We start from the raw sequence: 263980 nt of genomic DNA on the forward strand, positions 1-263980 counted from the left end.
CAGGACCTGGAACACACTGTCGTATACGTCGATCCAGAGCTTCCCAAACATGCTCAATAGGTGACATGTCCGGTGAGTATGCTGGCCATGCAAGAACTGGGATGTTTTCAGCTTACAGGAATTGTGTTCAGATCCATGCAACATGGCGTCGTGCATTATCATGCTGCAACATGAGGTGATGGCCGTGGATGTATGGCACAACAGTGGGCCTCAGGATCTTATCACGGTATCTCTGTGCATTCAAAATGCCATCAATAAAATCGATCCACAACGTTTAGCAAACCGCTCACCCATATGACGCCATACACGCTGTTTACCATCTGCCCTGTACAGTGAAAACTGGGATTGATCGGTGAAGAGAACACCTCTCCAGCATTTGCCCACTGAAGTCGGTTACGACGACGAACTGCAGTCAGGTCGTGATCCCGATGAGGACGACAAGCATGCAGATGAGCTTCTCCGAGACGGTTTCTGAGACGGTTTGTGCAGAAATCCTTTGGTTATGCAAACCGATTGTTGCAGCAGCTGTCCAGGTGGCTGGTCTCAGACGATCTTGGAGGTGAAGATGCTGGATGTGTAGGTCCTGGGCTGGTGTGGTTACACGTGGTCTGCGGTTGTGAGGCCGGTTGGATGTACTGCTAAATTCTCTGAAACGCCTTTGGAGACGGCTTATGGTAGAGAAATGAACATTCAATTCATGGGCAACAGCTCTGGTGGAATTCCTTCAGTCAGCATGCCAGTTGCACGCTCCCTCAAATCTGTGGCATTGTGCTGTGTGATGGAACTGCACATTTTAAAGAAGCCTTTTATTGTGGCCAGCCTAAGGCACACCTGTGCAATAATCATGCTGTCTAATCAGCATCCTGATATACCTGTGAGGTGGATGGATTATCTCGGCAGAGGAGAAGTGCTCACTAACACAGATTTAGACAGATTTGTGAACAATATTTGAGAGAAATAGGCCTTTTGTGTACATAGATCTTTGAGTGCAGCTCATGATAAATAGGGGCAGAAAAAAAAGTGTTGCATTTATAATTTGGTTCAGTGTATTAATATTTTAAAGACCTAATACAAGGCCAGGTGCACCCTATGGTGCAAAAACTGTTCCCTCATGTTTAAAAATTCCAGGATGACAACACCCACATACACACTGCTAAACAGATTCCTCCTTAATTACCTCCATAGTTCCTTAATGACCTGGAGGCATTTCTTCTTGAAGAATTGTGTTATACTCCTACACCTATAAAATGGTCTCATATTCCTTGACCGTTATAAGACTATACAGAGCAATCGATGTCTCCCACAACATGGCTGCCCAAACATGGCGGCCCATAGCATTATGGATCCCCAACTATGTTTAACAGTTGGCAGCAGACATTGTGAGCTGAAGGCATCATTTTGCTGTCTCCACACATAAATCCATCTGGATGTACTGTAGGAAATAGGTTGGAAGGTGACTTATCAGACCATATTACAATTTTCCATTGCTTAAGTTTTGTTCTCCTTACACCAAGTAATGTCTCATTGCATGTTGGTTGTGGATACAAGCGTTTTTTCCTGAATGTCAACCCTACCATACATTCGAGATGCCATACATTCACAACATACAGTACACTTTTTGTTGAGACTGGGTCACAGAGGTGCTGATTCAGTTCTGTGGTAATTTTTGAGGCTGTACATTAGGGATATTGAGCAACTGTCCTGTTAAGTGTTCGCCTATCCCTGTCGTTCTGCTTTGACTTGTTACTCTTTTGCCTCTTTTAAACTCTGTTAGTCGCCTCATGTTGCTTTGGAAACTGAAATATTCAAGTGATAATTGTTAGACCTCTTTTATGTCTGACACATGTGTACTGCGAATTGGCATCAACATCATTTGAACTCTACTGCGTTTGTAATTCCTTATCCACAGTCCTTATCCACGTGCTGTTGGCATTATTTTGTCCACACACTGTAAATTAAAAAATAACAAAAAAGGCTGGTTGACTAAAAGTCAAGCTGGTTGTAAAATTGGTTGACTAAAAGTGAAAGAGAATCTTAGTTTTATAATGGACATTCGAGGGGAATTCAGTTTCTCTGGTAAATGTCCATATATATACAGACCAAATATCAACCAAATGTCCATTATAAAATTAACTTATCATCACTGAATTGGGAGAGTTTGTTAAAACTAAAACAGTTGTTGCTGCAATTCACTTAGCATCCACATGTATAAAACATCCACAGACAGCCTCTTTGAACAAACATTCGTAAAAACAAGAAAATATTTTCATTGTCTTAAGACATCGATCTTAAGAAAATACATTCACAGGCTGTGTGTTTGTTTGTGTCTGTGTGCTTGTGTGTTCTCAAGCCACATTTCTTTGTCAGATTTGAGGTGTAAAACTCCCCTAACAACAACAGATGCAATGTAGACAGAACATATGACCTACAGATAAATAAAGGCTACTGAGCCACCATACAGAATCAAAGAGATAACGACTGTTGGTTGTACACACACATGTACCAGCATTTTCAAATGCACACACATGGACTGGCCATCTGGCATTTCGGTTTGACAGATTAGTCCCTTTGTAGCATATTAGGGCTGTTCAACTTACGCAAACTAATCATTACCTTTACAATAATGTTTTAGAAATACCTGAGCCGACTTCGGGTCCAAGTGTGCCCCTACACCCACCAACACACACACACATAGAAGCACACACACACATTCAGAAACACACGCACGTTTATAGACAAAAGTACTTCCCATTTCAAATCCAGTATTTCTCAGAATGTGTTCCTTATTGATAACCAGCCCCTGTCACTCATTCTTGATCCTCAGTAAATCTGAGAAAATATCACCGATTCAGGTTACTGTGTTGGTGCATAAAGGTCTCTGTGTGTTGTTCAGGGTTCCTGACAGCCCCGGAGTGGGTGGGTCCTAGACGGTCTATTTCAGCGCAATCTCTAGACGGTCTATTTCTAAGTTTTTCCTGCTGGCTACAATCACATGTACACTGTCCTGCGTGTTGGCCATGGGGAGCAACGTTTTAACCGGGGACTCAGGAGGGCCTGGTGGAGGGGGCGGCACCGCAGAGACACTCTCCTGTACTGAGAGCTGCACAGTGTTCACATGGACGTGACAACGTCTCGGATACTGTCGGAAACACTCAAACGTGTCCTGGCAATGTTCACAGGGGCAGCGGAAGGACAATAACTCGGTGTGGGTCACAGCGCTGACCGCGTTAGGGGCTGAGTTAGATTCAGATCCTGGCGGGCGTAGCGAGCGCAGCGTTACTGAGAGGACTGAGCGGTAGGAAGAGCGGCGGAGGCGACGGACGCAAGGACATTGGTGAACGCAGGCCTTGTGGAGGGAATTAAGGTCTTCACAAAGCAGGTGACGGAAGTTGGGCTTCAGCAGGAGGTAGACCAGGGGGTTGTAGATGGTGGAGGACTTAGCAAATATGGCCGGGATGGCAAACGCCATGGGAGGAATGGAGTCCATGTGACCGAACGCTGCCCACATAGAGACAAGGGCATAGGGACTCCACGCTGTGAAGAAACCAATACAAACTGCCACACTCAGCTAGGGAAAGGCGGAGGGAGGGAGGAGACAAAGAGAAGCAGGAGGGGAGGGGGAGGGACACAGAGAATGATAGGTTAGTCTTCATACAGTCGACAATACTTGGAAAAGTGTATTTCTCAAGTGTTGGTCAAAGGAAAAGTATAATTTACTGCAACTATGAAATACAGTAACTTCCAAAACTATTCAGACACTCTCATAGTACTAGTATTTTCTTGCATTGTAAATGAAGGGTTGAAATAGATGTCATTGTAATGTTTCATCATTGATTTAGACAAAATACTAGTATTTATACAAATGTAATAACTATAATATACAGTAGTCATCATTGATTTAGACAAAAATACTAATATTTATACAAATGTAATAACTATAATATACGGTAGTCATCATTGATTTAGACAAAATACTAGTATTTATACAAATGTAATAACTATAATATACAGTAGATGCAGAATAAGTGTTCAGCTGAGGTTGGATCAACAACTGTTTTCTGTGTTTTCTCTCATCTTCTCTGTCTTTTTATCTTCCTTTGTCTCTCTTCCTCCTCTATATCCCCCCTCCTTCTCAACTCTCCTTCCCTCCTTTCTCTTTCACCTTCCTCTCTCTTTCACCTCTCCCATCGTTAGCCCCTATATCCTTCACACAGACAGACATACAGAGCTGACAGTGTTGAGGTGCTTTGGGTGAATGATTGAGATGAAGACAGGCAAGTGAACAGACAGATAGATCGATAGATCGATCAATAGATAGATTGAACTAAACGTCCTTCCACATAACCAATTGTGATGTGGAAGGACGTTTAGTTCATGCTGGTGTAAATGTTCAGCGTCTTGTGGCAACATATCCCTAATGAATCCAAATTTTGTTCCTACAAAAGATCAAAATGTTTTTTTCATTTTGCATGATGTGCACTTAAAAACAAATTTATATAGAGGTTGTAAAACAAATGAAAATGGAATTTGTTTTTATAATCATCATTATTGAATTAAATGGAGGCTAACAGGGATGCATTCTACAATAGGAATGAAAGTATTTTTTTTGGGGGGGGGGGTCAGCAGACTGGCAGCTGGAATCGTCAGGTATCGTCTTGATCTGCAAAACAGCCAGAAGGACTTTGGACAGGGACAGCAACAAAGAAACAGTCTCACTATGCTGGATGGTCTGACAGCCTGCATTTAGTTTAATGACATAATCTCTTAAATGCACTGCGTTTCTCTCAATTACTATAACCTTCATGAAAAAGGTAATCTCTGCCTAAACACTCACAAACCACTTAATGGAATATGAAAGATGAATCATCTCAAATAACACTCTCCTCAGACACACTCAAACACAAACATGCATGGACAAACACACACGCATGAACACACGTTCACACGCATAAATGCTCTAATCTGGTGTCCTTTTCGTTAAAGTCGCCCACTCATCTTTAAACAGACCGAGATACACTGCCACAACTCTGAAAGGTGAGCACATGTCCGTGTGATACCTTGACGATCATACTCTGTATGTTGCCCATGCGTGTTTGCCGCGTGACATGTTGCTCCACGGCTCTCCGTGACTCCCTGACCGTGAACAGGATCTGTGTGTAGGAGGAAGTGATGACACAGCAGGGCAGGATGTAGCATCCGACGAAGAGCGCCACCGTGTAGGATCGGGCCAGAATATCCCAGTTGGAGCGCTTCCCAACAGATGAATTAGTATGTTGATTTTTTTGGGTCAAGCTCCCCAACTCAAATGACAGGAGAATTATTTTACACAAGAGGATTATTTTTTGACTGCTACATTTTTACAATATTTACAATAAATTAATGTATATACTGTGCTTTCGGAAATGATTCAGACCCCTTCACTTTTACACATTACAGGGTGTTGTAGCTTTCATTTATAATTTATGAAATAATTTGCTTTTCCTAGAAGAGTTTATGCACTGCTAAAGCATTGAAAGCACCATCATTGTGAAATGGAAGAACTTTGGAACCACCAAAACTCCTTCTAGAGCTAAACAACCGGGCAAGAAAAGGCATTGGTCAATAACCTAGTGGCCACCCTAACAGAGTTTCTCTACAGAGATGGGAAAACCTGCCAATCAGGAATTTATTGTAAAGGGGCAAGACAGAAGCTACTCCTGAGTAATAGAAATATGACATGCCGTGTGAAGGACACTGAGAGCATGAGAAAAGACATTATCTTGTCTGATGGGACCAAAATCAAACAACACGGTGAGACCAACCTGCCAGTCGATACAACATGCAGTTCCATAGGGCTCTGGACCATATGCACCCCAATGGAGTAGAGGGGAACACGCAAATACCAAGGCATATACCCATGCACACACAATCAGGACACGACCGTGGTCTGCCCCAAACCGGTTACCTGGGAAAGGGGAAGAAGAATATGGTCACAGGCAGTCCTCTGATTAGAATGGAACCAATATCATTTCAGTTAGTCATTTTGAGTCAACACATCAGTGGTACATGCTCTCACCACATGCGCAACCTGATCACAAAATTCTGTCATGGGTCTGTAAAAGCAAAAAGGGATTGAGTGGCCTTTTAGAAGATTAAATTATGTCTCGGCCATGTCCATATGGATCTTTCACTCTTCATCGCTACTGAACAGATGGTATCACGCTTTTCTAAATGTAAGTATCTCTTAACTTGGAACTCTTGAATAACTTGGAACTCTTTTTCGGCCTCACTGGAACAGTCTATCTGGTATTTACTGCCGGGTGATGTTGAGGAAAGCAGCTGTAGGGAGGTTTTTCTTGATCTAAAATGTGCTACATTGGCTCTCAAACGTATTCATCCCCACCAGACTTTTCCACATTTTATATTGTTACAAAATGAAATGAAAATGCATTTAACACAAAAACACAAAAGAAGTCAATAAGTCTCAAAGTGAAAAATAAACTCAAAACATTTTACTGAATGATTTACAAATCCAAAACAAAAATATTTTATTCCATAGGTATTGTGATGCCGAGGACTGTTATTGTTTCTCCTCATAGTTACTGGTTGATTTCTGTTTCGTTATCTACTTTTTCGTTGTACTGTTGGTTGACAAACCACCCTCGGGCTTCGCCACCATTCTGCTTTTGTGACCTTGCTGCACGCCGTTACAGTATTCTAGCCATTCTTCATTGCTAAATCTTTCAAGCATTGGATGGGGTCCTTTGATGAACTGCAATTTTGAACTGTTTGCACATATTCTCTATGGGATTGAGGTCTGGGCATTTATTGACTTTTATGTTTTTAAGCCTCTCCAGTCTGGCTTTGCCTCTGTGTTTGGAGTCAATCTCATGCTGGAAGATTTATCGTTTCCCAAGACCTAGGTCTTCTGCAGACTTGAGAAGGTTTTCGTCCAGGATTTCTTTATACTTTGCTTCATTAGGGGGCCAAGCAACAAAGTTGCTGGAACCCTCTTATGTTTGTACGTTTTATTATTATTATTATTATTAGGGCCATTTTCAGAGGTCCATAGCAAGGTCCCCTGGTTCAAAACACCTCTGGTTCTTTGCCTGATTGTAGATGGGTAATGTCCAAAGGACCTTGGCCATCATGGTACCCATACTCCTCATGGTGGTGCTGTAGCACTCAGTCGAAAATGGAAAAAGTGAAGCTCAGATCTCATGAACCGAATGTTGTAGAGACATGCAACCAAGTTTCAAATATACCCGTTCTCATGCTGACCAAAAAAGTCTCTAAGGGACTTACAAATGTGCCCATTGGATTTTCCTCCATTTTGAATTTGGTGAAAAACTTGTTAACAACATCTCCTCCGAGACCGCTGAACGGATTTGCATGCCGTTTGGTGTGAAGGTCCTTTGAACCATTATCTTTAAAAGTTATATAAGGAAAGTTGATATCTCAAATAGTACAGCTGAAATCAGTGAATGAAATCGAGCTGGGCGGGTCTATGAATTTAGAACATCAAACAGCTACCAAACAAAACATACTCGTAAATGTGTCTGTCAGGAATAGACAGAAAAAGTCCCATACAGAAATACCTCTTGGGGGCGCTATAAACATCACAGATGTTTCTCAAGATTTTGCCGTTAATAAAAACACACTTAAATGACATTTGAACAGATTTGGTTGACAATCGGTGTGAAGGACGACTGGACCATTTTCTTTAAAAGTTCTATTATTGTAAATGTTTCTGGTGGATTTTCAAAATATGCATCTGTGTGCTATTTAGGTTATTATAGATGACAACCCGTTGAGACTGTTCAGACAGCCAGCAGGCCCTGTGGTGTAGTGGGAACATCCCGGTCCTTCAATATTGTGACCCCAGTTTAATTTCCTTCTCAGACATTCCAAACTTACATTTGGAGAGGATAGAGAGTTGTAGGGACAACCAGTAGCCCCTCTGGTGTAGTGGTAACATCCCTTTCCTCTATATTCTGACCCTGGTTCGATTCCCCTCTGAGATGTTCTAAATAGAGGCAAAAAGTGGTCACACCAGATACTGACTGGTTTTTGGACCCCCCAGATACAGTGAAACTGCACATTTTAGAGTGGCCTTTTATTGTGGCCAGCCTAAGGCACACCTGTGCAATAATGATGCTGTCTAATCAGCATTTTGATATGCCATCTGTAAGGTGGATGGATTATCTCGGCAAAGAAGAAGTGCTCACTAACACAGATTTAGACAGATTTGTGAACAATATTTCAAAGAAATAGGCCTTTTGTGTACATAGAGAAAGTCTTAGATCTTTGAGTTCATCTCATGATAAATGGGGGCAAAAACAAAAGTGTTGCATATATAATTTTGTTCAGTGTATTTGAGAGAATAATTGTATTACGTGACCCTTTTATACTGTTATTGTTTTCCAAAGAAAGGAACCAGCCATGGAGTGATTGATTTTGTTATAAGTTGGCTGTATAGCAATTATCTATACAGTCTTTGTGCAAGACTACTCTTAAGTTCCGTTAATAAATGTTCTGTTGTCCACGTTATTTCAGCGAAAATGTAATGGCTGAGGTAAAAGCTGCATTCTGCTGTTTAAATGGCGTAATGATTAAAGACAGTCTGCCACATTGAAAACCAGGGATTGAAACCTGCCAGCGACAACATTATTCATCTCTTCTAATCGTCTGAACTAGGATTGCCTGGTTCCTTTTCTGGTTTCAAGGTCTTTTTGTTTTGTTTTGATTTCCTCTTCTTCGAATGGACATCCTGACTACCAGCGGCATCGGGCATTTTTAAATAGCAAAACATTTCTCTAGTGAGAGCATGCAGTGAGATGCTTCCTGTGCCCCGCTTGGCCCCCTGAAACGCTGCTTGCAGCTTTAATTCACTTTGCTCTCTGTCTTCATAACCTTTCCAGGCCCAGATGTAGAAAAGCATCCCCATGCTGTCACCACCATGGATCACAGTAATGATGATGTTCTCAGGATGATGTGCGCTGTTAGGCTTGCCCCAAAAAGAAATCTCTATTCTGGTCTCATCAGACCATATACTCTTCTTCAACCTGGTCTCAGAGTCTCCCACATGCCTTCTGTTAAATTCTAACCAAGATGTGAGTTTTATTTTAGCCACTTTCCCAAAAAGGCCACTTTTGTAAAGCACCCAGGCTATTGTTGCAGAATGCACAAAGCCTCCCAGCTCTACCGTAGAAGACTAACTCCTTTAGAGTTGCCAAATGCCTCTTAGTGATGTCTCTGACTAGCACCCTAGCTTCTCGTCTGGATGCTCAGTTGTGGAGGACAGTCTGTTCTAGAAAGATTCAGAGTTGCGCCAAATTTATCGTCTGAAACCTCTTGGAGATCAGCTTCCTCCCTCCTTTCTTAGGGCAGAAACGACACTCCAAGTGACAACTTCCTCAAGTGGCCATCCAAGTGGCCATCCAAGTGGCCATCCAAGTGTAGCTGACACCCAGTTAAACATCCATTCAAATGTTGTTTCAGCCAGTTTGTTATTTAGTCTCTTATTGGACATTAGTTATGGTTTTGTTCATTATACTGGCAATGGTACCTAATTAAGCCTGCCCATATTGTCACCTGTTGTGTTTTGACAGGAAGTAACCATCAAAACATCATGTTTAGTTTTATCATTACATATTTCGGAAAGAATCATGTTACAGAAATTCATAATTTTCATTTGGATTGATGAACACAGTAACGAGTCCCAATTACTCTCCAAGGGTAATGCAACTTGGATCTAATATCCTGGTAGAGGTTTCTAATCTCCTGGTAGAGGTTTCTTATCTCCTGGTAGGGGTTTATAATCTCCTGGTAGAGGTTTCTAATCTCCTGGTAGAGGTTTCAAATCTCCTGGTAGAGGTTTCTAATCTCCTGGTAAGGGTTTCTAATCTCCTGGTAGAGGTTTATAATCTCCTGGTAAGGGTTTCTAATCTCCTGGTAGAGGTTTCTAATCTCCTGGTAAGGGTTTCTAATCTCCTGGTAGAGGTTTCTAATCTCCTGGTAAGGGTTTCTAATCTCCTGGTAGAGGTTTCTAATCTCCTGGTAGGGGTTTCTAATCTCCTGGTAGGGATTTCTAATCTCCTGGTAGATGCTGCTGTCTCTCCATTAGAGAGACAGCAGCATCTTGGATGCTGTTCAAAGGGTTGACTGTGGCAGATATCTGTATTGGGTCGAGCAGGGCATCACATCACATATGTTTTTATTGACTCAATATATTGGCTCCCAGTCTAGTGCATAGTGTGCTGTCAGCTGGGGTGAATAGAGTGGGGTGAATAGGTAGCCTGTACATTCTGTGTTGCCCTAGGTGACAGCTGGTGTGTCCAGATGATTCCTTTGAGTAGACTGCTGAAGGCAGCCACGTTCAGTGTTCATGTTAGTCCTACAAAACTGACCAACTGGAAGGGAAATTGAATAGGTCTATAAACTTGATTTTCTGAAGGCAGGCCACAACAAGGGCCCCATGTTGTCAAAACGTAATGAAGAACTATATATAAAATGTATGCAGAAGTTAACTAGAGGGTAAATATAGAGTGACCATTATTGTCTGTGGTCATTAATAATGCGATTAACTGTCCATAATGTAATTAATGGTTGGGTCAAAGATATGTGGTCATGATGCCAGCACTGGAGCTGTGGTCTTACCGTAAAGCGGGTAGCAGACCTTGAGGCAGCAGACTGTACTGAGGATAGTCAGGGTGGTCAGGCTGCAGATACCAAACAGCACTCCACAGAACGCATAGATAATACACATTGTCTGACCATACAACCACCTGGTGGAGATGGAAGGAGCAGAGAGATCATGAGTTGGATACACACATCAGTGCCTCTGTGGGTGTCTGTGTGTCTGTGTGTGTGTGTGTGTGACATATGACCTCTGACCTGTGGTAGATACTAGATGTCACAGCCATGGGATAGAGGCTAAGGGTCATGCCTAGATCACTGATAGCCAGGTTAATAATGAAGAATTCTGCTGGTTTCAGTAGCATCTTCTTCTTATAGGACACATAGAGGAGAATGGTGTTGCCCGCCAGAGAACATACACCTGCAGAGAGAGGGAGGGAGGGATTACTTGACTTTAAACCTTTCAAAGGTGCAAAAAAACGTTTAAGTCAGGCTGCTTTCCATCACCAGCATCCAGCAGCACTGCAGGCCACACACAGTTTGTGTACAGGTTTCCTTCCAGTGTTATAGGCAGTCATGTAACCAAACACAGTGGAACAGTTCAGCATTGCAAATCAACTTTTTTATTTCTGGTGGAAACTGACCAGCTTTGTTCCCTTTGCGCTTCTGAATCATATTGCTGAAACTACAGTCATTGACTTAATTCAGAGTAGCTGTTTGGTGTACTTTTGGGTACTTACAGATTTATTGTGAGTACATTTGGGTACCTGTTTGGAAATGTCTGGGTTCTGGATAAGAATGTTGGCTAAATGACTAAAATGTAAAATGTAAAGAAGAGGAGAAAAAAGGCCAGAACTTTGAATGGAGGACTGAACAATAACGTCAAAACTACCTTAGAGCTACATAGCTTCTACTGCTAATCAGCCCTAAAAAAATGAGAATTGTGCGGTGAAATGCCTAGTGGATGTCTGGAGGGTGAGGGATTCACATGCTGCCAATAGACACCGAAACCTATAGTTAGATTTTCACTCTCAGTCACCACTGATTACTCAAAAACATCAACCATGCTCCCTGGGTTTAAAACCCCTGTCATATGTGACCAAATGGGTCACTCTTCAGATATGGGTCACACTTCAGCATGTGTCTCTTTCCAAGTGAACTGATGGAGAAATTGATTAGCTAACCCTCTTCAACCCCCCAACCCCATTCTTCTCCTGTCACACACATGGAGGCAGACACACACACACACATATCCGTTAATAATTACCAAATATAGAGTAGAACACAGCTACCATCAGGTCAGCAGCCTCAGGGATGTTGGAGTGGAATGTGCTGTTATCTGTTGGCCAGCCCATCTAAGACATAACACACACACACACCCAGTTAGTATACACATACGTATACACCCACACAAAAGCAGGTCCTGCATATGAACAATGTCACCGTCATGGGCACTGAAAATACTGTAATATACCATTATTACTTCAGAGAGGATAAGTGACCATTACAAAGCCATCTACTATTTCAGTGTTTTAATAGACATTACAATATTCCAGTTTTCTTGTTAAAAATATACCATGACACATTTGTTGTAAATTGTTATGTCTTTAAAAGGTAATGTGAAATCATAGCTGGTTAGGATTGCATAATTACAGCTAGCCAGAATATTATCCATGACCATGCATAATGCTACACCGATCAGCCATAACATTATGATCACTGACAGGTGAAGTGAATAACACTGATAATCTATATAAATATATACACTGATCAGCCATAACATTATGACCATTGACAGATGAAGTGAATAACACTCATAATCTTGTTATCATGGCTCCTGTCAGTGGGTGGGATATATTAGGCAGCAAGTGAACATTCTGTCCTCAAAGATGATGTGTTAGATGCAGGAAGAATGGGCAAGCTTTAGGATCTGAGTGACTTTGACAAGGGCCAAATTGGGATGGCTAGATGACTGGGTCAGAGCATCTCCAAAACTGCAGTCTTTGTGAGGTGTTCCCAGTTTGCAGTGGTCAGTAAGGTGGTCCAAGGAAGGAAAATAACTGAACTGGCGACAGGGTCATGGGCAGCCAAGGCTCATTGATGCACGTGGGGAGTGAAGGCTGGCCTGTGTGATCCGATCCAACAGACGAGCTACTGTAATCTGCTGCTAATGTCTTGGTGCCAGATACCACAGCACACCTTCAGAGGTCTAGTGGAGTCCATGCCTCGACGGGTCAGGGCTGTTTTGGCGGTCTAAAACTCTCTAAAATACAGTATTTTAGCTAGATTTTAGCTAGATCTACACTACATCTAACTACATCTATTTCTACATCTAACTAGAAATAGCACAGAGTTTAACTGGTTAGCGCTTAGCGACTTCAATGCACGTCACTAGTTGGTTCAACATGGATTGAACTAGCTATGAAATGAGCACAAACGATATACACGTCCCATCATGCTCTGGTGACTGGCGGATCCTGTTAGACAGAAACTGTAGTTAGACGGAGAGAGCTAAAGCTCAAACAACAAAGGTAAATCAGGCTGATTTAATGGCTACTGGACTTGGTGGACATTTTCTAAACTATCTGGTGAGATGGTTGCTGCACACATGGGTCCCTGCTGTAACCTTTTTTGCATGCCTGGCATGGCTCTGTACAAACCTAATCCATTCCTGTCTGACTCCAGGGTTTTATGGGACGCTGAATAAAGATACATTGCAATAGGATCTAGGCCAAATGTAACAACGTTGGTAAAATAGATGTCAACGGAATTTGTGGCACGATGTACAGGGAGATAATTTGCATTGGGAGGATTAATTCAATGAGCAAAACATTTTAATTTGTGAGCAAATCCAATTTACATAGATATGTACATTTATTGATCCTTTCTAGAAAATCCCAGACATTTAGATGGGGGAAATCTTGGAGCAGCATTCATCAAAATGGAAATTCAAGTTAATGCTAACTGCTTGGTGGCGATTATTGCACCTATCAAAGTATTGAAATAACAGATTTTTAAATAGCTTGCAAAATTATGTTTACAGGCCTGTTCTCCTAGGCAAGTTGATTGCCAGGGTTCTCCAAAACTGAATGTTTCTGGAGAAACATTATTTTCAGAACAGGCTTATAGAAAAGCCTTATTCCAATTGGAAACTGACACAAAGACTGAAAAGGAGAATGACCTGGAGAATGACTGTCATGGTGCGGTGAGCAGCAGCGCCACCGTGCCATATTTCCACAAGTTCCCATATTCTCACGAACACATCCCGGACTGTCACATGTTTCCCATCTTCCACACCAGGTCCCAATCTAGCTCGTTTGTATGTGTATATATGTTTCCCCTCTGCTCCCCACATTGTGGATCATTGTTGCTGTCGCTGTCATTGTTGCTGTTTGTTAGTTAATCGGTGAGTGTTGTTTAATGTACTGTTTGAATGTTTATTGCTAAGACGCATGTTGCGCACTTTTATTTCATTCAGTCATTAGTATTGTTTTCCGTTCGTGTTTGGTTTGTTTGTTGAGTATTAAACCCACAAACGAGATTACTGCCTGCGCCTGGTTCCTAACCAACACTACACCACGACAAGTGTTACAATGACCTGTATATTGACCTGACAGTAGAGAGGTATGTCCGTATGTGAGAATCAGTAAAACATGGGAGACAATAAATAATTCGTTTTCTGACTGTCTGACACTTTATGACAACTGCAGATGTAAAAAATGGCTTTATTAAATAGATTTGATTGACTGAATATGAATGTGACTAATCAGTTTATTGTAGACAACCAGCTCAAACACGCCCATCTTTTAGCTGAGATACCCAGGATAAGTGACTGTCTGTGTCCACCATCACTCGTACATGGATCTGAAGTGGACACCAGTGGTGTCGTTAGGGCTAAGCCCCAAATGAATTATGATCCTAGAGATGCCTCTGATGGACACTCCCATATACACCTATCAATGAATACCAATTTATTGCACAATTAATTCTCCAAAACTGGCATCAGAATTAACGTAACTGTTCCCTAACTTACAAACCATGTATATAAATGAGGGGGCACAGGCATGAAAGTTTCAGGGTTCCTGGTGATGGCACTGCCTGCACAGGTTAAAGATATCCAGGCTAACTTAGCAGTCAACACATGTGAAACTGAATTGGTCTAATTAACAATTAACTCACAGATAACTACGTTTTAGAGTATTTTTCAGCAAATAACTGGATATAATAAATAAAGCCTTTTAATGCCTTAAATGAACTACAGTGCGTGAGAGAAATAAACAGTGCATAGTAAATCTTTGCAGCAGAATGCAGCAGACATGCTCATCTGAATGACATGCATAGCATGTCACCAATGAATCATAACTTTGTCACAGTGAACTAACTTGTCACACGTATCTAAGCACATTCATAGACATACATGCACACCGAGGCACACACACACCTCAGCACACCTAGGCACACACACGTACACACAAACACACCTCAGTTACATACACATTGGGCACAGACACACAAAAAAATACATAAACGTGCAGGAATGAATTTAAAGATGAGACGATGAATACAGGAGCAGTGCACTCATAGCAGCCATCACAGGCAATCAGAAACTAGCTAAATGGAAATGTTGCTTTAGAGGCGGACCAAACACAATTAAAAGGAACTCAAACAGAGAGATGGTTACGAGAGAGAGGTAGAGAGAGGGATGGAGAGAGGGATAGTCAGAGAGAGGAAGAGCTCGACAGAAAGAGAGGTAGCGAGAGAGGTAGAGATAGAAAGGTACAGAGAGACATAGAGATTGAGAGAGCGAGCTAGAGGGATGGAGAGAGATAGAGAGACAAACAGAAAGACAAGCGAAAGTAATGTGTGTGGGAGTGTCGTGGTAAAGACAGCGGACAAACGAGTGGGAGGTGAGGAAAAAAATGTGTGTTTTAGACTTGGTTGTCGATGGCCTGGTCAGAGATGGAGGAGGAATTAAGACACCCAGCTTCCTCATTTCTTCTGGCTGCGTATACACATTCTCCTGCATGGCTTGACCAGAAAAGAATTTGCCAGTGAGTCTGACCACACTCAGTCTTATAGCCACAATATTTTTTTTCAGTTGGCATGTTATTACATCAAGGCACATACAAACAGTCATCGCTGACAGCCAATCATAGTCATCATGGATAGTCAGCACTGATAGTAGTGACTAATGAACAATATTTTGCGGTCAATATACACCGATCAGCCATAACATTATGACCACTGACAGGTGAAGCGAATAACAATGATAATCTTGTTATCATGGCAAATGTCAATAGGTGGGATATATGAGGCATCAAGTGAACATTCTGTCCTCAAAGTTGATGTGCTAGATGCAGGAAGAATGGCCAAGCGTAAGGATCTGAGTGACTTTGACAAGGGACAAATTGTGATGGCTAGACAACTGGGTCAGAGCATCTCCAAAACTGCAGCCCTTGTGGGGTGTTCCTGGTCTGCAGTGGTCAGTTCCTATCAAATGTGGTCCAAGGAAGGAAAAGCAGTGAGCCGGCAACAGGCTCAGGCTCATTGATGCACATGGGGAGCAAAGGCTGGCCTTGCTTAAAAAGTTAATGCTTGTACGGATAGAAAGGTTTCAGAACACAAAGTACATCGCAGTTTGTTGTGTATGGGGCTGCGTAGCCGCAGATCAGTCAGGTTGCCCATGCTGACCCCTGTCTCCCAAAAGTGCCTACAATGGGCATGTGAGCATCATACTGGAACACGGAGCAATGGAAGAAGGTGGCCTGGTCTGATGAATCACGTTTCCTTTTACATCACATGGAGTGCCGGGCGCGTGTGCGTCGCTTACCTTGAGAACACGTCGCTAGGATGCCCTATGGGAGGGAGGTAAGCCAGCGGAGGGTTCTACTGGGAAACCTTGGGTCCTGCCATTCATGTGGATGTTATTTTGACACATACCACCTACCTAAGCATTGTTGGAGACCATGCGCACCCTTTCATGGCAACAGTATTTCCTGATGGCATGGGCCTCTTTCAGCAAGATAATGCGCCTTGCCAGAAAGCAAAAATGGTTCAGGAATGAGTTCAAGGTGTTGACTTGGCCTCCAAATTCCCCAAATCTCAATTCAATCCAGCATCTGTGGGATGTGCTGGACAAACATGTCCGATCCATGGAGGTCCCACCTTGCAACAAGACTATAGGGATCTACTGCTAATGTCTTGGTGCCAGATACCACAGTACACCTTCAGAGGTCTAGTGGAGCCCATGCCTCGACGAGTCAGGCTGTTTTGGCGGCAAAATGGGGACCTACCCCTACCCCTGATCATGTTCCTATTTAAGTTGCTCCTGCCCTAGTGAATCTTATTGGTCATTATTCCATGTTCCGTTGGTGGTTCTTGCCAAGTTGTTTGTATGTATGGAATCCATAGTAAATGAAAGCCTATTATTTCCACACCTCTGCATCCTGCTCCACTCTCTCAATGTTACACCTATGAAAGAACACTATGTCAAAAATGCTTTTCTTAAAAAAAAAAATCATGGTTCTCTTTTCAGGAAAACTAGGGAAAACAAACATGTTTAGTACTGTGAAAAAAAACATGCAAATATGTTTGTTAACATAACCATCTGGACTGTGATGCTGTGATAGGCAGAAGAATGAACACAAACAGTCCCCAGCTCAGTGTTTTTTTCAGAAACTTTTTTATTGGTTAAGTATAAATACTATTTTTCTTGCCATATTTAGCAATTAAAAAATAGCCATAATATGGTAAAACTAAAATTGGGCACATTTCCAAATATATTATATAGTAAATTCAGAGAAGGCTAATGTTTATTGATTTGGTTTTCTAATGCAGCCTCTGAAATTGAGAGCACCCTAGGGCAGCACGCACTACTTCAAATCTCCCTGGTCAATGTGCCACAAGACCACCGAATGAGAAATAGGTACTTTGGTGTTTGCCACTTGATTGTCTGACTTCACCATGGGCATTTTTCATTGGTTAAAAAGTGCAAGCTGACAGAGAGAGACTGAAGGGAGGTCTTATGTGGGGTACAGCCTCAAACTGGAATGCCACATGTTTCCTGTCATGGGGGTTAATTCTCTCCTGAGGACTGGCACAGTGGTTATTGGAGCAAATGAAGTAATTATGCCATGCCCCACAGCGAACTGAAGTGTGTGTTTCCTCATTGTCCATGGTAACACTTCATTTGTGCAGATTTGGTCGCATGAGTGGGCAGAGAACGGTTGCTTTCGCGTTTCATTTTAGCACATTTTTATCTTCACATCCACCACTTTCAACAACAAAATAACTGACATTGTAACCGACTTCACAGGAAGGACTCTCACTTTCCCTTATCTAGCCTATATTTATCCTAAAGCTGAGCAAAACAGCCAGGTTGAGGAAATCTGCTGGTCTAGCTGGTCCTGCCTGTCTGGCATTTAACAGGATGAACCAAAGGGGGAACTGTGCCAACATGGTCGCCGCCATGCTCTTCCTGATCGAGGGCCTAGCACTGTCCCTGGACATTGAGAGCATAAAAACTAGCATAGCATAAACGGTGTCCAGTAATTCTGCCAAGGAATCATTGTGCAATTGAGCTTGGCCAACTTCTCCGTTAGGTAAAGCTGCAACATGGTGACAGTCTTGAGGGAACATATCCCACAGGTCTCTTTGGACAGTTCTACTGTACACATTTAAGCTGGTAATATAGTGCTGTGCCAATACAAGAATTTAATGTAAAATTGCGATTCTTTTTTCCACAATATTGTATCGATATCCTGATCTCTAGAATCAATGTTTATTTATTTATTATGCTCTCGACAGACGTCTTATAAATTACTGTAGCGGACCGCGGTCACGGTCGTGTTTCTTTAACATACTTGTGCATGTATCCAAAAATCTCCCTGATAAAAGCCTGTTATTGTATTCCCATGGATTAATCAGAAACCAGAAAAGGTTATGCTGTCATTTGACTTAAAAAAAATATATATTATTAATTTCCTCACTCAAAATGATAGTGCTAAGTGGCCACGACTTATTAAGTAAGAAGAGATTGTTTCTGTGTTGTTCGGTGATAGAGGTTAGAAACGTCCTTATATCAGACTAAACATTTTTCGCTTGTGCAGCAACAAGCTCTTATACTTTCACTAGCTAGCCAAGAAGCAGTAATGCTGACATTGTTGTCACTTCATGATGTCCCACATCGGCCAGCCGTGTTGACAACTCTCGCGAGTCAAACAAGCAACCGCAGCTTAAAAAACAAGCCCAATACTGTTATAGCGTGTTACGGTCAATGAATGAGTCTGCAACAATTTGAAACGCAAAACATGTATTTTAACAACAACAATCCAGCAAGCAACACGCCAGTGGCCCACCGGCGGCCCACTAGCGTTTTGTTGCTGCGGCCGTCGAGCGGTTCTGTAAAGCGTTCGGTAAGCGGGCCGGTGGGCCACTTTCATGACAATGCCTTAATACCCTGATCAGCGGCTCACCAGCAGCCCGACAGCGGCTAGCCGCTTTTATGCAATAAACCCAGCGGGATGCCTCACGCCCCAATATTAGGTTTTATTTATAATAATCCTTTATAATAATTTTGGTCATATCACAAATGACAATGAACTGAATAAAATCTAAACAATTTATTTCAAATAGTGCAAGAAGCATACAAAAAAACATACATTAATACAGCAAGAATACAAAATAAACATGTGCAAATGAATTGAAATAAAACATTTACAAAATCAAATAGTGCAAGAAAACATGTCCAGCATCAGATAGCAAAAGTACAGTATTTGAATTTGAAAGTACAAAATAAACATAATACAATACAAAATAAACAAGGGCTAGAATGGCAGTAATATACATAAGTATGACCTAGCAGCAATCAATAGTTATTGAATATCAGATACATTAGTGATATAAGCTTATGAATGGTGGCATAACACTACAACTAGTCAGAATTAAGAACATTCACACAGAGCTATAAATATATTAAGAGGATAATGCAATCATACATATAGTGTTATATACATGTACATAGCAGCAGTAAAAAAAAGAAATAGGCTACAGTACTGCAGCTTAGCAGCAATTTTGGTTGTGCTGGAGATATCATTCATATTCACGGCAGGTCCCTTGTATCGCTGCGACATCTCCCACCTGCATGGTCAGCTGCCACTTTCTGGTACCTGGGGACCTGGTTCTGGACAGCCTCATCAGTGGCATCCCGGTTGGAAAGATTCTTCCTTATGGCTCCTGTAATACAATAATCAGATATTGTACTTAAATGGTCTGACATGACTTTGAGAATTGCATGACATTCAAGACAAATGAAATGTTTCATGAAGACAACATGCTAGCGCAACTATAGTCTTGTTTTTACCTGATTGTAGAGGCAGCTGTGCCCTCGGCTTGACATTCTTTTCAGTCAGACGTTTATCAGAAGCTAAAAAGCACAATGAAATGTCAATAACATAATAGTGAAATAAACAAAACTGCCATATACATGTAATTTCAGAAAGGCTGTACAGTATTGCATTTCAGTAAAGGGCTCACGTTCAGACAAATGCAGTTTCATTAACACAAGATGCTAGCGTAACTATAGTCTTGTTTTTACCTGATTGTAGAGCCAGCTGTGCCCTCAGCTCGACCTTCTCTTCAGTCAGCCACTTGATCTTCTCCAAATGTTCTGAAAGTAAAGACAGAGTTAATTATTCAGTCCTAAATATCTGGTTATTTTACAATCAGAACTCAAATTGCAGTGTCCACCAAAATGTTCATTCTTACCTTCATGTGCAGAGCTAAAACTTCCCCCTACTTCTGCCTTCTTGCCCTTAAAAATAAATTGAAATTGACTAATAAAATTGGAAGCAACATGCTTTAATAACAAGTTAAGCATCTGGGTTAAGTGAATGAGCCTACACTTACCTATGTAGCCATCCTCTACATGGTGGTGTGGAGTACCTCTCTGGTGCCTTGGAGTACTGTGCTTGCTCCATCCTAAAAATAAACATAAAAGTTGGTGAACAGGTAAATATGGTGAAACCAAGTAAACATTGCAGCAATTACGAGATCAACATGTAATTCACATACCTGGCGTGGAACTGCTGCCAGTCTTCCTCCTCCGGGAACAAAACTACAGGAAACGTCATCACCTGAAAGCAATGTTTGGAAAATAAGTTTAAAAAAACCGGCAGCATAAGACACACACAGGCTAGCTAAGAACAATGTGGATACACAGACAACAGGTCCAGGTTTAGCTAATCTAAATGTACTACCAAGAGTAACGTTACCCACATGATGTGGATAACGTTACACAAAGAAATTATGATTTAGCCAACGTTACGTATCAGTTGATAAAAGTTACAAGGAGTAAGCACATATTATAAAATTCTAACTTGTTGATACCCTAAGAAACACGATTTAGACAAGTTAGCTAACGATGTTACCATACCTGTTCAACTGTTGATATGCGAAGAAGCACAAAACATCCGAACTTGAGGATGGGTTACTGTAGGTATTTAATCTCAGGACAACGCTGTTTTTTTCATGCTCAGTTTCTATACACATGCCCAATTCGTTACTATAGCCCCATCTACGGACACGGCAGTGTTTAAACACAGTAAAGAACTGTCCCCCATGAAGCAAAAGTCGAGGCTATAGATCAAGTTGAGCTGGTACCATGCAGTGAAAAATGGCCATTAGTTTGTGAAATATTATGGTAATCAATGGCGAGATGTGTTTATTGTACATGTCTACACAAGCAATAGTGCAATAGTCAAAATCTATTTTATTTAAAAACTGCCAATGTTGACCAAATTTCTGTACACTAAGATTGAACAATATTAAAATGAATAAAATAATCAGTACAAGAATAAAAAGGGTAAAATAGCATGGCAACACAACACAACACAAGAAAATGGCAACACAAGCAGATAAAGCAGACTAAAGCGCACCCCTCTTTTCAGCGGCTAGCCGCCAGCGTAACGCAGTCGGGCCGCTGGTGGAAAGCCGTCTGAGATGCAAATTAGCTTATGCAAATTGAGATCAGGAGAAAAGTGGCAAAAGCTGGTGGCCCGCTGGCTGTACGACATTATAGCCGCCGGCGGCCTGCCAGCAGCAAAACCCCGGCAGCGCCAGCGATTGCCCACTGGTGTCTATAATATTCAATACATCTAGCATACTGTTCATACTCCCCATCCTACTCTTTCAAAAATTGCTGCTAGTTTACATTGTTATGTACAGGTGCTGGTCATAAAATTTGAATATCATCAAAAAGTTGATTTATTTCAGTAATTCCATTAAAAAGGCAACATTCTTCCAGTCTTCAACTGTCCAATTTTGGTGAGCTCATGCAAAATGTAGCCTCTATTTCCTATTTGTAGTGGAGAGGAGTGGTACCCGGTGGGGTCTTCTGCTGTTGTAGCCCATCCGCCACAAGGTTGTGCATGTTGTGGCTTCGCAAATGCTTTGCTGCATACCTCGGTTGTAGAGTGGTTATTTGTCAAAGTTGCTCTTCTATCAGCTTGAATCAGTCGGCCCATTCTCCTCTGACCTCTAGCATCAACAAGGCATTTTCGCCCACAGGACTGCCGCATACTGGATGTTTTTCCCTTTTCACACCATTCTTTGTAAACCCTAGAAATGGTTGTGCGTGAAAATCCCAGTAACTGAGCAGATTGTGAAATACTCAGACCAGCCCGTCTGGCACCAACAACCATGCCACGCTCAAAATTGCTTAAATCACCTTTCTTTTCCATTCTGACATTCAGTTTGGAGTTCAGGAGATTGTCTTGACCAGGACCACACCCCTAAATGCATTGAAGCAACTGCCATGTGATTGGTTGATAAGATAATTGCATTCTTGAGAAATTGAACAGGTGTTCCTAATAATCCTTTAGGTGATTGTATATTACCAATTCTCCAAGGGTATGTAACTTTTGTGCACAACTGTCCATGTTTTTATGCTATTTATTTAAGAGAATGTACTAAAGACATGTCATATTTGGTTCTCTTGGTTACCTGCAAACATCTGCAGGTGTTCAGGTTTTAGTTTTCAGCTGTGTTTACTGGATTTTTCTTCTGCTATTGTACTTAAACACAGCATACTTGATTTCTGCATCCACCTGAGTGGATGTCATTGCTGTATGAGCAGTGCTAACGCCACATGCCTGTCCCCTGTCCGGAGTCCTGTTGCTGTTGGTTGTATTTCAGTTCTAGGTTCTGCTACCCACCTTGCCTTACCACAGCCCACCTTGTCATCCCTGTCCTTGTCCATCTGGTTGTGCAGCAGATCTCGTTTCTGCTTAAAGACCCTGGACACAGCCCACCTGTTTTTCATTTCAATTATATATTCATAGCACAGATTGTGAAAATTATGATAATGTTCTTTTTTGTGTATGAGTTTTAAAAAGTTAAATGCCTGGATTTTCAGCCTGTTTAGGTGGCATGGAACATTTGGCCTGCTTTTTAATGTACAGTTGAGAGAACAAGTATTTGATACACTGCCGATTTTTCAGGTTTTCCCACTTACAAAGCATGTAGAAGTCTGTAATTTATATCATAGGTACACTTCAACTGTGAGAGACAAAGTCTAAAACTAAAATCCAGAAAATCACATTGTATGATTTTATGTAATTAATTTGCATTTTATTGCAAGACATAAGTATTTGATACATCAGACAAGCAGAACTAAATATTTGGTACAGAAACCTTTGTTTGCAATTACAGAGATCATTCGTTTCCTATAGTTCTTGACCAGGTTTGCACACACTGCAGCAGGGATTTTGGCCCACTCCTCCATACAGACCTTCTCCAGATCCTTCAGGTTTCGGGGCTGTCGCTGGGCAATACGGACTTTCAGCTCCCTCCAAAGATTTTCTATTGGGTTCAAGTCTGGAGACTGGCTAAGCCACTCCAGGACCTTGAGATGCTTCTTACGGATTCCACTCCTTAGTTGCCCTGGCTGTGTGTTTCGGGTCGTTGTCATGCTGGAAGACCCAGCCATGACCCATCTTCAATGCTCTTACTGAGGGAAGGAGGTTGTTGGCCAAGATCTTGCGATACATGTCCCCATCCATCCTCCCCTCAATACGGTGCAGTCGTCCTGTCCCCTTTGCAGAAAAGCATCCCCAAAGAATGATGTTTCCACCTCCATGCTTCACGGTTGGGATGGTGTTGATTTCCTGCCTGTTGAGCCTTGTCCAGGGCCTCCCCCGGGTAGGGCCACGGTGTCGCCGGACCCCCCCGTCTCAGTTCCAAGGTCTTACGCTGCTATACTATTGTGCTGCGGGATTGGATCAGTTCTCCTTCCCCACTAAGTTCTCCTTCTCCAGTATAAATCGTTGTTGATATGAGGAATGCATTTTCTGAATTTTCCCAGTCTACTCCCATTTTAAACTTTAGGAGGACATGATGTCCTGGTCCACACCTGCAGAGTACCTGGTTTGGGGGGCCTGTTGCTGTCCCTGTCCTTGTCATAATTCTGACCTAGTCTAAATTTAAATAGACTCTGGATTATTTAATGCATTTATTAATTATTCCAATTGGACTCTTAATATCTCACCCAGCACAGCCAGAAGAGGACTTGTCACCCCTCTGAGCCTGGGTCCTCTCTAGGTTTCTTCCTAAAATTCGGCCTTCTTAGGGAGCTTTTCCTAGTCACTGAAATTCAGCACTACTGTTGTTTGCTCCTTGGGGTTTAAAGCTGTGTGTTTCTGTAAAAGAACTTTGTGACAACTGCTGTTTGTAAAAAGGGCTTTATAAATACATTTGATTGATTGATTGTGTTCTTGGGGTTGTACTCATCCTTCTTCTTCCTCCAAACACGGCGAGTGGAGTTTAGACCAAAAAGCTCTATTTTTGTCTCATCAGACCACATGACCTTCTCCCATTCCTCCTCTGGATCATCCAGATGGTCATTGGCAAACTTCACACGGGCCTGGACATGCGCTGGCTTGAGCAGGGGGACCTTGCGTGCGCTGCAGGATTTTAATCCATGACGGCATAGTGTGTTACTAATGGTTTTCTTTGAGACTGTGGTCCCAGGTCTCTTCAGGTCATTGACCAGGTCCTGCCGTGTAGTTCTGGGCTGATCCCTCACCTTCCTCATGATCATTGATGCCCCATGAGGTGAGATCTTGCATGGAGCCCCAGACCGAGGGAGATTGACCGTCATCTTGAACTTCTTCCATTCTCTAATAATTGTGCTTAACAGTGGTTGCCTTCTCACCAAGCTGCTTGCCTATTGTCCTGTAGCCCATCCCAGCCTTGTGCATGTCTACAATTTTATCCCTGATATCCTTACACACCTCTCTGATCTTGGCCATTGTAAGGTTGGAGTCTGATTGAGTGTGTGGACAGGTGTCTTTAATACAGGTAATGAGTTTAAACAGGTGCAGTTAATACAGGTAATGAGTGGAGAACAGGAGGGCTTCTTAAAGAAAAACGAACAGGTCTGTGAGAGACGGAATTCTTACTGGTTGTTAGGTGATCAAATACTTATGTCATGCAACAAAATTCAAATTAATTATTAAAAATCATACAATGTGAAGTGTACCTTTGATAAAGATTACAGACCTCTACATGCTTTGGAATTAGGAAAACCTGCAAAATCGGCATTGTATCAAATACTTGTTCTCCCCACTGTACACCCTATTATAGAAGACCAATGAATATTCAACTGGGTAAGGGAAAGTTTTAATAACATAAAATCTGGGCTGTGTATGTAAATATCTTTAAATATATTACCTAAAGCCCACAATACCACACTGATCATTTTAAGGCAAACAGAGTCGCAGGTAAATAATTGATAAAATATTGTGTTGCAAGCATGCCTCGTCTGCTGTATCAGCGCTGCACCACCACAAAGGCTGGCAGATTCCAGAACCTTCCGTGGCCAGGTAGCAGTGCCAGCCCTGCCTTTACACAGCTGCTACCTTTTGCACCCTGATCAGGGAGGTATTTATTGGCTCCAAGGTGCAGGTCTGGACTGAGGCTGAATACAAGGATGCCAGAAAAGAAGAATGTGCATTTTTCACAATTCTTACTGGTGAGGTTTAGGCATTAATTCCAATTTAGGATTAGGACTAAGGTTTTGATGAAATCACATCAGAACATAATTGTTTTAGGTCTGGAAGAAAATGTGTTGTTGGTGCAATTCTCCTTTTTTTTTGAGAGACAGAATCCATCCCTTTAGTTGCGCTTTGACGTTTTGTTAATCAGTATTCTACAACTGGTTTTTATACAAATGGCTAATAATAGCTAATAATAGCTCCGGTTTGGGAAAGGATAAAATGTTTTTTTTTAAAAACACTAGCACTGGGATTAAACTCACCATGCCCACACACCAGAGATGTGATGTCCATGTTCATCCACAACACCTTGAAACATCTCTGTTGGTACCTCCCTGAGAGATGGAGAAATGGAAGGTAGAAGTCCTTTTGCCTTCCCATCACAAGCCTGTATATAGCCAGAGGGCTGTCTCATCTAGTAGGTGTGAGGACACTGTGATGATTTCTCTAAGCCCCCTGATCAATCATGTAGTAGTGAGAGAGAGTAACTGTGAGGTTTTCCTGCCAGGGGCAAATTTCTACAAAGTGACCCCACAAACAAACAAGATCAATGAACTGCAGCACATCTGTAAAAACAGATGCCCCAGAGAAAGCATTAAAGGTGAATACAATTGAATCTGATAGTTAAAAACAGATGTTAATTCAACATACAATTATAAAGCACCCATCTGCAATAGGATTGGCAGTGCAAAATGTTCATAGTTCACACACACAAACCTTTTTTGTCACTTTGCTCTCAAATACTTATATTAAGAAAATGCACAGGCTTGCCATACAGCTTGCCATACAGCGATAAATGTATATTTGTTTCTGTATTCCCAGCTCCATGTAGTCTGAGTGCAGTGGGTGGAAGTGGGTTGTAGCCCATGGTATGCAAGAACCCTCCAGCCAAAGCAATCTCCACCATCCTCATGAACTTTCCTCAAAAGGAAAGTTCATTCAGCCTAGTGGCAGCACTGAGAGCATCTTGACAGGCCTATTGTAGTGTCCAGTGTCTTTCAGTGTTTTCTGTGAATATTGACCTTAGCTGAGGTCAGAGAAGTCTGCAGATCCCTGGATGTTACTCTCAGGTTCTTTGTGACTTCCTGGATGATTTTGTGCCTCACTCTTGGTGAGATTTTGGCATCCTGGGAAGATTCACTTCTGTCCCAAACCTATTCTATTTGTACAATGTGGCTCTGATTGTGGTTTAGACGAGGGCCAGAGCCTTAAAAACGTATTTGTAACCCTTTCCAAATTGATGGGCATCAAAACTTTATTTCCAGATGTGTTCAGCATTTCTGGTAATTGTGGCATCATGTGGCTTTGGAACCTTTGTGCCAGTGTTTTATACTGCATCTATTTTGAATGATATGTCATTTATATGGCTTTTTAATTGATATATTGTTTATTTGTGATGTTGAAAATGTTGTAGTATTGTTTTGAAATGATCACTGTTGAATTTTTGTTCTCAAGGTACAGTACAATGAGACCCTGGTCATAAAATAGAAAATGGGCAGGGCATAAGGTTAAAAAAAACTGGCACTTGCACATAGGCAGAATATGTTATTTGTTTCTCAACTTTACAGATAATAGACCACTTTGAATTGACAAAATCTGGTTAAACGATATAGCATGTACATAATCATAGTCATGAACATACTTGTTAGTTACTTCAGCAAGTGGTAAGAGGTATGAATGGATGCTGGTTTGAATCTCGAGCTGACAACATGAAAACTGTTGTTGTGCACTAGTGCAAAATCCTATAAGTTGTTCAGACCGTCTGATGAACGTAAATTATAAGAAATATATAATACAGTCTGAACTGATGCTGTGCCCCTGTATGAGTGTGCGCTTGATCCTGGTATTACTATACATTTTAGGGACCAAAGGTCCCTACAAAGATGCTGTAGTAAATCGTGTCAATATGATTCTCAGGTTATTTGGTTGATGGCCTTACGAAAAAATATATATTCTGTCTCAGTTATTAGGTTTGGGTAAAAATGTACAATTGCGCAGTGTGGCGCGTCGTCCAGGGACTAACCTATTGACAGCGAGTCAGCCTCAATATAATCGCTGTTTTGGGGTTGCCTACCCAGGTCTAAGTTCTGTCACCTTACAATTTAACTGTGGCTGCTTCAAAGTTAGATAACTTTTCCAGTTTAACGTCAAACACTCCATCAAACACATTAACGTAGCCTAGTTCTCCCCGCGGACTGCCGCATGTGGATAGCCTACAACATAAAATTGTTGAAGCAGACTAGCTAGCTTCAACAATCTTATATTTTGTAGGCTAACTTTATTCCAAGGATTTCCAGAAACCCAAATGGAAATTCTAAGAGGAATGAACAGGAAATCAGCAATTCTCCAACCAGAATTTGTAGAAAACCTGCACATTTTTTCAAAAGTTCAAGGTGCATTGTTACACTGATCCCCACACCTAAACCGTCCATCGACATCCCTCTCTACTCCAGCCCAATAGATCTACATCCAAACAGTACATTCAGACTTACCTTTTGTTGATTCTCTGACTATGCCAGTTTCAATCTAAATAATCCCGGAGAAGAAAGGAAACTCCTCTGCGCAAGGATAGGGAATGCCAGGGCTTAGATGGAACTTCATCAGTAAGTGACATAGAGTGCAAGCTCCCCAGCAACCTAACCGGACGTGTTCCACAACAGTTACACGCCGCCTCGTGAATACAAGGCAGTTCCTCTTATTAGACTGCCTGCGTGGGAGACAGATTCCGCCCAATCATCTCCCTCTTTCCTCTCCAACCAGAAGCCGATATTCTGCAAGACAGTCCAAACAGGCGCAGCGCGAGATACGTGTCTAAGGTCCTCCAGCTTACGCGCAAAGCAGTAGCGCAGGAGTTGCGTACTTACCCATAGTCCATTCAAAAATACAAACTTTACGCGGAAATGCACAAGATCCCCATTCGCGCTTGTGTCTGCGGATTTCCGTTAATAGGAAGCGTATATAATGCCCCTAGTTTGAAAGTTTGATTCGGAGGATAGAAATGCTTCTTTTCGTTGTCACATGGGTATCACACAACTCTGGGAGCTCAGGGACAAAGCTAACTTTTCCACTACACAGCTGAGCTCAGGGACACAAGGTCGAGTGCGCCCGTAGCCCCGACCGCTCTTTCCATGTTTCACCAAGTTTGTTTCTAAAAACAAGAACAAACCAAACAGAAAATATGGCGGGTATGTTCTATTCAAAGGAATTCTGCCAAATAAACCTAAACTATGCTGTTGCTGAGAAATGCTTGTTTTAAGATGTTCCGGTTTTTGTTAAGACAACCAAGGGCAAACAAATGGTATAATGTACTGTGTCTGACCAGATAGGCCTACTCTATGTCATCCAGAGTGCTAGCCGCGGGAATGGTGCGCGTCAGTCAAATGCAGATAAAACATTTCGGCATGAAACAGTGGACAGTGAAAACATTTCCCAATTAACATTAGACGGACGTCTATAAAATGTATATTTGCCAAATATAATGTATTGCATTACCACGTATAATGAACTATTTTCCCCCGATATAAAATAGCCACTTGGGGTTCCACAACATGGAAGCGTAGTTAAATATTCGCTTCCATACTAAGATTCTCGCCAACCCACAGCGCTTTCAGAACCACCGACAGCGAAAAGTTTGTTATCCCCATACCAATTACAGCATATTGTTGGTGTTCGTCTCGCAACAGGTTGGTTGACCTGAGAGTGCAAAAAAGTAAGCATGCTTTTTGAAGATGATAGGTGTATTGGCGTCCTCTGTAAGGTTATCCATAATAAATGTGTACGTGGGGACGTCCTTTGACAATGTTTAATGTTAAACTTTAAACGTTTATTTAATGGAATTGAATCAGAGGGAGGGTGTCCAGTAATTCTGGGCAATAAGAAAGACATACGTGGGCCCCCTCACTTATGACATTGATATAATCGTTGTGACTTGCCAAATTATGGGTGAATCACATCCACCTTTATCCACGTCAGCTACGGCACGGGGTGTTTGTGTGATATGGGGAATGCCGGTACAGCGATATTAGCAAAATAGTTACATCAGAAAGTTGATCTCATTTTTTCTTCCTTTCATTTTATTTATTTCGTGAAAATCAGCTCACCTTGATGGAAAATCGACCCAAAGTTCTTTAACAAAATTCTGAAATAGCTTATCAACTTTTCATAGCCTAAGCGAAAGCCCACACTGCCCAATACAAATAGGGCATATACCCTTAATTAATCTAAAAATAAATAACAAAAATGAACAGACTTTCGCCAACCCCTAATAACCATTTGACACAGCCCGTTTACCCACAAATGTGTACCTACGGCCATACAAAGTCAGCTATCCTACCAGTGCTCACACACTGTACACTGCGCTCGGTCGACTCGTTTGCCTGTGCTTGCAGAACTGTATTTCTTTGATTATGCTTAAGGCCTGTACTGAGCAAGGTAAAGCGTTCCAGTACTCTGCCCTGTCTGAAATGAGTTACAAGGCTTCTTGAAAATGCAGGATCTTACATCACTAAATGATCCAAAAACTATTACTCAGTTTAGGTGGATACTGAAGTGGAAACGTCCAACTGACACAGACCATAAAAATATGCTCTGGGTATGAGGAGCTGTAGTTCGTGTTTCATGATGTCATGTTATTTTATTGTACTGCTATTTCAGTCGGGTCCATCTAAGACTATACTCAAAAATGTACAAGGTTGCGAGGGCTGATTTGACAAATTATGTTATGTAAATAAGGAACAAGATTATTCAGGCTTTGTGAATTAATTGGAAATTATCTTATCGTCAGGTGTTTGTTCTAGCGGACCTACTAGGAAAATGTAATTAATGTATCATTCAATGTGAAAGCGCCTTTCTACAGGTCAGTTATAAACATTAAGTTTCACAAACAATGAGTTTTAAATACCAAAAAGGAAAATAGAAACATAGATGTACAACAGAAAACAGCCAAGGAAGTGTGGGCGTGTCAGTGAGTAAGGGTGACAAAAGTAAAGCTTGAAATAAAAACAGTACTCTTAATGCAGTCCCAGTACAAACCACCATGTCATCACACAGTTACTGTATCTCACAACCCATTTAATTGGTTATGTTTTATTTCTATTTACAGTAAATTTGTTATAAATATAATACATCATTTTCATCTGAAAAGCAGTTGAGTAAATACATACATTTAAATAACAGCTTGATCACAAGGTGGAGAAGCTCCAAGGAGGGAGAAACCCAGGGATCATGTTGATTTAATTGGTTAATCAGTTTGTGTTTGTAGAAAATGTAACGAGTATGGACTGACAGAGCGGTGTGTCCAGATGGGCGGGGGACTGAAGACCAAACACAGACAGTGTTTATACCAGGACCAAAAAGTCCGGTCGTCACATAGGATCGTGGTCAACCTCTGGTTCATATTCTAAAGGGTATTGGTAATGACTTCGGTCAGTTCGGTCCATATGGGGCAGTCCTTCGGATTTCCAGATCCAAGTTAATCCAGGAAGTAAACAACACCAACCTGTGATTTGATTTTAAACAGAAAACTAGACCAAAAAAAAATGGTGGCGGCAGACAGATGTCAGATACCATAGGAGAAACATCGTTGTCGTCTTTGCTGAGAACGTCTCTGCCGGTTTTGTGTCTTTACCTTTCACGGATTGATTTATTCGAAAGAGCTCAAAGGTCATGTTCAGTCCTTTCACTGAGATGACCAATTGATATGCTATGAGAGAAAATAATTACTCTTCCACTTGTAAGTCCATGATGCTTTGTTTTGCCGGGCCATGAAATAATTAAATAGTTAACAGTCTGATCAATGAAGTAGTAACAAGCTCAACTGATGTACGCACAATTTCATTGGAACAATCTTGCTTTTTTATTTTTCTATACAAAACAACTTATTTCCTTAATCCAGTAATGATTCATTTTGAAAAATGGGTCACAATTTTAGGGCGGGAAATTAAGTGGGTGATTTGAGATTTTTTTTCACATGCCAGTTGGAAGAAGAAAACTCTGATTTGTCAGACTCGCTCATTTGTTGAATGGGGGACGTAATTAAAAACAACAGACAGCCAGCAAGTTGGAGAATTTGGAATTCTGACAAATATGAAAAAGGTATAACATTTTTGCTTGGTAGCTTGCTCATAGTTCTCAACTGCTTATCAACCAACCAATGGGTTGTGATAACTGACAAATGACTGTTCATTGGTTACAAATTACTGATGAGTGGGCAAAGCAAATAGAATTAGGACCGAATTCCTTTTGGAATACTGTAGTAAAAAAAGGTTTGCAATATAATGCAAAAGAAATTATTATAATATTGGACACATTTCGGTTATAATTCCCTTGCTGTTTCAAACCAATTCTTTCCATTTTGTTGCCTAATGGAAACAGTCCAGAGTTCAAGTGCTTTTGATGAAGAGAAGTTGATTTGCGATATGGAAGATATTTTGTAAAGCTCTCGACACTGTTGTTACCAATCAATGGGACGCTTCAACTGTTGGTGATTATTGACAGATAACGGCTAATTGGATATTGACAAGTGGGCAGGACAATGTTCAGGTGTCATTGATGATGATGATAAGTGCTGGCGTGGCCGTCTGTTGGCTGGTCTCACACATGGCTCCCTGGTCCGCCAGCTTGGCAAAGACCCGTGGCGTTCCCAGGTTATAGACACCCGCATGCAGAAAGCAGGCTCGCAGCGGTACTCGCATCACTTCCTGTGCCCTTAACTGCAGCTTGTACTGGGTCTGGCCCAGCCATGTGAAGGAACCGTGAACCTCCAGGGACTCAGGGCTGGCATGGAGGGAGGAAATAGGGAAATGCAGGAAACACAGGAGGCAGTTCATCAGGTCAACATTTGCTCTAGCACACAAGGAACCAATGGCAGATTTAACAGTACAGTATGGAGCTTCAGCACTGCAAGGAAAAAACAGGACTACTGTGGGTGTTCTTATAGTTACCTGGTCGTTTTGTGTCGTAGGTCAATGATGACATCAACTTGAGCCAACGAGCAGTTAGACAGTGTCAACGTGACTGGAACCAAACAGAGACTAGAGAGACAGAAAAAGGAGAGGGAGGGAGGTGGGACAGAAAAAGGAGAGGGAGGGAGGAGGGACAGAAAAAGGAGAGGGAGGGAGGGACAGTATGAAAAAGATAAGGTTATATTAAAGTACCAGTCTTGAAGGGACATGGCAAGATCCTGACATTTAAGCCTTTGTTTTAGTCACCCAGGTAAACCGTGTGTGTGTAGCATTTTAATTTCCCTGCGACTAAGCGTAGTAAGAAAGTGGTTAGCATTAGATTTGCCAGCCACTTCTGATTAGCATTAGCACAATGACAGGTCATCTCCTGGCCCAGGTGTAGTGCCATACCTGTAACCTCTAATCACTCTGTTAACATTAATTAGTATTGGCTCACCAAACTATATTTCACTTACATTGAGAAGATGCACAATGGCAATGTTTTAAAAGCAATACCCCATTACACTTTTAATAACATGGGGCTGGTTTCCCAGGCACAGATAAAGTCTAGTCTAGGACAAAAAACAAGCTCAATGGAGTTTTTTATTGAACTTGATTTTTAGTTCTAGACTACACATTATCTGTGTCCCCGAAACAAGCCCATACAGCATTAGATCTGGATTAAAATGAAGACATGGAAAGCATTGGTCTGTCTGTGACAGAGACTGGTGCATCTACAAACTCATCTTACTCCCATAGACCTACAGATGGACTTTCTCAGATAATATATTGAATATTGATGGATCAAATGTACCGTTGGGCCATGTGTGTGACTGATGCTGCATATCTAATGGACCTACAATTAGGTCTGGAAATATTTGGACACTGACACAATTTTCATAATCTTGGCTCAGGATGCCACCACAATGGATTTGAAATGAAACAATCGAGATGCAATTGAAGTGCAGATTCAAGGGGTTAAACAAAAACATTGTATGAAACCTTTAGGAATTGCAACCGTTTTCATTCACTGTGCCCTTATTTCAGGGGCTCAAATGTAATTGGACGAATTAACACAACCATAAATAAAATGTAAATTTTTAATACGATGTCGAGGATCCTTAGCAGGCAATCACTGCTTGAAGTCTGGAACGCATGGACATCACCATCACTGGGATTCCTCATTTGTGATGCTTTGCCAGGCCTTTACTGCAGCTGTCTTCAGTTGTCGTTTTTTCGTGGGTCTTTCTGCCTTAAGTTGTCTTCAGCAAGTGAAATGCAAGCTCAATCTGGTTGAGATCAGGTAATTGACTCAGCCATTGCGGAATATTCCATATACACTCACCTAAAGGATTATTAGGAACACCATACTAATACGGTGTTTGACCCCCTTTCGCCTTCAGAACTGCCTTACGAAATACTCAGACCGGTCCGTCTGGCACCAACAACCATGCCACGCACAAAATTGCTTAAATCACCTTTCTTTCCCTCCCATTCTGACATTCAGTTTGGAGTTCAGGAGATTGTCTTGACCAGGACTACACCCCTATATATATATATATATATAGTAGTGAACCAATGTCCAATCGATTTCACTAAATTTGGCTGCATCTGAGCAGACAATATATTCTTATACACTTCAGAATTCATCCGGCTGCTTCTGTCACATCATCAATAAACACTATTGATCCAGTGCCACTGGAAGCCATGCATGCCCATGCCATCCCACTGCCTACACCATGTTTTACAGATGATGTGGTATGCTTCAAATCATGAACCTTTCCAAGCCTTCTCCATACTTTTTTCTTACCATCATTCTGGTACAGGTTGAGCTTAGTTTCATCTGTCCAAAAGATGCTGTTCCAGAACTGGGCTGGCTTTTTTAGATGTTTTTTGGCAAAGTCTAATCTTGCCTTTCTATTCTTGAGGCTTGTGAATGGTTTGCATCTTGTGGTGAACCCTCTGTATTTGCTCTAGTGAAGTCTTCTCTTTATGGTAGACTTGGATAATGATATGCCTACCTCCTGGAGCGTGTTCTTCACTTGGCTGGATGTTGTGAGGGGGCTTTTCTTTACCATGGAAAGGATCCTACGATCATCCACCACCGTTATCTTACGTGGAAGTCCAGGACTTTTTGTGTTCCAGAGCTCACCAGTGGTTTCTGTTTTTCCCAGAATGTACTAAACTGTTGATTTGGCCACTCCTAATGTTCTTGCTATCTCTCTGATGGATTTTTTTTTGCAGCCTAAGGATGGCCTGTTTCACTTGCATTGAGAGCTCCTTTGACCGCATGTTGTGTCCATGAAACAGCTTTTGAGTCAATTGTCCAATTACTTTTGGTCCCTTGAAAAAGTGGGGGCTACATATTAAAGAGCTGTAATTCCTAAACCCTTCCTCCAATTTGGATGTGAATACCCTGAAATGAAAGCTGAGAGACTGCACTTTAAGCCCATGCTCATTATTTAAATGTAACCTGAATACAATTATGTAAATGGCCAAAATAACAAAACTTGTGTCAGTGTCCAATTATTTCCAGACTTAACTGTATGTTTTTCATCAATGGCTGTAGTGCTTAAATGTGTGTGTTACCTCTTGTGGATGAATGGGTGCCTGTAACTCTCAGGGTAGTGGAGGTTGGTCTTGATGAGGTGGGACAGCTGCTCCATGGAGGGCCGTGTCATTGGAGGAGGAAGCTCTGGTTTAAACTTCAGCAGCACCATCTCTTGAGCCTCCTACAACAGGTCAGCACAGAACACACCATTACACAAACACAAACGGTGGTACAGAACAGCATTCCAGAACAGAGTTTATGGGGTCTTAGGCACAGCGCTTAGTAGCGTATATAGGCCATATACCATCAATATACCCTGCCTAAGAGCTGTGTCCAGGCACTCCGTGATGCATCGTGCCTAAGAACAGCTCTTACCCATGGTATATCGGCCATATACCACACCACCTCATGCCTTATTGCTTACATTTACCATAGATATCAGCCAACCAGCAGTCAAAGCACTCGGTTGATGTGTTTTCACCATTGTGCTGAGCATTTGCCTTAAACATTTTAGTAATTGCCAATTTGGCAAAATACTTAGCTAGATTGTGTGTGTGTGTGTGTCATCTACGACATTCACCTATAAGACATTGCGATATTCAAGCTGAGGTAAGTAATTCACAGAAAAGCCATTTCTTTGCAGGGACAGTGAGAGATCCTCCGTGAGAAGGGAAGGTGAGGGAGTTGGTCTCCGCAGCTCACGTGTGGGGCTATAAAAAGCCAAAAGGGACGAACAAGGTTGAGAGAAGTTTTCTCCCTTACCACCATTATGAATGAGCGAGATGAAGACACTGTTGCTATGCAACACCTTGGCTTGGAGGAAGTTGTGCTTGCAAGGGGGGAGTTCAAGCAGAAAAGCGTCAGGCTAAATGTACACGTGATCCGTCCGGATGAGTGGGAGGAAGAGCTAGAAATGGAACAAGGAAGCAAGAGAGGTGTAGAGGTGGCAGACAGCACGTTTCCTCTGCATGGCTGTTATTGGAGGGTTATTTTTAGGTTGGTGTGGATATGATAAGAGCTGTGGGGTTATATGGAGTATCCCTCCATATCCATCTAATACGCACGTTTGAACCAATCACACAGCGCTTCCACAGGAGATATGAAGGAGAGAGACGGAGAGAGACAGACTGCTGGCATGGTACAGCCAGCACCTTCAGACGTGGATGTACTCACACGTGCCGCTAAACCCACTGGATCATTACTGTGTGGGAGGAAGATGTACCATTGTGATGTCACTGTGTGGAAAAAGTGAATGGAAAAATACAGGAGGTATGTGTGTGAAGTCTGACACATTGTGTTTCATAGAAACTGAATGCATGAACAAATGTGTCTAACGCATTCACGTGCACATGCCCAGCCTGATATTGTAAAATGCTAAAAAGCCGGTGCAAGAAACCCAAAATGTTCTATCAAGGGAACTCAATTTACGATCATGTGTAATTCTGATTAATAGACTGAACAGCCTTGATTTCTCAGAAAACTGGCTTGCATCGTTCAAAAAAAAATCTGACCGTATAAAGTGTTAAATCGAAGTGCATACGCTCTAGACCACTGGGTGTTCCTCAGGGTTCGATTCTTTGTCCGACCCTATTCTCTGTATACATCAATAATGTTGCTCTTGCTGCCAGTGAATCCCTCATTCACCTTTACTCAGACAACACTATTTCGTATGCATTTGGCTCCTCGTTAAACACCGTGCATCAGCATAGCTGCAATAACATAAAACACACTTTCCATGATCTCAAACTACACCTCAATGCTAGTAAAATAAAATGCTTTGAATGGGAAACTAAATATTCCTGCCATACCCACAAACATTCTCAACTTAGATGGATTTGAGTCAGCGTATCTAGATACTTACAAGTATCTCAAAATCTGGTTAGACATTATCTAACCCATGCTGCAAAATATATCCATGTAAAAATTACCATTCAAACAGTTACTGGGGCCCACGTCAAGCCTTCGGTCTGAATGCCAAACAGTTGGCCAATATCATCCCTAGGGTGAAGCATGGGGGTGGCAGCATAGTACTGTGGGGATGTTTTTGAGTGGATGGTCTTCTGAGACTAGTCTGGATCGAGGGAAAATGAGCAGAGCAAAGTACAGACAGATCCTTGATGAAAATCTGCTCCAGATTCCCTGTTTTTTTATTTATAAATTTGCATACATCCTTGTGTGTAGTTGGATGATAAAAACAATCTATTCATCAATTTTAGAAAAATGATACCTTCAGGATTTCTATCTGAACTTTTTACTTTAACTCAACTGAAAGTATAGGTTATTTATAGGTTATATATACACTCACCTAAAGGATTATTAGGAACACCATACTAATACTGTGCTTGACCCACTTTCGCCTTCAGAACTGCCTTAATTCTACGTGGCATTGATTCAACAAGGTGCTGAAAGCATTCATTAGAAATATTGGCCCATATTGATTGGATAGCATCATGCAGTTGGAGATTTGTGGGATGCACATCCAGGGCACGAAGCTCCCGTTCCACCACATCCCAAAGATGCTCCATTGGGTTGAGATCTGGTGACTGTGGGGGCCATTTCAGTACAGTGAACTCATTGTCATGTTCTAGCAACCAATTTGAAATTATTCGAGCTTTGTGACATGGTGCATTATCCTGCTGGAAGTAGCCATCAGAGGATGGGTACATGGTGGTCATAAAGGGATGGACATGGTCAGAAACAATGCTCTGGTAGGCCGTGGCATTTAAACAATGCCGAATTGGCACTAAGGGGCCTAAAGTGTGCCAAGAAAACATCCCCCACACCATTACACCACCACCACCAGCCTGCACAGTGGTAACAAGGCATGATGGATCCATGTTCTCCAAATTCTGACTCTACCATCTGAATGTCTCAACAGAAATCAGGCAACATTCTTCCAGTCTTCAACTGTCCAATTGTAACCTCTATTTCCTATTTGTAGTGGAGATGAGTGGTACCCGGTGGGGTCTTCTGCTGTTGTAGACCATCCGCTTCAAGGTTGTGCGTGTTGTGGCTTCACAAATGCTTTGCTGCATACCTCGGTTGTAACGAGTGGTTATTTCAGTCAAAGTTGCTCTTCTATCAGCTTGAATCAGTCGGCCCATTCTCCTCTGACCTCTAGCATCAACAAGGCATTCTTTGTAAACCCTAGAAATGGTTGTGTGTGAAAATCCCAGGAACTGAGCAGATTGTGAAATACTCAGACCGGCCCGTCTGGCACCAACAACCATACCACGCTTAAAATTGCTTAAATCACCTTTCTTTCCCATTCTGACATTCAGTTTGGAATTCTGGAGATGAGGGAATAGTTTTTTTGGCAAATATATTTTCATAACAAAAGAAAGTGACATTTCATCACCAAAGTGCATATTCACCCCACCTGGGCAGTGTGACAGCCTGTTAGTATATAGTCACACTCCCAGGACAGTGTGACAGCCTGTTAGTATATAGTCACACTCCCAGGACAGTGTGACAGCCTGTTAGTATATAGTCACACTCCCAGGACAGTGTGACAGCCTGTTAGTATATAGTCACACTCCCAGGACAGTGTGACAGCCTGTTAGTATATAGTCACACTCCCAGGACAGTGTGACAGCCTGTTAGTATATAGTCACACTCCCAGGACAGTGGGACAGCCTGTTAGTGTCTCCCAGGACAGTGGGACAGCCTGTTAGTGTCTCCCAGGACAGTGGGACAGCCTGTTAGTGTCTCCCAGGACAGTGGGACAGCCTGTTAGTGTCTCCCAGGACAGTGGGACAGCCTGTTAGTGTCTCCCAGGACAGTGGGACAGCCTGTTAGTGTCTCCCAGGACAGTGTGACAGCCTGTTAGTGTCTCCCAGGACAGTGTGACAGCCTGTTAGTGTCTCCCAGGACAGTGGGACAGCCTGTAAGTGTTTTTACTTTACTGTAGTAATGCTCTTACAGATCCGACTGCACCACATTTGCAGTCTCCCACCCAAATGTGACCTACTCAATCAGGACTGGGCTTAATTCTTGGCTCTAGGGCCACATTTAGAGGACTGTCATTTTCTTTTTAATGTACATTTGCTTGTCAAAATTGCAGGTAGTTTGCTCACCCTTTTAAAAGATCCTACACTCCTCCTAAATGGACATTTATGGCCCGGGTCCCTCATACCGGACTTCCTCCACACACACACACTTCTGACTGAAGTACTCACCACCCAATTACAACACTGAGCACCATGGAAAACCATTTACCATACTGCCCCGAAACCATGGGAACTCTCGCTCCCAGCAGCCCAGAATCTCAAAACCAAACTGCACAGCCCTGGCTGTATTAGGTTGTATTCTTTTGATTTTGTTATTCTGCTTCTTTGTTAGGATTACGTGCAATTACCTAGTTTTTTCCCCAAATGAGCATACACTCCCTTGTGTTATTACAATAATGAACTATCTCTACAGAAACCTCCGTCAGGCCAGGAAGTTTTCCAGTGCCACCAAGGTCCCAAAGATGAAACGCTGTTTGGTAGAAGGCCAAGAAAACACTCAACCAGAGTTCAATTCACTGGCCGGTTAGACCTTAATAGGATGCTTTTGGTAGCAAGGTCAAAAGAATGAATGAAAACAATTTAAAAACAGAATAGCAAAGTGGAGTAGCATTATTTGTTTTGTACTTTCATCTGCAGTAATGGCGGTGGGCATTTCTCCACAATAATAGGCGCCCTTGATAAAGATGAGCAGAAAATGTAGTATAAAAGAAAGAAAAAACTAAGATAATTAGCTATTTTGAACATTTGGAATGTAGCGTACAACATGGAATATATTGTAATTCCTCCTGATTTCAGGGAATTAACCAGAATCCCATTTCTCCAAATGAATGGCATCCTTCTGTAAAAAGCTTCCATTGTAAGGATAAGAGCAGAGTTTGGGGAACACAGGGACATTAGACCATGATCATACAGAATTTTCCAGATCATTTAGTCCTTCAGACGTCCCTCTTCTATTCAAACCACAGGTTTCCAATGAGTTTTAAGTCAAAATCTAATGATGGCTAATGTAAAATTGCAATCAATAATGGCTGATGTTCTGGAAACGCCTCCAAATAAGCAATTGTCATTGAGGTAAGATCTAACTGCAGATTTGGAGACTTGGTCACCACAACATGCAATCAAGTTCTATAACTCTCCAACTGTCACGATTGGATCCTTCTTCATCTCCCAGGACAATCACCCCCCAAAGACAATCACCCCCCAAGGACAATACTCCTCACTGTACAGGGAGGGAAGATGCACTACTAAAAAGTATTTATTAATTGCCCTTTTGCCTGCTTACTCAACCAGACAATGCGCTCTAAACTCAGCGTTGTTTTTTTGGAGCCACCCAATGGTACCTCTTGGATGGGTAGGTCCACAACACCAGTCAAAAGTTTGGACAAACTTCCCCATTCAAGTGAAGGGGCAAGTGCATCCAAACTTTTGACTGGTACTGTATGTGGACACGCCCGGTGCTTGAACGGATGCTTTAGGACAGGCAGTTAAGAGCTGAATGGAGACTAGTGGATTCAGTTCAGCTAGTGTTCCCGGTCATGTATTTATCCCTCACAAGTTTGGAGACTACTACTCACACCCCAGCTAGTTTAGGTTGACTGGAAACTTCACTGAAAATGTAATACTAAAAAAGGGATTTGGAGTGTAGGCCATAAAATTAAATGTGCTTTAGCGGCCAATGATATTGGAGTACAGTACCTATCTACTTTTTCTCCTGACAGAAGTGACTGGAAAGCAGGAGGAGAGCGGACATACCATGCTAATGTTAATGGTTTTGCTCACCTTATAGCCTGTTAATTGCCAACAGTGCCATTTCTTCCCAATGAGCATACACCAGTTTCAAACTAACAAGAGTTTATTCTACTGGTGACTACCGACCTTATAAATTATTAGCTACTGAGGAAGAGCCAATCAGGACAACTGACTGATCTAAATCCAGTTGTCTCTCCATTCTGGGCTGTGTGTAATCTTCAGTTTAGTCACTGGGCATGTCCACATAGTGTGCGCCTGTGTATGTTACAATATATGTACCTCTTTCTGTGTGAGGGAGCAGGCCTCTTTGCCGATGGTCTGTAGGGCCACATGAAGCTGTCCCTCCAGAATCACCTGCTTGTTGTCCTCAACAACAAAGGCCTGTAAACAACAACATAACTATAAGAAAGTAATTACAGATTTTCTTTTTAAGAAACACACCTCAAAACTTATAAACCCATTTCCCAAAATGTTGGGACGCTGTGTGAAATGCAAATAAAAACAATGTGATGATGTGCCAATCATTTTTCCCTGTATTTAATTTAATATAGTACAAAGACAACAAATCAAATGTTGAAACTAATAAAATGTATCGTTTTTGGAGAAATACATCTTAAAAAATCTTGGGGCAGGGACATGTTTACCACTGTTGCATCACCTCTTTTAACAATACTTCATAAGCATTTGGGAACGGAGGAGGCGAATTGCTTTAGTTTTGAAAGTGAAATGTATTCCCACTCTTGCTTGATATAGGACTGCAGCTGCTCAACTGTTTGGCATCTCCTTTGTCGTATTTTTCGTTTCATAATGCACCAAAGGCTTTCAGTGGGTGACAGTTCTGGACAGCAGGCAGGTCAGTTTAGCACCTGGACTCTTTTACTACAGAGCCAAGCTGTTGTAATACGTAGAGAATGTTGTGTGGGCATTGTCTTGCTGAAATAAGGAAAACCTGTATATATTGTTCAGCATTTATGGTGCCTTTACAGATGTGCAAGTCACCCATGCCAAGTGCACTAATACCACACCATCACAAATGCTGACATTTGAACTGTGCGCTGATAAGCCAGATGGTCCCTCTTCTCTTTAAACTGGCGGACCCAGCATCCATGATTCCCAAACATAATCTCATATTTAGATTAGTCAGATCACAGGTAGGGCTGCACGATTTGGATAAAATACAGATTTCTTTGACAAATATTGCAATTGCGGGAATGATTTGAGATTATCAAACACGGTTGTAAACAGTGTAGATAATCTCACTTAAAAATAGAGATCATAGCCTACATAATGTGCTATTAAACTGAATAACTACATTTTTAAAGTTCAGTGTTTCCTATTTTAGACTTATTACCAATTTGAAGGTGCAGCCTGTGCCAAACTATTTGTTTAACTTCTCATTTAATGTAATGGCGTTTACTATGTTTGTGCCGTTGCCATAGCTGGTTAGGCAACATTTCTCAACCCTTGAGGTACAGAGGTATGCAGACTCAAAAGTCTGCATACCTTTGTTCTTAATACAATGTATTGCCCCCTTTAGTATCAATGACAGTGTGCAGTCTTTTGTAATAGTTGTCTATGAGGCCCCAAATTCTTTCAGGTGGTATAGCAGCCCATTCGTCTTGGCAAAATGCCTCCAGGTTATGCAAAGTCTCTGGTCATCTTGAATGAACCGCACGATTGAGATATCCCCCGAGTGGCTCGGTGATATAAAGGTCAGGAGACTGTGATGGCCGCTCCAGAACCTTCACCTTTTTCTGCTGAAACTACTGGAGAGTCAACTTGGCCTTGTGCTTAGGGTCATCGTCATGCTGGAAAGTCCAAGAGCGTCCCATGCGCAGCTTTCGTGCAGAAGAATGCAAATTGTCTGCAAGTATTTTCTGATAACATGCAGCATTCATTTTGCCATACATTTTCACAAGATTTCCTGTGCCTTTACACACCCCAAAAACATTAATGAGCCATCATCATGCTTCACAGTGGGGATGATATTCTGTTCACTATAGACCTTGCTGGCCCCTCTCCAAACATAGCGCTTATGGTTGTGACCATAAAGCTCTATTTTGGTCTCGTCACTCCAAATTACAGTGCCAGAAGCTGTGAGGTGTGTTAAGGTGTTGTCGGGCATATTGTAACCAGGCTTTTTTTGTGGCATTGGCACAGTAATGGCTTCTTTCTGGCAACTCGACCATGCAGCTCAATATTATTTGTTCAGGTATCGTCGTATTGTGCTCCTTGAAACAACCACACAGTCTTTTCACAGAGCAGCCTGTATTACTCCTGAGGTTACCTGCAGGTTTTTCTATGTATCCCAAACAAATCTTCTGGCAGTTTTGGCTGAAATCTTTCTTGGTCTACTGGACCATGGTTTGGTATCAAGAGATCCCAGAATTTTCCACTTGTTAATAAGTGATTGAACAGTACTGACTGGCATTTGCAAGGCTTTGGATATCTTTTTATATGCTTTTCCAAGATAGTGCCACTCGCTATCTTTTTTGCTGAAAATCAACTAAGTTGGCGATTTGGATATGGCACATGTAAATATCGCAATTTCTATTATATTTTGATTTATTGTGCATAGGACAGTTTAATTGTGCATAGAACAAAATATTTGATGAATTAAGCATTAGACGGTTTTCCACTTTGCATCAGTCCATCTTAAATGAGCTCGGGCCCAGAAAAGTCAGTGGCGGTTAACAATCTTGTTCATATGAGTTCTTTACATGATAAAGTTTTAACTCACATTTGTGGATGCAATGACATACTGTGTTCACAGACAATGGTTTTCTAAAATGTTCCGGAGCACATGAAATGATGTCCACTACAGAATTGTCTGTTTTTAATGCAGTGAGGGCCCGAAGATGATAGCCATCAAATACTGGTTTCCAGCATTGTCCCTTGCGTGCAGAGATGTCTCCGGATTCTCTGAATCTTTTAATAATATGACGTACCGTTGATGATGAGATCCCAAACTCTTTGCAATTTTACATTGAGAAATGTCTTTCTTAAATTGCTGAACCTTTTCCCTGCCCAGTCTTTCACAGAGCGGTGAACCCCTCCCCATCTTTACTTCTGAAAGACTCATCCTCTCTGGGATGCTCTTGTTATACCCAATCATGTTACTGACCTACTGCCAATTCACCTAATTAGTTATGAGATGTTCCACCAGGATTTTTCTTTTAGCATTAAAAACATTTTCCAGTCCTTTCTTGCCCCATCATAGCTTTTTTGAAACATGTTACTGGGATCAAATTCAAAGTGGACAATAACATTTCTCAGTTTCAACATTTGATATTTTGTCTGTGTACTAATTTCTATTGAACACAGGGTTCAAAAGATCTACACATCATAGCATTCCTTTTTCTTTATATTTTACACAACATCCCAACTTTTTTGGAAACAGGGTTGAAAAACAGACAGTGTAAAGCGGAGGTCTCAAACCGGTTCCACGGAGGGCCAAGTGTCTGCAGGTTTTCGCTCTGACCTTGTACTTAATTGACTAATTAGGTCACTAATTGGTTCGTTTCTACCCCCACCTGGTTGTTTAGGTCTGAACTGGGAACAAATTTAAATGAAAACCCAAAAACCTGCAGACACATGGCCCTCTGTGGAACCGGTTTGAGACCTCTGGTGTAAAGTGTCATACTCATGAGAAGGATGAGCTAGCCAATCTGCAGTCTAGAATTGGATGAGCTAGCCAATCAGTGAGACACAACTGATGATGTAAAAGTGTCATTGGCCTAGTGTATATCCAATATGGTCAGTGTATAATATCACCCCAGCAAATAAAAATTTGCTACTTAGTAGTTTCAGCCCTGTTTGCTGGGACGGCCAGAACTAAAGCTACAAATGGCTAGCACAATAATAGCAGTAAATTCAATAAGGATTTATTAAAGTTATGCAGTCATACTATTACCAGTAAAACAAATGCAAATGTTAATGTAATGGTGTTTACTAAATTCTGTGGTTTCACCTTCCAAAGGACGATGATGTCCAGGTCAACCTCATTGCACTTCCTGACCAGGCTCGTTAAATCCTCAGCTCCGCCCCCAGGCCCCGCCCCTTGACTCCTGGAAAGTCTCCCCTGGGTCTCCACGGCAACGGGCGGTCTCCTTGAATCAGAGGGCGGACACCTCCGGAAGAAGAAGTCTGCACAAGGAGTAGTGGAGCTGATGATCTGAGGAGCCACCAGAGGAGAGAACAGACAGAGGGGAACAGAATTACTACAATAAGAGGCCTGACAGTCACAGGACACGTGTTTTCCTCCTCTTATATTGGTAAGCATACCTGTTCATTCCCAAGGCTCAGGTCTGCAAAAATGTATTTCTCTATTGCTGCTGAGGTAGCTGGGATGCAGAACATAAAAATAGACATTAGAGGATATAATTCTCATTATTTACTAATTCTGCTGGTTGGCGTGCATGCGTGCTTGTGTGGATGCAAGTCATGATGGTACCTTGCACGGGTTTACATCGTGTGGCTCTGAAGCACAGCTTGCCCCTCTCTCTGCTGTTAAGTTTGCAATCTGAAATTACCCAGAAAAAGGAGGATTGAAGAAATGTTACTCCTCTTCCCATCTCGCCATCCTGTTCTCCATGAACTCTAACAATCATGGAAAACGTTCAATCATTTACTGCACAAAGAACTATTTGTAAGTACAATTCATACAATAAAAACGTAATAACAAACACTACAGACTTGCACAGCAAGAGCTGGGGCACAGAAAAACACCCATGAAGATGAACTGACAGAATCATTTCAATGACAATCAATTGAACAACATGTTTTTAAACATTTAATTCCTCTAAAACAACTAATGCTACTTTACCTTCTATATAGCTATAAATTCCTCATTATTAATCAACATTATTAGTAAACTTTATGAGTGTCATTTATCATAATGAAGGACTTGACTTGCACAAGGACCGTTCTTTTACATGGCTAACAAAAAGGATACAATAATGTCAAATGTTAAGTTAGCCAATTAAAGCCTAGAGTGGCTTATGAGTCAGAGATCACAAAGACACCCCCAAACACCATCTGACGGTCACACACATTATAGGCTCTTCTCAGGTGACCACTAACCACTATGGGCCAGCTGCAGCAGATTTGTTCTAAAAAGTGCTCAAAAAACTGAAATGACATTCAGAGAAGGAAACCTTGGAGAAAAGCAGCTTAATGTAGTGTAACATCATTGACAACATGGTGTGTACTAGGCAAATGTAGTGTAACAATAAGTAGACAACATGACGTAGTGTAGCATAATGTAGTGTAACGATATGTAGACAACATGACGTAGTGTAGCATAATGTAGTGTAACGATGTGTAGACAACATGACGTAGTGTAGCATAATGTAGTGTAACGATGTGTAGACAACATGACGTAGTGTAGCATAATGTAGTGTAACGATGTGTAGACAACATGACGTAGTGTAGCATAATGTAGTGTAACGATGTGTAGACAACATGACGTAGTGTAGCATAATGTAGTGTAACGATATGTAGACAACATGACGTAGTGTAGCATAATGTAGTGTAACGATGTGTAGACAACATGACAGAGTAGGGTGGAAGAGAAAAAAGAAAGTATTGCCAGTTGTGGACATTGACGGATGAATAAGCGCAGTGCAACGACACATCACAGTGTAATGTCACAAGTGTGCAATGTTATGAGCGTCATGGTTTAATAACATTACAATCAGCAGTAGGACATGAGTCTGAAGGAGAGCTCAATTAAGAAAGGCTTTCATTAAAGAACATGAGTGTGTGGGTTGTAGTGATAACCATCACAGGGTCTCAGGTTCTCCTCTCTGCCCTGGTCAATGCCACCTCTACAGAGTCGCATTTCCATATTTGATGACACGGTAGAAATGAGAGAAAGTGTCCCATGTAGGTGTGTGTGTGTATTAGTACTTGAACCTCTATAGTATATAATGACACTGTTCTAGCGAGAGGCAAAAAGGTCTCCCTGCACTCGGCTTTGTGTCCTGGACACTAGCCACGTCCTCAGTCGTCATCACTGAGTGTTTTTCTTCAGGGATCCTCTACCCAGCCTGGCGGAGAGCCCAATAACAAGAGCTGGATCTGAATTTAAAACATTTAAAGCGAGTCATGGAACAACATAGTATGAAAATATGCTAAATGTAAGCTGTTCTTGATAAGAATGTCTGTGAAATCCCTCAAATAAAATGCACTGTGAATACTCACTACCATTCCCTAACAAACCACTGTAGCCCTTTCTACAAAGTAGGACACATGAAAGTGTGCAAATCAAAAGTTGACACCAAATTGTCAATCATAGTACCCTCTCTCAGGGACCTTGGAAGTTAAACCTGAAAGAACAGAAGAACACAGAACGAATATATGCATTCTGAAACACAGCCTTTTCTGTAGTCCTTGAGGGCAGACCAGTACAAACCTTTGTCTTCTGCTGGGTTTATACACCTGTGTAATCTCCACTGTTTACTGCTGCTAGAGACCTGTGCAATGTGAAACTCTCGCACCCCAGCCTCATTCTGGAGAGAAAGAGACAGAAGGAAGGGGAAAAGCAGAGATACAGAGAGGTGAGCGCACAGTATGAATTATAAATGATAAACATCTTAAAGGCAGACTTGTTGCAGGATTCCAACCATCTCTTAACTTGAAAACAAGGGTTCACCTTTGGTGATTCTGCAATTTAAAGTTACTCCAGATACTGCTGCTGTATCTACGGTAGGATACACAGCTGACAGTGGCCCACTCATTCCTCCAGTAGTTACATTATCTATACATTGTCTACTGAATATTTTTGGAGACAGAAGATATAGTGCAGAAGCCCTTCTGTACCAGTGTAAAGCATTAAACAAGGTTGTTATGCATTGACCAGTTATATGGTCAAATAACTCAACATACCGAATGTCAACCTGGGACAGCATTGACTTCACATGTTATTTCCAAACAATGGACCCTGTGTGTGTCAACCCATTACTGCCCCGCATATCAAAACAGCATTCATGTTTCAAGATCAACAGTAATAAGCGCGGCATAGAGACGTTCAGACGCAGCGTTCTCCAATGTCGGAGATAAAATGAGCATGGCGTGTTAGCGGGTGCATGTGTGAAAGGGATAGCATCTCTGCGCGTGTTCAGCTCACCGTGTTGATGTTTTCCACATCGACAAAGACCAGCATGCTGCCGTTCCTCCTCTCGTCCTCCTCCTCCGCCTCCTCCTCCGGCAGAGTGTTACTACGACAGGCGGTGGCTCGAACACACAGAGAACGACTGGCGCAAATGAAGACCGTGTGACGCAACACTCTGTGACTGGGGGGGGGGGGGGGGGATAAGGAGTCATGGAAATGTGTGAGTGTCATGGATTTAAAATGGACTCACAAACCTGGTGCTCAGTAATGCTACAAGCCCTATATTGAAACTGTTGAAAAGTTTAAATAAATCATTTTTTAAAGTAGGGAAATAAATCATTTTCTAAATAAATCATTTTCTGATCAAGTGCCTCCAATCTCCATGGAGCTGAGCAGTGAAAAACATAGAACATTTCAGGAGCACCTTCAGTGAAAGCACCTGAGTGAAATGATACTCTAATATGTTGCAGGCTCATTTACAATGTTCTACTCTTACAGATTATTATTCTGTAAATTATGATCACCGTTACAGTGAAAAGAAAATGACTATCCCCTACCTGACCTTAGCAGGCCGAGTGAACATCCTACCTGACCTTAGCAGGCCGAGTGAACATCCTACCTGACCTGAGCAGGCCTGAGTGAACATCCTACCTGACCTTAGCAGGCCGAGTGAACATCCTACCTGACCTGAGCAGGCCTGAGTGAACATCCTACCTGACCTTAGCAGGCCGAGTGAACATCCTACCTGACCTGAGCAGGCCTGAGTGAACATCCTACCTGACCTGAGCAGGCCTGAGTGAACATCCTACCTGACCTGAGCAGGCCTGAGTGAACATCCTACCTGACCTGAGCAGGCCTGAGTGAACATCCTACCTGACCTGAGCAGGCCTGAGTGAACATCCTACCTGACCTGAGCAGGCCTGAGTGAACATCCTACCTGACCTGAGCAGGCCTGAGTGAACATCCTACCTGACCTGAGCAGGCCTGAGTGAACATCCTACCTGACCTGAGCAGGCCTGAGTGAACATCCTACCTGACCTGAGCAGGCCTGAGTGAACATCCTACCTGACCTGAGCAGGCCTGAGTGAACATCCTACCTGACCTGAGCAGGCCTGAGTGAACATCCTACCTGACCTGAGCAGGCCTGAGTGAACATCCTACCTGACCTGAGCAGGCCTGAGTGAACATCCTACCTGACCTGAGCAGGCCTGAGTGAACATCCTACCTGACCTGAGCAGGCCTGAGTGAACATCCTACCTGATCTTGCCCCCCTTGACGGCGCTCTCATAGTAGAACAGGAAGTTGATTTCGTGGACACCTTCATGGTCTGGACCTCTAAGCCACAGTGGCAGCTGGGTAGATTGGCCAGGCTTCAGTACCCTGTCTTCAAGGGGGATCTCTGCTACTCCATTAGATGTACCAGATCCCCCTTCCCCCAACCCAAAGTCCCCTGCGGACACCAGCGTCACTGCGGCGACTGATCCAGGCGTGGCACCTGGGGGTGTGGCCAGAGTTTTGTAGGCAGAGCAGTTCTCGAAAGAGGTGGGGCTGAGGGGGGTGAGCGGCGTGGCTAGGGAGGAGCTTCCGAAGGTGAAGAAGTCAGGGTGCGTGGACACTACCCGCAGGCCACACAGGGGAACGCCACTCACGTTACAGAACTCAACGTAGGCCTTCCTAATCTCACCACACAGCAGAGCAGTGGGAAACTGGAGGAAGAACACCTGGGAGGGAGGGACGGACAGCATACAGAGAGAAGAGAAAGAGAGGAAAAGGACAGAGATTCAGTTTAATATAAATGGTAATTCACGGCAGAAAATAGAAGAAAAAAAAAATGAAGAAGTTGATGAAATCCCCCAAAAAGTAATAGTCTGAAAGCAACCCATTTTTAATGCCTATTGCATAGTCAAAGTTGGAACCCATACTTTCTGGTCCTGAGCCATTCTACGATTGCCAACAATCCAATCCTCCCTACAGCTACAGTCATTTCTAATGAGGAGGGGCCCAGCTTGATTTGGTGGTGAGCAAGTACCTCAAGTAGAGGCATTGGAGGTGTGATGGTGGGGTCAAGACGTCGGTCAGGACCGTGGCTGACCGAGGTCTTCTCTTCTTTGGTCTGGTTCAACCGCGGACCCTGGATCTCAAGGTCCTGTCGGCCACGAACTGATGTCCCGTCCGCGGGGGATGGACCTATAAAGAGAACCAAAGCCGCTGTATCCACAGGTAATCTGATGATATAGGACAGGTATGATGCAAAATGACTGTTGTAATTAGGTTGGCAACCAGTTATTAACAGCAACAAGGCACCTTAGGGGACTGTGCTATATTGCCAAACCCCTGAACATAATACACTCCACATTGCCCCAAAGAACACACCCTGTGTACCTTCTTAATCAGAGCACAGGTTTCCCAGTGAGTGTGTGTGTGTGTGTGTGTGTGTGTGTGTGTGTTACCATCACTCTTCAAGGCTGCGCTGCTGCTAACCGTCGTGCCTCCAGTAGAGGGGGTGGAGGCCAGGTTATAGACCAGACCCAGGATGTTGAGCTGACCTGTCTGGTGAGGAAGCAGCTTCAGGCGAGCCTGGGTAGAGAGGAGAGGAACGAAAAGCAGAGGTCAGACAGACAAGCAGGGAGAGACAGACAGGGAGAGGGACAAATAAAAGGTTGTGGGTTGGAGCTGGACAGAGAAGTCAGAAACGGAGAGGAAAGAAAGAGAGGGAGAGGAAAGACAGCGAGAGAACATCAGAGAACCATGAAAGGCAGCTCACCACTTTTGTCTCCTCAGGGTTCAGGAAGAACTCTGGGATCACTTCAGTGGCGATGATGTCATCACTCTGCTTCGTCTGCAGCGAACAAAGGTTGGAAAACAGGTCAAACAAGCCTGATGACAGTATGGTCCTATAGATCAGGAAACTAAGGAACTCAGCCCTGCTCTCAGCACTATGGGCTCACAGACCAGAGATCACACACCCACCCCAGGGACCAGGGTCTCCTTCTCATTACTGAAGGCCAATGCATCTCCGACTGCAGCATCCTGAGGTCGGGAGAAGTCTTTAAGCGTGAACTTCCAGAGTAGCGAGACGTCAGAGAGAACCAGCGGAACCTTTAGTGGGTTCCGGAACACCACCTCAACTATGATGGGTTCTAGAGGTAGAGAAAATCCAGGACAAGAACAGAGAACAAAACAGAGAAAACCAAAATTAAGGAGAACAACACAGTTTGTAATCTGCTGGGGGTGCAGGTGTGGAGTGTGTTTGGCTAGCAAGTTTTCACCCTCATATTTTGTTAAAGAAATCGATGAGAGATAAAAACAGACTCGCTAAAAGACAGGATGGGTGAAAGACGAATTGTAAAAGCTGCTTTATACATCTAACGACATGCCTGTGGACAATTAAGAATGCAGTAACATGCAGTAATTGTGTAGGTAATAATCAATAGAACATTTTTATTGTTGCATTCTAATGGTCAACAGACAAACTGACAGATTTGTTTTGAGGAAGATGAATGGTGCACAGGGAGTTTCATTCAAATGAGAAACAGAATATAAAACTTGAGTTACACATTACATTGGGCACAGTGTAAATGAGGTTAATATCTTTTCAGGATATTTATTATTAACATAAAACAAGTTTTAAAAAATAATGAAAAAGTGATATGCCTGGTTATTTATTTCATCCAGCCATGGAATGATTTTGGTAGGGCTAAAATAGTCTGGTGTAGCCTACATAAATATAACTGTCAGATTGTAATACCTTTAAAAACAATATTTTGTTGATATTTCAGATTATCTGGGTAAGCACTTTTTCCCTTTAGGCAACTTTATAATGTTTCTAAACATTAAGAGCTTGACTAAATAGGCACATTGATTTTATGTGTATCCAGCGAAGATGTTGCTATCCAGATAGCTCTACTGGCATGTTGATTGTGTGCAAATAATTAAAAAGGACAGTCTTCCCTGCTGCGTGAGGATAATAATAGACAATGCCTTTTTGTTTTTAGCTTAAGCCAGTGTTAGATTTAAGTGTTAAATTATTTTACATCCTGACTGTTGTTGCATTTCCACTCAACATATAATTGGTTGTAGAGAACTCTGACATTGATTTCATATTTCTGATGTTGGTGCATTGTTATGAGGAAGAGCAACAAGGAAACAAATTGATATTTGGCCATTGGCTCACCCAACATTAACAGTCTGGGACTTTTGTGATTAACAGAAAATTATTTTACAAAATGGCAATTCCCAGGGGTCCAGTACGGCTTGACAGCACCACAATTAGCACTAAAGATCAAAAGTCACAGAACGCATATTTAACTACCACGTACGTACAATGTTTTAAACACGCAGGCTTATGGTTGATAACAGTCCTCTTGGCATATCACAATACTGCACAGTTGTGCGCTGGTGGTACAAGTTCAAACATAATGAAACACTAACTGCCACACAATCATAATTAATGCCATCGTAACATCACCCCAAACCTCTCGCTCACGTTAGACAAATGCTGCACAAGCCTTTTGGGATCTTACCCTCTACTACAGCCAGGGGAAAGCGGAGGTTGTCCGTCTGACTGTTCAGACAGCACTGGGTGGCTTGAAACGTTGCTGGGACGACCCCGCGATTCGCGGAGGCGACCACCTGCTCCTCGAGATCCCGCCACATGGCGGCGAGGTCACGGTCAAACTCCTGGTCCAGGGAAACATGGGTTGCTGCTTGCTTCTCACCTGACCATTAACCAATATAACAACCAATCAATAATTCAGATCACAGGAGGATAAAACAGGCACAATACAGTAGAATATAGTATACACACAAGTTCCCGGAAACTGGGGGGGGGGGGGGGGTTTACGATAATGAAATACAAATGAAATACTTCTGGAAGGAATATTTTACGATACTGTGTCGTGTTCAACTGGAGAGCCTGGGTAAAATGAAGCAGCTGTAATCAGTGGGGGCACAGGCTTACTCCAGACAGGCTGATTAAGAAATGCAATGTATTCTGGGGTTCAGCCCTGCTCACCTTAACACTGCCTGTGTCTTAAATGGCTGGCTATTCCCTAAATAGAGAGCATCCATAGGGCTTTAGTCAAATGTAGTGCTCTATAAAATAAATCAGGGGCCATTTGAGACACAGTCTAACCATCCTGACCTTCATTTCAAGTCCTCTGTTAATGAGGAAACTAGTCACAGTTTGCCTCAGCAGGAGGGCACCAGCCGCTACACAAACACACAGACACACAATCTTCACAGCTTTAAATATGGGATTACTGAGGAGCAATGTGTGTGCATCCCAACATTTCCATTAGCTGGTAAATGGCAGCTTTTGGCTGATAAAATACATAAAAAAATACAATAAATAAAACGGTTGCAAGCCAAATTGCCTGAGAGAAAGTAAATCTAATGGTATCTTGGTGGAATGACTTCAGTGCTATAAGGGAGATTAACACATGCAAACTGCTGCAGCCCCTCAAAGGAATTGTTCTGGAGTTCATGTGCTGAAGGAAGACAGGCTGGGAATCCCAGAATTACAGTACATTTTGAATTACATGTATGAATTGCTATTTCATTCCAATTAATACTTGAATTTGAATTGGTCACAAACCACAAGAAACAGTATTTGAATTTGTATTTTCATTAGAGTAAGACTCTGAAATCCAAGAACAGTAGGAAGCACAAAGCTCAACTGAGCAGAAACTCTGTCCACAGCAAGGAGAAGCAGTACATTCTAGGTAAGTGGGTGTGCATTCCTTCAAGGAGTAAATGGCAGTCAACTGGGTGATACCTCAATAGCCAGACAACAGCAAGAATTACAACAACAATAAGCACGTAAACATTTAATTCAGAAATCTGTGAGGAGAAGAGTGCTCTTTAAATCCTAAGGCACAGCATAGAGCTGGTTAAAAAAAAAACGACTAACACAAGCAAGTAATTTGTAAAAACAATGATTCAAGGCAGTAGTGTTGCCAATGTAGGTGCCAACGCATGAGGTGTGTGTGTGTGTGTGTCAGTCTTACCCTCTGCCAGGCGGCGTTCGTGGCCGAAATAGACTCTGGTGGCAGAGCTGTTGATGTAGGGTAGGGGCAGCTGAGGTAGTGCCACATCACACACTCCTGTCACATTCTGAAGGAACAGGGACCATAGTTAAACACATTAAAATGTAGCCACCTGGGCAAGACGCAATAACACACTCTGGGTGCTGAGCTATGTTAGAAAATCCACATTCATCTAGAACAAGCTCAGCTGATTTCTAACAAGATGCAACACAGCAACTTGACGAGCCTCTTCAACATGAAAATAAACCTTCTTTAACAAGGAAACACTTTTTTGTAGAGGACAGCAATTAAATCTGTCAGTTCAAGAAACCTTTTTCTTATCAAAATAACTGCCATTTTGTTCCAGCCAACTCATTCTTTCTTCCTTTGTGTCTGACCTTCACAATCCAAACTCCAATATATAGTAGCGGTAAAGCCAGGACTAGAGGAGTGATATCATCCCTAAGCTGCATTACGTATTCTCCTCATGTCCTTCTGGGTAATGCAGTCCTGAGGAAAGTCAATTCTATCCCACTGTTACATGAGTTAATTCAGGAGTGAGTCAACTCTGGAGGTTATGGAGGACAGAGTAGTGTCGTCATGATACAGTTATTCTGACTTTTGATATCAATACTACGTTTAATTTCTAAATATTAAATACTAAAACAATGGGGGGGGTTTGTTATCCAGAGTCTATCACATCACAGTCTTGGTTTAGGGTTATAGAGGAGACTCTACAGAGTACAGATTAGTCTTATCTTTCCTGATCTTTCTCCTAGCTTTGGGGTTGAAATAATGTCCCACTAATGTTGTTAAGGTTGTGATGCGTGTATGAAGATCACGTGTATGTTACATCGCAAACGTTAAAGGGGAATAATGACGAATAACTACAACTTTCATGCGTTCTTAAATCACTTGAAGTAATTGTTGGACTTCCTATGTACCCAAGTCTCTCCCAAAGGGAGGGCAGGGTGAAGGCACCAGGACAGTCATCTGGTTATACATCTGGTTATATTGTTCTCCCTCCCACAATTGCCATTTGATAGAACTTTGTGAAATAAAACAAACGTTCTAGCGCAGGAAAATCGCAACACGGAGGACGCTCAATCGATTGTTGCTACACGCCATATACATTGTGATAAATGTCAGTTGTGGGTTTGAAAAATGTTGACCTTTTCTAAAATGTACCCCCCAATAAACGTCTGGTTGGTTTGTGCAGTAAGCCCAGGAACACGTGACTACGCCAACACTGAGTCCAGGTCCTGTCAGGGTTGAGTCACCTTATAGACATAGAGGTATTCCCGGAGGAAGGCCGCCTGCTGTGAGGAGGCCTGCTGGCTCTCATTGGTCAGGATGTGTCGAAAGGCGGAGACGGCGTTCTCTGGTTGGCGCAGTGTGAAGGACTGGCGACCAATGGTGAAGTTGATATGGTCCTCAGCCAGAGACCAGCCTTTACCCTTATACACCTGCATAGCCTGACAGTAACACCGCAGAGCGTGGCGCTTCTACAGGGAGGGGAGGGAGGCGGAGACAGGAGGGTCAAAGAGGGAGAACCAGGAGAAACGGGAAAGGAAGAACACAAAACGAGAAGACGAAAGGTGAAGCAGAAAGAACAAGCGGAACAGAAAACAACTGATAATGTACTGCACAGATGCAATCTGCAACATCTATTTGAAACACATCATGCTGGTAACATAATGCACTGCTTTTTAAACAGATTATATTTTTATTTTTTTGAGCCAAATCTAAACACATTCTAAAACTGTGATTAATCACGATTAACCACAGAAGATTATTCAATTAATTCTGATTATTTGAGTCATTTGAAAGCCCTTGTTTCCCTCTTCACTCGTCTACAGATCACAGCCCCGATTTAACCCGCTCTAGGCCCACTCACCTGGCCTGCCTTGCTGAAGCGGTGTCCAGCCAGGATCATATGAAAGGCAAACTTCCTGACCATGGGGTTCCTCATGTTAATGAAGCAGTGGGCAGCCTGCTCCAACAGGAGGGCAGAGCGCAGGTCACAGTCCTGGGGGAAGACAGACAGAGTCACCCACCCCGCATTTCCCTGGAAGAATCGAACCAGTGACCCGGGCCGCACACGCACTCCCACAGTCCCACAGAGCTGGAGGCCAGTTGAGCACCGCTCACCTCGCTGGTCATCTTGATAAGGAGGGTGGCGGCGTCAGAGAACTTGGCTTGACTCTTCAGGATTTCAGCGCTGAGGAGAGCACAACGCTCAGCCAGGTGCATGTTTCTGTTGGGGGGCAGGGGGGGGGCGGTAAGAAAACACACGTACACACTACCAGGCAGAGAGCGGCGTCATACTATTCAGCTATGAGTATTACTGGATATGGATAGTGAGTCCTGGGGTCAGAGTGTGTGTGTGTTAACTTCGTACTTGCACACATCCCTGTAGGTCTGTATAGCCGTGTCCATGTAGTGTGCTGGATAAGGCCTCGGAGCCCCACCCTGTAGAAAGGCTGATACCGCTGCCATCTCCTGCACAGGAAGAGGAGGTTACATTCGTTTTTCCCCAACGACCCAGAAATGACACGAGGCACGGCCGCATCGCTAACACTGATGCATGGCAGGACAGGTAGCAGCGGGGGCGGGGGGGGGCTGTCACTATCGTCTGTGTGTTTGGAAAGGCTGTTTTACAATGTTGTGTAGCTGTGAGGGAAAAGCTTGATGTTAATACATTCATTGGTTGTTGTCGTTTATGTTGTTGTTTCTTCACTTTTTCCCATTTACTTTTTTGTGTTGATTTTAGTCCTAAACTTAAACCTTTCCTCACTGCTGTGTCATTTGCAAAGCAGCCTTTAGGACAATTTCCAGTATGTGTGTTCAGGTGGCATGTGTGTGTGTTCTCACCAGTGCCCCAGCAGCGTACAGCATGGCCTGGTCAGAAAGAAAGTCCTTCTTGGCTGTGTGGTAACAGCTGTAGGCCAGCTCATAGTGCTGAACCAGGAAACACAGGTCGGCCATCTTCCTGATCTGCAGCTCGGGTGCTTCTGGGGGATAGCTGAAGATGTCACAAAAGGGTAGAGGGCAAAGGTCAGATAGCTCAGGAGGTGAAGGATGCAGAGCTCCCGTGACACAGAACAGTTTCTCCATCAGAATGCTAATAATTCATAAACTCTGGTTCCAAGCCTGTCATTTCATTTCTTGTCATTTCTGGTCAACCCTACCAACCACATAATTACAATAAAGCACTGTGAATCACAATAATGCCCACCAGCTAAAAAAGGAGGCCTGTGTAGGTGTAAAATAACCACCATCCAATTAAAAATAACTAGGTTATCAATAACTGACTGCCATCAATGTCTATACTTCGCTATGGGGGAAAGCCTGCAGCTAATCTCAGTTCTGTCTCTCCTCTTGTTCTACACTGATTGGACACATATTGTTAACCCAGTAACATTTAATATGTTCATTCTGAATCTGCCAGTGTGACTACAGATGCATCTATAAATCATCTTTATGAGCCCTGGGCAGAGAGCAGGGTGAGGGCTGCAGACTAAATGCATTACCAAACTGGAAAAAGGAGTTCTAATGTTAACTTGATAGCGATGAAGAGGAAGGTTTTGCCCTTACAGGAGGCCAGAAGTGTTCTTTAGCTCTGCGATACTCTTCTCTGGAACTTTCCCTCCTCCGAACCACTTTTTAGTGGCAGAGAACAGAGAGCGACTCAAGCCCTTCCTAGAGACCAGCTGGAGAGAGAATAAGATTAGATCATTAGAAGGAGTCACCGATCGTGTCCACCAGAAACAACGGCATGTAGAATAAACTGTAGAATAAAACACGGGCGCGTCTACCTGGTCATTAAGCTGTCTGATGTTCTTCTCTATGTGAGGCAGCAGTCCCCTGAAGGTAAACTCCTGAATGAACTGTCTGATGCGGTCATGGTCGTTCAGCGTCAGACACGCCCCATGACTGGCGGCTGCAGCCGCTGCCGTTCCCGCCTTGGTCTCCACGGCGACTGCCCGGAGAGCGTCCAGGCTGCCGGGCGTGTCCCCGGACGTGTCCAGCTGGAGGGGGTGGGTGCTGTCCAGACTGTTGACCAAGCTGCCGTCTGATAAACAACAACACAAGGTAATTGTCGGCGATGAGTGTCCCACACAGTTGGTGATTCAGTCCGGATGACGACGTTTAAAAATAACCCGGGCCGAGTCAGACTCAAATTAGGGTAGAGTAGTATCACATGTCCACGGTGCATTTGAAAAACTGAAACAACAACCTTCGAGTTGCTAGTGCCAAGATGTTAACGGAGTCACCACAGAAGGATATATTCAGTCAGTCAGGAAGTGGCTAATAAGATTAAATCTGTAGATCGAGTAGGGTTGCATAATTCAAACAATGAATCTTCATTAATACACAGATTAATTGGATATATGGATATATATATATCCAAGTGTCTGTGATGTACCACACCACACCTAAAAAATAAGTAAGGGAACGCTGAAATCACACAGAAATATATTAAAGATCAAAATCTTTACTGTACATTGTGTAATTTGTTGAGAACAAAATGACATAACAGTCAATAGAAAATTTAGGGCTAGATTTAAACTCAGAAAATCTAAGTAAACAATTGAAATCACAGGCTGTTCTGTTTCATCACAGAAACTCATGTGACTCAGTAGTGTGTATGGCCCCCACGTGCCTGAATGCACTCCTGACAACGTCTGGGCACGCTCCTGATGAGATGGTGGATGGTGTCCTTGGGATCTCCTCCCAGACCTGGATCAGGGCATCAGTGAGCTCCTGGACAGTCTGTGGTGGTACTTGGCGGCATCAGATGCACTCATACATCCCACAGGTTCTCAATAGGATCCAGGTCTGGGGAACGTGAGGGCCAGTCAATGGCATCAGTGCCTTCGTCATCCAGGAACTGCCTACACACTCTGGCCACATGAGGCTGGTCATTGTCCTACACCAGGAGGAACCCAGGGCTCACAGCACCAGCGTAAAGCCTGACGATGGGTCAGAGGATTCCATCCCGGTACCTAACAGCAGTCAGGGTACTTTTGGATAGCATATGGAGGTCGGCGCGACCCTCCAAGGATATGTCGTCCCAGACCATCACTGACCCACCTCCTAACCGGTAATGCTGGATGCAGCGTAGCGTTCACCACGGTATCTCCAGACTCTTTCACGTCTGTCACACGTGCGCAGTGTGAACCTGCTCTCACCTGTGAAGAGAACGGGGCGCCAATGGTGGACCAGACAATTCTGGTATTCTATGATCAATGCCAATCAAAATGCAGAGTGCTGGGCTGTGAGCACAGGTCCCACTAGAGGACATTGCGCCCTCGTGGAGTCTGTTCTGATAGTTTGGTCAGAAACATGCACACCAGTAGCCCGCTGGATGTCATTTTGTAGGGCTCTGGCAGTCTCCTCCAGTTTCTCCTCGCACAAAGGAGCAGGTCCTGCTGCTGGGTTGATGCCCTTCTACGGCCCTGTCCAGCTCTCCTCATGTAAAGGCCCATCTCCTGGTATCTCCTCCATGCTCTGGAGACTGTACTGAGACACAGCAAACCTTCTTGCGACGGCACGATGCGCCATCACGGGTAGAGACGGTTACCCTCTCCTAGCAAAATGCAGCACTAGTGAAGAATCAGTCAGGAAGGATAAGGAGAGAGAAACTGTCTGTGACCACCACCTGCAACACCATTCCCTTTTTGGGGATTGTCTTGCTGTTGCCTCTCCAGTGCACCTGTTGTCACTTTCATTTGCACCAAAACAGTTGACACTGATTCTCAAAACTAATTGGACAGATTGATATCCCTGAACTTAATGTTATACTGTGATGATTACCTGTTCCCTTAATTTTTTGGAGCAGTGTAGATAGACAGATAGATACAGATATATAAAAAAACATTCCAGCATTAAACGCAGGTGTTTTTTTCCTTCAAATAAATGTTTTTATTCTTGCACAATGGCCTAGAAACAACTTGACATTTTCAGTTATATCTATCATTTCAGAACCATGTAGCGGGCAACTTTAACTGAAGTACACACACAATCAATATTGAAATAAATGGATTGACTGGGATGCATTTTCCTCTAGGTTCCATTGCAGACCAAAATAGACTTAGCAAAGTCTGACTAATTGTGTGAGACATACAGTAACTTTAATGTAGTTAGGCGCGACTTGGCGACAAACAAATTCCACAAGCATAAGTAGACCAGCGCTATTTTGTTGCTAACATTACGTTAATGGGCAGCTCAACTGTGCCTTAAAGACTTAATGTCTCACTTCCAAACAACTCTCTGAAAAGCAGACAATGGCACACTTAGGTCTTAGGTTAACATATCGTACTGAGCCTTCTTCAACCTCTGTGGTCATGGCTCCAACATGTACTCTTCACAGGTGCTTTCAGCACTGCTGTGTCCCTGTGCCAAATTTGTTAAGCTTTGCACATTAAGTCTTCAATCTTAAGTGCAAAATAATACCACACCTGCCATTATACTGATATGGCAGATTCTTTTCAATCTTCAATTTTTATATTATTTTGCTGCTTCCCACACAGATTAGAAGACACTGGAATTCATTGCCAGCTATTCCTCATTAACAATGTTATCGTTGTTGATTAGTTGTTGCAGCCCTGAGCTCACCTCTCTCTTCAGAGTGGTGCCCATCCAACTCAGGTGTTCCTCCAACATTGTTCTCCACAGCCGTGTTGTTCGCCAGCACAGAGGCCGACTCCTCGTAATGATCCTAGAACACCATCAGCAAAAACCAGAAAATATTGGTCAGGTCCAATAGATGCAAAAATAAATAAAACCAGAGTAAAACGAGAAGGAATTCGCTGCCTTTGCCAAATACGCAAAACACAAACGTTTGTTCTCTACCACTGCGGTCTGATACATAAATTTAAGAAATAAACTAGAATTCATATTTTAGTCACTCATCCACAACATTACTGATAGCAAATATTTTGTACTTAGAACACCTGACAGACATAAGGGGTTGATCAGACGGCCATGATGACATGAGGGCCAGATGGGACAGTTAGCAAGGATATTGGGGATAACACCCCAACACTGACAATAAGTACCATGGGACCTTTAGTGACCACAGAGTCACGACAATGATTTAACATCTTATCTGAAAGAGGGCAGACTCATTCATTGGGATCAGATCATTACACTAGGGAACAGTGCCCCCTACTGGCCCATCAACAGCACTTCCAGCAGCAAGCTAGCAGTGGGATGTAGGAAGCTATTCGGCTGGCCTACACACAATACTTGTTCTGGGTCCTACAGTACCTGGCTTTGCAGGCTGCTCTTGTGAAGGTACTGGCTCCATGGGTCAGGGATCTGTTCGTCGGCTCCTGCTGCTGCTGTACGAGAGTTGACCTTCAACAGGTAGCAACCCTGAGCACCGTACCTCTGCTTCATATCCTCATACACAGAGTCAGCCCTGAAAAAGTCAGAGAGACAGAGAGATGCAGACACAGAGAGAAAGAGAGACTTGAGCTAAAAACTTGGAAAACACTATTAAAGTCTCCCACTCCATGAAACAAGCAGAATTGAAACAAAACGAGAATCTAAAAAAAGAGAATCTGTAACTACTGGGTCTCCTTATCACCACTTCGGTCTAACGATCTTGTAACAAGCACACAGAGACGGGCGTGCACAGAGACGGGCGAGCGGTCTCTTCACCACCCACCTGTGTTCATCCCCCTGGCTCATATCGTGCAGCAGGACGTAGTATTTCAGTGTGTTGGGAATGAACCACTTGGGGTTGGTGTACTCTCCGCTGTGCTGGATCCGGTGCTGCTCCTGAGACAGCTTGAGGAACTTCTCCACCGGTACCGCCTCACTGGACGACACCACCAACAGACCTGCAGCCATCGCCGTCAAGGAACCACAACGTGGCACAGAAAACTGGGAGGAGGGAGAGGAAGTGCGGGGAGAGTGGGGAGGTGGAGAGAGACAGGGGGAAGGGGGAGGAGAGACAGGTAACGCAGGTCTCATCACGGTCGCTGTTTGTTCTGCTAAGGTGAAGCCAGTGGAAGGATACAGGCCAGGTAGTGGTTGAGGAACTCGTGGTCGGCAGCAGGCATAGACTGGAGGAAGGTCTCTCTGTACGCCTCAAACCAGGGAGTGGTGGCTGGAGAGAAAGCAACAACATGAGAGACAACACCACATGTACCAGATGTAGACCTCACCTCCACCAACCTGGGGAGTGGAGCCAGAGGGCCCACCTCCACCACCCTGAAGAGGGGAGCTACTGACCTCACCACAACCCTGAGGAGTGGAGCTACAGGTGAGGTGTGGGTAAGGTTCAAACACCCCCCAGCTCAACAGTCACGCACACCCCCAACCACTGATTACTGGAGGCACTGATTGCTTCGACAAATGATCATCAGGGAGAGAAAACAGATGGGTTACTGATGATAGAGTGCAAGCAATGTACCACCACCTGATCCATATTTCACCATAACCCCATAACCATAGAGAGGAGAGAGTGCAGCGCTTTGGAAACTTGAATTGTCATCTAGACCAACCAATTACAGTCAGTAAACACCAACAGGAATAAATAATGTTGCCGTGTCAAACATCATAAGACATTAGTTATGTAACAAAACACCTGCATAGTACGTGTGTGTGTGTGTGTGTGTGTGTGTGTGTGTGTGTGCGTGCGTGCGCGTACATAAAGAGATGAGTGCCTGAATGTAATCTTTAAACAATAAACATGAACCATGTAATCTAAACCATTAAAATATGCTCATGTGTTCTGTGCTGTGGTGGTTCTAAAAAAGCATAAACACTTTTTTCAAAGAGGACCAATGGTTAGACTTCTAACTGAGAGAACCAATCGGGAGTTCTACGGTACAAAGCTTTTTGGATTCAAGCACCATTTCAAATCCTTTCAAACACTTGAGCTGAGCTAGAGTGAGCTTTGTCAAATAATCTGTTTTTTTTATATGAATTTAAAGTACTCAAAAAGATTTTAAATAGTATTTAAATCCAGGTTTGAATGCTGCAAATGAAAGCCTCGGGATACAGAACGGGGGAAACCTTGAGTGGATGAGTCAGGAGAGTGAGTCACAGCTTCAGAGAGCTCAGTCCAGCCTGAGCACAGAGTACACACCGCAGTCAAGAGGAAACTCAGTTTAAAGCCCCGTTTTTTAATCAATTCCAATTCACTGACATTGAATGCAATTAGTTGCCAATGAGACAAAAGCCTTTCATTTGGAGCCCGTATATCAGGTAGCCAGATGCCAGGGAGCCTTAAGACACAGCTCAGACAGTGACAGGTAATGCCCATCACTTTGGTGTTTAATGAAGTCAATTAAAGTTCTATTGCCATTATCTCAAAACGAGCCATCATGCCTTGAGTCACTTCCTGAGCCCAGAAAACAATAACATCTGAGCAAAAGAACAGAGTACTGATCCAAATGTTACACCAATATATGCAGGGATGTGATCATCAAAATATATTACAATCAGGATATTCTGTTTTTTGTATAGGTTAGTTTCAATAATGGACAATGTCCAAAAAGCAGATATTGCTGACCAGGAGAAATCACATCCCTGATATGGAAATCAGAGGCTACAAAACCACCACCTTGCGAGGGACAGAGAGCGAAAGACAGACAGCAATAGAGACAAAGACAGCTCGTAGAGCTACAAGGGGTCTTCCAGAGAGACTACAGAGTAGAGTCTGCTACAGCTATGCTACAAAGAGAGGAACGGAGAGAGGGAGAGCTGCAAACGGAAATCAGGGAGAGAGCAGAGAGGTAGGGAACCCCCCCCCGACCCTCGTGCCGGACACACGCGCGTGTGCCAGGGGAGGTGAAATGAGAGTACAGGTACCTGTGTAATGCTTGGAGGTGCTGAGTTCGGTTAACGTGTCCCTCCAGTCCCTGTACCAGGGGACGCTAGCTTTAAGAGAGCGATCTGATGGGGGGAGAGAGTCAGTGACTGGCGTTAGCAACATCCCACTACCCGCACAGCAGCAGCCCATACCGGATGTTCACCATCCAAGTGACTATGGCACCAACAGCGGACAGTAGGAGTGGACACCATGTTATTAACACCACAGCTATCTAGATGATTAGGAAGAGGCACGGCACAGCCGGAGAGACGGGGTCTTCCGCTTTGACCTACAAATGGCCCTCAATAGGTAGCGTGTGAAAAAAGTTAGCATTAGCTATTTAGCTTTGAACAAATATGTGAAAACAGATCGGAAAATGTGTTTGCTCCTTTCGCAGGACAAAGGGAGACAGGAGGACAAGGGTTGACTTGACTAGGGTAAGAGGAGGCTTTTTGACCAAAGGTAGGCTCAGAATAAGGTCTTGGTATGGAGATGATCGGATGTGTTATTTCTCTAGATTAGATTCATATCAGATACACAAAAAACAATGCCCAGCAAAGAGCATTACTCTGAGCAGGGAAATAAAAGTTTTACACATACTTTTGATCTATTTTTAAACTAGTGGACACATTACTGTCATATTGTATGTCAGATGTCATAGTGGTGGTCCTTACCCAAGGGTCATTCAGGTGAGGAAAAAATTGTCATCAGGAAGTATAATGACCTCAATACATCAACAATGAAATCACTCCCACTACAATGTGGTTACTGTTGGTCAAATAAGACGGTCAGTCCTCCAGCCCATTTGTCATCCTGTGTGTCTAAGGCCCTCTGCAGGACAGTCTCTGAAAAATACAGGACAGTCTCTGAAAATTGCAAGACTGCTTGAATTTCACTATTACTAAGACTGCAGCCCCAGTTAACTGTTCGTCTATCTGTCTTGGCCCATGACTGAACTAGTGGCTGAGGTTTTACTGTGCGGCTTGTGCTTGGCCAAGAACAACATGTTCAGACTTCCTGTTCTGACACCATTGTCTTACCACAGGTTGGTGCTTTCTGTTGGTTTCTACCATTTTCCTATCCTAATGACTTTATTTTGAGCTTGTTTTAAAGTGCCAGTGGTCAAGGTAAAGAGGCGAGTGGATGTGTATGAAAGAAAGAGAGAAGTGGATACTATCTTCTTCCCCAGAATCAGATTCAACTTGTGAATAATTGTTTGAAGGGAGTGGTCAACTAGTGTTGGCGCAACAACTAAAAGACATTAAGGATTTCTTAATGTAAATTCTGAAAACTCACTCAGTCCTTCAACTATCTCCCTACCCAGAGTCAGACAAACTCGTGGACATCAGTTTGAAGGCTACGGTCAACTAGCGTTAGCGGAACGACTGGAAGTCTGTGGGAACAGCATGTCATCACCTTTACTCACCACTGATATTGAGGTCATAGTCTCCGGCAGTGATGACGTTAGCCACGCCCCCCTCGGCCGGTTGGCATGTCGACACCACCTCACTGAGCAGCAGTCGCTGGGCGAGGCTTGGAGTACCAGAGGCAGGGACAGAGGGGCGGGTAACCACGTTATTGACACTGATGCGAAGGTTCTTCACCACCTGCACCTGGTTGTTGGGGTCCCTCATGTGACCTACGAGGCAGAATGCGTTTGTTTTTGATCAACTACATTGACTGCACTGTATCACAAATCATCATTTGCTTCCCACATACAGTTAAAACTGATCCCATGCAGTCAAGTAGTCAGATGTGGTTAGTTAAAGTGAATAAGGCTAGTCAGCATTTTTGGGATCTTCATTGCAGTGGACCAAGAGATCCAGAGCTTTGGCACATGCGCAGATCACAGTCTGTGCATGTGTTTATTCTTTACTCAGGATAGGCAGTGGATGGAGCTCATCTGATAAAAATAGAGTGAAGCTTAATATGTACATGTACATGCATGATAAATGCATGATCCCGAAGACATTGATTACACTTTAAACCATCAGGTTTCAAGAGTCTCAATTCTCAAAACACAGACCCCCCAATAACCTGAGTTATGTTTAGTTGTTTAAGGTTCTAAATATGTCATTTTCTTACCCCATCTAGTGAATAAATGACAACATAGGTTTCAAATAGCATGCTAACTATTCTTGGATGTTAGCCTAGCAAAAGGTACAGGCGCGACAATTGGGACGAAAGTAACAGAATGTTAACTAACCACATGGAAACGTAAACCTAGCAACTCACAGCTTCTCCTGACACGCATACTCTCCGCACAGCGCAGAAAGGCACAAAAGAGAAAGCATGTAGCTAAGGTTTGGACGATCAGACTTTCAGATAAGCATATTTACATTAAACATTTAGAAATAGTGAATTTGAAATTGAATCTCATGGTTCACCTGCGTTTTCTGCTTGAAAACTCCAGAATCCTGCATTAATGCAATCCAGGTCTAACTTGTATTTCAAGTTGGACATGGAACAAGCACCACTTGTCAGAGTAGCCTGTTCTCTACAAGCAGGTCAGAAACCACAGAAAACAAACATGCATACAGGGGTCATATTAACAAATCTGTTTTTCACAGAAAAAGAAAGATGGGAAGAAAAGCACCGTCTTTGCACGAAAAAGACACTCATTTGAGTCGCACTTTTGCCTCATGCAGCTACTGCTGAATGTTTTAGATTAATTGACTGAGTTCTGAAACACAAAAGGGGAATGAGTTGCATACTATTTGCCACCATCATTGATCAGAAGAGAGGTAAATAGTATGGAATTCTTATGGCACTGGGAAGAGAAGTGTTTTGTCCTCCAAAGATTTATCAGAAAATGCGGACACATCCCTCCAAAAGATGACCGGGTCAATGTGTCTGGGAAGCCAGCAGGCAAGTAAACACACACACCATGTATTCCTATTTTTTGAGTTTTGTAAAGTGCCACTCTAGAGGAATGCCCATCAGAACAGAATCTGTGCATCAACACTTGGTCAGCAGCAACTAAATCATTAGTTGATTGTTTTCCTGATCTAGGTGGCAACCATACCTGTCGTCTAATCAAAGACTTATTTAGACCTGGAACATCAAGGGAATCCAATTAACTGACTGGTAGAATAGTAAACCAGCAGTAATTTTGGTCTCTATTCTCAGTGTTGAATACCATTCCTAAAATGTATGTGTGAATGACCCTCTGAGGAAAAGTGTAGGTGGACAGCCATAGTTCTGCTTCTTCTCTAGGGTAGTGTGTGTAAACTTACTACTAATTGAATGAATCCATTATTCATGCATGTCAACAAGTGTGTGTATAATGTGTGTAACAGTGGTGATAATTAGACCACTGGTGTAATGACAGGATATTAAGACAATATTAGTGACTAATATGGCTGTGTTTATCGCAGCCTCGAAACGAAACAGTGGTGTTTGAACCAAAACAGGAAGGTTTTCCAATTTCACAAGCCAAATAAAAACAGAAGCTAGCATTGGATGTGGTTGGTAGGCCTTAGGCTAATCTTTGCCGAAATATTATTTGGTAACTGTTGGATGCATGTTAGGAATAGCTACAGCTAAGCTATTGAATTCACGCTCGGATCGTGGACATCGTGACGCTTTAAATGACGTTGGTAAACAACAATCAACCCAAATTACGAATAAATCAGTAGTTTACGCTACGTTCCACAAAACAACCTATACCGTACCATAGGGCATAGCTGCTTAATCCAAGTACTGTGTAGGCTAGACTAAGTCGTGGCCATCTCAGAATCCATCTTGCTTAGCCAGTTGGTCAACTTCCAACGCTGTCAGATCTTCTAGGGCGTTCATTGCTCAGCCTCAGTCAATGGCAGTGTCACAAGATGACTGGCCAACGTGTATATAACCTATAGCTAGTATTTTAGCAGACACAATTTACTGAAGCTGCGCCTAAACAATATACATGTAGTCAGCTAATTAGCATGACATACGAAGCCGAGCTCCCACGTCTCTCCTACTCTTCCTTGGCTAGGTGGAATTGTCTAGGCCTCTTCCCCACTGCGTTGAAACCAAAGCCTTGTTGCTACGTAAGCAACAAAGACATCCAAGACTGTGACAGTAACTACAATAATGGCAGAAATCTCGGGTGTCAGTGTGGGTTCTTACTGACACGTTCAAACAAGACAAGGGCCCTGCTTCAGCAACCCGTATCCCAGCCCTTCCTGTCACTTGACTTGAAACAATCAAGCAGTACAGTACTGTAAATGTAGCTTGCTCGCTAGCAAACGTTAAACATGATAATGCAAACTATCTTGCTAGCTAGCGGTGCTAACAACTGTAGACACAGAAATTGTAAACATAACTGACTTGATTTAAGATGACATTTGCGTAATGTGCGAACGAGTTCAACATAAATAACGTAAACTTGGGTGTCATCTCCAAGCTCGTACCTTCGGATGTTAACCGGCAGAAGGGCCTTAGTAGCTCTGAGAAATTGAGGTTGTTTTTACGAGTCACTTTCTCCGCATCTTCGCTGCACAGGACGGCCACCATCGGGACGAACGAGTCCTGGATGAACTCATGCACAGACTGCACGCACTGAGCCATTGCGGTCTGCTTGAGAAATCCAGGCTACCAAAAATCTATTTCTCTTAATAGAGAGAGGGAAAAGCTATCCGCTTCTGAGTTGAAAACAACTCCCTTACTGACAGTGCAGAGCAGCCATGTTGAATTCTACAGTTGCAGATCGATTCGCTTCCCGTGGAGCCGCACAGAAGTGGTCATGTGATGTATCCAGACCAACAACCAGAGTTCAGTGGTGGTTTACTGCCTACAGTAGTCTAGGATCAGTTTCAGTCTGACGATCACATATATTTTACAAGAAAAATGTTGATCAATGCAAAATAACTGAAAAAACGATGTTGGCACGGTGTGTCTAGGCTGGCAGGTTAGATGTTTGATGTACCAAAAAGTGTGTCACTGTTCTGTGTTAGACATGAAGCCTAAATGACATTTCTTATTACGTTTACAATTCCTCTATTCAGTGTTGATAGCAGCAAGTATTCTGAGGACAATTTGTAGGAACCAGGAGCAGCAACTAAATTATTGTATTTTTAACTTGTGTAGGTCCTGCTATTTGAATAACAAAAAACGATCATATTGTTACTGTTATTGTGCGGTTTACCTGTTCGAAACTTATTTTTATTGACTCTGCCCATGCCAAGAACCTGGTTGTCCCAGACACACATTTTACTATTGTTGTGGGAAATCCTATTTTCCCTAACACCAATTCCTAACCCTAAAAAGTGAACCTTAACACCGGGATTTCCCGGTTCTGAAAAGTATCCCAGAAAAATAAACAGTGTGAGTAAGTATATTTGTAATACCTTAGTCTTGCACAATATTTTAAGGTGCAGACTGACATGTTTGGCCACTGGTTGGAAGTGGCGCTGTCAAGCAAAAAGGGTCACGGTTGTTTACAGATTATTTCACTTACAATTCACTATATCACAATTCCAGTGGGTCAGAAGTTTACATACACTTTGTTGACTGTGTCGTAGGCTAATTGACATAATTTGAGTCAATTAAAAGTGTACCTTTGGATGGATTTCAAAGCCTACCTTCAAACTCAGTGCCACTTCGCTTGACATCATGAAAAAAAAAATTGGACTAGACCCCATGGTTCATTCTTGGGAACAATTTCCTAACACCTGAAGGTATTACGTTCATCTGTACAAACAAGAATACGTAAGTATAAACACCACGGGACCACGCAGCTGTCATACTGCTCAGGAAGGAGACGTGCTCTGTCTCCCAGAACAACACAAGGACCTTGTGAAGATGATGGAGGAAACAGGCACAAAAGTATCTATATCCACAGTAAAACGAGTCCTATATCAAGGAAGAAACCACTGCTCCAAAACCACTTTAAAAAAGCCAGACTGCAGGTTGCAAAGGCACACAGGGACAAAGATCATACTTTTTGGAGAAAATGTCCTCTGGTCAGAAATTTAACAGTTTGGCCATAATAACCATTGTTTATGTTTGGAAGAAAGGGGGAGGCTTGCAAGCCTAAGATCACCATCCCAACCGTGAAGCACAGGGGTAGCCGCATCATGTTGTTGGGATGCTTTGCTGCAGGAGGGACTGGATAATTTCACAAAATAGATGGCAAAATGAGTGAGGAAAATTATGTGGATATTTTAAAGCAACATCTCAAGACATCAGTCAGGAAGTTCAAGTTTAGTTGCAAATGGGTCTTTCAAATGGACAATGACCCCATGCATACATCCAAAGCTGTGTAAAAATGGCTAAAGGAAAACAAAGTCAATGTATTGGAGTGCCCAACACAGGAATTTCACGATCCCGAAAATCATTGTATGCCCTACGGTCACCATGGCCTTTGTGCCCCTACTACTGTCAGAATCACGCGGTCAGCAATTGTTTTTTTTTGTTTGTAAGTATGTTTGTAGTTCGCAATTGAGAACAAAAGCAAGGTAAGCAAGCTAGTTAGTTATCGATAGATATTGGACTTAGTGTTTAACTGAATCAAACCTCTCCATTTTGGAAGGTGTGTTCATGAGCAACTGGGAAGTGGTAGAGTTCTGATCTCTGAGTGGGAGAATACACCTGAACGCCTTTTGAGAGCTCCGAGAAGTAACGTTGGGTTTGACATCACTCGACATCACCACGTTTGTGGGGAAAGATTAAAAAACGAAAATGACTTGCTCCGCACTCAAATAAGTCACTACATTTGTTTATTTAGGTCGTACTCATTAGCGCATGTTATTGTGATGTTGAAGCATACATTGCTAGCTAGCCTTATCTTTACTTAACTGTCAATACTGTTGCCTCTTTGTTGTCATCATGTGAATGCATGAAATTAAACAAAATCCAGAATCTAGTAGATGTAACTTCAAGGATTAAAACTTGATAGTTGAACTTTTTATGTGGAAAGACCATATCAGTTATAATACGTTATTATTCAAAGTATGATATAAAAAAAGTTAATATTGTGTTTTTCTTATCAGCAATTCAAGTTGTTTATTTGTAAGATCCAAATCCTCGTATTTTACTCAATGGCCTTTGTGCCCTGGCATGTGGCCTTGATGCCCTAAACCTTTTTGGTGACACATGACCTTGCCCTTAAAATGACAAAATTCCAAGCATGGGAGTGGCCATCACAAAGCCCTGACCTCAATCCTATAGAACATTTTTGGGCAGTCCTGAAAAATCACCCAACTTATTGTGGGAAGCTTGTAGAAGGCTATCCAAAATGTTTGAACCAAGTTAAACAGTTTAAAGGCAATGCTACCAAATACTAATTGAGTGTTTGTAGACTTCTGACCCTGTCACGTCTTCGGGGCGAAAAAAGGAGGAGCAGGAGAATGGCGTAATACTTTGGTGTATCTTTTAATAAGTGAGTAACATAAATGCGAAGCGCAACACTGCTCTTTGTAACAGCGAGACAATAACACACAAAGACAGGGGGAGCAGAGGGAACATATATACTGGGGGGAATGATGAGGATGAGAACCAGGTGCGCTAAACAAGACACAGGTGAAATGCATAATGAGATGGACGGTGGTGTCAGAAGGCCGGTGACTTCGAACGCTGGAGTCTGTCTGCTGCAGGGGGAGGTGAAGCAGCAGAGGGCGCAGTTGTCACAGACCCACTGGAAATGAGATGAAATAAAATATAAGCTGATATAAATAATTCTCTCTACTATCTTTCTGACATTTCACATTCTTAAAATAAAGTAGTAATCCTAACTGACAGGAACATTTTACTAGGATTAAATGTGAGGAATTGTGAACAATTGAGTTTTAATGTATTTGGCTAAGGTATATATAAACTTGTGACTTCAACTGTATATTGAGGAGCATAGCCAGGGTAGGGAGACATATTGTATAACATGGTATACAGCTTAAAAACCTTAACAACCAAGAAAATGCAGTCTACACACATTAGTAATGCATCTTAAATAAGCTGCAATCGTTCCGTTGGTTTAAATGTAACACATATTGCTATGTAACCAACCTCACATACTACAGTGGGATGTGAATGTTACAGCTCAGACTGCGCTAAACCCAATGACACCTGAATATTCTAAAGGAGGTGTGGCTGTGAAGGTTACAGCTCAGACTGCACTAAACCCACTGACACCTGAATATTCTAAAGGGGGTGTGGCTGTGAAGGTTACAGCTCAGACTGCATTATACCCACTGACACCTAAATATTCTAAAGGGTGTGGCTGTGAAGGTTACAGCTCAGACTGCACTAAACACACTGACACCTGAATATTCTAAAGGGGGTGTGGCTGTGAAGGTTACAGCTCAGACTGCATTAAACCCACTGACACCTGAATATTCTAAATTGATTTGCATTTTAATGGAAACATTTGGGGGGAAAAATCTGTTTAATTGGGTCAAATATAGCACTCTTAGGAGTTAGTAACTAATGAAAGGACACATTACTGTGATTAGAGGCACATGTTTGACGGTCTGAAATGACTTTGCCTACTAGCAATTTGCCTGGAATCACTGGTATTGCACTTTCATCATGGTCCCTAAATGCCTCATTTGCAAGAAGATGGCTAATATTCTTTATTATGGGAAACGCTCAGCTATGGATAAAAACAAAACAAAGGGTGCACGTTGTTCTCAGCATAAACAGACTCAATAAACTGTAAATCACCAATGCCTTCATAATACATTTTGTTCTACTGACAATTTTTTTTTTAACAAAATATCAAAAGTGAAACTGAATTCACTGCAGTCAGAACTAGGAGATGTGCACTGGATTAAGCAGTTATTCAGAGCTATTTTTTAACTTTTAAACATGGCAGAAATGTAACAGTATAATGTCCTTTCTCCCTTTTAACTATTTATTCATTTTCTTATGTAGCTAACTAACAAGTTAAATGAAATGATTCCATACCAGCTCCTCATTCCTCACTAGGCAGCATTCCTTACTAAATGTTTATGATGTTTTCACAGAACTGTCATTTGGCATACTACCATAAAAACCATTCCAAACAAGCATGCCGGAAAGTGAAACTTGCTTTAAGTAAGGCGGTTTGTTTTAGTCCAGAAAGTCCCTGGCATTTGCTCAGTCATAACCCACCTAGTTAGCAGTGTGAATTGAGTTTCCTGTGGGTTGGGTCTAAGAGGCTTTGATTCTGGGAAGTTGTTACGTATTTGCTTTAGCAAGACAGTTCTTTATCAAGCCAGTTCTTCAGCAAACCACACGCTTTTCAGTTGTGCCCCAGAGGACACAGTTGTGCTCAAGTATGGCCCACTGTGCAGCAAGCCAAATGACCCCATCTGAGGAAAACTGTCCTATCTGTTTCAGCACACTGCAAGATCCACATCAACCTTCTGGCTGTTCTCATGTGTGAGTTATCTCTTTTTCTTCTGTTTTCTGGTGTTATACTACAAATTACTTAATTTGAATGCTGGCTTTTCTGTTTAAATTGATTTAATGTGAAGTACATATAAGTTTATATCGAAACTACTTTATCTGTGAGCTATGAGCACCCAGTGCTGAGAGCTATAGCACTCTCTAACCAGAACACATTTTCTCAAATTAAATTTATTCAGACTGAATTCTCGAAGTAAATGTTTTAGAAATGATCTTTTGTGTAGATTAAACCCACCAGGACAGTTCATATACAGTATTACCCATGTACAAACTCACCAGTTATGTTTCTCATTCACAATGCTTTCAATTTCGCTTTGACAATATGCGGTTATGAGGTTGACATCAAATTGTTAGTAAACAAGAGAACATTTAAGTTCAGTTCTGTCTTGTCAAATATGATATACAAATTGACCAATGCCTTTACACTACAGGTAATAACACTGCTATTCACAGGGCAGATACAGGTAAATAACAATGTTTCAAACAGTCTCAGGCGCCTGCGTGCCTTCTGTTTGGCACCAGGTAGACTAATGGAATGTGTCACTCAAGGAGAAGCTTGTTTTACCTTTGGAATGCCAGGGCAGAGAAGTCAGCTTAAACAGTGTGAAGAGGTGTTTTGATTGGGCTGAACTGAAGCTGCCCTCCGGTGAGGGTAGGCGAGGCACAGCCAAGACAGGAGGTGGCAGTACAAAGAGCTTGGTTATGGATGTAAGCCTAGAGCATATCCTGAAGTCTAGGAGGGCAGTACCCCATCGTAGTTAAGGACTACGCTCTTGAAATGGGTGCAAGCCTCAACTGGACACAAGTGGAGTGTGTTGAAGAGCAACCTCATGCGTGTGGAAGAGCAACCACATGCGTGTGGAAAAGCAACCTCGTGTGTGGAAGAGCAACCACATGCGTGTGGAAGAGCAACCACATGCGTGTGGAAGAGCAACCACATGCGTATGGAAGAGCAACCACATGCGTGTGAAAGAGCAACCACGTGTGTGGAAGAGCAACCTCATGTGTGGAAGAGCATCTGTGCGAAGTTCATAACTGAAGTGTCAGTGGAGCACTACCTTAATACATGTCGTTTATGGATTTTAATCAATGGTTCACTGTGTGTGTTGATTGCAGCTGCTGCCGAACCTGTCTGATACAGTCTTTGACTCACCTACCCCACTGCCCCGTGTGCAGAGCTAAGACAGAGGTTGGTGACATCGTGCCAGCAGGTGACGCCACCAGGCTGGGTCAGCCTCGCCGTGGCCTGTCAGGGTTCTCCATGCCGGCAGCTGGATCCGTGAACAGTGGTGTACAGGAGTGAGTGACTGGGTGGTTCAGGCAAAGCCAAACACACAGAGCCTAATAAAGCATTACATATGGTCACCTCAATCATGACCAATTGCATATGTCTGTTTGTTTCTTAGCCAGATCAGGATGCTGCAATTGGCGACAGGAAGGAGCATGGCCAATCAGAGTCCATCCATCGCTACAGCCCCTCCCCTTCGCATGCCAAGATTCCTCCCCAGACATTCCCTCTTCGCCACTCCAGAGGACTCCAGAGACTTCTATATGTCTATGAGCTGTACCTCTTCACCAACGCCAACCACCAACACTGCCAATCCTTTCACCCCTGCTGACAATACCTACATGACTATGGCTCGAATATCTGCCCCCACTGCCCCAGCACCCATACCTGCTCCGCGCACCTTTCGCTTCCAACCTTGGCACCGCCTCCGGACAGGCTCTGCCCCAGGATCGCAGCTCTGGGACATTGGTCAGCACACACCCTTCCCGTCTCAAAGACACACTTCTTTGGCCTCCAGGGCATCTCCGTCGGTGCTAGCTGCTTCACAGGCTATGGCTGCGCTGGAGAGTTTTGACGATGACATACCTTTCTCCTTCACTGATGATGAGTAAGTCGCCATTTAAAGTTATGTCAAATTGTTATAGTTTTTCTTCTACAGACTTATTATCATCTTGTGAATTTAAAAATAAATCTCTTCTGACTTGAATAAAAACCTACTAAGCCGGCGAGTCCAAGTTAGCCAAATAGGAATGTTGTTGTTTTGTCATCAGAGTGAAGATTTAAACTTGTCTTTAATATACTTGCTATACTACTATAATATTATCCTGTTCTCTCTGGCTCACTGTTGCCATATGTCTGTCTTTCTGTCTGCCTGCCTGTGTCTGTCTCTCTCCACTGTCTTAGTGCTCTGGTGAGGACGTTTGTCTGTCCATTCTGTCTGCACAGTGATCTAGATGAGATGGAGCTGCTGGATCACTGCAATGATAACCATTACTATGACAAGAGACCCATGGTCAGTTATGCAGCCTTTATAAGTTGCTGTAAATTTGCGTTGTCACTTGTTATTGATAAATGGTTTTGAAATATTATTTTATTTTCTGTTTTTCCAAACACGATACATAGAGTCAAATTGTCACTGCTTCCAGAGTCTCTAGACCTATTGGATGACAGTGGGCTGAAACTTTGTGATTGTTGCTCTCTGGTGCCATCTAGGTGTGCCCTATCTGTGTTTCTTTGCCTTATGGAGACCCAAACCAAATCAGCAAGAACTTTATCAGACATCTGAACCTAAGGCACTGCTACAATATCGTGGACTACACGGTATGCATGCATTCATGTACAAACTCAAATTTTACTAATCTTGTGGGGACCCCAGAACATACTCCCAATGAAATTACTATTTTTGTGGTTGTTGTCCTTGCTGCGTGTGTGTTCCAAGAGCTTTCTGGTTGAGCAAACAGTGTGATAAAAGGATGACAGTAGGGTAGAAATCAGTGGAGGCTTGTCTATCTACATTTTGTCTTATTCTCTCCAACCTGTTGTGGAGTTGTTTTGCAATTAGGCCGTTTGAATTGGACATTATGAAACAAATTAAAAAAAATACCCAAAAACCTGCAGCCCTAACACAGACACTAATAAGATCTTTCATTGTTCAACAGAATCTCCATCAAACCGACACATCGAACCTGCAAGTTGCCATTTTTGAGTCACTCCAGGATGTGAACAGGAATACAGCTGATTATTAATAATCTAGATACAACATACTCATCATCATTTCTATACTAAGGAAAGATCATGTGCAATATTTTGGTTCTAAAGGTGCTCACCTAAGCATTTATGAACATTGTAATGAAATGTAACATAGATTTTTCTTTCTTTTAAATCTGTTAAAGGGTTCCTGCTACTAGCATCTCTCAAACATTTGCAGATAACTAGACACTCAATCCAGGACAATGCAATGTAATGTATACTGCACATTTTCCATGAATCAATCATCAAATGTATCAGTTATAATACGGAATATATTTGTATAAATTTTGATGTTTGATGTTCACTCAAATAAAGAATGTATTTTGTAATGTAAACAGTTGTACATTCTTAATGTGTGTGTGTGTGTGTGTGTGTGGGGGGGGGGGGGGGTACCAAAGGTAGTAAAATAAGATACATTTATTTGTAGATTAGGGTTTGGTCCCCTGAAGGATCATAAAACTAAAGGTAGTTGGAAGTTGAAGGGCCTGTAGGGGGCAGTCTTCCCACTGTACACACAGAAAGAGCTTTTAGAACACAGAAGAGATTTGAGACTATTACTCCATACATAAACTCCTGAGATCTTTCAGAGTGTTTGATCCTTTCTTGTGGACTCTCCTCAAAAGCTCACCCCACAACCTTTCAATGAGATTCAGGGGAATGTGATGGCCTTTTTCTGCATGACCGTGCATGACCATGTTATTTTCCCACCCTTGGTGTTTGTTGTCAAAAATCTAAATGTTTGACTCATCAGACCATGGAAACGTTTTTAAAGTTTCAGTACTCCAGGCACTTGTTTGTGGTTAGGTGACAGCAGATGCAACCCTTCTAAATATATTTTTGGTATGGTAATGGCATCTAACTGTAGTTTTGGAGACTTGGTGTCCCCAAGACTCAACTTCTGCAACTGCCCGAGTTTGGCACATCCTCACTTTCTCAATGTGCATAGGGGCAAAATACACGTGCCCTCTTCCTGACAATTCATCACTGGCCCAGTTGTTTTATATTTCTTACTGCTCTAATATTGGGAGATGGGTCATTTCAGGGATCTTTTAATAGCTATTGCCTGATTTGTGAAGGTCAACAGATTCTTGTGAAGGTCTGTCATGTTCTCTGGCCTTTTGCCATGTTGACAGTCATGTTGACAGCCATGTTGACAGCCATGTTGACAGCCATGTTAACAGTCATGTTGACAGCCATGTTAACAGTCATGTTGACAGCCATGTTGACAGTCGTGTTGACAGCCATGTTGACAGTCGTGTTGACAGTCGTGTTGACAGCCGTGTTGACAGCCGTGTTGACAGCCATGTTGACAGTCATGTTGACAGCCATGTTGACAGTCATGTTGACAGCCATGTTAACAGTCATGTTGACAGCCGTGTTGACAGCCGTGTTGACAGCCATGTTGACAGTCATGTTGACAGCCATGTTGACAGTCATGTTGACAGCCATGTTGACAGTCATGTTGGCAGCCATGTTAACAGTCATGTTGACAGTCATGTTGACAGTCGTGTTGACAGTCGTGTTGACAGCCGTGTTGACAGCCGTGTTGACAGCCATGTTGACAGCCATGTTGACAGCCATGTTAACAGTCATGTTGACAGCCGTGTTGACAGTCGTGTTGACAGCCGTGTTGACAGCCGTGTTGACAGCCGTGTTGACAGTCATGTTGACAGCCATGTTGACAGCCATGTTGACAGTCATGTTGACAGTCATGTTGACAGCCATGTTGACAGCCATGTTGACAGTCATGTTGACAGTCATGTTGACAGCCATGTTGACAGTCATGTTGACAGTTATGTTGACAGCCATGTTGACAGCCATGTTGACAGTCATGTTGACAGCCATGTTGACAGTCATGTTGACAGCCATGTTAACAGTCATGTTGACAGCCGTGTTGACAATCATGTTGACAGCCGTGTTGACAGCCGTGTTGACAGCCATGTTGACAGTCATGTTGACAGCCATGTTGACAGTCATGTTGACAGTCATGTTGACAGCCATGTTGACAGCCATGTTGACAGTCATGTTGACAGTCATGTTTACAGCCATGTTGACAGTCATGTTGACAGTCATGTTGACAGCCATGTTGACAGTCATGTTGACAGCCATGTTAACAGCCATGTTGACAGCCATGTTGACAGTCATGTTGACAGCCATGTTGACAGCCATGTTGACAGCCATGTTGACAGTCATGTTGACAGCCATGTTGACAGCCATGTTGACAGTCATGTTGACAGCCATGTTGACAGCCATGTTGACAGCCATGTTGACAGTCATGTTGACAGCCATGTTGACAGCCATGTTGACAGCCATGTTGACAGTCATGTTGACAGCCATGTTGACAGCCATGTTGACAGTCATGTTGACAGCCATGTTGACAGCCATGTTGACAGTCATGTTGACAGCCAAAAATGGAGAATCCAAGTGAGAAGGGCACTTGTCAGCGGGTCCACAGGAGTGTGGAAGAATATTTTATGGTCTGATGAGACCAAAACAGAGCTTTTGGCCTCATAGCAAAGGGCACATCCTGGGTACACCATCCCTTCTGTGAAGCATAGGGGTGGCAGCATTATGCTATGGGATGATTTTTCTGTGTCACGGCCTGGAAAGCTTATGAAGATAGAGGGCAAAATGGATGTAGCAAAGTAGATAGAAATCCTGGAGTAAAAGCTTGTGAAATCTGCAAGAAACCTGGGTCCTGGGAGAAGGTTAATCATCCTACAGGAGAATGACCCCAAACATAGAGCCAAACCCAGACTGGTGCGGATTAAGAGCCAAACATCAAGGTCCTGTAGAGGCCCAGTCAAAGCCTGGACCTTACTTCAACTGAGAATATGTGAAAAGAAATTGCTGTCCATCCAAGAAAATGGAGCTTGGGAAAGTTTACATAGACAAATGGGCAAAACATGAATGCTTAAGGTTAAATAAAACCCAGTTGTAATAGGTTATTATACAACCCTGTTTCCAAAGAAGTTAGGATGCTGCGTAAAATGCTAATAAAAACAGAGTGAAATGATGTGCAATCATTTATCCCTATAATGAATAGAAAATAGTACAAAGACAACATTTTAAATGTTGAAACTGAGAAATGTTATAGTTTTTGGACAAATACATGCCAATTTTGAATTTGATGCCAGCAACATGTTTCAAAAAGGTTGGGACAGGGAAGTTTTTATCATTTCAACAATACTTTGTAAGCATTTGGTCTGAAGAGAACTATTGTTGCAGTTTTGAAATGTATTCCTGTTCTTGCTTGTTCTAGGATTTCAGCTGCTCAACACTTCAGGGTCTCATTTGTCGTATTTTTGTTATATGAACTGTGCGCTGCTAAGAAGCTGGATGGTGCCTCTCCTCTTTAGCCTGGCATACGTGGTATCCATGATTCCCAAAAATTATTGCACATTTTGATTAGTCAGACTACAGGACAGTTTTCCACTTCCAATCAATCTTAAATGACCTTGGACCCAGAGAAGGTGGCGGTTCTGGATCTTGTTTATATCTGTTTATTCTGTGCATGGTAAAGTTTTAACTTGTATTTGTGGTACAGCGACAAATTGTGTTTACAGACAATGGTTTTTAGAAGTGTTCCTGAGCCCATGCAATGATTTACACTACAGAATTGTGTCTGTTTTTAATGCAGTGCCGTCTGAGGGCCCGAAGATTTTCCCCTTTGTGTCCTTGACTACTTACATAAGCTAATGACGGACTCTTGAACAATCTATCATAATAAATGTAACAGCAATCTTTTATCTTACATATATGTTATTTATTTACTTTATCTGCCACATTCTGCAAGCATTGCATTTTGATCAGCATCTATATAAACACAGCCAACACATATTCAGGTTAGTCCTGGGCTGGTGAGGATTTCTGCATGTTGGTGGTCTTTGCCCCCTTGTCTCCCCTCTGTCTGGTGCAGCTGATTTGTCTTTGAGCCATGGTTTCTAAAAGGATTGTTCTGGTATTCTGTATGCTCTGGTGCTTGGTATGTTTCCCATTCAGTCCCTTATGTGACAATACCTAATTGCATTTACTCTAGACAAATGTGTCTGGTGCTATTTATAGTATTTGTGATCACTTCCCAGTCAGATGCAGACCTGGCGCTGTTTTTACTTCTTGTTAATTTATGCGTTTACTTCTTTTTTTCCTGGTGAAGGCAGCAGCATCAAAGCTCACAGGCGAAACAGGTGAGTGAAACCTCTTGCAGTTGCTCACAACTATTCATATATTAACACGTCGACTGAATAAAACGTTCCTTCGCCTTTTACCTGTCCAAATCGAAAAAAGGTGGTGGCAATTAGGGTTGGCTGTCTCAAGGACAGAACAATGTCTTTTTTCACTTCGTTGGCTTGGGGATTTGATTCAACATCCTCAAACTGCTAGGTGAGCTGTCGCCCCTGAGCTGCCTGTCACTGTGGCTCCTGGTGCTGCTCAGGATGTCAAGCAGGGGTTTGTAGCGGCTGATTTACACCTGATTTACACCTGATTTACACCTGATTTGTTTGCAGAGATAGACGTGGATGAGGGACACGGACATGACTGGGATATCTTTGACATCAACAGAGGTTTGTAAGGTGGTTTAACGGGATCACACGTATGTACCGAGTCTCTGTGTGATGCTTGTCTGACACCAGTGTCCTTTTGCAGAAGCCGGGTTGGATTTGATGGAGGGTGACATTGTGATGGATGAGGTGAATATGGTCATCTTTACTTTTACTCGAATGATATGGATTTCACATAGCCTGCCAATAACATGTGGTCAGCAGTGATCACCATGTTGTGTCTGACTGATCTGATTGTTTGGGTCTCTCTTTAGGTCGACAGTAAAAATACCATCCTAGGGGAGCAGTATCGCTGGCCTCATTCAGTACCATACTACCTGGAGGACAGTCTGGGTTAGAGATAATACAATACTTAAAATATAGCTTTCCTCAAATCAGTTTGACAGATACGTTTATATCAGTGTGACTAAATGCCACTTGCTATAATATTTGTGCGTGTGTGTGTGTGTGTAGATATAAATGCCAAGGGTGTGATTCTGAAGGCTTTTGAGCAGTACAGATTGAAAACATGCATTAACTTCGTACCATGGAAGGGAGAGAAGAACTATATTTCTGTGTTCAAAGGCAGTGGGTGAGCGCACACACAATCAGAAGGCAATATTAGAAGATAATTTGTCTTTTGTTCTCACTCACTTCATCACCTCCCCATCCATTTGTCTCTCACTCCTCTTCAGATGCTTCTCCTCAGTAGGTAATCGGCAGGAGGGGAAGCAGAAGTTGTCTATTGGTAATAACTGCGACCGTTTGGCAACTGTTGAGCATGAGTTTCTGCATGCTCTGGGTCTATGGCATGAGCAGTCCCGAGCTGACCGTGATGACTATGTCGACATCATGTGGGACCGCATTGAACAAGGTAAACATTTACAAATGAAGCAATAATGAACCCATAGTATATATTATCATTTACAAATGAAGCAATAATGAATCCATATTATATATTATCATTTACAAATGAAGCAATAATGAACCCATAGTATATATTATCATTTACAAATGAAGCAATAATGAATCCATAGTATATATTATCATTTACAAATGAAGCAATAAGGAATCCATAGTAAATTTTATCATTTACAAATGAAGCATTAATGAATCCATAGTATATATTATCATTTACAAATGAAGCAATAATGAATCCATAGTATATATTATCATTTACAAATGAAGCAATAATGAATCCATAGTATATATTATCATTTACAAATGAAGCAATAATGAATCTATAGTATATATTATCATTTACAAATGAAGCAATTTTGAATCCATAGTATATATTATCATTTACAAATGAAGCAATAATGAATCCACAGTATATATTATAATTTACAAATGAAGCAATAATTAATCCAGAGTATATATTATAATTTACAATATATTATAGTGTATGTGAGAGATCATATAGCCTCACTGTCTCTATGTTTTTCCTGAAGACATCAATCAAACGGGGTGTTCTGTCAACAACAAAACTGATACTAAACATTTAATGATCTTTTTAAGGAAAAGAACACAACTTCCTGATCCACGGGGAGACAGAGTCGAGTGCCCTAAATGTGCCTTATGACTATGGCTCCGTGATGCACTACAGCAAAACAGCCTTCAACATTGGTTCACAGCCCTCCATCGTCACTAAGATACCGAGCTTCATGGATGTGATTGGCCAACGTATGGAGTTTAGCGACAGTGACCTGCTGAAGGTCAACAGGCTCTACAACTGCAGTAAGTCCTCACCTGTCTGTCAGTCAGCCAGTGAATTACTTACTACAGCAAAGGAGTTATAGATTTACCTTAAATTAACCCTTTAACACTCACCTCAACCTGCCCATTCGACTGATTTGTACAACCAATTAAAAATGAAACCTATTCGGTTTAGCATTTAATCATGTCAACCAATGGCATTTGGTGAAGTTAAATGTTTTTTTCCATATGTTATGTTTTTATGCATTTAGAGGGTTGAAAACAGCATATGGAAGCTAAATTCCTTCCATAAGCGGAGTTGTCCGAACTGGGTGACTGATAATGTTTTGAGCTGCATCATCACATTTTCAACATTTTGATTTATTGCCTATAACAAGGCTAAATACAATTTGTTTACACATACTTTTTCTACTTTATCAATAAATAATATTCACCAAGTACAATTGATTAGAGAAATTGTATTGGTAATACATTTTCTGACTTTTTATGGAAACACTATCTCTGAGGAATGCTGACTTCCTGTCACCCCGTCTCTCTCTCTCTCTCTCTCTTCACAGCAACATCATCAACGTTCCTGGACTCATGCAGCTTTGAAAAGGAGAATATCTGTGGGATGATCCAGGGTCCGGGTGGGGTGGCTCAGTGGGACCACCGACACAGCGTGACTGGGGGACCCAACACGGACTACACCGACATGAGTCACTGTGAGGGTAAGGTGCCTCACATGCAAACAACAACAGGTCCAGGGACCATAGTCCAAGTGTAACCTTCCAATCAGGACACTATTCTGGCACAACTACAGTGCTGCTCTCCTAAAGTGATAAAAGAACAGCCATGAAGGTCAACGCCCTCTTTAAACCTGTTTGTTTGAGTGTTAACTAATCTTTGGTTGATTAGTTCTCAAAGGATTATTACATTGAACAAAGTACACGATAGCGCCGTAATGATTATACTGATATCACCTTTCCATAAAATGGAAAACAATTAAAGTTTCCATCATAAATTTGAGCATGAACCGTTTATCTCAATATTTTCAGGAAAAGGGTATTTCATGCACTTCAGCACAGTGTCGGGTAACCATGGCGACCTGGCACTCCTGGAGAGCCGTCTGTTCTACCCCGAGCGAGGGTCTCAGTGCCTGCAGTTCTACCTCTATAACAATGGGGGAAAAGATGATCAATTGAACGTGTGGGTTCGAGAGTATGATGAAGCCAACCCCCAAGGAAAACGGAGACTCATCCAGAAAATCGACATTACAGGTTCAGTACCATAAATAAAAACATGCTACCACGGTACTGTGTTTTCTACAGTACAGAGGTGGGTTAATCACAACTTAGCTTACATGGTTCATGCCACCACTGGTTTTCTGTTCTACCCATGAAGGGATAGAGGCCAGCTCCTGACCCAGGTCTAAATCAGTCTGTGTTTTTGAATGAAAAGCAGAAGGCCAGGCTTTGTGTGGATGGTCAGCAGTTCCTTCTGTCCTACAGGTGGAGTAAGAGACTCCTGGGAATTGTACCACGTGACTCTGGACGCGAAGATGAAGTTCCGCGTCGTGTTCGAGGGTATAAAGGGGAAGGCGGCCTCCACCGGAGGGCTTTCATTGGACGACATCAACCTATCAGAGACAACCTGCCCGCACCACACCTGGCGCATCCGTGGCTTCACCGATCTCCTAGCAACCACACCGACGGGCGTAAAGATCTACAGCCCGCGCTTCCTGTCCCCCGCTGGCTATTCCTACGTGGTGAGGGTCGAGGTCACATCACGTGAATATTCTGACATGTCATTATTTATGGAAATGTTCAAATATTTAACAAATGAGCAATCTTACTCTTGGTTTATGGAAGAATTTGCTTACTTTCGTTTGTCACGCTGGCTACTTGCCGTCCTCCACGCTGGATCAAACAACAAAGGGGTGACACCCAAAACTGGCCCTGATGTCTGTTTTCCTTTGCGTTGAAAATGGTACCATGTAGGTGAGTGTGTACATCAACGGCCGCAGCAGCCCAGGGAGCCTGGCCATGTATTTCCACTTGACCTCCGGCCCTAACGACGACACCCTCACCTGGCCGTGCCCATGGCAACAGGCCACAGTGGCCCTGATGGATCAGAACCCAGACATCAGGCGGAGGATGTCCAACCATCGCATGATCACCACCGACCCCAGCAAGTTGTCCTCAGATGGTGAGAACGCTTCCCCGAAGCACCCACTGACAGCATTGCCAGAGTCCTTCGTAGGAACTGCCAGGTCCGACATTCTGAGTAGAGTGCGGAGTCGAGAGCAGAGACTAAATGTCAGGCCTACAGTGGCTCGGAGGAAACCGACCACACGGTTCCATTAGACTTTTATGGAGTCGGTTGTTGTGCTGTACTACATGTCACTGCACATTATCCCACTCTCCCTCAGGTAATGAGTTCTACTGGGACAACCCTCGTAAGGTGGGCAGTCTGGTGACTGGTTCAGATGGCAGTAGGTTCTACCTTGGGCCCGGTAGCGGCACCAGCAGCTTCCTCACCCACAGCAGGATGAAGAGCAGGAACTTCATCAAAGGAGACGATGCCATTTTCCTCCTCAGTGTGGAGGGTAAGGTGTTACATTCCTATTGTTGGTTGAGGCTCTTAACCATAAAAGACATTCCTAACCTACTATGATCCCTTCTACGGACATTCCTAACTCAGTATAATCCATGTCAAAGACATTCCTAACCCAGTATTATCCATGTCATAGATATTCCTAAACTAGTATAAACCCTTCTATGGACTTTAATAACCCAGTATTAACCAAACCATTCCTAACCCAAGTCATAGACTTTCCTATCCAAACTGATCTGGTGCTAGACTCATGTTGCTCTCTCACCATAACCCCCTCTTCAACCTCTCCACAGATGTGTCTGGCCTGCTCGAGAGCCAACCCCGCCCTCGTTCTGCAGCGCCTCCATTTAAGAGCGCCATGTCATCCAGTCAGGAGACCACAGACACCTCCACAGTGGTGATGGCAGTGTCCACGTCCTTGGCAGCAGCCGTGTTTGTGGTTGTCTTAGCAAGTGTGGTGTACATCCGGAGATCCAACAGGCGACAGCAGGAAACCGATAGAGACGTGATCGATGTGGAGAACACAGATATACAGATGTGAGGGACAGCAGGTTTTCATCAGCAGGTTGTTGAGAGTACTAGTAGAAAAACATCCCAGGACCTACAATAGTCTGATAATTGACTGTCTCAATTTCTAACAAGAAATGTAAACCATACATCTATTAATATATGGAAAATGTTTAGCTACAACTATCAGTGCATCCATTACATTCAAAACGCTCACAGATATGTGAGTGATGTTTTTGTTAGAGAAAAATACACAGTGAAAATAAAGTCTGACAAAAAGAAAAATAAATTGTATGATTATACATGAAATTGAGCTTTGATATATTTTCTGAAACAGACTTCAGTTTTGCCTCCATATATTGCCAGTTAAAACAACCACCATAAACACTGCATTAAAAATCTCTTTCAAAAACAATTTTCTAACAAAGTCAGGACAACGTTTAATGCTCAAGACATTTATTATGTCATATCATGACCCTTAGAAGAACAGACATCTGGACCATGGTTGACTGGCCAATATATTGGGTTACAGCAGCTCTAAATGAGGAAGACCATGCCCTCGGACATCATGACCTGGTTGTCATCCTGCATGCGACCCAGTAGCTTCTCCACCTCTTGTTCATCAAACCCCTCCTGGTCCTCCTGACTGAGTGTGGTCTTATTGATCAGGGTTAGGAGTTCAGTCACTGCCACAGATTGGGACCTCATGGTCTGAAAGGCCTTCATCAGAGCAGCCTTAAACAGCTTCAGTCTGTAGAGAAGGGGTCAGAACACAATCCTATCATGGAGGTTTACAAGTAAACATTGATAAAAATAAATAAATCATGAAGTCGGGATGAATGCAATAAAAGGATGCAGTACTTCCAGTGACCACTGGTAGACAGTAGAAGCTACTGAATGAGGTGTTCAGGGGGGACTTACCGGTCCTGACTGATGGCCTGTCCTGGTTTCTTCAGGGTCTGAGAGGCAGCAGGCTTGGGTTTAAGAATGGACTGGGCTATGGGGGAGAAAGAGGCATGAATATGTATCACTCTAATGCACCAAAGTATTTTCCCAAGGAAGTAGATTGAGCAACACTTCAACACCACAGAGAGAGTGTGCATATGCACGCGTCTTACTTTGTTCCTCGTGCTCAAAGTCATAAGGGTCAGACTCAGCCCCGGCATCTGTCCCATCCATGTTTTCCTTCCCTGCACGAGTACGCTTCCTGGTCATGAAGGAAAGGACACAGGAAAAGGTAGCCATGAAGGATTATTCAGACCTTGATACAACTCCTCTCCCCTGTCTGTGTGTCTTTGAGCTCAGGTCCTGGCTTTATAAAGGCTCTCAGGATAAGTGCTATTCAAGGATCAAATTTCTCCTGTGCAAGTTATTTAATTAGGATCTCAGCCGCTCAATTGATCCATTACAAGCATTCCGTTTCAGATCCTTTCGACTCCAGCACAGACCTGGTGCTTGTACGCTGGCTGGACACCTCTTGGCTCTGGCTCAGGGTCACATCCATGTCATCCTCCACAACTTTCCTCCTCTTTACCTTCTCCAGAATCTGAATGGGCAGGACCATATACACAGCAACAACTATTCAAATCTAACCATATGCAGAACCTACACACTACTTTGTCTCAAAGCAACAGTGACGAGCGGTTTTATACCACGTCCGACTGTTCAGTCACCTTTTTAAAGTAGGCGAACTGAACGAGCTCCATGGCAGCCTCTGTGTCGGCCAGGTCTGTGGTCTTGCTCATGCGCGCCTTAGCATGGGCCGTGGCCAATCGGATCATCGTCTCCAGCGCTCTCGCTGTCACCGGCATTGTCTGCGGAAGTCGACGAAAGGAACAAAACCAAGGTCTCAAAACAAGCTTCATGGGCCGTTACATACAGGAGATGATTTAAGTACACAAGATTAGACATGGGAAAGACATGGGGAAACTTAGGATCTAGCTGAATATGGAAGTCTGGATTTTCTGCTTTAAATCCAGGTTTTCTGTCTTGATATCCAGGCTACTAGAAGTGCCAGCTAATGGATGGAAGGTTCACACTGACCCTAGCGGATTCAGAGTTGACTTGTTCATGGCTCCGGAGCTTGGCGTACTCCTCTGCTATGTGATCGGAGGCCTCCTGGGTCAGAATCGGCTTCAACAGCTTAGCCATGTGGATGTACTTCTTGATGAACTCCATGGTAACAGTCTTCTGTCTGGATAAGGATGGTAGACAGCGTTTTAAAAAGAGTTAAAGCCAGTGACTCAGAGAGGTAAGGGGAAGGGTCTTTAAGAGCAGAAGTGCGTCAATCATGTTTGAGTGAATTACAGTGACATTTAGGTGCTGGATATTTTAGTGAGTAAAATGACATTGTGTCCTAGGGGGGTCCAGTGTTCTGCCTCTCTGATACTGTGTACTACTGCCGTATGTCTGAACAAAGCATAAAAATCCCCCAACATGACATGAGATTTTGCATGGTACTTGTTTCGGTGCCCATGCAGGATACTGTTCTTCTTCTCATAGATCTGGAGTTCCTGTTCAGCCGCCTTGTTGAGGTTGGGGTCCTCTGTAGCAAACACATCCACGGTACTGCCTAAGGGCATGGCTGCATGAGGGACAAACAAATCAGAGGTTTACCAAAATATCAGCCAATACTTCAGATAATGACGGAGTAGTCCAGGCAACTGATTTGGTTTGAATGTGAAATCTTAAATTGTTCATGAGCTGTTGTGTCCCCATGAAGATGGTGTATTACAGTTTGTCTTGATTCGTAGGATACTTAATAAAACTGGCCTCAAGATTTTCTTCGTTAACTATAACCTACTAAGTGCAGCAGTATTCCTTTTTTGCAAAACAGTCATTTAGCATTGACTGTAATGTGACATTGACATTGTGTGAAAGCAAAGCCATTGCCAAACAACAACTCTACAAAATATACTCAGTTGAGTAAATCATGTTAAACTAAATTAATTCCTTTGGTCACCTCTGAGACAAACTACTCCCTTAAATAACTTTGGTTACAGTGATGTACCACACTAGAGAAACATGTGTAATTAAAATTTTATATTTTAGCATTCATTAGCTTGGTGTATTTTATTTTGATTCACTGAAGTAACAGCATTTGTAGATGGTAGTTTAGTTCTTGCAACTGGCCTGGAATTGGCAACATTCATAAGAGGTGTAAAGATAACTACAACTATGAAACTACATATTTGGCCCAGTGTAAGTACAAAATAGAAGGAAAAATATTTAAAGCCTTTTGTTCCTGGAGATTAAAGCTTTTCAGTTTGTGTGATGATTTGTTTGAACATTTCATGAGATTTGTATGCTTGATGTAGTTGTATTATTATTATATTTTTTTTTACTTGTCTCATTTAATATTGTGTCTTAGTGCATTGTGCAAATGAAATTTGTAATTATTGGCCAACAGTGTTTCAGTTTGGACTGCGTGTCAACAAAACTTAAATATTGCATAAACAAGTGCTCAAGCAATAAAAAAGAATGGGTGTGTCCCACCTGTTCCCTCTTGCTCCCCCGGTGGTCGGTAGCGGTGCATTCGTAGAACATGCTCAGAGATCTCTCTGTCACTGTCTGCATCCATCTGATCCAGAACAATGAAGAGCAGGTCGAACCGAGACAGCAGAGAGTCCTGCAGACCAATGTTCTCCATGGGAGTCTTATACTGATCGTACTGTAAGGAGGGGAGAGAGAACAGTTATCAGAGAGAGAAAAACAGTGTTAAAAAGTGATGCTTGTGAGGGTTCTCATCTTGTTCCCAGACACTGGTAAAAAAAGGTAAGGAATGCCTGGTGGAACACTTGGGGCAGAACAGTTCTTATTCCATTAAAACTTGTTCATTGTAATAAAAAGCTTTCTAAACCATTAGCTGGTTTGCTTCTCTATAGTATAATTTAGTTGGTCTCAGGCTAAACTGGGATGTAAGTGTATAGATGATAAATGTCAGTAACACCGCTCCATTTGATGCCACAACATGCACTAAAATTATAATATTAACATGCACATATTTGCACAATAGCCTGGGGACAAGGTTGGAGATTTACTTCCCCAAACATACTGGATGTTCATAATATAATTGGTTGACACAATGTAGAGGACGGATCTTACATTTCAAACAGGAACACGTTTGTCCAGGATTAATCCACTACCTAAATTCTTACCATAACCTCCACCCTAACCTCAACTGTTTTAAATGTAATCTTCAACTGAGTTACTTCAGAGTTGCATGGATGTATGCTCAGTCATCTCCAAGTCAACAAATCACAATTTCTGCCTTCAGGGCACATCAGTCTCTAAAAGGAACTTACCAGAATCAATGATCTACAAATGTTACTTTCAATGTAATCAACAACTGTAAATCTACACAAAGCCTTTTCCCAGGTCAATCCCGATTAAAGCACTCAAAGAAAGCTGTGAGGAAAAGTGATTACTTCAAGTTACTGGGAAGGATTATTCACAAGTGGCTATGACACACTTCTAGAATTACAGGTGTTGATCATATAATTAGAATATCATTAAAAAGTTGATTTATGTCAGTAATTCCATTCAAAAAGTGAAATTTGTATATTATATTCATTCATTACACAGACAGATATATTTCTAATGTTTATTTATTTTAATTGTGATGATTATAACGGACAACTAATGAAAATCCCAAATTCAGTATCTCCGAAAATTTGAATATTACTTAAGACCAATACAAAAAAATGATTTTTAGAAATGTTGGCCAACTGAAAAATATGAACATGAAAAGTATGAGCATGTACAGCACTCAATACTTAGTTGGGGCTCCTTTTGCCGGAATTACTGCAGCAATGTGGCATGGCATGGAGTCGATCAGTCTGTGGCACTGCTCAGGTGTTATGAGAGCCCAAGTTGCTCTGATAGTGGCATTCAGCTCTTCTGCATTGTTGTGTCTGGCGTATCGCATCTTCCTCTTCACAATACCCCATAGATTTTCTATAGGGTTAAGGTCAGGCGAGTTTGCTGGCCAATTAAGAACATGGTCCTTAAACCAGGTACTGGTAGCTTTGGCACTGTGTGCAGGTGCCAAGTCCTGTTGGAAAATGAAATCTGCATCTCCATAAAGTTGGTCAGCAGCAGGAAGCATGAAGTGCTCTAAAACTTCCTGGTAGACTGCTGCGTTGACCTTGGACCTCAGAAAATACAGTGGACCAACACCAGCAGATGACATGGCACCCCAAACATTCACTGACTGTGGAAACTTTACACTGGACTTCAAGCAACGTGGATTCTGTGCCTCTCCTCTCTTCCTCCAGACTCTGGAACCATGATTTCCAAAGGAATGCAAAATGTACTTTCATCAGAGAACATAACTCAGCAGCAGTCCAGTCCTTTTTGTCTTTAGCCCAGACAAGACGCTTCTGACGCTGTCTTGTTCAAGAGTGGCTTGACACAAGGAATGCGACAGCTGAAACCCATGTCTTGCATACGTCTGTGCGTGGTGGTTCTTGAAGCACTGACTCCAGCTACAGTCCACTCTTTGTGAATCTCCCCCACATTTTTGACTGGGTTGTTTCACAATCCTCTCCAGGGTGCGGTTATCCCTATTGCTTTTACACTTTTTCCTACCACATCTTTTCCTTCCATTCACCTCTCTATTAATGTGCTTGGACACAGCTCTGTGAACAGCCAGCCTCTTTAGCAATGACCTTTTGTGTCTTGCCCTCCTTGTGCAATTTGTCAAAGGTCGTCTTTTGGACAGCTGTCAAATCAGCAGTCTTTCCCATGATTGTGTAGCCTACAGAACTAGACTGAGAGACCATTTAAAGGCCTTTGCAGGTGTTTTGAGTTAATTAGCTGATTAGAGTGTGGCACCAGGTGTCTTTAATATTAATAACCTTTTCACAATATTCTAATTCTCTGAATTTGGGGTTTTCGTTAGTTGTCAGTTATAATCATCAAAATTAAAAGAAATAAACACTTGAAATAAATCAGTCTGTGTGGAATGAATGTATACATTATACAAGTTTTACTTTTTTAATGGAAATACTGAAATAAATCAACTATTTCATGATATTCTAATTATATGACCAGCACCTGTAGATTTAAAAGTTAGCACTAGGATTTCCTAATCCTGACCCTGGGGACCCAAAGACAGTGGTGTGTATTCCCCTTACAAACAGGAAGTTGATGTGGCTCTCACCCTTCCATAGACAGGGTTAGCGGCGGCTAGCACGCTGCAGCGTGCGTTGAGCCGGGCCATTATGCCCGCCTTGGCGATGGTGACGCGGCCCTGCTCCATGACCTCATGGATGGCAGTGCGGTCCATGTCGGACATCTTGTCAAACTCATCGATGCACACGACCCCTCGGTCAGCCAGTACCATGGCCCCAGCCTCCAGCCGCCGTTCGCCTGGACAGGGAGCGACAGAGGCCTTGAGATAGGGGCATGAAGAGAAGCTTCCATGTTCCGCAGTAAATGTGTGGGTTTTCAGAGGGAGGCATTTAGATGTACAGTATACAACTGCATTATAAAAATAAACTGGGTTCTATACCGGTTTCCTGGTCAGTGGTGACGGCAGCAGTCAGACCCACACCGGATGACCCCCGTCCTGTCGTGGCTATGGCCCGTGGAGCAGTATGTAGAACATAGCGCAAGAGCTGGGACTTAGCCACTGACGGGTCTCCTGACCAGATGACATGTAACATCACCACATTAGAGACTCTACAGCATGTTCGGGTACAATGCACTGGCCAGCCCTTTGAGCAAAGTGTTCATTTCCACACTTTCCATAATGGATTTGAAAGGACTGGATTAAAGCTAAGGCCATGGCTCAAGGGGATGTCCCCCACTGATTTTATTTTCTCCGCAATTGAACCCATAAGATGATTAAGAATAAATTCTTATTTACAGCAAGGACCTGGGGGGGATGTTACATCGGTGGAGGAGCAAATAAGGTCAGCTGTTTAGCTCATGTGCAGAACGACAGATCTCCATGTGATGGGTGAAATCAGGACTAGGAACGACCACTCTTACTAATGTTTCCAACCAATCAGTAGTAGGGGTTGACTGACTGACCTATCAGCAGTATGTTGATATCACCACGGATACGGGTCCCGTTCTCCAGGTTGGTCTCATTGCCACCCAGCAGCAGACAAAGGATGGCCTTCTTAATGTACTCATGACCATGGATACTGGGAGCCAATGAGTTGCTAAGATACTCAAACACATCCTGAAAAACAGTCATGACAAAGAAACTCAGTCATAAAAATGGTACTGTACATCAACATTCTAAAGAAAAATCATGTTTTGGTCGATCCACCTCAACTCACAGTAGCAGAGCAACCACACCTCTTTCTGTAGACAAAATGTCACATCTGTATGCCAAGGGGCAAAACCACGCTGTTCATATGGCCTATAACACCTGTTGTAAGTGAAATGGTCCAATCACAACATTAAGAAGTAACGTTTCCCAAAGTTCAATGGACTCTACTGAATGACTTACTGTAGAATGGGCTTTACAGAACTTCTTGATCTTGTTAATATCTCCAGCGGAAAATGCTGGAACCATTTCTTTACTCATCCGCTTCACATTGTTAGTGAGTAAAATTGTCCTGCGATAGACAAAACGGAATGCTGAGTGGAGGACACAAACTAAACTACATTTTTAATAAATTAAAACTCAGCTTTTTGTACGTTTCCTGAATTGAAACAGACAATCCCAACCCTTGTTCAGAACAATTCTAAAGTGCAACTTAAACACATCAGCCCCCATAACTGTTCACCTGAAGGTCCCAGATGTGAAGCCACCTTGTTTTGCAGGCAGGCAGCGGTAGATCCCCACCAACTGAACACGGTCGCCTGGTTTCACTGTGTCCACCAGGTCATCGTTAGCAATGACGTCCACAGAGCGGGGAAGCTGACCAGCAGGGGCCTTCTCTGGCATTTCCTGGATGGTCAGAGTCTGGTGGTCCTTATAGGTGCACAGCCCAAACTCTGTCTCTAGGGGGTTGTTCTCTTCGTCCTAGAGAGCCGAAGGAAGGGGTCAGTGTCTGCATGTAGCCCAAACGTGGTAGCTAGGTGCATAGGTGTAAAATGCTACTTGGAATTGCACCTTCATTTATGCCACAGGTGTCGAACCGGTTCCACAAAGGGCCGAGTGTCTGCAGGTTTTTGGTTTTTCCTATAAATTGGTTCCTAGTTCATACCTACACAACCAGGTGAGGGTAGAAACTAACCAATCAGTGACCTAATTAACCAATCAAGTACAAAGAGAGAGCAAAAACCTGCAGACACTCGGCCCCCCGTGGAACCGGTTTGACACCTCTGATTTATGCTCATGGGCACACCTTGGTAGGGTATATGGTGCTGGAAGGGAAAGCATCCAGGGAGGTCAGGTCAGTGTATTTCCTCTCCAAGGTCTTCTTGGTGGCTGGACAATAATGGACACTCCGGGTGATCTTGGGCCTCACTAGAGAACCTGCCATGATGAAGGAACATGATGCTCGTTAGTTGAATTCACAGTTGACTAGAATTGCAGCAGTGTCATTTAAAATGAAGCGTGGGCATGTTTATGCTTTAATGTATACTTCGGTAGTGGGGAGATACAGCAGTGAGCCAGACATAACCCACATCGCAAGGTTCTGTGCTCCAGAGACAGCTAGACCACTCTGTGCAATTTTGTAGGCGAACTTTGAGAAACCCAGATGCATGTTTTGGTCAATATTGTTAATCAATCAGTAAGTTCATCAAATTAAAACTGAATAGGTCAAACGCATTAGAGTACCTACTTACACTTAGTCACAATGCCTTCGACACAAACCAAGTTCCCGAGATATCTTGATGTGAGTGTTCGAGGGGATACGTGCTTGGTTCCGAAGCTTCCCTCAAACCCCACATGGAACTCCTCAAACTGCTTAGCGTAGGTGGCATCAATGGATGCCACCAAGTCTTTCAGAGCTCTTTGGAAAGCACCAAGTTCACTAAAGGCATCTTTCAGCAGGCTGAGAAAAAGGGCAATTAAATGTCAATACCAAGACACTCAGTACTATATCTTGCTCTCCAACAAGGTGTGAGTTGAAGAGTGAAACAGAAGATAACAACAACTCTTGGCAGGGAGTGGAAGTAAATACTCCATACATTTATGCTTTTAACGGTCATTAATTAAATGTACACAATTTAAAATGTCAGTTTCCTTTGATTGGTCATCTCTAGCTACCACTGTCACCAAGTCATAATAATGGCTAAATCCTTATTTCAACAATCTTAAAATGTAATTTTATACCCAACCCTAACCAGAGGATGCAACAAAGTGTGTAGGATAACTTCTAGAATACACCCATCAAGTAATTGCAGTTCATTGTTACTTGGAGTTGTGTATGGGGTCAAAGGAGTGAGTTGAATTTGGTAAACCTCTAGGAATGTAGAGTAAAATGTGAACATTTTCTCATGGAGAAGCCGTTTGTATTAAATGAATAGCTCAACACCTAGGTTGTTTTCTAACTATACAACATTCGGAAGGATGACAACCAGCAATTTTAAAATGTCTAAGAGGAAAATGAATGACAGTTCAATTTCCTGAACGGTCGGGGGGAGGGGGCGTGTGAGCCCTATCCAGGCGGTAGACGTTGACACCCCTCTTTTAATATTTTATGAAGTATTCAAATACCCACTAATCCAAATACAGTAATAGGTGGGAATTATATACTTCGTGCCTGTGGAACACAACCTAACTTGAATAGGCTACTCACGCTTTGGCGCGTTTCTCGTTCCGCCTCCTTAGTTCGTTGATGTTCACAATGAGGCGGCAGCGATTTTCTGACACCATACTTCTGACCTTCTCATGATAAACTCCTTGGTCTTGCTAGAATACAAAGAACCACGTTTTTTATAATATTTTTGCTCGAGCTTTACAATTGTATTATTAACTGATTTTCATTTAACATATTGAGTTTTCTGCACTTACATCATCATCCAGAAAGTCCAGGTATTCTCTCTGTGCCTCTCTAAGTTCAAGATCCTCAAACCCGCCTATGCTGTCCATTACAATACCTGACCAGTCGGCCACACCGTTCCGTCTTTCTCCAGTTACTGGGGTCTGATGTGGTATTCAGATTCGGGATGGCATAATCAAAGGTGCAGGTGTGATGGGCCGAGGAATCTACAGGTGTTTTTTCACGCTACTAATTAGGCTATCTCAATGGTTCGGCATGTTTCCCTTTCTGATTCTCCTTTTCAGTGTTTGGGCCTTCATCCCTCGTCGATTGTCCTTAATTTCAACTAATTAGAAGAAAAATAGGATAGATGAAAACAATGTGGTGGGTCTTTAAGGGTTTGCTTTCAGCTATCCAGCTTCTTTCCGATCAGTGCAGACGCCCACACGGAGTCTTAATGTATTATTTTTGTTTAAGTACCAAAAATACTATACAGCGCAGAATAAAGGAGTTTTACGTTGGAGATTTATAATTATGATTAGACAAAAAGAGCACTGGGAACTAAGCCAATCGCAGTTGGCAAATAAGGCTGATTTGGAGTTGTCTCTAATCCTTAAGACCACTAGAGGGGGCTGCGTTGACACTTCCCACTCCATTACATGACTATTTGCACCGACTGTTTTGGTGCTATTTTCAAACGAATTAGGTTATTTTAGAATACTCAGTACACAACGCCAAACTGATCTCACTTGTAACATTACATTAAAAACAACTGATCCAACCACCAAGTAATTTGTGAAATAGAATGAGTAGGCCTACATCGGAGATGTCATCAAAACATGATGCAATCCTCTCAATTAAATTACTGTAACAACAAGCTAATCCAAGAGCAAGCAATGCATAACAATGTTTCAAAAAGACTGAAGTGCTGAAAGTAATCTATTATAGTATGTTACACCGTTTTCACAAGGCCAAACCCTACCCTTCATACGTGACTGAAATGAATTTCCTGAATTTCTATCTCATAATCAACTATGATCACTGAAGACATTTCTTAATAATCATCAATGCAAAAACGTAACTTTTATTGCACATTTTTTGTTTTTGTAATGGCGAATCCACGGCCTAAAAAGGAGAGAGGCACGTTCTTGAGGATTGCTGTAAAATACTTTCTATCTAAATTGTGAACTTTCCTGAACAGTGTTGAGGAATTAAGGGTATGCAGGCAGGAATAGGGGTCAGGAAATGAGGATTGGGGATTGGCCCAAAACCATTCCTGAATGGTGAAACCTAAAATTGTCCCACACAATGACAAAGCAACTCAATGGGATGTGCAGTGTCGTAGGACCAAAGAAGGGGCCAACATCCTACCAAGCCATCTTCCGATATAGCTGCACACATGGATGTTTCCCACACATTGTCCAGGCACTTAGACAAGTTCTATTTGCCAATTATATTTCGGCCATCGCGCCATGTATTGGCTGAGCTGAAGCCTGTTTATTAAACAAGATGTACTAGTGATGGTGAACGTTGGTTTGGTCCCTCTAGTTTGAATGGTTCAAGAGTTACTGTTTAACCTTTTCCTGAGAGATGTATCCAGTAGTTGGCAGCATACTAGTCTGAGAAGGACATCCCAGAGAGAGAAGGTTAACCTTCTCAGCTGGATGCTGGATGATTGGAGAGAAATTGCCTTACCCCTGCCAATCAAACTTCTGACAAGAATGGAAGGAAATATTTCATTTGTGAAGCAAAACAATGCAACCCAAATATGCTATTTCAAATAAACAATGTAAACATAATACCAGCCATATACCTAAAGGAATTAAGTAGAACGAATGAAATCTGTAATGTGAGAGGATTATTATAATAAAGATCATTATAATAAAACCATTTTTGTTTTTAGTAGTTTTTAGTATTTTGACCACCTAAATAAAAGCTGGAAAATCTGTCACCATGTTTGACATTAAGAGCATAGCGTTTGCCATGTTCTTAGTATTGCAGGACATTAGAAAGAAAAAAATAAGATATTCTACCAGCTGTTCAGATAAGAGTGCCAATGTTCTTGCCTATTGTAAAGCCCCTTTTTAAAAGAAAGAACAAAACTGCATTTTCACAAATTATTCCTCAACTAGTCGGTCACGAAGGACAGGAAACTGGACTTGTAGGGCAAAGGGGTTGTTGAGGTCGATCTGGTTCCGATCCCTGTAATATGGATATGTGGATGTCTTGGTGTGGAGTTTAGACTGCTGGGGGATTTGTAAGACAATTTCTTATTTCAGGGCTTGGGATTCTGACATTACCGTGCTGCTATGGAAACGCAGTTCGTGCGTTTTCGGTTGAAACTGTGTGACATCAGGTCGGTGACGGAGAATCGGAGAGCCAGTGCGTGCTTGGAAAGAGTGCGTGCATACTATTCCATAGAGGAAGGAGCGACTAGTTCGTTGACAGCGTCGAGAGCGATTTTGGCAACATGGGTGACGTTGTGATTATTCGTAAAGGATTGTAATTGGGAACGACCGGGAAAATGGCAGACAGGTAAGGCTTATATGATTTGCAGCACGTTTTCCAATCGCTGGTGTGTTTAATGGATTCTTAGCTAGTGATGCTTGTTCGTTGGCGAGCTAGCTAGACATGAGCTGAGGCAAATACAGTGTATATAGCTCTACTGGTTTTTCTTTTTAGCTAGCTACAGTAGCTAGTCAACGTTACCGGGAAGTCATCTAAGCTACCATATCTCTCGTCTCGGTCAGTTTATTTGTGTATGTGCCATTGTAAATCCTGTTGGCTATCTTTAAGGTGTTGCTCTATGACTTTTCCTATTCAGTGTCTGCAACTTAAGGTCCAGCGACACGAGCATCATCTGCGAGGGTGTTGCATCCCTGCGAATGCACCTGAAATCTGACCTGGCAAGACAAAAACCTATAGTCTGTTTTCTAGTTCATTTGCTTTCCCTGAGACACAGCTGGGATATTACTCATTAGTATCATTTTTATACGGCGATAGGATGGGTAGTTGGCAGGGTGAGCGTTTTAGGGTTTATCCCAATGTTCTCTTTGCATTTTCACCCCCATCCGTGATGGAGGCGCGCGCTGCGGCAGCTAGCAAGCCAGCAACCAAATCTGAAGGAAGAAGAAACTAGTAAATATCACGATTATAACCGTAAACAACATTTTTTCCACTCGCTCTGTCAGATGTCAGCAAATAAAATATAAAAACTCCTGCTTAAGTGGAAATACAATAAGAGCACGCCCTACACTCCCTTACCTGCCTTTGAGTGTGTTTAGCGAGGTTATATTCATGGAATGCAGAAAATGTTGGACGAGTACAGAGCGCAAAACCTGCCCATTATCTTCCTTAACAAGCCCACCAGGCAGAATTAATAATTGATACCTATTACATTTGTGTTGCAGGGGTCATTCATTCGTATGTAAATGACAACTGTCATTTTTATCGTGAGGGCATGGAATATTATGCAAATTCGAGATTGTTTATCAAACAGAGTGTGACCTCGCACTGGTTCCTATTCGTGCTTTCACATCTGTCACCCGCAGCTGCAGAATGAGACTCGGGGACCTGGGAGGGAAGGAGACCTCTGTGGACACAGCCTACTGGCTCGCTTGTGCAGAATTGAGCGTGGTTATGTCACAGTTTAATAAGGTGAATGCATAAAATTGTCGGTGGCTTGTGGGTACAGTTTGTAACGCTGAGATTAATTGTATTTAATTGCGTATTACTTTGCTAACTGGACGAAGCAAAGTGGGCTGTACCTTGCTTGATCACGGCATTGGTCCCTCGGCAGCAGCATTAGCAAGCCTAGGCTAAATAGTGGATCAATCAGGGTTATGTACTCTATGGCAAGTTTGGGTAGCCTATAACCTCACGGTGAAATACTGTAAATTAGTTCTTAAAAATGTACTTAAGCAGTACTCCCGGGAGAGCAATATTCAGTTGGTTTTACAGTAACCGAAAAAGGTTGGCAACATCTTCTGTAGACCGAGTAGCCTTTTCTGCTGTACCCACATTGCAACCTATTCATGTGCATTCCGAGTCGCTCAGGGGACAGATATCCGCCACGAAGTAGAATTTATCCTTTATGAAAAGACAGGTGCTGCTGTTTTCAGTAGCCTGTGTGCCAACGTTCCTTTTCCAATATACACTCCTAATTGTTTGAGTGGGAGGGTTGAATTCAGGCTCACGGAGCATCAGCATCTGCGAGACCGGCGTTTATACCAGCACCCGTACAGCTGCTTAATTTCTCCCTCACTCTTACAGCCTCTCCTCTCCCCGTCCTTATGGCGTGCTGCTCCCCTTTTCTTTTCCAACCACGCTGGTTGCTACGCACCTGTCGTTTTTTTTCTCTACGGCAGCCTCCATTCACCACATGAAATCCGACTCCAGAGGGGTCTCTTGCTGTAGTTATGCTGCATCCTGCCGTTTTACGCAATTATATCCAAGGTAACGTTTATGCATGAATGGCCTGTTTGGATGGTTTCACTGTGGTATAGATAGGTTGTTTTGAACCGTGCTCACTAAGTATCCAATTGAGCCATTCACAATCACGTACGTGTGGAGAAGCCATGTTTCTCCACTGACACCACCCAAGGCCCTGCAGTCAGACATTCGATCTGGTGAGGAGAGCTAAGAGACAGAGGGGAGGGGCTCGCGTGTTTCACCAACAACACATGCAGTGGGTGAAATATTTATATCTTCCAGCACAGTCAGGAGAGCAAGGCCGGCGGACTGGCGTGTCTGTCTGTCTGGTCATGGCTGTCTGTCCGTCTGTCTGTCTGGCAGGGCTGTATGTCTCTATGTCGTCCGTCCCCCACACACACACAGTCTTTCGTTCTACCTGTCTTGACTTTATGTAGAATAATGTGAGTCTTCGAGCAGTGGACTGACTCATGCAGGACTGCCTGTGGCTTTAAACCGTATTGTGTGTGAGCACCCCCGTCCTTCTAATGTTCAAATTGATTCAAGTAGCCCTCTAAAGCTGAACTACCACACACAGGGCCAAACCAACGGATTATAATGCAATAATAGCGTTCTGAAATAAATGTGTCACATACAATGAAGTCAGACTGACAATAAAAAGTCCTATCACTTCCGGAAAGACACCATTTTCATCTTCGGGAGAGGGCCACCATGTCCGCAGTCTATTTTACTGTGGATAATGCTGGAAGTAATAGTACTGTAGGCTGGTCAGTGTGTCTATTTGTGTGTATCAGTGTGTCTACTTGGGAACATATGACGCATCTGTTCTCCGTTAAGATGTTCCCTAATGAGCCAATCCACATCCTCATGTCTGATCATCTCTATTGCCCTGTGAAACCTTAACCAGTTGCTTCCATTGACACGGCCGCTGTGCAGCACACCATTATTACCGGCCCACCTTTGTCTGCTGATAGACATATAGATACCCTACATGTGAGTCTCACAGAGCCTGTTTGTAATGTGTGTGTGTGTGGGGGGGGGTACCACATCACCTCAAGGACATTGGAGTAAGATGTGAGACTTGCTCAGTCAATGTTGCTGCGTTAGTCTGTGATTTAGTCCTTCTTTTCTTTTTTCTCGTTCTCTCCGTCCCTTTCTTCCTCTCCCCGGGTCCTTCTGTTTTCCCCCCTCTGTCCTATTATCCTGATGTAAGGCTATTCCCTTCTCCTCTGTGTCCCTGACACACACACACCCACCCACACACACACACACACACTCATAGCTGTGGGTCGATGGCCCGGGAGGGGGTGGGTCGTTTGGAAGATATAAAGTGTGATGGAGGAACACTGGACAGGCGGGGGGAACATGGGCGGGACGTGTGATAGAGGGACGGGTCGTGTCGATGGGTGGAGGAGGATGGAGGCGCCAGGGATGGGACGGCGTAAACGCGCATGTTGTCCTTTCATTTTCAGACTAAATGAATCCTGGCTTCAGGCTCTGAACAGTCATGGAAGCAGTGCAGCTAGTCCAGGCTTACATCTGAATCGGATTGGAGCGGGAATGGGCTATTGACTGACATTGACATTTAGGGGATGGAGCAAGAGAGGGAGAACTAGAGGGATTGAGGAGTATCGACTGATAGAGGGGGTGAGGGATGGAGGGAGAGAAAGCCAAACCACTTTCCTACTCATATTGACTGGCATCGACACGGTCAGCGTATGAAGAGAGAGAGAAGAGAAGGCCTTTTCTCAGTGTAATGGGATTAGTGTGTAAATGTGTTTGTCTCAAGAGCTGTCTTTGGGGACCCCTTAATCTGTGTTAGGGTTTGTGTGTTGTGTGTGTGTGTATTGCAGGGGCTAGAAGTGTGAGGGAAGTTGGTGAGAAAGAAAGCAAAGTGGAAACGGGGGCATCAGTGAAAGGTCCCATGGACTATGGGTATATCTGGCTGCAGACAGCTGGGTCCTTTGCTGCTGGCAGCGCTGTCAGCAGACACACTATGTCCCAAGGACTCGGGACTGGTTGGCAGGCCCTTATCTAGTGTGTGTGTGTGTGTGTGTCATTGTAGTGTGTACCTCTCTTGGTGTCAGAAGGAGCAAAAGGAGAGGGGCTTTAGAGACAGGAGAGCGTCAGAGAAAAGAGAGGGCACATCATTGACCCTCTCTCCCGCCCCCAAGGCTGCTCATCTCCCATTGAATTTACCCCTCTCCCCCCCTCTCCTCCTCTCTGTCTCCCTATCTTTCTGTCTCCCCCCTCCCCATTCCATTCTTCTCACACCATGTGTTCCTTTTTAAATCTGCAGCGGAATTTTTTCGGCCCCTCCAATCTGGCCCCCCCAACCCCCCATGGCTCCATTGAGATGTCGGAAAAGCTCCGGAAACAATCATCTGTTTGTGGCTGTAGTTCCTTCTGTCTCTCATTCTCCTCGTCTGCTGTCTTCTCTCCTGTTACCTCCAAACCTCCCTCTTGTATTCTCCCATCTCTCTGTCCATCCCATCCCCTGTATGTAGCCAGGCTATGCTCTATATTTGAGTTCTCTCCATTAGAGTCTTCTCTCAGTCTCTCAAGTTAAATTCAGAAGAGATTGTTTGGCATGGGAAACATTTGTCTACATTGCCAAAGCCATAATTAACAATATGTCAATAAGAATTAGCAAAAGTGCAAACCTTTATTGTAGGCTCCACAGCATTAATATATCTTAAATGAACAAAACTCAAAACACAGAAATACATTTCTAATTTATATTAGCTATATAGTGGAGCAATGTGCGAATAGTAGATTAGGAACAGAATTCCTGTATTAGGAAGTTGTGTTTCCACATCATTTTGTGGGCAGGGTACTGTACATACTGTATAGCCTGTTGTCTCTCAAGGGCCAGTCCGCCCATTGTGGCCTTTCTCTCTGTGCATAGGCATGGTTTGGATAATTTTTGGGTCAGTCATATTTGGCAGGAAATCTACCATTATGTACTGCAGCTACTCTCTGTTTATGGTGGCATTTCCATTGGTTCTGTTTATGATTATTTCCATTTTGCCTCTGTTTGTTTTGTCATAGTTTGTTGTGGCACTTGTGTTGCCATCCTGGGACTCTGTGGGGACAGGTTGGATTTGTGGACAGAGCCTGAAGGCCAGCCACCTTAGGAAACTACTCTAGGTTAACCTCTGGATACATGAAGGCTTTTTTATGGATGGTTTGAAAAATGAATGTCCTTTAAGTGGATGCGAAATGTTCATCCTTTCTGGATTTCAATAATTAGTGGGTGTTGTCCTAATCCTTATTTTTTTCGCATTATTTGTGGGTTTGCTTTGTGCTCAGGGTACTTTTGAGATATTCTGCATGATGTTTCTCCATTTTGTGAATTTGTGCATGGTAAGTGAACCCCAGAAATCACAACCATAGAGGGGCATTGGTTCTCTAACTGATTGGAGTTAATTAACAAATAATTTGCCATTTGTTGCCATCAGTTAACGCAGGTTTTGAAAGTATTGCCCAGGAGTTTGTTGTACGTGGAAGATCCAGTATCTGGTTTCCAGTTGCCCTCTTCCTTGTCATGGTCTAACCCCCTGTTGAGCAGCAAGGCTAGATACTTCAGTGTGATTCACTGTCTGTCTTCTGCCTGCCACTGAGTGGCCACTCCACCCACGGATTCAGAGCAGCCCAGTGAGACAGAGCATCTAAAGAGACCACTGGGAGGAAGAGAATAGAGCCATTCTCTGTTCTCGGCGGCCAGCCCGGCATGTTGACACGAGGGGGTTTTTACCCCAGTTTGCACAATAGCATGAGGAGTCAGTCTAGTAGTTAAAATGTTCTCATAGATAAATGTAAGTGTCTCTGGAGGAGAGAGTCTGCTCAATGACTCAGATGAAGACTACAGTCAGTACTGGGGTGGGAGTGTTCCGCCACGCATCCTTTAAGCTCACTTCAAACTTTGGGTTCGTAAGAGACAAAATATGGTTTCATTATGTTTAACGTCTCAGCCAATGAACAGTGCTTTCGGGGATTATTCCAGCCCCCTCTGCTTTCTCCAGATTATGTTGTCTTATGGACTGAATTTCTAATATTTATAAATACCTACACAAAGCAAAGACAAGGTTTTAGAAATTTGTGGCAATTAATTGTAAATGAATAACAGAAGCATCTCATGTAGATAAGTAGGCTATTCAGACACTCCTAATTGAGCTTACATGCATCCTGTGTCTTTTGATCATCTTTGAGATTTACTCTACCACTTGATTGGACTCCACCTGTCTTCATTTTCTATTTTTCCCCCTTTGTGTATTTTATTTTTCCACATTTTCTCTATTTATCTCATCCCTAACTTCTGCTTGCTCAGCCTCCCTTCTCCTGCTCCCCTTGAGCTCTTGTCATGTTCCATTTACTGCTGTTTCCGTGTGTGTGTGTGTGTGTTTGTGTGTGTGTAACTGTGTGTGTGTGTTCTTTCACTGCCGTCGGTCCTCGCTACAATTGTATAACAAAGAAAATAAATTGAGCACTTTTGGCCAGTACTCACTTTGACAAGATGCTTCTTATGACTTTGGGTTAAATTTAGGGTTAGGGTTTGATTTCAGGTTTAGGGTTTAAATTAGGTTTAAGATTTGGGTTAGAGTTACATGTATGCATTAAGCATTAGGGTGAGTTTCCCTATTAAACCCCAAAAAATCTATGTTTAGACATTTCTAATATATAATTTATATTTTTTCAAAACAGTAAAGATCAAATGAAAGATGCATCCCATTTGAATTGGGAAAAGCATTGCCCATAAAGCTCATGGATGTTCCAAAAAAGCCATTTACGTTTCCTTTTAAGGATTACAATAATGCGTCATTAATGTGCAAACATTCCAAATACCTGAATTCTTTCAACCAATATTACAAAAATGTCCTATAAAGTGCACAACCTAAACTTGTTGGAATCTTACTAGAATATTTGATTCCCAACTTTGACCCAAAAGGCACGATCTATCAGTAACATAGTGAATGTTTAGCCACCAGACGCTGCCCGGCTGTGAATTAACTCGACCATGCATTGAGCCGGGAAAAGACATCTCATAAATGTTGTTTGCTCTCGACTTTCTTTTATCTGTGTAACCTAGACATGATCTTTAGTGTGTATCTGGCGAGGGTATGTGAGTGGGCTGGTGTGCCTGGCTGAGAGGACGGACTGCATGCTGGTCAATGGCTTGATGTGAATCACCAAGCAGCCAGAGATGAAGGTGTTATGTGAGCGTGACAGGCTTCATTTAGTGATGGGGGAGGGATAGAAGAAGGAGGGAGAAAGAGAAATGAAGTGAGAGAGAAAAAGACAGGGTGTTGCGTTGTGAGGGGGGGAGGCGTGGGCACTGGGCGGTCGAGTCTCGAGGGCTTGTTTAATTAGCCACACTGCTGTTGAAGAACCAATCAGCCTAACATGACACACACACAGGAGGCTGTCAGCCCCTCCATCAGGGGTGCCGGTGGGGCAGTGGAGCGAGACGGTGTTGGGAGGTGAAAGGGACATTGTCATTTGTACAGAATTAACCAGTTCCCCTTTTCACCCCTACCTTCCCATCCCCCCCAGTCCTACACCAATCCCGCCTCCTCTCACCTGCCAATCAAGCCCTCGCACAATGCATTTAGAGACATTGGGAGGGAAGAGGGGATTGGGTGGGTAACCCATTAGGGGATCCACCTACGCAGCTCACGATGACTATAATCACACTTAGATTATATTATGGTGATTCATTTTGGAGGAATACACATTCGCTTATGAAGTCATTCGCTTGTGAAGTGTAATGAAATTAAGTTAAGTAACGCTCTTAGCACAACTACTGTCATGCCTCCTCAGGTTTTTTAAACCTTTCCCGTCCGTTTGCTTCATTTAGTTGTTAGAACCTGATGCTTCCTCTTCCTGGGGAACTCTCTTCAGGGTTAATGTTACATTTTTCTGTTGGTTTTTTATAGTAAAACAGTTTCACAGTAGTTAAAAAGGGTGTAAACAGGTAGCTCCTCTGACCATTCATATCAAAACTTACTTGATGTTGTCCCACTGAAACCTGCTATCCAAAAGGTGAATGCACTAACTAGAGAAGTGAGCATTTAAACGTTAAAATGTTTTAAAGACCATAAAATCATTAACTCTATTTTCTTTTTCTTCAGAAAACACAATATGTCTTGGTAAAGAAATAGCAACCTAAGGTAACAATGCTGTAATGAGAATTACCGTAATACGTAATTACCATGCAGTAATTACCATACCCTAACCAAGTTCATTAGCTGGAACTGCGTAAAGCAGGCATGTCCATGCATATGTGAACAGTGAAACTGAACGGAGAGCAAACCTTGTATACATGCATTGTTTGTTTTTTGTCGTCTCTTCTGATTATATTGTAGTTTTCATGGTAGAAGTTATACTCTGACTCTCATAAGTGTTCACCCCCTTGGACATTTTTGTTGCAACATGAAATCAAAATGGATTGAAATTCTATAATGAAATTTACTAATTGTTCTAGGTGATTTACATTTACAATACAGAAAATTACAAGATATATTCACCCCTTTAATCAGTATTTGGTAGAGGCAACTTTGGTAGTGGTTACAGCCATGAGTCTGGATTGGTCCCATTTGGATAAGTCTCTACCACCTTAGCAAATCTAGGAACAGCCATCTTTCCTATTTTTGCAAAATTGCTCCATCACCGTCAAGTTGCACAGTGATCTTAGGTAATCCAAAATGTTCAGCTCTTTCCACACCTCAATTGGATTGAGGTCCGGGCTTTGACTGGACCACTCCAGGACATTGACCTTTTGTTTTTAAGCCACTCCAGTGTGGCTTTGGTTGTTTTTTTGGCATCATTGTCTTGCTTCCAGCAATGTTCTGTTCCAGGTCTCTTTGCAGACTTCAGCAGGTTTCCTTCCAGTCTTTCTTTGTACTTTGCTGTATCCACTTTACCCTATATTTTCACAAGCTTTCCAGGCTCTGATGCAAATAAGCATCCCCACAGCATGATGCTGCCACCACCATTCTTCACTCTAGTGATGGTGTTCTCAGGATTCAGTGCAGTGTTGGGCTTGCGCCAAACATACAATAGTGCTTAGCGTTGAGCCCAAAAAGCTCTATTTTGGTCTCATCTGACCATAAAATCTTCTTGCACTTGGTCTCAGAATCCCACACATGCCTTCTGGCAAACTCTAGCCGTGTATTGATGTGAGTTGTTTTCAACAATGGTTTTCTTTTTGCCACTCTCTCATAAAGGCCTCTTTTGTGAAGCACTCAGCCTATTGTAACAGGATGCACAATGTCTCCCATCTCATCCATAGAAGATTATAACTCCTTTTGAGTTGGTTGCCTCTCTGACTATTGACCTTCTCTCCCCAGTACTCATTTTTGTCTAGATAAATTCACAGTTGTGTCAATTATATTTTTTCTGCTAACGTTTTCCCGATGCATTGTTTTTTCCGTTGGAAAGGAGAAAGAGAGAGTAGCTTGCTTGACAAAGCCTTAGGCCTCATTGAAACAGGCACATGGACAGACAGACCCCTTTCTTACACAAAGATAAAAACCTCTAAAATCCAAATTTGTGCCTCCTAAAATAGAGCTTGTTTTGATTGAGCTGTCATGTGTAATTTGTAGTGACCTAATAGTAATGTAACTCAAACGGTCTAGTGATAGAGTCACAGTCTGGAGCCCTGACCCAAATAAGAAATGAACCACCTCCATGACCCAATTATCCTCAAGCATTATTCGATTTGTAATGTGTTCACATCACCTGGGTGCATTCTCCCTGGCCCCACTTTGGGCCCAGATTAAGTTGAAGAAATGTTGCACTCTAATTTTCTACATAACCTTATTCTCTTGTCCTTGAACATGTCCCTGGTTCTCTGTATGTCTTGAGGGCAGTTGCATCTTATGTCTTGAAATCAGTGACTCCTGTGCAACATGCAGTGGTTTTTACAATCAGCCTCCACTTCCTGACAAATTACCCTGACTGACCGCTTCTCTGACCAAGGCAAGTTAATTCATTAGGGTCATTGTTTCATATTTTTATGCCAACAGTCCACACACAATATCCCATAATGAAAAAAATGTTTTGGGAATGAAATGTATTTTTGCCAGTTTATCTAAATCCAAAATGTAATAATTGAATATGCAGTTTCATTGAGCGGATGTAATTTCTAATGACAAAATCTGACATAGCCATGCCGGACAGCATTTGGGACAATTTTTTTTGCATGTTTAGCCAGTGCAGCTGGCCCAAGAGTAACAGCTAGCTGGGTACCCAGAATGTTTACTGGCCGTCTGACAGGAGATAATCTAATCCTGGAGACACCGGAGTCACACCAGGAGCTGGAATCTCATTCACACACATCCTGGCTCAGATTGTGACAGGTTGTAATTGTTTGATCTGGAAAGCACGTCTCTTCCCCCCAAAAAAATAAGTCATTACATTTTCTTGGAGTGGCAGCAACACTTGCCGGCACCATTAAATCAACAAAGGGGAAACGCTAGCGTGTGTGTGTGTGTGTGTTTGTGTGTGTGTGATGGGCAGATATTCATATATTCAGTGTGTTGAGCCAGTGCCAACAGATCTCTAAGGACACGCTGTCTAAGTGTTTCTGAAACTTTATGACAGGCTGTAAAGGGCTGTAGTCCAGGCTGATCCATAGACACCAGTATGCTATACTAGATGTCATCACAGCTGGACTATTCTTAGGCTGGAATCTCATTCGTATACAGCACATGGCTCCTTAACAGTTTGCTGGTATGCATTTCAAATACAAGCATCTCACTGTACTGTATGTGCTCAGACTATAAGAGAATACCCATAAGAGAATACACTGCATATGATCAGCTCTGGAATCGCAGATCTTGGGAGGAGAACTGAGCCTTGCATTTTCATATCAGATTCTCTCTCAGTCAACCAATGCCTCCCTTTTTCCTTATATGACTGACTGTTTTCCTGACTGACTGACAGTCTGTCTGTCACACTCACTGATTGATGAATCCACTAAGCCTCATAGTACTCTTCTCTCTTCCCTCGATCCAGAGATCTGCTGCTAATCCAGTTGCTGATTGGAGGGCACGCCCCTGTTGACAGCCAGTAATCATTGTTATTGGCCAAGAGGGTTACGATAAAGGTCATAGGGTTAAGCAAAATGGTCTCCTCTCCAGCTCTGTCATTACCTGATCATAAACCCTCATCAGTTTCAATGGGGCTCTAGCTTCTTGTTTGATTCATCTGAGGCAGGCTGTGTAGCTGCTGCATGTGCTGTAGTTCATGGGCATCCTAATATACCAAAATGGCTGTCAGGGATGTGACCAATGGACACATTTATTGACATCTAAACTGACATTGTTTATACATTTTCTATTAAAATAATATTAAAAAATCCACATGAATTAGGATTAAGATGTCACTTGAAAGTTAAAGTTCAAAGGCGACACTCCAACAAACAGGTATACTGGCTATTTAGCTAATCTGAGAGGAGTTAGAAAGGGAGAAAACACACCGTTTTTTGTTCTTAGTTTTCCAAGTGTTAGTTTCTCGCATTTTCATGCAATCAAGAAGGAGGGTATTCAGGTACTGATGGAGCATGGTATTCAGGTACTGATGGAGGAGGGTATTCAGGTACTGATGGAGCAGGGTATTCAGGTACTGATGGAGCATGGTATTCAGGTACTGATGGAGGAGGGTATTCAGGTACTGATGGAGCAGGGTATTCAGGTACTGATGGAGCAGGGTATTCAGGTACTGATGGAGGAGGGTATTCAGGTACTGATCGAGCAGGGTATTCAGGTACTGATGAAAGAGGTATTCATGGATCCAGTGATACTGATGTACAGTAGGCTACATCCTTGTGGGCTGGTGGTGTCAGACAATGACCCTGTGGTAGATTGACTTTAGGTTAAGGTCAGGGATCAAGAAGGGTATCGAAACAACTAAAGGGTGCATTGTTACAGTCTGAAGGATGTCAACACACGCTGGACCTTAACATGTCAAGCCAGGGGTTCGATTGCTTTACTACATTGTGTGGGTGTGTTTCTATTTAGATGTGGGTGTTCCGTGGCTGATGCTTGTCTGGACCATTCTGCGTTTTTATCTCCCTCTGTGCGTTTGTGTGTGTGTGTGATCGGCTGTTCTTCAGTCTCTCAAACTCATCACAGATGTGGAACACATTCAAGGGTCATGGTATTGCAGAGGCTGCCGTTGCTAGGATACCATCTCTGGCGCCCTTTTGTGTTGAGCAGCCTGCAGCACAACCCCCATCTCCAATAAACACACACATACACACACACACACACAGGTCAGATTTTCACCAGCTGTAATTAGTCAGTGATCTGATTGATTTATTCACTGCCCCGTCTGTCCTTGTCACTCCATATGATCCCCCTTTCACACACACACACACATCCACCCATCACGAACCCAGAGATGAATTGTTGTAAACCGGTTACCTGCTTGCCTGTGTGGGTGTGGCTATTTATAGTGGGTGGGGCTATTTATAGTGGGTGAGCGAAAGAAAGAGAAATTTGAAAAGATTCCAGATTAGCCTGCTGATCCCCTGTGATCATTACACCACCTGTGGAGGATGGAGACATGAAGCGGAGGAAGTGAGCAGGGCTGGAGGGATTGGAGAGTGAAAGAAAGGGGTAGGAGGCAAGATGGAGAAGGAGGGAGAGGGGGAAGGGAAGATGGAAGAGGACAGAGAAGAGGATGGGAGTGGGACGGAGGGAGGGAGAGGTGGAGAGGGAAGGAGAGAACTAACGTCTGATAAAAACGTCTGGTTGTAATGACATATTAATATACAGTGGGGAGAACAAGTATTTGATACAATGCCGATTTTGCAGGTTTTCCTACTTACAAAACACGTAGAGGTCTGTAATCATAGGTACACTTCAACTGTGAGAGACGGAATCTAAAACAAAAATCCAGAAAATCACATTGTATGATTTCTTAATAATTAATTTGCATTTTATTGCATGACATAAGTATTTGATCACCTACCAACCAGTAAGAATTCCGGCTCTCGCAGACCTGTTCGTTTTTCTTTAAGATGCCCTCCTGTTCTCCACTCATTACCTGTATTAACTGCACCTGTTTGGACTCATTACCTGTATAAAAGACACCTGTACACACACTCAATCAAACAGACTCCAACCTCTCCACAATGGCCAAGACCAGAGAGCTGTGTAAGGACATCAGGGATAAAATTGTAGACCTGCACAAGGCTGGGATGGGCTACAGGACAATAGGCAAGCAGCTTGGTGAGAAGGCAACAACTGTTGGCGAAAAATGGAAGAAGTTCAAGATGACGGTCAATCTCCCTGGGTCTGGGGCTCCATGCAAGATCTCACCTCGTGGGGCATCAATGATCATGAGGAAGGTGAGGGATCAGCCCAGAACTACACGGCAGGACCTGGTCAATGACCTGAAGAGAGCTGGGACCACAGTCTCAAAGAAAACCATTAGTAACACACTATGCCGTCATGGATTAAAATCCTGCAGTGCACGCAAGGTCCCCCTGCTCAAGCCAGCACATGTCCAGGCCAATCTGAAGTTTGCCAATGACCATCTGGATGATCCAGAAGAGATATGGGAGAAGGTCATGTGGTCTGATGAGACAAAAATAGAGCTTTTTGGTCTAAACTCCACTCGCCGTGATTGGAGGAAGAAGAAGGATGAGTACAACCCCAAGAACACCATCCCAACCATGAAGCATGGAGGTGGAAACATAATTCTTTGGGGATGCTTTTCTGCAAAGGGGACAGGACGACTGCACCATATTGAGGGGAGGATGGATGGGGCCATGTATCGCGAGATCTTGGCCAACAACCTCCTTCCCTCAGGAAGAGCATTGAAGATGGGTCGTGGCTGGGTCTTCCAGCATGACAACAACCCGAAACACACAGCCAGGGCAACTAAGGAGTGGCTCCGTAAGAAGCATCTCAAGGTCCTGGAGTGGCCTAGCCAGTCTCCAGACCTGAACCCAATAGAAAAGTCTGTATGGAGGAGTGGGCCAAAATCCCTGCTGCAGTGTGTGCAAACCTGCTCAAGAACTACAGGCAACGTATGATCTCTGTAATTGCAAACAAAGGTTTCTCTACCAAATATTAAGTTCTGCTTTTCTGATGTAACAAATGCTTGTCATGCAATAAAATGCAAATTCATTACTTAAAAATCATACAATGTGATTTTCTGGATTTTTGTTTTAGATTTTATTTTAGACACAGTTGAAGAGTACCTATGATAAAAATTACAGACTTTTACATGCTTTGTAAGTGGGAAAACCTGCAAAATCGGCAGTGTATCAAATACTTGTTCTCCCCACTGTACATGTTGTTGCTACTAGCTAAAAGCATTTTCTCATGTCAAACTGGCAATTATTAGATGGTTGTGGTGATGAGCAACAGGCCAGTAGCTAACCCCCGTTCACCTGTGTTGTAGTGAATCAATAGGCTGTAGTATCAGGCCAAGCTGAAGATTAAGGCTAAAGGCTAATGCTAACTTTTTCTGAATTAGCATATCTTTAGTAACCAGCACTAAGCTAAAGGCTATAGCTAACCCTCCTCTCCTCTGATGTTGCAGCAAATGGAATCTGGAGCGCTAATGAAGTGTTGTCACATCACAGCCTGCAGAACAGCCAGCCAATAGTAATTCAAACAGGCAATTACATTTGGCATTAAGTCAATGGGAAAAGCTCCAAGGCAGAGCTAGACAACCACTGCTCAGGTGTAGTTTATACAGGAGGGAGCAAGAGGGAGGGAGGGAGAATCAGAAATGGAGGTATGGATGGAGGGAGGGACCCAGTGGGATATAACATCCAGATGTAGCATCACTGTCTGTCTTGGGGTTGAAAGATCGTAGATGACCTATCAAACTGTTGTGGTAGATGGTGACCATATGTTGGAAGGGAGGGAGACAGGAGAGGAAGACAGGGAAGAACAGAGAGAGAGAAAGGAAAAGAGAAAGATAAGGTGAGAGATGACGAGAGACACAGAGAGAGAGGAGGGTAAACCCCTATAGCTGCAATGTGATTATATTCAATAGAACAGTTTCTGTTTTCAAATGTGGGTGTAGGTTTTTTATGGTTTAAGTTGCTTCAAATTATGTGTCTTCTGTTTCTTTAGAACAGAGTGGACAGAACCAGGCATTAAATCAGACTGGGGTAGAAAGAACATCATGAAGAATAGCTTTCTTTTTTTTTAAATTTTTTTTTTTACATTGAAGAGCCTCCAGGGCTATTGCTGGAACTTTCTGGATGCATTTCAAACCGTGCTTCTGTCAGATTGATATAATGTATATTATTACAAATACGTCAAAAACAATAGTAATTTAGTTCTTTGAGTACATCACTTTTTAAATGGTAGCGTTGCCAGTGTAGCCTACAGCTATGGGAGTTATAGTGCGGTGTTCATATTGTGTAGGGCCTGTGTAGGGTTTGAGTTAGGCTGTGTTGTTTTGGCATACCCTGCCTGTCTCTACACTGAGTCCGGCAAAGATTTTAGGATGTAAATCTCGAAGGGGCAAACACAACCAAAGAGGTTTTATGCAGTCCATCAAAAACACCGCATTACAATGAAATGAACTGCATCGTAGCGTGGACAAACACTGTTGAAATAAACTGGCACATCGGCGGGTCCTCGTCTGGCAGCCAAACTGTCCATTCAGACTCATACTGGATTCTTTCAAAGCACAGTTGATTTGACTGAGTGAATTCCAAGATGGACCCAGTTTAGCAATGTAACACTGGAAATACAGTGAACTGCAACAGGCCGTGACAGTTTATGTAGCAAATGTAGGACTGCAGCTATCTATTATTTTGATAATCGATTATTCTATGCATAACATGTCAGATTATTAAAATAAACAACACGAAAAAGACTCACGGCATGTGGTGTTACTTTTTACACTGAACAGAAATAAAAGTGTTAGAAAATCAGCCGTTTCGGCATAGTGGTTGAAATAATGATTGCGTTCCCGGTCGTCAAGGGAGAGAGTAATTCAATTATTTATTGCAGCATTCGATAGTCTATTGTTTATTACGTTACAGACTCGGTCTTCATACTCGGTCATACAAACTCATCTAATTTCAGAGAAACTTTCGGTTGGACTCCGGCAGGGCTGCCCTTTGTCGCCGGTTCTGTTCGTAATTTTTATGGACAGAATTTTTAGGCGCAGCCAGGGGCCGGATGGTGTCAGGTTTGGGGACCACACAATTTCGTCTCTGCACTTTGCGGATTATATTGTCGTTTTGGCCCCATCAAACCAGGACCTTCAGCATGCACTGGGATGGTTTGCAGCAGAGTGTGAAGCGGTGGGGATGAGAATCAGTACCTCCAAATCCGAGGCCATGGTCCTCAGTCGGAAAAGGGTGGCTTGCTCACTTCAGGTTGGTGGAGAGTGCCTGCCTCAAGTGGAGTAGTTTAAGTATCTAAGGGTCTTGTTCACGAGTGAGGGAAGGATGGAACGGGAGATTGACAGACGGATCGGTGCAGCTTCTGCAGTAATGCGTGGTGACTGCTTCTGCAGCCGTGGTGAAGAAAGAGCTGAGCCGCAAGGCGAAGCTCTCGATTTACCGGTCAATCTACGTTCCTACTCTCACCTATGGTCATGAGCTTTGGGTCATGACCGAAAGGACAAGATCCCGGATACAGGCGGCCGAAATGAGCTTTCTCCGCAGGGTGGCTGGGCGATCCCTTAGAGATAGGGTGAAAAGCTCGGTCACCCGGGAGGAGCTCAGAGTAGAGCCGCTGCTCCTCCACATTGAGAGGGGTCAGCTGAGGTGGCTTGGGCATCTGTTCCGGATGCCTCCTGAACGCCTTCCTGGGAAGGTGTTCCGGGCCCGTCCCACCGGGAGGAGACCCCGGGGAAGACCTAGGACACGCTGGAGGGACTATGTCTCCCGGCTGGAGGAAGTGTCTAGGGAGAGGGAAGTCTGGGCATCCCCCGTTAGACTGCTGCCCCCGCGACCCGGCCCTGGATAAGCGGAAGAAAATGATGATGATGATGTGACGGTGAGGTGACCGACAGCTCCGTCATCTCCCGCTCTTCCCGGGTTCCCGTTGCACATGAACTCACCCCGGACTCCTTCATTTGTCTTGTCTCCAATTGTCGCTCACACCAGGTCCCAATCAAGTCATTAGTATGTGTTTAAATGTTTCTCCTCTGATCCCCTCCCTTGTCTGTCATTGTTGCTTGTCCACGTTAGTGATTGTATGTGGTGAGTGTTCCGTTTTTGTTTATACCTTTTGTTTCGTATGTTTTTTGGTGCTTTGTGTTCTTTTCAATTAAATATCACATCATGGACTGTCACTCTGCCTGCGCCTGGTTCCTTCCTCTCCACCACTACGCCAACCCGTGACAAGTTCTGATTAGTCTGATAGCATTATCATTTTTAGCAGGGAAACTAAAAACTATTTTGACAATCAATTATCTGTTGATTGTTTATTATTTGGATTAATTCGACAAAACCATTTTATGATTTATTTATAATACAGTATATTACATATATATTACAAGTTTTTTCTCATCTTTCTAAAAGAAATGGAGATAGCTGTAATAATTGAATATGTTTTTTTATGGTTTACAAATCTGTTTTGTTTCAAATGTACTATTCATGTACTATACTATTTTGACAAATAATGCATGGTGAAGAAAACCACTAAATGACATGCTTTCATGTATTGAAATTCACCCAGATTTGCAGTAAAGGAAAATAAGGAAAGGTAAGACATTGCTGAGAGGCTATGAATCGGATCATTTAATAGTCCATTTCTCCCCCTGACTATGGGATTTAAGTGCAGACTGTCAGCTTTATTTTGATATTTTCTTTTTAGGAAGAAATTGTTTAGAAAGAAAAGTGTGTTTTGTATATTGTCCCTCCATTTTAGGATGCCAAAAGAGATGACACTTGACATGACCAGCTACACAATGTGATTATCTGTAATCAATGACCTTGAGTATTCTTGGGTCAGTACTTGTTAATTTATGACTGCACCGGAGCTAACTCTGCTAGGGACCGACCAGGACCAACCTGCTTAGGTCCAGAGGCTGGCCAGCAGTGATCTCAGGATGCTCTCCTTCTGGCTTTATCTCTCACTGTCTCTCTCTCAGTCCCCCTCTCCCTGTCTCTCTCTCAGTCCCCCTCTCCCTGTCTCTCTCTCAGTCCCCCTCTCCCTGTCTCTCTCTGTCCCTCTCGCTCTCTGTACCTGTCTTTCTGTCTCTGTCTCCCTCTCTCTCTCCCTGTCTCTCTCAGTCCCTCTCCCTCGCTCTGTCTGTCCATTTCCCTCTCTGTCCCTGTCTTTCTGTCTCTGTCCATTGTCTCCCTCTCTCTGTCCCTGTCTCTCTCTTTCCCTCTGCCTCTCTATGTCCCTCTCCCTCTCTCAGTCCCTTTCCCTCTCTGTCCCTGTCTTTCTGTCTCCCTCTCTCTGTCCCTGTCTCTCTGTCCCTCTGCCTCTCTATGTCCCTCTCCCTCTCTCAGTCCCTCTCCCTCAACTGTCTGTCCATTTCCCTCTCTGTCCCTGTCTTTCTGTCTCCCTCTCTCTCTCCCTGTCTCCCTCTCAGTCCCGGTCCCTGTCTCCCTCTCAGCCCCTCTCTCTCATCTGTAATTTCCTGAATACATTCTTCTCTCCATAGACTTCATCCTCGCTGATTCTCAAAGTGTCTGCGCCTCTCTCTGGGGAACGTCTACAGTGGCTCTTCTAACCTTGGGGGTCATTCCACTAGATTACTCTGTTTTAGCAGAGGTCACACTTGACACTCTCATTAACTGGCCAACTGATAATAACTGATAATCTACAGTACAGTGTTCCTTTACAGAAGAGAATAGGGGGACTGGGAGGAAAAAATACCACCAAAGAGAAGGATAATGTGAACACACACTCTATTTCTCTGTCAGATTGCCTCCCGTCAGACCGGGATCACATAACTCATATGTTTCATGCAAAGTTGTATTATAACTATCTATTAGCCAAAGTTGTGTTTAACAAAACCACTTTTCCTATTACAATAAATGTGTGCCAAGTGCTCTTCAATATACAGAATCATCTCAAAGTGCGTTCGTTATAATAATAATCTTTAGACTGTACATTGAGTACATAGAAGAGATCCTGTCATCTGGACTGGCTCATAGTGCCTGGAACAGATCACATCACAGTGACTAACACTCCAGTAATCAGAGCAGCTCTCTGATCTCACAAACAGTCTGTCAGTCACTGTCACTGATCGACGTGGTCTCAGAATGACTCAGGGACCGCCTCTTTCTGATGACATCAGTCATCTGATGGTACCCATCCTCTGTTATTCCATACTGTCATACTATGTCACAGCTGTGTCCAACAGATGCCCGACACTGACCACATTTTGTCCAGCTTTGATGATGTCCTGAGTGGTTTCTGTGTTCCAGCTGCATTCAGATTATTGGATAAATTGCTGGCTTACTTGGTTGGTGCCGTTGCATGTCCTTCATATTTTATCTAGATTTTCTAGTGTGTATTCTGTCTAGCGCTGCGCTGGTGTCTTTCCGTTTGGACGAACGCAAGGTACACTTGCCAGTTCACAAGGAATTTAAAGATTTTCTAATCCAGGTCTGTGTGCCTGGTACAAATCTGAGCTTGGATGTCAGACACCACCTCAGGCTTAACCTGGACAGAACTAAGTCGCTGTACCTCCAGCGGAGGACCTGGTTACTAATGTATCCTGCTCCCAGTATGCAAAGAACATTAGCATGACCCTAAACCCTAGAACGCCCTCTGCAAATATCAACGTGGCGACTCGCTCCTGCAGGTTCAGGCTCTGCAACATCCTTAGGGTGTGACCTCACCTCACCCAAGAAGCAGCACTGGTACTAATCCAGGCACTTGTCAGGTCCTGACTGGATTACTGAAACTCATTGTTGGTAGTTCTCTGTGCTTGAGCCTATCAGACCTCTGAAACTCATCCAGCTGCAGGCTGCCTGATGTTTAGGGTCCCTCATGTCACCCTCTCCAATGCCTTTTCCATTGACTTCCATTTGAAGCGTGTATCCACAACAAGGCTGTGGTGCCCGCCTACGGAGAAGCAAGGGGAGATTCTCTACCTTCAGGCTGGGCACAAAATCTACACCCGAGCTGTCTTGTTCTACCATCTTTGGTCTCTTGGTCTTCCCATCCCATAAAGCACAGCTCCCGATCAGCCCACTTAAAGCTCTTTGTCCTGGCAACCCATGTTTAAACAAGCTTTCCCCTATAGTCAGGACAGTGGAGTCCCTGCCCATATTCCACAAACTTTTGAAAAATCTTGGTGGTAGGAGTGTTGTTTCCAGACGCCCTCTTTTCAAGGAAGTGAGATGCAATTTGGAGGTATGGCATCGTGAGACTATGGTAAGGGTTATATTATAAGGCCTCACTTTCCCCAAATCCTCACTTAAATAGTGTAAAACTCAAACTAGGTTCTCACTTTGATAGCAGTTTGAGTACACACACATGTCCACGCTATTTCACACTCTTTCTCGTACACACACACACACACACTCTACAAAGACAGGCCCTGCAGCCAGTGTGCAGTACTGTAGTGTCACAACCGCTATCAAGCTGAGAATTTCACGGTCAGTAAACTCTCATGGATTGGACAGAAACAGAGAGGGGGGACAGGGGGGAGATGGAGAGAGAGGGGTGAGACAGATAGGGGAAGGGAGAAGAGAGACAGAGACATCTTACTGGCAGTGAATCTCAGCAAGACACAAAAAAACATGTATAGATGCCAGGAAGACAAACACAAATTTTATCTAGAGACTGTTGCCCTAGACCATAAGGATAATGACAGAGAGTCTTTAGGTCCTCCCGAGTACCAAGCCCTAAAGACATATTGCTGCCCCTGTCCAAAGTCCTCCTGGTTGTGCTTCAGATCAAGACGATACTTGACGATTCCAGCTGCCACTCTGCCAACCCCCCCCACTCACCCCCGGGGTCCATTAACCAACCGTTCGTTCACTTCAGTGTGTAAGTGTGTTCAAAATTCTGACTGGTATTTTACCTTAAGGAAAGTGATTCTCAAATCTTCTGTAATATAGCCCTCATCTATGGAGAGATTCACATAGATAGGAGCCTAGCAAGACAGCTGGTATCTAATTTATTTATTTTTGTACCTTTATTTTACCAGGTAAGTATGATTGGGAACATGTCATGTTTAGCAAAGACCTGTGAACAGTTGGGGTTAGCCTGACTATGGGACAAAAGGCAAGATTTGTTTTACATTGCACGCTCAGGGATTCGATCTAGCGATCTTTTTAGTTACCAGACAGATGCTCTAACCACTAGGCTTCCATGTGAAATGGGCAACCTGTACATCACAAACAAGATTGGAGGGAGAAGGAGAGAAATTGGAGGAGATGGGCAGTCAGAAAATAAAACATTGTAGAGACCAACCAACAGACGGAAAGAAAGACCTTCAGACAGATGAAGAAACAGACAGACGGTCAGACAGATGGAGAGACAAACAGATAGACAGGCAGACCGACAGATGGTAAGACTGACAGTGAGACAGAGAGAGACAAACAGATAGACAGTCAGACAGATAAAGAGACAGACAGGCAGACAGACAGATGGAAAGACAAACAGATAGACGGTCAGACAGATGGAGACAGACAGGCATAGAAAGGCAGTAGAGTTACAGTGAAGAAGTGATTCTGTAATACCTATAGCCTCATCCTAATGCTCAACCATTAGGTCACACCAAGCATAGCATCTCCACACAAGACATTTTAAACTTCCATTGGCTTCTGGTTGTGCACAGAGGACTCACTTCAGTGGCTATTAGATCGACGAGTCAGCCACACACACACAGTGGCTGGCTGCAGTGGAGAACACAGTGTAATAGTCTGGCTGCAGTGGAGAACAGTGTAATAGTCTGGCTGCAGTGGAGAACACAGTGTAATAGTCTGGCTGCAGTGGAGAACACAGTGTAATAGTCTGGCTGCAGTGGAGAACACAGTGTAATAGTCTGGCTGCAGTGGAGCACACAGTGTAATAGTCTGGCTGCAGTGGAGAACACAGTGTAATAGTCTGGCTGCAGTGGAGAACACAATGTAATAGTCTGGCTGCAGTGGAGAACACAGTGTAATAGTCTGGCTGCAGTGGAGAACACAGTGTAATAGTCTGGCTGCAGTGGAGAAGAGTGTAATTGTCTAATAGTCTGGCTGGAGTGGAGAACACAGTGTAATAGTCTGGCTGCAGTGGAGAACAGTGTAATAGTCTAGCTGAAGTGGAGAACACAGTGTAATAGTCTGGCTGCAGTGGAGAACAGTGTAATAGTCTGGCTGCAGTGGAGAACACAGTGTAATAGTCTGGCTGCAGTGGAGAACACAGTGTAATAGTCTGGCTGCAGTGGAGAACACAGTGTAATAGTCTGGCTGCAGTGGAGAAGAGTGTAATAGTCTAATAGTCTGGCTGGAGTGGAGAACACTGTAATAGTCTGGCTGCAGTGGAGAACAGTGTAATAGTCTGGCTGCAGTGGAGAACACAGTGTAATAGTCTAGCTGCAGTGGAGAACACAGTGTAATAGTCTGGCTGCAGTGGAGAACACAGTGTAATAGTCTGGCTGCAGTGTTCTCCTCTGTCTGAAATAAAAGATTTATAGATGGATGCTCTTGTCTGGCCTCATGTTAAATGCATGGTCTAAATCTGCTGCTGTATCACACGGTCACACATTTTATTTAACTTGACAGGACTTTTTTCTGACCAAATGTATTTCCATTAGAAATCCTATTTTCCTCTAACCCTAAAACTAACCCTTAATCTGATCTTCAGCCTAACTCTTAACCCTAACGCTTATTCCCACCATTAACTTGTTTTTGTTTAGACATGGGGTTAAGTTAAAGATGAGGGTTAAATTTTGGTTTTGGGTCAGGGTTATGGGTTAGGTTTAGGAGGTAGGATTAGGTTTTGGAGGTAGGATTAGGTTTAGGAGGTAGGATTAGGTTTAGGAGGTAGGATTAGGTTTAGGAGGTAGGATTAGGTTTAGGAGGTAGGATTAGGTTTAGGAGATAGGATTAGGTTTAGGAGGTAGGATTAGGTTTAGGAGGTAGGATTAGGTTTTGGAGATAGGATTAGGTTTAGGAGGTAGGATTAGGTTTAGGAGGTAGGATTAGGTTTAGGAGGTAGGATTAGGTTTAGGAGGTAGGATTAGGTTACTTTTAGGCATAAACGTTTATTGCTGGGCGTGTGATTTTTATTTGTATGCCACTAAGAACACATTCTTATTAACAGCAACAAGCTGGGAGCAATTAGGGATAATAGCTACTGCCCTTTGTGTGATAGAGAGAGAGGGACTGTGTGTGTGATAGAGAGAGAGAAACTGTGTGTGTGATAGAGAGAGAGACTGTGTGTGTGATAGAGAGAGAGACTGTGTGTGTGATAGAGAGAGAGACTGTGTGTGTGATAGAGAGAGAGACGCAAAAGCACAAATGTAAGATGTCCCTACCTAAATATTGGTCTCCCAGAAACAGCGTCAGCCTTGCGGTCAGCACCAGAACCTCCCTGCTCTCTCCTCACTCACTGTGTGACAGAATTCTGTCAGTCTGATGGGAACCCACTGTTGTCCTGCTCCCTGTTGATGTGGCCTGGTGTCGTCTGCTGCTGTAGTGTTGACACTGATCACGTCCCCATGAATCTCAGCTGTCATGTCCTGTCTGCGTATTGTATTGGCCCTGTGTTGCTGTTTTTTACAGGAGGAAAGGTTGTTTATAGAAGGGGTATCTAACTCATTTCATAAGAGGGCCAAGCACTGAGACAGCCCACTCCAAGACACTATTTTTGTTTCCCATCCCGAGCCCCTCTGGTCTGCTGATGTTTTTGGAAATAGCTCTATTTACCTTGTTTCTCTTGCACATGGGATGGTTTCTGCATTACAAATACTCACTGGATTGATATAAATAGTGATAGCATTCTGCTTGGTAAAAAAAAGTGCACTTGTAGGTGAAGTTTCATCTAGAAGAGGAGACAGGTTTTGAAATCTGTTCATTTAAGATATGTCACTCACATATAGTTTCTAGCAAAAGAAAGGCAATTCATGTTACTTGTAGAAATGTTCTCGCGCTAACCTACAGTACATGATATGAAAACATCTTCTTTCTTTACTGAACCGAGCGTTTAGAATGGTTGTGTGTGTATATCATTGTCTGTGTGTTTTTTCGTGTGATGGCCAGACTGTCCAACAACAGGCCAGGTGGCCGTTTGAAAAGGGAATCACACCTCGAGAGCCCTCAAGATGTGTGAGTGTGTGAGGGTGTGTTCATCTAAATGTGTGTGTGTTTGTGTGTGCATGTGTGTAAAAAGGGTAGGGTGTTGAAAATAATTGGTGGATCAAGTCTGATTTGTTTCGGCACACGTTGTGTGTGTGTGTGTGTTTGTGTGTGTGTGTGTGTGTGTGAGCATCTGCAAGTTCGTTTCTAATGTTTAGTTTAATAGCTGTACGATTTCAGCCACTCACAGAAATGGTAGCTACAGTACCACGGTTAGAACTGGAGTGGATCATTGAAAGAATCATTCCCAGTGTGAGCATCTCTGTAAGTTAGTGTTTCTGGGGCATTTACATAGTTTTTTTTCCCACATGCTTGGTGTATTTCAATGTCAGTTTGAGTTAAAGTAATTTGATGTCGGCTAGCGACAGATTACTGACAGGAGTCCAATTTACGCTAGCCAGTGGCTGTGGATATTCTCCCACTTAAGAAAGTGCTCTTATTTCAATTACCATGGTAACCTCCTTTCAGGGGTAGCTGGAAATGTCTGATATTTTGACTTACACTCAGGTCACAAATCTTTGGGAATTAGCAATATGGCAAATTACTTCTAACTAGAAATATTTATATTATTTTGGTAGAATTACATGCTATACACATTTGTTTTGTATTTTGTGTCATTTTAATTTAAATGTAATAAAATCTTTAGTTTCTAAAAAGAAAAATACTTTTTTATTGAATGTTTTATTTTGTTATTTGCTGCTATTTGCTCAGTAACTTAATATAAACTGCATCCAGGTAAGGTTTTTAAATAACTGCAACTGGTAAGGTTTTTATAAACTGCAACTTTTTTAATTTAAAATATCTATTTGAAAATAGAGATATTTTCAAATAGATATTTTAAATTAAAAAAGTTGCAGTTGGAAGTGAAAAAAGTGAATAAAGAATCGTAATATATTGCAATATCAAATCGAGTATAACACAACACATAAAGAATTGCAATTTTCGTACTGGGATAATATCGTATGGAGGTCCCAGGCTGTTTCCACCCCTGTGTCTGTGCTTGAAGATGTTGCTGAAGAAACCACAACACATTTTACTCCGTTGTGAAAATAGGAACTAAGCCAAACATGCTCACACAAACACCATGCTTTCATTACTTTTTAGGACGTACATTTTTTTCTTCATTCAACGACAAAATGTTCAGAACCTAGTAATCTTCTTTTTTTTACCCGTGACTGAGAACACATTCTAACCTTCAGCAAAGAGCTAGGAGTCATTAGGGTTAACTGTGTCTCAGAACGACAGATTTTTCACTTTGTCCGCTCACTTTGCCCGCTCATGGCAACCTTTTAGTTACTGCTTGGATGGTCAAAACCACTGGGCTACCCTGCACCTAACACTTATCATAAATATTTCCCTAACCTTAACCTAACCCTACCCTAATCCTAAACTAAACCTCAATGATTTTCAACTCTTATTCGTAGCATAATATTCTCTCTTTATTTTTCCCCTTTTTCGGTCTACTTCCCTCTCTCTTTTCCTTTCTTATTCTGTTTCCCATTCTCTCTATATCTCCTATCCCTTGTTCCTGCCAATTCATCCTGTCTCATTTGATGTTCCACTCTTCAAACAGAAGAGATGGGGCCGTGAAGGAGAAGGGAGATCTTTATGCTAATGTGGTGCTGAAGAAACACAATATCCTCTTGAGGCCATTCACTGATGCTGGAGCACATTTAAAAACATTGTGTGTGTGTCAGAAGGATGCTGGGGTGCATCTAAAGCAACGAGCGGCAGCAGAGAGCAGCAGAAGGCAACTAAGAGATGAGGTGGAAAATAGTTTATTATTGTTCCGGTTATGTGGTTGTTCTGTGTGCGCGTGTGTGCCGGCGGCTGATCAATACGTCTTCAGAACGTAGCCTGTTTCCAGAACCCTTCCGACATCAGCAGTTGTCAGTCACTAAGTGCTTGTCAGTTCCCCCGGCCTGGACCCAGCTACAGCTGCAGCTAATGACAGGTCCGCAGGAAGTAGCTGAGCTGTGTGCACAGCCTTATACTCTCAATATTAAATACCTCAGCCCCATAAAGGAAAGGAAGTGTAGATTGAGCGTTGGGTGTTGAACAGAGAGCCTCTGGGTGGAGGGAGCGGAGGGGAGGAGGGAGGACAGGAGAGAGTCAGTTTTGTGTCGAAGCCTCCGTGCGGAACGTTACAGTAGTGCGCCTGTCTCAACAAAGGGATTCTGGCGGACGGGGAACAGAGTGTTGCCCTGCGTGGCGTTTGGACAACAAGGAAATACACTTTGACACCCGGGATCCCCACAGTTTTGCAACTGCCAAAATATGACACAGAACTCCCTGCTGAGGTGACGAGAGGAGGTCTGTTGTGGATCTACGCAAGAAGTGCTGGTGTTGAAATGTGAAAGGTTCAAACCACTGGGGCGTCCTTAACATCATCAAAATGACCATGCATTTTCTGTCTTCACCAAATGAAAACACCTAATATGTCCCGCTGATCCTAAAAAAAACAACCAGCCAACGCAACAGTGCTGTAACATTAGAAAGAGAAGGAAATGTGTTTTAGTAATATGCGTCCAGTAGCTAATCAAGCTGGAACTGTGGTGCATACATATACAGGCAGAGGAACCGTTCACTCGCTCCCTTCCTGTCAGCCAAAGCCCCGCCTCCCAACCAAACAGCCCCACAGCCCCTGGCTCCGAGAACCCGCTCCTTCAGCCCCCCCCCCCCCCCCCTCATTGGGGTGCACAATCAAATGCAGCCAAATAACCCACATTACAATAAACAAAACACTGCAGGATGTACGGATTCATTCATTCTACTAATGCTGTCCTGAATCAGCCAAGGCACACTAATCCCTACATTAGATATTTGGCTGAGGTCATAAGTTTGTGTGTGTGTGTGTGTGTGTGTGTGTGTGTGTGTGTGGGGGGGGGGGGGTGCTCCACAACAAGTCTTAAAGCCTGTGCCATCGTATGGGTAGTATAGTAGTAGAATCACACACACACACACACACTGCCATCCTAGTCCCTCAGGCCTGTGTTTCTCTTATGAAGGTCCACACACACACACACACACATGCCGTAGCCCTACCAAAGGGTGTGTGTCTGTTTCACCATCTGTCCTGGTCGCCCTTGGTAACTGCAGTAAATTAAAAGGCCCATAAATAATGCTGTGAGAGAGTGTGTCTACACCACACAGCATTTAGTCGTTATTAGAAAACACACTCCTATCTGTCTCATCTTTCTCCTGGTCTCTTCTTCAAACTCTACACCTCTTTCTCTCTCTCTTCCCCTCTGTCACCCTGTCCCTCTTTTTCTCACCCTTTCACTCTACCTCTCGTTCCGTCTCACACTCCGTCTCTTCTTCTCCCCCCTCATTCTTTACCTCGCTTTCTCTCATTCTCCCTTCCTTCCTTCCTTCCTCTTCACTACTACTCTTGTCTGCAAGGCATCCTCGTTTCCTCAGCTTGGTAATACCAAGCTAGGTAGTTGGCTCCTCTGGAGAAGGAACGGTCTGGGTGTCTCTCTGTGTCTCTCTGTTTGGCGGTCATGTTACCCCAGGCTGAGAGGTGACTGTGGCCTCTAATCGAAGGGCTGTTTACAGGGGAGTGTAATCAGACACCAGCAGCTGAAGGATGAGGGAATCAAGCCATCGCAGATCACACAGGTATAACTGTGCCAATCGACGCCTCATTCAACACGTTCCTTTACTTCAAGGTGGTCAACACTGGACCAACTAGGAAAGTTCTTGCTGGTCTGGACCACCATGAGCTCCGAATTTTGTCAACGACTTGTCAGCTTTCAGGGAAAAGGTGAAACGGCGGCATCCTCTCCCTCAGGGACAGCAAAACCAATGAGATGACCGTCGACGTTAGGGACTCACCTTCAGTAAGGAGACTCAGCAGGTTTTGAACAGGACAAGCTCCTGTACTCCCTGAATGTGTTTGCCTGCCACCCATGGTCCTCTCGCATTACCATCGATGCTCCGTCAAGAGACCTCGGACCTCACACTCCTTATCCCTCGGCCTTCTGGACTGCGTGTGTAATGTATTTGTGTGTGGTGGAGGTCAGTGTTTGTGTGTGTGTGTAGGTGTGCGTGGGAGGTGACTTTCGCTCCCTGTGTTCTTGTTGCGTTGTCACTCATCCTTGTGGTGGCTGAAGGCTTCCTGTTGACAGTGTGGGCATGGTACCAAACAGCCTGCCTGGGGCTCCAGCTGTTCTCCATCCCTTCCCCTCCCCACCTCTGGTCTGTTGAAGCACAGCGTACTGGGAAAGACCCTTCACGGCCAGAGGGGAGGGACATTTATGACCTGCTGCGCTGATGAAATGGCAATCAAGCAAGCAACAACATTGTAAATAGACATTATTATCTCTTTATTTTGCCTGGACAATTATTCTTGAACTATTTAGACTGAGTGTACGCCGCTAATCATTTAATCCCTCATCATTTTAAAACGCATGTGTGTAGTGTTTGCTTAAATTTCCTGAGTGTTTTCTTCACTTTTCCACAAATGTTTGCCATTCCAGTAAGCCTCTAAATGTATTTGTAAGAGCAAGATAAGAGAAATAGTGAGAAAAACCTGGAACCATCTTTAACGTACAGGATTTGCACACACGTTTCACACACTTGTGTATACAGACACACACAGTCTACACACAAATTCACACACACACACACACACATATCCCTCCACCACACACCCACTCCTTTCTCATCTCTTTGTCTTTCATTTCCTTTTTTCCTTTCTTCACAATGTCACAGTGATCATTTTATTCATCTGCACACACCTGTTCCCTCTCCTCCCCCCCTCCCTCTCTCCTCACCTCTCCTCACCTCTCCTCCCCCCCTCCCTCTCTCCTCACCTCCCCCCCCCTCTCTCCTCACCTCTCCTCCCACCCTCCCTCTCTCCTCACCTCTCCTCCCCCCCTCCCTCTCTCCTCACCTCTCCTCACCTCTCCCCCCCCTCCCTCTCTCCTCACCTCTCCTCCCCCCCTCCCTCTCTCCTCACCTCTCCTCACCTCTCCTCCCCCCCTCCCTCTCTCCTCACCTCTCCTCCCCCCCTCCCTCTCTCCTCACCTCTCCTCACCTCTCTTACACTCCCCTGCCCTCTCTCTTTACCACTCCTCTATATCCCTCTCTCCTCACCACTCCACTCCTCTATATCCCTCTCTCCTCACCACTCCTCTGCTCTTCTCTCTCCTCACCACTCCACTCCTCTCCTCTCTCCTCACCACTCCTCTCCTCTCTCCTCACCACTCCACTCCACTCCTCTCTCCTCACCACTCCTCTGCTCTTCTCTCTCCTCACCACTCCACTCCTCTTCTCTCTCCTCACCACTCCTCTGCTCTTCTCTCTCCTCACCACTCCACTCCTCTTCTCTCTCCTCACCACTCCTCTGCTCTCCTCACTTCTCTTCCCTCCCCTGCCCTCTCTCCTCACAACTCTCCTCCCGTTCCCTCTCTCCTGTCCTCTTTCCCCTTCCCTCTCTTTTTACAAGTAGCCTCCTCTCCTCTTCCCTCTCTCCTCACGACTCCTCTCCTATCCTCTCTTTCCTCCTCTTTCCCCCTTCCCTCTCTCCTCACCACCTCCCTCCTCTCCTTCTCTTTCTACTCACCACTTCCCTCTCCTTCCCTCTCTCCAATCCATCCCATTCTCCTCTCCTCTGAGCGGTGTTAAATGACCTAAGGATGAGATTAGTCTTTTTCTGTTATCCTGAAATATATGCAATGCTTAAGTGCAGTAGAGCGACAGTTTAGCTTTCTCTGACTTTGGCTGGTAATTATTTGGAGGGCAGTTTGTCCGGCCCGAGCTACCGGTCTTTCCTGCAACACAGAACCACCTTAAAGAACCTTACAAAACCTTACAGAACCTTACAGAACACTGAACATTACAAAGCTTTGAAGACACACCTTCATTTCTCATTCAGTTGAGCATCTCTGATCTGAGGCCATAGACAGCTGACAGAGGTGTTTGTGTAGGGCTGGATCCAAAGCCTGCACACCCAGTACTAAGACTGAGAGGAACCCTGTCCTACCAGGTATTCTACTATGTGGGGGGTTAAGTGCCTTTCCACCACTACAGAAGGCACATGATATCAGAGAGCAGCATCTTATTTTCAATACCTAATGTATATGCTAATTGTTCAGTATATACATTGCTGGTCCTGGAAATGTGGTTAAAAGTAATGGAGAAGTCCTGAAATTCCACCTGATAAAGTGTGCATGAACCCTGTGGAGCTGAACAACTGACACCCATCAGTTCATCACTCCTCTTTCAGGGGCGTGGGGACCCTCTCTCCGCTGGGAAGCCTAAAATAAACCCTCCTCTGAGACACCTCTGGTTGCTAATAACAGCTTCCTGGATCAAGGAGAGAGCGATGGAGAATCAAGAGCGGGAGCAGATAGAGAGGAAGAAGAGAGCGGGTGCAGATAGAGAGGAAGAAGAGAGAGGTAGCAGATAGAGAGGAAGAAGAGGTAACGAGCGGTGGTTAAAAGAAAGAAGGCGCAATAGAGAGACGAAGAGGGGGATGACATAGTTTCCATCTCCTTCCAACATCTGAGTCCTTGTAACAGGCTGTAACAGTCGCGGGCAGGTGAGGCGTTTCACTGAAGCATCGGCCTGGTACGCATCACCTTTCTATAAAAAGAACCGACCTTAAAACAATATTATCCCACACACACAGAACATGATCACAGACACAGCTAGAGCCACAGACTTAGTCATCATGTGATCATCATCCTGGCAGCCCGGCGCTGGGCTACTTAAACACATCTACGTTACGAAAAGGATCTTCTAGCTGTTACCCGGGCAACGGTCACACCTACGACTACAGACGTGGAATGTACAATTTGAAACCCATCCGGGGTTACGTTCCTCCACTGTGGACAGAACAACAAAGTATTCTCCCTTGGAATTTCACGGCCCCAGGCCTATCATGGAGTAGTAGCTGTATTGTAATGAGAGAGACATAAAAGAGGATGGATTGAGGGACAAAGAGAGGAGAGATGGGGAGACAGGGGAGAGATTTTAGAGTCCCCCATTCATCCCTCACACGTCTGACCCAGTGATGAACAGTGACGTCACCTGTTATCCTAAATCGTCATCACACGCCCTTCTCTCTCTTTCCATCCTTTCTCTCTCTCTCTTTCCATCCTTTCTCTCTCTCTCTCCATCCTTTTTCTTTTTCGATTCAGTCTTTTTTTCCCCAGATCTAATGGTCCTTTATTGTCATGCATGATTAACATTATTACCACTATTGCCAAAGCTAGCATGTTTAGGCAGCAGTGGACATACAGTAAAAAAGTGAAACAACTAACATGGACAATTTTACACAGAAAAAGAAACAAATAATCTGCAAATCAGAAGTGTACATTGTTTTACGTTGCTCATTTATAATGGCAGGCCTCAACAAAACTGTGGATAGGCGTGCCTAATAATATGACACATTTGCTTGTCTGATTTACGGACTTCAACCATCTAAAAGATTTGTTCGTTAGAATTTCATGCTAAGTTTATTATTTAAAATGTAATTTCAAGAGTGTGTCCTGAAGGGCTGTTGATGGGCTTATTGATCATGTCACCTCTTAGCACCCGTAGTCAGGGGCGTTGGACTGGGGGGAAAAGGGGTACTAAGTATATAGGGCCCTAATGTGTAGAGGGGCCCTCGAAAATGTTTGAATCTTGAATAAAGTGGGGAGGGGCCCTCAGAGACCGCCTATGTACAGGGCCCAGAATTTTGTGCTACATCCATGCCCGTAGTAGCACACATTTAATGCCCAACAGTTTCAGTTTGATGTCCCTTTATAAAAATAGCAAAGTAGAGATGATGGTTGGCACAAAATCTGTTAGGACAGTTAGGAGCGTGCCTTGGGAGTGTCTGTGTGTGTGTGTTGTGTTGCTAAGTAGTTAGGACTTACTTTTTAGGGTTTCCATAAAGAAAACTGAAAGAATGCTGCTCGTCTTTGGAATGCCTTTGATATTTAATTTAGATTTGTGACTGCAGGGTCAAGTTTACAGCTTCAATCAATAGTTCAGTCTAACTTTTCAGCTAGCTGAAAAAACATAATTGTTAGCAAATAGCCATAGTGGCTAACTGGCTGAAACCAGTTCATTTGCCTTCACGATAATGGATATCAGATATTGGCTTAGCGAAATTACCCATACAAAGGAGAGCAACGACCAGCTGCAGTATCATCCACAGGTGGCAGCCAAAGCCACCAGCGATAATGTAGCAGAGCTCCAGATAGCTTTGCATACCCTCTACGAACTGTTCGCGCACAGTGTTGCTGGGATAATGGTCCCACAGCTCCACCAACCTCTGACTGTTAATCTTGGAACAGAGGAGCCAGTCCAGGTACCCCATAAGGTTAGCCTATAATCCTATCCCAGGCACAGTTTTCTGACACAAAATGTATTAGTAAATGGTTCAAAGCACTGCCACTACTTGATTATGTAGCTTGTTTGAATTTGATTCACAGAAGCAATAGCTAATTAGTTTGAACCAAGGTATTGGCCAGAGCATTTAAGATAGCTGTTCATGGCTGCGTCTCCGTAGATCAAGTATAGTGAATAATAAATTACACATAGCCACAGTATGTGTGCTTTTGTTTCAATACGTAAAAGGCACCGCAGAGCAAACTCAGGTAACGCAGTGGAATGGCAGGGTTCTATCGCCATGTTTCGGCTGTGTTATCAGGATGCTTTCCAGGTTTTTCTTCAGAGGTCCATTGGCTTCAGGGAGGAACTGGAGGTCGCATATACTGTACTATAACACAGCTGGATTTATATGCATCTAATTGTCATTTGTTTGTAAGTTTGGATCTTTATTTTCTTCCTGTTAATGTAGCTCGATTTTGACATTTACATTGTTTTTAATAGATGAAATTATGTCCAGTTGTGCATAGCTGCAACAGAGCTATACATTTCATACCAACTTGTCCCCTGAATATAATTCAGTGGTCTCAGCATTTGAACCTTGTTTCTTCTGGTAGGGTGACGGTAATTCAATACAATTTCAGTGCTAGAACCGAAGAAAAATGATCCCCCTTGCTGATTCAGTCCGCTCCTTTAGACACTTCACCCGGCTGCCAGGCTTGCATGGAATCTTAGGATTTTCTTTCTCTTTAAACATTTCAGCGAAACCAAACGGCAGTTTAAATATTTAGAAAATCCTCCCTAGCAGGTACAAATTGCTGGCATCTACGAAATGCCAGGACTTTAGTCTGAGGGATATTATAACTGATGTTAAGCTGCTCCTTTATTAAGGAATGCTTCTCCCTTCACAATCCCTCCTCAGCCCCTCCCCCCTCACCCCACCCAGCCTGACAGCCCGAGTCCTCCACCTATGAAAAACCCCACCTCCATCACACTCTGTTACAAAGGACAAGAATGGGACTCCACCCCACCCGGCAAAGGACCCCCGATCATAGCCTTCCCACAACCACTCTGTCCGAGAAGAAACCTATGATGGTGAATGTGTCTTGGTAACCCCCTTCATGTAGGGTTCGAGGGAGCACCCTACACTATACAGGGGGTTCTTTGAAGAATCCTACATTGGACCAAAAAGGGTTCCCCTTGGGGGACAAAGATCCCAATATGGTTCCACTTTTCCTGTGAGTAGGTTTAGAGACTAGGGGGACAGTGAGGGATAGAGATTACAGAAGAGATACAGAAGACTAAGAAACAAGACGAAGAGAGAGAGGAAATGTGATCTGGGAGCATATGTCTCAGACAGCCGTCTGCCATCAGGCTTGTAAAAGCATCGATCCTGGCCTGGCTGCAGGCATGCAGACACGCACACACACACACACACGCGCACACATACAGTATGTACACAGCTGTTGTTAAGAGCATTATCAACATCATCATCCCTGGATCTGAATGGTAGAATGCACTTAGAGTTATTAAATGGTCATTCTACACACACACACACACACACACACAGAGGCACCTCTAACACACACAGGATTTTCCACATCATCATCATATTCAGATCACCATGATGTGTTGTGACAGACACATTAATGAGTCTGATACTACACTGTGTGTATGACATCTTATGGTCAGATTAGAAGACATCAGATGCCCTGATCTCAGACATTACATGCTGTGTCTTGTTTCTCTTTATGTTCGCAGCTGTGCGTATGTTTGTGTGTATATGTGTGTGGTATCAAGGTTTTCGTTATGAAAACTTAGGGCTTGACAAATGCAATTTCCAAAGCGTACGAGTGCATAAGTCATTAAGCTGAATTCATATTTCCTCTTGAAAGTGTTGCACGGTCAACATTTGCGCCCGGTTTGAGTCAATCCTGTTTGTTTTTGTGGGCTTATGCTTCGACACAGGGATTACAGCAGTGTGTAAACATTATTTATTTTCTATCTTTGTTTCACTTGAGGTTTGCAAACTGTGATTGGTCCAAAGTGTTATTTTCCTGCCCCCCCCCCCCCCCCCCCCCATATTTCCCCCTCCTTTTTTTTCTAAGTGAAAGATTAGAAGTAGATCAACACACCACATTACGACTTCTGAGACAAATGCAACGAATGTCCACAGGGGCTTGAGGGTGTCCACCCGCTGTACTCAGAACCACAAAAACCCTTTGAGATTATGGTCATTATTAACTCAGTGAACATCAGCGTTTGAAGCTGTAATAACATGTCGTAGAACAGGGTAGAATAAAATGTCTTAGAACAAGGTTCTTAGCCTAACTACTTTGTCATGCCTCCTAGGTATTTTAAACTCCACTACCTTGTCTAAATATATATTGTCTTTTGTATGGCTGCAATTCTTGTTATGTATTTGTCTTTTTCAGCTGACTCAGGCATCACCATTGCATTTTCTGAATGACTAATTCTTCTCAACCATTTGACCTGATATCTGCGATGAATTGTACCACAGGGTTAATACCCGCTCTGTTTCCAGTAAACCGTAGACTTAATCCCACAAATAACTGTCATGTTCATGCAGAATCGAACAGTATTGACACAGCTTTGTGGAACTGAAATGGGGGCTTCACAGGCTGCCTCTCTTCAACATCTCACTCATTTGAGGGGCTGCTGCACTTTGCGTGTCAATTTGTGTGTGTGTCAATTTGTGTGTGTGTCAATTTGTGTGTGTGCGTTTCTTTTTCATATTGCTTGTGCATGTGTGGGCCAGCAGCAAAACAATTATTGTCGTCATTGTCTACTGTTTAATACTGGTCCATTGTGAAGACACTGTCCTTGTTGGCTTTTTACCATAGGTGTGGTCTTTTCACAATACATGTGGTCTTTTCACTATTGACGTTGTCTTTCCTCTATATGTTGTCTTGTCACTACAGGCGTGGTCTTTTTACTATAATCGTTAGCTTTTCACGATAGGCGTGGCATTTTTGCTGTAACTTGGGTTTTCTCACTCTTTCTCCTCAGTAGCAGGCACCGGAACATGGCAGTGAATGGAGTGAGAAAATGCTGGTGAATCTCAAAGCCACCGGCTCCCAGCATCTCATGCAGTGTGATCAGGCTTTTAAGTCTTATGTGTGTCTGTGTGTGGGACTGTGTGCTCCATGTTCAGTAACCTGCACAGCATGTGTGTAATAGCACAGTATCAACAGAGTAGTATGTGTGTATGTGTTGTTTATGTCTGTGTGATAGCCTCAGTATTGACAGAGCAGTGTGCGTTTGTGTGTGTAATAGCTTAAGCATTGACAGAGGAGTGTGTGTGTGTTTGTAATAGCCTCTGTATTGTCAGAGCAGTGTGCGTTTGTGTGTGTGTAATAGCTTAAGTATTGAGAGAGGAGTGTGTGTGTGTGTGTTTGTAGTAGCCTCAGTACTGACAGAGGAGCGGTGTGTGTGTGTGTGTTTGTAGTAGCCTCAGTACTGACAGAGGAGCGGTGTGTGTGTGTGTGTGTTTGTAGTAGCCTCAGTACTGACAGAGGAGCGGTGTGTGTGTGTGTGTGTTTGTAGTAGCCTCAGTACTGACAGAGGAGCGGTGTGTGTGTGTGTTTGTAGTAGCCTCAGTACTGACAGAGGAGCGGTGTGTGTGTGTGTGTGTGTTTGTAGTAGCCTCAGTACTGACAGAGGAGCGGTGTGTGTGTGTGTTTGTAGTAGCCTCAGTACTGACAGAGGAGCGGTGTGTGTGTTTGTAGTAGCCTCAGTACTGACAGAGGAGCGGTGTGTGTGTGTGTGTGTAATAGCCTCAGTACTGACAGAGGAGCGGTGTATTTGTAATAGCCTCAGTACTGACAGAGGAGTGTGTGTTTGTAACAGCCTCAGTACTGACAGAGGAGCGGTGTGTGTGTGTTTGTAGTAGCCTCAGTACTGACAAAGGAGCAGTGTGTGTGTGTGTGTGTTTGTAGTAGCCTCAGTACTGACAGAGGGGCGGTGTGTGTGTTTGTAATAGCCTCAGTACTGACAGAGGAGCGGTGTGTGTGTGTGTTTGTAATAGCCTCAGTACTGACAGAGGAGCGGTGTGTGTGTGTGTGTTTGTAGTAGCCTCAGTACTGACAGAGGAGCGGTGTGTGTGTGTGTGTGTTTGTAGTAGCCTCAGTACTGACAGAGGAGCAGTGTGTGTGTTTGTAGTAGCCTCAGTACTGACAGAGGAGCGGTGTGTGTGTGTGTGTTTGTAGTAGCCTCAGTACTGACAAAGGAGCAGTGTGTGTGTGTGTGTGTTTGTAGTAGCCTCAGTACTGACAGAGGGGCGGTGTGTGTGTTTGTAATAGCCTCAGTACTGACAGAGGAGCGGTGTGTGTGTGTGTTTGTAATAGCCTCAGTACTGACAGAGGAGCGGTGTGTGTGTGTGTGTTTGTAGTAGCCTCAGTACTGACAGAGGAGCGGTGTGTGTGTGTGTGTGTTTGTAGTAGCCTCAGTACTGACAGAGGAGCGGTGTGTGTGTGTGTGTTTGTAGTAGCCTCAGTACTGACAGAGGAGCGGTGTGTGTGTGTGTGTTTGTAGTAGCCTCAGTACTGACAGAGGAGCGGTGTGTGTGTGTGTGTGTTTGTAGTAGCCTCAGTACTGACAGAGGAGCGGTGTGTGTGTGTGTGTGTTTGTAGTAGCCTCAGTACTGACAGAGGAGCGGTGTGTGTGTGTGTGTGTTTGTAGTAGCCTCAGTACTGACAGAGGAGCGGTGTGTGTGTGTGTGTGTGTTTGTAGTAGCCTCAGTACTGACAGAGGAGCGGTGTGTGTGTGTGTTTGTAGTAGCCTCAGTACTGACAGAGGAGCGGTGTGTGTGTTTGTAGTAGCCTCAGTACTGACAGAGGAGCGGTGTGTGTGTGTGTGTTTGTAGTAGCCTCAGTACTGACAGAGGAGCGGTGTGTGTGTGTGTGTTTGTAGTAGCCTCAGTACTGACAGAGGAGCGGTGTGTGTGTGTGTGTGTTTGTAGTAGCCTCAGTACTGACAGAGGAGCGGTGTGTGTGTGTGTGTGTTTGTAGTAGCCTCAGTACTGACAGAGGAGCGGTGTGTGTGTGTGTGTGTTTGTAGTAGCCTCAGTACTGACAGAGGAGCGGTGTGTGTGTGTGTGTGTTTGTAGTAGCCTCAGTACTGACAGAGGAGCGGTGTGTGTGTGTGTGTGTTTGTAGTAGCCTCAGTACTGACAGAGGAGCGGTGTGTGTGTGTGTTTGTAGTAGCCTCAGTACTGACAGAGGAGCGGTGTGTGTGTTTGTAGTAGCCTCAGTACTGACAGAGGAGCGGTGTGTGTGGGTGTGTTTGTAGTAGCCTCAGTACTGACAGAGGAGCGGTGTTATCATGTGGCTGTTTATCTGACTGATGTGTCTTTGGCTGCTGCTGGCTGCACACAGATGAGTTTTGAATTAAGAGAAGGAGGGAGGGAGGAAGTGGGGAGGGAGGGAGGGAGGAAGTGGGGAAGGAGGGAGGGAGGAAGTGGGGAAGGAGGGAGGGAGGACGTGGGGAGGGAGGGAGGGAGGGAGGGAGGAAGTGGGGAGGGAGGGAGGGAGGGAGGAAGTGGGGAGGGAGGCAGGAATGGGAGGGAGGCAGTAGCCATGTGGGGAGGAGGAAAGTAGTAGAGCAGGCTACAAGGAGCTGTCACGCATCACTGAGTTTCATAATGGAAGAGCAGAACAGACCTCTCCCCTGTTCCTGTCCTTCTACCTAGACCACCCCCTCTCCTTTTCTCCTGCTAAATCACAGGTTTGGTAGGGAGGTAATAATGGAGTCTCTAGATGGCCACACTGCATTTCCATTTGCCTCTTGAATTTGATTTGCCGAAACGAGAGAGACGGGGAGATGGAGAGAGGTGTTCTGAGATGCAGAAAGAGGGGGATGGGAGCTGGAGAGAGAGAGAGAGGAGAGGACAGAGAATGTGTGTTTTGTACCGCGGGCCGCTTAAGCATTAAGGCCCAGGGGGGTTGTGGGATTTGGGCAGTGTACCACAGCTAAAGGCTGTTTGGAACGACACAGTGTGGAGAGGCTGGATAACGCCCATAGCTGGGCCGGTCCTTAGGCGGGGCGGTCCTTAGGCGGGGCGGTCCTTAGCCGGGGCGGTCCTTAGGCGGGGCGGTCCTTAGGCGGGGCGGTCCTTAGGCGGGGTGATACAATGCATTGTATTGATTTTGTTAGTTGCATTTAACGTTCCAGTAACAATATAATTTTTGTTATACGATAATGCTCCATTAACGTGTACCAGCTATTCTCAGTCTGGCAGCATCCTCTATCCATATGTTTTAATGTGAGGGTAAAATAAAACTTTGCATTATCCAATTCTATGGCATGATTGAGGTATTAATTAAGAAAATATAAAGGTTCAAATATCGACTGACAAAATTGGCTTGCAATTATTTTCTCCCACTTTCCCCAGAATAGTTTTTAATAAGAGTAAAGTGAACTAAAACATCACAGGATAGTGCAGTTTTGTTTCCACGTAGAGCCATTCGTTTCAGAGGGTTAGGATCAAACAGCATTTTACAGGGACCATGTGTAAGTCTTTTCTGTGCTATTACCATAAATACAAGCATAAATGACCAGAATACATCTGCACTCATGTTATCCACAAGACCACGCATTACTCTTTTGCTAGAAGCACAATGAAACAACTAGATTCACTATTAAATGACAATTACACTAAACAAATGTAATTTTCTGATGTGATTGATTCTTTCAAATGGAAGACCATTTTCTCCATGAGTATCAGTAATAATAGATAATATGAAGTAGAAGAAAAGATAAAAAGAATGCTAAGCCCGGAGAAACACAACTGAGAAAAACGAATTTGGGAGAATATGAAACAGAATTTATAAGGCCCCTTTTAGAGTACTTTATATACCCAGGCATCCTGACAGAAAACGTAGTGCAGTACTTTGTCTTGTCAGGGAGAAGTTGCAGGGGAGAGAAGAATGTGTTTAATTGAACTCACAACGATTACCTAGCTGCAGTGTTAGTGTACGGTCTTGGGTGGAGAGTGCAGGTATAGAAGTTCTGCACTGGGGTGGCTACAGTATGCTTCAACCAAATAAAGGCAACTGGGCCCAACTTGGTGCCAGGTTTTTGGCTTGACCAGTGGTTCCCAAACTCAAAGTGGTCAGCTGCCCACAACCCACAAAAAAAACATGTGGCTTCAAACATACTAAACGGTTGTGCTCACAAGTTTGCATACCCTGGCAGAAATTTTGAAAATATGTCTATAAATATGTTTTTAGGATGGTGATCATATGAAGCCATTTATCATCACATCATTTTTGGGCTCCTTTTTAAATCATAATGATAACAAAAATCACCCAAATGGCCCTGATCAAAAGTTCACAAACCCTTCAATGTTTGGCCTTGTTACAGACAATTAAAGGTGAATTTCCCACACCTGTGGCTTTTTAAATAGCAATTAGTGTCTGTGTATAAATAGTAATTGAGTTTGTTAGCTCTCATGTGGATACACTGAGCAGGCTAGATTCTGAGCCATGGGGAGCAGAAAAGAACTGTCAAAAGACCTGCATAACAAGGTAATGGAACTTTTCAAAGATGGAAAAGGACATAAAAAGATATCCAAAGTCTTGCAAATGCCAGTCAGTACTGTTCAATCACTTATTAAGAAGTGGAAAATTCGGGGATACCAAGCCAAAGTCAGGTAGATCAAGAAAGATTTTAGCCAAAACTGCCAGAAAAATTGTTCGGGATACAAAGAAAAACCCACAGGTAACCTCAGGAGAAATACAGGCTGCTCTGGAAAAAGACGGTGTGGTTGTTTCAAGGAGCAAAATACTACGATTCTTGAATAAAAATGAGCTGCATGGTCGAGTTGCCAGAAAGAAGCTTTTACTGTGCCAATACCACAAAAAAGCCCAGTTACAATAGGCCCGACAACACCTTGACAAGCCCCACAGCTTCTGGCACACTGTAATTTGGAGTGACAAGACCGAAATAGAGCTTTATGGTCGCAACCATAAGCTCTATGTTTGGAGAGGGGCCAGCAAGGCCTATAGTGAACAGAAAACCATCCCCACTGTGAAGCATGGTGGTTGCTCACTGATGTTTTTGGGGGGGGTGGTGTAAGCTCTAAAGGCATGGGGAATCTTGTGAAAATGTATGGCAAGATGAGTGCTGCATGTTATTGGAAAATACTGGCAGACAATTTGAATTCTTCTGCACTAAAGCTGTGCATGAGATGCTCTTGGACTTTCCAGCATGACAATGACCCTACGCACAAGGCCAAGTTGACTCTCCAGTGGTTACAGCAGAAAAAGGTGAAGGTTCTGGAGTGGCCATTATAGTCTCCTGACCTTAATATCACAGAGCCACTCTGGGGAGATCTCAAATGTGCAATTCACGCAAGATGACTGAAGACTTAGCATGACCTGGAGGTATTTTACCAAGACGAATGGGCAGCTATACCACCTGCAAGAATTTGGGGCCTCATAGACAACTATTACAAAAAACTGTTTGAATGTGAATCTCATAAGAAATTAAAGAAATGTGTTTTGCCTGTTCACTCAATCTTTTGTTTACAAATGGTACATATTTTACAGATTCTCCAAGGGTATGCAAACTTTTGAGCACAACTGTATATATGTTTGTCGGCATTCAACTTTTAAAGCTGGAATGGTAGAATACACAAGGTGCCCTCCTGAAATTGGGATCAGTTTTCCTCTCATTATGTCATTGGTTGCAGACCTTAGAGAGCTATTAATAACTTGTGAGTAATGTACATTCATATTGGATGTCCTGACTGAGTAGCCTTCCCATGTGAGCTAATAAATGTCAATTTGTTGAAAAAATTTCTAATCGCACAATGAGCTTTAAAGTAGCTAAATGTTCTCTCTGCCAACTACAGTAGTGTGCCCAGTTTGTGTCATGGGCAGAGTGCGGCTGGCGCTGGATGTTCCTCCGTGATGGGAGGGGTTAGATCATTACTTCTCTTCAGGTTCTACACCATGGGTTGGTCTGGTGTCATGTTTTTTGTGTGAACATGTTTGCAGTGTGTTTGTTTTCAGTTTTTTTTGTGCTCAACAGCATATGTGTCGGATCCCAGAGAAAGCTGCTTATCCAGGCCCATGTGAGCCGGGCAGGGAACTAGCGTGCGACGGCTTCAGACCGCAGTGTGTGTGCGTGTGTGTGTGTGCGCATCCGTGTGTGTGTGCGTGCGTGTGCGTGTGTGTGTGTGTGTGTGTGCACGCATGCCTGCATCGTAAAACAGTATGTCACATCAGCTGTCCCTCTCTGCGTAGGATTAACACACACACAGCTATTTATACATACACGCTAACACACACACGCGCACACACACACGCATTGGGTTCTAACTCATACACAACCACGCAACTTCTGAATCATCATTAATATGTAGGCCTAGTCCTTCCACAGTAAATATGCTTAACATGCCTGGAAGTTTCTGGAATGTTGTGTCAACATGAGTCATGATGAAATGCCAAACCTAAATGATTGCAACTTTACAGTGTGGGTGCGCATATATATGTGTGTGTGTGTGTGTGTGTGTATAACAGACAGGGGAGTGCGGAGGATGTGGGATAACAGGTGAGACTTAAAGAGAGTGACACTGACAGTGCCCCTTTTTAAACAGTATACACTAAAAGCACAGGTTTGTGGATGATTTTCCCGATAATGCATTCTCCTATAAGCACTCAGTGCTGGTGAGTACTACTTGAGGGAGAATCTGTTGACAAAATTGTACAAACACCCAGTTGAAACCCCCCAATAATCAACGCAGAGCCAAATTGGGGCTGTACTTCCAAATGACCAAATTCCAGGAATTCAGGTATTTCACAGCCACCGAGATGAAATGGATCCTCAAACGTCCATAACAAAGCCCGTCCAGAGGTTCTGTCCAAAGAGGTTTCCTAAGGCGGCTGGTCTTCGGGCTCGGTCCACAAGCCCTAACTGTCCCCACAGGAAGGCGACACAAGTGCCTAAACAAACTATGACAAAACAGAGACAAATTGGAAATAATCAACCAAAAACAGAACCAAAGGAAATGCTACCTTTCCATAAACAGAGAGTAGCTGCGGTACATTCCTGCCGACTGCGACTGGCCCAAAAATAATCAAACCCTTGATTAGGAAGAGACTCAGTGAGCATGACCTTGCTTACCACAGAGGACATCATTGTCAGAATACCTGAAAACAGGAAGAAACGGCCCAAGAAAAGGAGGTGGAGATGGAGCTGGTATTTGTAACCTGCGTGATTACATTAGAACTCCAGGTTCTGGAGGAGGCGGAAGAGCGCTGGGTTATAATGGGATTGAAGGAATGAGGAAGGATTATTACATTTTGGACATGTCTTAATCATTCAGATTTGGGTTATTATCTGTGTGTGTGTGTCTTAATGCTAACATGGGCATGACAACCAGCTTGGCACAGACCCGGTCCACCTACAGTGTCTCTGCCTGGTTTGAAGCACTTGACCTGGGATGCAATAAGAGCAGGGACAGACAAATGGCACATTCCATGTTCATGAAAATGTATGTGTTAATAAGGCTTGCCTACAAAAGGAACCGGAACGCTGTTTGCCTAATATTAGAAGTACCTATGTTTCCGGACCGTTCCGGCCCGAGTCAAGCACTGCCGGGTTCAGTCGGAATGCGACGGAGGAGAAGTGAGCTGAAACGAGGCGATCCACCGAGGTGGTGATCTCAGCGCCAGATAGACTGCAGGCTGTGGCTGCTATGTGGTCAACCTACAGGCAGACAGAGGAAACGAGAGACCACGCCTTAGTCTGGCTGGCGGAGGCCGGGCAACACACACGTATAGACACTGAACACACACACGCCAAGCACGTACTGTATAGACATGCACACAGGCGTGCACTGAACACACACCATCCATCATATTATGCACACCGTGATGGGTAATAGAATCTTGTGTCTGCTACCCCTGTGCCCCCCGCCACCCCCTTTCTCTCAGTCCTTTCTCGCTTTACATCCTCTCTCTGTCCCTCTCTCGCTCCCTCGCTCTGTTTCTATATTTGGAGCAGAGAGATAAATGTGTTTGGCAACTAATAATGCAGCCTCTTCTCTCCCGTACTGTGTGGAAATTGCCAAAAGGAATGAGAGGAATCCAGATTCCAAAGGGTGGAATCTTTTTAGTTACCAGCAGTTGCATGGAAGATAGACCAGAGGTGGCAACTTAATGAGGGTTGGTCTCAAAGGTGTTTGTATAGTGACAGGGTGAAGACATCTTGTTGGGTAAAATGAAATTCTTCAGCAGTAGTAATCTTTCACCATGTTTGTCAGACAGAGACTCCAGAACAGTGCATCATCAATAGGGTGAAATAAAACCAAACATTGAGCCGCACTCATCAGAGATGTGAGAATTCTACAATGCGTTGTCAACAGATAGAACACAGTCCTGCTCCCTCCGTGTCTACGTAAAGGCTGAATGGAAATGGTTAAAGACATTTCTTATCCACAATGGTAACCAGGCGATGGCCACAGGGAAGAATACTAATGTGTCGTGCCCGCGCACACACACACACACACACACACACACGCAGAACTTTCACTCTCCTACTCTCTATAGGATTAAACATTCTTATCTCATCCCTGTTGAGCATGTCTAATTATTTATTTATTCACGATAAAAGTGATGTTTTATTAATGTATCCTGTGTTGTTTATCAGACATCTAAATGAGTGTGTGTTGTTTTGAGTTACAGTGAGGAATAGCAAAGTGATTATTGCTGCTACAAGCGAAGGTTTGGCTGGGTCACAACTGGCCTGTTATCACACCACAGGCTGTTACAGTGCTATCTGCCCTGTCATAATAATAAAGTAACCGTCCTCTTCCGCTAGGTATCATTGTTCTACCGCCACCGTATCTCTATCTCCTCACGGTGCGTTCTGACACCAGCTGAGCGTTACTCATCTACTATAGCCTGTCAGAGGGTGAGGCTCTGGGCCAAACAGCACCCTGTTCTGTGTTTAGTGCGCTGCTTTTGACAAGGGCCACAGAGAGCCAGTTGTGACTCACCCAGGCCAAGTGGGTAGAAGGGTGAGTGCTGGTGGAACACTGACTGGCCCATGGCGAAGGTCTACGTGATAATGCAGAGACGCTGTGGTTGGGAATACCGGGCCCACGGCCGTCTGGATTGGTTCGGCTACAGGAAGGTTAAATGCCTTCATTGAAAAGCCGTCATATGTATTTATTCCGACAAACTAAGAGTTTCATATGTAAAACCACTACAGGCCAGATGGCGTTGCTAACAGATAGATGCACTTAGGTCCTTGCCTTTCTCATTCTGTTTGCTTGTTAAAAACAAGGTTTACGCCTAAATAGTTTAGTTTGCCGGAATTAATACACTGCAGATGAGTATTTGTGGACAACAATGATGCAAGGTAACTAAGGTAACCAGTATCATGCCATCCCTGTCTTCGGGTAATGTATGGGAGTAATGTATGGGCATTCACTGTTAGACTCTGTTGCACTTGAGAACCATCAGACAGTAGCCACACAACACAGCATATATAGGACAGCTCTTTGATGCCTTCAGCGTTGGCTTGCTATGTTCAAACGTGAGGAACAAGGGTAGTTCGTAAAGCGGCTTGACAATATTTCACAAAATGTCACAATATTTATAGCTCTATAAACGCACCTATCACTTTTGTAACTCCTGTCAGAATCAGATGTGAAGATTTGCTGGAACACAACAGAGAGCCAAAGTTGCTTGTGTTTCTTAGTGTTTCTATGTTGCTCCCGTGGTGCCTTTACGAAACAAGAGTGCAGTTAGATGTCAGATGTCAGATGCTGTCGGATGTGTGTTTTCAAAATAACAGATTTTTGTTTTTTTCAGCAAACAGTGCATCCAAACTGACAGCGTTTACTACACGTGCTGAATTTCCCAAACTCCAATGTTTTAGTCAAAGTGAATGTGTCAATAGTTGTTGAATGTTCCTGTTTTATACTCAACTCTGTCCATCACAAACACTTTGTAGTTTACCGTAAAAAAACGAATTATTCCAAAGCAGAGTCTTAAATGAGGATTGAGAGCCCTCCATTACAGATCCTCTCCACCACCATCATCACTGCACGGAACCAGCTCCTGACGGGCCATAGTTTCAAACGCGCCAATTAAGATTGATTATAACGTGGGCGCGGGCTGCATTCGTTTTCACTGAACGCCCTACTTTTTTCCCCATCCCAGATTCAAGCTACTCCTGAGGCATTTGGTTCATTCGTTTTCACAGTGCGGACTGCGCATGGTTTAACGGGTTCTGTTCCGCCCCCTCCGTACTGAACACCTCTGCAGTAGTAGCCTGCGTTAGGGCTTCTGCTCTGGCGCCTGGGGGGGGGGGGGCTCTACTGCTGAGACAGGAAGAGCCCTGCTGGGACGAAAGATGGAGGAGGAGACGAATAGTGAGTGGATGTTATTGGTATGTTCAGTACTTCAACCTCTGTTAGTATGCCAGCCCTTTGTGGTGCATTCTGGGTAGGCTCAGCCACAATTAAAGGCTGTGTCTCTCTCTGAGGCACTCCTGCAGCACCACATACAGCCACCACACTCACCACCATTTATCTCCTCCCTCCCTCTTCCTCTCATTAGGACTGTTACTGGTTCCTTAAAGTCTTAGAGGAACTCTAGTGCTTCCCTTCTCGTCCTCACAAGACTCAGCACTCAGTGTCTATCCACACAGATCTGCATACTGACCCTCCTCTCACTCGTCTATACCCACACCAGCACGACACGCTGTGTTAATGGTCTACCGGGGGACAAGGGCGGGGGGGGAGGGGTCTGGAGAGAGAGGAGGATGAGTTAGAGAGGGGAAGATTTTTCCCATCATGCCTCATCTCAGTCATGTCCTCTGTTGCCTGGGTGGGGTTTGCTCTGCGCAGTAAAATGTGGCTGTAATAGTAGCGCGCAATATCTGCTAGCTAAACCTATTGATGTGCCTTTACTTACCGTTGCTTCTTTAGCTTGTGTGACTAACCGAGCACCGGCATAGCCACTGATCCTGGGGTGCGTGTGTGTGTGTGCGTGTGTGTCTGTGTGTGTAGCTGACTGAGGCTGTAGCAGGATGCTGGGGGACTGTAACCCTGAGAGGCCAGTTGATTGGGACAGATCAGAGGACAGATAAAGAGGGTTTGCTTCAGCCTGCGAGGGCGAATGTGGGAGACAGGCAGTGACATGCAGTGATGGGGTCCGTTAACTCTGTGGACAGACACTTTCTTCTGTCCTGACAGATTGCATTCATGGACAATGTTATTTATAGTGATGGATATTGGTCGTAACAATGAAAATGTGCTAAGTCATCAAGCGGCTTTTGTCGTCTTTTCAAGTCAGACCAATCGGCTATGTTCCAAATAGCACCCTGTTCTATGTAGCGCACTACTTTTGACCAGGTTCCATAGTGTACATAGGAAGTATCATACTGTCTAGGGAACAGAGTTTTGTCTGGGGCACAGCCATTGTGTGACAGTGCGGCTCTGTCAACAGAATTTATATGGAAATGAGGGGAGAGAGGATGATGTCATGACATCCAATCAGAGTAGGCATATTCAAATCATTTACATTCATATGGAAATATGTCTTCATCATTGGCCGTTGAGAACATGTCATCCTTCCCCCTCTTGTCTGCAGAGCCTAATGGCACCGTGGCCACTTGCCTGGGATGGTGCGTACTGTCCAACACTCAGAGTTATTGACCAATCATAGGTCCTTGAGCTATCACATTATCATGCCAGTCTGGATTCATGGTGTACTTCTGATTGCTGGTATTTCCCCATTCAAGCGACTCGGAATCCTTCGCCGACCAGCTGAACAGGAGACGAGGCTCAGATCCTGGCTTGATGTGACCTAGGTGATCCAAGTGTTCTAAATATGCACGTCTTCTTGCTCTCTCTGGGGACGGTGACATCATTCTGTGAGCGTGTAGTAAAATCTCAACAGTATTTTCACAGTTCCTCACAATCACCACCCCCAACGCTCTCTCGCTCATCTCCCTTGGATTTCTGGAAGACAGAAGGAGAGAAGACACAATGAATGGAGATATTTTCATGAGTCAACCCGCATCCACTTGGCTCCAGTCTGCCTGCCCGTCTGCCAGCCCGTCTGTCTGTCTGCCTGTCTGTCTGTCTGCCTGTCTGTCTGTCTGCCTGTTTGCCTGCTCGTCTGTCTGTCAGCCTGCCTGCACGTCTGTCTGATTGTTTGTCTGTCTGCCTGTCTGCCTGTAAGGCCACAGCCACATTGAGACATTTGGTTGTATCGTATCCATCGCCTTCAGCACTTTCTGCATGGGACTGTTACATTGGCAGTTAGGGGAGAGGACGTGTTTGTTTCCAAGTCAACGAAGTGGAACTTTTAACCGGCCAATGGATACGTAAGCCCACATACCCACCCCTCACATACCCCCACACACACACCCACATACACCCCCAAGATGCTGTTGTTTAGCACCGCTTCGGTCATGTGTTGACATCATTCTCTCAGGTATGCATAGGCCGCTTTATAGTTGACAAATCATGTAGAAGATTTTGATGAAGGCACTTATCTACCAGAAGGCTGTTTTCATTAGCATAATTATGCTAATTATGTAAAAAGTGGTAGTCACACAAGTCACATAGACAGGAATTCTCACTGCCTCTTCAGATAGTTGCTGGAAATACAGTTCACTGATGCATTCTGTTCAGGTCTTAGGGGAGAATGAAAAGAACATATTCAATATATTTAACGGATTTCCCTTCTAAGTAAAAAAAAATGAAAAAAAGGCAATATAGCAAGACCTACGGTCTGACACAAGCACCCTGTGGACCCGTTTGTAGGAAGGGGATTTAGTGCAGGAAGTCTTCCAGTCACAACTCTACTGATGAGCCTGGTTAGCTGGTGAAGACCTTGTTCATTCTTTCCACCTACACCCACTGTGCTAGTAAGACTGAGGCTAATGTTAACGTGCGTGACTGATCGATGGGGGTGAGGCCTTGCTCTGTCACTTCGGCAGTAATCCCGTTCCTAGACGCTCCAAACGAGCTGACAATCTAGTGATCAAGACCGTTGGGCTGGTAACCCAAAGGTCGCGGGTTGGAATCCCCAAGCTGAGAAAGGTGAAGAAATATACTGTCCTCGAGTTAGGCAATTAACACTAATTGCTCCTGTGAGTGCCTTTGGATAATCTTTTATTTACTTCGGAACTTTTCTTCCTTCTAGCGCTGACTTTGCTGATACTACTTCATTAAGTAAGATGAGCTTACTATTACTGAGATGTGTGGTTGTCCCCCCGAGCGATCTTAAGATGAATGTACTAACGGTAAGTTTCTCTGTATAAAAACGTCTGATAAATGACTGACATGGTGGTGGCTGAACACGTGTTCCTTTACCATGAAGAGCCTTGCCGTATTTTCATTGGCTAATGTCAAAAGACGACAAATACGGGTCACTCTCGTGGAACAGTATGGTCAGTCCCTCTAAGGCCAGCATTGAAGGATTCTTGTACCAGGCTTAACTGAGCTTTGGGATAGCCTGGGGTCCGGGTTACTTCAGGGGCTACTAGAGTGGTCTCCTTTATGACGGTTCTCCAGTGTTCCTCTGGGGAACGTAACACTCTCCACAGCCTCGGTCACACACACCCTGCATCCGTTGAGTGTAATTTCTGTGAGACAGCAGCAGTAATCTGCTGAGGCTTTGTCTGATCTTGAGGTCAATAGATCCCTGAGGGATCAGCCTCTCTGACAGCTACTCTACAGTGCGGGACCACGCACGAATGATGCGCACGCAGAGATACACACACCCAAACACATAAACATACTCACTAATACACACACAAACACACTAACATACTCACTAATACACACACGCACACTAACATACTTAATAATACACACAACCACGCTAACATACTCATAAGTACACACACAACCACGCTAACATACTCATAAGTATACACACAAACACACTAACATGCTCAAGTACACACACACAACCACACTTACATACTCATAAGTACACCCACACAACCACACTAACATACTCATAAGTACACACACAACCACACTAACATACTCATAAGTACACACACAACCACACTAACATACTCATAAGTACACACACAACCACACTAACATACTCAAGTACACACACACAACCACACTAACGTACTCATAAGTACACACACAACCACACTAACATACTCAAGTACACACACACAACCACACTAACATACTCAAGTACACACACACAACCACACTAACATACTCATAAGTACACACACAACCACACTAACATACTCAAGTACACACACACAACCACACTAACATACTCAAGTTCACACACACAACCACACTAACATACTCAAGTTCACACACGTACGTTCTGTTGAGAGGACGCCAATATGGGTCTCATTGACGAGTTCCCTTTTCACCAGATGGGGCTGTCTAGGATTACGTGTGTGTGTGTGTGCGTTGCTGACATAACTATATCACTGAATATTGTAACGGGGGGAAACACAGGGATTGAGCACGAAGGGTTTGTTCAGGGCCCTGGTGGGAGTTCTATTAACTAAAAAAGAAGGGTGAGGTGGTGATCAAGATCAAAAGACAAACCCCTTTTATGGGGAGTCAACATTGTCTCTGGGGCAGGTGGTGGTTTGGGAGGAATGGACGCTGGACGTCATTACTTTGGCACCTGCTCCAGCACCCTTAATCCCTGGCCATCTTCCTCCTCCTCCTTCTGTCCATTTACGTTCTCTTTGCGACCGATCTTTCAAGCTGTTCCCTGGGAGCCCTCAAATTCCTTCCCAGACGAGATTCCAATAGCAGAGTGTAGGGGCGGGACTGGTCCGTTGGTGCTATGGTGATTTGTGGGATGTGGGTGTGTTCGCGCCACAACGTTATAATAAAAATCATTTTTTTTAAATTCCCAAACTGTGTAAACGTGTGTTTGTGTGTGGGTGTGTGCGCTCCCAGGCGCAAGTGAGATGATTAGCGGATCACATCAAAGTCCCTAAACCATCAAACTCTTCTGACTCATGGAGAGGTATGGGTGGGTCAACATCTGCTACACTCACACACACACACACACAGATCCACGCAGACACACACAGCCACACACATTAAATAGGACCAATGACAGGACAGCAGTCTGTCTTTCATGTTTTTCTCAGTGTAACATCACACACTGTATCTGAAAGCACATCTGACACCAGCACATCACACAGATCAACAGCCTTTCATGTCCCACATGCAGGACATGAAACCCAAGCCAACCAAAGAAGATGGTAAGACTGCTCTCAGTTTGTCGGTAGTTCTGCCTGGAAACTAAGTGCATCGTAGCACACAGTTTCTTCCAAGGCACTGTGGTTCCAGTATTCATTGCCATTTCTCCATACCCACCGAAGAAGATTTTATTAGTTGTTCTTTTCATCATTCATCTACGCAGAGCACACCAGTAGCCAGTGTCAACTAATTGTGCATTATTTCATTGTTGACACTGATTCCACAGTCATTCCATGTAATTGACTAAAGTAGCTAGCTAGCAAAACAACTAAGTGGCTAAGTTAGTGGCTGGTTGTATTAATGATGCCGGCCACGCCCTACTGTGCTGATGATGGGATTTTCTGTCCTTCTAAGTGTTCCGCGTTCTCCATCACGCACATTTTAAGTGTTCTGCTTTCTCCAGTACCCGACAATATTCTCCCTACTGTAGGTGTCCTTGGAAGTTTACTCTGTTAGAACAGGAGAACGCACATATGCATTTTCAAACTGTCCAAATTGGTCCATTAGCTGGATGTCAGAGAGGTGGCAGATGACTGACAACATCATGGCTCAGATGGTTTCCATTTGAGAGAGCCGAGGACTGTGGGAGTTACAGGAGGGAGGAGAAACAAAGAGAGAAAGCGTATGGTGTGTGTGTGCTTGACATATGTGTACTTTTGTATGTGTGGGGGTGGTAGAAGCACTGAAATCCAGTTTATTTTCTGGCCAACAGAAAGCTCTTAACCTGTCAGATTAGTGAGTCTGACTGGGAGAGAAATATATACAGTAATCGACATACACCAACACACACAAACCCCAATATACATACACACGCACAAAACGCCCCAACACACACAAAACATGCACGCACCAACACACACACACCAACAAATACACTTGATATTTACATAACTGCCATTAATATGACTTTCCGGTCCTTAGCTCATAGCTTATCTATTTGTTTGGTTTATATAAGAACAATTATTTAGCTGTAAATATAAGTGTTCACTATTTCACCACATGCTTTTAGATTGTTTATAACTCTAAAAGGTGCAGATTCATCACATCTTTTTATTGCTTTGGGAACTGTAATTGCTAAGGAAATAAAAAAATATACTGTTCTCAAAAAGTGATCTCATCTTGTCTATAAGTGACCTCACCCTGTCTCAAACATCACTGCCAATTCAAAAATTATGTTCAGTAAAACTGAGCTGAAATAAGAACCCATATATGTTTATTTTATTTAAATGAGCCTTTGCACAAGTCGTAAGCAAAATTTTAATAATTGTTGCCACTTTTCCAACTTTTTTTATTGAGCTGAATTCAAGGAGGAATAGCTTGCTCTACAATGGATGGTGTTGTAGAACATTGTAGAATTCTCCAGCTGAAATCTCCAAATTGACAGCATTTCTTCTTTCCAGTTGAATACAACAGTGATGGAAAGAGGTGTAAATAAAACATTACCTGTATGTTTCCACTACTTGATGAAAGTCCCCTATGGAGTTTCTAACACTTCAGACATGTTGACACATCTATACCAGAATCACCCCAGTATCAATATCTCTGGAGCAACACGGAAACCCAAAGAAACAACACAACTTTGTCTCCCAAATGCATTCAAGCAGCCCTTAGCATCAGTTTAATCGGGCTGAAGAAAATAATGTGTGTGTGTGTACACACACACACAAACAGACTATGTGTTTGAGGATGGCGAGTTTCAGCACTTAAGATTTTCAAGCCATATAAAGCTGGGTGAGAGAATGCCAAGAGTGTGCAGAGATTTTCACTAACTATCAGACTATATTTTCTGACAGTTTGTATACCTTAGAAAATGACATTGTCATGAATTATTCATTCTTCACTGGATTTCTGTAAATGTAAAATGTTTTTGAACAACCACATTCACTATTTCTTGGGCCTCAGAAATCATGCATGGTCTAGCACCATCAAATGTTGTCTCTCAATTCTACAAAACAAGGAAAAGTGTATTTTATAGAATATGAATATTACAGCAACCATCAATCCTGTGTTCAAATACTACGTTGTGTTTGCTAATCCAAGTTAATCATTTTAAAAGGCTAATTGATCATTAGAAAACACTTTTTCGAATATGTTAGCACAGCTGAAAACTGTTGTGCTGATTAAAGAAGTAATAAAACTGTCCTTTAGAGTAGTTGAGTATCTGGAGCATCAGCAATTGTGTGTTCGATTACAGGCTCAAAATGTCCAGAAGACTCGTCAGTTTATTTTTGTTCTGAGAAATGAAGGCTATTCTATGTGAAAAATTGCCAAGAAACTGAAGATCTCGTACAACGCTGTGTACTACTCCCTTCACAGAACAGCTCAAACTGGCTCTAACCAGAATGGAAAGAGGAGTGGGAGGCCCCGGGTCCTTAACTGAGCAAGAGGACAAATACATTAGAGGGTCTAGTTAGAGAAACAGACGCCTCACGGGTCCTGAACTGGCAGCTTCATTAAGATTTTTTTTAATGGACAGACACGTCTAAGATTGAGGTGTTCAGATCACAAAGAAGAACAATCGTGAGACATTTTGAAGGGACCCTGTACTTTTGAACAGTAGTGTACATGGTTCTCCGGTATGTACCAGGAGACATTTTAATCCACGGCTTGGTGTTCTTTAACAGCCACTGTAATCTTTAGTTATCTTGTAATGTAAATTATGGGGCATGTCATCCTTTTATCATAAGCCCCTATTTTTAATACTGGTAGTTTAAAGAAAACCAAACCATGGCTTACCAATGTATTTTTCCCTAGCTGATTGACTAGTTTCAGAGTGAAAAGCCATCTTACATAATGTCGTCAAATGGTGAACTACTCCTGTAGGTGTTCTAGTCACAGACAAAGGGAGATGAAGAGAACGAGGGGGAAATGCAAGGCTAATGAGCAGAGGTAGTGGTGTGTATGAGTCTATCTTTATTTTTCCCAGTGTGGTCTCTGATGCCATTATCTGATGGCAGGTTGAAGGGGACTAATTAGGCACTCATTCGGGGGGGGGGCACTAACTCCCCGCTGAACACTGTGGCCCGTTCTCCATAACCCCAGTCCTCTCTAATCCTGTTACAAGGGCTACACCAACCAATCAACAGTTAGGTGTGCTAAATGAAAAAGCTGCTCAGCATGGTATTCCATGGTCACGTGGTCAACCTCGATTCTCTAGTGTCAAACATACATGTTGTACTGACTAATATAAATCCAATCGGTAGAACGGAGAAAGGACTACATTCATACTGTTTCTGGACTGTGTGCATTTTGACAATCATCACCTCAATAAGAGCCAGACAACTGGGGAGCTTGACAATTCCCAAAACTGTAGACAGAGGACTATTTTTGCAGCGGCCATAGTGAAAAACAAGACATTTCCAGTACAGCGACCTGGACATTGTTAAAGGCTAAATGGTGCTCCTGGGTAAAACGAGACACCCCTCATCTAGGTCTAAGGTTCAAAGTCGTTCTCTCTCTCTCTGTATCAAACACACACACTGCTAGCCAGTTGAGTCAGTGGTGTGTGAATGTCTATCAGTCAGATGTGTGAGAACAGATGTGTGATGTGCCAGAAAGATTAATTGTGATGCATGAAATGAGACAATCCAATCACAGACAGAGAAGGAAGCGACTAGACCTATACACAGCCTTTAATTGGATGAGCAGTGACTTAGGGGAATCCTGGCAAGGCTATGGGTGGCTTCATGCTGACTGGTGTCTTGGTGAGTCCTGCTCTGGTTGGCTGGGCATGGTGTACCCCTGGTGATTGGCTGGTTGTGGCCTGTCTAAGCTGTGATTTGATCTGCGTGGCCCATCATGTTTCAAAGCCAATGAGAGCGTTTTTGCTGATTCATCAAGATTAGACTATTTGATGATACGGAGGGTTTTAAAACCCTGATAGTTAAATCTCCATCTCCTCTGGGTTGACAGACTACTGACGGGGCCATCCCTGTCTCCTGCCTTTATCATTCATAACATTATGCTCTGTGTGTCTGACTGACTGAGAGCGCAGGAGGGACCGGGGATTGTATTCGACAGAGACAGACACACACGTGTGTGGAGCAGCCGTTGGCCCAGTCCAGATGCATTAGCAGGTTGTGGTTTGGTCTGGATGACGCAGGGTGTTGTCACATCTGACCCAGCTGGCATCCAGAGTGGAGACTCAGCTGCAGGAAGGCTCACAGGTTGGAGCCAAAAGCCATGTCTGCCAAGAGTCTCGTATAAGGTCCGTACAGTGGGTTGTTATTGGCCTATAGCATTTCAAGGATGTAATGATGTCACATTGTACTTGGTACTGTATCACAGTGGGGTCAGTCTGTTGGTACTGTATCACAGAGGGGTCAGTAAGTTGGTACTATATCACTGTGGGATCAGTCAGTCGGTACTATATCACAGTGGGATCAGTCAGTTGGTACTACATCACTGTGGGATCAGTCAGTTGGTACTATATCACAGTGGGATCAGTCAGTTGGTACTACATCACTGTGGGATCAGTCAGTTGGTACTATATCACAGTGGGATCAGTCAGTTGGTACTACATCACAGTGGGATCAGTCAGTTGGTACTACATCACTGTGGGATCAGTCAGTTGGTACTACATCACTGCGGGATCAGTCAGTTGGTACTATATCACTGTGGGATCAGTCAGTCGGTACTATATCACAGTGGGGTCAGTCACACAGACCACACCATGTTTATAATATAGAACGACTGCATCGTCTGTTTGAGATCAGTGTTCTTTCGGGTTAATGTGGGACCAGACAATACAGTTGCCTTGTTCTGTAACCAGGCCTCTGCTCTCCCCGGCAGGTTGGAGTGGGTGGAGATCATCGAGCCACGGACGCGGGAGCGTATGTACGCCAACCTACTGACTGGGGAATGCGTGTGGGACCCCCCCCAGGGCGTGCGCATCAAGAGGACGGGGGACAACCAGTGGTGGGAGCTGTTCGACCCCAACACCTCCCGCTTCTACTACTACAACGCCTCCACGCAGCGCACCGTCTGGCACCGCCCACACGCCTGTGACATCATCCCCCTGGCCAAGCTGCAGACGCTGAAGCAGCACACGGACGTGCCCTGCCCCGGAGGCGGGGGGACGGGGGGAGACAGAGGAGGGAGGACGTCAGCTGATAACAGCCCCGGGAGGAGCAGCGCGGTCAGCAGGGAGGGGAGCACCTCGTCTTCGCTAGACCAGGACCTGACCACGTCAGAGAAACCGACCAATAGAGATGAGGCAGACAGGTACGCTACTCGACGTCCACTAACATGACCACCATCCTAGCACTGCAAACCTTACACCACCATGACCCTACACCTCGACATGACCGCATGGGAGGAACAGGCCAGTAGATAAGAGGCAGTACGTTACACCGGGGTTTCCCAACCTGCGGGCCGCGGACGGGACCTAGGTCATGAAGAGTTTCCTACAGGCCGCCTGGCCTTGACGTGAATAATTGTAATCAGTGGATTAATGGCGGCCTGGTCAGAGCCAGTAGCATGTACATGACCTTTTTGTGAAACTTCACTAATTGAAAGCACATTCTGACTGGATCTGCTGAATGCCCATCTCATCTCTGACATCCTTACCTCATACCCAGAGTGCAGTAGTCTCAGGGCACAACAGATTATGGACATTCTGTTTAAACTTTTCAATGGTGACATTGAGAGAGTAGTAGAGAGTAGGCACCTAAAAGCTTGTCTGTGAGCTTACATGGACAAGACTGAAATGCAGTGTTTCTAGCTACTTTAGCACATTCCCTAATGTCTGGCGTGAGAAGTATGAACAGAAGTGAAGTAAGTAGCCTATGTTCAAATTACTTTGCTCAACACATTGGTCCCTTGTTTCTGCAGCCAGCTAGCATCAGGATAGCAGTGAACCAAAGCACAATGCTAACTAACTCCTCCAGGGGTCAGGCGGAACCATGACCCAACCCAATCCAGTAGTTTTTCATCTGCCCTCCCTTCTTTTATCTGTCTATGATTGACCTATTTTTCCTCCTCATTCAAATCTCCTTCTCTTCACCCTCTAAGGCTATTAATCATTTTCCTCTCCCTTTTGCTTCCTCTCTCCTTCCGTTGCTCTATCGTTCTCTCTAACAAGTCTGTCATTTGCTCATTAGCTGTAGTCTGCTGCAGTCTTCTGTGACTGGTGGAAATGCTTGGCCTAGGGTCACAGCGTCCTGTAAATGTGTTTTCTGTGCCTGCCAGAGCTGGCAAACTAGCTTCCGCCCCCCTCCATCCCTCTGTCTCTCTTTCTCTGTCACTCACATACTCACACCATCGACCTGTTTTTGGCTGTGCACACACAGGTTGCTGTTGCCGTGGTAATACTCCTCTATGTGCTTCATTCCATGTGGAGAAAAAGGTTGAGGACCGATTAATAGTGTACACAATAAGGATGTCATGAGAATCAATACTTTGATTTCAATTCGGTACCAAATAAAAAAACAGTTACTTTTTTTTATCTTGGTACCTGAAGCACATTTAGTTGAGATAAATGCAACAAATATCAGCCTAGCTAGCTGCTGATGAGAAAACAAACAGACAATGGCATGAATAAATGCATCGTCTTTGCCATTCTCTTTTTAGACATTTGTCTCTAACCACAGAGAAAACATTATCTCGTTGAAGGCCATGAAGTTTTATGTATATTTGTTGATTCTATAACAGTTTTTGAATGTTCCTTAAAAATAAATAAAAGACGCGTCATGGTAACTGACATGGTAACACTTGTTATATTAGAATTTTTGCCATGGTATCGAAATGGGTATCGACAACCGTGTTCAAAATTCTGGTATTGTTACATCCCTAGTACACAATATACAGTATAGTACCACCACTATGACAGCCAGGAGCTTTATGTAGGCTAGAGACATGAGGAGACAACTCTTAATGTGATATGACCCTACCCCTAACCTTAAACACAACAATAACCCTAACCACAAACACTGACCGCATTGTAGCAAGGGAATAGTGAGGAGCTAGACAAGTGGCTACATTTCCCCTGATCATGACCCAAAACTAACACCTTCAGAAATTAAGCTGAACCATGACCCAATCGCAATCCTAACTAACTACTCCAGGACTCAGGCTGAACCATGACCCAATCACAATCCTAACTAACTGGTGGAAACGCTTGGCCTGGTGTCACAGTGTCCTGTAGATGTGTTTTCTGCTCTTGTGCCAGCCAGAGCTGATAAACTAGCTCCTCTCTCCCTCCCTCTGTCTCTCTGTCACTCACACAAAAATCCTATTTTACCTAACCCCTAAACCTAAACCTATACCTAAACCTAACCCATAACCATAACATTTGGTTTGCATTAGGACTGACAAAATGTCCCCACAAGGATGCGTTTCACTGTACCTTGTGTAGATTTTTGGTCCTATGAGGTATATTAAAACATGGACACACACACACACACACACACCATTTTCAAACAAACACACCACATACTTGGTTCACCCTATTCAACCAATTTGAATAAAATGTTCCATCCCGGACTAACACCAGAGGGTTTCTGTGATTCCAGGTCTCCACCTACACAGACCAGTTTGTCACAGTCACACTAGTCATCCAACTGATGGATTGTGGGTATTGACCTTGAAGTTCACAGGAATATACAATGATTCCATTTAGAAGTGTTGGAGAGAGAAAGAGAGAGAGAGACAGGGGGGAGAGAGAGGGGGAGAGATAGGGGGAGATGAAAAGGTGGAATTATTTGTAATAAAGATTATCCTGAGTAATCCTGTTCTCCTCCATGTCCCTGTTTGTGGAGTGGCAGGTGTGTGTTTGTGAGTGCGGGTGTGTTTTAGTGGGTGTCTCTGCGGAATGTGTGCCCATAATGTACCTTTGTGTGTGTGGGTGTGGCAGTGCACACCCAGCACCTAAAATAGGAAGCACTTTATTGAGGCATGCAGAAGGGTGTTGGCTCAGAACCCACTGCCGCTCTGTAGTGTACCCCTGTGGACACACACTGTTAATGCAAGCCCTGCTGCAGGGTAACTGTCACTAAGAACCTGGGGGCAGAGGGGAGTCACAGAGGGGAGTCATAGAGGAGAGTCACAGAGTCACAGAGTGGAGTCACAGAGGGGAGTCATAGAGGAGAGTCACAGAGTCACAGAGTGGAGTCACAGAGGGGAGTCATAGAGGAGAGTCACAAAGGGGAGTCACAGAGGAGAGTCACAGAGGAGAGTCACAGAGGGGAGTCACAGAGGAGAGTCACAGAGGGGATGTCCTGTGGTGGAGATGGAGTTGTGATGTTCAGCAGAGTTTACAGTTGGATTGCGGAGAACATTTAACTCCCTGGAGATTCTCTATATTGATGCAAAAAATCCATAATGCATTGTATTTAGTAATCCTGAATCAGTGTCTTGGAGTGGGTGTGTGTTAGTTCCATAATGTATGTGTGGAAAGTCAGATCTCACAGCCATCTGGAGTTGAGCTTCAGAAGCAAAGGAATGACATGCTGCAGCTGTCCCACCAACCTGATGACCACCCCCTACCCCGTGAACTCCAACACACACCTTCTCCTGCTGTGTGTATAAATGTGTCCGATGTCTGTCAAAAGATGCTGCCACCAAATTCCCCATTGATTTGGCTCCAGTTTAAAAGTAGGTTGGTCGATTGGTTGTGTCGCTTATATTGTCACAGTGTCCAAAGCCATGAGAACTACAAATTAGCCAGTTAACCCTGGAGGTAGGAGTTGAAGCCAAGCACGCATACAGGCACACCCACACACACACACCTGTGGTGACTCCATGTCCTGGAGGCCTCTTGGTCCCTTAGCAGAAAGATATCAGGGAGATGGAAAGAATGACTGGGATGACAGAGAGAGAGAGAGATACATGGAGAGAATGACTGGGATGACAGAGAGAGAGAGATACATGGAGAGAATGACTGGGATGACAGAGAGAGAGATACATGGAGAGAATGACTGGGATGACAGAGAGAGAGAGAGATACATGGAGAGAATGACTGGGATGACAGAGAGAGAGAGAGATACATGGAGAGAATGACTGGGATGACAGAGAGAGAGATACATGGAGAGAATGACTGGGATGACAGAGAGAGAAATATACATGGAGAAAATGACTGGGATGACAGAGAGAGAGATACATGGAGAGAATGACTGGGATGACAGAGAGAGAGATACATGGAGAGAATGACTGGGATGACAGAGAGAGAAATATACATGGAGAGAATGACTGGGATGACAGAGAGAGAGATACATGGAGAGAATGACTGGGATGACAGAGAGAGAGATACATGGAGAGAATGACTGGGATGACAGAGAGAGAGATACATGGAGAGAATGACTGGGATGACAGAGAGAGAGATACATGGAGAGAATGACTGGGATGACAGAGAGAGAAATATACATGGAGAGAATGACTGGGATGACAGAGAGAGAAATATACATGGAGAAAATGACTGGGATGACAGAGAGAGAGATACATGGAGAGAATGACTGGGATGACAGAGAGAGCGATACATGGAGAGAATGACTGGGATGACAGAGAGAGAGAGAGATACATGGAGATAATGACTGGGATGACAGAGAGAGAGAGAGAGATACATGGAGAGAATGACTGGGATGACAGAGAGAGAGAGATACATGGAGAGAATGACTGGGATGACAGAGAGAGAGAGAGATACATGGAGAGAATGACTGGGATGACAGAGAGAGAGATACATGGAGAGAATGACTGGGATGACAGAGAGAGAGAGATACATGGAGAGAATGACTGGGATGACAGAGAGGGAGATACATGGAGAGAATGACTGGGATGACAGAGAGAGAGAGAGAGAGATACATGGAGAGAATGAGAGGGATAGAGGAAAGTGACAAAGTGAGGGAAAGCCTGTGGAGGAAGAGATTCAGAGAGAAAGACAGGAGAATGTGTAAATTGATTTGAAGGTCGAATTTCTATGAATAATTTATGGCTGGGGAGAGGTGGAATGTTCACTTTGTAGTGGGTTTCTAGAGAGAGACAGTGGTGGAGGGATTGATGGAGAGATAGATGAAGAATACAGACAAGGTGACTGGGAATGACAGTTAACCCAGGAGGTAGAAAGAGAGATTATAGAGGAGAGGAGAGGTAGAGAGATAAAAGGAGAGATTACAGTGGAGAGATAAAGGAAAGAGATGTTTGAGGAGGGATGGAGAAATAAACAGGGTGGAGAGTTGATAGAGGAATGAAAAATGGAGAAGGAGAGCTGGTACAAGAGAGGAGAGATGATAGAGGCCAGGAGAGATTATAGAGAAGAAGAGGTAATAGAAGAATAGAAAGAGATAGAAATGAGGTAGCCGTGTCTAATGGCTCCCTAACCCAGGATGGTCCGGCCCAACCTGCGACCCTGTAATTGTTAATCCAACCCCAGCTAACACATTCTCATTGGCCGCTCCAGTATTCAGCTGTGGCCATCAGCTCATGGAGCTATTGAAGCCGAGGCTGGCCAATCACCAATCAATTTCACACCCTACTCCCTCGCTCTTTGTCTCTCTTCTCCCTCCAGCCTTCTCTGCCGGTCTCACAGGTTTTCTGTGTTGGGTGTTCACTGAAAAACACTCACAGTTGATGCACCACCACAGACTTTTGAGGGTCTACCTCAAAACCAATAGTTGACTAGAGAAGCAAGTCTGTCGGTCTTTGAATTCCAACTGTCGGATAGGATTAAATGCACAGAAATAATGTTAGATTAATAATTTAATCAATTTTATGTATTTTATCCTTATCCAGGCAAAATCTGTCATTGTTACCTAAGCTGTCATTGTTATGTCACAAGAGTGAGGAAGTGAGCCCAAGCATCTCTTTACTCTGTCTGCGGCTTGTGTGTTCTGTCCACCAAATAAAGTCCAATAGCATTTTCCCCATGTGGCGAATTCAAGTGTGGACTTGACCACGACATGCTTATGCAGGCCACGTACGTGGGTATGTAAACAGCGATGGCCTGTGACCCCTGACGGAAGCGTGGCGGACGTGTGATTGGCTCCCGGACCACCCGTGGGCGGCCGATTAGAACTCAAGGACCCAGTTTCAGAGGGAGGCGTTCTGTCCTCGGAGGACTCTTCAACGTTGTCTGTAGTCGACCGGCAGCGTCTCTCGCATTGGTTTTGGCACAAAGGAGACGCCATGGCCTGTGGGTCTGTCGGGGGGGGTGTGTGAATCAGAGTGGGTCCAGAGGGCCTCTGATGGGGGGGGGGGTCAATGCGGCCAGACAGAATAGTTAACCTCTGCTTATCTCCCCCTCTTCTCCCTTCTCTCCTCCCCTCTCTCCTCCCGCTCTCGTCCCCCGCTTCTCCCCTCTCCCAGGACCTCTCCGTTCAGGTGGAACACAGGCACTAAGGAGAGGATGCTGATCAAGGTGACAGACAGAGAACCCAGCTTCCTCTCTCAGCAGGGGAACGGCTACTCCCCCTGCGAGCCTCCCACCCTTGCTTCAGCCCCGGCAATCGGCACCGCCTCCCGTACCCGCCGCTCCTCAGGAGGCTCCGCCCCCACAGACGGCCCCCCAGACGGCTCCCCCGTCCTCTACATCGACCGCCGCCAGTCGCCCTTCCTGAAACGGGCGGAGCTCGGGGGCGGGGGTACAGGGACACACCGGCGCTCCTCGGCGGACTCTCAGCCCCCCTCCCCCCGCTATGCCTATGAACCCCCACTTTATGAGGAGCCCCCTTCAGAGGTAGGACCTCTGAGCTTCGTTGTCATGAAATTAGTGTGTGGTGTCCTGAAGTGTCCTGAAAGTTTGTTGAATGAAATATTTGGTGTGGAATTCTTATCGTAGTACCAGCCCCCGCCCATCTATGAGGAACCGCCCACTGACATGATGCATCACCTGGGCTCTGACTCCTCCGGGCTGTACGGCACAGGGAAGTCCCCCGCACGGGGAAAGCCCTCCTCGGGGACTCCCCTCTACCACTCCCCCAAACAGAGCCACTCCCCCTACGGCCAGCTGGTGCTGACCAGGCAGAAGTGTCCGGAGAAAAGCCAGAGTCTGGAGTACAGCCCTGCGGGGAAGGAGTACGTCAAACAACTGGTGTACGTAGAGCAGGTAGGTGGTCTGAGGGTTGCCGGTTCAAATCCCATGTCTGCGTCACTTGATCCTTTGTACAGTGGAAAATAAAGTTACAACGTTCTTCTTCCTCCAACGTCAGTCCTCCTCCAGCCCGCGTTTCAAGACGGCTGACCGGCTCCTTCGCTACGGCACCTCCACGGCCACGCCCTCCTCCACGGGGGGTTATGGGGGCTCATACGGGGGCTCCTACACCCTCCAACACAGCCAGAGTCTCATCCGGGACCCGCGGCTGCTGCTGGACTATGGGGGCGGTGAGGGCGGCGAGGGCCAGAGGCTGCTCTACGAGGACTCCATGTCCTGGAGCTCCAGCCAGCACCACTCCCTCTCCCTCTCCGGGTCTACCGGAGGAGGCGGCTTCTCGCCCAGCGGCAACCGCAAGCGCAAGACACGGAAACCCTCCCTGCCGCAGGAGCTGGGGAGGGGCGGCGGCGGGGTGGAGCGGGAGGAGGGGCCAATGTCGGGGACTCTCTCCGAGGCCGTGCTGAACCAGGCCAGGCTGGCGTGGGAGGCCCAGCAGGTGATGAAGCAGAGGAGCAGCTGGGACTCAGCCCCGGGGGGAGGGGGCACGGCCCAGGGAGGGGGCTCGAAAGACGGGTACGAGAGCGACGGGGCCGTGCCCCTGCCCCTGCCGGGCCCGGTGGTGAGGGCGTTCAGCGAGGACGAGGCGCTGGCGCAGAGCGACGGCCACCACGGACATTACCACTGGAAACGCAGCACCTTCGACAGACTGGGCTTCCCACAGGCTCTGCTGGAGAAGAGCCTGTCGGTTCAGACCAACCTGGCTTCACCAGAACCTTTCCTACACCCCTCACAGGTACTCCGGTTTTTATGTGTGTGTCTCTGAGTGTGTGTGTGTGTGTGTGTGTGTGTGTGTTGTCTCACTGGCCGACTGCTGTAGGCCCATGAATGTTTCATCAAAATCAGGTGGTTGTTTTAGTAGCCAGAGCTGGGCTGAGACAGGTGTATTAACTACTGCTACTGCCATTTACTCTCCAAACTTTTTATTTGCCGCGTTACCGGATCACACAGCTACTCACCTCGCTGAAGTTCCACCTTCTCATGCCAGTCATGTTCGGTAAACGTGCAAACATCGCTATTAATATTGCATATAAATCATGTCCATTTAAGCTTGCTACCCTGTTCACAATATTACTAAAGGACATTGTGTATGTCGTTTTTAGCCCAGAATTTCTGTTATTCTAGTGGATTATTCGGACGGTATGTTTTTTCCAAACCTTTCTCAGATTAATGGACCGTTATGACTTAAGACTGGAGATATTTAATCTAGGTGTGAATATACATTATTTCAACATGTCTTGGGCCAACAGGCTACACTGACACCACAATGTATAGGTCCTTCGATGTGTAGGTCCTGTGGATGTATAGGTCCTTTGATGTGTAGGTCCTGTGGATGTATAGTTCCTGTGGTTGTATAGGTCCTTCGATGTGTAGGTCCTGTGAATGTCTAGGTCCTGTGTATGTCTTGGTCCTGTGGATGTACAGGTCCTTTGATGTCTAGGTCCTGTGTATGTCTAGGTGCTGTGGATGTATAGGTCCTTTGATGTGTAGGTCCTGTGGATGTCTAGGTCCTGTGGATGTATAGGTCCTGTGGATGTCTAGGTTTTGTGGATGTATAGGTCCTGTCGATTCATAGGCCCTGTCTATGTATTCTGATTGACTGTGATCAGAATTATTGTGTAGAAATTCACACTCACAGTGATGGTTCATGGAATCAGATATGCTCAACTGGCTCAAAGACTGTGCTACCCTAGTGGCCCAGTGGTTAGGAAACACTTAAGGTGTACCATGTACCTTACACAGCAGGGACTGACCTGGACTGACCAGACAACCCTACATAGACACACACACACACACACACACACACATGAACACATAAAACACATCCCAAACATAAAGACACAAACAGAAAAGGCATTGAGACTCTGGGCTTGATTCACCTGCAGGGTGCTAGATGTATGAGACCATAAGAAGGAGGGACAGAGAGACAGAGGGACAGAGGGACAGAGGGACAGAGAGACAGAGGGAGGGACAGAGAGACAGAGGGAGGGACAGAGAGACAGAGGGAGGGACAGAGGGACAGGCAGAGAGACAGACAGAGAGACAGAGGGAAAGAGACAGCCAGAGGGATAGACAGAGGAACAGAGGGACAGATAAGGGGACAGGCAGATTGGAATCAAGCCAGTAAAGAATGGAAGGAACTACTAGACAGATATATTTAGTTTCACATTCCTTCATATTCAGCCCTTTTTCTTTCCCTTCACCCATCCAATTATTCATAATTTCTCTCTCAGTCTATCTCTCACTCTTCATCACTTTCTCACTCTCATATTACATTTCATACATCATTGTTGTAACACACACTCATACACTTCAGTTGATATTGTTAACTTATTTGGAACTTGGTACTAACTGCCATTTCAGAGCTAAAATCCACCTGCATCAAAAGGGAGGGCAGGAGTGGTAAGATGGAGAGGGGAATCGGACAGGGATGGAGGTAGTGGGCGGTGGAATGTAACAGACCTGAAAATGCTGAGCAGGATAACGTCTCTCTAACCCAGTGCAGAGTTGTATTTTTAACGGGCTCTGCCCACGAGAGGGAGAGTGTGATGAATGCCAATAGAGAGACAAATGAAAAGACGAGAGAGAAACAGATAGAGAGAGATGGGTAAGGTACAAGAGTAAAGGATGGAGAAACAGATAGATGGAGAAAAACATTAGCCAACACTAGAGAGTATGGAGAGTATGGAGAGTATGGAAAGTATGCAATGGTAGAATACCTAACCACCGTGACAGACCTGGCTCCCAGAGAAGTGGAGGGAAATTGCACTTCTAATCTCTCCTACATGACCACATTAGAGAACATCACATATTTTACACAGATCACACAGTGCAAGAAGACATTTTAATCATCAGTACAACATGACCTGTGACCTGTAAGAAGGGGAACTAGCAGAACACATAGAACACTGGAAACATCTTTATTTCACCTGGTCATTCATACTTTAACTCTTTGCATATTGTTACAACACTCCACATAGCTAACTATAGTATTTGAAATGGCTTCATTCTTTTGAAACCTTTTTTTGTGTGCAGAAATTAATACAAATAATTAGACTTTGGTTAACTGTATTTTTTCAATACGTTGTGTCACTGGAATCGAAGGTTTCCCATGCCGATAAAGCCCTTTAAATTGCAACACATTGAATTGAAAATGATGGATGGACAGAAACAGAGATGGCCAGAGAGTGATATGTACTAGGAACAGGAGAAAGAGAGGGATGCGTTAAGACTCTGGTAGGGCTGCCTGACCATCCATATGAGGCCTGCTCTCCTTTCTCCAGTCCCATCCTCTCTGGCATCATGGCTAGTTGTAATGCTCATATACCAGAATATCTTCGGTTTAAGCCCAATGCATTTCCATAGATGTAAGTGGTCGCATGTTTGTTGCCCTGCTGAGAAAGTTACTCTGTTCTGTGAAGGTTACCATAATGTTAGGTTTTGTGTCAGGAACAGTGATGGGAAAGGTTTGGGAGTATTCCCCCCAAAAAAGATCCTGTAATCGAACTCAGAATGATGCTGAAGATACTGAACTAGTCTAAAGGAGGACAGTTGTATTGCTTTTTCAAACAACACAACAGTTTTTAGCAGTGCTAACATATTTGCAAAAGGGGTTTCTAATGATCAATTAGCTTTATGAAATGTGTCCCATTGGAACACAGGACTGATGGTTAATGATAATGGGCCTCTGTATGCCTGTGTAGATATTCCATTGAAATCAGCTGTTTCCAGCTACAAATAGTATTTTACAACATTAACAATGTCTACACTGTATTTCTGATCAATTTGATGTTGTTTTAATAGATACTAATTTAATTCACTTTCGACAAGAAGGACATGTTACGAGTGACCCCAAACGTTTTAATGGTAGTGTATGTAGAAGATGTTCTAGCTATGTTTCACCCTGCACTTCACTTCACCCCTTCAGTCAGCACGCATAATGACAAAGTGAAAACACATTTTTAGAAGTTTGTGACAATTTATTGAAAATGAAAAACTGACATATGGCATGTACATATTCAGAACCTTTGACATGACCCATGACCCTTCCCAAACCCAAGTCTGTTGTCATGCAGGCGGGACTCTAACAATGGTGGAACATTTGGAACAGTCGCCAACTGTTCATCACTTTATTGAAAGATTGAATACGTCTGTGAAAACAGGGGAGAGCTGTTCCTCTCAGTGCGAAGTGTGGCTGGAGAGACCCCACAGTAACTAAGTATGAGAATCCTACTGCAGAAACTATGATAATCCTCCTGCAGTAACTATGGCAACCCTACTGCAGTACCTAAATGACAACCCTACTGCAGTAACTATGACAACCCTACTGCAGTAACTATAACAACCCTAGTACAGTAACCATGGTAACCACGCTGCAGTAACTGTGGCAGCCCTACTGCAGTATCTGTGACAGTCCCACTGAAGTAACCATGACAACCCCAAATCAGTGTCTGTGAAGTAACTGACTATTACAACCCTATTTAACTAATGATGACTGTAGTGCAGTAACTATAAAAGTAGATCTGAACCTTTCGTCCTGGCGTAGTCACAGGAATATTTTGTGACACACACCCACACAGACACACACACAGAATTGTATTATGAAACTGAGTTAGAGAACCCAAATGTGTAAGTCTAATTACCTCTAATCTAATATCATTTGTTTCTTTCTTTTCTCTGTTTTTCTCTCTTTCACTATTCATTTTCTTTGTACAGTGGTAATGAGGAGTTTGAATAAGTCTGTTTTGCCAATGTATTTCCCCTGTCTTTCTCTCTAAGTCAGAGGATCTTGGAGCATGTGCTCAGTTTGAGGCGAGTCGGAATGCTCGGAACATGATGCCGAGTGCCAGCTGTGGGGTTTTCCCAGAATTCACCTTAAGGAAACCATCCTCAGAGACCGACATTGAGAACTGGGCCTCCAAACACTTCAACAAACACACACAGGTAAGCACACACAAGCACACAATCACACCAACATCAACCTCTAACGCAAAATTATAAATAAAAGACACACATTCAGTGACAATTAGCAATTTGAAGCTAACCTTCTGATGTAAACCATACATAATGACTACCGTGTACTAACTGTCTCACTACCCAATACTGTCTCACACTACAGAGTACTACTGTAACTGTCTAACTACCAAGTGCTTTCTCACATACACCCATTTATGTAAGTTTTCCTACAGCTAGTGTATCTACATCCAAATATTGAACTATAACCCCCCCACCCCCCTCAACCAGGGTTTATTCCGGCGTAAGGTGTCCATAGCAAACATGCTGGCTTGGAGCAGTGAGCCAATTAAGAAGCCTATGATTGTGACGTCGGACCGGGCAGTGAAGAGAGAGGCAGTGGAGATCTTTAAACTCATCCAGACCTACATGGGAGACCGCCGCGCCAAGACTGACCCACTGACTGTGGCCTTGGAGGTGGTCTGCAGACTCAATATATATCCATCCCTCTCTCATGCCTTTGTCCTACCTGGCACCCAATTCTCTGTTTAGTGCTAAATCTTTAACCCCTTACGCTCAAAACCCTATAATGGCTGAAAATGGTCTGTCAGTACACGGATAAGAATTTGCATTTCAAGGTGGCTGTACAGTCATTTTATTCAGAAACATGATACATTCCGCTAATTGGGTGATGTCTGGATTTTCTTTATATGAGTGAGAGAAATGCTGTGAATTTAGAGGACTAAATGTATTTTAAAAGAACATTTCCATATCCAAATTCCTTTAATATACTGTATTTGTGGTCACTGCATTTGATGTACAGTTCCAAGATGGCATGATAGTCCCCGGGCTGTCCTGAACAGAATTAGTTTGTCTCAGAGGAAAATTCACTGCAATCTTCACTCCATTTCATGATCACCAACTTTAGATGAAGTAAAGTCAAATGCACATCCTTCTGGAGGAGCAGTGCCAAACAAAGAAAAAGAAAACTTGCCCACTACTATGCTCCCCCAAAGAGCCTTTATTAAAAATATGCAGACAACGTTTTCAATCCACCAACATTACAATAGGTAATGTCAAGTTCTCTTGTCAAGTCCTAACTTGGTAAGATTGTATTTTAAAAACATATCTACACGCTTTCAAATCAGACCTACCTGACCCCCGATTTTTAATGGCCGTTTTGTAGATTATATAATGATGGGGAAGGTTGTGTTCTAAATAAATCTACAAATATGGTTACTGTTGATCCTCAGAAGCACAGTTAGCAGAGACCATATGATAGTTGAAGACTTCAAAACACATTACTATGACAATTTTGGAGAGTTGTTTGGCCAAGTGACTGGTACTCACAAAATTGTATGCATATGCTTTTTGTATTACATCTGAAGGAATCTTTAAAATGCAACCCAATCCATACTGGCCAGTTCCCATGAGTGTAAGGGGTTAAACAAATCCATTATTGACTCTTGTCAAAAGTATTGCACTAAAAGGGAAACATTTTGTCTTTTTGGACTACTTTTTGCAGCCATTTTTTTTTTATTTCATGTGCTTTAAGTTGACATTTCCCAGATTTATTTACATCAGAGAAATAAACAGGATATGAATCGTCCCCATCTCATCTTACCTGTTCTCCCTCTCTCTCCCCCTCTGTCTTCTTTTTGTATCTGGCTCTAAGACTGGCCCCCTGAACATCGCCCTGGAGGTCTGCACAGACCATTTTATTATCCCTTTCCCCCGTTTCCTTGTTTCTGCTTCATGTGTCTCTGTTTCTGCTTCACTCTGTTGCTTCTCATTTCTTTCCTATTTATCTCTGCTATTTTATGAATGTCTTTCAAGCTTCAATTTACCTTCAACTTTTTAATCCTTCACGTCAATATATATTTTGACTTTTTACTGTTCCCTACTCTCCGTCTTCCGATTCTCTCTCCCAAATCTCTCCCTCGCTCTCTCACTCCCTTGCTCTCCCTTCTCTCTCACACTCTCTCTTTCTATCTCTCCTTCTGTCCTTCCCTGTTTCCCTCTCAACTCTCTCAGGTTGCAGTGCGTGGTTGGAGCAGCCAGGGCCTTCGTGATGAGCTCTACATCCAGCTGTGTCGTCAGACCACAGGTACCCACACAGTCAGCTTTACACCTGAACACACACTCAGTCAGTTATACACCTGAGCACACACTCAAGTCAGCTTTACATCTGAACACACACACACACAGTCAGCTTTACACCTGAACACACACACAGTCAGCTTTACACCTGAACACACACACAGTCAGCTTTACACCTGGACACACACAGTCAGCTTTACACCTGAACACACACAGTCAGCTTTACACCTGGACACACACAGTCAGCTTTACACCTGAACACACACAGTCTGCTTTACACCTGAACACACACACAGTGAGCTTTACAGCTGAACACACACACACACAGTCAGCTTTACACCTGAACACACACACAGTGAGCTTTACAGCTGAACACACACACAGTCAGCTTTACACCTGAACACACACACAGTCTGCTTTACACCTGAACACACACACAGTGAGCTTTACAGCTGAACACACACACAGTGAGCTTTACACCTGAACACACCCACAGTCTGCTTTACACCTGAACACACACACAGTCTGCTTTACACCTGAACACACACACAGTGAGCTTTACAGCTGAACACACACAATCAGCTTTACACCTGAACACACAAACATACATGAACACACAGACACTGTATAACCCAGTGTAAAATATGGTACCCATAATGTAAATATGTTGGACATACTTTAGAGAGAAACAGTGTCAATAGACACTGGCTTATGATCACATGACCAGAAGTCAAATGAACTCTGACCCCATCCACTACCTGTCACAGAGAACTTCCGCTACGACAGTCTAGAGAGGGGCTGGGAGCTCATGGCTGTGTGTCTGGCCTTTTTCCCTCCCACACCCCGCTTCCACTCCTACCTGGAGGGCTACATCTACAGACACATGGACCCCCTCAACGATACTAAAGGTGGGTAGGGCATGGGTGGGGTGCAGACTGACCAGTCTGACATTTGACCTTTGACCCCCTGCTGGGAAATCCATGAAGGCACTGACTGAACATTGTCAGTCGTTGTGAAACTAATATAGAAGGTCCTCACTTTCATTCCCTCATTCTCACTTTTCATTCTCCCTCTCAATCTACCTGTCTCTCTATCTGTCTGCCGTCAAGTTGACATGGTTTGTTTGTCTGTGTGTTCATTCCTTCGTTTGTTTTTACATGATCATTGTCTCCGCTGCATGTATGAACCACCTACACCGACACACGTTAGAAAATGTTTTAGCAACTGATTTTTAGCACAGAAAACACTGTACAAATAATGATGGAGCTCAGGGAATTTAGTGGAAATGTAATATATTTTATTGATTGGAACTTGCTGTGTCAAGCGTACCAGTACTCATCTCCGCTTTCTGGATCATTCATTACTGTTGTTGTTCTCCTGCATAATGCAATAGGGGTTTGTCGAGAGGGACAGCCACCTGATTAAAAAAATGAACAAGCACGGCTCTGTATTTTAACTCTGTTCATGCTTACATTGTTTGACATAATACCATTATTATCCAAGTGTTTCTTTCATTTCCCAGTATCTAATGGAAACATTTCAACAATATGAAACTGTAATTTCTTTCAATCGCACAAAAAAGAATGAACAGACGTCAAAGCTTTACACCTGGTTTTGCAATGGAATTGTCAGAGCGCTGTGTTAAAATCTGTCCTGACAAAAAATCCGGACCATGCAGAAAACCGTGGAGGCCATTTTCCTGACAAAATTAAGGTAACGTAATTTAACAAATACCTGAAAGATTTTACTATGGAATCATTCGTTCATCAAAAATCAACAGAAATGCCTTTTCACAGTATGGAAAAAACAAGTACATCACTAACTTCAATAGCTGGTGTCGCCCCCTTTGGCTGAAATAACTTCACTTTTTGAGAGCAGAAGGTTCTTCTTCCCTCACATCCCATGTAGGACAGGTTTGTGAAGTCTCATTCTGATAGCTTTGATTGTGGCAAGAGAGACCTGTGGATCTCTTGGTTTTACCATGGGCTTCTTCAGTCTGCTCTCTGGCTGAATTTGGTGTCGATGGTCAGTAATCTGGACTAAAAATAATTGGGCTTTTGAACCACTCCCAGACTCATGTACTTCAATAATCTATCATCTGAGAGCCTTGGATAGATCTTGGCAAGACGTGTTACCACACACCCATATAGTTATTACAAAACCTTTTTGAAAGGCTTTATGCATGTTCCTCTCTAATGGTTCTCTAATATTTTTCATGTTGTTTTGGTGCTTTGGTGATTATACTTTTAGCCATGTTATGTGAGGTTACATGTAGAGTATGTAGAGTTTTCTGCATGAAGAGTTTACAATGTTTTTTATTTTAAATGCATACATTTTGTCAAATATGTTTTTTTACCTTGATCAGTGATTGTGGTTGTAATTTAGCTCAATATCCATGTGGCCAAATATGTAAAAACTGTCCAGTGGGTGTACATATTTCACATGACTGTAGATGGCTGACAGTTAGAGATCCTTGGTGGACAGGGCATGATGGTAACCACACAGAAGCAGAAAACCATAATGCGTGTGTGTGTGTGTACACCAGTAGCAGGGGAGTGCTGTGGCTCTGTGACAAAACATAGTTCATTTAATACTAACATAACTTAAGCACGCCTGTTGTAGCTGCTGTCATTAAGGCACTGAAGGCCCGTTTGATACAAATGTTTGTTGTTGCTAAAATCGTCTTTTAATGGAAACAGTTCCAAACTCACGAGGGAACCTTCAGAAAAACCCTCAACGCTAAACTGCTCCATTAGAAAATCCCACTCCTGAAATATGCTGCAAGGATCCAGAAAAAGCCAAGATTACTCAGCGACCCTCCCTGGCCAACTGGATTGAGGCACAGTAACGCCTCCTTCGAGACCATTCAACCATCACTCAGAGACTCTGCTGAAGAGGACAGAGGAAGGGATGCTGGGCGAAATCGGCATATGGGGCATTGGAAAACTAAAGCTGTTAACATTGACCTAAACAATAGTGCATATCCCAGACATGTCCCAGTGCAATCCTTTCACTAATGTACAGAACTACTGTAATGACACCTCCTTGAGATGTTTATGAATGTGATATGTGAGGGCATACAGTAGTCTCAAGCTATTTGAGGACATCTTGTGTGTACACTACAAGTTATGTGAGGACAATACATTGTTTATGGAGACTACAAGCTATATGAGGACATTATATCCCATATGTGCACTACAAGCTATATGAGGGCATTATATCTCATGTCATTGGTCACAAAACATACAGCATGGATAGACATACACCAGTCAGCCATAATATTATGACCACTGACAGGTGAAGTGAATAACACGGATAATCTCATTATCATGGCACCTTTCAGTGGGTGGGATATATTAGGCAGCAAGTGAACATTCTGTCCTCAAAGTTGGTCTGTTAGAAGCAGGAGAAAGGGCAGAGCGTAAGGATCTGAGTGACTTTGACAAGGGCCAAATTGTAATGGCTAGACAACTGGGTCAGAGCATTTCCAAAACTGCAGCCCCTGTGGGGTGTTCCCGGTCTGCAGTGGTCAGTACCTATCAAAAGTGGTCCAAGGAAGGAAACGCGGTCAACTGGCGACAGGGTCATGGACGGCCAAGTCTCATTGATGAACGCGGGGAGTGAAGGCTGACCTGTGTCGTCTGATCCAACAGACAACCTACTTTAGCTCAAATTGCTGAAAAGTGAATGCTGGTACTGATAGAAAGGTGTCAGAACACATTGCATTGCAGTTTGTTGTGTATGGGGCTGCGTAGCTGCAGACCAGTCAGGGTGCACATACCGACCCCTGTCCACTGTCAAAAGCACCTACAATGGACATGTGAGCATCAGAACTGGACCACGGAGCATTGGAAGATGGTGGCCTGGTCTGATGAATCACGTTTTCTTTTTCATCATGTGGATGGCCGGGTGCGTATGTGTCGCTTACCTGGACGCTTACATGGCACCAGGATGCACTATGGGAAGAAGGCAAGCCGACAGAAGCAGTGTGAAGCTTTGGGCAATGTTCTGCTGGGAAACCTTGGGTCCTGCCAGTCATGTGGAAGTTATTTTGACACGTGCCACCTACCTAAACATTGTTGCAGACCATGTGCACCCTTTCATGGCAACAGTATTTCATGATGGCATTGGCCCCTTTCAGCAGGATAATGTGCCCTACCACAGAGAAAAACATTTTCTGGAATGGTTTGAGGAACACCACAACAAATTCAAGGTGTTGACTTGGCCTCCAAATTCCCCAGATCTCAATCCAACCTGGCATCTGTGGGATGTGCTGGACAAACAGATCCAATCCCACCTCACAACTTACAGGACTTAAGGGATCTGCTGCTTACATCTTGGTGCCAGATACCACAGTACACCTTCAGAGGTCTAGTGGAGTCCATGCCTCGACTGGTCAGGGCTGTTCTGGCGGCAAAAGAGGGACCTACACAATAATAGGCAGGTGGTCATAATGTTATGGCTGATCAGTTTATGTATGTAATGTGGCTGGCAAGTGGAGAGAACCAGTGTTTTCAATCAGGCTTGATATATTTGACATTTCCCCTCTGGCTGTGGTCAAGAAGCTAAATACCTTGAGAGAGGTGGCAAGGATTTTTCCAATGTGCATATCTCCCGAAAGGCTCTGGGGAAAACGAATAACAAAACTGTTCAAGTAGTGTGAATTTGGCTGCGGTTCAACACAATCACGAACCTGTCTTCGTCTTCCTGAGGCGAACAGAAGGTGGTACGGGTCCTCAGATGTGGGATGGATTTACACTGCTAGCAGACTGGCCAACCTGCTAAATGTGCTGCACCCTGACGATGCCATGGTCAGAGTAACCTAGAGCCCCCTCAGCGCAGAGGTCATGCTGACCAAGGACTTCCTGGGCTTCCGAAGGATGACCCATAGGATACGCGTGCGGCTGGCTCTACAGTTCCGGTCACACTTGACAGACATCAATGACACGGACCGACACGCAGCCAGTGATTTTGCAGTTGTGACGGAGCCCTGTGTGCTTCTGGTAGCTTCTGTCACCCATGATGGAACACCTCATCCTGCATAGAAAGAGAAATCCCCCCTTGGTGCAACTTTGGCGGCATTGGATCGGCTGCTTGTAATACTGGCTGCTCTGGTCTGCTGTAAACACGGTTTCTCATTCTGTGTATCAGAATGCTGCTGTCGGTGAGGACATCCTCACCTTTGGTACCCTGAAAACAATGATTTTACATCTAAAAAAAAAAGTGTTTAGATATCCGCGACCTTGACATGATTTGAGTCCTTGGGCAGCAATGTGACTTGTAGATTTAAAATGTGTGGTTGTGTTGCAGTGGCTCAGCACATCAGCGGTCTGCTGGCAAGCAGGGCGGAGAGTCGGGCCAAACTGATGCGTTGGCGTCGCCAGGGGAGGGAGGAGGCAGGGCCAGTGGAGGGTAGGGGAGGAGTCAAACGACCTACCGCTGCCTAGCTACTCTCCCTGTGCCTGCTGCTTTCTCTTTCTCTGTCTCACAAACACACACACACATGCTCAAAAAACACGCTCATTATAGTCACTCCCAACACTCATCACAGTTAGGTTTTCCATCCTTGTGAAAGGTCCCCATGCAAAATCCTCTTTCCTCTCTATTAACCACAACCCTAAACTTGTGTCTGCCCGTTAGTCCGTCTGTCCCTCTGTCTGTTAGCCTCTCTGGTTGTCTCTCTCTCTGTCTGTTAGCCTCTCTGGTTGTCTCTCTGTCTGTTAGCCTCTCTGGTTGTCTCTCTCTCTGTCTGTTAGTCTCTCTGGTTGTCTCTCACTCTGTTAATCTCTCTGGTTGTCTGTCTGTCTGCTTCTTCTTCTGATTTGTCCTGTTTCCCCAACTGTCTGACTATCTGCTGTGTGTGTGTCTAAGTCTTTAGTTCTAAGACAACGTATGTATGTCTAATCACGTGTAGCTATGTGTCTGGACGTATTTGGGAGATATCTGGGGATCCCCAGGAGAGGTTTGAGAACCACTGGAGTAGCCAGTGACCCTGGTAACTTCTAGCACTGTCACCTCAGTCACATCCTGCTCTTGTGTACAGTAGGCTATATGAACATGAGGGGTGGACATTTTGTGTGTGTTTTTTCCTGGTTTTATAACTATGTTTTACAACTGTTTACACACATTTCCTGAATGTGTAGTACCATTTCAAAAAGTGTCGACGCACAAAATGTATATCATATAAAACAAAGGCACACATCCAGACACAAATCTCAAACATGAAAAGCATAACATAGAGTGACACTTCGTTGTAAATTTTTAACACTATTATAAAAAGTTATTATAGTTTTTCACAATAGCTAACACACAAAACATTTTTGTAGTGTGCTAAATCATATTAAACAGTTTACTTCAACCTGTAAGCAGTATTCACTTGTTTTGCATAAATATCTGTTCCATTCACACTTTTTTGCTGAACTCTGCACACTCTCATTGTAGAGAACAATTGTCTGCCATGTAGAAAACACGGCCATTCAATAAACAAGCAGAAATGATCGCAACTCAACCATTCTCCAAAATATCGTCAAGGTGTAAACACTAACAAGCGTTATGAGTCAATAAGCAATCAGGCTGTTTGCATGAATAGAAATGGCCACAGGTAAACTCATCTCTTTTTGATTAGCGGATGTCAACATCAGAGAGAGAGGTAGATGAAGATTTAGTGAAGATGGACGGAGGAGAGGAAGAAGAACAATGATCTCTAATGAGATTTGTGACACTATACTTGGCCATGCTATTGTATATGGTCTGGCAATGAGAGAAAAAGTGCTGAGAGTACAAACAAATCTGAACCTGGACTTTCAGAAATTATAATATGTTTACTGTACATTATTTACTGTAACTTTACTATCTGACTATTGTGTGGACTTACCTGTTCTGTAATCGGAATTTTTATGTATTAGGATTAGGGTTAGAGTTAAGAATTATCGGTCAGGATTAGGGTTAGAGTTAAGCATTATCGGTTAGGTTTAATGTTACATTTAAGCATTATCGGTTAGGATTAGGCATTAGGGCTAGGTTAAGTTTAGGCATATAGTCAATTAAGTACTGGCACCCTTCATGAAATTGACCAGAAACTGAATGCAAAAGATTAACAACATAAAACATAATATACATGAGTACATTTATGGGCCATATTATGTTGAGCCGTGTTCTTTTATTTGAACACAATCGTTTCTCAAACACAAAACGTTTTACTTTTCTACAATTGTTTTTGCAAAACATTGGTTTCAAAAGTATTGGCAACTTTTTTAAAGAATAAATCAAAGAGCAGTTTTTATAACATTTTATGCTGTTTAGTTGGTCTCAGACCACTGAATGGATGCCTTTCACCTGTCGTGTTTCCCTCTGGAATAATAAATGAGGTTGCACACATGTAAAATCCCTTTATCATCCATCACTAAGGGTAAAACCAAGAGACAGGCAGTTGTTGACCTACGCAGATCGGTTAAGTAAGGTCAGGGAAGTAATCAAAAAGTTTAAAAAGTCTGGAAGAACTACAAATTTGCCAAGAAGAGGACGCATATTCATATTGCGCCCACATGGTGAGGAAGACGGTGAGGAAGACGGTGAGGGAGGCAGCGTAGAATCCACGGATCATAGTTTCTGTCTGGTGGAATCTCTGGGTTATCACACCTCGAAATCAACTGACACTGTCCGCATGTCAACAAGCTCTTCGGAAGGGTTTCACAAAAGATGCCCTTTCTGAGGCCAACGTACACATTGCAGCACCTGCACTTTTTTGGAACTGCAGTTAGAATCTAGTGTTGCTGTCAGATGAGACAAATACTGAACTTTTTGGCCGTGCCCATCATCGGCATGTTTGGTGAAAGAAGGGGAGTGCATCTGATACGACCAGTAGAGGGTTATTTTGCTCTGCCATTGGTCCTGGAGCTCTGGTTAAGATCGATGGTATAATGAAGTACTAGGACATTTCTAAAACCTGCCCGCCTCTGCCAAGAGGTTGAGACTTGGCCATGGATGGACCTTTCAGCAAGGCAATGACCACAAATATGCATCGAATTTAACAAAGAAATGCTTGCTGGACCACAAAATCAATGTTTTACATTGGCCTTCTCAGGCTCCAGACTTGAATCCAATTGAAAACCTGTGGTCTGAATTGAAGAGGGCAGTCCACAAGTGCAAACCTAAAGTGTTTGCCAACCTTAACAGACTTTACAGGAAGAGACTCTGTGCTCAGACAGTTATCCACTCCGAGATGGGCTTCATGAATGTTAATCACAGAATGCCAATATTTTAGAAAAATGTTTTGCAAAAAAACAAAAGCTCTGCTCACTGTTTGTGCTGTTTATTTGCTGCAGTCACTATTTCCTCGATATCATACTTCTTGATTTCACTAGGTTATTGAGGTTAGGGATGGGGTTATGTTTGGTAAGGTTTAAGGTTAGTAAAAGAAGGATTTTTTGAAGGGCAATCAACTTTGGTGTCCCCATTTATATATTTATAAGTGATATGTGTAAGGTGTTGTGTGTATTTTCTCTGTTCTGGTGCTCTACCTGTGCTTTGAGTCCGCAACTCTCTGTTAGCTTTGTTTAAGTCATTACGGAACAATCTGATAACTAACCTCTGTGTGTGTGTGTTTTCCAGGAGTGGCGATTAGCGGTTATGCCAAATACTGTTACCGCAAACTGCAGAAGGCTGCTCTGACCGGAGCTAAGAAGGTATGTCTGTTTCCTCTATATTACTCTAAACCACCTACACAAACCTACGCTGTTTGTGCGTTGTCTGTGTCACGCACTGTAGCACAATATGAGATGTAATGTTTCTAGAGAATGATCCAGATTCCACCTCCAGCTCCAGAAGAAATTAAGAGACCACTGCACCTAATTCCTTCCTTTCCAAAAAAGTCAAAAGGGAAGGTTTTTAGTGAGGAACAGAAGTGTTAAAATTAAGAGACCATTGCAAATTGAACACTTCTGTTCCTCACTCAAAACTTTCCTTTTCAACTTTTTTGCAAAGGAAAGAAAAAGGTGCAGTGGTCTATAGATTTTTCCCGGAGCTGTATATTAGTATATTAGAGTGTGATCCAGACTCCACCTATATTAGAGTGTGATCCAGACTCCACCTATATTAGAGTGTGATCCAGACTCCACCTATATTAGAGTGTGATCCAGACTCCACCTATATTAGAGTGTGATCCAGACTCCACCTATATTAGAGTGTGATCCAGACTCCACCTATATTAGAGTGTGATCCAGGCTTCACCTATATTAGAGTGTGATCCAGACTCCACCTATATTAAAGTGTGATCCAGACTCCACCTATATTAGAGTGTGATCCAGACTCCACCTATATTAGAGTGTGATCCAGACTTCACCTATATTAATGTGTGATCCAGACTCCACCTACAGTGGGGAGAACAAGTATTTGATACACTGTATTTTGCAGGTTTTCCTACTTATAAAGCATGTAGAGGTCTGTCATTTTTATCATAGGTACACTTCAACTGTGAGAGACTGAATCTAAAACAAAAATCCAGACAATCACACTCGTTACCTGTATAAAAGACCTGTCGAAACACACAATCAGCAGACTCCAACCTCCACACAATGGCCAAGACCAGAGAGCTGTGTAAGGACATCAGGGATAGAATTGTAGACCTGCACAAGGTTTGGATGGGCTACAGGACAATAGGCAAGCAGCTTGGTGAGAAGGCAACAATTGTTGACACAATTATTAGAATATGGAAGAAGTTCAAGATGACGGTCAATCTCCCTCCGTCTGGGGCTCCATGCAAGATCTCACCTCGTGGGGCATCAATGATAATGAGGAAGGTGAGGGATCAGCCCAGAACTACATGGCAGGACCTGGCCAATGACCCGCAGAGAGCTGGGACCACAGTCTCAAAGAAAACCATTAGTAACACACTATGCCGTCATGGATTAAAATCCTGTAGCACACACAAGGTCCCCCTGCTCAAGCCAACGCATATCCAGGCCCATCTGAAGTTTGCCAATGACCATCTGGATGATCCAGAGGAGGAATGGGAGGAATTTAGCTTTTTGTTCTAAACTCCACTCGCCGTGTTTGGAGGAAGAAGAAGGATGAGTACAACCCCAAGAACACCATCCCAACTGTGAAGTATGGAGGTGGAAACATAATTCTTTGGGGATGCTTTTCTGCAAAGGGGACCGGACGACTGCACAGTATTGAGGGGAGGATGGATGGGGCCATGTTTCGCGAGATCTTGGCCAACAACCTCCTTCCCTCAGTAAGAGCATTGAAGATGGGTCGTGGCAGGGTCTTCCAGCATGACAACGACCCGAAACACACAGCCAGGGCAACTAAGGAGTGTTTCCGTAAGAAGCATCTCAAGGTCCTGGAGTGGCCTAGCCAGTCTCCAGACCTGAACCCAATAGAAAATCTTTGGAGGGAGCTGAAAGTCTGTATGGCCCAGCGACAGCCCCGAAACCTGAAGGATCTGGAGAAGGTCTGTATGGAGGAGTGGGCCAAAATCCCTGCTGCAGTGTGTGCAAACCTGGTCAAGAACTACAGGAAACGTATGATCTCTGTAATTGCAAACAAAGGTTTCTGTACCAAATATTAAGTTCTGCTTTTCTGATGTATCAAATACTTATGTCATGCAATAAAATGCTAATTAATTACTTAAATATCATGCAATGTGATTTTCTGAATTTTTGTTTAAGATTCCATCACTCACAGTTGAAGAGTACCTACGATAAAAATGACAGACTTTTACATGCTTTGTAAGTGGGAAAACCTGCAAAATTGGCAGTGTATCAAATACTTGTTCTCACCACTTTATATTAGTGTGATCCAGCCTCCACCTGTATTAGAGTGTGATCCAGCCCCCATCTGTATTAGAGTGTGATCCAGCCTCCACCTGTATTAGAGTGTGATCCAGACTCCACCTATATTAAAGTGTGATCCAGACTCCACCTATATTAGAGTACGATCCAGACTCCACCTATATTAGAGTACGATCCAGACTCCACCTATATTAGAGTATGATCTAGACTCCACCTATATTAGAATGTGATCTAGACTTCACCTATATTAGAATGTGATCTAGACTCCACCTATATTAAAGTGTGATCCAGACTCCACCTATATTAGAATGTGAACTAGACTTCACCTATATTAAAGTGTGATCCAGACTTCACCTATATTAGAGTATGATCCAGACTCCACCTTTATTAAAGTGTGATCCAGACTCCACCTATATTAAAGTGTGATCCAGACTCCACCTATATTAAAGTGTGATCCAGACTCCACCTATATTAGAGTATGATCCAGACTCCACCTATATTAAAGTGTGATCCAGACTCCACCTATATTAAAGTGTGATCCAGACTCCACCTGTATTAGAGTACGATCCAGACTCCACCTATATTATAGTATGATCTAGACTCCACCTATATTATAGTATGATCCAGACTCCACCTATATTAGCATCTTTATTAAGACTAATTGTTGGACGAGCAGAGGGCCCTTGTGATGCGGGTTTGTCGTTTAGGAAAGTCTTACAATGCTGCGCTCCAGCGACTCCTTGTCACTGGTTGGGCTCCTGCAAGCTAATTGTGGTTGTTAGCCAGAGGTTCACCTCTTCTAAAAAGCAGTTCTGTCTGACTTCCTGGATTGGCTGTGATTTTCTACTATCCCAAGCCCACTGGGAGTTGCTACAATAAGGCAAGGCCAGAGGTACAAATTGGGAACCAAGAAAAAAAATTATCTTTCTGTCACAAGGCAGGACACAGGTGCAGAGGTATAATTAGTGACAAACTTTAATTCCAAAGGCCTGACGAGCACTAGACTAAAACGAGCACTAGACTAAAACGTACACTAGACTAAAACGTACACGTAAGACAATGATCAACCAAATACACTTGGATAGGAGGAACTAATATAGGGACAAAACGAGGGGGCAAACCAGGCAAAGGTGAAGACTTAACTAGACACAGGTGAAACCAATAAACACAGGGGATCCAAACAGAATGTAGAAACAGAGAAACTAGAAGTACATAGAACATAGCCTGGCTGTTACACTTTATCTTCTTGACCTTATGTCTTCTTTAATTTCCTTTCTTGGTCTGTCTGTACCTGGTGGGGCTGCGTCTGGGGGGAGAGGTGGGCGGGGCAGTCTTTAGCTTTGGGGCTGTTATTTAGCTAGTTGTTAATTAGCTTAGAGCAGAGTGAGCATAAAGATGGAGTGGTCTATGTGCTAACTAGCAATCATCCCCAGGCAGCCACATACCACTTAATTAACACCCCTCCTCACACGCCACACACCGACGCCCTCTGATTAAGAATTCCATATCTGGGAGCTAGGAATATGGGGCTCCAAGCCATGCCACTGCTCACACACTCATATGCACTGGTCACTTGGATTGCTTTAATACCCTAGTTGGAAATGAATAATTAGAGGACTGAGAGGATAAGCTAAACTCCAGATCAGCTAATTATTCATCACTCACACACACACAGACAGACTAATTTTTTATCCTTTGTTTTCATTTTGTTTTCTGTTTGCTTGACAGACGACTTCCTGTGTTTCCATTAGTCTATCATTTGAGTCATCGCCCTCAAGCTGTTTACGTGTGTGTCTGTGTGCGGTGTGGCTGTGTGTGTGTGTGTGTGTGTCTTAATTGGGTTTCAGCGATCGGTGCGCGTCATGTTGTTTATTATTAATGTGATGTCTGGAGCAGGACTCCTGCTGAGACGACACGGAATGCGCGCACGCACACCCACTGGCACGCACCTCTTCATAGTGATTCCTTCATCAGTCCACCCGTTTCTGTCGGGACGGTGCATCACGCCATCCATGTTTTCATGGCGGATTGCCTGACTCCCCAGTCTACCTCTGTTCACCAGACCCGGGGTTAAAGGTGTGCCGTGTGTGTTGGGGGTGTGAGGTACGTGTGTGCGGATGCGAGTGGGTGGTGGATGGTACTGGGTGCCATGGAAACAGCCTCCGGGGGCACATTTCATTCCCATTCATCTATCCTTCCTCTGACCTAAAAAACAATATCTATCTAACTGACTCACTAAACCAGTCCCAGTCAATACCAGCTCAGTTAGCAGTCTGTTTTAGACCGGCACTAATCATTATAGACCATTATATCTTCTCTGTCCATTTGAATGCCTTAATAACCTCCATGTCCCAGTTATAGACCATCTATTATCAAACGAGAACACTAGCTTCCATCTATGCATTTGTCCTAATGGAAAGCATGATGGTGTATTCATGTGAGGGGTTGGGATATTTTGGCATGTTACAGATAGAAAGAGAAAGACGATAGATTACATGGTTTCCTCATCCATCTGTCAGACGGGCATTCCTGTTCTATGTGATATATTTCTATTGGATCATTCTGGAACACTTAACCCCCTAGAACAGAGTGACCATTGAGGAATATTCTTGTCATGGATTGGTGCTTTTCCCACTCTAGCCACAGGAGGGAGCCAGTGATGTGTTTACACCTCTACTTAGAGAGGCAGGGACAGAAGGAAAAGACAGGAGAGAGAGGGGATGGAGAGATGGAAAGAATATAGAGAGACAGAGAGATAAAGAAGATGGAGAGAGAGACTGACCGACAGACAGAGGAGAAACGCAGGGGGAAAAAAAGAAGAGGAGAGCAAGGGAATGCATTTATAGTGGGGTGCGTGTTTGTGGGTTTTGTTTCTGTGCGTGTTTCTATGTGTTTGTTTGTATACATTTGTTTGTGTGTTTGTTTCTGGGTGTGTGTTTGTTGGTGTTGGTTTGTGTGTGTGGGCTCATTTGTGAGTGCGTTTGTGTGTGTGTGTGTTTGTTTGTTTGTGTGTGCCTGCTCTGGCATGGTATGTGCTCCTATCACCCGTGGCGAAGCCAGCCTTTGCTGATGGTTGGCATAGTGTGTGTGTGAGCTGTGTAGCATCTGCCAGCTTCTCTGCAGGATTTTAATAGAGACAGTTTGTCACTTGGTGGACACACAGACCTAGCCCATATTCTGAGGTCCAGTATTTGACCGGTTTTAAAATAAGATACAATTAGTAGAACTGTTTCTGCCTTTGTGGAGGAAGAGCCAATACAATAAACAGTTCTCCCTCTCTTTTGTCTATCTCCCTGTCTCCCTCTCCTTTTCCCAGTCTCTGTTTGTCTCCCTCTCCTTTTCCCAGTCTCTGTTTGTCTCCCTCTCCTTTTCCCAGTCTCTGTTTGTCTCCCTCTCCTTTTCCCAGTCTCTGTTTGTCTCCCTCTCCTTTTCCCTGTCTCTGTTTGTCTCCCTCTCCTTTTCCCTGTCTCTTTTTCTCTCCCTGTCGCTTTCACTCAATATGTTTTCATAATCATTTTATTTCATGAAGGCCTTCCTATTATTTTTCCACTAAGAGTGAACTTGCTAAATATATAATGTTTGCCTTTGGCCTATGCCTCGAGTGGACACAACGCAACATGTTTATTTGGAATGTGAACAGAACAGGGCTCTCTTTAAAAGTCTTCTCATCCAGAGGTAGGACATAGTGCTAGTGTAAACCTAACAACCAGTGTCCAATCCAGGGGTTGCAGAAGCCGTGTATGGAGGAGATCAAACACGCCAGGAATGCCATATTCAGTCCCTCCATGTTTGGCTCCTCCCTGGAGGAAGTGATGTCACTGCAGAAGGAGCGTTACCCCGATAGCCAGCTGCCCTGGGTCCAGACCCGCCTCTCAGAGGAGGTCCTGGGACTCAACGGAGACCAGACAGAGGGCATCTTCAGGTACGCTGGTGGGGAGGGAGGGAGGTAGGGGGAGGATGTTCTGTGATGGTAGACATTATACGATCACAGATAGACATTCTATGATAAATGCATATGTGAGGATGGGTTTAATGTCTTGACCCCTGACCTTAAAGGGTTCCAGGTGACATTGATGAGGTCAATGCCCTCAAGCTGCAGGTGGACCAATGGAAGATCCCCACAGGTCTGGAGGACCCACACATCCCAGGTAACCCACATACACACCACACACACAAACATCTTTACACCATAGGCGGACAACCCCCCCCCATACTAGGAAAAATATGATTTGTTTCGCCCAATATATCACTTTAAACATAACTATGTAAATTCAATAATATTAACAATATGCAATGAAAGCTGATTATAGACGTTTTTAAGTTTCAAAAGATTGCGAACCCCCGTCCTTTGCCTCACAATGGTTTGATCCAGTTCTCAGCATGTTTGGGAATCTGACAGTCTGTCATTGGTGGCTGATGTCTACTAAGTTACACACAGACATCTATACACACAGACATCTATACACACAGACATCTATACACACAGACATCTATACACACAGACATCTATACACACAGACATTTATACACACAGACATCTATACACACAGACATCTATACACACAGACATCTATACACACAGACATCTATACACACAGACATTTATACACACAGACATTTATACATTCCCTGATGATGCCTCCCTCCTTCTCTCTCCCACCACTCACAACTTCCCGCAGGGCTTCTGCATTTCTCTAAATTAAAGTATTATTAGCCCCAACAGCAATATGTCTGCTGCAGATCTACGGCAGTTTAAAGAAAAGAGCACTGAAGCCAGATTTGATAGAAGGAAGTGAGCACTCATACTGAGGGGCCTGGCACAGAGCCAGAGAATGATTCACTGGTCATCTGTCTACTTGATTCACTGGTCATTTGTCTACTTGATTCACTGGTCATCTGTCTACTTGATTCACTGGTCATTTGTCCACTTGATTTCCCCACATACAGAGTTAGAGATCATTCCTTTAATGTCAAACAGAACTTGCTCAGAATGTGGTTGCCAATTGTTTTCCGAATCATTTTAATGTTCTACAGCACACAGACTTTGCCCTTGTTTGTCCTTTATTTGTGATGTTGACTAAATATACGGAAATTGTTTTAAGATGGAACAACCTCAGAAAAAAAAAATATACTCTATGTAGGACCTATTTCTTTACCACTTCTCTTTAGCATGAATGGACTTCCATAGATATTATGACCAGCAGACACACACAGGCTTGATTACTGCCATTGGGTGTCATCAATGTGCTTTTTTTTGCAAATGTGAGATTTGTGAGCACTAATGTTTCTCTGAGTCAGCAGTGGTTGCCTTGCAATTCTCCCATGAATTTCTTATTGTCGCATATCCTAAACGCTGACCTTAGCTGAGGCTGGAGAGGCCTGCAGTTCCTTAGATGTTGCCCTGGGGGGTTTTCTTCCTGGATGAGTCATCAAAGCCTCCCTTGGAGGACATTTGGGAGGCTGGCCACTCCTGGGAAGATTCACCATTGTTTCACATTTTGTCCATTTGGAGAATCATTGTAGCCTACTTCACATTGATGTTGAGGTTCTACAACATATGGTTCATGTTTAGATTGAACAGGCCTGGCAGTAGTCAAGCCTGATTGTGTAATTGAATCCAATGATCCATTTAATTTGGTTAATGGGTTCACGCAGAGCCAGTCAGTGCTCGGTAACTTTTGTTCTTACAAAAAAACAATTTAAGATCAAATGTTGTTTAAAATTTGTTTTGTTGTCTGGTTCTCTTTGTTTTATGTTGAATTTTGAATGAACATCTGAAATGTAACATTGAAACACGGAGGCAGGAAACGAGCGCAGGGAGAACGGAGGACATTTAATAAAGTAACTAAAACAAGATGAAACTGAAACTAAATTACAAGACAGGAACAAAAAACAATGTAACATATGTTAAAACAAAGACCGACAGGATACTCTGGGGAAGCAGGAACTTAATCAGAATCAGAAAGAGTTTTATCGCCAAGTAAGATTCACAACAAACTGGTGCAGCAATTTTGTACAACAGAAATAAAAACAAATTAGAATGGTGGACTAAGCATTAATAAATTACTAAAACTATACTAAACAATATGTAAAATACAGCTCTGGAAAAAATGTAGAACATTTTGAGCGAGGAACAGAAGGTTTCAAATTAAGAGATCACTGCAAATTGAATGTTTCTGTTCCTCACTCAAAACCTTTGTTTTTGAAATTTTTGGAAAAGAAAGAAAAACGCAAGAACTGCATTTCTTAAGAACAGCCCTTAGCAATGACCATACATTGCTTTCAACTTTTTTTACCTTATCACCAGTTTGACTGTATTCAATACATTGCCGTATTCAAGTATTTTGGGTCAGTTGAATTTCCCTTGGACTTATTTTGCATCATATTTTGCCTCGCTCCCCTGGATTTGGAACTTTAGAAAAAAGTTAACTTTGGAATGAACACTGCTTGTTTATGATCCCCCCCTTCTATTTTCATTGGATCTACCATTTAGTCAATATGAAATCACCTCTTATTCTGTTGTGTCTGGTGGTGTGGCCGAGTGTGGATGCTTCAAAAGCTCAGAATGGTAAGGGAAATCTTTTTCTTCACTTTCTAACCAGCGTGAAGAGACGTATAGTAACAGATGTGTTGACTTTGCTACTGTAGGTAAATAATAACTATGTATTTTATATCATAATACAATAATGATAATAATACATTAATACACTCACCTAAAGGATTATTAGGAACACCTGTTAAATTTCTCATTAATGCAATTTTCTAATCAACCAATCACATGGCAGTTGCTTCAATGCATTTAGGGATGTGGTCCTGGTCAAGACAATCTCCTGAACTACAAACTGAATGTCAGAATGGGAAAGAAAGGTGATTTAAGCAATTTTGAGCTTGGCATGGTTGTTGGTGCCAGACGGGCCGGTCTGAGTATTTCAAAATCTGCTCAGTTACTGGGATTTTCACGCACAACCATTTCTAGTGTTTACAAAGAATGGTGTGAAAAGGGAAAAACATCCAGTATGCGGCAGTCCTGTGGGCGAAAATGCTTTGTTTATGCTAGAGGTCAGAGGAGAATGGGCCGACTGATTCAAGCTGATAGAAGAGCAACTTTGACTGAAATAACCACTCGTTACAACCGAGGTATGCAGCAAAGCATTTGTGAAGCCTCAACACGCACAACCTTGAGGCGGATGGGCTACAACAGCAGAAGACCCCATCCGGGTACCACTCTTCTCCACTACAAATAGGAAAAAGAGGCTACAATTTGCACGAGTTCACTAAAATTGGACAGTTGAAGACTGGAAGAATGTTGCCTGGTCTGATGAGTCTCGATTTCTGTTGAGACATTCAGATGGTAGATTCAGAATTTGGCGTAAACAGAATGAGAACATGGATCCATCATGCCTTGTTACCACTGTGCAGGCTGGTGGTGGTGGTGTAATGGTGTGGGGGATGTTTTCTTGGCACTTAGTGCCAATTGGGCATCGTTTAAATGCCACGGCCTACCTGAGCATTGTTTCTGATCATGTCCATCCTTTTATGACCATCATGTACCCATCCTCTGATGGCTACTTCTAGCAGGATAATGCACCATGTCACAAAGCTCGAATCATTTCAAATTGGTTTCTTGAACATGACAATGAGTTCACTGTACTGAAATGGCCCCCACAGTCACCAGATCTCAACCCAATAGAGCATCTTTGGGATGTGGTGGAATGGGAGTTTCGTGCCCTGGATGTGTATCCCACAAATCTCCATCAACTGCAAGATGCTATCCTATCAATATGGGCCAACATTTCTAAAGAATGCTTTCAGCACCTTGTTAAATCAATGCCACGTAAAATTAAGGCAGTTCTGAAGGCGAAAGGGGGTCAAACACAGTATTAGTATGGTGTTCCTAATAATCCTTTAGGTGAGTGTATATCTCCATGGATTTTTTAAATATATATATATTCTGGAAATGTGACATACACTTGTGCTCAAAAGTTTGCATACCCTTTGGTCATATATGTATCTTGCCATCAATTTTCACAAGATTCCCCGTACCTTTAGAGCTCACACACCCCCAAAACATCAGTGAGCCACAAGCATGCATCACAGTTGGGATGATATTCTGTTCACTATAGGCCTTGCTGACCCCTCTCCAAACATAGCGCTTATGGTTGTGACCATAAAGCTCTATTTTGGTCTCGTCACTCCAAATAACAGTGTGCCAGAAGCTGTGAGGCGTGTCAAGGTGTTGTCGAGCATATTGTAACCAGGTTTTTTTGTGGCATTGGCACAGTACAGGCTTCTTTCTGGCAACTCGACCATGTAGCAAACTTTTGTTCAAGTATCATCATATTGTGCTCCTTGAAACAACCACATCGTCTTTTTCCAGAGCAGCCTGTATTTCTCCTTAGTTTACCTGTGGGTTTTTCTTTGTATCCCAAACAATTCTTCTGGCAGTTTTGGCTGAAATCTTTCTTAGTCTACCTGACTTCGTCTTGGTATCAAGAGATCCTTGAATGTTCCACTTCTTAATAAGTGATTGAACAGTACTGACTGGCATTTGCAAGGCTTTGGATATCTTTTTATATGCTTTTCCATCTTTATAAAGTTCCATTACCTTGTTATGCAGGTCTTTTGAATGTTATTTTCTATTCCCCATGGCTCAGTATCTAGCCTGCTTAGTGCATCCACATGAGAACTAACAAACTCATTGACTATTTATACACAGACACTGATTGCAATTTAAAAAACCACAGGTGTGGGAAATTCGCCTTTAATTGCCATTTTCACCTGTGTGTGTCACCCTGTGTGTCTGTAACAAGGCCAAACATTGAAGGGTATGTAAACTTTTGATCAGGGCCATTTGGGTGATTTCTGTTATCATTACAGTATGATTTAAAAAGGAGCCAATCAACTATGTGATAATAAATCATGTAATCACTGCCATATTTTCTAAATCATTACAAAAGGATTTCTGCCGGGGTATGCAAACTTATGAGCACAACTGCAATTTTCTAAATACATTTCCATACACATTTTTCTTTTTGACAGTCATTTTTCTTTTAAAATCATGAAAATGTGGTCTTTTAAAATTTGTGGAATTACTTATTTGATCAAGGACTGTTTAATTTTGTTGTTGTACGTTTTACACTAGAAGTCGAACATGCTTTTCTTCACTTGCAGTGTACTATGGAAAGAGTGGGGGTGACTTGCAACTTGCATAAATAATAAGTGGGAGAACCATCAAGGGCAAAGGTCACAACACCGAATGGTAAAAATATGCTGTGGTATTGGACTCAATGGAAATAATTAACTTAGTATAATTAACATTATTAAACATTACTGTAATAACTACTAAAAATGTTTTCCCATTAGTTAAGTTGCAGAGCTGTTATGACTCTATGGCCAAAACTAACAGATCGAGTGACTTTGGATTAAACCCACAGCATTCCTGTTTTTATCCGCTCAGAAGACACCAGCCTTTATAGCACTAAAGGGTCCCCAGCGTGAGGGCACACAGGGCCATTTCATGCCACCCCTGTCAGTGGGACATGCAGGTCATGAGGTCACCTTCAAAATCTCAACCTTAAAGATGAGAAGGTTATGAACCAGTTGTTTTGAACCAGTAATGCAGGTTGCATTAAGCTCGAGTCAATGTCCAATTAAGGGTTGAGTGCTGGTGCTAATGTTATGGTCCAAGTCACCAGACACACTTTAACTCAGAATACTATTATTTGCACAGAAAAATGTAATGTATTGGCAAGACGAATTTTCTCACCAATGGTTAGCCCTCTTTTTTCCTTTCTTCATCTGTGGCACTAAATGTGTCTATTCATATGGTCTACTGGCTGTGGTATAGTTACCAGGGTGGATTGTTTTCAACAAAATGGTTTGTTAGTGCAATGAATGCACCACAGTCCCAGGATGTACATGAGTTAACTCCAACCCGATTTCCAAAAAAGTTGGGATGCTGTGTAAAATGGAAATCAAAACAGAATGCAAAGATATGCAAATCATTTAAAACCTATATTCAATAGAAAATTGTACAAATACAACATACCAAATGTTGAAACTGAACAATATTATTGTTCCTCGAATTATATATGCCCACTTTGAATTTGATGCCAGCAAAACATTTCCAAAAAGCGGGGATAGTTAGTAAAAGGGTTAGTGGAAAAGTTGTGTAACATAAAAAAATTGTCTCACAATTTATTTGGTTAATTGGCAACAGGTCAGTAACATGATTGAGTATAACAAGAGCATCCCAGAGAGGATGAGTCTTTCAGAAGTAAAGATGGGGAGAGGTTCACCACTCTGTGAAAGACTGCGCGGGCAATTAATGCAACAATTCAAGAATAATGTTTCTCAATGTAAGATTGCTAAGAGTTTGGGGATCTCATCATCTACGGTACATAATATCATTAAAAGATGTATAGCATCCAGAGAAATCTCTGTATGCAAGGGACAAGGTAGAAAATCAATATTGGATGGCCGTGATCTTTGGGCTCTCAGACGGCACTGCATTAAAAACAGACATGATTCTGTAGTGGACATCACTGCATGGGCTCAGGAACACTTCTGAAAACACAGTCGCTGCATCCACATATGCAAGTTAAATCTCTACCATGCAAAGAAGAAACCATATATGAACAAGATCCTGAAACACTGCAGCCTACTCTGGGCCCGAGCACATTTAACATAGACTGAGGTGAAGTAGAAAACTGTCCTGTAGTCTGACAAATCAAAACGTAAAATTATTTTTGGGAATCATGGACGCTGTGTCCTCCAGGCTAAAAGGGAAAGGGACCATCTGGCTTGTTTTCAGTGCACAGTTCAAAAGCCAGCATCCGTGATGGTATGTGGGTGCATTAGTGCACATGGCATGGGTGACTTGCACATCTGTGAAGGCACCATTAACGCTGAACAATATTTGCTGGTTTTGGAGCAACAAATTCTGCCATCCAGACAACGCTTATTTCAGCAAGAAAATGCCAAACCAGATTCTGGCCTGCCTGCAGTCACCCATTGAAAACAATTGCCGCATTATGAAACAAAAAATATGACAAAGGAGATGCCGAACAGTTGAGCAGCTAAAATCATACAGCTCCGGAAAAAATTAAGAGACCACTGCACCTTTTTCTTTCCTTTCCAAAAAAGTCGGCCACTTAATTTTTTCCGGAGCTTTATATCAAGCAAGAATGGGAAAACATTTCACTTTCAAAACTACAGCAATTGGTCTCCTCAGTTCCCCAACGCAGCATCGTAACATTTTTGGAAACAGGATTGTAGATGCAGCCTAGAGAAATGACAAGCGTAGCCTATAGCCTAATTTTAGCACTGAAACTGGTAATAAGAAAGAGTGGGGGAAAGGAGTATTAAGTAAGATGACAAAATCAAAGCCTTCTTTCTTTAATAGGGGGAAGCCAATAGGCTACTATAAAAGTCAATGCTGTAGTCTTTTTGTTTTGGTCTTGCAGGAGTTGGATGCAGACCTAGAGGCTGAGCGCGTCTGCCAGCCCACACTCCCCGACAGCTAATCAGCTCATGTAGGCCGAGAATGGCGGGTGAAGCGCAAAAAAGCCCACGTCTGAACAAACCTGCTCAGAGCCTTTAGTGCTGCCAATATGAATTATCATAACAGTATCACAGCAAATGTTCCAGTCACCAAAGGTGGAGTCGAGTGATGAACATTGGGATACTACAACGCTTGTTCAAACTTTAAGCAAGCCACTTTTACGTTACATGTTATATAACAGCAGCCCTTAGCCATGGTTTATCTGCCACTTACCAACCTCCCTCGAGCCTAACTGTGCAATTATACAATGAGTGGGAGGTCTGTGTTGATACTATACATTTATATGCTTCACTGGCGTAGTACTGTAACAAAGTTGAGGTCGAAACGCAAGAATATTGAGGTTTCGGGAGAGATATGAAAATGCGGACCAAATAAATGATGGATGCCTTAGTGACCCGTGGAAAAGGAACTTGCAAGAATAGAGTGTGGAATAAGAGTTCAGTGTCAGGGTAAGTGGGTAGGACAGAAAGTAATTCTTTATCATTTGGCTCATTTGAACGAGTCCCAAAGGGTATCATTATCTGGGCAGCAGGTAGCTTTCAGATGTATTTCAGTAATGTAAAATAAAGTGTAGTTAGTAAGTCCTGTGTCTGCTTCAGTACTGTAGAATAAAGTGTAGTTAGTAAGTCCTGTGTCTGCTTCAGTACTGTAGAATAAAGTGTAGTTAGTAAGTCCTGTGTCTGCTTCAGTACTGTAGAATAAAGTGTAGTTAGTAAGTCCTGTGTCTGCTTCAGTACTGTAGAATTCCATTCAGGTAGTATGTTTTTTGTCTGTGTTTGAGTACTGTAAAATAAAGTGCAGGTATTGTTTTTTTGTGGTACTATAGTGCTTTACCCTTGCAAAACTGTATAGCATAAGCTATGATTGCTTGCTGTTTTTCCTAATAGGGAAAAATTGCAACTTCTATTTCCTTTTTGATCTAGTGACATGTCCCTCTCACCCTTTGGTTGCTAATGGAGATTACACTGTCAAAGCAAGTGATGATGAATGTGTTATTACAAAGGTGTCCTACCAGTGTAGTTTATTTTACACTGAGTTTTACTCAGAACATCAGATTTCAAAATAGTGTACAGGATGTACAACCATTGTATTTACATAAGAACATTATCTTCTATTAGTCAGAACATTGTTATGTCTACATCCACAGATGTTAAACATTATCTTATATTAGTCAGAACATTGTTATGTCTACATACACAGATGTTTAACATTATATTCAATTAGTCAGAACATTGTTATGTCTACATACACAGATGTTTAACATTATATTCAATTAGTCAGAACATTGTTATGTCTACAACCACAGATGTTTAACATTATCTTCTATTAGTCAGAACATTGTTATGTCTACATCCATAGATGTTTAACACAGTAAATACATGTTTGAAAATGCACCATACAGTTCAGTGGATCATAGTATTGCTGGGATGATTTTTTTTGTTTTTTTATCCATCAGAGCTTTGTGTGTTTCACAAACCTATAATCTACAGCACTTAGACAAGTCATGTAATATAATATAATGGAATGTGGGAGAAAGACTCTTCAGTGCCAAAAAGGATAGGACAGTAAATTCAGACGGTTTTCTTTATGGCATCTAGTAGCAATTCAGGTGGAGTGTGAAGATGGAATGACAGAGTCTGAGAACCACGTGCCTAAAATGTAAGTGAGATTATGTAAACGCGAAAACACTGAATGCAGAATGTGTTCGTAAATCCAGAATATAACAGTTAACCATGGTAATCTTCTCTAAGGCAATATTTAAATTTTCTAAATGTTACAAATCTTGTTTTTTTAGGTGACTTTGCATAAACCTAATGGCTAAGTGACCAGATGTGCTTATTTTGAAGGCTGACACGTTCTGTACTGAGAGAAGGTAAAGCAAATGTTTGGGGAATAATATGTTGAACATGGCTTTTACAGTATGGGGACTATAACAGACATGTTAGAGAGTAAGATCAAAACAAGCAAAAATTACTGTGCTCTATGTTAGTAGTGATTACCAGTATGTTCCCACAGACTTATTCTGTAATGCGATTTCATTCCCACAGGTATGATAAACAGGCGTGTTCTATCCAGGAATTCAAGACACCTTACAAAGCCTGCTTTGTATGCAAGAAGACCTTTCTGCTGTTGTGGTTCTGGTGCTCCTTTTGGAACATTCCACTTTGTAACCTGTTGTTTTATCATTGTTCTAACGACAATGTGTTTTTTTATCTGAAGATTTTATGTAAATAAACTTCTGATGTGATTGGTTTTATCACTACAGACAATAAAGTTATTCAAAAGAGATGACACTCTCCTTCCATGAGTTTTTATATGGCAAAAGTAGAACAGAATAAGACAGCATGCCTAACTGCTAACCTAACAAATACACATAGGGAAACATTTATTTTATACCAGTGTTATAGCTGACTGAATGATTTTCTCAGCACAGTCACTCTGTACTTTCCAAAGCATGATGTTGCCATTCGTTTTTCTTATCTCTTATCGTTCTGTAGCTGTTTGCTCAGGTGTTACCTACATGTTCAACAGACAGCATCACCGATGACATGGCCCAGAGGGTGGAAGATTGTCTTCGACTTCATTGACTATGTCATAACTGTCCAGCGTGTTTTCTGATGAACTCACCTAGTCTTCATCTACTCATTGACTGAACAGAGCCACCGAAAGCCCAAACCTAACTGTTATATCTCCCTGTCGCCTTTCTCTTTTCTCCTTTTCCAAATGTCCCCTCTCCTCGTGTCCCTCCCTTAGCCTCTCTGTTGAAGTTGTGGTACAGGGAGCTGGAGGAGCCTTTGATCCCTCATGAGTTCTACGAGGAGTGTATCACTCACTATGACGACCCGGAAGCTGCTGTCAACGTGGTCATGGGCCTGCCGCACATCAACAAACTGGTGCTCTGCTACCTCATCCGTTTTCTACAGGTATATAGCACACACACACAGACGCACACTGCATCCCCTCTTCACAAACTTCACAAGCCTACCACTGTCTCTATCTCTCCGCAGGTGTTTGGCCAGCCCGCCAACGTGGCGATCACCAAGATGGACGTGAACAACCTGGCCATGGTGATGGCTCCCAACTGCCTCCGCTGCCAGTCAGATGACCCGCGCATTATCTTCGAGAACACCCGGAAAGAGATGTCCTTCATCCGCGTGCTCATCCAGCGCCTCGATACCAGCTTCATGGACGGCCTTCTATAGCCCCCCACTTTCAACTACTCTAGCCTGAAATAACCACACGGGACGCCCCCCCCCCCTCCCCCGTAAACCCCCACAAAAAACTCTCACTTGAACCCAAGATTCTGCTTCGCCCCCCCAGACTCTGCTTCAGTCCCCAAATCCCTGCTCCAGTACCCCAGACCCTGCTCCAGTACCCCAGACCCTGCTCCAGTCCCCTAAACCCTGTTCCAGTCCCCTGAACCCTGTTCCAGCCCCTAAAACCCTGCTCTAGCCCCCCAGACCCTGCTCCAGTCCCCTAAACCCTGCTCCAGCCCCTAAACCCTGATCCAGTCCCCCAGACTCTGCTCCAGTCCCCAAAACTCTGCTCCAGTCCTCCAGACTCTGCTCCATTCCCCAGACTCTGCTCCATTCCCCAGACTCTGCTCCAGTCCCCAAAACCCTCCTCCAGTCCCCTAAACCCGGCTCCATACCTTCAGTCACAACATCTAATCCCAAAACATCCATCCACAGAGGACAGGAGTACCCTGTACCCCCCACCCCAAAGGAGCCCCTGTCCACTCTGAACCCTGATCTCAAAGCCCACCCATCACAGGGACTCACGTTACACACAAAAACAGATGTAAAGGGTAACAACTACTTACATGGAGATATTATCACATGTATATTCACTGACTGAAATATTCACTTTACTCGGCCACTCTTGTATAGTACACATCCATTGAAACATTATTAAAGCTTACTGACCCATGGCTAACTAACACTGTACAACATTTATAGGATCAACCTTCATTATTGAGATCTTGAAAACTTGACACTGACTCATACACACACCCCTAAATGACAAAATGATGAAGACACGCATAGCCAGTCCTGGCCAAACAGCTGTCACACTAACGTGTTCTGGTTCTGTCCACTTGCCGTTCCCCACTTGCCGTTTCCTCTCTCCCTACGCCAACCAATCAGTTTTGCTTCTCCTTTTTCTGTTTTGTTTTTGAGTTCTGGAATAAGGGAAGCAGTCTAATCAGCTTGAAGGCCTGTCAGTTCATCTGCAATCACAAATCAACGGATGTCTTTCTCATGTTGTAATTTGAACGGCGGGGGGCAGATCCAGACCAGTTTCTAACAGGGATCACTGCATCACTGCCATTCAAACATGTCTGTCACAACAGGAAGACATCTTTCCACAGGACTTCCTGTGAGACATTTAAGACATACTGATTGACCCCCGACTCCCACATCCACCTGGTCCATAGTTCCTCCGGCCCCCTCTTCCCACTGCCCTCACCATACAACCACACAACTCCTCCCCCTACAGTCACCTCTACTCATCTACCCTCAACGGATCCTCAAGACCACACACTAACAACTCTCTACTCTCATTTCTCCATGTCCGTCTGTCCACTTCTGTCTGTCTGAGACGGTCTGTCAGTTGTTTACAAATGTACATGTCTGTCATTGTCTACATGTCAGAAGATTCTTCCTCTGTTTTGGACCCTTACAAAAGTAATGTATTAGCTGATCTGATTTGGTATGGATTAAAAATAAATTGTTTCATTAATTTGTTGTATTTAACAGAGTTTTAATGTTTTTAACACACTTTTATATTATTTTATTTATTTGTTATTTATTTCAGCAATATTTCCTCAATGCCTTCTTAGACAATATACTTTATAATTCAGAATGTCTGTTTCTTTTTCCCTAATGGAACACTATTCTCTCTGTAGTGCACTACATTGGGACTAGACAATATAAGGGAATAGACTGCCATTTCAGGTGCAAATTGTCTTTATGTCCGAGTAAATGTTTGTGTATGTGCAGGTCTGTATGTATGTGTGTGTATTTGTGTATGTGTATATGAATGTGTGTGTTTTCAATGCAATAGGGCATATACACTGATCAGCCATTACATTATGACCACTGACAGGTGAAGTGAATAACACTGATAATCTCGTTTTCATGGCACCTGTCAGTGGGTGGGATATATTAGGCAGCAAGTGGACATTCTGTCCTCAAAGATGAGGTGCTAGAAGCAGGAAAAATTGGGCAAGCGTAAGGATCTGAGTGACTTTGACAAGGGCCAAATTGTGACGCCTAGACAACTGGTTCAGAGCATGTCCAAAACTGCAGCCCTTGTGGGGTGTTCCCGGTCTGCAGTGCTCAGTACCTATCAAAGGTTGTCCAAGGAAGGAACAGCGGTGAACCGGCGACAGGATCGTGGGCGGCCAAGGCTCATTGATGCACGTGGGGAGTGAAGGCTGGCCCGTGTGATCCGATCCAACAGACGAGATACTGTAGCTCAAATTGCTGTAAAAGTGAATTGCTGTAAAAGTGAATGCTGGTACTGATAGAAAGGTGTCAGAACACACAATACATTGCAGTTTGTTATGTTTGGGGATGCCCATGTTGACCCCTGTCCAATGCCAAAAGCGCCTACAATGGGCACGTGAGCATCAGAACTGGACCACTGAGCAATGGAAGAAGGTGGCCTGGTCTGATGAATCACGTTTTCTTTTACAACACATGGATGGTCGGGTACATGTGCGTTGCTTACCTGGAGAACACATGGCACCAGGATGCACAATGGGAAGGGGGCAAGCCGGTGGAGGCAGTGTGATGCTTTGGGCAATGTTCTGCTGGGAAACCTTGGGTCCTGCCATTCATGTGGATGTTACTTTGACATGTACCACCTACCTGAGCATTGTTGCAGACCATGTGCACCCTTTCATGGCAACGGTATTCCCTGATGGCATTGGCCTGTTTCAGCAGGATAATGCGCCCTGTCACAGAACTGGTTCTGGAATAGTTAGAGGAATACAACAGCGGGTTGAAAGTGTTGACGTGGCCTCCAAATTCCCAAGGTCTCAATCCAATCGAGCATCTGTGGGATGTGCTGGAGAAAAAAAAAGGTCCAATCCATGGAGGCCCCACTTTGTAACTTACAGGACTTATAAGATCTGTTGCTTACATCTTGGTGCCAGATACCACAGCACAACTTCAGAGGTCTAGTGGAGTCCATGCCTTGACGGGTCAGGGCTGTTTTGGTGGCAAAATAGGGATTTTAGGAAGGTGGTCATAGCAGCTGCCATATTATGGCTGATCGGTGTACACAGACACACACACATTTATATATATATATGACATGTTTATAATGCACATACAGTAAATGTTTATGTCTGTGTTTATGAAAATGAAGTCCTGCTGTTTTTTATTTGGGTTGCATTTTTTGGTGACATATTTATATGAATGGATGCTTGCGTGACCCTCAAATCCCTTCAGTCTAGCGCTCGCACATGCACTCACACACACGCACACATACACACACACACACACACACACACACAACATCCACCACCAACCTTATCGAGGCCTCTTTCTCACAGGACAGTCTTGTGTGTGTTTAGTTATGTCTCTACCACGCTGACATACGTTATTGTGTGTCTGTGTGTGTGTGTCTGTGTGTGTGTCTGTGTGTGTGTCTGTGTGTGTGGTAGACTGATCTTTTGTATATTGAGGGAAGGAGGGAGGGATAAGGAGAAGGATTGAGGGAGGGATGGGGGGGGGGGCCGTGAGAAGGATAGGGGTACTATGTCACTATGTACTGTATGTGGGTTATCACCTCACCCCACTTCACTCTGCCACATACACACACACAGTCAAAACATGAACCACTGTACAGACCAAGGTGTAAAATACAACCAGATGACCACAACATGCATCACAAGTAAATATAGAATCACCCATACGCCAGGTAACAGTGGAAATAGCTTTGGAAATATTTCTAACAAACATTTTTTTATATGATTTCTTGTTTGTTTTTTTAAATATTTTTCTGTGTGAGCTAGAAAATTATGATGAACATTTGTTAATAGAAAAAAGAAATGTAATATCCTGGAATCGGCCTAAATAGGGTTTTCTCAGTGTTTCTATAAACTACAGTATGTCCTCATCAAGCCATCCTATGGTTACGTGATATAATTCTGTCATTAATTATTTAAAGGACTCACACAGTACAAACACAGGACTAGTCCCAGCCACACATTGTGCAGTATTCTGGATAAGGGAACACTTTGTCGGCCTCCTGAATGGCATCATATTCTGTGTATAGTGTACTGTAGAGAATAGGGTTCCTTTTGGGAGACCAACAAAGTGTTTTCTTCAAATCCACTATGGGCCATATTGAATCGGATTGTGAGCCTAATTCGCCCCTCTGGCCTTAGTTTGCCCAGCCCTGCTGTGTAACTAGTTATTTGTGTTTGTCTTTGGGTCAATTAAATGATTATACTTGGTTGAATTGCATTGAGAATTGGACAGCATTCATCTGAGAAACTTGTTAAAGAGAGACTGAAGTTGGATCACGGATAGACTTGACATTAACATCCTAATAATGGCTGAATTACCATCTGTAGATAGTTGAATGGTGGACTCAATACTTTGTCTAGTACTCACCTTTTGACTGACATGTGTTTTTAAAACAATGTCACGATGAAGATGGCATACACTCTCATGTTAATAAGACACTACAGAGGGGCACTGCAAAATTACTAGCCTACTCTATAATTTAGATGATTTCCAGAGACAGAAAGAAGTAACAAAAATGTGTGTATGTGTGTGCTTCTGTTTGTATGTGTGTGCGCCCATTGGGGAAAGATGGCAGTCGATAGAATGCAGTAATGTCAGGTATTTACCCAACAACTCGACCAATCAGCATGCAGAACGTCTGGTCACCACTCTTTTAAATCATAATTACAACAAAAAACATGAAAAGATATACATTAAATACTTAACAAACATGAACTGTTACAACATTTTCCTTTAAAAGTAAGTGTTCACTTAAAGAGATATTTGATTTAATCTGTTAATAATGATGAATACTGTTGGCTATGATTTCTTTTGCTAAAGATGTTCTTACAGTCATTGTCCATACTTTTATTATTATTAATGTAATTAATATCACTGATATTAAACATTCATAAGTTGGGAGTCAGCTGCTATCCACTGTGCTCTCTGCCCCCACTTCCTCCTCCTACTCCTCAATGTTTTCTTTTCTGTTTAACATCCACTGTCTGTCACTCACTTTTGGAAAGAAGACTTGGGAAGTAAAATGGACATTGTTTAATAAACAATTCAAACTGGAAATATTCCTGTGTGAGACTTTTTAATTAACAAAGTTCTAGTCAATATGTTTTTATTAGGGATGGACAAACTTTTTGGCTCAAAGTCCAAGCTGGGATATTGAAATTCAGTGAAGGGCCACACGTTCATTTTGTAATGTATGATTTGTTTGTCAAAATCAATTTACGGGCTATAAAATATCAGTAATTAAAACAGAAACGGATCATAATCATGACTACATACTGTTAATCTAGTTCTAGATGTTTAACAATGGATCCGAGTGTTTTTTACCCATAAACAGAAAATATTTTACAACCTAGACAGAAAATATTTTATTTGTAAGTACCGATTAAAAATGTATCTGTCTAGGTTGTGACATTTTCTTATGCTTTTGAATGCATTCTTTGTGAGAGTAAAAATGTGCTTCCGGGATGAAATGTACCTAGGAAAATTACTACTGATCGCTTTCTGCTTCCTTGCCCCCAGTATCAATAATGGGGGAAATAATAACTTTGCCCAAGATCAGTGTCTCCTTCCGTCTCCTTGGGGGCAGCTATTTCATTCTCTTTGAAGGGTGAAGTTACACCTCCATCCCAGCTGGGGCAGTATTTGCACAAAAAATGCTTTGACATCGCCCTAACCATGTTGTACCACCCAACTCCTTTCCTCACTAGCTCTTTTGTAGCCGAACAGATGGGGTCCAAACCCACTTAGTCACAGTATAAAAATTTTAAAAAATGCTTTTGGTTTTTCTTTAAGGTTAGGGTTGGTATGATGTTAACAGTGTGGTTACGTTTAAAGTTTGATGGGTTAAAAATGTAGTGGACACTGTGGCTGAATGACGACCATCTTTTTGGACTCTGGAGGTGACCACATACCACTTGTGGGCAACCCACATTTTTTGTCTTTAAATGGAAGTTAATGGGATAAGTAGACCAGACCATTTACCTATTTTAAAAAGTCCGGAGCGGTTTTTTGTTCATCGTTAAAGGCCCGAGTGAACAATCTTCAGCTAGCGTTTGAGAATTCGATTTAATATAAGATTCAAATTTCACAACTCAGAAGTTAGCTAACTAGCTAGCTAGGAGAATAATCAAGCTCTACATACTAGTGACTGGTAAGTAAAATACTTTTTTATGTTCAAGAAGCAATGTATCTTGTTTCGGTCACATAACGGTTTCTCTGTAAAATGTACCTCCATTGCTTTTCCATTGGAGGCTGGTCGTGTTCGGCTGCTACAGTATTAATGGCATGCTAAGCGCATCCTCTGCCAACATTGCCATGGTCATGTTTAGCCAATCTAACGTTAGCTTGGTAAATAAATAGTTAAACGTCGTTTTCTCTTAACACTGGTTATCTGCCCGTTGCAACCGTAAACCCGTCGTCAACCATAGATTTTCTATTCTGCCTGGTCCTCCGCACCGCAGTAGCCGAGTTCGTAACGTTACTTAAAATGCATTCAGTCCTAATATGGTGCGTTCGATGACTGGGATTTTACAAGATTTTATAGCCATACATTGACCACAGCCACAAACGTAACATTTGAGAAAAGTTTGTTTGGTCTTGTATCACAACTCAAACATTACAGAAGGGAGATTATTTTTGTTCAATGAATGGAGCAACGTATAACGCTCGCGCCAAGAAAACTAGCCTTCTAATCCTGTATACGTTGTCATGCTGCGACACACGGTTGCTTTTAAAACGATACGAAATTACAAATACCAAGTTAAAAATCTCAGGGTTGGACAAATAATTTTAATGTTCAATTTGTTTGTCATTTTATTTCTTCCCAAAAGTGTCTCTAGTCAGTCATTAAGTTGATGTAGTCCTTGATTTCTGGCCACTGATTGTAAAACTGGCGCTGGTCCCGGAAAATGGTGTAACATTTGGCCTGTCCTGATTCGGTTCCCTTATCACAAAACCACTAGCTTTTCAACTTGGAATGTGATAGCTGACTGAGGTATAACATTGATTCCACTTACTTTATTTACGTAATATACAATATTTAAGTCCCAGACTGCATCTGCGAGACAGGGAAGTAACAAAAGTTAAAAACGGTTAAGGCTAGGTGTGACATATCGTTTTTAACCCTGACATGAAAGCCAGACAAAAATGCAAAACCCAAATTTTTTTTAACTGAAACTGATCAATGCACTTATACCTTGTAATTTTGCATTTTAAAAAAACAAACAGAACAGGGCTCTACAGTCCGACAATTTCTATTGCATTTACCTGCATTTAGGGCATGCTTCATGTAGAAATATGTCTGCAGTAAGTGCAGTTTAATGAGTTCTGACATCTCAAACAAATCTTACACCTATCAGACACAGCAGGAAAATTAACAGGCTAGTTTCTAATGAACACAGCATGGAAATTATCCCAACCCAGTTCAACCATAATTGTCTTGAAAGCAAACAAACAAAATATATGGAAAAAAATCTTTATCAGCATGTTGCTTGCACTGTCTGGTTCGCGTGATTAGTATCTGATGGGAGCTACGGGTTTGTCTGTGTGCCATCAGTAAACGTTACCTCGATGCAGCAATTGTACCTGCTTCATAGCAAACACGAACAGTTATCATGTTATTTGTTTAAAATAGTAGCAGCTGTAGGCTGCATTTATCAGAGACCTTACATTTCTCTTTTGTTGGAAGTGCAATGCTAGAATTAGTATTTGTAATATTAATTGATAAAAAAAAAAGAATAGACAATTTAAATTGTTTTATATTTTAACTATGTATAAGCCCCTCTTTAGAGTAATCTATATACCCAGGTGTATTGACAGAAAACCTAGTGCTGTACTTTCTGTGGCTCACAACATTTAATTATTTTAATGGCTCTCATGCCCGAAAAGGTTGGAGGCCCCTGCTTGAATACACATTAATGTACAGTATGTTTTCATCTCTGTTATTATCCATCATTGTTGTGGTTAATTGTCAGCACTTCAGACGAAGCTGTCCCTCAAAAGTTGAACTGTGCTCCTTAATGTATTTCTGCGTGCCTAGATTTTTCATATTACTAGCACGTGCTCCTTGTGAAAGAAAGAAATGCCAGCATAGAGCCCTGACAGAAGAACTGTTTAGTCCCCAGAATAATCCTTAGCAAATAATGACAAATTCGGAAGGAGCAAATTGGTAGCAGAATCAGCAGAAGTCTGCTATAGCTGTATCTTGCAAGTGGGAATAACTATGCCATCCATGAATCTCCAAAGACAGGCCTCCATGGATGCTTTATCGTGGGTATGAGGTTGTTCTGTTCAAAGGCAGTGTTTCATCTTTTCCACACATTGCATCCAGCATTGCAACTTTACCTTTGACTCATCTTTCCAGGGTACATTGTTCCAGATGATTTGGAGTTCCCAAGTTTTGGCTGGTAATCGTTTGTTGTGTTTTGAAATTATATTTTTAAGAGCAGGGGCTTCTTCGTGACCTCCCATTTAGCCCAATTTTGGTATTTGACTGTTGACTCATACACTTCGACATTGATTGTGGCAAGAGAGGCTTGATAGATGATGTTACCCTGGGGTTATTTGATTTCTATGAGCATCTTTTGATCAGCTCTTGGGCTGGATTTGGTGGGATAACCTGTCCTATATAGATTGACGGTGGCCTGTAAGTTACAAATAATTTGCTTCTGCTCTGGTGCACCTGATTTTAGCCATTTTATGTGATGGTAAAGGTAGTAATGTACTAACCTTTTCCCATAAGGAAATAAGAATTTCTGTTTTTGAATTGCATACATGGTTTTAACATCTATTTTTGTGTGACTTGTTGAATTGGATTACCTTTACAAATGAATATGGTGGAATTTAGCTCCGATAACTGTGTCCAAATATGTAGAAAAAGAACATTCCAAGGTTCATAAGTCTAGGACTAGGCTTAATCTGTGTCTGCAAAACCAGCCCTTAGTTAATTAGCAGTTGCCGCCACCCAGAGAGAACCACAACTAGTGTATTCAAATCATTTTAGTCAGCATCAGAAAGAGGGCGAGGTCAGAGACAGGAAGCTGTGCACTTGGGAACAGTGTCACATCACTGCAGACAGGAACCATGGTGTGGAACCCGAGCAAACAAGAACAAGTGACAGAACTATGGCTGTAAGATCCTTTATATACACTTCAGACGTTGTGCACTTCAGTTGTGTTCATTTCCAGTCCCATAGCAGACCGAGACAGGATGTAGCCTCAAGAGGTGTGAATGGAGATGTGTGTAGAAGATTGTACAAATAAGACCATTGGTCCTAATACAAGAAGATGGCAGCGTCTCTGATCAGTGGGGACAGAATGGTGGAGAGCGCAACTAAACACTACTAAGACATCAACTTAATGTAATTATTAAGTTATGAGACGTGGGGCTGAAATGGTGGTACATCAGCATACATTCAGTAGACACACCGGCCTTAGGCTACTTAAAGATAGTCTGGGATAAAATATGTGCTAGTTGAGCCAAAAGTGGTATATGAAAATGATGATCATTAATATCAAAAGCTGCACTGAAGTCTTAAAACTCCTCAGGAATGCCTCCAGAATCGTCTTACTATTAGTTTCAATGCCAAGTTATTTACTGACATTTATTAATTTTCCCAGACTGGGAGACTCAAATCAGTTGTAATGCTGTATGGACAGGGCACTCACTATTGAACCTAAAATTAATCCTCATGCTTGCTGCCAAAAAGCATTGCTAGCTAAGTTAACCCCAAACAGTGTGTAAATAAATGCTAAATTCTTGCCCAGAAGTACAGCAACTTCCTAGAAATGTTCACTAGGCCTAACCGAAAACCCAATATAGCAGTAACTTATCATTAAAACGTATGTGCAATGGCACAAATCAATCAAAGTTCCTAATGCTTGCATAGCTCACTACTGTCACTAGAGAAGTTAATAGTAAACACCAAACAGCGTAATAATATATGCCATTAGCAAGCTGAATAATGTTCGCAAGTGGCTAACTACTACAAAAGCTATCACTGCAATGCTGTCAGAATAAGCTGATTTATTCGGCACCATGCTTTGCATGCTTTGGCCAGGACTTAAGGCAAGAACCTTATCTTGCAGCATGATAATGAACACAAACACTATGTAAAGACGATTAAGACCTACTTGTAGCCAGAAGTCTGCAGATGGTGCAGTCACATGATTAGGCCTAGATTGGCACCTCAAGGCCCCAACCTCAACACAATTAAAGCTTTGTGGGATCACTTGGACAGTAAAAATAAAAACTGCCAAAGTCAAAATAGAGTTTCACCATAGTACGGCTCAGATAAATGGCTTTTAAAAAAATTCTTAGGTGGCCTAACGCTTTTGCACAGTGCTGTACATGCGCTTATTGCTGAGTGAAGATTCCGTTCAGTGTTTTCTACCACTACTGCCCTGCAGCTAAATCTGGAACTCCCAAACAGTCAGAGGCACAAAAAGGCTGAACAGTGTCTTGCATTTTCTGGTTTAAGCATTAACTATCATTCTTTATGTTGTGAATCTAGTGTTCCGTATTATAGTTCCTATATATGTTTATGCCCAAATAAATTTTTTATGTATGTCTGCCAAATTGCTGTTTTTTTCAACATAGTTGCTATTCCCTCAGCCACATTTTTAATTGTACTGTTATTAAGTCAGACTTAGTTAGAACATATTGTTATTTTTTTTGGATGCACCGATCTGATACTGGCATTGGAAAGTTGACCAATACTGTTCAAACTGGGATTGATCGGCAACTGCGGGTCTGTGGAATGAGTCGATGCCACAAAATGGATTGTCCTAACAATGTGCTGTAAACACATGAGTTGTTGTTGAGGGAAACCAGAAACATGAGGGCTATGCCTCAACAACAACCAAAATAATTTGGAACTTGTCAGTTTGTCACAGCCCTAGTTTACTCTGAGGTGACAGTTTGTCCAATATGTATCCACTTTCTCATACTACATTTGTACAGAATTTCAGCAAATCCCTTACTTTACCTTGGAGTACCCATGGTGTGTATTAAAACCTATTTTAATAAGATTTGATGATAAGATTATGATGGTGTAAGTTCCACAATATTAGCTTGATATTGAGATGGTTTTTGCGGGTTTTTTACGATTGCTCGCACAATCCGATGTAAGCACTATATAAAGGCAACAGGTGAATTTACCTGTCTTCAACAAAAATGATTACTCTAAAGAGGGGCTTATACATTCTGTTATATATTTTAACTATTTAAATTGTCTATTCTATTTTTTGGATTTTTATCAATGAATATTACAAATACTAATTCTAGCATTGCACTTCCAACAAAAGAGGAGGAGGGAGGCAATGGAGGAAGAGGTTAAACATAATTGGCCACAGAGCTATTTTGGATGTCCCCGGGGCCACACGGAGGTAACATCACAACGTGTCCTCCAACACCATGCCAACTTATGTCCTTACAACACGGCGCACCTACTCACATTGTTTTAGACGGACTACACAGCATCGCCACAGCAGAAGACCACATGGATGCAGAGCAGATGAAATACATTGTCATCTGGGACATTGTATTTTTCCACCGACCTGCTCTGGTCCAAAAAAGGTTTCACTCAAATACCTTTCACCATATTCTCCCTTCCTTAACCCCATTGAGGAGTTTTTTTGGCATGTTGATGGAAGGATGAGCCTCATTCAAGCTATGGAGGCCTGCGACCAAACTGATGCAGGGTTTGCACGTGGATGGATTCGCCATTGAAGATTCTTCCCTCGTTGTCTTGCGAGTGAGGACCTAGCCTGTGATGTGGAAAAAGTGCTATGGCCAAATCCAGTTAGGCCAAGAGATGATGCTTAGGGTTTTTTTTTTTATTGATGCTTTCTCTTGTCTCCACACTTGTTTTTGCTGTATTTATGTACTATATTGTATTTAGAATATGTTCTCTTCTGGTTTTCAGTGCAATATGCAACCTTTTCATGGATGTATTGACTGATTTTACAATGTAGAGAAAAATAAATCATTTAATCAGTGTGCAAGTACTAGTCTTTTGTGTTGTTTGATCAATATCATGTACTTTACTCAAACAAATATCTCTGAAAAATCAAACCTAGACTATATCATTAGATAAGTGGAAATGTTAAACATGTTTTAGATTGAGCACAGCAGTGTGTAACTGGTTCAAACAGAATCTGACCGCATGTGTGTGCCTTACGGTGAACAAAATTGGGTTTTTATAAATTATTGTATAGTTTTGAATTAAGTGTTTCACTTTGCCAAAGATCTGTGTGGTTGAGTGAATTGTGTGTAGTATTTAGACAAAATGAGCCCTGTTTTCAAAATTGTGCTTAAGCAATTGTAAAAATACACCATAGCAAAAATATGAACCATAGCATGAAATGGCGCATGTACTAAAGTCAAAACTACTGCAACTCATGGTAGAGCTCTCTGTTTGTGACATCAAAATCATGCAACATATCTGTCAGGTAGACACTACCGGGGACAAACTCCCAGACTCCTCAGGCCTTAAGGCTCCTTAACCAGCAACACTGATCATATTGATCACACATGAACATTCCAGATGCTCTGATGTCTTTCCATGTACATTCATTGGACATTAGAATATTCTATTTTATGTACCATTCATAGGCATATTACACTAATTTATAATATTCAATACTTCACCCATTTTCTTCTTATTCCCCATCTACACTCTTTAAAAGTGCTGCTAGTTTATATATTTCTTTATTCGTACTATGTAGATGTCGTGTGCTGTCTCACAAGTATTTTATTGTTGAGAATGATGCTGTGTTATTCGGTGCACTTGAAACATCAACTTTGAACTTGATAATTCCAGTTCTGTGTTCTCAATGGATGGTACTTATAACTGTTGTCTGCTTTCTTCTGATTTCATTTAAGTGTACTTAAATGTACTAAAATGTAAACCGGTGTCATTGTTCACTGGTTTGATTGTGGCTTTGTGCTTAAATTTCCATCCTCACGTTGCTGCTTTGCATGCGGTCACAATCTTTTGTACTAATGGAACTTTCTGTCATTACATAACTCTGGAATAATAAATCCTTGTCTCCCTATTGTCATTGAAAGTGAATGTGCCACACCCCGTCTCTTAGAGAGATTGTAGATGATCTTACACCTAGGCCTACTTTCTGAATGTGGAGGTCCAATGACTTATAGATTGTACACTTCACCTGTTTTTCCTTTCTCTGCAGATGGGAGATAGCAAGGTGGATCAGAGTGGTCCTATGCGGGTGTTGGTGACTGGTGGGAGCGGTCTGGTGGGCAGGGCCATAGAACATGTGGTCAAAGAAGAGGGAGGGGCCAGGCAGGGAGAGGAGTGGATCTTCCTATCCTCTAAGGATGCAAACCTCTTGTGAGAGCTCCACACAAACAGAAGACACACACAGCTGATTCAACACTCTCCCAATGCTGTTCCTCTGGTTTTGTGCACTAGCAGTTTCTTGTGAGTTCCTGTGTCATTGAAAATCTAGATGACATGTCCGTGTGCTCCCCCAGGGACATGGCTGAGACGAAGGCAGTGTTTCAGAAGCACCGGCCAACCCACGTCATTCATCTGGCAGCCATGGTGGGAGGGCTCTTTAAGAACATGAGGGCCAACCTAGACTTCTGGGTAAGACTAGGGTTGCAGAGGGCTATACTACAAATCAGGATCAAAGAGTTCACTGGCTAACTTGAGTAAACAACCCCATATATCTTTAGGTTTTAAATTATGCAGTTAACTGTGATAAACAACCCAAAAAATCAAAAGATATGAGTTATCCAGCTAACTTTTATAAAAATCTAAAATAACTCAAGATGTTCTGATTAATGAAGAAATCTAAACGTAGGGGTTTTGGTTTAGTCTAATAAACAATGCCCATTTGAAGGTTAATCAAAAAGAAAAACGTACTGATCTTGATTGACTTGATGACATGTTTGCATTGTAATAAAGTACACCCGGTCAGAAACAACACGCATGGAATGCCTGCACTAGTATTCCCTGGTGTATCTTCAGTCACAGGGGATTCCTCCCCCAAGGTGGAAAAGAGAGAATGAGGAGTGTGTAATTTCACCTGTCTAGAAAGGGCTGTGGGAACCAGACACTGACCCTGACTTGGCTCCCTTAGTTCTAATTTCACAGTGTTTTAGTAATAATCATCACTCTTACGTCATAGAGCCGCTACACACAAAAAAGGGTGTATCCTACACTATAGATATAAAATCTAGAATAGCGTACAGCAGTAATATACTCTATACCTTACCTTCCCACACTGATCATGTAACTGTTCAGTTCCAGTATTTTGTTGCTAAAAATAGAGTATATGTTTGACAAAAGTTGAAGGCTAATTTAATCCGACAGGATATCATCATGATAGTACAGCAAATTGCTCCCAGTCCAAATGTATACCACTATACACATCAATACTGCAGTGTTTATTTCAAAACACAATAATCTAAGAAAACCCTTAATCCGTGTTGACGTTTTCGCAGAGGTCATAGTTGTGCAAATGTAGATCTAACTAAGGTGTTTGGTACCAGATTTATCAGGTAAAGAATCATGTAAACCCCAAGGTCTGTGCCATTGGATATATAACAGTCACTGCAGATGTTCAGATTCTCAGTTAGCAGATTAACACTGACAAAACCCAACCCTAATACAGTGCCTATAGAAAGTCTAAAACTCCTAGTTGGAGCTTGATTTTTGTCCAGTGTTATTCTGAGGATAACAGAATGAGTGTTTTCCCGAGAGGAATGGGGTCATAATATTCTGTATACTAAGCTGCTCAAAAATTAATTACGGTAATTAATTACTTGACAAATCACATACAGTAAAGCTCCTACCAATTTTGGACTTCCTTCAAACACTTTTGCAACAACATGTGGTGATAAAGACCATCAACAAGCACAGGGGAGCTTGTGTGCAATTTATCTTTCCTGGGTATTGCAACCTAAATGTGGGTCCACTTTCCAGCAGAGCGCTTCAGTCAACAGTGTTTCACACATTTGGAAGTGATTTTCAGGGGGGACATTCCAAGAAAACACACTGTCTGCTTAACTTTTACCTCATCAACCAGGGAGCTGTGTTAGGCACAAACTCACTAATGTACTAGTCTCCATGATAGATTAAATAAAATGGTCTGAAGTCCCCCCCGCCATCGAGTCTTTCCAGAAGTAGTACACTATATAGTGGATAGGGTGCCAGTTGGGACTCATTGTTATTGATGTATCAATGCAGATGTTTTAATTCAGATTCTTTCCCGTTGTGTTCTCCAGAGGAACAACGTCTACATCAATGATAACGTTCTCCAGGCAGCACATGAGGTGGATGCTGTCAGGGTTGTCTCCTGTCTCTCCACCTGCATCTTCCCTGACAATACCACCTATCCCATTGATGAGACCATGGTATGTCTGTCTGTCTGTCTGTCTGTCTGTGTGTGTGTACATCTGTGTGACTTGTAGATATGATGGTGGTGGTCTCTTGTTTTTTTTTCCAGATCCACAATGGCCCGCCTCACGAGTCTAACTTCGGCTACTCCTACGCTAAGAGAATGATCGATGTCCACAACAGGTATGTTTGGAATTAAATCCTTTTTAAACCTGAATGTTTTATTTGTCTCTCTGTCTGGTTGTGTGCTTGTACCAGAATTCCATAAAAGTCCTTACTACAATAGTAAATCAAGGAGAGTACTGACAAGAAAGGTAACATATTATACCAAGGTCCCTAAGCTAGGTAGGAAAGGATTTTCAATGTAAATTAAGTTACTTTCAGAAAGGTCCTCATAACTACAGTATGTCAATATGCTTGTTTTTCTTTATTGTATTTAATGTCTGTTGATTATCTGTGTGTGTGTGTGTGTGTGTGTGTGTGTTTTACAGGGCATATCACCAGCAGTATGGGCGATGCTACACAGCAGTGATACCCACCAATGTGTTTGGTCCTCATGATAACTTCAACATTGAGGATGGACATGTACTCCCAGGTCTCATACATAAAGCTTACATCGCTCAGAGTAAGTCCATATTACACTTGCTACTACGTGTGACCCTAGAATCACCTTCTAGCAACAGGAAATGTTCATTATTATATGGATTCTGATTAATGGAGAATTTTGTAAAGCTCTATACATTATTTGTGAGGTAAATGCTCTTGAGACTGTACTGGGAGATACAGCAAACCTTGCAACTGCATGTATGGATGTGCCATTAGGGTGGGCCATACTCTGTATTTTTTGTAAATCAATTGAGAGTGGTGTTCAAATAATGTATTTTGGTGTGTAGAACACAAATCAGAATCATTTCCACAGTTCTGATAACCCTAATCTACATAAATTTGCAGTTGAATATTGTTACATTTTGTATTTTTTTGCTATTATTAATTTTTTTTGTGGTTGTAGCATCTATTTCATTAATAGTAATAATAGGGCTGTTTGAGGAGGTTTATCAAGGAGAAATCAAATTTTAATTCATTTAGCCCTTTACATTTTGAAAATTGAAAATGTTCTCATGGGAAATGGGGACACAGGAAATGTGTTGATATGTGACATAAGTCACAATGTTGTGCCTGGTCATTTTGTCCAGACACAACATGTGATCATCTTAATGTAACCACAAGTTTAGCCACAATTCAGCCAGAAAATAGCAACAGTAATATCATCATCTTTTGTTAAGGAGAGTCTAGTCCACCATTTTGTTCTAAAAGGGAAGGGATGGAGAACTTCATTAATTCATAATTTATTTGTTGAGTTATGAATTGGTGGAAAAAATGGCTCAAGTCAGAACAAGGAGGACATCTGGTTTTCATTTGAGTAATTTTGTTGGCAAAGGGCGGGAGCTTTTGGTGTCTGAACTGCCAACTGTGAGGGATATACTGAGGTATAGCATCTACTTGAGGGAGCAAAATGAAGATGACAGGAGGAACTACCCAGTGGAACAGCTGGTGAGGGACATCTGGAGCAAAGCTAATGCTCTTTTTAAGCCACCTGTTATAAATGAAAAGGTGACTATCATATCCAAGCTCAGGAGGTCTGCAATCAGACAGTGAAGTTCTCTCTTGGGAAGGGGAAACTTGATTCCAAAGAGAGGTTCATGGTCAAGTTAGACAAGTTATTTGATATTTTGACATGCAAGGTTCAGGTTACCAGTTGTGAGGGGGGAGGCTGTGGGATCCAAGCCCACATTAACTGTTTCTGCAGCAGAGAGCAAAATGACCTGCCAGAGTGTAAGAGACAGGTGAGGACATTGGAAAAGCAGCAGGTGGAAAAGAAGGCAGAGAAAAGGAGAAGTAGGGAAATGCTGCTGCAGCAGCAGAGAAGGCAGCCAGGAAATATATGGGATTGAAGAGAAGTAATGCTGAAGTTGTCCTTGAAGATGAGCTCTTCCCTGAAACTGAGCCTGTTGCGGAGGTACAAAAAAACTACGATGAGATTCCAAACACTGCCCTTGCTAGTGTAAGGTGTGGCACAGGGCTGAGGCCACCCAAAGCTAGAACAACCGCAGCCCTGATTGATGCTGGAATCATCACAGAAGACAACACAAATAAAGTGATTGATAAGATGAGAGGATTGACCTGACTAATATGATGATTGAAGCTAAGGGCAGTGTCCAATCGTTTCCTGCCAAGATCACCAAAGAAAACTATAGTGTTGCTACAGAGCCTGGCAGTAACTATCTGTTCTACTTTACCCCTGAAAAGGCAACTAAACAGGAGTCAAATGCTGAGGAGATTTCTAATGCCCTGTTGGCCCGGCTGAAAGAGAGGGGTTTTGATAAGATTGGAGGAGATTCAACAAATGTCAACACTGGTATGAATGCTGGAGTGATGAGGAAGCTGGAGCTGCCCCTGGGGAGAAAACTGGTCTGGTTGGTGTGCAATCTGCACACTGGTGTACCCCTGCGCCATGTCATTATTGACCTGGATGGCCCTACTATGTCAGACGACACATTTTCCAGGCCAATAGGTAATATCCTTGATTCTGCTACAGAACTGGCTATTAATCCAAACTGTTGGCCCTCCACTGATCAAATTGCCAGACAAGGTAATTCAAGATTTCTCAACTGATCAATATGGCTATAAGATTGTGCAGTCAGGGATGGAGTGCTTCCTGCCAAGTTGGCCCTGTTGGAGATTGGACCAGTGAACCACAGCAAACAGACTACTCAGGCTCTGGGTGTCAAAGCACAGACTTAAAAGAAAGATATTAAAGAATCTGCGATTAATTGTCAAATTCATCACTGGAGTGTACTATCCATGTTGGTTCAATGGGAAGGTCAAGCACACCTGGATTGAAGGGCCTAGGCACATCCTGTTTCAGTTGGACTGCCTCAAGTCTCAGAGGAAGGAGGTGCTCGACCTTGTGTTGCCAACTGTGAGAAGATCTGCTTGGTATGCCCACAGTGACATTACAGGTGCTGGTCATTAAATTAGAATATCATCAAAAAGTTGATTTTATTTCAGTAATTCCATTCAAAACGTGAAATTTGTATAATGTATACATTCATTCCAGACAGACTGATATATTTCAAGTGTTTATTTATTTTAATTTTGATGATTATAACTGACAACTAATGAAAACCCCAAATTCAGTATCTCCAGAAAATTTTAATATTGTGAAAAGGTTCAATATTGAAGACACCTGGTGCCACACTCTAATCAGCTAATTAACCCAAAACACCTGCAAAGGTCTTTAAATGGTCTCTCAGTCTAGTTCTGTAGGCAACACAATCATGGGGAAGACTGCTGACTTGACAGCTGTCCAAAAGACAACCATTGACACCTTGCACAAGGAGGGCAAGACACAAAAGGTCATAGCTAAAGAAGCTGGCTGTTCACAGAGCTCTGTGTCCAAGCACATTATTAGAGAGGCAAAGGGAAGGAAAGGATGTGGTAGAAAAAAGTGTACAAGCAATAGGGATAACCACACCCTGGAGAGGATTGTGAAACAAAATCCATTCAAAAATGTGGGGGAGATTCACAAAGAGTGGACTGTAGCTGGAGTCTGCTTCAAGAACCACCACGCACAGACGTATGCAAGACATGGGTTTCAGCTGTCGCATTCCTTGTGTCAAGCCACTCTTGAACAAGACACAGTGTCAGAAGCGTCTCGCCTGGGCTAAAGACAAAAAGGACTGGACTGCTGCTGAATTATGTTCTCTGATGAAAGTACATTTTGCATTTCCTTTGGAAATCAAGGTCCCATAGTCTGGAGGAAGACAGGAGAGGCACAGAATCCACGTTGCTTGAAGTCCAGTGTAAAGTTTGCACAGTCAGTGATGGTTTGGGGTGCCATGTCATCTGCTGGTGTTGGTCCACTGTGTTTTCTGAGGTCCAAGGTCAACGCAGCTGTCTACCAGGAAGTTTTAGAGCACTTCATGCTTCCTGCTGCTGACCAACTTCATGGAGATTTTGTTTTCCAACAGGACTTGGCACCTGCACACAGTGCCAAAGCTACCAGTACCTTGTTTAAGAACCATGGTATCCCTGTTCTTAATTGGCCAGCAAACTCGCCTGACCTTAACCCTATAGAAAATCTATGGGGTATTGTGAAGAGGAAGATGCGATACGCCAGACCCAACAATGCAGAAGAGCTGAAGGCCACTATCAGAGCAACCTGGGCTCTCATAACACCTGAGCAGTGCCACAGACTGATCGACTCCATGCCACGCCGCATTGCTGCAGTAATTAAGGCAAAAGGAGCCCCAACTAAGTATTGAGTGCTGTACATGCTCATACTTTTCATGTTCATATTTTTCAACATTTCTAAAAATATATTTTTTGTTTTGGTCTTAAGTAATATTCAAATTTTCAGAGATACTGAATTTGGGATTTTCATTAGTTGTCCGTTATAATAATCACAATTTTTAAAAAAAATCAACATTTGAAATATATCAGTCCGTGTGTAATGAATGAATATAATATACAAGTTTCACTTTTTGAATGGAATTACTGAAATAAATCAAATTTTTGATGATATTCTAATGACCAGCACCTGTATATTATTTATACAAATCCAGCTACTGAAAACAGATAAAGTGGACATAACCAGCAATAGAATGCCACCCTTAAATTTCAACTTGTTACTCTTCTGCCACCCCATGTCAAGTTTTCTAGAAATGCCACTGAGGAATGATAAGGAAAGAGCAATTGTCTATGGCCACCACCTGCAAAACCATTCCCTTTTCGGGGGTTGTCTTGCTGTTGTCTCTCCAGTGCACCTGTTGTCTTTCATTTGCACCAAAACAGGTGACATTGATTCACAATCACTTATGCTTCCTAACTGGGCAGATTGACATCCCTGAAGTTTAACTGACTTGGTGTTATACTGCAATGATTACGTGTTCCCTTTATTTTCTTGAGCGGTATATTTATTCGACTGACTATTGTCAGATGTTGTTCTTTTAAATGTATGTACACTGTTTGCAGTGCACGTGATGTCACATGTCTAATGCAGAGTAACACCTAACTTGCTCATAGCAACATTAAAGCATCCAGTTCCCCTGTTGCATCTTGTGCAACTCTGAGAGAGTGTTATGGGAGGGAACCCTTGCATCTATTGTGGGATTACGGTTCTGTTCATTACTTAGGATTGGAGAGGGGAAGACCTGGGAATGGATCAGCAACTAACTGGGTTATTCCCTATAAATGTATAGGGGAAAAGTTTTGTGCTGTCCGACTGATGGATCAGCCTTGAGGAATTGCTGGATTTTTCATGGAGCCTTTGATGAAATCTGTTAATGAAGGAGACATCTGCCAGCCTGAGGATAATGGGTAGTTTGTGTGTGTGTTTGTGTTTTAGAGGAGGGCAGTCCACTGGTGGTGTGGGGCTCAGGAACTCCTAGACGGCAATTCATCTACTCATTGGATCTGGCCCGCCTCTTCCTCTGGGTTCTGAGAGAGTACCACGAGGTGGACCCCATCATACTATCTGGTAAGACACTGACACTCACTAAACTGCAGTATTTCCAGGCTCAGTGTTCAGTCAGTCTCTCTCTTGCTATATTTCAGTTGGTGAGGATGAAGAGGTCTCCATCAAGGAGGCAGCAGAGGTCGTTGTGGAGTCGCTGGGGTTTAAAGGTCAAGTGACTGTATCCTTTCCGTTTGGTGCACAACCGGATATATAGTGCAAACCTTTCCTTTCAACCTGTCTCTTTTTTCACTTCTGACTCCAGAAATGTACACCTTTCCCACGCAATTCTTAGAAGTTAAAATTCAAACTAGACTTTAAAAGGTGCATAAATATTTAAACTGGCCAGTCAAAAAACTGATTGGCCTAGTGTTTTGATCATAAATCAAATATTAATTTGTTGGTCAGGTAAAACATTCATCTCCACGTTGGCCGGCGAAAAATTTATAGGATGAGCGAGCAATGTGATAAGAATATTGGGAATGATAAAACTGGGGGTGGGAAATGGGCAATGGGGAATGTTTCATTGATCTCCCTGTTTCAGAATGTGTAGATATAAACACTGATTTCATAGTATTTATAGTATGTTTAAAAAAGTTCATTATATATGGTCTATTATAATAGGGGGAATAGTATATCATAGTATACCATGGTCTATTATAATAGGGGGAGTAGTATATCATAGTATACCATGGCCTATTATAATAGGGGGAATAGTATATCATAGTATACCATGGTCTATTATAATAGGGGGAGTAGTATATCATAGTATACCATGGCCTATTATAATAGGGGGAATAGTGTACTCTTAATTTTTGCTGCTGATCAACACCAAGTCCATGATATCAAACCGAACATTTTATCTACTGTAAAATGAATGTCAAATATATAACAGAAACTGATTAATTTCATTAGTATTCACCTACCAATCAGGGTTAGGACATAAAACCATTTCCAAGGCCTTGGATATCTACTGGACCACATTAATGTACCTTATTAAGAGATGGTGAGAATATGGCTGTGAATCTTTCCAGAACAGACTGTTCAAAAAATATATATCCAGACGAGAAGGTTGCTAGTCAGAGACACCAATAAGAGGCCTTTGGCAACTCTAAAGGAGTTAGTCTTCTAGGGAGACACTTGAAGAGTGACAAAAAGAAAGCCATTCTATGATTGGAACCAAAATAAAGCTTTTTGGCCTCAATGTTAAGAGCAATGTTTGGCACAACCCCATTAGCACACTTCATCCTGAGAACAGCATCTCTACTGTGAAGCATGGTGGTGCTTTGGGGATCATGCTATGGGGATGCTTCTCTGCATCAGGGCCTGGAAAGCATTTTAAGATAGAGGGCAAAATGGATGCAGAAATGTATAGAACAATCATGGAAGAAAACCTGTCTTTAAAAAACCTGGACATAGGAGAAGACTCCTCTTCCAGCAGGACAATGACCCCAAACATGCAGCCAAAGCAACACTGGCTTAAAAACAACAAGGTCAATGTCCAGTCAAAGCAAAGACCACAATCCAAATAAGTATATGTGGAAATACTTGAAAATTGCTGTTCACTAAATGTCCCCATTCAACTTGACAGAGACTGATGATAAATATTGACTAAAGAATGTGAATACTTATACTATCATTGTTTTATTATTTTATTTGTAATTTAGGAAGTGTAGATTGTCTTTATACTTTCAAAAGCAGATCCATCTAATTTGTCACTTTTCGCATTTCCATGATCGCCACCCCAGTTAGCTGGCAGAAACGGGCCTTATCTCACGCCCAGGTTCAATGTCAGAATATTCCAGAAAAGACAAAGGTGCATAACATTTGAAATAGACTTCATTCACACGTACAGCACCAGTTAAAGGTTTGGAGGAACTCATTCAAGGGTGTTTCTTTATTTTAATTATTTTCCACATTGTAGAATAATAGTGAATATGTCAAAAATATAAAATAACACAATCATGTAGTAACCAAAAAGTGTTTAACAAAAATCTAAACATGTTTTTGAGTCCTCAAAGTAGCCCCCCTTTGCCTTTGTTACAGCTTTGCATTCTCTCCCCATACTCACTGAAACACAAAAACCTGTCTGTAGTAGAGTGCTGCATGTTTGATTCCTTAAAGCCTGAGACAACAGTACGACACAACTAAAGCAGATGGTCAATTCAAGAAGACCGCCAGCAACGCCAAGCTAATGCGGTACCTCCCCAACTTCACCTTTACCCCCTTCAAACAAGGTACTTCCCGAATGGCCTGTATCTGAAATGCAGAGATTTTTTTTTGTTATGATTGGTTGGGCATTTTCCTGGCATAGTTTATCTCCAATTGTCCCCTTAGAGCAGGGTTGCTCAATCCTGGTCCTGGAGATATACCATCGTGTATATCTCCCAGTTGTAATAAACTAGACTCAGCTTTTTCTCCAGCTCATTAGAATCAGGTGTGCAGAATTGGGGTTGGAGAGAGAATCTACTGGATGGTAGCTCTCCAGGAACAGGATTGAGCAGCCCTGCCTTAGAGCAGGGTGTCAAACCGGTTCCACGGAGGGCCGAGAATCTGCAGGTTTTTCCTATATGTTGGTTCCAAGTTCCCAGACCTAAGCAATCAGGTGAGGGTAGCAACTAACCAATTAGTGACCTAATTAACCAGTCAAGTACAAGGTGAGATCGAAGACCTGCAGACTCTCAGCCCTCCATGGAACCGGTTTGACACCCCTGCCTTAGAGGGAAAGGTCACTGCAAATCATTACAAGTTATTCTGAGTGATCGCCTTTACCATACAGTGAAACATTTCTATTCTGATTGGTGTGGTCTCTTCTAGGATGACAATGCCCCCAAAAAACAGGGAAATAGGGGTCACTGAATGGTTTGAGAATAATGAAATGTGACGTGAATCACATGCTGTGGCCTTCAGTCACCAAATTTCAACCCAGTTGAAGACCTATAGGAGATTTTGGACAGACATGTTAGACAGCGCTCTCCACCATCATCATCAAAAAACAACATATAAGGGAATATCTTTTGGAAGAATGGTGTTCCATCCCTCCAGTAGAGTTCCAGAGACTATCAATCTATGCCATGGCTCACTGAAGCTGTTCTGTTGGCTTGTGGCCCAACACCTGAGACTATGTTGGTTTCTCCTTTAATTTGTCATCTGTGTCTAATGCTGCCAAGTTCAAGCATGCTATGACAGGGGTCATCCTGTTTGTACTTGTACATTTTTATAGTACAGAAAACCAGTCAGTGCTTTTTACAATGGGGAAAAAAATGTTTTGTGTGTAATTACTGCAGTGTGGGTTTAATTGAACTCCATGAATTTTACAATTGAACTAAGTTAAGTCAAACCAAAATGTCACTGTATATGCTGTAAATGCAATGAATGATTTGAGCTGCAAGTCTCCTTGTTCTTCCACCTCTCACAGCCTTGAAGGAGACGTGTGATTGGTTTGTGGCCAATTACAACACTGCCAGGAAGTGAAGATTCCTCCAGTCTCATAGGCTGTTATGCAGTCGGTTCAAGGAAAGCAGAAAGAGACTCCGGAGGTCGGAATGGCCTGGAGGAATGGAGCTAAAGGCCCTAGAACTAACAAAGAACTTACAAGTAGGACTACATGAAGGTGGTTATAAATTACATCATGAACAACGATATCAGCCTTTAGAGTTTAAAATACTTAATGTCTTAACCAGGTACCAGCTATCACTGGAAAAATGTTACCAGTTTTCAGAACAGTGTTCTCAAGAAACAAAAGCTGCATTTGCTGAACAGCAAATTTATTTCTTTATGTATATTTGCCTTTTGTAAACAAATACATTCAAACCATATACCTTCAACATACAATATTTTAAAGGACTTTTTTTTAATTTTCTATTAACTAACATGAGTCTGAGCTTCCGGTTTATTTACACCTCTGAACAGGTGTAGAATTATAGACAATTTACTCCTTTTGGACATAATTTCATACACAAATGAAATATAATTTGACTAAAAGTACATTGTGTGCAGGATTCATTCAGCGGTATTATCACATTACAATTCTAAGTACCCAACCGAAGGCTGTTTGATTTAGGTTTGTAGACTTTAAGGCTGCAAGCCAAAACATAATCATCTATAGAAATAAGGAAAGGTGAATAACGTGCAGGAGCACAACTGATATGAATGTATAGTTCTCAATCCGCACTAAATATCTGTAATGGAAGGTGACAATGTTGTAGGTGATGACTTACGAGCAACCCAACGGTACATACAAGTAGAAGTACTGTAAATTCATTGAATCTTTGCATATCCACATTGTTGTAAAATAAGCACTAGCTTGATTTGAAGTTGTTCAGTCTTGTCTAGTAGTACTGAATGATTGCCGAAAGTGTTCATGTTTTTAAACCTCGTCTTTTAATTAAATGTGTCCATGTTCTGTGAACAAACCACCCTAGTGAATTTTGTGTTGATGTTATTTTGTGTGTGTATGTTTGCATTCCTGGTACAGAGGCGAGAAAACAATCATACATTCTGGAAATGGTATTAAACCATTGTTGTTTTGGTATGGGTACTTGTTAAAAAGTAGGTGTTTCAGTATGTAGTGCCTACTGACTAATTTCTTATAAAACTGACTCAGTTCCTGCAACCATAGTTGGTAGGATTACCTGTGGAGAAACGTAAGTTTAATATCAAGTGACAATTTCCCAGATGGTAAATAGGCTAGTCTTTAGTGTATCGCTGGGTACTAATTAAAATGTTTTATATTGACAACTAAATATTTAATCACTATTGAAAAGACAGATCCTTAGTTGTGAACAAACCTGTGGTTGGGAGATGTTTAGCAGCTAGGTAAAGGGATTTCCCTAATATTGATTTATAATCTGGTACCAATTGAGATGAGAAATGTACCCGTGTTTCAAATAAACTATCGTGGTGATGAGTGTGGGGGTGTTGGTGACAAAGTTTTTGCAAAACATGAAACAATTTCTGCATTAGGTTTCATACTAAATGTATTTCTGGAACGACAACCAAATAGTAGATACTCTCATATCAACATACTAGGATATTTGTTTTCTTGTAATTTTGGCCACAGGTTATTAAAGTTGTGCTTTGAAAAGGGACCCAGGAAATTGTGACATGCTCCATCAAAAGCTGAGGTATGATGATTGTGATTATACACACATAAACATGTTATACATCCTATAGCCCAATTTTTTTTTTTTTTTATTCAATTCAGTTATTGAACTGTTAAATGGTGGCCAGCACAAAGTAAAGTGTTTGGGGCCAGATATGTACAAGATAGAGTTGTTCTGTATATAGGTGGACAAAGGAATCACCCACAAGTGCTGTATTAAATCATGTTAATACATCCAAGCAGTGGCAATGCTAGGATTTAAGATGGTGGGGCCAGATGGCAGCAATCATTATTACAGAGGGGCATTTGCAAGAAGGGGTCCAGAAGCAGATTTCTGCAGAGGGATATGGTTTTTAAAACCTCTTAAGCTAATACTGAAGTAAATTACCAAATATGCAATTTGTTTTTGATCAACTGAAAGCAAAAGGGAAGTGTTTTATCATAATATAGTCCTGAGCATTTGTCCAGTATGAAGGATCAATGATGTATATGTTTAGTTGACAACTGACCATCTGTACACAGGAAGTCACGTTCATTCAAAATGTGACAGTAATCAGCCAATGGGCTTACAGTACTGTGATGTGTATTCTGGTTGGGATGTTTATATAGTAGAGGTACGACCGGAAGTTTCTTTCATTAGATGAGTATCAAATGTTGCAATAAATAATTGAATTACTCTCTCCCTTGACGACCGGGAACGAAATCATTATTTCAACTACTATGCGAAACGGCTGATTTCTAACAGTGAAGAGAATACAGTTCTGCCACTTGTGATTATTTTAGGAAGTTGTACATGGACACTTAGGATTTCAAAAATGTTATTGACTTCAATTGACAAGCACATATGGAGGGAAAACCTGGTTTCCAGGCAGGTTTCTCTAGGCAGCATAGAATTAGACTGGTCTTTATATTAAGAGAAGGACAATAAATTCCCATGGCCCATTTCATAGACCTGGTGACAGGAACAAAAGGCCATCACGAACAGTTTCATCCTAGTATATGGAGTAGGGGAATGCATAAAAATAAGAAATTGCCATTAAAATACTTCTAGCCTTATTCAAATTAAAGTTAAAAGTCCAGTAAACTTTCCAGTCACACCAACACAGGGAATGTGATATTTGTGGGCAGGATGACAACATTTTCCCCATTTAATTCTACTGTCTAAAGTTGATCTACTTTACCATTGTTACACCTAGCATAGAGCCTATAGCAATGTGTCAGTTTCACAGAAACAGATTACATTTGTTAAGAGCCATGGCAAATATGTAAAACTTTCATCCTGAGTTTTAAATATTTTCATCAGGTTGTCTTCTACAGTCATCGGTCATGGACTAGTGTCAATATTAGTCTAATGAATCATAGGCTTAACAAACATATTTGGAACATAATGCTAAACTCTGGTGGTCATTAATCCCCAACAACCTGATAGACCAAGAAAAAGCTCTACCTTGGATGACCAAAAAATGACCAGTATTTTGAGAAAAAAATGTAACTGAGGGATACTGTAGGAGGTTGAGGAATCAACACTAGAGACAACACTAAAAGGTGCTAACCACTACTTAGCTTTAAAAAAAAAAAGTGACAGCCATTTACTGCAACTAAAAGAGGCTGCATGTGTTCATGGGTTAGAAATCCATGTTGGTTCCAGTTAAGAACTTGCCATGACATCACCCAGGAATGAACTGCGTTCACAATACACACGTAAAAGCTCATGTAGAATTACAGACAGATATACGGATTGGTAATGAGGATGTACATGTTTGTATGTGCACAGGATTGGGTCTGGTTATTCGTCATTTGGGAAAGAGCTGCAGGCAGTCCTGGGTCTTGTATTGAAAGGTATCTGGGTCACCTGTGACCACATTGCTTTTGCTGTACTAGCGTTTACAAAATTAGACAATTATATACTCCGCCCTAACATGGTCTGTTTTTGTAGGAGTGATGACGCAAACTCATTTAACTCTTTCCTACTAAACTATGTGCTTTGACTTTTAACTGTCATGTGTATTCGATTCAGTTTGAAAACATTTTGATATTGTCACTTGATCAGAAGCAATAGTAAATGTAAAACACAAACACGTGCATTATTAAAATTTATTATGAATTAAAAAAATCCAAACTCTCCATACTAAACATTTGCCTCACTACTTTAGAAGTATTGAAATACAATTTGTAGTCATCATAGTTCCTTAAAGCACTGCAAACTCACTGAAACAGCTTGAAACAAGCTTTTAGAAATAAAATCTGGTCAAACATGAAGGCCAATATTAAGCACGTGGCCTGGATACTAACCTTACCAGGTAAGGTAAACCTTACTAACTCCTTACCAGATGAAAGCTACAAGGGCTGTATTCCTCTCCATAGCTTAGAGACATACTAAAACAAAACAAGCAAAGTAAACCTTTCCCTCATGAGCCCTCCTTGTATTCAGTAACCTTAGCTTGCAGCCAGACAAATTAGTTTCCTACTCCTGCACATGTCAAAGGAAGGTCAGGCTTGTACTTAAGAATGTCACAGGAAAGTGATCTAATTCACACACAGACATCATTAAATAGTTGAAACCTGACATGACTCAGTTACACAGGGGGAGGGGTGCAGGGATGCCAAATATCAGGCTACTCCCTCCCAGTGGTTCCCAGTCCAAATAAATAGAGCAGGAGTAGTGTGACATTTTTGGGGACCAGAGTATCATTCAGAGACGGTTAAAAGAGGTGTACCCCCCCTCGTGGATGTGACAGTACTCCTGGCCCAGCACCGACCTCTTCTTACAAGGCTGTCCTGTCCTTGTAGTGCCGAGACAGAACTGCCGGGCAGACACAGAGCTACGAGGGGACAGTATAGAAGGCAGAGGAAGAAAGAGTGAGTCAGTGTGTTTGAGGGAATCAGTGAGTTGAGAATCACCAACAAGATGATCGATTTGTTTTTTGTACATTTTCAATCCGGGATTTTGTGCAGCCTGGTTGTAATGTAGTTTGTCTCAAACCTGCAGTGTGTGTTTGTGCCTCCATTTTGTTCAATGGTAACAAAACAGTTTCTCCACATAAAATATATACAAGTATCACTCACACACACACACACACACACACACACACACACACACACACACACACACACACACACACACACACACACACACACACACACACACACACACACACACACACACACACACACACACACACACACACACACACACACACACACACACACACACACACACACACACACACACACACACACACACACACACACACACACACACACACACACACACACACACACACACCACACACACACACACACACACACACACACACACACACACACACACACACACACACACACACACACACACACACACACACACACACACACACACACACACACACACACACACACACACACACACACACACACACACACACACACACACACACACACACACACACACACACACACACACACACACACACACACACACACACACACACACACACACACACACACACACACACACACACACACACACACACACACACACACACACACACACACACACACACACACACACACACACACACACACACACACACACACACACACACACACACACACACACACACACACACACACACACACACACACACACCACACACACACACACACACACACACACACACACACACACACACACACACACACACACACACACACACACACACACACACACACACACACACACACACACACACACACACACACACACACACACACACACACACACACACACACACACACACACACACACACACACACACACACACACACACACACACACACACACACACACACACACACACACACACACACACACACACACACACACACACACACACACACACACACACACACACACACACACACACACACACACACACACACACACACACACACACACACACACACACACACACACACACACACACACACACACACCTTAAGTTTTACACTATGCATTCAGGTTAATGCAAATGTCCATTTATCACAAAGCCATGTAATCACATGTCAAAACCTATAACAATATCTAGAAAACCTTTCAACACAATGAATCAAAATGCGATACTAAAACAAAGCTAGCGTGTCTCACAACAACAGAGTAGATGACTGCTAAATCAGGTGGAGTTAGAAACCAGCCAACATTCAAGTAGGACAGTTTCAACTAGCATGTGAACAGCTTGTTAGATTACCTGTTGCTGGCCAGAGATCGGTTAGGGCTGGGGCTGTTTGAGTCGCTCACTGCATCCATCATTCCTGCTAGGTTCCTTTGGGACAGACCTAGGACAGCCTGCCAATCAGAACACAGCAAGTAAAGAATAGCTCATCCATCAAAACAGTACGATCGGGACCGCAGCACCAAATCCTAACTTGGTGCGTGTCCGATTTCTGGCAAAATACTGCCAACCATGGCTGTATTTAGAAAATAAATACGAAGAGGCATAGCCTATCAAAAACGGTCCTTCCACTTACATAATGTTGTAGTCCATGGGAATGACCCATGGTTTCTGTTATGAAGTATTTGGGCTTTGTTACTCTGCATGGTGCTAATACTGAACGCCCCTTCAAACAGATAACAAGGCTTATGGAAAGATGATACCTTCCTTACAGAAAAAGTAACATGCAAATGCAAACATCTCACTCAATTGGATTTACAGAAATAGTTCATGCCTTTGTCTAGCAAAACAACAGCCTGTCAACTGTCATGACACTTCTTCATTATGGTGATACTATTTATATTTAGACTCCTAATGGACATTAGTGCTGCTAGGGCAGTTCAATGATGGTTGCCCACCTGTTCCCAAATGACTTTAAAAAGTATTGTAGGAATGGGTATTTGCCTTTGCCCCATTTGTATTTCTGTGTACTACGTATCAATTATAATACATACAAAATAAATCTGATTGCAGGTTATGCAAAACATTTACAATATTTAGTGTTTTGTCAGCTCCTAGAATGCAGGATATTGCCTTTAAAAACGACATTGTGGGTTGTCAACAATCTAAATGAGTGATGTTAATTACCTCCATCCCCTCAGCGTCAACGAAATCAATCAACTCAATGCATTGCTCACCGCAGAGACACTGAGACGGCCCTTGAACCTGGGAGTAGAGTGGCTGGGCGTGCCCATGACAACAGGCACACACCTGGCCTCAGACATATGGTGGGCATGGGTGGGAAACAGGGCTGGCGTGTTGGGCTCACCTGGAAATTAGAAGATAACAAGGAAGACCAATGCCAGGTTGGCTAGTGGACCAATGACAAGCTTTTCACCACTGTTACACACCAATCAGAAAGCTGTCCGGATCCAACTGGTCGCCTGGCTCCATGACACCATCCAGCTCATCTCTGGGAGTAGAGCAGGTAGGACAAAGTGAGAAGCACCTCATAACATGTAATGAACACATTCAATACACTGGTAGCTTCCTCAGAGCTCCCACGTATAAACTTCACAATAACGCACACTGGAAAGAATAAGATATACACCACTCGCTGTATTAAATAGGCTTCTTTAAAGCAGGCCATCAGACTTCATCAATACCACCCCGCCCGGGCCAAACTCCACAGCCCAACTGCCCAGTGTCGTGCTGCCCCCCAATCAGACTCACCCCTGGGGGGTGGAGGAGGCTGGGCCACAGGAGTGAGGGTGGTGGTAGCAAGGGCTGGAGTGGATTTCTGGTTCAAGCCTCTTCTTTGGGAGAGGAGCAGGCAGCAGCCTGGAGACCTTCGCTCCTCTCAGCCGAGAACACGCCCACAGCGTCTGCAGTGACAGCCAATAACCTGAGGGGGGCAAGTACGTCGCGTCAATCAGCATGGTTTTCCACGTCAGCCAGTAGAAAGCTAATAATTCCTAACCCAGTCAGACAGCAGTCGATGACCAGTCAAGCCAGACCCAACACTACCAAGAACATCCTGTATGTCGATTAAGCCTGGAGTAGGCTGGTGTGGAGCTGGGGACCATATTGGGGCACAACATATCCAAGGGCCCCAACATATTTATGACTGTACCGTTCGGTTGAATTAACTTCATATTTGAACGGTCATTATCAGGTAAACAACACCTGTACTTTGATTAGAGTACACGCACTGACAAAGATGAGCAACAAGCAGACAAGTCCAAAATAATTAGATCTAGGCCCCACAGTTTCCTTCAGACGACGTTGTGAAGGACAGGGAAGTTAAAATAAGGAACCAAATCCAATGAATCTAGACCGTAACAGCTGAAACTAAAAATAGACTTCTTTCCCCAGATCCCTTTGTTCCCCTAAAGCATTGGCTGTACAAATACAGATGTATACTGTATATTTAGTTAATACTAGAATAATATTTATACTAAATAAGATTATAACACAGGTTTGCCCTGAAAATAAGAAAATTGTTATATTCTCTGTATTGATTATAGAAGGAGCATCACATTTTCCTAGTTAACTTTTTTGTGGGACAAATGTAGACAGGAAATTATATTCTGAAAAGTAGCAAATTCCTCTTAGTGTCCTTATCAGGTCCGACAGCAAGCAGAGACATTGCTATGCACACTCACACAGAGCAACACAGGAAGAGCAAGCAACAATGAACAGAGAGAAACGAGCAGCTAATGGACACTAACAAAGAGCGTCATTTCTGATTATTAGGGCTGAACATTGCAGGACAGCGATTTGGCTTAAAAAAAATAGAACACACCCAGCGAGAGTGCGAGCAGCAACATGCTGAGACTGGGCAGGTCCAGGGCGGGTTGCTGGTTGACCTCGGCCACAGCGTTGAGTGGGACCGTGAAGAGCAGCATGGCTCGGGAGAAAGAGGGACAGTGCAAGAACGTCAGGACCACCGCACACAGCAGGAAGTACCCAGTATGCACCACACACGTCCACACCGCCGCCAAGCTGAGACCTGCAGGCCATAAGTACACAGCAGGAAATAAACAGAACAAACAAACAGAACAAAGCCAATGCCATGGGGAAGAAATTAAGTGGAAATGTCTCTTAATTGTCATTAAAAAAAAGGAGTTGTGTGTGTGTGTGTGTGTGTGTGCGCGTGTAAAAGCTTTTAAAGGCTTAGGTTCCCGATAAAACATAATTGGGGTTAGCTTTTAGCATTAGGTTTAGGTTCAGTTTTGGTTATTGAAGTTAAGGTGAGGGAGCATAGAGAATCAGTTTTATTGAAGGACAGAAAAAACAAACGCGCATGGACTACCTGCCCAGCCCACGTAGCCCTGAATGATATGAAGCCTCTCCTCTAGACGATTCTGCATGTTGTCTAGGTAACGTAGCATGGTTCCTAGGGTTCCATTCATGCGTTCCAATTTCCCCATAAGGTCCATGTAGTACTGAGCAGTTCGGTTCTGATACTGCAGGAATCCGGACATGCTGTGATCTGACAAGTGGAAAACCAAAGTTATTACAAACATTTTAACTTAGCCAAGTAAAACCTTGTATTGTGATATGAACCTGCACCGCTGTGTCAGTGTGCAGGGATCTTACCTATTTTATTGTAGATGTCATGCGCACGCTCTCTGACTTCAGTAAGATCATCCAGAATGGCTCTATGACCCTCCTGCACCTCTGATCCTTGACCCTTAAGCTGTTCACTGATGTTTTCTAAAGGTAGACATGCACATGATTACACACCCCTTCAGTTCTGAAGGCTAACATAAGGCCTTCAGAAAAAACACTTAGAATTAGTTTGACATCATGGTGAAACAGTCCACATTAAGAGAAGACTAACTCTAACAAGATAATGCTTAGTGAAAATGTATTCATAGATCTAATTTGTAGTAATCTGTGTAAAATAAAAGGTAACCAGATGATTTAAAACCCTAAAGAACAAAACTATCAAAAAGCAGGAAGTAAAACATTGTCTACATTGTGAACGCAAACAGTAACAGGTTTTAAACATTCACAAGTTATTGTAACCTACTTCATAAAGCCCAGCTAAGATGACTAGATATTAGATCTATGAACCAAGGTAAACAGTTTATATTAAAACAATCCAGGCTCAGCTCCTTATTCAATATGATTATTAATGTGCAGCTCTACCCAATTTAAGCCGTGGCCTCCTCCCTTTATATTAAATGTGATTTTTTTGAACTTAAGCTGTTCAATTAGAAATTGGAATATAACCAATCCAAGAAATTTTTTAAAAGTAACTTGCATGTTGTCACCAGCTTCAAGCCTAGCACATCTAGCAGGCCATGAGACATCCCTCCTATGAAGATTAATGCAGCACCTTTGCAAGGTGCTATTAGGACATAAAATATAAAGGCAGAGTTGAACGGTAAGGGGAATAAAAGGCTTGATTTATTACTAAAAAGCTCAAATATAATCACTATATATCACAATGAACAGTCAATATAAAGAACAGAATTTATGGGTTTCGCTATGAGCTAAAAACATCTGGTTTCCCCTCAAGGGATTTTTACTGAGAGTTACACTAAACCTTATTTTTAAGGTGATAACTGCAATTGTCATCAACACAACACCACAATGAATGTCCAAGTAAAGGTTATGGCACCACAAGAGATTGAAACTTGCACCCTAAGTGAAGACCTTTCCAGAATTGGTCTTGTGGTGATGTAATTAATTGGACTGAAAATGCCAGCCGACATGTGATAAGGATGTTTTAGTGATAAATTGGATCGTATCCAACTAAATCAACTATTTTAATTGGTTTATATGGATTTATTCACTAAATCTGCTTCACAGTTGGGACCCTTACAGGGTAGCCTGAGATAAGCTACCAGCTAGTCATTTCAGAACAATGGTTTCAGAAAAGACTGGTGAATTTTCCTTGGAAAATTAAGTATTTGAGGCGTTGCGATATGGCAGGTGCCAAGAACAAAGCAGATAAATGTGCAATTTAACATGGCAAAAAAATACAAATAATATACTGTATATCAGTAGAGTTAAATGTGCTGCAAACGCATTTTTAGTCAAGGCATTTTCCTAATCACACTGCTTTAAGACTGTGGTATGGTACAGCATGTGGAATAGAAAACGTGGTGTCCATCCTCATACCCATCCTGTGTGTGATGCCATGAATCAGTTGCCCCACTAGTTTTTGTCCAGAAGCAATAAGCGCTTTCTCCTGGCCCAACCGCTCCAGGTTGGAGGAAAGTGAGGTCTCCAGCTTCTCTTGGCCCTCCCACAGCACCCCCTGCTGGGTTGCAAGGGCACTGTGACCCTCCAGCAACTTCTCCAGAGATGCTGAGGTCAGCTCCTTCAGCTCCAGTTGACCATCCTATTGCATACCAGAGTAGAGAGACATTAATTCCATAAGACATACAATGGAGGAGAAACACACCAAGCTGGACTTAGACACAGACGGGGGCGGGCCGGGGACAGAGACGGGGGCGGGCCGGGGACAGAGACGGGGGCGGGCCGGGGGCGGGCCGGGGACAGAGACGGGGGCGGGCCGGGGAAAATAACTTGCCTTCAGGTCCTTCATGGCATCAAGCTGGCTAGTTGCTGTGGAAATGAGAGCGTTGACTGTGAGTTCAGCCCGGCGACGGAAGTGCTGCTGACGGGTGGCGTAGCAAACTGAGCGTGCCCGGTTGCTCACTATGTGATAAGCGTTCCAGGTGTCCGAGTCCATGCCTGCCGTACAATGCTTCAGGGACTTTCAAAAGAAATGGGTGAACACAGTTTCTCCTCTTGGTTTGTGAAATCATATCAGAACAACTTAGTAAACAGGAGGCACTCCTTGAAGTTGTCTAATAAACATGTTCCATTGCAAATAGTTTCAAAACTATATAATGCAGAAAAAGTAACACCTAATGAACAAAACAGTTACCCAGATTGACAGTTAAGAAAAGGTTGGCTCTTGCCGATCTTAAAAATGTGTCTCAAAGCCACCTAGCTTAATAGCTGACTTCTAACAATACTGTCCCACCAAGTGCTCCATCAGTGATTGGAACAGCATACCATGTCCTCAGTGCAGGGGTACGTTCTGCGCCCCTCCACTTCCGCCTGACAGTTGAACAGTGCCACACCTAGTTTAGCTAGCTGCTCTTCTGACAGGTTAGCACAGGTTGACTTCAACTGGGCAACCACCTGGAGTAAAAGACATTGATGTTTCAGAATATTTACACAAAAATCAACATTTGGAAGCAAACTAGCTAGAGAGATTGAGGGGGATGGGATCATCTTGCCTGGGTTATGGTGGTGACAAGAGTCTGATACAAGTGACTTTCCTGTTTGTTGGAACTAAGAACATTACGAATAATTATTTGTTGCTTTATTTGCGATTATGTAATCTTGTTAGTTATGCTGCCATATAGCACAGCTTGAGTTGCCGAAACGTTTGTGTAGAGGACCGATCTTTCTAAGAAAACAGGTACCGTTCATTAATTATATTACTACTTGTTTTCTTGGATGTATCTTGAGCAGAAGACAATTTGGGGAACCGACAATGGTGGGTATCAAAAGATTAAATAATGTGACTTCAGAACAACCCACAGACACTGCTGACTAGTTCTCTGGGCGGTTGAATAAAATGTAAATAATTAACAGCTATCCAGTTTTCGCTAAATTTCTTCAGAATATTTTTCCCTGCTGTTTTCCGTATAGAGTGGACTTCCCCACATTCACGATGACCGTGCAAGAACAAAGCATATGAATAGGAAGCATGACTGATCTCTGGGAAAGCAATTAAATATGTAATTAAAAATAAAGCCATTTAGAGGGCTAGTCCCCATGTGTGTGATATGCTGACAAAACACAATTTCCTAAATATACGGTCTGTCTCATGGTTTTGTCAGATGAGCAATAAAGTGTAAAGTCTGAGACTACACCAGACAAATGAATCGAAATCAAATCTGCTCAGCACCTTCTGACGTTCTCTCGGAAGCCTGAACATGCATTTGATGCCCTGTGATCCTTAAGATAAATAGCTGTACTGTGGACATACTGCATTCTGAGCCTTCTTCGGGAAAACAATAATAGCAGGTCTTTCCAGCCAAGACTTTATATACCATATTCAAGTGAGAAGTCATGACATAATGGACCGGTATATTTAAAAATAACAAATAATACTTTACATTACCCGATAATGACAGCTACCCAAGGGGGTGATGTCCATCAGTTTAGCATCTGCAAGGAACTTATCATCAGCTATGCTCATCTCAAACTGCGGGGTCTCCCCCACCGGTAATCCAGGGGCCAGTGAAGGGGCGGGGGCTGGAGCTTCTGGCTGCTTTGGCTTCATCCATTCAAAGAAACAGTTACCTGGACCACACCAGGAGGCCAGCATACCGACCAGAAACATAAGGCCAACCTGACATGTCATCACCGGCTGGGCCATGACAGAATGCTGCCAAAAGACTACAAAGGGGGAAATACAGTGTGTCAGAGCCAAGATCTGTAGGGGCCTTTCTAGCATTTCGGTTTTGTGAAACACACTTGGATGGCTGGCCTGAAAACCCCAAAGAAATGGCTAGGATTAAGTTAATTCAGGATAACGCAGTAGATCGGCCTTTATGAGTTTGAAGTGCAGGAGGTGGACTGGGGGACGGTTATTAATTTCATTATGGACCGTATCAACTAAAACAGAAAAACATGCACTGGTCTTTGAGGCTGTACTAAACATACCATGTCTTGCAGATTTTAAATTGCATTGCAATCATTGCGTTGCACTGTTAGTTCTTATGTTCGCAATAATAAATCAAATGAAAAAAACAATTTGCATGAGATCAAAAGAGAAAATGTCCTTCAAAATTCTAAAGTTGAGAGAATGTCTAATTACCTGCGATTATTTGTTTCGTCTGAGTTTGCTTTTTTGGAATCGTCTGAGCTCAATGCGCCAAACGCAGCTGATATAAATGAGAAATCACTGCTACATTCAACTACTTAAATGGTCCATGCCATAATGAATGAATCAGCCAATCGTATCAGTTCCTTTATGGATCTCGCGAGAGCCACATTCAGGAACAAGGTATACCTCGATTGTTCAAATTCTGTCTTTACACCATATCTTCTTCCTTATGCTATATATCTTAAGTCACGTCATACAGATCAGCTTTGTACATCAAATTTTTTTGACAGGCAAATTAGTGAGAATCCGCTGAGCTCAAATCACTTACAAAGTCACTGGATTTATTTGAATGTAACAATAATTAGGCAATTTGTTATGAGCAGTGTATTTACATAAAGCGAATAAATTCTGAAAAGTATATACATGTAGTGACTACTTCATGTGGTTGTGCTTCTAGTAGAATTCTAAAAGGGTGTTTCAGACCGGCCAATTCTGTCAGGATAATCAGAAGTGACTGGGAACTCGAACTGGCCTCAGGATTCAAATTCAGACCTGTGTCTCAGGTCTGTCGGCTTGTCTACAAATCACCTTGCATGAGAAATAACTATTTATTATTATTTGTAGGTCACTATCACAATTTACCTGACTTGACCCATGATAGATCACGGCTTCGATGCCTCAGTCTAACTAGCCTTGTTACCCAAACTTGATTCCACTTAACGTAACCGAACACACATAGACGTTAGCTTCTTCACGATGCCCCTCCAAAACGATTTTTACGTTGCAAAAAATACTTAAATGTTCTGATTGGTCCAAGAAAACGAGGAGTTCCGTCTGATTAGTCCCATAAACCAATGGCTTGTGCTTGGAGTCCAAGCGGGTCAGAACAAGTACAGAAGGCTGCCGATGTAGTGATTTACAAATCACATTTATCATCAGAAATCAGAATCACCTGTAATTGCAAAGTACATTTGTAGATTCTTACTTTACTATCTCACCTGTGCCTATATAATAACGGAATACGTGCGAAAAGTATATAATAAACTTGAATGTTCAATTAATGTACACATTTATAGTAACAGTATAGTACATATATTATGAAGATAGATGCAGAGTCTATCTTTGAAATTACGGATAAATAATTGCGGGCTATTATTATGAAGGCTGAAACCGGAATTTCCTGTATTATTCTTCCGGCTGCAAAGTGCGAAGTAATCCTTTCATGATCCATGAGGGATATTTTGACAGTTCGCTGGTACGTTGTGGGTAATTATTTTGATAACTATATCTTTATATCATAGCTTAAACCCATCTGTCTGGTAACGTCTGCTATGAAAAAATACTCCTGGGACTCGGATGAGAATATATGTTAAAAGTTTGGACATAGTGTACAGTGGCGTTTTTATATGTAAATTATTGGTGGGGCACAAACCATTTCAAAATATAGGATACATACCAGTAAAGCTAAAAAACTCCCTTTTACTACTGATGTGTTTATTTAACACATCAACAAACAGCATGGCTCCACAAAGCACTTTTAACGACAGGGGCTTGCTTCTACCAGGTGTTGTAGTACACATACTGGAGAGAGAGAGAGAAACCTTGTGTAATTGCTCTCCTCTCTCTCTCACACACATGTCAAATTACCACTGTCACATTTACAAACATAAATTAGGAATACAACCAAGCTCAGAACCAATACGCGAACAGCAATGAGCTCAACACCACTGAAGGCCACAACGAAGCAGAAAGACAACTTTTTAGGGATACAGATCCATTCTATGACAACAACCTTAAAAGATAAGCATGGACACACTGACACTCGTCACCATCGATATCAATCGATCCAGCACAAAAATATGACCGATGCCTCTAGGTTTTTCTCATGGATGGATCTTAACAGAGACAGGGCCGTCTTACCAGTGTGAAGCTCAATGTGGCGGTACATAGTGGTCAGCTCAGACTTCAACCCATTCTTCAGGTTGCTTCCGCATATTCTGGACATTCTCCTTAAAAGGGGTGAGTGCACTGCTAACTCCGTTTTTGCAGAGTGTTGTATAAAACATCAATTTCTGGCATAAGGAAATAAAAAAAATTCCAGCAGCTGCAAAAAGGCTCGGTCCCAGAGTTTTCTTGACGGGCCATATGCCTCACTTATGGTGGCCTCATCCCATCCTGGTTGTGTGCGTATGTCCTCCATACACAGGAGCAGCGAAGCGCGGTTTTCCCAAACTGCATTGACAGTTCTACTTTTAAAGTTCCATTGTACAGTGGGTGGCCTTGGAATGCGTCTCTGTGTTGCCTCAGCAAGTGCCGCCACACGTTTTGGAGCGCCAGAGAAAAAGGTGGCAAAAGCAGTTAAATCTGAACAAAGTTGCTGCAAGGTCAGGTTCAGCTGGTGAGCATAGCAGTGAACAAACTGGGCATGTGGGTATGTCTCTTTCATTAGCATCTGTACCCCTCGGACGTTTCCACTCATTACAGCCGCACCATCATAAATCTGAGTGATCAGCTTTTCTCCCAGCTTCAGTGGTTCCAGCACACCCTTGATGCTATTAGAGAGGCCAAGTCCAGTTTTATCTTTGACTTCCACAAACTCCAAAAACCTCTCTGTCACTGTATTGTCAGGCAACATGTATCGCAACACAACCACCATTTGTGATTTACAGGAGACATCAGTTGTCTCATCTGCCTGTATGGCAACAAATTGTCTCGTCCACTTGCTTGGCTATCTCCTCCCTGTACACTTACTACATACAGTCTAACAGTTTGTTTTGTACAGTGCTAGATGTCCCTTTGAAGATGGGCTGAGCATCATAGTGCCTCTGAAGTCTCAAATTGCCCTCACACATTGTCTCGAAAATGCATCTGAATATTCCAGGATTCAGGGAGTCCACCGACTCGTCGTGCCCCCACAGTGCGGTTTCACATTTTCCACACAGTTTAATACATGTTATGATATGACTGAGAATGTACCTGTTTTCCTCCACCTGTTTGTTATGCTGCTCAATGGAGTACCTGTATGCACTGTCAACTTGGTCTGCGACATTTACCCTTTCCAAGTAAGCACAATTTCACAGCATTGTCCAGATGACTCCCGCTGCTCTCATGTTTTGAAATCCTCTCAGAAAGATGTTTCAAATCTTTGTAACCCGTCCTCGACCAAGTACAATCTCTGACAAAAATAACACATGGAAAACAGAAGAGTGCCTTCTTTTGTATGCTAACCGTTAGGCAATTTGTGAGATCTACATTGATAAAACTCACATTCTGAGCATGCGTATTAATATTTTTACATGTACAATGTACATTGCATTGTGAGAGAGGGGCTAGCCCCACATTCACACTTAGCCAATGGCTTACTACTGTGAACTTGAATTGGCAGAACAGTCTGAAGCAGCAAGGCAGGGACCAATGAACATGAAATAAAATCCTAACACAAATTATATGCAATTTAGGAAGATGCTATATTCATAGATAATAAATGACCAGTCGCCCCTGATAGTGAAACATGTGAACGGTCAGAAGGTTTGAAACCTGAAGTTGTTCATGGCAGAAGAAAAATTTATTGAAACAGGCCAGGTATCATCGATCAATTGACCAGATAAGGCACAGATGGAAAGTTCTCAAAACCTTTTATTATAACTGGAATAATAACCACCAAACAGTGAAACGTACTCACTTCCCTCAATATGCAACAACGATGGCTGCAATCATGGATGAATCAGAAACATGGAACCGCTGGCATGGCACCCTCCAACCTACTATTAGCATTACATTGCATGAAGCAGAGACAGACAATTCTGAACAAGAAGCAGCTGCTGCTCAGTCTTTGCAAGATAATTCGACATTGGATTTAATTGTAGGCAATGCAGTTATTTGGATTTATTACCGGTGCTCAGGTGTCATTAGCCTATGATTAATTAAGCGTGTCCCAAATGGCCTAGTACCCTATGGGAGTGCACTGCTTTTGAATAGACCTTTGGGCCCAAAGGTTGTGCACTGTCTATTGATTAAGGTGCCCCCCCTGAGACACAAGCAATGATGTTGTTATCATAATTTAAGCCCTTTATCTGTTACTTGGTGTAATGTGTGATTCATCTTTGCCCCTTCATGTAGATCAAAACTGACCCAGAGACTCCTCTTGAGATGGACTCCAACTTGAGAATCGGCTTCATCGGGGCAGGAAACATGGCCTATGGGATAGCTAAGGGACTCCTGCAATCCGGTCAGTGTGGAAAAACAAGGTTGAAGTAATGTAGTAAGTCAGAGCTGGAATCAATTGAAATTGAAGTTAATCAAGTGATTTCAATATAATATCCCAAACTATTGAATATGTGAATTGCTTTTCTTTTTCAGTTTGATAAGTTGTTGAAAACGCATTCCCATTTCATTTAAATGTTGAATTCTAAATGAATGTGGTACTCCAGTCTCCGTTTCAATTCTGTTGACAGTCTCAATATGATTCAAGCAAGTCATGACATAGCAAGGGTGTCGGGTGTCTAATGACATCACAACTGTTCATGTTTCCCTCTAGCTTGTGTGCTTTATTGTACATGTTTACAGTTCAAGTTGTAATTGTCATCTGTACAGGAAACACAAGGTTTGGATGTTCAACTAAATGCTGACTTGCTTGCTAGTCCCTCAGACCAATAGAAGCGTGAAACACCTCTCTCTTCCCTCAAAATGAACCTGCACGGTTTCCAGTGTATACTCAAACAGAATTTGGAGATATTGGTTGGTCTAACAAGCTCCTGCAGCCACGCTTTCCTCAAGTTCTGAAGGAATGCACCTGTTGGAGCTGGTCTGCCAAAACGTGACATTGTTTTGAAAGGAAATGATGCGCCTAGTGACCTGTTAGGTGTAATTTCATGAATTAAGATATACCTACTGCTACTGAGTTGTACCTGCATCACTGTGGGCCTGTGTGAGACTCTTAACTTGCTTACCATTTAACTGCAGGAGATGTCCCGCCCACCAGTGTTAAAGTGAGTGCACCCTCTGCACGGAATTTTGTTCGCTTTCAGGTACACAATCCTTCTTTTCTTTACACACCGACTTATTTCTACGAACCATCATTTAATATCAACCTTCGTCAGTTGTGGTCAGTCGCTGTATTATCCGTTTCTCTCCTCTGTATGAGTGCTAGTGCTAAGCTGTGTTTTCTTCCTGTGTTTTCATTGTTTTTCAGGAGTTAGGGGTGGCGGTCACTCACTCCAATGAAGAGGTTATTCATAGCTGTAACCTGGTGTTTGTGGCGGTCAAACCACACCTTGTTGCTGCTGTTCTCGGAGTCATCACAAAATATGTCACCCAGAAACACATCATTGTTTCTGTGGCAGCTGGTGTAACCCTGGTAACGCTTGAGGGGGTAAGTCCTGAGGTGAGGTTAGGGCTTACTAACCTGAGTAACTGGATTTCATCAGAAACTGTATCTGAAATTATATATGTTGATTTGTTTTGCAGAATAAACTCAACACATTTTGAGTGGTAGAAGTAAGGACCATCATGTAATTTGATGTAAATTATTTTTGTTGTCTTTTTTCTTCTACCTCCGTCTTCCCTGCCCTCCCTTATCCATCCTCTAGCTCCTGCCGACTGGCTCTGTGGTTCTGAGGCTGATGCCCAACCTTCCCTGTCTGGTCCAGCAGGGGGCGCTGCTGTTCTCACGGGGGACACATGCTCAACCGGAGGATGGGGCTCTGCTCCGCTCTCTCCTTCAGCCCTGTGGCCTGGTGGAGGAGGGGCCCGAGGCCTGGATAGACATCCACACTGGCCTCAGTGGCAGTGGGGTGGCCTTTGTGAGTGGGGGGGAACAGAGGGAAAGAATGGGGGATGGAGTGAGTTGAAGCGGGGTGTTGAGAGTTTGAGAATTTGGAGGGGAGGTTCTGTCGTAACAGAGAGTGCTTGGCTCTGCAGGTGTATCTGTTTGCAGAGGCGCTGGCAGAGGGCGCTGTAAAGATGGGCATGCCGAGTGCTCTGGCCCATAGCATCGCTGCTCAAACTGTATTGGTGAGTTTTGGTTTCATGAAGTGGTCCTGGTATCTATTACATTGTAGAGCTTCTTGGGATCCTTTTTTAGCTGTGTTCATGCAGTGTTGAAAAACCGGATGACAAATTTAAGGACAGTTTGAAATGTTCTGGTTGAACTTGTCAATTAAGAAAAGGCTAAACTGTCCCCAAAAACACTGTTACATGACCCTACTAGAAAAAATTGTCACCCACCCCCTAAACACATAACATTTAATTAGAAGTAATCCACTGCTTCACTGTACAATTGTGTCATTGTGGCCTGGTGTTTTATTTCTGGTTGCGGTATAGCTACAACATCCCCGGGACCAGGAGCCACTCAGAGCTGTCAGAGGATGGCTGTATATCGGATAGTGCTAACTTGTTAAAATGTGCCCATATAAATGTGTGAATTATTAACGAGCACTATTTTCTTTCATGTGCTATTGGTTTATATTTTTATTAATTGTCCTACAAACAAATGCAAAATCCTAGTCATATAAGCAAGCCATGCTAGTTGCATTTACACATCACCCCTCTTTCAAAAAATTATTCAACATCCAATCCTGAGTAATCTTTTAGGAGCTAGTTGCCAGGACCAATGTCCTGAATTAGTGTATCCATTACTGTTCTGTTTTTCTGTTCATGTGTAATGGTCTTCTGTCTTCCAGGGGGCAGGCCAGTTGTTGCGAGACTCAGGGAAACATCCAGCCCAGCTGCGTTCAGAGGTGTGTACCCCAGGAGGCACTACTATCTTTGGGCTTCATGCCATGGAGCAGGGAGGTGTGAGGGCTGCCACAATGACAGCTGTGGAGATTGCTACTGAACGGGCCAGAGACCTTGGCAGGAAGCCATCACACATAGCAACAGATAACAGGAAGTGATGTTATTTCAGCCCATACGGATTAAGGAACTGATGACTGTGTTGGTGCTCAATGCACATTGCAATGCTTTCTGTTTTCAACTTTAATGTTATGTTGGTTCCTAACCTACCTACAAACCTAACTGTGAAGGAATTTAAGGCCACAAGAAGAATACATTAAGAAGAAACCAGAGGACACTTGTACATGGACATTAAATGAGAGCCTATCCAGTTATCTTAATAATTTATGAATGTTCACTTGAATGATTAAAGTGAATTTACTGGTCTTTCCAGTTGTTGTGATTGGAAAACTGCTGTTCATGCCCTGAACTGATAGTTATATAAACTAGATGGGAAGAAAGGGTAAAAGAGAACTGGAATTTACACTTTGGGCATGTTTTGCTGTCACAGATTAAGCCTAGTTCTAGACAAAAAATTCAAGCTCAGTGATGATTCAACACTGAGCTTGATTTTTTTAGGTCAGGAATAAGCTAAATGTGTCTGCAAAACTGGTCTATAGAGTTTAAACAGCTTGCTCTAATATTCAGGTTTTGGTTAAATATCATTAAACAGTCATCAGAAATAGAACCAAAACTTTATTTGTTGTGTTAGGTTGTTGACAGTGGGATAATATTTTAATTTAATGCATATTTCCATGTTTTAAAATATATATATATATATTAATTTATATCCCTGTGTCCTAGGACTGTCTAGCAAATCTGACCTCAAACCATTGTTTTTAAAAATTGATGATTTTAGGGGTCCAAGAGGTGCTACTAGATAACACCCACAAAGCCAACACTGACTACATTTACAATATCATCAAATTACAGAGTAGCTTTAAAGTTAGCAGGCTTATGGTTAGGTTTAAAATCTGAGTAGTTAGTTCCATTAAGAAAGTTAATGACCTGGGAGACCGTGTACTGGCTGTGCCTAGTAACCACCCTTCAGAGACTCTAAAACCATTCAGCGACCACTGCTGGCGGAATGTGTTGTGTTCAGTTCCTGATGATGAGCAAGCGCAGTGCGAGTTCAGTGGGAATATACCAACACTAACATGGAACGAAATAAAGATTAAAAACGCAGTCACTAAAAACATAGAATGATGGAGACATATTAGGATTTAAATGTTATTTTCAGTGTGCCCGAGTATCAAGCTCAGGAACCAAACCGGGGTAACCGAGCTTTTAAAGGAACAAAGGCCCTTTCCTCGCACCCCCTTTGGTTCACTCGTATTTTATTCTCCCACTCTTCGCTCTTTCTGTTCTAAGCTCCCTGCTGAAGAAGCGCACGAGGGACACCGGCCCGGTTAACCATCGAAATATAATACAATAGAGTAAGTAACTGACAGCTCACTTTTCGACCCGGTTATTCTTTGGAAATCAACAAAAATGTCGCTGGTGAAACTGTTTAGTGAGATTCAGAATCAATGTTAACGTTTAAGACGTGAGAACCATCGGAGACCAATTAAATGAGCGCTCAAGCCGGGGCCGAGAAAATGTATTTGATCATTAACTGAGATATTCAGACATTTATTAGAACAACCGTTGTCAGCCAATCCATTACTTATGAATCGAGATGGGTTGCTAAAAATGCTTCTGACCTAAAGCGTATTTTGCACCAGCTGCCTGGATATCTTGAGGAAGATGTCGATGAAGACTAGCTACGCCTACTGTTGTCATATTGACTGCGAGTCATGACAGGATAACATTGTATTGTTTGGATCGAACATCAAAGGAATGGCATGACGGTGGATACAGTATTGCTCGTAGCTAACTAGTATAGTATAAGCTACGAAATGTTAATACAACTTCTAACATTATGCTTCTTTCCCCTTTTCTATGCTCTCAAGAATTGGAAAAGTGAGTATGATTACGAAGTATAGCCTTGCGTTTGTCGATATGTCGTTTAAAGCTACTTTCATTAAAATGTTTTTTTGTACAGTTTTGCTACATGTAATTACACCCCTTCGTTGTAATGATGACGCAGTCGTAAAGCTTTCTGGCTCCAACTCAAAGGCAGACATTTGAATAATCAGTGGCCCAAGATTTCCACGTTTCTTACACGTTGCTCTAGGATTTCTGGTCAAATAGGCCACTAGTGTCTTACCTTAAAACCTACCGTCGCGTACACAATATGGATGTAGCCTGTTCCCAAAAGTGTTGCATTTCCGGTGGGTGGGTTGGCCTGTGCTTAGGCATTAGGGCATGTGGGGTATAGCTAATATACCATGCCTAAGTGCTTTTCTTAGAAACATCAAAAGGTACTTAACCATAAGGTGCCTCACTGCAATTATATACTGGTTTCTAATGCAATTAGAACAGTACAAACATTGGTAATACCCATGGTTTATGGTGTCATATACCACGTTTTTAACTGATCAGTATTCAAGGTTTGAACTGCCTTTTTTATAATTTAGCAGTAAGGCTAGAAAAGGTCTGCATGTGGCCAAAATGCCAGACCAAAAAGCAGGGTGCCTGGACACAGTCCTTAGCCGTAGTTTATTGGTTATACCAAAAGTCCTTCTGTTGCATTATTGCTGTTATAAACTTCTTACCAACAATTAAAATTGTATATTTATGGCCATACCATGGTCTAATATGCCATGTTGTTCAGCCAATCAGCATGCAGAACGCAAACCACCTAGTTTATTACAGACCTTATAAACCAGGTGGTTTGAATCATGAATACTTCTTGGCTGATAGTCATGGTATATGAGCTGTATAACATGGGTGTGAAATAACTCATTTTTATTGGCCATATACCACGCCCCCTTTTGCCTTATTGTTTACTTATAAAACTGGTGGTTTATATCCTGAAAGCTGAGTGGCTGGGAGCAGTGGTAGACGCAACCAATCAGGCATTAATTCCATGTGTAAGGTGTTGGCGCTTATCTCCCATGTATGTTGGAGTATAATATTTTTTTTTACAGTTGAAGTTGGAAATCAGTTTAGAATGCAATAAGCCAGTCAAGAGTTAGTGGTAGGCTGTAGGGCCAATGTTCCACAGCTGGGCTGTATACAGTACATGTTGTATCATGCACTAAGAATAGCACTTCGCTGTGTTATATCGGCCATATATCTCCTCCATGCGTTACTGCTTAAATAATGTTTATTTTTGTTTGTTCATGGCTTGCGGCTGAATGGATAAAAAGAACGTGTTGAGCATATTAACCACAACCATTTTTACATCTCACGCGCACAAAGGAAGGTGAGTTATTGGGGACTTTTATTTAGGCCAACTATTGTAATACACTGCCATCATGCATGAAATTAGTTTCTTACTGGCAAGATGGATAATTTTAACAAAAGTAAGGCATTTCCTGTCACAATGATAAGTATGATGCATGAACTGTGCCCTTCCATCAACAACACATGTGTTCCTGGCTTTAATGGTCAGACTGGTGTGGTCTACAGAATACCATATTATTTTATTCCTGTGTACACAGGAGGTGTAGACGAATTTTTAACAGACCTCTGTTGCATTGTGTAGAGAATAGGGTATAGCCGAATTCCAGTAGTTAAATGTATTCATTAGCACGGTTCTTCACAGTAGGGTACAGTATGATGGCATCTATTGGTTGCCATATATAGACTATGTAGTCGTAGATCTGCATGATGCTAGAGGATGCTGATTAAAAGGTATTAATTTGCTTCAGGAAGCCTCAGAAGAATGAGTCTCTGTAACTCCAGACTGTGACATTGGAGCTCAGGAGTTCTGTTCAGAAAGCAAGAGATGGGAATAAAACCTTTCAAATGGAACCACTAGCGTATACAGGTGCATCTCAAAAATTTAGAATACTGGGGAAAATATGTTTTATTTCTGTAATTCAATTTGTGTTATGGATTCATTACACATAAAGTGAAACATTTCAAGACATTTCAGTACCTCAAAATACTAGAAGAGAGAAATTACAATACAGAAATGATGCCTCTAATCAGCTAATTGACTCCCTGAGCCTTCAATCTCTCAGTCTGGTTCAGTATACACAACCACAGTCATGGGGAGGACTGCTGACCTGACAGTTGTCCAGAAGACACTCATTGACACCCTCATCAAGGAGTTTAAGCTACAGAAGGTCATTGCTGAAAGGGCTGGCTGTTTGCAGAGTGCTGTATCAAAGCATATTCATGGCAAGTTGATTGGAAGGGAAAAGTGTGGTAGGCAAAGCCGCACCAGCAACAGGGATGCCCGCAGCCTTGAGAGGCTTGTCAATTGAAGCCGATTCAAGAACTTGTGGGAGCTTTACAAGGAGTGGACTGAGGCTGGAGTCAGTGCATCAAGAGCCACCACGCACAGATGTGTCCAGGAAATGGGCTACAAGGGTGGCATTCCTAGTGTCAAGCCACTCCTGAACTAGAGACCACGTCAGAAGCGTCTTACCTGGGTGAAGTAGAAAAAGAACTGGACCGTTGCTCAGTGGTCCAAAGTCCTCTCTTCAGATGATGTGGTGAGGAACAGAATCCAAGTTGCTTGAAGTCCAGTGTGAAGTTTCCACAGTCAGTGATGATTTGGGGTGCCATGTCATCTGCTGGTGTTGGTCCACTGTGTTATCAAATCCAGAGTCAATCCAGCCATCTACCAGGAGATTTTAGCACGCTACATGCTTCAATCTGCTGACAAGCTTTATGAATATGCTGATTTCCTTTTCCAGCAGGACTTGGTACCTGCACACAGTGTCAAAGTTACTGGTAACTGGTTTTGCTGCCCATGGTCTTACTGTGCTTGATTAGCCAGCCAACTTGCCTGACCTGAACCCCATAGAGAATCTATGGTGTATTGTCAAGAGGAAAATGAGACACACCAGACCCAACAAAACAGATGAGCTATCTAGGCTTCCATAACACCTCAGCAGTGCCACAGGCTGATTGCTGACATGCGACGCCGCATTGATGCAGTAATTCGTGCAGAAGGAAACCTTTGCAGGTCTTTTGAGTTAATTAGCTGATTAGAGCTCTTCTCAGGTGGACATTTCTGTATTATACATTTCTTATTCTTAGATTGTGAGAAACTGGATTTTTGATTACCATCAGCTGTAAGCAGTAATAATCAAGACAAACTAAAAGTCTTAATGTTTCACTTTATATGTAATGAATCAAGAATATTCAAAGGTGGAAAATGAACTTTTCCATGATATTCTAATTGTTTGAGATGCATCTGTACTACCTAATGTGCTCTACTGAACACAACCAGTGAAGTGGATGATTTTCATTGCTTAGTTCATCTGTCTTCCTTAATTAATCTGTCTTGATCATATAGATTGAAAAAGATCTCATCAGTGCCATTCCAATGCCTGCTCCAGCATGGGCAGTGCCATCTCTATCATAGTCAGTGGTGCTGTATGAGAGGGTCAAAACCATCATGAGCAAATTGACTGACTACTTTAATATAGAGATGGCAGAGGGACTCGCTTAAGGGCAAATTTTCTACCAGTTATGTTTTCAAACCATTTCTGTGCTCTTGATGTTTTTCCCTTCGGTTTGCTTCCTTTCCTGCATGCCTAAATTATTCTGGGATTGATCCATTGACCTTGCTCTATTTTGCTCTGGAGAATTCTCTATCTTTGATCCGCAGTTTACATACCAATCATATATGATTGAAAAATTTAAAAAGCCCAGTGGATCAATCTCGCTGTCTTCAGACTGTTTTCCTCAGTAACTAACCCTCTAGCCTGTGACTCTCTCTCTTTGCTTTGGATCAAAGATGATGCCTAAGAGGAACCCTCCTTGTCCTGTTATGGATCAGTCTGGACCTAATCTCCCCCCCAGCTGCTGCCAGGTGGACTGTACCACTGAGATGGCAGTGAAGGGGGGTCAGAGGAATGGGGGAGTTGCTGCTTCATCCTCCCCAGAAAGTGGCAGCGTCAACGGAAACGGAGACAGTAACTCGAAGCGCAGCGGGAAGAGTCGTCGTCGTCGAAAACGCTCCGCTCAATCGGACAATACCCCCGCTCCCGTGGCCACGGAGTCGCTGCAGCCGCCGCCTTCGCCGGGTCAAGAGAAATGGGAGGAGTTCCAGCTTGGCCAGGGGGGCAGTAGTCACCCCCCTCCCACCCCTGCTCCCGTCCGTGACTCCCCCAACGAGGCCCTGCTTGGTCTGCGGTCCGAGTGTGGTTCTGTGTGGTTGGACCGCAGCGCATATGAGCAGGCGGAGAGTCTGTATCAGCGCTGGTTGGTACGTTCGGCCAACGGGGTGATGACGCGATCTGTCCGCTCACCGTCAACAGTGACCGGCATCGGCCTGCCCCCCACCCATCCTCACACGGCGGCAGAAGAACATGGCGACGTGGCGGAGTCCTTGCAGCCAGCGATCCCAGACTCCCTGGCCTTCCCCGCCCCAAGCCCGGCCACACCGGACGAAGGGTACCTCTCCCTGGTCCAGACCCCGCAGGCAGCCGCGCCTTCACCGCAGACCCCAGTCCCAGCCTCTGGCCAAGCGCTGAACGGTCTCCCGCGACTCCCTTTGGAGCTGCTCCGAGATGTGTGGCTAGAGAAGCCTCTCTACGACCGGGCCGAGGCCAACTTCTACCAGAGCCTCTACGGAAACAACCGTTCCCCCAACAGCAACAGCCTGGGGGGTGGAGCCTCCGCCTCACGGAGCAACCCTAATGCCCCCCCGACCTCTCGTTGCAGAGACCGCCCACATAGCCTTGTGGAAGAGGAGGAAGAGGTAGAAGAAGCAGCCGTGGTCTCCCAAGGTAACGCAGAAGTAATTCACTCTCTACGCACAATTCAGGAGGAGGAGGAGCCGGCTGATGTGAAAGAGGAAGAGGGCGTGTCCAAGTGGGCGGGTGGAGTCTCTTACGTCCTACACCCAGACAGTGAGAGGGTGTGGCTGGACCGGGGACGCTACGAGGCTGCGGAGAGCCGCTTCTATGGTTACCATCAGAATGTACCCGGAGAATCAACCAAAGCTGACAGAAAGGGGTTACTGGGTCAACAGGATGCTGGCGTGTCAGAAACTTCATTACTGCAACCGCCACCCCCACCGGTCGCCCACACCGGCCCTGCAAGGGACAAGTATGAGCCTTCCCAGGAGACTGGACCCTCTCCAACCAACCCAGATTAACTTGCTCGGTCTTCTGTTTCGTGGTGTTGTGTAGTTATGTGTTATTTTTTTTTTGCTCCATTTAGTTATTGTTTGCTTGATTTGGTTTCATGTTTTAATTCCCATTTCTTTATTTCACTTCTTTGCAAATATTTATTTTGTTCTGTTTGGTATGATTTGCGTTATACGTTTACTTTTTTCTTCTATCGTTTTCTTCCTATTTTATTTATATAATTTGTTGTTGGTCTTCAAGGGTTCAATCAAATTTTTAATATGATTTTGGCATATTTTCAGGGAGGGGGTCTTTGAAATCAGTGAGCCAGAGATTAAGGGATAGAGAAGGTGTCTTATGGAACAAAAGCTACCTGTCTCACCGTTTGATCCTTCTCTGTCCCCTCTCTTCCTCCTCTCTGCCCTTGCCTTGGTTCACACAGCGCCATGAGAACAGCAGTAGACTTCCTTGTCCAGGAGAAGGTCTGGTTTGATAAGCCACGCTACGATGAGGCCGAGAGACAGTTCTATGAACGCATAAATGGTTCCTCACACCCAGCGCAGGTAAGTCTGACAATCTGCTTCCATTCTGCTGTGTCCTCAGTGTCTCCACCTGTCTGTTGTTTAGCTATGTCAAACACCAGAGTGTGTGTGAACTGGTCTTCTGTCCTGTACCTGTTAGGAGCTGGGAGCTAACAGCATCCTGCAGGACATAGCCCGGGCCAGAGAGAACATCCAGAAGTCCCTAGCAGGAGTGAGTATAACAACTGCAGGCCTTATTTGTAGACTTTTGCCTGTTACACGGTCTCATTTGTGTAAGCGGCTCAACCAGTCCTACATCCACCTACACCTGACGGTGGCGAGGCTCGTGTCACAGTTAGCAGACTGGCCCACGAACATTTGTTTGTTGTCACCTGGAGCTGTGGATGTAGCCAGGAGCTTTCCTTACTCTGGGTAACATATTGTATGTTGGTGCATGCGTTTACAGTCACCATATGATCATAGTGCCTGTTTTGGTTGGTAGGTTCTTTCTTTTTGGTGTCTAGTGAACTTGACCCAAACCATTTCCAATTTAGCGTGCGTGGGTGTGTGCGCGCACACGCTTGTTCGTTCATTCTTTGGTTTAGCTTAGATTGAATCCTGACAGATTTCACAACTTGCCTTTGTTCATATTAACCCATCCATTCCTGCATTATTCTGTAGTGTGCATGTGTGGGCTCTTGTTTCCCCTACCCTATCAGAGCAAGAATTCACCAGCCTGTCCTGACATAACATAAAACAAGTTGACTTAGTCTAGTGAAGTAATGAAAACATGGTTTGCTGTTACCTATTTGTGTTAAAGCATGACTAACCCTTGGTTCTGGTTGCCAGCTCTATACTGTACCTCTGCCTGATACCCCCCCGTCCCCTCTGCAACTCCATTCAACTCTCTCCCTACTTCCCTCCCTCATTGCTCCCCCCCCCCCCCCCAGCTGAAGAGTTCGCTGTTACCTAGCAGAGGTTCTGGTCAACCCCAGAACCACCATCCTGTAAGTGTCCCAGCCCCGTGTGACAGTAGCTAGCCCCCCACCCCCCACACACTCGCACCTTTTTGTGGCTCCTCCTCATTGGTCCTGTCTGATGGGGCCTCTGTGTTTGTTCGGGATGCACCGATACGTTGGCCAGCAACTGATGTCAGACAGCTGCTTCAAAGTGGGCGATTATGTCATTGTGCTTTTGTCTGAATTGATTTACACCATGCTGTAGTAAACATATTTTGGCCTATTTATTTGTTATTTATAGTTCTATACCTTATATCCAGGCATTGTATGATTGTTCTACCCATATTTCATGATCGTTTTTATAATTTTTCTGTTCACCGTACTTTTGTCTTTTGTTATTAATATAGAAAGGTAACCTTTGTGTAATTTGAATTAGTTGAAAGTAAAGTATCATAAGAAGCAACATTTAGTATGCCAGTCTACACCGGTACAGAAATGACAGAACATCTGTATCAACATCAGCTGATAGTGTCATGTGAATATGGGCTGTCAGTATCGGCCTGTCATTTTCTTATTGGTGCATCCCCAGTGTTTATGTGGTTTCCATGGTCTGCACTGTCCCTGTCCAACCTCTTCTGGGATGTAATCTCTAGCTGCTGCAGAGATGGATACCTGTGTTTAGGTGTTTTTTTTGTTGTTGTTTTTTTGGTTCCTGAAGAGTTGTACTTGGTCAGCTTCCTGGTTCTAATGTTTGCACACTTCTACATGGTGTTCTAGAAGGGTCTGTTAAATCTTTCCTCTGTTCCTTACTAAGACAATAGATTGATTCTTCAGTGGCCGGGGCTTGCATGAGCTGTAGTTGTAACTGTCCTTGTGTCTTTTCAATCTATTTCATGGTTACTTATGTTAATAGTATATGATTTATAATGTGAAACTGTTTTTAACCCCATGTCTGCGCTGTCCTCCTTTTAATTGGTTGTGGTATTGCTCTTGTTTGGCCACTAGAAGTTGCTGTTGCTCTGTTAGTGACATGGCGCATGTGGGTGTTTTCAGAGTGCAGCGAATGCGGCAGGATATCAAGAAGAACTGGTTGCCCGTGTCCAGAGTCTGGAGCTGGAGAACCACAGCCTGCACCAAGGTATGTGTGTGTGCGTGTGTGTGCGTGTGTGTGCGTGTGTGTGCGTGTGTGTGCGTGTGTGTGCGTGTGTGTGCGTGTGTGTGCGTGTGCGTGTGCGTGCGTTTGCGTGCGTGTGCGCGTGCGTCATTGTTTTATCTCTCATCTTATTGGCTATGTGTCTCCTAGTGGTGGAGGACCTGCGGTCGGCTCTGTCTAAGTTGGAGTGTCGGGTAGCGGTCCTGGAGAAATCACCAGCCACAGCGTCCCCCCCTGCCGCCCCCCCCTGTATCAATGTAAGTCCCTCTCGCCGGTCCAGCGGCTGAGTTGGCAGAACTAAGTTAGTGGAATAGATTTCCACAAAGATGGTGGATACATAAGCCATGCATGTGAGCACTGTGGTGAAAATCCCTTTGGATGAAGCATCTGCTGAGTGTTCATTGTTTAAGACCGTTCTGCCATCACACTGTGAACTACAGAGCAGACAGTCATCACACGTCGACATGATACAATGTTACGCGGCTTGTTATTCCTGTACTGATTCAGCCCTCTCCTCTTCAGGGAACATCTGTCCAGCAGCAGAAAGCCAGTGCTCCGGTGGAAGAGGAAGATGACGACGATATTGACCTGTTCGGCAGCGACGAAGAGGAGGACGAAGAAGCTGAGCGACTCAAAGAGCAGAGGCTGAAAGAGTATGCAGAGAAGAAAGCCAAGAAACCCGCCCTCATCGCAAAGTCATCCATCTTATTGGACGTCAAGCCTGTGAGTCACGTAGTCCCCGGCCTTTTCCTAACAATCTCTCTCAAATCAGTTGACAGTATTTGACATGTATTGTAGTGGTACTTCCTGTCACTGGTGTGTATGTCCCTGTCACTGGTGTGTATGTCCCTGTCACTGGTGTGTATGTCCCTGTCACTGGTGTGTATGTCCCTGTCACTGGTGTGTATGTCCCTGTCACTGGTGTGTATGTCCCTGTCACTGGTGTGTATGTCCCTGTCACTGGTGTGTATGTCCCTGTCACTGGTGTGTATGTCCCTGTCACTGGTGTGTATGTCCCTGTCACTGGTGTGTATGTCCCTGCTAACCCGCCTCCTTGTGCAGTGGGATGATGAGACGGACATGGCTAAGCTGGAGGAGTGTGTGAGATCTGTCGTGGCTGACGGTCTGCTCTGGGGCCAGTCCAAGCTTGTTCCCGTGGGTTACGGTATCAGGAAACTACAGATCCAATGTGTTGTCGAGGACGACAAGGTGGGGACCGACCTGCTAGAGGAGGAGATCACCAAGTTTGAAGACTATGTGAGTACAGGTGTAAACACACTTGAGATGAAATACGTGTTGGACTTGTAGTTCCATTAGACCCAGGTTTCTCAGTTAGTCTGTCTGGAGATGTACAGGTGCTGGTCATAAAATTAAAATATCATCAAAATGTTGATTTTATTTCAGTAATTCCATTCAAAAAGTGAAACTTGTATATTATATTCATTCATTACACACCGACTGATATATTTCGAATGTTTATTTCTTTTAATTGTGATGATTATAACTGACAATTAATGAAAATCCCAAATTCAGTATCTCGGAAAATTAGAATATTACTTAAGACCAATACAAAAAAAGGATTTTTAGAAATTTTGGCCAACTGAAAAGTATGAACATGAAAAGTATTAGCATGTACAGCACTCAATACTTAGTTGGGGCTCCTTTTGCCTGAATTACTGCAGCAATGCGGCGTGGCATGGAGTCGATCAGTCTGTGGCACTGCTTAGGTGTTATGAGAGCCCAGGTTGCTCTGATAGTGGCCTTCAGCTCTTCTGCATTGTTGGGTCTGGCGTATCGCATCTTCCTCTTCACAATACCCCATAGATTTTCTGTAGCCAATTAAGAATCCAGATACCATGGTCCTTAAACCAGGTACTGGTAGCTTTGGCACTGTGTGCAGGTGCCAAGTCCTGTTGGAAAATGAAATCTGCATCTCCATAAAGTTGGTCAGTAGCAGGAAGCATGAGGTGCTCTAAAACTTACTGGTAGATGGCTGCGTTGACCTTGGACCTCAGAAAAAACAGTGGACCAACACCAGCAGATGACATGGCACCCCAAACCATCACTGACTGTGGAAACTTTACACTGGACTTCAAGCAACTTGGATTCTGTGCCTCTCCTCTCTTCCTCCAGACTCCAAAGGAAATGCAAAATGTACTTTCATCAGAGAACATAACTCAGCAGCAGTCCAGTCCTTTTTGTCTTTAGCCCAGGCGAGATGCTTCTGACACTGTGTCTTGTTCAAGAGTGGCTTGACACAAGGAATGCGACAGCTGAAACCCATGTCTTGCATACGTCTGTGCATGGTGGTTCTTGAAGCACTGACTCCAGCTGCAGTCCACTCTTTGTGAATCTCCCGCACATTTTTGAATGGGTTTTGTTTCACAACCCTCTCCAGGGTGCAGTTATCCCTATTGCTTGTACACTTTTTTTTCTACCACATCTTTTCCTTCCCTTCGCCTCTCTATTAATGTGCTTGGACACAGAGCTCTGTGAACAGCCAGCCTCTTTAGCTATGACCTTTTGTGTCTTGCACACATTAACCACTGTTCCCAGGACGGGGTAGACATGGGTCCCAGGACGGGGTAGACAGGGGTCCCAGGACGGGGTAGACAGGGGTCCCAGGACGGGGTAGACAGGGGTCCCAGGACGGGGTAGACAGGGGTCCCAGGACGGGGTAGACAGGGGTCCCAGGACGGGGTAGACACTGTTCCCAGGACGGGGTAGACACTGTTCCCAGGACGGGGTAGACACTGTTCCCAGGACGGGGTAGACAGGGGTCCCAGGACGGGGTAGACAGGGGTCCCAGGACGGGGTAGACACACTGTGGTTTACGTCATCTTGATGAGCATTCTCTCTTCTCTATCTGCAGGTCCAGAGTGTTGACGTAGCTGCTTTCAACAAGATCTGATCCCACCCTCTTCCTTGTCTTCGAGCCGTCACTCGTGTCATTCCATTCTGTGTGGTGCACTGCTATTGGCCCCCAAGGTTTTGCACCCAACAGGATGGATGATGTTGTCTGGGGCGTCACAAGGTTCCCAATCCATCCCTGACTGTTTGTGTTACACGGTTATTAAAGAGCTTTTGGTGCACTTGACCTGGTTTCCTGTCTGACTGGGTATCCTTGAAGATACACATACTGTACCCATGTAATCTACACCACCATGAACGTCTTCACACTGTGTAGTCTGCCTCAGTAAAATGCTTTTAAATGTAGTAGCCTTCTGAGTTTGACAATATGAACCCTGCTGTTAAGTACATTTTTAATAGTCAGTGCAGGATTTCTTCAGTTAGATTGGGATTTTATCCTCCCCAAGGCAGAGAGTTGTGTGATGTGACCTGAGTTGAAAAACTTAGCAGCCCTTATTTGAAGCAGTAGTGTGTAGAACCCTGCCTCTAATATTTACAAGTCTGAATTTAAACAGTTACATTACTTTTCTCGTCCTCTTTCATTACGAGATTAGTACACAAATAAAATGTCTGTCAATCTACACACTACCCCTGAATGACAAAGCAAAAACCCATTATTTTAAAATGTTTGTCGATTGAAAATTAAAACTTAAAAATCTCATAAGAACATAAGTATTCACACCCTTTGCGTCTTTTGATGATGCTTGAGATGTCTCTAGAACTTGTTTGGAGTACACCTGTGGCAAATTCAGTTGAATGGACATGATTTAGAAAGGCACACACCAGTCTATAGAAGGGCCCAGATTTTATACCAAGAACCCAATGGCTACATTCTGCATTGATGGGAGAACCTGCTAGAAGGACAAACATCTATGCAGCACTCTGTCAATCAGGTCTTTATGCTAGAGTGGAAGCCATCTGGCCATCCTGAGGAGAATGAATGGGACATGTCATCTGAAGGATCCTGAGAGCATGAGGAAAAACAATATCTGGTCAAAATCAAACCATTTGGCCTAAATGCCAAGCGTTACGTCAGTTTAAACCAGATGCAGCTAATCACCTGGCTCATATCATCCCTGCGGTGAAGCATGGTAGTGGGAGCATCATGCTATGGTGATCATCATGCTGGGGAGACTTGAGGCTGGAAGATCACAGTCCAGCAATGCTCCCAGTCCAATTTGACAAAGCTTGAGAAGATCTACAGTACAAGAAAGAATTGGAGAAACTTCCCAAATCTAGGTGGGTAAACCTGGTACAGGTATACCCAAGAAGAAAGCTGTGGCCTTTTATTGTGGCCAGCCTAAGGCACACCTGTGCAATAATCATGCTGTCTAATCAGCATCTTGATATGCCACACCTGTGAGGTGGATGGATTAACTCTGCAAAGGAGAAGTACTCACTAACACATATTTAGACAGATTTGTGAACAATATTTGGGAGAAATAGGCCTTTTGTGTATGTAGAGAAAGTCTTAGATCTTTGAGTTCAGCTCATGATAAATGGGGGCAAAAACAAAAGTGTTGCGTTTATAATTTTGTTCTGTGTATTTATAGTGACAGAAGGGTAAGTCTGTGCAGTTAGGTCCAGAAAGAATTGGACACTTACACAAGTTTTGTTATTTTGACTGTTCACTCAAATATATTCAAGTTACAGTTAAATAATGAATGTGATCTTAAAGTGCAATCCTTCAGCTTTAATCTGAGGGTATTCACATACAAATTGGAAGAAGGGTTTTGGAATTACAGCTCTTTAATATGTAGCCCACTCTTGTTCCAAGGAATCAAAAGTAATTCTTCATCAATTAAGCAGGTAAAATGTCTAGAGTTGATTCCAGATGTGGCGTTCGCATTGTGACAGCAGTAGTGAATGATAGTAGGATCCTTTCCATGGTAAAGAAAAATCCATTCACAACATCCAGCCAAGTGAAGAGAACACTCTTCAAGAGGTAGGCATATCATTATCCAAGTCTACCATAAAGAGAAGACTTCATGAGAGCAAATACAGAGGGTATTTGAGAGCAAATACAGAGGGTTCAAGATGCAAAGCCCAATATTTTACATGAAAGTATAACTCAATACTCTAATCACTAACTGCAGTGTTAATTTTTTTCAATTTAAATTTTTTGACGTTAATATAAAATAATAGTATTCCAAAAGGTTTGGTTGTTTTGGTTGTATTTTGTAATGCCAACAATAAATAAGGGTAATTCAAGTGGTTACATATTAACTTAAATTATTATTAAAATGTAATTGACATTATTAACATCTCAAGGACCAGCGGTAGCAAAATAAAACATTTACATTAAACAAATATCAAACACATCAAGTAGGCTAATACATTTCCTGCATGCGATGTGCTTTGTTTATTGTGCACGTAAGCTGCGGTACGGTGCTGATGTATAGAAATGTTTATCGATGGCGGTCATACTTCGTTGTAAATCAATCTAAAAGCTGCTGTAACTACAGTGCCTTAAACCAAAACAAATTTTACAGCCTTATCCATCAGAAGAACTTGATCACTCTATCATTTGACAGGATTTGGAAATACTGTACTGTGCAAAATCTTAGGCCATCTGATTAAACATTTTATATATATTTATATTGGCGTTAAGTGTTGATTTATTTGCTCGTAATAGGTATATTTCTGAAATAAAATAAAATGTTTTGATTTGTATTTCTATTGCACCTTTCATGCAACGTTTCTTCATTAACAGGCTAAGATATTCCATGTTATTTGTCCCGTTATTTAACAATGATTAGAAACTAATTAGTTATTTTTTTAATTGTACCAGCCTTGTGTAAAAACTTCTTTGAATTATGATGGTCTAAGAATATGGAAAATCGAAAGCTGCGATAATCTGAAAGACACGCTGCATTTCAGAAAGGCGGTTGTGAGACCAGATGGACAGTGTGTCGGGTGACGCTTTTCGGGTCTGTTGAGAATGGGAGGCTTGTTGGTGATTGAATACTATTTTACAGAACAGCATATTTCCCAATGGAAACCTGTCCTAGTAGCCTTCTCTTTAGCAACATTGTAGAATTGCTAGGGAAAGAGCGAGACAAATAAATATAGGGCATACATTTAACGTTACACTGTAGCATAGAGTAGGCTATACTATATAAAAAATATAATTGTGTTAGATTTGTGTTTTGTATTTCATGCTTATGCTTTGAATGTTACCCACAGACTAATGATGTTGGGTTTTGTATTTCATGCTTATGCTTTAAATGTTACCCACAGACTAATGATGTTGGCCATATATGGTTAATTAGGGAAGTTTCGACAGGCAAATAGCCAAGGTCGTATTAATAATGATTTCCTACCGGTGTGAGTAAAACGGTCGTAGGATCGTTTAATAAATCCCCCGTTTTCTATGCGTAGGCACATTCTTAATTCCGTTCGTAAGTACACATTTCGTTTTTACAATATGTTGATAAATGAGGCCCCAGGAATGGTATAAACGTGGGTGAAGATGATTTATTTAAAAACAGGAAACTGAATTTGGATTGTATTTTATAGATCTTTTCTGGGACGAAAGTTAACTTACCAACCGAACTTTAGATATGACATACTCTAAAACCGATCCTTTTTAGGTGAGCATGTTTGTGGGGCAGAGAGGTATACCAGGTCGTTTGTGACTGAAAAACATCTTGTTTTACTAGACTTGTGGAGTAGTTTGAGCTCAAGGAAGGCATGTCGAAGACCAGCGAGGGGGCAGATGTATAGAAGATAGTATAAATAAGGGAAGTCACCAGCAGCAAGTGCAACATTATTAAAGTATGCTGAAAGGACAAAGAGGGATTCAAAGTGGTGGATTCATTGATTGAATCCACCACTTTGAGAGGTAGGGCTTTAGAGAGGTAGGGCCGTATGGAAATCGGACAGCTTAGGGCTTGATGACCTGGACCTAACTGATTTGTAAGCTTAAACAATTTAGAGATCCTTCCATATCTCATTGACCTGCAATGGACAAAAGGGAAAAACTGGGGAGCTCTCAGGAAAGCTGTCTCGAACAGAAGCAGGAGTTCAGGCAGTGGTCGGCGTAGGCAAATTATTTTTGCACAGTCATTTTAACTGTCACATATTAGTGTTTTCAAGTTTGTGTTGTTGGGAAAAGGCTTAGTCGTTCAGCAGTGGTTGTATTGTACACACCTCATTCAATGTCATGCCAACACACCTCATTGTAGGGCTGTCACCAACCTCTAAAGTGGCCAATAAGGCAAGCTCAATATGCCCACCCAAATTAAGTACACACAGGTGTTGGTTTTGTCCAGGTGGGCCAGGGCAGACCGTAAAGCTGCGGCGATGGCGTCCTCTGTAGACCAGTAGGCAAACTGGTAGTGATCCAGTGTTGGGGGTGCAGGACTTGAGGTGGGCCAAAACTAGTCACTTCATGATCGTGGGGGTGCGTGCAACAGGTCGAAAGTCATTCAGGCTAGACGCAGACTGCTTTGGCACTGGCACAATGGTTGCTCAGTGCTGGGGGGGGGGGGGGCTGGGGTGGGTTCATTTTTAATGGCTGGCTCTTTGTTGTCCCTGTCGAAGCGGGCGTAGAACCTGTTTAACTCGTGATGGAGACGTTGCTGGCTGGGGGGGTAGGGTTCATTGGCCGGTAGTCTGTGATGGCTTGGAAACCCTGCCACATGCGTCGGGGTTCGGCGTTGCCGTGCTCCTCGATCTGCAGTTGGTGGTCATTTTTAGCCGTCTTGATGCCCCTTTTCAGGTTGGTCCTGGTTGAACTGTAGGCTTCCGCATTGCCGGATCTAAACGCAGCGTCACGTGCCTTGTCAGATCTCACTGTTCATACAAGGCTTCTGGTTGGGGACGGTCTTGATTAGTTTATGGGTTATGATGTCGTTGGTGACCTAAATGTAAAGATGTATTCAATACAAATCTGAAGGATTTATTTCATCAGATTGTCATGATTTTTTTTATTTGCAAGCACCCATTTATTTGTAACAAACATCCAAGACACAAATGTTAAAGACCCTTTTCTTTATTCACTAACTACAGGAAGTGGAGGCTTTCAGGTCAATCTCATCAGGTGCTGGTTTAGCTGCGAATTCTTTCAGTCGGAGACTCAGTTACAAAGGCATTCTCTTGGATCTTATGATTCAAGCTTTCAAAATAAATTCTCTACATGTGACATGCACACTGTCAAATGGGACACTGATGCATAATTGAAAGAGACATTGTAATATCTGTGTTCACTAACAGTGTTGGGTAGGAGTTGTAGATTTGTGGCCTTACCCCTTTGCTGTGACCTTCACACACACTGAGGAGGTAGGAAGGATTCATTTTCAAAATAACTGGAGAATTAACTGTACATGGCAACCTCACATGGTTTTAAGGGTTTTTGAGTGTTTGGTTTGATTCCTTGACAAAAGAGGTTTCAAATGACCAGAAATTCTTAACTATTGTATTACTTTAGGCTGGGCCCAGGTCGAAGCTTACTAGACGGATGTCAGCATTGGCCAAATGTCCCACCCACACCTCTATCCCTAGGATTAGGGAAAGACTGAGTTAAAGGGAACAAGACCTTTATGACAGGGTTTCTTTGTGCCAGTCCTGTTTTTTTCTTTGTCTGCTTTTGGTGTTCATAAAACCAGAAAAGAGTGTTATTATTCATGATCCCAGAGAAGTATGTTCCAACACTTCCTTTTATTCAAATCAAGTTCTGCTTTTAGTGGGGTGTGACCAATTCAAATTTGAATCACCCTACATTTTCCCTAAATTTACAGCACCAGAAACACGTGTCACCATGCGACACACTAATTAATTTGAGGTGTTTTAAGATAATCACTACATGCAGCGGTAGATTAAATCAATGTTTCTGTGCCTGTCTATATTAAGACAGGTCTATCTCCTTCCACAACTTTCCATGCTCTCATTCCATCTTTGCCAATCAGAAATGGCCAAAGGGCTGTGTGGCCATTGTGGATTTGTCAGTGAGAAAAAACGATATACTGTAAGACTAGCTCCATGTTGAGATGCACCTGTCAATATCAGGGTCTTGTCAGGACTGCCATAAATCACACCAATATGTTTGTGTGTAAAAATATGACAAAGGCAGGTAGAGATTTTTGCCATATTTTAAGTAATTTACATCCCCTCAAGGTTACTGCACCACTAGGATCCCAACACCTGTCATATAGCCTCTTCATAATATTTCACAGTTACTCTCCTGAGTTATGAGTCAAAAAGCAATATCCAAAAACCGTGTTTTTATTAATAAGAAAATATTATGATCAAGTCTGTTCCTGTGTTACATCATTGTAGATGGAAGCAGATGGGTATGAAATTGACTTGGATTGGCTGGTGGAATAGATAAGTAAAATATTTACATCTTATTCAGCTAGGACAAACCAATAACAGTATCCATACCTTAAATGCATTCTATGTACTATTTACTATCTATGTACCTCCCCAAAACAAGGCCAATAAAAATAACCATTGTTCATTTCGGTGCCATAATGTAAACTTTTACACATTCTAAATTCAGCCAATTTATTCCCCAATTCCGGTATGTAAACAACGTCTCATAGGACGGCAAAGAGCCATTAGGTAAGTTGTTGGTTCCAAGCTGACAATGTGATAAATGTGTTGCTGTGACCACGAGCAAAACACTTAACCCCCCCGGTCAGTCGCTCTGGATAGTGTCTGCTAAAATGTTGTTGCAGTTTGAGCTGGCTACTTTTTTAAATATTAATGTATTTCAACTACCTAAAACAACTTAAATAACCAATATAGAAAGGACCACTGTTGTTGCTAGTTTGAGTATTTTGAATATGAATCAAGATAGTATCCCAGCAAATCTCCACTGGGGACTGACAAAATAGTGCAGACCTATTGTCCTGGTCCATTTAAAATTGCACAGAAAAAGACCAATTGTGCTTAAAATGAGTTATTTGTGCTGTGTATAATTTAAAAATATCAAAGCTTTTGGCAAGATAATTGTCTGGACAGCGCTCAGTGTTGTAACTGAGTGTGCACACCTAACAGGATCTTCCCATTCAACGTTCCGGAAGAAAGTGAACTGATTGAATGATGAATAAATGGCTCCAGGGAACGCAGAGTTGTAACACCTGTTACAAGTGTACTATACCACAACAAGATCACAAGGCCAATCCTACCTGGACATACCGGACCAGTGACGACAGAGAAGGTACACTATAAATACCCTGTCACTTATTTCAAGTCTGTATCTAACTACTGTATCCTTGCATCAAGGTGTAAACCATTGAAAAGGATTACAGTATAAATTGCATAGATACAGATAAGTCAATAGCCATGGCTCATGAATGGGGATACGGACCAACTAATGGTGAGGCATTCAACGGTTCTGTAACATCTGATGCAGAGAACTTTGGTTAATATTTGTTCCAAGGGTGAATTGATTTTGTTGCACAGAAGTTTAACTCGATACACTCATCAGAAACAAATGTGCAGTGTTAAGATTTCAAACATACTTTTACAGTACCTTTAAAATTGTTTGGTTATTGTGAAATATTTCAGTGTATATGCTTTTGAACAAAAGTCATGTTTGTTAGAATTGATCTGTTTTAAAAAAGTAAATACAATGTTTATACTGTTATATTGTTTCTACCTATTTCTGCCATAGGACCTGCTACCTGGGCTTTAAGCTATCCCATTGCTAATGGACACAGGCAATCCCCTATTGATATTCTTTCTAGTCATACAACCTTTGAGCTTGATCTTAAGCACCTCAAACTGAAGTACAACCCAGCCGACTCCATAGACATCCTGAACAATGGTCATTCCTTCCAAGTTGTCTATGTGGATGATACTGACAGCTCAAGTAAGTCTTAAATAATATCGAATCTCGTACTTCACAAAATATTCCCATTCATTTTATACAAAATGTCATTCTAATTTGGGAGAACAGTGGGAACTGGAGTAGTAGAACCGGAGTAGTAGAACTGGTGTCGTGGCAGCAAGAAAATAAGTGGTTATATATTAAGTTTAATTATTGGCATCCTTTCAATATGCACTGTGTTTTGGGGGAAATTATTTTATGGTGATGCAATTGCTAAGACAAATGTATTGTGAATGGCTAGCACCCTGTTTTTAATCATTTTCAATGCCTCACCATGTAAGAAACATTTCAAAGCCAAAATGCTGGAAGGGAACAAACCGTTCCGACAGAATATTTCCATATTTAACTTAAAACCTGGTTTAAAATAAATGGCGAAGGTGGATTAGACTGTGGACAGCATCAGGTTGAAGCTAAGATCAAGGTAGTTAGGTTGATTTTATAGGGAAGAAAGTGAGTATAAATGTAAAATGTAAACTGTGCTTGGAAACAATGAAAGAGCTGTGCGTTTGTTACTTCTGTTGAAGGTGGGTTTGAGGATGAATAACAAAGAATATTTACTAAAGGAAAAAGGGGAGGGAAGAAACAGGAGGGGTAGGGGGCAGAATGAAACCAGAGGAGATAGGAAATGGTGCAAGCAGTGCAAACATGGAGTTACATTTCCGTCCTAACAATGTTGAAGGCTGACCTACCCACTGAATGTTTTCACCACATTGTTGCGTTCTTTTAGCTATTGCAAAATGTTGATTTTTGTAGTCAATTAACAAAATTATTTGGATGTGTTTTTGGGGTTATCAGTTTTGGGAAAGCTGATAACTATACTAAATGCTTATTTAAGAATTTGTCATATGTTAACTGAAATTATTTTTGTATAGTTCCAGTGGTTAACTACATCACAGCATCAAAATATATCTAATTTACTAGTTGAACTAAATGTCGTTCACCGGAAGAATCCTGTGACCATTGTTTAGCCTCCTGCCAAAAAGGCAACTAGGCTTTGGGCAAAAATGTCTTTATGACACTGTCATGAACAAGGTCTCCAGGGGAGGAAGCAAAATTGTCTTTGCATGAAACAAATATCAAACAAATGATGGAATTTATTTCCTTAATGCAACGTCTTTGTTGATTGTGCACATACAATAGGCTGTTGTACAGTGCTGCTGTAGATACAGGAGCAGTAATGGGTGCCGTGAGCTGGTGTTCATTACAGATAATCAGTATCCTGTGTTTGGCTGGATGGATGACATCAATTGCGCTAGATGCAGGAAAGGATCATACCAGTGTCTTATGCAAAAAAAAATAATCAAATGCAAAATAGGTGTTTGTTCTATGCTATCATCCCATTGTCACTCAGATTATTATATCTGAAAATAATATGAAATAAGTATATCCTGGTAATGCTTAGCAACATTTTTCTTTTGAGTCGAAAGCCACTCAAAAGCCCAATGTCCCTGTGCGTACAACACCCTGAAGCAAAACAAATGCTCCAACCTCTGTGTGCACATTCCTATCCACAGCACTGACTGGAGGGCCTGTCACCGGCACATACAGGCTGAAGCAGTTCCACTTTCACTGGGGCTCCACTGACGACAAGGGCTCTGAGCACACCGTTGATGGGAAACACTTCCCTGCTGAAGTAGGCAGGCATAGACCTAGATTATACAACAGTACCAGGCGGATGTCTTGTCATTGGCAAACCGAGTTAAACCTGACAACTTCTCAATTTTCAGCTCCATCTGGTGCACTGGAACAACAAATACACCAGCTTTGATGAAGCCACTAACCACCCTGATGGTCTTGCTGTGGTTGGAGTGTTTCTGCAGGTGCTGATTTAATTAAATTACCAAATTGACAGTCCCTGGTGAAATTCCACACAGCCCTTACACACTCTTAACCTTTCCTGCCTAATTTACAAAGGGATCACATTAGACATCCCTGTATTAATCAACACAACCAACACAAACATTCAATAAAAAATAAATAGACAAGAAACTTGTTGGTGTTGACACTGACATCTGTCTGTGATCAGAATGTTTGCGGGGAAATACAACTCTGTACAAGGTTTAGGGTTTCAGAAGACAGATGAGTATTCTACATTAGCTTAAATCTTAGACAAGGTTAGAATATTTCTCTGTCAATGAGTCCCAATTTAAGTACTGAACTTGAGTCATTTTTACAAAATCAATGGGTATGTCACGTTAGAGTTCACCAAGTCGGTAGAATATACTTCAAAATGATTCACAGCTGCTAAACATGCTTCCCTGAAATACATTGTGAAGATATGCAACCAAAACATCTTAGTTACACTTATTCATTAGGAAACTGTTATATTCTTTCACTTTGAAAATGTGCAGTAGGTTGAGTAGATCTGTAGGGGAGGGGGGGGATCTAATTTAACCCCTTTTTCTACACGGGAAGATGGTGCAAAGCGTGTTCAGACTTTCACTAGTGACTACATAAATGAAATTATGTACACTGCAATCTGGTAAATCAAAGCGGGATTAATGTGTGATTTCTTGCTACTTACAGATTGGTGCTGCAAACCCCAAGCTGCAGACTGTTTTGGATTCCCTGGCGGCCATCCAAACAAATGTGAAATACAAATTGAATGCTCATCGAGTCTATCTGGAAATATAATTTTATTAATTGATATTGAAATGTTAAGGAAAATTTTTTCAATATTGTGTATTCAGTCAGTGTTTGCCCTCTCATAGGGGAAGCAAACTGCATTTCCCAACTTTGATGCCCATACTCTACTGCCTCCCTCACTGGACTTCTGGACATATAGTGGCTCCCTGACCACTCCCCCTCTGTTGGAGTGTGTCACCTGGATCGTCCTGAGGGAACCAATCAGTGTCAGCTCTGCCCAGGTAAAATCATTTTACACAGACCCATCAAATCAGTGCATACTACAAGGTCCTGGTACTTATCAGCTTCATCAGTGTGTTTATTTTACCACTATTTAACCAGGTAAGAGAGTAGAGAAACCATTCTAATTTTAAATGGCCGAAGGCCTTCAGTTGGAAGAAGCCAAGAAGACACAAATCTCATCACATAAATAATGTCAAAATACAAAAACACTAGACAAGGGAATCAATTCAATTTAAAGTAAATATAGCATGAAAAATACAGAAGTTTGAATTTGGCTTGTGCATTGATCTGAATGCAGCTTGTTTTTGAGAAAAGTAATGTGTGATGAAAGATTCTAACCTTTAAAGATATTTCAAATTCGTTCCTACCATTTGTGGCAGCCAACTGAAATGAATGACGTGTAAAGGAACTGCAGGGTTTCGCCATGCAGGTGTAAATGTGCGTAGTATTCAGTAAAGGGCCAGATTTATACTAAATTGTGTTATCTGCATAAAGGTGGATAAGGAAGATACTCACTGTGAGTGCAACATTGTTAATATAAACCGTGAATAGTTTCCGTCTTAATCAACACTGTAGGGACACCTATACTGTCAGAGGACAGCAGGTCCTCAGATTTGACACTCAACCTTTACAGGCTCCGATAAACTCCTTGTTGTTTAAAGTAGATGTAATGTCATTTAAGACCTTCAGACTTTCTTAAAATGAGTACTCGGCAGTGGGAAAAGGCAGCATTGCTTGCAGCTAGTGTGAACTGAGCAGATTTAAAAGCATAGCCGGCCCTGAAAAATGTGACTGTTAAAACTCTTACACGTGCATTCCCATCCTGTGTTACCCATTCATGCTACATAGACCCAAACAACCCATACCCCCAATACTGGTGCTTTTTCTGGAAGGAAAGCATTTTTACTAATGTTGACACCAGTTTTTAATAAAGAGCCTATAGTGTTCAGGGACACTTTTAAAAGGTTTCCGAGAGTTGAGTAAATATGGGAAGTAGAATTTGAAACCCAGTAATCCCTAGGCACGCCTATAATATGAGCCACCCAACATTGTTCACACAATGTTTTGTCCTTTTTCTTTCTCTCGCTCACTCTCTCCTGACAGATGAGTGAGTTTCGCAGCTTGATGTTTAATGCGGATGGACAGCCTCCATGCTGCATGGAAGACAACTTCAGGCCCCCTCAGCCTCTCAATGGACGCAAGGTCCACCGCTCTTTTCATATCTAGAAAGACCCTCATCACTGTCCTCGTGCTGATTTTAGTTTCTAACTCAATCACTCAGAGAAATTTATTGGGTTCATTAACTACAAGAATTTACTGTTTTCATCTCTCAGTAACCAAACATAGTAGATATCCTACAGAGAAAATCTTGAGGGAAATATAAATGGTTTCTATGCATTCTCTTTTGGACTGGGTCCCATTGATTGCTGTATTGTTTGACTTGATCAGGTTTTAGGTTTTATGCTGAAAATAAAAATTATGCAATTCAACTTAATGATTTTGTTCAACTTAATGATGTTGTTGAAACTGCTCATTAAAACGTATCTCCCAAGTTCATCATTATGTCTGAAAGGCATGTGAGTGGTCCCAGGGTGGTCCAGCGTTCGAAGACACTGCCTCTGGTGCACTGCTACGGCATGGGTTTAAATCCAATGCTCTGTCATCAAACTCTCCTGTGTATACCCACTTACCTGTCAAATAAAATGGCGTGTGACATCATTGTACTGTAGCACTTCATTCTGCATTCAATACAGTCTGTTGGCATCTTTAATTGAATCCTGAATAAAGATGTTCTACCAAAACTCAAAAAAAGAGCTTGACTATTGTGAAATGTATTCTCTCTTAATGAACTGTGCCTTTATGTAAAATAAATGAAAGCAGTTTGCTACAAATTGTGTGGTTTCTAACCAATTCTAGCTATTTTATGTAATTTGTTAATATTCATAAACCTAGACTTGCATTATACACCTTAACTGCAGAAATAACTTCTCATGAAATTATGTAATTATTGATAAAGAGAAAGCAGTAAACATGTAGAAGTAGAAACAGGTCCTGAACAAACCAGATGTGAGGTATCTAGTGGAGGTAGGCCTATCCCTGAACTATGAATGTGTGAACTAACCTTTGTCACAAACTGGCAGAACAGGTTTAAGCAAAGTATAATGCCCTTGTGATAGTAAAGACAGAGTAACCGCAGTCAAAACATGGTGAGATTAAACCAGACTGCAATAGTATACGTAACTGGATAGGTCAAGTTCACCTGTGATGGCCAATTCACAAGTTATTGTGAATTGACCACTAAAACAACATTTTGCAATGGCCATCTTAGTCCCTGATATTTTTAAAGTTCAGTTAACTGCGCATTTAATGCTATGGCGTTGGCTATGTTTGTGTTGTTGCCATAGCTGGTTAGGTAACAC

The 263980-nt window shown here is 43.0% G+C and overlaps 11 protein-coding genes across 27 annotated transcripts; 7 read left to right on the forward strand and 4 right to left on the reverse strand.

The window, feature by feature from the left end:
* Nucleotides 1–2745: 2745 nt before the first annotated feature.
* Nucleotides 2746–28216, reverse strand: opn7a (opsin 7, group member a). Its single transcript, XM_010897844.3, has 7 exons — nucleotides 28160–28216; nucleotides 11885–11972; nucleotides 10876–11038; nucleotides 10639–10766; nucleotides 5802–5944; nucleotides 5058–5249; nucleotides 2746–3568 (listed from the first exon to the last, which is right to left on the reverse strand). Exons 2-7 carry the CDS (start codon nucleotides 11970–11972, stop codon nucleotides 2933–2935), a joined length of 1350 nt encoding a protein of 449 aa, XP_010896146.3. The 5' UTR covers nucleotides 28160–28216; the 3' UTR covers nucleotides 2746–2932.
* A 2464-nt stretch (nucleotides 28217–30680) lies between these two features.
* trappc8 (trafficking protein particle complex 8) lies at nucleotides 30681–68641 on the reverse strand. Of its 3 annotated transcripts, none has more exons than XM_010897840.4 (30): nucleotides 68288–68641; nucleotides 65317–65529; nucleotides 63890–63973; nucleotides 62091–62180; nucleotides 61737–61911; nucleotides 61334–61487; nucleotides 60680–60782; nucleotides 57877–58133; nucleotides 57656–57771; nucleotides 56933–57083; nucleotides 56460–56560; nucleotides 56210–56315; nucleotides 55956–56087; nucleotides 55339–55563; nucleotides 54041–54146; nucleotides 52556–52750; nucleotides 51003–51172; nucleotides 50797–50871; nucleotides 50483–50609; nucleotides 50062–50219; nucleotides 49290–49753; nucleotides 48048–48213; nucleotides 47334–47430; nucleotides 45372–45440; nucleotides 45203–45261; nucleotides 44889–45092; nucleotides 41198–41299; nucleotides 35198–35340; nucleotides 32609–32698; nucleotides 30681–32441 (listed from the first exon to the last, which is right to left on the reverse strand). In XM_010897840.4, the coding sequence occupies exons 1-30, from the start codon at nucleotides 68442–68444 to the stop codon at nucleotides 32204–32206; spliced, it is 4527 nt and encodes a 1508-aa protein (XP_010896142.2). In that variant the 5' UTR covers nucleotides 68445–68641; the 3' UTR covers nucleotides 30681–32203. The 3 variants fall into 3 exon arrangements, with proteins under 3 accessions (XP_010896142.2, XP_034149679.1, XP_010896143.2); XM_034293788.1 differs by lacking the exon at nucleotides 68288–68641 and adding an exon at nucleotides 67565–67589; XM_010897841.4 differs by lacking the exon at nucleotides 63890–63973.
* A 4415-nt stretch (nucleotides 68642–73056) lies between these two features.
* Nucleotides 73057–76631, forward strand: LOC105026401. The gene is made up of 6 exons (XM_010897839.5): nucleotides 73057–73232; nucleotides 74376–74558; nucleotides 74666–75154; nucleotides 75451–75559; nucleotides 75760–75867; nucleotides 76206–76631. The coding sequence occupies exons 1-6, from the start codon at nucleotides 73129–73131 to the stop codon at nucleotides 76290–76292; spliced, it is 1080 nt and encodes a 359-aa protein (XP_010896141.2). The 5' UTR covers nucleotides 73057–73128; the 3' UTR covers nucleotides 76293–76631.
* Nucleotides 76632–80154: 3523 nt separating this feature from the next.
* On the forward strand, nucleotides 80155–86009 carry mep1b (meprin A, beta). Its single transcript, XM_010897838.4, has 14 exons — nucleotides 80155–80281; nucleotides 80453–80483; nucleotides 80805–80861; nucleotides 80944–80987; nucleotides 81113–81191; nucleotides 81312–81429; nucleotides 81533–81711; nucleotides 82356–82574; nucleotides 83111–83263; nucleotides 83591–83812; nucleotides 84044–84300; nucleotides 84533–84740; nucleotides 84964–85140; nucleotides 85442–86009. The coding sequence occupies exons 1-14, from the start codon at nucleotides 80234–80236 to the stop codon at nucleotides 85687–85689; spliced, it is 2040 nt and encodes a 679-aa protein (XP_010896140.2). The 5' UTR covers nucleotides 80155–80233; the 3' UTR covers nucleotides 85690–86009.
* An 85-nt stretch (nucleotides 86010–86094) lies between these two features.
* Nucleotides 86095–96118, reverse strand: mcm3l (MCM3 minichromosome maintenance deficient 3 (S. cerevisiae), like). The gene is made up of 17 exons (XM_010897837.3): nucleotides 95581–96118; nucleotides 95366–95478; nucleotides 94410–94618; nucleotides 93965–94095; nucleotides 93401–93639; nucleotides 93121–93229; nucleotides 92694–92847; nucleotides 92170–92301; nucleotides 91819–92027; nucleotides 89151–89325; nucleotides 88116–88239; nucleotides 87699–87849; nucleotides 87329–87469; nucleotides 87104–87201; nucleotides 86774–86862; nucleotides 86577–86652; nucleotides 86095–86406 (listed from the first exon to the last, which is right to left on the reverse strand). Exons 1-17 carry the CDS (start codon nucleotides 95656–95658, stop codon nucleotides 86193–86195), a joined length of 2442 nt encoding a protein of 813 aa, XP_010896139.1. The 5' UTR covers nucleotides 95659–96118; the 3' UTR covers nucleotides 86095–86192.
* A 1745-nt stretch (nucleotides 96119–97863) lies between these two features.
* arhgap39 (Rho GTPase activating protein 39) lies at nucleotides 97864–195398 on the forward strand. 4 transcript variants are annotated; one of them, XM_010897833.5, is made up of 16 exons: nucleotides 97865–98083; nucleotides 153604–154035; nucleotides 160108–160477; nucleotides 160580–160846; nucleotides 160950–161684; nucleotides 165728–165892; nucleotides 166193–166378; nucleotides 167577–167603; nucleotides 167936–168008; nucleotides 168769–168909; nucleotides 173312–173413; nucleotides 176612–176685; nucleotides 182517–182716; nucleotides 182851–182942; nucleotides 193112–193281; nucleotides 193366–195398. In XM_010897833.5, exons 1-16 carry the CDS (start codon nucleotides 98073–98075, stop codon nucleotides 193558–193560), a joined length of 3240 nt encoding a protein of 1079 aa, XP_010896135.2. In that variant the 5' UTR covers nucleotides 97865–98072; the 3' UTR covers nucleotides 193561–195398. The 4 variants fall into 4 exon arrangements, with proteins under 4 accessions (XP_010896136.2, XP_010896135.2, XP_010896137.2 ...); XM_010897834.5 differs by lacking the exon at nucleotides 167577–167603 and having other exon boundaries at nucleotides 97864–98083; XM_010897835.5 differs by lacking the exon at nucleotides 173312–173413.
* Nucleotides 195399–199306: 3908 nt separating this feature from the next.
* On the forward strand, nucleotides 199307–219411 carry LOC105026397 (GDP-L-fucose synthase). Its single transcript, XM_010897832.5, has 10 exons — nucleotides 199307–199768; nucleotides 206811–206971; nucleotides 207115–207229; nucleotides 208873–209001; nucleotides 209094–209167; nucleotides 209476–209609; nucleotides 214392–214523; nucleotides 214601–214680; nucleotides 216637–216736; nucleotides 217918–219411. The coding sequence occupies exons 2-10, from the start codon at nucleotides 206811–206813 to the stop codon at nucleotides 217971–217973; spliced, it is 981 nt and encodes a 326-aa protein (XP_010896134.3). The 5' UTR covers nucleotides 199307–199768; the 3' UTR covers nucleotides 217974–219411.
* Nucleotides 219412–221683: 2272 nt separating this feature from the next.
* Nucleotides 221684–231504, reverse strand: bmb (brambleberry). 2 transcript variants are annotated; one of them, XM_010897829.3, is made up of 13 exons: nucleotides 231394–231504; nucleotides 230695–230972; nucleotides 229575–229703; nucleotides 229084–229269; nucleotides 228669–228891; nucleotides 227136–227252; nucleotides 226849–227028; nucleotides 226339–226545; nucleotides 225267–225438; nucleotides 224945–225006; nucleotides 224732–224862; nucleotides 223851–223948; nucleotides 221684–222425 (listed from the first exon to the last, which is right to left on the reverse strand). In XM_010897829.3, exons 2-13 carry the CDS (start codon nucleotides 230950–230952, stop codon nucleotides 222296–222298), a joined length of 1893 nt encoding a protein of 630 aa, XP_010896131.2. In that variant the 5' UTR covers nucleotides 230953–230972; nucleotides 231394–231504; the 3' UTR covers nucleotides 221684–222295. The 2 variants fall into 2 exon arrangements, with proteins under 2 accessions (XP_010896131.2, XP_010896132.2); XM_010897830.3 differs by lacking the exon at nucleotides 221684–222425 and having other exon boundaries at nucleotides 223865–223948; nucleotides 224682–224862.
* Nucleotide 231505: 1 nt separating this feature from the next.
* Nucleotides 231506–238560, forward strand: pycr3 (pyrroline-5-carboxylate reductase 3). Of its 6 annotated transcripts, none has more exons than XM_034293757.1 (8): nucleotides 231506–231582; nucleotides 231860–231965; nucleotides 235522–235630; nucleotides 236365–236429; nucleotides 236594–236773; nucleotides 236991–237203; nucleotides 237322–237414; nucleotides 238083–238560. In XM_034293757.1, the coding sequence occupies exons 1-8, from the start codon at nucleotides 231521–231523 to the stop codon at nucleotides 238293–238295; spliced, it is 1041 nt and encodes a 346-aa protein (XP_034149648.1). In that variant the 5' UTR covers nucleotides 231506–231520; the 3' UTR covers nucleotides 238296–238560. The 6 variants fall into 6 exon arrangements, with proteins under 6 accessions (XP_034149648.1, XP_034149649.1, XP_019904757.2 ...); XM_034293758.1 differs by having other exon boundaries at nucleotides 236597–236773; XM_020049198.2 differs by lacking the exon at nucleotides 231860–231965 and having other exon boundaries at nucleotides 231544–231582.
* Nucleotides 238561–239445: 885 nt separating this feature from the next.
* Nucleotides 239446–251042, forward strand: eef1db (eukaryotic translation elongation factor 1 delta b (guanine nucleotide exchange protein)). 5 transcript variants are annotated; one of them, XM_020049192.2, is made up of 12 exons: nucleotides 239446–239609; nucleotides 240126–240135; nucleotides 241428–241483; nucleotides 243977–245292; nucleotides 245755–245875; nucleotides 245994–246065; nucleotides 246784–246840; nucleotides 247846–247930; nucleotides 248096–248202; nucleotides 248468–248668; nucleotides 249008–249202; nucleotides 250818–251042. In XM_020049192.2, the coding sequence occupies exons 4-12, from the start codon at nucleotides 243977–243979 to the stop codon at nucleotides 250854–250856; spliced, it is 2193 nt and encodes a 730-aa protein (XP_019904751.2). In that variant the 5' UTR covers nucleotides 239446–239609; nucleotides 240126–240135; nucleotides 241428–241483; the 3' UTR covers nucleotides 250857–251042. The 5 variants fall into 5 exon arrangements, with proteins under 5 accessions (XP_019904751.2, XP_010896123.2, XP_019904756.2 ...); XM_010897821.4 differs by lacking the exon at nucleotides 246784–246840 and having other exon boundaries at nucleotides 239455–239609; XM_020049197.2 differs by lacking the exon at nucleotides 243977–245292 and having other exon boundaries at nucleotides 239495–239609.
* A 2725-nt stretch (nucleotides 251043–253767) lies between these two features.
* On the forward strand, nucleotides 253768–263279 carry LOC105026392 (carbonic anhydrase). Of its 2 annotated transcripts, none has more exons than XM_020048916.2 (8): nucleotides 253768–253785; nucleotides 257858–258020; nucleotides 258477–258674; nucleotides 260207–260325; nucleotides 260420–260512; nucleotides 261219–261281; nucleotides 261404–261559; nucleotides 262665–263279. In XM_020048916.2, exons 2-8 carry the CDS (start codon nucleotides 257900–257902, stop codon nucleotides 262785–262787), a joined length of 873 nt encoding a protein of 290 aa, XP_019904475.2. In that variant the 5' UTR covers nucleotides 253768–253785; nucleotides 257858–257899; the 3' UTR covers nucleotides 262788–263279. The 2 variants fall into 2 exon arrangements, with proteins under 2 accessions (XP_019904475.2, XP_019904474.2); XM_020048915.2 differs by lacking the exon at nucleotides 253768–253785 and adding an exon at nucleotides 254149–254256.
* Nucleotides 263280–263980: the final 701 nt, after the last annotated feature.

This window comes from Esox lucius, chromosome 8 (assembly GCF_011004845.1).
Source record: "Esox lucius isolate fEsoLuc1 chromosome 8, fEsoLuc1.pri, whole genome shotgun sequence".
Lineage (NCBI taxonomy): Eukaryota > Metazoa > Chordata > Actinopteri > Esociformes > Esocidae > Esox > Esox lucius.

Excerpts from the sequence above, each read along its gene's own strand:
- pycr3 (XM_034293757.1), top strand. The coding sequence starts at position 231,521 with ATGAATCAGCCAATCGTATCAGTTCCTTTATGGATCTCGCGAGAGCCA. Across the intron at positions 231,966-235,521 it reads AATTCAGACCTGTGTCTCAG|ATCAAAACTGACCCAGAGAC; the intron begins GTCTGTCGGCTT and ends CCCTTCATGTAG. Across the intron at positions 235,631-236,364 it reads TAAGGGACTCCTGCAATCCG|GAGATGTCCCGCCCACCAGT; the intron begins GTCAGTGTGGAA and ends ATTTAACTGCAG.
- LOC105026397 (XM_010897832.5), top strand. The coding sequence starts at position 206,811 with ATGGGAGATAGCAAGGTGGATCAGAGTGGTCCTATGCGGGTGTTGGTG. Across the intron at positions 206,972-207,114 it reads TCTAAGGATGCAAACCTCTT|GGACATGGCTGAGACGAAGG; the intron begins GTGAGAGCTCCA and ends GTGCTCCCCCAG. Across the intron at positions 209,610-214,391 it reads TAAAGCTTACATCGCTCAGA|AGGAGGGCAGTCCACTGGTG; the intron begins GTAAGTCCATAT and ends TTTGTGTTTTAG.
- arhgap39 (XM_010897833.5), top strand. Across the intron at positions 168,009-168,768 it reads GCTGTGTCGTCAGACCACAG|AGAACTTCCGCTACGACAGT; the intron begins GTACCCACACAG and ends TACCTGTCACAG. Across the intron at positions 182,717-182,850 it reads CAGACAGAGGGCATCTTCAG|GGTTCCAGGTGACATTGATG; the intron begins GTACGCTGGTGG and ends CTGACCTTAAAG.
- LOC105026392 (XM_020048916.2), top strand. The coding sequence starts at position 257,900 with ATGATGAATAAATGGCTCCAGGGAACGCAGAGTTGTAACACCTGTTAC. Across the intron at positions 261,282-261,403 it reads TGGCGGCCATCCAAACAAAT|GGGAAGCAAACTGCATTTCC; the intron begins GTGAAATACAAA and ends GCCCTCTCATAG. Across the intron at positions 261,560-262,664 it reads TCAGTGTCAGCTCTGCCCAG|ATGAGTGAGTTTCGCAGCTT; the intron begins GTAAAATCATTT and ends CTCTCCTGACAG.
- bmb (XM_010897829.3), bottom strand. The coding sequence starts at position 230,952 with ATGGCCCAGCCGGTGATGACATGTCAGGTTGGCCTTATGTTTCTGGTC. Across the intron at positions 229,270-229,574 it reads ACCCCTGCACTGAGGACATG|TCCCTGAAGCATTGTACGGC; the intron begins GTATGCTGTTCC and ends TTCTTTTGAAAG. Across the intron at positions 226,546-226,848 it reads GGGCTACGTGGGCTGGGCAG|GTCTCAGCTTGGCGGCGGTG; the intron begins GTAGTCCATGCG and ends TATGGCCTGCAG.
- trappc8 (XM_010897840.4), bottom strand. The coding sequence starts at position 68,444 with ATGGCTCAGTGCGTGCAGTCTGTGCATGAGTTCATCCAGGACTCGTTC. Across the intron at positions 58,134-60,679 it reads GCACCACTCTGAAGAGAGAG|ACGGCAGCTTGGTCAACAGT; the intron begins GTGAGCTCAGGG and ends GTTGTTTATCAG. Across the intron at positions 32,699-35,197 it reads CACCCATTCATCCACAAGAG|TCTCTGTTTGGTTCCAGTCA; the intron begins GTAACACACACA and ends CTGTCTCTCTAG.
- opn7a (XM_010897844.3), bottom strand. The coding sequence starts at position 11,972 with ATGGGCTGGCCAACAGATAACAGCACATTCCACTCCAACATCCCTGAG. Across the intron at positions 10,767-10,875 it reads ACATCTAGTATCTACCACAG|GTGGTTGTATGGTCAGACAA; the intron begins GTCAGAGGTCAT and ends CATCTCCACCAG. Across the intron at positions 5,945-10,638 it reads GGTCTGCTACCCGCTTTACG|GTAACCGGTTTGGGGCAGAC; the intron begins GTAAGACCACAG and ends CCCCTTTCCCAG.
- mep1b (XM_010897838.4), top strand. The coding sequence starts at position 80,234 with ATGGTTTCTAAAAGGATTGTTCTGGTATTCTGTATGCTCTGGTGCTTG. Across the intron at positions 80,282-80,452 it reads TCTGTATGCTCTGGTGCTTG|GCAGCAGCATCAAAGCTCAC; the intron begins GTATGTTTCCCA and ends TTCCTGGTGAAG. Across the intron at positions 81,430-81,532 it reads TCTGTGTTCAAAGGCAGTGG|ATGCTTCTCCTCAGTAGGTA; the intron begins GTGAGCGCACAC and ends ACTCCTCTTCAG.
- mcm3l (XM_010897837.3), bottom strand. The coding sequence starts at position 95,658 with ATGGACAGCATAGGCGGGTTTGAGGATCTTGAACTTAGAGAGGCACAG. Across the intron at positions 94,096-94,409 it reads CGAAGGCATTGTGACTAAGT|GTTCTCTAGTGAGGCCCAAG; the intron begins GTAAGTAGGTAC and ends TCATCATGGCAG. Across the intron at positions 86,863-87,103 it reads AGCCAGCGTACAAGCACCAG|GAAGCGTACTCGTGCAGGGA; the intron begins GTCTGTGCTGGA and ends CTTCATGACCAG.
- eef1db (XM_020049192.2), top strand. The coding sequence starts at position 243,977 with ATGATGCCTAAGAGGAACCCTCCTTGTCCTGTTATGGATCAGTCTGGA. Across the intron at positions 245,293-245,754 it reads ACCGGCCCTGCAAGGGACAA|CGCCATGAGAACAGCAGTAG; the intron begins GTATGAGCCTTC and ends TGGTTCACACAG. Across the intron at positions 246,066-246,783 it reads TCCAGAAGTCCCTAGCAGGA|CTGAAGAGTTCGCTGTTACC; the intron begins GTGAGTATAACA and ends CCCCCCCCCCAG.
- LOC105026401 (XM_010897839.5), top strand. The coding sequence starts at position 73,129 with ATGGCCCACTGTGCAGCAAGCCAAATGACCCCATCTGAGGAAAACTGT. Across the intron at positions 75,560-75,759 it reads ACTATGACAAGAGACCCATG|GTGTGCCCTATCTGTGTTTC; the intron begins GTCAGTTATGCA and ends GGTGCCATCTAG. Across the intron at positions 75,868-76,205 it reads ACAATATCGTGGACTACACG|AATCTCCATCAAACCGACAC; the intron begins GTATGCATGCAT and ends ATTGTTCAACAG.